The 279,167-nt window shown below is 36.9% G+C and overlaps 1 protein-coding gene and 1 pseudogene across 3 annotated transcripts; both read left to right on the forward strand.

The window, feature by feature from the left end:
• The first annotated feature begins 31,220 nt into the window (after window positions 1-31,220).
• LOC137763239 (small nucleolar RNA U3) lies at window positions 31,221-31,324 on the forward strand (annotated as a pseudogene).
• A 22,936-nt stretch (window positions 31,325-54,260) lies between these two features.
• On the forward strand, window positions 54,261-211,890 carry PLA2G4A (phospholipase A2 group IVA). Of its 3 annotated transcripts, none has more exons than XM_068541431.1 (18): window positions 54,261-54,358; window positions 79,198-79,300; window positions 100,315-100,396; window positions 124,539-124,687; window positions 125,394-125,507; window positions 142,599-142,636; window positions 145,735-145,876; window positions 158,326-158,462; window positions 166,704-166,926; window positions 167,851-167,965; window positions 173,805-173,942; window positions 174,031-174,123; window positions 176,972-177,043; window positions 181,467-181,709; window positions 189,225-189,409; window positions 199,487-199,682; window positions 201,193-201,350; window positions 211,323-211,890. In XM_068541431.1, exons 2-18 carry the CDS (start codon window positions 79,268-79,270, stop codon window positions 211,452-211,454), a joined length of 2,250 nt encoding a protein of 749 aa, XP_068397532.1. In that variant the 5' UTR covers window positions 54,261-54,358; window positions 79,198-79,267; the 3' UTR covers window positions 211,455-211,890. The 3 variants fall into 3 exon arrangements, with proteins under 3 accessions (XP_068397532.1, XP_068397533.1, XP_068397534.1); XM_068541432.1 differs by lacking the exon at window positions 54,261-54,358 and adding an exon at window positions 61,438-61,488; XM_068541433.1 differs by lacking the exon at window positions 54,261-54,358 and adding an exon at window positions 75,214-75,285.
• The last annotated feature ends 67,277 nt before the right edge of the window (window positions 211,891-279,167 follow it).

A 279,167-nucleotide genomic window follows, 5' to 3' on the forward strand; every position in this document is an offset into this window, starting at 1 on the left:
ATTTTCCCAGCAGCATTTGTTCACTTCACATCTCTGTCATATTTTGGTAATTCTCAAACTATTTGAAACTCTTAAATTATTATTATATTTGTTACGGTGATTATGATCAGTGATCTTCGATGTTAATATCATCAAAGAGGCATCACAAACTACGCCCATATAAGACAGTGAACTTAATCCATAAATATTGTGTGCGTTCTGACTGCTCCACCAACTGGCTGTTCCCCCATCTCTCTCCCTCTCCTCAGGCCTCCCTATTCCCTGAGACACAACAATATTGAAATTAAGCCAATTAATAGCCCTGCAGTGGCCTCTAAGTGTTTAAGTGAAGGGAGGAGTGGTATGTCTTTCACTTTAAATCAAAAGCTAGAAATAAAAGATTAAGTTAGTGAGGAAGGAATGTCAAAAGCCTATTTAGCTGAAAGCTAAGCCTCTTGTGCCAATCAGTTAGTCAAGTTGTGGATGCAAAGGAAAAATTCTTAAAGAAGATTGAAAGTGCTACTCTAGTGAAATCATGAATGATAAGAGAATGAAACGGCCTTATTGCTGATATGGAGAAAGTTTCAGTGGTTTGGATAGAAGATCAAACCAGCCACAACATTCCCTTAAGACAAAGCTTAATCCAGAGCAAGACCCTAAGTTTCTTCAATTCTAGAAAGCCTGAGAGAAGTGAGGAAGCTGAATAAGGGAAGTTTGAAGCTAGTAGAGATTGGTTTATGAGGTTGCAGGAAAGAAGCTGTCTCCATGACATAAAAGTGCAAGGTGAAGCAGCAAGTCCTGTTGTAGAGATTGCAGCAAGTTATCCAGAAGATCTAGCAAAGATCATTAATGAAGGTGGTTACACCAAACAACAGATTTTCAGTGTAGACAGAACAGCCTTCAGTTGGAAGAACATGCCATCTAGGACTTCATATCTAGAGAGGCGAAGTCAATGCCTGGCTGCAAAGCTTCAAAGGATAGGCTGACTCTTGCTAGAGGCGAATGCAGCTGGTGACTTGAAGTTGAAGCCAGTGCTCATTTACCATTCTGAAAATCCCAGAGCCCTTAAGAATTATGCTAAATCTACTCTGCCTGGGCTCTATAAATGGAACAACAGAGCCTGGATGACAATACATCTGTTCACAACATGGTTTACTGACAATTTTAAGCCCACTGTTGAGACCTACTTCTCAGAAAGAAAGATTCCTTTTCAAAATACTACTGCTCATTGACAATGCACCTGGTTACCCAAGAGCTCTGACAGAGACATACAATGAGATTAATGTTGTTTTCATGCCTGCTGACACAAAGTCCATTCTGCAAACCAAGGATCAAGGAGTTATCTCAATATTCAGGCCTTATTATTAAAGAAATACACTATTCCAGATGCCATGAAGAACATTTGTGATTCATGGAAAGAGGTCACATTATCAACATTAACAGAAGTTTATGAGAAGTTGATTCCAACCCTCATGGATGATTTAGAAGTGTTCAAGATTTCAGTGGAGGAAGGAATTGCAGATGTGGTAGAAGTAGCAGGAGAAACTAGAATTAGAAGTGGAGCCTGAAGATGGGACTGAATTGCTGCAATCTCATGATAAAACTTGAACGGGTGAGGAGTTGCTTCTTATGGATGAGCAAAGAAAGTGGTTTCCGGAGATGGAAACTACTCCTGGTGAAGATGTTGTGAAGACTGTTGAAATGGCAACAAAGGATTTAGAATATTACATACACTGAGATGACAGAGAAGCAGCAGCAACAGTTTGAGAGGACTGATTCCTACTTTGAAAGAAGTTCTACTGTGGGTAAAATGGTCTCAAACAGCACAGCATGCTACAGAGAAATTGCTCATGAAAGGAAGGGTCAACGGATGCGGCAAGATCCATCGCTGTCTTATTTGAAGAAATTGTCACAGCTACCCCAGCCTTCAGCATCCACCACCCTGATCAGTCAGCAGCCATCAACACTGAGGCAAGACCTTCTACCAGCCAAAACATTATGACTTGCTGAAGGCTCAGATGATGGTTAGCTTTTTTTTTAACAACAACGTATTTTTTAGTTAAGGTATGTACATTGTTCTTTAGACATAATGCTGTTGCATACTTAATAGACTACAGTACAGTGCAAACATAACTTTTATGCACACCGGGAAACCAAAGAGTTTGTGTGATTCGCTTTAATTGCAATAATTGCTTTGTTGCTGTGGTCTGGCACTGAACTCACAATATATTCAAGGTATGCCTGTAGTCTTGCCTGCTTCTCATTTGTAAACATAGGATACTAGGTTATTATTTCTTGATTTCCAAGGAACTTCCAGAATACAATCCTTACCTGTTTCAGCTCAGTTTCTGTTTCTTAAAAGATACAGAACTGGTAGGCAGTACCACCCGGGCCCGGAGGCCTTCCTCTGTCTAGCTCCATGAACTGCCCTTTCTGTTTTCATCTTTTTTCTTCCCCTTTGCCAATAAACGTTAACTTTTCTCTTAATCTAAGCAAAAATAAACTTAAACCTTCCCTTTTCTTTCACACATCATTCATACGTCATCTCGTTTGTGTCTTTCCCCTGTTTCTCCTACTCTGAAGTCCATTATACTCTAACCTCAGTCTCAAACCCTCTACTAAACTCTCCTTGTTAGGTATTGAAGACACTGCTATTGCCAAAGTCAATGAGTCTCAACCAAGTTACAACTTGGTTTCTCTTTGACCATTTGACACTGTTCCCTTTCTCTTGATTTTTTTAAAAAAGCTTTTCTTTTTTTTAAAAATAAAGTTATTTATTTATATATTTATTTTTGGCTGCAGTGGGTGTTCATTGCAGTGCGCGGGCTTCCCATTGCAGTGGCTTCTATTGTTGCGGAGCACGGGCTCTAGGCATGTGGGCTTCAGTAGTTGTGGCACACGGGCTCAGTAGTTGTGGCTCACGGGCTCTAGAGTGCAGGCTCAGTAGTTGTGGTACACAGGCTTTATTGCTCCATGGCATGTGGGATATTCCCGGACTAGGGCTCGAACCCATGTCCCCTGCATTGGCAGGCGGATTCTTAACCACTGCACAACCAGGGAAGTCCCCAAAAAGCTTTTCTTTAAAACAAAACCCCAAATCTCATTTTAGAAAATTAGAAAATACAGAGAAGCAAAAAGAAACAAAAATCACTGACATTCCATTACCTAGGACAAACTACCCAATGCAGCTCACTATGAGCACACACACACACACAACATACATTCACCCCTCCCTCCACGAGAATATGCTATTTATTGTATTTGGTATTGTTTTGTTCATTAATGTATTGTAAACTTTATTAGGTCAAAAGGCCTAATTTTAATTTTGTCAAAGTTTTAGAAGTTATTTTAAAATGAACCAAATAAATCTAATGAGTACTTCTTACAAATCTTTTTAGCTAATTATATATAACAATATGCAAACAACAAAATAAAGCACATATAGCTACACTAATATTACATCAGATAACATTTTAAGGCAAAATATTACTAGAGAGTAAAGACGTTCATTTTATACTGATTAGAACTAATTTCCTGATTTAATTCATCAGAAGAATGTAATAATATTTAATTTGCATGCCAAGTAAAATTGTAACCTAAAAATAGAAAAAACAGACAAGGTCAGAACTACAAAGAAATAGGAAAATCCACAACCATAGTGAGATATTTTAACACACTTCTCACAGTATTTGGCAGAGCAAACAGGCACACACAAAAAATCAGTATGGAAATACAAGATTTGAATAATAAAGTTAAAAATTACCTAATGATAAAATATGGAACACTGCACATGATTGCAGAATAACATGTTTGTAAGTATACATAAAGCATTTACAAAAAGTTCACTATATTCTAGGTCATAAAGAATCTTAAAATTTCAAATACTAAAATATATCCTCTGACCTTATATTAAGCTATTGATATAGTTAATAATAACTATTTTGTAATTGCCACATATTTGGAAATTAACTTCTAAATATAGCATGAGTCAAAGGTGACTGCAAAATAATCACCACAATAAGCCCAGCTACCATTCATCACCACACATGGTTACAATTTTTTTCTCTTGTGATGAGGGCTTTTAAGATCCACTCTCTTCACAACTTTCAAATATGCTGAACAGTATTATTAACTCTTGTCACCATGCTGTACATTACAAACCCATGACATTTATTTTATAATCACATGATAAAAACTTAATCCTTTTTAAGGATTTATCAATCTTCTGAAAAAAATTCTTGGGACTTCCCTGGCAGTCCAGTGGTTAAGACTCTGCGCTTCCAGAGGGGGTTGATCCCTGGTCGGGGAACGGGGGCACGGGGTTGATCCCTGGTCAGGGAACTAAGATCCCCCATGCCGAATGCGTCCCCCCCCCAAAAAAGCTTCTTGTCAATACCCTTTACCATATTTCTACTGCGTGCTTTTCTTTATTATTAAATGAGTTCTTTATGTATTAAAGATAGCAAACTTTCATACTATATGTTAGAAACATGTTCCAATTGTCACTGATATTTTTGATGTATAATTTTTTTTGATGTACAACTTTAATTATTCATTTCTTTATATGGATTCCTTCAGTGTGGTAACAAATAATGAAGTATTTTAAAAGCAGATTGATAATATTACATAGATATGACAAAGCTTAGATATGAGGTTGGGTATAAAAAGGTAGAACATATAATAGACAAAGTCTTCTACCAACTGAATGCTTTAAGCATTTCATTAATAATTTAAAATAGGGAGATACTGCACATGAAAGAACACTGGATTTAGAGTCAGAACTCCTGAGTCTGAATCTCAGGTCTGCAATTTGCTTGCTGTGTGAATTGGCTAGGTCAGTGCCTCTCCCGGTGTGTTGAAAATTGCCACTTAAATACAGTCAATGTCCCTAGTTCATGTGGTCTCTTTATCTCCTTACTTCTTTAAAAATAATTTCACTTGAGATTCAATTGTGTAGAAAACTTAGAAATGCCAACATTACAACGAGTGTCAATGCAATGTTAATTTCTCATCTGTGTAAACAATAATTGTCTGGAGCATTCCTTTTACTACAGAGCAAATTTTTTCTGTATGACTTTAGTATGCCCTCAGGACGTACATAACTAACATTCTTTTCAAGAAGAAGATACCTAAAGCGAATAAATGGTTATCTTTATTATACCAGCAGAGGTAAGGCATTTCAAAACCTAGGCTCTTAAATAATCTATTCCTCTGTGTGTGTGTGCGTGTGCGTGTGTGTGTGTTGTTGTTTTTGGATGTGTGGAAATATTTAGAATTTCACCTAAACATGAGACACACACACACACACACACGCACACACACACACACACACATACACACCCCTTAAATGATAGAGGTTTAAAGAATTTAAAAACTTAAAAAAATATACATGAATGCAAGACTGGTGTTTGTTCCCTCTTACATCTCAAAGACCCATTGCCATCACCCAGAGCTAGAGCTAGAGTTCTTAGTTGCAAAGGTAGATGGTTTTTTGTAAAGTACTAACTAAAAGCAGGAAAGGAGAAAACAAAAGAGAAAAAAATAATAAAAATATTACTAATATTACACAAACTCAGATAATACAGGATAATAGAGGTAATGTTTCTCAGCTAATTTTGTGAAGTCTGTGTAATTCTGTTACCAAAAAAGCTGAAGACATTACAAGAAAAGAAAAATTACAAATTAATATTCCTTATATACATACAAAATTTTTAACAGAATATAAACAAATCAAATATAGCAACATAGAAAAAGCATAATACTTTACTGGTTTAACATAAAAGTTCAACAATGTGATTTAAATATTAATGTAAGGAGAAAAGTTATACAACTCAATAGATATAGAAAAAGCATTTATCACATTTCAGCTCCAAATTATGATAAAAACTCTCTGCAAAATAAGAATAGAAGAAAAAGTTCTCAGTCAGAAAGGCATATATAAAAATTCCAGAGCTAATATCATTTTTACTGATGAAATGCTGGATGCTCTTCCTTAAACACAGGGAAAAGGCACGGGTGTCCACATTTTTTTTAATAGACATTTTTTAGAGCAATTTGGCTTACAGCAAAATTGAGAAGAAGGTATAGAGACTCATACACCCCTGGTGCTGACATATGCACAGCCTCCCCCATTATCAGCATCCCCCTCCAGAGTGGTATATTTGTTACAATCCGTGAACCTGCATTGACACATCATTATCACCCAAAGCCCAAGCTTTACATCAGAGTTCATTCTTGGTGTTGTACATTCTACGAATTTTGATGAAAGTAAAATCACATGTATCCACAATTGTAGCATTGTACAGAATAGTTTCTTTTTTTTAAATATAAATTTATTTATTCATTTTTGGCTGCATTGGGTCTTCGTTGCTACGCATGGGCTATCTCTAGGTGCGGCGAGTCGGGGCTACTCCTCGTTTCGGTGTGTGGGCTTCGCATTGCGGTGGCTTCTCTTGTTGCGGAGCAAGGGCTCTAGGCGCGCGGGCTTCAGTAGTTGTGGCACGCGGGCTCAGTAGTTGTGGCGCACGGGCTTAGCTGCTCCATGGCATGTGGGGTCTTCCCAGACCAGGGCTTGAACCCATGTCCCCTGAATTGGCAGGCAGATTCTTAACCACTGTGCCACCGGGGAAGTCCCAGAATAGTTTCATTGCCCTAAAAATCCTCTGTACTCAGCCTGTTCTTCCGTCTCCCCTCCCCCAAGCCCCTGGAGACCACTGATCCTTTTACTGTTTTAATAGTCTTACTCTTTCCAGAATGTCACATAGTCTGAATCATATTCTATGTACCCTTTTCAGATTGGCTTCTTTCACTCACTAATATGCATTTAAGATCCCTCTATGTCTTTTCATGGCTTGATAGCTTATTTCTTTTTTGCACTGAATAATATTCAATTGTCTGGATGTACCACAGTTTATTTATCCATTCATCTACTGAAGGACAAGGACATCTTGGTTTCTTCCAAGGTTTGGCAGTTATGAATAAAACTGCTATAAACATTCTTGTGCCGGTTTTCATGTGGACGTAAGTTTTCAACTCATTTTGGTGAATACCAAGGAGTGTGACTGCTGGATCATATTAGTTTTGTAAGAAACTGCCAAACTGTCTTCCAAAGTGGCTGTACAATTTTGTATTCCTACTAGTAGTGAATGAAAGTTCCTATTGCTCCACATCCTCATCAGCATTTGGAGTTGTCAGTACTTTGGATTTTGGCCATTCTAATAGGTATGTAGTGATATCTAATTGTTTTAATTTGCAATTCCCTAATGACATTTGATGTTAAGCATCTTTTCTTATGTTTATTTTCCATCTGTATATCTTCCTTGGTGAGCTGTCTGTTGATTTTTATTTATTTATTTAAAATTTATTTTTTTATTTATTTGGCCGCGTCAGTTGCAGCACGCGGGATCTTCGTTGCAGCATGGGGGATCTTTTGTTGTGGTGTGCAGGTTCTTCATTGTGGCACACTGGCTTCTCTCTAGTTGTGGCACACGGGCTCCAGAGCTTGCAGGCTTAGTAGTTGTGGCATGCAGCACTCTCTAGTTGTGGCTTGTGGGCTCTAGAGTGCACAGGCTTAGTTGCCCTGTGGCATGTGGGATCTTAGTTCCCCGACCAGGGATCAAACCCGTGTCCCCTGCATTGGAAGGCGGATTCTTAACTACTGGACCACCAGGGAAGTCCCTTGTCTGTTTATTTTTAAAATCAGGTTGTTCATTTTCTTATTGTTGAGTTTCAAGAGTTCTTTGTATATTTTGGATAATAGTCCTTTATCAGATATGTCTTTTGGAAAATTTTCTCCCAATCTGTAACTTGTCTTCTTATTCTCTTGCAGGATGTCCACTTTTATAACTTCTATTTAAAATTGTAATAGAGGTCCTATCTAGTGCAATGCAGCAAGAAAAAGAAATAAAAGGCATATAGATAAAAAAGGAAACAATAAAGCTGCCTCAATTTCTAGGTGACATAATTGTACTCGTAGACGTTCCTAAGTAATCTATACAAGATCTACTAGAACTTACAGGTAAATTTAGCAATGTTTTAGTATCAAAGCCAATGTGCAAAAATAAATTGTATTTTTATATTTCCAACATTTGAAAGTAAGATTCAAAATAACATTTATAATAACACTCAAAATCATAAATACTTAGGAATAAATTTAACAGTATTTGAGTAAAAACTCTACATTAAAATATTAAATATTACGAGAGAAGTGAAAGAAGACCTTAAATAAGTGGAGAGATATATCATGCTTATGAATTGCAAGACTCAACATGATTAAATGTCCAGTTGTCCCCAAATTGGCCTATTGATCTTTGCAATCACAATCTTAGCACACTTTTAAAGTAGAAGTTGACAAGATAACTGTAAAATTTGTGTAGAAATTCAAAAGAACCTAAAAGAAGCAAAACAAATTTTTTAAGTAAAATTTTTTTTTTCAATAAATGGTGTTGAAACCAGTGGTCATCCATATGGGAAATATTAAAAACAAACACAAAAAAAACTTGACCTCTACCTCAAGTCATATGCAAATGTTAATTTGAAATGAATGGTAGTCCTAAATGCAAAAACCAAAACTATGAAGCTCCTAGAAAAAAATAGGAGAATATATTTGCAAGTTTGTGTTGTGCAAATATTTTCTGAAATGACACAGTAATAAAGATAAATTTAAAAGAAAAAAATGATAAATTGAATGTTAAAATTCAAAACTTCTGCTCAGCAAGAGACATTACTAAGGAAATGAATATACAAACCATACACAAGGAGAAAAATACTTGCAACACATATATCTGAGAAAAGGACTGGTATTCAGAATATAGAAAAAATACCTACATTTCAAAAATAAAAAGATAATCAACCCACTATAAAAATGAATAGAAGACTTGCACAGATACTTCTCAAAGAAACATATATAAATGGCCAATAGGCACATGAAAATGTGTTCAACATCCTTAATCATTAGAAAAATGCAAATTAAAACTCCTATGTGAGGGACTTCCCTGGTGGTCCAGTGGGTAAGACTCTGCGCTCCCCATGCAGGGGGCTTGGGCTCGATCCCTGGTCAGGGAACTAGATCCCGTATGCATGCCGCAACTAAGGTCCCGCATGCTGCAATGAAGATCCTGAGTGCCCCAACTAAGACCAGGTGCAGCCAAAATAAATAAATAAAATTTAAAAAAAAAATAATAATCTTAAAAAAAAAAAAAACAACTACCATGTGAAATAATTACATAGCCACTAAGAAAAGCTAAAATGAAAAGACATAATCAGATGTTGATGAAGGTGTAAAGCAAATAGAATACTGTTGGTGGGAGTGTAAAATGGTATATCTATTTTGGAAAACTGGTAGTTTTTGAAAGACTTAAACATACTTCTACCCTATGATCCAGCAAGTCCAGTTTTATTCAAGAGAAATAAAAATAAATGCCTAAAAAAACTTGTACAACAATGTTCACAGCAGCTTTATTTCTAGTAAACCAAACCTGGAAACAGTCTAGATTTCCATTAACGGAAGAAGGAATATACAAATATACAATGGACTAACCCTCAGTTATAAAAAAGGAATAAATTACAGATGCATGCAGCAGCATTATACAGAGTGAAAGAATCCTGATGTAACGAAATACATATTTGTATGGAGTGGTAGTACAAAATATGTATATATATATATATATACATTTTAAAACCTGGCTCATTGTAGGCCATCAATACATAATTTTTTTAAATTAATTAATTAATTTATTTTTGGCTGCATTGGGTCTTCGTTGCTACGCGCAGGCTTTCTCTAGTTGCAGCGAGCAGGGGCTACTCTTTGTTGCGATGCACAGACTTCTCATTGTGGTGCCTTCTCTTGTAGCAGAGCATGGACTCTAGGTGCATGGGCTTCAGTAGTTGTGGCACGTGGGCACAGTAGTTGTGGCTCGTGGGCTCTAGAGTGCAGGCTCAGATGTTGTGGCACACAGGCTTAGTTGCTCCATAGCGTGTGGGATCTTCCCGGTCCAGGGCTCGAACCCGTGTCCCCTGCATTGGCAGACAGATTCTTAACCACTGCGCCACCAGGGAAGTCCAAAAGTCACCATTTTTTTGATGGTGATGGAAAATCTGAGCAAAGCTATTCCTTGGTGGGAAGAGATTGACTAGATTGAGGCATAAGGGAATTTTCTGGAGCCATGAAAATGTTCTATATTTTGATAGGGTGTAGATTATAAGAGTTTATCCATTTGTCAGAACTGTGTCTTTAAGGTCTATCTACTTCACTGCAGTAAAATTGACCTCAATAAAAAATTTTTTTTTAACGGCACGAAGCAAATACTAATGGGAAACTAATATTCACAATACAAGATACTTAATTTTTTCTGTAGATATTCTACCAGGCCGGCAGACTGTCATAAATGCCCTTCCTTGACCCTCCCCACCACAGACCCTTCAGGATCTTGTTTTCCTCTTTTCTCATCCAGTAGGAGATCTATGCAGAGCAGAGAATGACTGACATCCCTGCTGGAGGTCGAGATATAGTCTACTTTAGTGAGTCAGTGGAAATGTGGGGATTACCTCCTTTGTTCATATTGCTTTCTGATTCTACTAGTCTATCATTACAGGCTAACTTCAACTCTGACTCAGTACGCTTCTATGATATTACAAAATGTGATTTCCCAATATTATCCAGGGATTGGTCACTGAGTCTGCTACGACACATTTCTTCCTGGTCCATAGATTGCTGTTCTTTTGCGGTCACAGTGGTCTTTTGACATGACATTTCTTCTGCCAGAAATTTTTTTAAGGTCATAAGACTTATGTATAATTTGTGATGCAGGTTTTTGTTACGACAACTCGTTTGGGTCACTTTCTCTTTGATTCAGCGGTATACAAGGAGAAATGATTGGCAAGCTTGTAGTTTCCTACATTACAATAAAAATTCTAAAAATTCTACTTTAGTACCCTGTCAAATTTTTTATTCCGTTTTCCATGTTATTATTTACTCTTTGTGTGAGATTGATGGAATAGTGCTAATAAGTAACCAGTAGTACCATAAAAACTGTGCCCTAGGTTAATGGTATATATGAACTCGGGACGTATGTTCTAAAACTTTTTTTTTCAATTTACACACATGTAGTCTATAGAGAGAAGATAAGGAATCTGATTGCTGTAATTTCTAAGTATATGCATGATAAAAAGAGGCACACTTTTTCTTACTGGGGAAGTTTGACTGTGGTACCAAAGCGCTCAGTATTACAACAGTTTCCAGGAGGCACTTCCTGTCTTTAGTGGGCTGCTTAATATTGTTTAGGTTTTTAGTATGTGACCAAACATTTGGAGACCTGAATTGTTTTGGTTACACACTTAACAACCAGATAAATGAAGTGGGTTCTATTAACTACTCATTCAACATCCTGTAAGGATAAAATGCTTGAGGGGTTCTTGTCTCCTGACAATTCTTGTATTTATGAGTCTTTGAAGAGAAAAAACAAAATACCTCATTGGATAAATTCAGGTGTAGCTGACCTGCCATAATGACCTCTCTTAGAGAGCTAGCTGGGGAGATTGGATTTGCCTGAAGCTTAATCTCTTGGGATTGGTATGCTTGAGAGTTCTGGAACATGTTTTTCCATTCAGCATTAAATACAATTGTTATTCTTTAATATTTATGTATCTGGGCAGCCAAAGCCTGATGAAACTGACTCCCAAGGGGTTGACAGGTAAGGTTGGGTGAAAGACAAGTAATTCACAGATTTAACATCATCTCTCCCATGAAATCTTCTCTGTTCCACTCTTTTCCCCAGTCCATGCACCCCTACATTTTGTACATATTATTAGATTTGCATGAATTAACACATTATATTTATTATTAAAACAGTTTTTTAGATATAATTCACATACCATAAAATTCACTCCTTTAAAATGTACATGCTGGTGGTTTTTCATACATTCTGAGATATGTACAATTACTAAAATCTAATTTTCAAACATTTTGAGCATCCCCCCCCCAAAGAAAACCCATACCCATTAAGTAGTCGCTCTCCATTTTTCTCTTCCCCCCATCCTCTAGAACCACTAATCTAAATTTGATCTCTATGGATTTGTCTATCTGGACATTTCACCTAAATGGAATCATACAGTATTTGGTCTTTTGTGACCAGCTTCTTTCACTTAATGTATTTCCAAGATTCATTCATGTTGTAGCATGTAGTACTTCATTCCTTTTTACTGCTGAATAATATTTCATTGTATACCACATTTTGTTTAACCATTTATCAGCTGATGGGCGTTTGGGGTTCTTCCATGTTTTAGCTGTAGTGAATAAAACTACTATGAATATTCACGTACAAGTCTTTGGTGAACATTTGTTTTTTTTTCTCTTGATATACACCTGTGAGTGAAATTGCTGGGTGGTATGATAACCCTGTATTTAACATCTTGAGAAACTGCCAAATTGTTTTCCAAAGTGACTGCGTCATTTTACATTTCCACCAGCAGTGTATGAGGGTTCTGATTTCTCCATACCCTTGCCAAATGACTAAAGATTTTGAGCATTTTTTTCATAAACTTATTGGTCATTTTAATATCACCTCTGGAGAAATATCTATCCAAATCTGTGCCCATTTTTAAATTGGGTTTTTTGACTTTTTATTATTGAATTGTAAGAGTTCTTTATATATTTTGTATATAAGTCCCTATCAGATATATGATTTACAAATAAACACATAGTATTTAAAATATTATTTCCACTCACAATTATGACCTCCTGGAAGATAAGAATGATGTGTTGCTTCTCCACATTCTTCATATTTATGCAATAAACAACTGCTATGAAATATATGTAATTCCTAAAAAAGAGAGTTGCTCTAGACACAATTAAAAAGTTGAAGAAAATCATGCATATTTTTATTTTATCTTCCAATGCGCAACTTTCTGCTTTTCAAAATATTACTACTTCTGAAGCAATACCTCTAATGCCCTTCAGACAATAGTTATAGTTCCTTCCGTGTTTTCACTCTTTTACTCAGGTTCTCTCTAATCTCCCTTCAAAAACTCTCTCTCAAGACTATGAGTCATGTTTTTTTCATCTCCGTACTCCCAGCAACAGAAGTTTGCCGAATGCTTTCACATTCTTTCCCACAGTTCCAGAGCATCCTGGTGTATTGCCCCTTCCTGTCACCATCAGAGCTCTTGATTGCAAGAAATGGAAATAGATTCTGGTTAAATTAAGCAAGGAGAAATCTATTGTAAAGACAGACAACACTCCCAGCATCAATCGGAGATGGATAATCAGCCTCCCAGATATGTATTCCCACGAAACCACACACACTGAAGGAAAGAGAAATTTCCCAAATAAGAGGATGATCTTAGGAAAGGGGAATAAATTCTGAACAGCAAAAGGAATTGTAAATATTCTCTGTATTATTCACTTCCTATTCTTCTCTATGTCATTGCACCAAATGCTATTCCCTCAGGATCTGTCTTTTCTTTGTAGGAACTGATAAAACTCTACAACAAATTGGTTTACTGAGCCATAAAAAGAATGGAATAATGCCATTTGCGGCAACATGGATGAACCTAGAGATGATCATACTAAGTGAAGTAAGCCAGAGAAAGACAAATACCATATGATGTTGCTTATATGTAAAATCTAAAAAAAAAAAAAAGATACAAATGAATTATTTACAAAACAGAAATATACCCATAGACATAGAAAAGAAACTTATGGTTACCAAAGGGAAAAGGGGGGTGGGGAGGGATAAATTAGGAGGTTAGGATTAACATACACACACTACTATATATAAAATAGATAACCAACAAAAACCTACTGTACAGCACAGGGAACTATACTCAATATTTGGTAATAAACTATAAGGGAAAAGAATCTGAAAAAGAAAAAATATATGTATGTATATGTGTGTATATATATATATGTCTGAATCACTGTGCTGTACACCTGAAACTAACACAACATTGTACTTTAATTTTTTTAAAAAGTATATATTTCTTGTTGCAAATACTTCTGGGAATGGTAATTAATAAAACCTAATCTTTCAAATACACTTTTGTGTGACTCTGTGAATCAGATAATTTCCTCATGGGGTTGTCTGACCACCAGATGGTAAAAAGGGTCTACTGGGGTGATGAGGAAGCCAGATCAGAGGAGGAGACACCATAGCTGAGGATGAGTGAGGAGGGGCTCAGGTGACTGGAAACAGTCTTCATACTAATCCTGCCCTAAACCAGGGCTTTACTTTTCTTATACAGCACACTACTCACAAGTCTTTTAATCTTCTTTTTATTTACAGATTTCAATATTCCAGGACCTCCAATTAAGGTCAGTTTCACAGATAACTCAATTCATAAAACAAATACAGATACGCTCTGTGCAAACATCTCTCAAGTATGACCTCGTAGATAACGTTGGGTGAAACATGCTTCCCATTTAAGAAATACAGGACATTTTGAGCAGATTTTTTATTATGAGGGGAAATCACAGTCAGAGAACCAGAGTTCTTACCCTTTGTTTTTGTTCCCATAACTGATTTGGTAATGATGGAAATGTCTTTTAAGCAACTGAGATTTTATACATTTAGGCTATGATTTAACTCTGCATCATTGACATGAGAAACATGTTTAACTGTTAGAAGAAGGATGAAATAGAAAAGAAAGTGGAGTAAATAAAAAATATTCATCTGGAGTCATTGATGATATTACTGTTAAATAATTTTTAAATTGTTATTGGAATATAGTTGATTTATACGTTGTATTAGTTTCTGCTGTACAGCAAAGTGAATCAGTTATACATATACATATATCCACTCTTTCTTAGATTCTTTTCCCATATAGGCCATTACAGAGTATTGAGTAGAGTTCCCTGTGCTATACAGTAGGTCCTTGTTAGTTATCTAATTTTATATAGTAGTGTGTATATGTCAATCCCAATCTCTCAATTTATCTCTCCCCCCTTTCCCCCAGTAACCATAAGTTTACTGTTAAATAATTAAAATAATGCCAAATGATTCCACTAATTACTGAGCTGGAAGATTCAGGAGTTACCTAATCTCTTTTCACCTCTCAAAGTTGACCATAGCCATTGAGTAAATAATACATTTTTATTTACTCATAGTATAAGATTAATAATAGTATAATTTATAGTATTATAAATTCCTGCCCTGTTTTTAAAAAGATTCCTGTTGATTGTTTCTGAATTGTCCTATCCCTCTTTTCTTTACTCCTTTTCCCTTTCCTCTTCTTCCCTTTTTATTCCCTCCTGGTTTCTCCCTCCTTCTCTCCCTTCCTGAACTGATTTACAATCACAATATGAGTCAAGTTATTTGTCTACTCATGGACTCTTGTTTAGTTTTTTTGCCCACATTTCCCCTTCTTATACTTAGAAAATATCCTTTGTGAAATATAGTAAAATAAAGGAAACACTTTTTGTTTGTATTCCAGCTTTATAAAAAGTCATGAATATTCTTATCTCATGTATATTCATGTTATAATGCAAGCAAGGATGTTATCACCTAATGAATTTATAATACTTTAGCACAATCCATAGATATAAAGATATTCTATAAATAGTACTTGATTGATGAAGACAGTGGTGATTGCAATATTATGTAATACTGCATGGGATTCAAAGCATAGCAATGTATATCATCATGCTAGACTTTGGTCAACATACTTGCAAATCTTTGTTATGTATCAAAGCATGACAAAGACTGGTTCACTGTGGTTGCTGTTACTGTTACCAGGTTATTGTTTTGAGGACAATTAGACTGGAGGAAAAGCGTAGAGATTTATTATGCATATAAGATGTTATTGTTGTGTTCATCTAATTCTTATTCGTATTCTCCAGCTCTCTTCCACATTGATTTTAGGATTGCAGGCATCCACATTCCTGAATTCACACAAAAGGCTCCAAGCTGAGCAGTCTAAAGATGTTATCACATTTATTGTGTTCAATTAAAAAATATTTTTAAGACAATATCTCTCATGATTTTCTTGTCCCTGCCAGATAAGATTTTATCTACTAGATGACTTTTAATTCGTACTTTTTTGACTGATTAGTTTGATGGGAGATACCTAGATACACAGCTTTAATGTGATGAAATTCTGACAAGGTATTATATCATACCTTCCCCTACCTTTAAACCCCTTTCCTCCTTAACTCTGGCTTACAGCAGACACTATTTCAGGGTAGTATTAGAAACTGACAACAAAGAATGAACTCCTAAGAGTCCTATTACATTGACTTTTGTCTTTTAGAGATTTGGAAAGATATTTGATTCTTGAAGTAGTTACCTGAATACTCCAGACCTGGAAGATTATCAAATTAATTTTATTTAATTAGTATTTTAAAATGTATTTTTCCATAAGATGTAAGGTGATTTTATTAAGATATACAAAAATCACAAATATTTAAATATTATAGTATATAAAGAGATAAATATGTATATTATATATTACATATAAATGTAATAAATATATACATACTTCCAGTTTTATTGAGATATACAGCACTGTATAACTTTAAGATGTACAGCATGATGATTTGACTTACATACATCATGAAATGATGACCACAATAAGTTGAGCGAACATCCATCATCTCCTATAGATACAACGTTAAAGAAATAGAAAAAATATTTTTTTCCCTGTGATGAAAACTCTTATAATTTATTACATTTTAATATAAAAATTTATATACTATAAAACATTACAATTATTTATTGCAACTTGTTCTTTGGTTGCCTCCTGGAGTCTGAACGAGCCCACTGTTGAGCAATGGAATAAAATAAAAAAGAATATAAATAAATGAGAAAAAAATTATGGAACATGGTTGGTGCAACGAAAGAAAAAAATTTTAAAGTAAATTAAAAACGTATCAGTGACTAATGAGGTTAGATCCACACAGTCAATCAATTTGTTTTCTTCCTTTTATTGTGCTACTGATATAGTAAAAAAAAAATCTTGAATGGAGAGGAAGTTGTTACAGGCAAAACATGGAAACACACACACAAGAAATGCCTAAATAAAGTACCTACGTGACCTTGATTGCAAAATGCCAAAAGATACTGATGATGTATTTTCTTTTTTTCAATGAATTTTATTTATTTATTAATTTTTGGCTGCATTGGGTCTTTTGTTGCTGCGTGTGGGCTTTCTCTAATTGCAGCGAGCAGGGGCCACTCTTCATTGTGGTGTGCGGGCTTCTCATTGCGGTGGCTTCTCTTGTTGCAGAGCGTGAGCTCTAGGCGTGTGGGCTTCCGTAGTTGTGGCACACAGGCTCAGTAGTTGTGGCTCACGGGCTCTAGAGCACAGGCTCAGTAGTTGTGGTGCACGGGCTTAGTTGCTCCACGGCATGTGGGATCTTCCAGGACCAGGGCTCGAACCCGTGTCCCCTGCATTGGCAGGCAGATTCTTAACCACTGCGTCACTAGGGAAGTCCCGATGTGTTTTCTTTTGATTTTTTACTTGGCCTAGTAGACCAAAAGAATACTTAACTTGTGATATATTCTAAATCTCCTTTTTGATGGAATATCTGAGGAAGGTCAGGGGAGACTCTCTTCTCTTTATTGAACTCAAAGGGAATATATTCGCTTTATTTTTTTTTAAAGGTAACAAAATAGTAAGAACTCCAAGAAAAATGTATCAAACAAGAATATTTTTCACCATTGTCTCTTTTATATTTTACCATCAAATATCACCCTCCTGCTTCCTTAGCTCTCTGACTGTGAGGTTGCTTTCTTTACTGGAAGGGTTCTTTTTTTTCCCACCAGCTACAGCTTTTCTTTCTCATTTCTGGTTCTGAGAGGCAGGCTTCTCCTCTTCTCTGACAGAAATATTAGAGCAACCAGTGGCAACTTGCAATGCTCCTCTTCTTCCACATGAAAGGAACTTGTCTAGAGAATGGCCAAGACCATTGCTATAGACCCACTCGATAGAATTTTCTAAGGGTCTTCTGGAATATGTCCCAGTTCAGAGATGTGGAGACTAGACATTCCTGAGCAGTAATGTTGTGAAATGACGCTTTTGTTAGCTTTCAGCCACTGCTCACCTTGCCTTGAGCTGCTCTCCACGAGGGAGGTCTTTTTCTGGGGTTTGTTTTCTTAATTTGTATTGGAGTCTATTTGATTTACAATGTTGTGTTAGTTTCTGCTGTACAGCAAAGTGAATCAGCCATACATATACATATATCCACTGTCTTCTAGACTTCATTCCCATATAGGTCATTACAGAGTATTGAGTAGCGTTCCCTGTGCTATACAGTAGGTCCTTGTGAGTTATCTATTTTATATATAGTACTGTGTATTTGTCAATCCCAATCTAAGTTTTGAAAGTAACATTTCTACCCCTCTGTACTAACCCCTTGGGAGAAGCTGCTATTCTGAGTGTCAAACATGTACTGGCTGGACAGGGGCAACATTTTTCCAATGACCAGGATCATTCAGTTAAAGGCAGGTACCTAGTTTTGACTATCTCTTTATTCCTACTGCTACCACCTGGTCCAGCTCCTGACCACTTCTCACCTGGAATACTGCAATACTCTGTAAATTGGAAAATATGATTATTCAAGGATGAATAGATCAGGGATGGGAATGAAATGAGAGCAGATTTTGGGTTCCTAGAGTCTGAAGTCCTTAGGGCAGAAGAGATAGCAGGGGTGGATAGAGGAGAGGAAGGCATTGGCCCAGAGGAAACTTGTATGCAGTCATTGACTTCTTTCATTCTAGTTCCTTTGCATTCTGCTTTTTATGGCCTACAGTGATTTTTCAAAGAAGGGACCATCTGTGTATTAAATTGGTTACTCATAAAAGTGAAGAGATTGATGTGAATGAGTGTGTGTCCGTATTTACTTACTTTCAGGTCTACTCCTCTTTCTTTATTGAGTGATGAGATTAAACAGTTTGGTCCCAGTGGGCATCGAAGGAAGAGTAAATACTAGTGAAGGTGAGGGGATAATAATGAAGGAGAGTTTGGAGATCCTTTCAAACAAACATGTGAGAGCTTCAAATTTGGCAATTTTGCTCGTTGCTGTTGGTTGTTATTTTTTGGAGTTAAAATCAGTTTTTCTGGCTCTTCTGAGACAATATTGCTGAAACCATGGTATGAACTATGAGTATCAGAACTCACTGATGTCTCGGTGTTTCATAAAATGTACTGGAAACTAACAAGCCACATTTTTTTCAAAATAGTCTATAAATTAAAGTACTTACGAAAGTGCACCAGAGACCCCATTCAGAACAAGGGAGCCGCCTGCACAATTATTCTGAGTGAGTGAGGTTTTCCTATTCAGTATGTTGTCAGAGGCCTGGGTCCTCATAAAAGGATTTTGCAATTTGGTAATTCCCTTGGGGAAAGGGAAATAATCACGTCGTTACTCTTTAACTATGGACAAGCTTTGAAATGATTGAATAGGGTATTCAGAAACCTAATGAACTATGCTGTTTCAAGGCAGGACACGGTTATTACGCAGTCATTTTCTGAAGGGCATGCAAGGTTAGTCACACCACTGCCTCTTGATTACCTACTCTCCCTAACTCCCAGTCGTTGTTTTTTAACCACCATTCACACTGAACACCCATAAGAGTGGAGATCTTTAGTGCAATATAAATGCTTTGAGATAACTATGTTCCAGCAACATAAACATAAATTACCCATGATGTGAGCCTTCTTTGAAACATATAATGAATCAACTTGTCATTAAAATGTCACCCAAGTACCTAATATTTATATTTTCACAGTCTTTCAAGTCTTGTTATCTATGTTGAATGGATAGAAAACATATATTACTACTTGTGTTGACTTTGTGTATATAGGTAAATTATTGGATGCAAAGGTAGGTTAAAAATAAAACAACTTTGTCCCATGTTTATAGATTCCTTTCCTTTGGAAACATGCTCCTTTGTTCTGTGGGGAAACAAGATTTGCCACCCCAAAATGTCTCTCTGGTATGGAGATTATTTTGAGCTGAAAATAATCAAGGCCAAGAGACTCAGGAAGAAACTTTGATAGAGCTGTCACCAGATATATTTGCAAAGAATATGGGCTAAATATGGTGGGGGAAACTCCAGGCAGGGCCTGGAGATGAGTGTCCACTCGTGTCTCATTGTCTCTCCGTGGCCCAGGAAACATCTGTTCGCCAAATATTTGCTTTTCCATCTCTATGTAAATTACCTTCCTCCTACTTGAAGTTCCAAATCACTACTCCCAACATCCTCTTCTGTATTTAGCTGAAGATGGTATTTAGGGGTTTTCAGCCATTTTGGTGACTTGCTCAGTTTTGGGGGCTTTTCTCGTGTATACATCTTATTAAACTTTTGTTTGATTTTCCCCTGTTAATTTGTCTCATGTCATTTTAATTCTTAGACCAGCCAGAAGAACCTAGAAAAAGAGAGGAATATTTCTTCCTCCCTGACAATTTAAAAGTTCATGAATTATCCTAATCTGTCCCCTGGATCCAGGTTGCCTGGCCCACTTGAGGAGGAAAATAACCAAGCTGATGAAAACTACTTCCAAAGTCAAAGTACATCATGAATGGGTCAGAGCTGTGTTGTCTATTAATGCAAAAGACATTATGTAATTAGCTTACTTTCCACTTCTTAAACACATGAGTTGCTAAAGTTGATTGAGTTGCAATCATCTGGGGGAATCAGTAGTCAGTGAGGACAAGTACCCAGATCCTAGCCGTGACAACAGAGAAAGCACGAGCCCAGGTTCCTGGTTTCCACTGGTACACAAAACGAATAGGAAGAGTGCAAACTTTCCCCCCCACTATCCCCCTCAACTAGTTTTGTTCTCCCACTAATTTTTTAAGGCTTAAAAAACCAAATTGCAGGGTAGGGGAGGGAAGAATTGGGAGTTTGGGATTAGCAGGTAGAAACTATTATATCTAGGATGGATAAACAACAAGGTCCCACTATAGAGCACAGGGAACTATATTCAATATCCTGTGATAAACCATAATGGAAAAGAATATGAAAAAGAATATATATATACACATATATATGTATAACCGAATCACTTTGCTGTACAGCAGAAATTAACACAACATAGTAAATCAACTATACTTCAACAACATTTTAAATAACTAAATAAAAGAAAACAATTGCAAGTTTTTGTCTCATATTTGCCTCTAGCTAAGCATTTTAAATTTGTTCTTAATTTTTTTTAACAGTTAAATGGCAAAATCTCCTATAGTCGTATGTTCCTCACTCTCTCCTTACCTGACTTGGTACAATTGCCCTGACTGTGTGAGCCTTTACCTGCTTTCATATGTTGTGTCCAGGTGCAACTCTATAGTATGGATAGTGTCTCTTAATGCTTGACTTGAATTTCATTGAGGAAAACCTTGCCTATTCGTTAGTAACATAACCACTTTTCTAAAGTTCTTCTGTCATTACAGTCTGTAATGTTCCTTATCACGTGAGGAATTCTAGTTTTTCCTGAGCTGATTCTGATTTTTTTCTTTTTTTTTTTTTTTTTTTGAAAAGCATGAGAAACTTACTTCAATTATATTTTAAAATGAGTTGATTTTTGTGATGGTGACAAACAAATAAGGACACGCTGTAAAATATAGGCTGAGAATTTTAAACATTTTTGTTGCGATACTGTGATTTATAAGGAATATTTATATTTGGTCATTCAGTTGACCAAAACATATTTCACATCTATATTTGGTCATCCACAGTTTCTGGCTCACAGTCCCCAAACCCTTGAAATTTCCTGAACAATAAGAGAAATGGGAGTCTCTTTGTTATGATATGTGGTCTCTTGTGCTCAGTTCCTGAAAATGCTTCATTGACGCAAAGGTGAAATGTGTGTCTTGTTATTCACAACAAGCTCTTGCTATCCGGACTGGGTTTATGTTAATGGGGTGACTCTTGGAACGCACTTAAGGATGGGGATTGGTTGCCAGGGGAACCAACCATAAACAGAGGGTTGGAACTATTAGTCCCAACCCCTGATTTCCAGGGACGGAAGAGAGACTAGAGGTTGAGTCAGTCACCAATGGCCAATGAGTTAACCAACGAGGCACACCTAATGAAGCCTCCATAAAACCCCAAAAGAGGATTTTGTGGGGAACCACCATGTTGGGAAATTGAACAGTTCCACGTACCACTGTGTTGGGCCCCATGTTCCACAAGGACAAAAGTTCCTTTGTTCGGGACCCCCCTCCCCACCTCCCTAATGCCCTATGAATCTTTTCATCTGGCTGGTTCATACCGTTTAATATCCATTGCAATAAATCGGTAATCTAGTGAGTAAACGGATTTTCCTGAGTCTTGTGAGCCATTCTAGCAAATTAATTAAACCCAAGGAGGGGGTCGTGGGAACCTTTTATTTATAGCCAATGGGTCAGAAGCACAGGTAACAAGCTGGACCTGAGACTGGCGTCCAAAGTGGAGGGAGGTCTTGTGGGACTGAGCTCTTTACCAGTGGAATCTGATTCTATCTCCAGTTAGCTAGTGCCAGAATTGAGGTGAGTTCTCAGACACCTTGCTTGCATCTGAGAATTGCTTGTTGGTGTGGCAGAGCACCCCTCCTCCTCCAACACACACACACACAAGAGCGAACTAAGTCCAGGAACCTAATTTATTTATGCAGCAATATATTAACTTTCTACAGCAGTCTAGGAAGGTAGTTCTGAAAACCAAAACAAAACATTAAGTGAATAGAAGGAAATAAAGTGAGAAGAGTCACAACTGTCATGGATGAATTTCATTTGAATGCTTTGTTCATTTAAAGATCTCTTCTCCAACTATAGGAGCTTAAAGGACAACAAGAAGGCTGGTGAAGTGACACCCCCTGCTGACCTGTAAGAGAATGCTATGTCATTTCCCTACATTTACTCTGACAGGCCAAATCTCCAGGCCTTTTTCCTGGAGATTATGATGAGTGAGGACACATTATGTTCCTTCCTCCCAGATTACAATGAAAATTGGTAATTGCAGGAAAGTTTAGAGGTTGATTTGGGACCCTCGCACATGCTGATCCTTTACTCTTAGATTCTATGACACCAAAACTGTCCTATAATTTGACTAGTTCTAGCCAGGAACGCACTGTCTTGGAATTATACTGTACTGACAGTTCTGGATAATCCTAAATCATTTAGGTCAGTTTTATTAGACCAGTTTTACAGATAGAGAAACTGAGTTTAGTAAACAAGATAGATAAAATTTTGGTTTTTCATTATTAGTTAGACTATTTAGATTAGTGTGATTGGTACGCACTGGTGTTCCCATAGGATCTAAAAGTCTTCTATTTTCCAATGCCTAAAAGTGGGTACCAAAGGCCCACTTACTAGCCGTTTCCATAGGAGAATGTCTGACCCAACAGTCCTTCTGAATAACCCTTGGCTTAGAATTTGACCAGGCTCTGGGGAGTTCCCTGGTGGTCCAGTGGGTAAGACTCCATGCTCCCAATGCAGGGGGCCCGGGTTCAATCCCTGATCAGGGAACTAGATCCCTCATGCATGCCGCAACTAAGAGTCCACAAGCTACAGCTAAAAGATCCCACATGCTTCAACTAAGACCTGGCACAGCCTAAATAAATAAATAAATATTAAAAAGAAAAATCTTTGGAAAAAAAAAGAATTTCAGCAGGCTCTGGGTTTTCTCTTAATGGCCGCAGACCTAAGGCTTTTTTTGTGTACTTTAAAATCTTCCTTTAATTCTCTAGCACCCCCAAAGTTAGTGATTTGTATTATGCAGCACTTAAAATAGCAAAGCTTGAACTAGAATCTGATTCCAGGGTTAAATAAACTTCTTGAAGATAGGAGCTGGGTCTTCCTAAAATTGCTATAACACCAAGTAGGCATAATTTTCTTTAAAATCTTTGGTTAATCCTTTCGCCAATGGGAAGAATTGATGTTAAGAACTGGGGAAATTTCATTCTATTTACAGTCCTACAAAAATATTGACTTTATTATAGTTTACCAATGCATGTCATTTAAAAGTATATACTTTAGATCTCAAGTTACTGAGAGCAATACTACAAAGCTACAGTAATCAAAACAGCATGGTACTGGCACAAAAACAGACACACAGATTAATGGAACAGAACAGAGATGCAGAAATAAACCCACACAGACAAGGTCAATTAATCCACAACAAAGGAGCAAGAATACACAGTGGAGGAAAGACAGCCTCTTCAAGAAATGGTCTTGAGAAAATTGTACAGCAACATGCAAAAGAATCAAACAAGACTACTTTCTCATGCCATGCATAAAAATAAACTCAAAATGGACTAAAGACCTAAATGTAAGACCTGAAATCATAAAACTCCTGGAAGAAAATACAGGCAGCACGTTATTTGGCATTGGTCTTAGCAGTAGTTTTTTGCACGTTTCCTCAGGCAAGGGAAACAAAAGCAAACATTAAAAAATGGGATTATATCAAACTAAAAAGCTTTTGTACAGTGAAGGAAACTATTGACAAAACGAAAAGGCCGCCTACTGAATTGGAGAAGATTTTTGCAAATGATATATCCAATAAGGGTTTGATATCCAATATATACCAAAAACTCATACAACTCAACATCAAAATAACAAATAACCTGATTAACTAATGGGCAGAAGGCCTGAATAGACATTTTTCCAAAGAAGACATACAGATGGCCAACAGGCACATGAAAAGATGCTAAACATCACTAATCATCAAGGAAATGCAAATCAAAACCACAATGAGATATCACCTCACGCCCGTCATAATGACTATTATCAAAAAGATAACAAATTACAAGTACTGCAGAGGATGTGGAGAAAAGGGAACCCTTGTACACTGTTGGTGGGAATGTTGGTGCAGCCTCCATGGAAAACAGTATGGAGGTTCCTCAAAAAATTAGTTTATTGTAGTCCCATTTGTTTATTTTTGATTTTGTTTCCCTTGCCTGAGGAGATATATCCAAAAATGTATTGTTAAGACCAATGCCAAAGAATTGATCTGGCAATTCCACTCCTGGATATTTATCCAAAGCAAAAAAAAACACTAATTCTAAAAGATACGTGCACCCCTATGTTCATTGCAGCATTACTTACAATAGTCAAGATATGGAAACAATCTAAGTGACCATCAATAGATAAATGGATAAAGAAGATTTATATATATATATATATATATATATATATATATATACACACACACACACACTCACACACACACACACACACACACACTAGAATATTACTCAGTCATTGAAAAAAAAAAGTCTTGCCATTTGTGACTACATGGATAGACCTAGAGGGTATTTTGCTAAGTGAAATAAGTCTGACATAGAAAGACAAATACTGTGTAATTTCACTTACATGTGGAATCTAAAAAACAAAACAAACAAACAAGCATAACTAAACAAAAACAGAATCATAGGTACAGAGAACAAACAGGTGGTTGTCAGAGGGGAGCGGGGTAGGGAGAGGAGAGAAATAGGTAAGGGAGATTAAGAGGTACAAATTTCCAGTTACAAAACAAATGATGGTTACAAAATGTACAGTATGGGAAATATAGTCAATAATTATACAATATCTTTGTGTAGTGACAGATGGTAACTAGACTAACACGGTGATCATTTTGAAATGTACAGAAATATTGAATCGCTAAGTTGTGTACTAGGATCCAACATAGTCTTGTAGGTCAATTATACTTCAAAGACAAACAAACAAACTCGTAGAAAAATAAATCAGATATATGGATACCAGAGGTTGGGGGTAGGGGGAGGAGATATTGGATGAAGGTGGTCAAAAGGTACAAACTTCCAGTTATAGGATAAACAAGTACTAGTGATGTAATGTATCGATACAACATGATAAATATTATTAACACTGCTGTATGTTATATATGAAAGTTAAGAGTAAATCCTAAGAGTTCTCATCACAAGGAAAAAAAATCTATATTTTTTTCTATTTCTTTAATTTTGTATCCATATGAGATGATGGATGTTCACTAAATTTATTGTAATAATCATTTCAGGATGTATGTAAGTCAGATCATTATGCTGTACACCTTAAACTTATACAGTGCTGTACGTCCACTATCTCAATAAAACTGTAAGGAAAAAATGTTACTGACAGCATTTACTGGATATATTCTGTTAAAAAGTATTTTCCACAACATTTTATTCTTCCACTCTGGCACATTTACATTTCTTATTAAAGTAAAAAAGATGTTGCATTCAGATTTAAAGTAACTCAGTGCTTGGAATAGGGCCTGGCATATAGGAAAAGCCCATAAACATCAACTATTATCAGATGCTCTAGGGCAACAGTACTTAGAATATAATACATGGGCACCTGGGGGTCCTCAAAATCCTATCAGGAGATCCACAAGGAAAAACATTTTCATAACAATGCTAAGGTATTAATTGCCCATTATTTATTTAACCATAACTAGAAGTTATTGTACTCTTTACTGCTAGTACTGGTGCTCATATTATAGTCATTGAATCCTTTACCACCATGCAGTCTCAGTTAAAAAGAATGTCAGCATCACTTAAGAATGTCCTTTATGAAGTAGTAAAATATAATAATTTTATTAAATCTCGACTACTGAGTATATATATTTTTAATATTCTGTGTGATGCAAAGAGAATACATAAAACATTTCTATGCCCTGAAGTATGGTGGTGTCTTGAGAAAAAAGCATGTGTGCAGTTGTTTGAGTTGTGGGTTAAACTACTCACATTTTTTATGAAATACTATTTTTTATTGAAAGGCCAACTGACAGATTATGGTTATTTTGACTTTAATTTTTGGCATTCATTCTCTCAAAAATGAGTGGAGTGTACCTGTCACTTCAAGGAAAAAAACCAACAGTGTTTGTTGCCAATAACATTTGAAGTTTCACATGAAAATTAGAATTTTGGAAAACTTATATCCGGCACTGTGAGCTTTACATTTTCCAAATACTTAAACACTTTTCTGATGAGATTGGTAGTAATAGTAACAAATGTAACCTTTCATTTTCTGCAATGAAATGTGTCAACGTTTTAAAGAGTGTGTAACTCAGTGAACCAATATTTTTCAAATGACAAACATATTTGCTACAAAATCATGCATGTGTAAAAGATTGATTCAAGCATAAGACAGACCAATGAATTTGAATATAGAAAAGTACAAAAAGTTTATTGATATTTGGTTTCAGATTCCACATTTCAACTCACTTTTAAGAAACTACTATTTGTTAACTTGTGGTGTGGTATCAAAGATACTTGTTAAAAAGCTATTAAAATATTCCTCTTTTCCCAATGGCATATCTGTGTGAGGTTGGATTTTCTTCATATACTTTAACTGAAGCAATATTACAATAGATAGACTATAGAGACAATATGAGAATCTAGATATCCTCTCTTCAGCCAGACATTAAAGAAATTTGCAAAAATGCCCAATAATGCCACTCTTCCCACTAAATTATTTTTGGTTGAAGGATGTTATTTTTCATTAAAATATATACTTGTGTTGACATATAATGAACCTATTATTGTTATTTTAAAATGAATATGTAGGTAATTGTTTTAAACGTTTCTGTTTCCATGGCAAATGCAGTGGATATCAGTAGCTATAAGCCATATAATCAAAAGCTTTCTTGGGTCCTCAATAATTTTGAAGAGCATAAAGGGTTCCTGAGACCACGAAGGTTAAGAATCACTGGTGTCTATTGTGTGGCTCCTTCACACCATATAATCTCTTCAGTCTAGGAGCCTAGAAGGTAGGATGAGAACTAAAATTGTCTGCATAAAATGAATGGAAATAGGGCAATAATATGGTCATCAGACATGATTTTAGAAATTGCTTGCTTTGAAATAAGGAGAAAGGGACAATTTGTTGTGATTAAAGGTATACACTGATTAATGAATAAAATGTTTTGGGGAGGATATTTATGATTTGGTTTCAACTGGAAAGTTGTCAAGCTACTGTTTACTCTTTCTGTAAATACGAGGGTAGTTATAATCTTAAGAACTCCCCAGTGGTGATATTCATTCTCTTTCTTTCTTTTTTTTTTTTTTGGCTGCACCAAAGGGCATGCAAGATCTTAGTTCCCCGGCCAGGGATTGAACCTGTGTCCCCTGCAGTAGAAGCTCAGAGTCCTAACCACTGGACTGCCAGGGAATGCCCCTAGTGGTGATACTCTTATCTTTTAACATGGAGAGATGGATCTTCGTAAGTAAAAATTTATTTTTTAAATGTGTCTGAGACCATGCCCATTACCTCTGGCTTCATAATGGTAATTTCATAGATTTCCCCCATACTCTACAAACCAGAGTAAGTTCACTATGGTCTTTCTTTGTTCTAATCAGTGCCTTTACCCAGGCTTGAAATCTCATGCAGTCTTTGACTCTTTTTTTCTACTTTATTTCTAATCAGCTGCCAAACTGTATTGTCACTTCTTTCTAAAGTTGTTTCACATTTGTTCCTTTCTTCTCTATCCCCAGTGCCCTCCCCTAGTTGGGTGGTCATCACCCAATGCCTGGATTTCTATAGCCGCTTCCTAGCTGATCACTCTGCTTCTGGGTACATTAAAAATCTGAAACAGTGATTTGATCTTTCCACTTCTGAGCATAAAACCTTCTGGAGGCTCACCATTTCCCATAAAATAAAGTTCCTCAGCCCAACATGCAGGGACATGGAACACAATTATTTGTCCCCAGACTATATGTTCAAAACATCTTTCTCGACAGCTCATCATGAGCCCTTTACTTCAGGTGAGGAAGCTTTCCCACCGTCCTGCATAAGATATGCCTATTATTGAAACTAGACCTTTACATGTGTTACCCTGGACATAGGAATGTCCTCTTTCCTCCTCTAGTTACAGGTCCCATTCTCACTCCTTATCCAAAGTTCAAGTCCCAACTCTTTTTTGAAATACTCTTCCCTTTCTAATATCATTTATAAACAAAAATATCAGTAAATAAAATGATTAGAGTGCCTCAATGCTATGAACTATGGGTAATATGGGTGACCTGAGGCAGAGAATACTGTATATTTTTTTTAGTTGTTGAAGGATAGTGTGGTAAGCAATAGGATTTGGAGTTAGAGGACCAATTTCAAAGTCCAGTTTTGGGTAAGGGAATTTTGACAAGTCATATTAGCTTTATGTATTTGGGGTCCTCATGTGTAAAATGGGCATGGTAATATCATCCATCTCACAGGATCATTGTAGGATCGAATAAGAGAATGTTCCTTAAAAATGGTAAAGCTCCATAAGAATGTTATTGTTATTGCTATTATTATTGTCATTATTATTATTGTTTTTGTTTCATGCATGTATGTATTTTTATATCCCCAATTAGATTATAAGCTTTTGGAAGGGAAGTGTTGAGTCATTCTTTACTTCTGAATTCCCCCTTGGTTACTGGTATGTAATAAAGATTTGAATAAGGCTTGTTGAATGCATAAGTAAATTTTTACCAACAAGAGAATTAAGAGGGCTTTGGTAATCCACAAATACATTTTTGTTTTGTTAAGAGAAAAAATACAGGGTGCCAGGCTAGCAATGTGAAGATTACACTGCTTTCATTGAGGGATTGTCTCACAGTGACGAAAATAGTCTTACTACTGAAATCTTATGAGCCACAAGAATTTTAAAAAGATTCCAAGATAAGTAATTTATAGCTTCTCAAGGGAGAATGAGGTCAAAATTCTACAGGGAAAGAATGAACCAAAGAAGAGGAGACTTGAGTATGAATCAACATGAAAAATAAAACTATAATAGAATATAAGTTTAGCTAAATTCTGGGACAGTAGCTTACCTCTTACATAAAATAATGTAAAGAGATTATATATAGTTAAACTCTTAATATTCAATCAACTGAATGATTGGCAGCTTATATGAAGGATTATGGCACTATAAGGAAACCAGTGTTAGATGAATACATTTTCAGTGCTTTCAGAATTATAAGAAATGCTCTTAAATTTCTAATAACAAAATACTGTTGGGGGCTTCCCTGGTGGCGCAGTGGTTGAGAATCTGCCTGCCAATGCAGGGGACACGGGTTCGAGCCCTGGTCTGGGAGGATCCCACATGCCGCGGAGCAACTAGGCCCGTGAGCCACAACTGCTGAGCCTGAGCGTCTGGAGCCTCTGCTCCGCAACAAGGGAGGCCGTGATAGTGAGAGGCCCGCGCACCGCGACGAAGAGCGGCCCCCACTCGCCGCAACTGGAGAAAGCCCTCACACAGAAACGAAGACCCAACACAGCCAAAAATAAAAAAATAATAAATAAATAATAAATTAAAAAATTAAAAAAAAAAAAAAGAATAGGCTGGTAAGAAAAGGAATATAGCACCATACATGTGTATGTATGTGGGAAGAAAGAAATAGAGAAAATGAACCTCATAAACAGAGGGATCAAATGAGTACGATGAAACCAGAGGATGCACCCGAGAGGATAATGTCCTGCCTGTCTCTGTTTCACTGCCTTCCTTCAACATTTATAGTTGGACCTGCTATGGGCATTGCTCAGCTCTGCTTCAGACTCTGGAACCAAATCAAGTAAAACATAATAAGCCCTAAGTTAATAGTTTGTTGGCTCCGCCTCAAGTAAAAGACGTTACTAATCTCTCTCTGACTTTGAGGCTTACCTAGTTCTCATCTTCTGCCTCTTACTATGATTGAAGTGAGTCCCTCCTTTGTTTCCTCTGTAACTATGCCCTGGCTGATTTGGGGTCCTGTGCAGTAACATGTTACTTTTTACCACTTCTCTTTGTCACAAACACACCACTGATTCTTCTAAGTCTGGGGGACTTTTTGCCTTCTACACAATATAGGAAAATAAATTACAAAGCTATAAACAAGATATGCTGAAAAAGCACCTAAAATATAAATTTGATTGTCTTCCCATTGAGGAAAGAATGGACTTTCTGTAATAACAAGTAGAAGAAAGTTCAGAAGAATGGTGAACTCTTGATATTTTGCTGCTGAAGCATGGGACCCACAAGCACAGTTATATAGAACTGACCCACTGAGCAAGCACAGTCCAACTCTGACAATTCCATGAAAGCCAAAGCAGTTGAACCAGCACTTCAGGGTCACAGTCTAAGCTGTTGTTGAAGTGAAAGTTCTAAGCTGTGCTCCACAAGAACCTTTGGAAATATGATTAATTTATTTTGGTCTTCAGTGAAGTTTTCCTGAACACCTACTATATGCCAAGCTATGTGCTAGCTATTAGGACTTCATAGATGAGCGGGGCTGGGTTTCTGTCCTCAAGGAGCTCACTGTCCTGGTGGGTAAGGAGAAGAGAAAGAGTTGTGGTGATACATTAAAAAAATGATTGAAAGACTATACTTTCAGGGATCATTTCTATAGTTAATTACTAGAGAAGTTTCTCTTTGGTGGGAATGTAAATTGATACAGCCACTATGGAGAACAGTATGGAGGTTCCATAAAAAACTAAAAATAGAACTGCCATATGACCCAGCAATCCCACTACTGGGCATATACCCTGAGAAAAGCATAATTCAAAAAGAGTCATGTACCACAATGTTCACTGCAGCACTATTTAATAGCCAGGACACGGAAGCAACCTAAGTGTCCATCGACAGATGAATGGATAAAGAAGATGTGGCACATATATACAATGGAATATTACTCAGCCATAAAAAGAAACAAAATTGAGTTATTTGTAGTGAGGTGGATGGACCTAGAGTCTGTCATACAGAGTGAAGTAAGTCAGAAAGAGAAAAACAATACCGTATGCTAGTACATATATATGGAATCTAAAAGAAAAAATGGTTATGAAGAACCTAGGGGCAGGACAGGAATAAAAACACAGACGTAGAGAATGGACTTAAGGACACGGGGAAGGGGAAGGGTAAGCTGGGACGAAGTGAGAGAGTGGCATGGACATATATACAGTACCAAATGTAAAATCGATAGCTAGTGGGAAGCAGCCACATAGCACAGGGAGATCAGCTCGGTGCTTTGTGACCACCTAGAGGGGTGGGATAGGGAGGGTGGGAGGGAGACACAAGAGGGAGGAGACATGGGGATATATGTATATATATAGCTGATTCACTTTGTTATAAAGCAGAAACTAACACACCATTGTAAAGCAATTATACTCCAATAAAGATGTTAAAAAAAACAATGATTGAGTGAAGAGATTTGGGACTTCATGAAATTTGGCCACTCTGAATAGTCACAACAACAAACAAAATTGTATAGTATCAGTAATAATTGGGATCCTATTTTATTTGAAACTCTACTTTTTGTCTCCTAAGGAGAAATCGTAAAACTGTGATGGAAATGAATGTAAGGATCGAAAAAAAAGAGAGATAATAATAATTAGTATAAAACTCTTGCAGTGTAGCAAGGGAAAAATAAATGCATATGGTTAGAGATAAAAAAATTAAAATCAATACTAAAAATTACAATATGGTACAGCATGAAAAAACTAATAAAGGACATGATTACAGGGTACTCTCATTTGAAGATGATTAGAAACGACTTGGAGAGTAGTTTTTAACCAGAACCTGAAGGTGATGATGAAAATAAACTCTTATCCTATAGCTAAGTCTAGGTAAGGACAAACATTAGTAAGTTTGGTTGAAGGATGACAATTAATGTTGTTGGCTAAAGCAGAGGGGTCAAATTGATGATTAATAAAATATTAGTTAAGGTTTGGTATGGGGAAGATAATGGATGACCTTCAATTTTAGGCTCATGTGGATCTAGGGACTTGTGTGGCAACCAGTGGAGCAGATCATAAGACTTTAGAACCAGGACCATATAACCCAGCAATCCCATTACTGGGCATATACCCGGAGAAAACCATAATTCAAAAAGACACATGCACCCCAATGTTCTCTGCAGCACTATTTACAATAGCGAGGTCATGGAAGCAACCTAAATGCCCATCGAAAGATGAATGGATAAAGAAGATGTGGTACATATATAAGTGGAATATTACCCAGCCGTAAAAAGGAATGAAACTGGGTCATTTGTAGAGATGTGGATGGACCTAGAGACTGTCATACAGAGTGAAGTAAGTCTGAAAGAGAAAAACAAATATCGTATATTAATGCATATATATGGAATCTAGAAAAATGGTACAGATGAACTGGTTTGCAGGGCAGAAATAGAGACACAGATGTAGAGAACAAACATATGGGCAACAAGGGGGGAATGTGGGGGGGTGGGGGTGGTGGTGTGATGAATTGGGAGATTGGGATTGAAATGTATACACTGATGTGTATAAAATGGATAACTAACAAGAAACTGCTGTATAAAAAAAAATTAAATTAAATTAGAAAAAAAAGATACAGTCTCTTTATTGGAACAACGAAACACATGCCTTGATATTTGTGGTACATTTATTTATCCGGCAAATGTTTTTTCCTCTAGGCAGATAAGCAGAGAATATGCTAGAAATAAGCAAACAAAAAAAGAGTTTAATACTAGGAGTCAGCTGAAAGCAGAGGAATCTATTATCTGTGAGAGTCAGGGAAGCAGGAATTTATGGCCCACTGACAGAGTAGAGATATTCGTTCATTTAGTCATTAATCTAGTGTTTATTGATAATTTGCTATGTTCCAAGAAATGGTCTAAGCCCCGTGGATGCAATAGGGAGTAAAACAGACATGACCTCAAACCTCATGGAACTCACATCCTAGTGGAAAGAGGCAGAAACAGATAACAAACCATGAGAAAAAATACCAGATAACAATTGCAATGCCGAAATTACAGTGAATAATATGGAAGAGAGACTGAGTTGTTCTCTCAAATCTGGGAGTGGGGAAGGGAGGTGAGTAGCAGAGGGCCCTTTGAAGACGTGATATTTAAACAAAGACCTGATATCAAGAAGGAGCCACGCACATACACTGAGGGTTGTGTGGCTGGGATGAGGACAGTCTGGTGGAACAATTTCCAGCGGACGGACTAATTCCAACACCCCGGGAGGCCAATGTGGTCAAGAAGGAGTAGGAAAGAAACAAATGGAAGGATCTCAGGAACTTAAACCACAATTCTGAAGTATATAGAAGCAGAGAACTAGGTCAGAGAGAACGTGTCCAGAGCTGGGTATGGGCGAAGGTGTGGGATTCAGTCACTGATAAACTGGGCAAAGTTAGAATTCAGTACAGTTTGTTGTAAGTAAGGAACCAGAAGTTAACTTGGATCTGAGGCAGTGTTTTCTGGTGGAGGTATTTACAATAATAACAACCACAGTTATAGTGATCTACCCATATACCTCTGGCAGTCTTTTGTTCTCTCTTTGCCTTTATAGCTTTAACTCATTTTTGCCTATTGGTTGAAATCAGGCATCCCATCTTCTTGACCCAACTCCCAAATTTTGGTCAACTTTAGGATTTCTTCCTCAGGGATCCACTAGTACACAGTGTATTACTATTCCCACATAGTCACATCGCTTTATCTTTATATTTTTATATTTTGCTCCTATGTGAGGTTTCTTCAGGGTGAGGGATTACCTCTTTTCCTTTATATTCCAAGTAACTGACATAAGGTCTGGCACAAAGAAGTGCTCAATATATAATTTTGGTTGAATACATGAATGAAAAAATGAGTAGATGATGGCTTACTTAAATCCTTTGTGAAATTAGGCAGGGCAAATATATAAAATGATAGTAGTTAAACGTGTGAGTATGTTTAATACATGCCAGGTGCTATACTTGCATTATGTCTGTAAATTCTCATAGCAAATCATTGTGGTGAAGAGTGAAATCATCTACCTTTCAGAGGTGAATAAACTGCAGCTCAGAATCGATAAAGAGCAGCAGCAAGGTTATACCCCTGGTGATGGGCAAGGCTGGGAAACAATGCTGGATTCTTTCCACCACTGTGCTTATCTTATCCAGTTAGCCCAAGATCACAGCAAGAGGGTGTTAAAATCACAGACCCGTGCAAGAAGGAAAGTTTTCTGTGCAGGAGCAGACAGTTACTGATTGCTATGAATGTTTTTGATTTACTAGGCAGTGGAGAACTATTTGAGATTTTGAAGGATACTATAAATGTAATATGCTATGATGGAAATGATCTTTGAGATAAATATTTTCACTGCGCTGGCTACTTTGTACGGGCTGAGTTACAGAGAGACCAGTTGGTGTCTATCACAGTTCTTCCAGATGGGGAATTATGGAGAATTAGTATTATAACCCTAGAACTAGAAAAGAAAAAATAATAATATAAGAGATATTGAGCAGGGAAAAAAATGAAAGAACTTAAAATCTCATTAAATGTGAGATAACAAGGAGAGAGTTAATTCAAATGTAACTCTAGGATTATGAGCCCATGGATCTTAAGAGCACTGGGGAATTTGGGATATCATCTAATTAGAGGAATGTGCTAAATGCTGCTTAAAATTTATTACAGTTTTTAGATATCCTAATGGTCCACGTAAAAATCATGGAATGGATGAAAGCAAATTAGTGCACAAGTCATGTCTCAGTTCCTCATCTTTAAATCGGTAAGAATTTTCCTAGGTGATTTCGAGGGTCATTGTCCTCTCTGAATTTGTAAGTTTCTTGTGAATTGAAGCAGTTTCCTTCTTTTACATGCACCTCCTTTTCCTTCCCTCTTCTTATTTCAAAATAATGGCCCTAAAAGTGATCATTATCTAGCTGAACAAATATATTTAAAAACAAGTATATAATTAGAAATTTTTCCCAGGTTGTATACACATAAAGTGCATTTTTTATTTTTAAGTTTGCAAGCCTGAAATGTTTGTGGCTGCTTCTTTTTTTTTTTTTTTTTTTTTTGAGGTAGTTCACATTTTATTTTTTATTTTATTTTATTTTTTTTAACATCTTTATTGCAGTATAATTGCTTTACAATGTTGTGTTAGTTTCTGCTGGATAACAAAGTGAATCAGCTATATGTATACATATATCCCCATATCCCCTCCCTCTTTTTTTTTTTTTAAACATCTTTATTGAAGTATAATTGCTTTACAGTGGTGTGTTAGTTTCTGCTTTATAACAAAGTGAATCAGTTATACATATACATATGTTCCCATATCTCTTCCCTCTTGCATCTCCCTCCCTCCCACCCTCCCTATCCCACCCCTCTAGGTGGTCACAAAGCACCGAGCTGATCTCCCTGTGCTATGCGGCTGCTTCCCACTAGCTATCTATTTTACATTTGGTAGTGTATATACGTCCATGACACTCTCTCACCCTGTCACATCTCACCCCTCCCTCTTGCGTCTCCCTCCCACCCTCCCTATCCCACCCCTCCAGGTGGACATAAAGCATGGAGCTGATCTCCCCATGCAATGTAGCTGCTTCCCACTAGCTATCTATTTTACGTTTGGCCGTGTATATATGTCAATGCTACTCTCTCACTTCGTCCCAGCTTACCCTTCCCCCTGCCCGTGTCCTCAAGTCCATTCTCTACGTCTGCATCTTTATTCCTGTCCTCCCCTAGGTTCATCAGAACCATTTTTCTTTTAGATTCCATATATATGTGTTAGCATACGGTATTTGTTTTCCTCTTTCTGACTTACATCACTCTGTATGACAGATTCTAGATCCATCCACCTCACTACAAATAACTCAATTTCATTTCTTTTTATGGCTGAGTAATATTCCATTGCATACATGTGCCACATCTTCTTTATCCATTCATCTGTAGATGGACACTTAGGTTGCTTCCATGTCCTGGCTATTGTAAATAGTGCTGCAATGAACATCATGGTACATGACTCTTTTTGAATTATGGATTTCTCTGGGTATATGCCCAGTAGTGGTGTTGCTGTGTCATATGGTAATTCTATTTTTAGATTTCTAAGGACCCTCCATACTGTTCTCCATAGTGGCTGTATCAATTTACATTCCCACCAACAGTGCAAGAGGGTTCCCTTTTCTCCACACCCTCTCCAGCATTTATTGTTTGCAGATTTTTGATGATGGCCATTCTGACTAGTATGAGGTGATACCTCACTGTAGTTTTGATTTGCATTTCTCTAATGATTAGTAATGTTGAGCATCCTTTCATGTGCCTCTTGGCCATCTGTATATCTTCTTTGGAGAAATGTCTATTTAGATCTTCTGCCCATTTTTGGATTGGGTTGTTTGCTTTTTTGATATTGAGCTGCATGAGCTGCTTGTATATTTTGGAGATTAATCCTTTGTCAGTTGCTTCGTTTGCAAATATTTTCTCCTATTCTGAGGGTTGTCTTATTGTCTTTTTATAGTTTCCTTTGTTGTGCAAAAGCTTTTACGTTTCATTAGGTCCCATTTGTTTATTTTTGTTTTTATTTCCATTTCTCTAGGAGGTGGGTCAAAAAGGATCTTGCCGTGATTTATGTCAAAGAGTGTTCTTCCTATGTTTTCCTCTAAGAGTTTTTTTTAAAAAAGGTTTATTTATTTATCATTTATTTATTTATTTAATTTATTTTTTGGCTACGTTGGGTCTTAGTTGTAGCACACAGGATCTTCATTGTGGTGTGAGGGCTTCTCTCTAGTTGTGGTCTGCAGATTTTCTCTTCTCTAGTTGTGGTGTGCAGGCTCCAGGGCGCATGGACTCTGTAGTTGTGGCGTGGGTTCCAGAGCACGTGGGCTCTGTAGTTTGTGGCTCGTGGACTCTAGTTGAGGTGGGCAAGCTCAGTAGTTGTGGCACGCTGGCTTAGTTGCCCCGCGGCATGTGGGATCTTAGTTCCCCAACCAGGGATCAAACCCGTGTCCCCTGCATTGTAAGGTGGATTCTTTACCACTGGACCAACAGGGAAGTCCCTCCTCTAAGAGTTTTATAGTGTCTGGCCTTACATTTAGGTTTTTAATCCATTTTGAGTTTACTTTTGTGTATGGTGTTAGGGAGTGTTCTAATTTCATTCTTTTACATGTAGCTGTCCAGTTTTCCCAGCACCACTTATTGAAGAGGCTGTCTTTTCTCCATTGTATATTCTTGCCTCCTTTATCAAAGATACGGTGACCATATGTGCCTGGGTTTATCTCTGGGCTTTCTATCCTGTTCCATTGATCTACATTTCTGTTTTTGTGCCAGTACCATACTGTCTAGCTTTGAAGTATAGTCTGAAGTCAGGGAGCCTGATTCCTCCAGCTCCATTTTTCTTTCTCAAGATTGCTTTGGCTATTCGGGGTCTTTTGTGTTTCCATACAAATTGAAATTTTTGTTCTAGTTCTGTGAAAAATGTCATTGGTAGTTTGATAGGGATTACATTGAATCTGTAGATTGCTTTAGGTAGTACAGTCGTTTTCACAATGTTGATTCTTCCAATCCAAGAACATGGTATATCTCGCCATCTGTTTGTATCATCTTTGATTTCTTTCATCAGTGTCTTATAGTTTCCTGCATACAGGTCTTTTGTCTCTTTAGGTAGGTTTATTCCTAGGTATTTTATTCTTTTGGTTGCAATGGTAAGTGGGAGTGTTTCCTTAATTTCTCTTTCAGATTTTTCATCATTAGTGTATAGGAATGCAAGAGATTTCTGTGCATTAATTTTGTGTCTTGCTTCTTGACCAAATTCATTGATTAGCTCTAGTACTTTTCTGAAAGTATCTTTAGGATTCTCTATGTGTAGTATCGTGTCATTGCAAACAGTGACAGTTTTACTTCTTTTCCAATTTAGATTCATTTTATTTCTTCTTCTTCTCTGATCGCTGTGGCTAGGACTTCCAAAAGTATGTTGAAAAATAGTGGTGAGAGTGGGCATCCTTGTCTTGTTCCTGATTTTAGAGGAAATGGTTTCAGTTTTTCACCATTGAGAACGATGTTGGCTATGGGTTTGTAATATATGGCCTTTATTATGTTGAGGTAAGTTCCCTCTATGTCTACTTTCTGGAGAGTTTTTATCATAAATCGGTGTTGAATTTTGTCAAAAGGTTTTTCTGCACCTATTGAGATCATCATATGGTTTTTAATCCTTCAGTTTGTTAATATGGTGTATCACATTGATTGATTTACGTATATTGAAGAAACTTTCGTTCCTGGGGTAAACCCTACTTGATCATGGTGTATGATCCTTTTAATGTGCTGTTGGGTTCTGTTTGATAGTATTTTGTTGAGCATTTTTGCATCTGTGTTCATCAGTGATATTGGTCTGTAGTTTTCTTTTTTTGTGACATCTTTGTCTGGTTTTGGTATCAGGGTGATGGTGGCCTCTTAGAATGAGTTTGGGAGAGTTCCTCCCTCTGCTATATCTTGGAAGAGTTTGAGAAGGATAGGTGTTAGCTCTTCTCTAAATGTTTGATAGAATTCACCTGTGTAGCCATCTGGTCCTGGACTTTTGTTTGTTGGAAGATTTTTAATCACAGTTTCAATTTCAGTGCTTGTGATTGGTCTGTTTATATTTCCTATTTCTTCCTTGTTCAGTCTCAGAAGGTTGTGCTTTTCTAAGAATGTGTTCATTTCTTCCAGGTTGTCCATTTTACTGGCATATAGTTGCTGGTGGTAATCTCTCGTGATTCTTTGTATTTCTGCAGTGTCAGTTGTTACTTCTCCTTTTTCATTTCTAATTCTGTTGATTTGAGTCTTCTCTCTTTTTTTCTTGATGAGTCTAGCTAATGGTTTATCAAATTTGTTTATCTTCTCAAAGAACCAGCTTTTCATTTCATTGATCTTTGCTATTGTTTCCTTCATTTTTTTTTTCATTTATTTCTGATCTGATCTTTATGATTTCTTTCCTTCTGCTAGCTTTGGGATTTTTTGTTCTTCTTTCACTAATTGCTTTAGGTGTAAGGTTAGGTTGTTTATTTGAGATGTTTGTTGTTTCTTGAGGTAGGATTGTATTGCTATAAACTTCCATCTTAGAACTGCTTTTGCTGCATCCCATAGGTTTTGGGTCTTCGTGTTTTCATTGTCATTTGTTTCTAGGTATTTTTTGATTTCCTCTTTGATTTCTTCAGTGATCTCTTGGTTATTTAGTAGTCTATCATTTAGCCTCCATGTGTTTCTATTTTTTACAGATTTTTTTTTCCAGTAATTCATATCTACTCTCACAGCATTGTGGTCAAAAAGATACTTGAGATGATTTCAATTTTCTTAAATTTACCAAGGCTTGATTTGTGACCCAAGATATGATCTGTCCTGGAGAATGTTCCATGAGCCCTTGAGAAGAAATTGTATCCTGTTGTTTTTGGATGGAATGTCTTATAAATATCAATTAACTCCTTCTTGTTTAATGTGTCATTTAAAGCTTGTGTTTCCTTTTTTATTTTCATTTTGGATGATCTCTCCATTGGTGAAAGTGGGGCGTTAAAGTCCCCTAGTATAATTGTGTTACTGTCGATTTCCCCTTTTATGGCTGTTAGCATTTGCCTTATGTATTGAGGTGCTCCTATGTTGGGTGCATAAATATTTACAATTGTTATATCTTCTTCTTGGATTGATCCCTTGATCATTATGTAGTGTCCTTCTTTGTCTCTTGTAATAGTCTTTGTTTTAAAGTCTATTTTGTCTGATATGAGAATTGCTACTCCAGCTTTCTTTTGATTTCCATTTGCATAGAATATCTTTTTCCATCCCCTCACTTTCAGTCTGTATGTGTCCCTAGGTCTGAAATGGGTCTCTTGTAGACAGCATATATACATGTCTTGTTTTTGTATCCATTCCGCCAGTCCATGTCTTTTGGTGAGAGCATTTAATCCATTTACATTTGAGGTAATTATCGATATGTATGTTCCTATTACCATTTTCTTAATTGTTTTGGGTTTGTTATTGTAGGTCTTTTCCTTCTCTTGTGTTTCCTGCCTAGAGAAGTTCTTTTAGCATTTGTTGTAAAGCTGGTTTGGTGGTGCTGAATTCTCTTAGCTTTTGCGTGTGTATAAAGGTTTTAATTTCTCTGTCAAATCTGAATGAGATCCTTGCTGGGTAGAGTAATCTTGGCCGTAGGATTTTCCCTTTCATCACTTTAAATATGTCCTGCCACAGCCTTCTGGCTTTCAGAGTCTGCTGAAAGAGCAGCTGTTAATCTTATGGGGATTTTCTTGTACGTTATTTGTTGCTTTTCCCTTGCTGCTTTGAATATTTTTTCTTTGTATTTAATTTTTAAGATTTGATTAATATGTGTCTTGGTGTCTCCTTGGATTTATCTTGTATGGAACTCTCTGAGCTTCCTGGACTTGATTGAATATTTCCTTTCCCATATTCGGGAAGTTTTCAACTCTAATCTTTTCAAATATTTTCTCAGACTCTTTCTTTTTCTCTTCTTCTTCTGGGACCCTTAAAATTTGAATGTTGGTGCATTTAATATTGTCCCTGATGTCTCTGAGACTGTCCTCAATTCTTTTCATTCTTTTTTCTTTATTGTGCTCTGCTGTAGTTATTTCCACTATTTTATCTTCCAGGTCACTTTATCCATTCTTCTGTCTCAGTTATTCTGCTATTGATTCCTTCTAGAGAATTTTTAATTTCATTTATTGTGTTGTTCATCATTGTTTGTTTGCTCTTTATTTCTTTTAGGTCCTTGTTAAACGTTTCTTGCATTTTCTCTATTCTATTTCCAAGATTTGGATCATCTTTACTATCATTACTATGAATTCTTTTTCAGGTAGACTGCCTATTTCCTCTTCATTTGTTTGGTCTGATGTGTTTTCACTTTGCTCCTTCACCTGCTGTATATTTCTCTGTCTTCTCATTTTGCTTAACTTACTGTGTTTGGGGTCTCCTTTCTGAAGGCTGCAGGTTCGTAGTTCCCATTGGTTTTGGTGTCTGCCCTCAGTGAGTAAGGTTGGTTCAGTGGGTTGTGTAGGCTTCCTGGTGGGTGGGACTGGTGCCTGTGTTCTGGTGGGTGGGGCTGGATCTTGTCTTTCTGGTAAGCAGGGCTGTGTTGGATGGTGTGTTTTGGGGTGTCTGTGAACTTAGTATGATTTTAGGTAGCCTCTCTGTTAATGGGTGTGGTTGTGTTCTTGTCTTGCTAGTTGTTTGGCATGGGATTTCCAGCACTGGAGCTTGCTGGCCATTGGGTGGAGCTGGGTATTAGCATTGAGACAGAGATCACTGGGAGAGCTCTCGCCGATTGATATTACATGGGTCTCTGGTGGTCCAGTGTCCTGAACTTGACTCTCCCACCTCAGAGGCTCAGGCTTAACACCAGGCCAGAGCACCAAGACCCTGTCAGCCACATGGCCAGGCATGTGGGGAGTTTCTTGCCTTTTTGGTAGTCTGAGGCCTTCTGCCAGCGTTCAGTAGGTGTTCTGTAGGAGTTGTTCCACATGTAGCTGTATTTTTGGTGTATTTTTGGGGAGGAAGGTGATTTCCACGTCTTACTCCTCTGCCATCTTGAAGGTCCCCCTGTGACTGCGTCTTGTCTTTGTTAAGCATTGCTCCACAAAACCACCTGCTTTTCTTTCTTTTTTAAATTTAAATGAAATTTACATTTTTTTAAATTTAAATTTTTAAATTTAAACGAAAATTTAACCCACAGTTATGAGACTGTTTTCTATTATGGTTTCCTCCGCAATAATCATTTGATAAAACTCTTCTTCTGTTTACCTTACTTTCATTCATTTCACTGCAGCACACCCTCAGAAATGGCTAAGAAACGCTACTGTCATCAATCATCCAGTTGAGGTATGTTGCAGAGTCTTAAAATTTCATTCTAGGACCTTAATATGAGAAACAGAAGCATACTAGTTTGTGTTAATTATAGTCCTGAATTCATTGCGCCTCATCTTAAAAAAAGATTCAACCAGAATTTGGGGAGCATAATTCAGAATTTGGTAGCACAAAGAAGAAATGTTATAGGAAAACATGTTATTATCATATATAAAATGCAGAGCTGTGGAATCTTGGAAATTAAGATACTGATTTATCACACTGTTTCTTGAATTAATTAAGCTCAGTTATTGAAACTAATAGAATAAAAAATAACAAGACAAAAGAGCTTAGAAAGCTAAGCAGAGGGAATTCATTCATTTGAAAAGATCTATTGCATACCAGTTATTAACTTTGCGGCACCATGTTTTACATAGTTTATACAGCAGAACACAAAATAGACAGTCCTTGCCTTCCCCAAGAGTGTAGTCTAGAGCATGAAACTATAGGAAATGTAGACACTGCATAAATGACTTGAAGTGTTAAGATGGAGAATTGCAGGGGAAATAGAAGGAAAAGGAGAGGAGCCTGGTTTGCTTGGGCAGAGGAAGGCGGGTGTTGGCCTGGTAAAATCTTTTTGGAAAAAGGAATCTTTAAATTGAAAATTGACTTTAAGTAGATGTCAGCAAGGCAGAGATGTTGAGAAAGAAACGGGATTTGTGGGAAGGTAATTAGACAGTCAAGAGTATGAGATATTCTTGGAATTGAAAAAAGTCCAGTTAGCTCTGGAGAAAAGAGAAACAGACGATACTTATTGAGTCAAGATATTCTGAGACCATGTCAAAGAGAATGGGTAGCATTCCAAAAGAAGTGGGGAGACATTGAAGGGAACTGACAAAAGATTTGTGTACTGCAGTGATCATGATCATGTTAGCTGCTATTAGAGAAAGCTTTGGAGGGGAAATGAGTGAAAGTTGGGAACATACATGTGTATATCTATATGTGCCTCTCAGACAATATGTCTACCAGGCAATAAGGTAGATTGTATTAACTGAAGAAAGAGCAAGAGGAAGTTTGGGATAATGATTTATCACATTTATGCAGTCTGGTGAAGTTTTCCTTCTTGATGACAACACTCGTTATGAGATTGCAAACATTTGTACTGCTGGAAGTGTTCCCTAGCCTTTCTGGATAGGGTTCAAAATTATGGTTCCCAGACCTTTGTATATCAGGGATCAAAAATTACTTCCCTCTCACCCTGCAAAAAAACAAAACAAAACAATAACCCAAATAAAAATTTGGATTGCCATTCTAACACCAAACTTTAAAGAATACAATCTCACAGGAAATGGTAAGCCTTCTCATTCCTCTGAAAGGATGGTTAATAACATTTTTGTGCATAAGATTTTCCTCATTTTTCTAGTTCTATAGTTCACAAAGCTATAACATTTTGTCTTGGTCACAGTAGCCCAAAGACTGAATTTTGTAAACCTCAGCTCTACCTACCACAGAGACAGGATAAAAACTGGTATTGCCTTTACCTGTGAATCAAACATACCCAAAGTCACTTAAGAGTTTGAAAAATGCCTTAATTCCACACCTGTGTCTTTTAGGATAGACTAGAAGGGGCTTAACCTCTCTTACCGAGAAAGTGGTAGAGTTGTTTATTCATTGGAGGAGAGCAGATGTTTCTCAGAGTTTTCCTTTGTTTAATAACTACTAGATTTGTAAATATACCCCTGGAAGACACAACACAATTCTGATGAGTCATCGTGCTTTCATATAAGGGTGCTGAAAAGTAACCTCAGAATAGGAACAGAAACTTAAAACCTCTTATTTTAAGACTTCCCTGACTTGTGGTATTTTTCTAAGGAACATACACATACAATAAAATAGCTGCATATATATTAATATATATTGAAAATGTTTAGAAAATAAAGATCCAGTGAGTGAGCATCTCTGAAAATGTTTGTTTCATAGACACTGTATTTTTGCTTTCACTTTATTCTTAATTAAAGTAGTTCATCTGGTGGAAGAAAGCTTTGGGAACAGGAAAATGTAATTTTTGTCTCCATATAAAGCAGGCTTAAGAAGGTCTGAGAGTTTAGTCTTAACCTGGAGAGGAATGACATTAGCATACTTCCCACGAGCACATCAAGAGGAGTATTTCCAGAAACTTGAACTTCTTGCTTCCTTCATCATTCCTTAGATATTTTAGAGCAGAATAAATGCTATTATTACTAGGTAAAATCCTGCCTATGTACAATGTGATACTTGTCAAACTTGTTTTAAGTTACATATGTTAAAAAAAAAAAACAATAAAAATGCCATGAGTTTCGAAATCAGGAAGACTTGAGTCTGGATCTCTGCTCTAACACTTAGTAACTTACCTTGGGCAATTTAGTGAACGTGCGCCTTAGTTTCTCATTTATATGAGAATATTATTAATTATTAATTAATGTGGATAATACCCTGTTATAGTGCAGTTGAAAGTGAATGAAAGAGCATCAATATGTTTTCTGGACCCTCAATAAATGATTACTATTCTCTTCTCATGTTCATTCTTCTGATTCTAGTATCCAACCCTCCCTTTCCACCTAGGTCCCTTTGGATGTCCTGGATGTTGGATATCCATCTGCCTGATCTAGAGTGTTCTCCACAGGGAAACATACAAATGTTAACTTTCCCATTGCTTCTCAAATCAAAGTTTGCCTTTTCGATTAATTGTGGATTTGAACTGAGTTTTAGTTACAAAAATATTTAACAAAATTTTGTTTATAATAGTGGAAAATGTTGGAAACAGCATAATATCTTAAAATAAGTTATCCTTTAATAAATTCCAGTGTACTCATATATTGTAATGTTACACAACCATTAAAAATATCTTATTGGCATTGAAAAATATTTCCAACATGCTGTGGATAGGGAAAAATAGAAATAAAGCAATGTATACAGTATAATGATATGAAAAATCATATGTACATGCATAGAATAAAAAACCGGAATGATATACAACAAATGTTAACAATTGTTATCTCTGGATGGTGGGATGTGTGACTTTTTATTCTCTTTCTTCTAAATAACTAGGCCAGTGGCTATGACTTCTGTGAGACAGGATGTAAGAAATGTGACATTTCTTTTATTTTCCTAGTCAAAATTAAACTGCTCCTGGTCCCCATCTGGCTAGGACATTTAATTTCAAGCACTATTGAAACTTCTTTCCTCTTAAAATTGTCCAAGTTTGTGCAAGTGTCCTGTGGATCTTGTAAAGTTCCAAACATTTAAATAGAATCTTCATGTTTTGTTGTATCCCCATTACCCATGATAAGCCCATGCCCAAGCCACATCATGCCTTTAAATCTAAGAAATTTTCTCTTTCTTCTGGGCCCAGCTTGAGTCCTACAAACTCCTGCAGATATAGTCCAATGTTACCCTAGGCACTGTGCATTTTGTAATCCCAAATCTTTTCATTCCTCCTCAAATTGTTTTTCTTATTTTCACATGGCAGAACTGTTTCCCACTAAGAATAAACTGGCTTCCGTATTCAGGTATTAATTCATGACGTAAGTGGAAATTCGAAGATGAAATCTAAATATACACTATTAAATGCATACTTATTATGTAGCACTATGTATTACTTATATACTAGTATGTAATAATATGTATTATTATTGTATAAGACACTAGAATCCTTAATTTTAAATGGAGTCTCTGAACCATCAATCTTATACAAATTATCTTCTACCATGCGGCCAGGTAGCCATTCCCCAGAAGTCTTGCTACCTGCTCTTGATCTGAGGGATGGGGTTACCAGCACTCTGTAAATAAACAAATCACCTGGATCCTTTCTACCTTGTCTTCACATTTGCTCCCTTTCGTAATTCCCTATAAGAACTTGCACTTTGCAAACATATTGGGAAAAGACATGGAGGAAAGTGGGGAGTACAGGGGAGTAATCTTCTCCATGCTTTATAGTGGCTGCTTTAGTGGTTATACTTCTTAAAAGATTATTTGTTAAGGGAACGCAATATCATGATTTGGAGTAGAGAAGAAAAAATACCCACAGCCCTGAGGACTAAACACAAAATGATGGCACATGCATTTTCAAAATGTTCAACAGGGAAATTTTTACCTTTCTAATATGAATTTTCCAAAAAAAAAAAAAAAACAGCTATCAGGGAACAAAATAAAGCATGTGTTTATAAAAACTCAAAACTTTCCCATTTCTTATTTACTTGGGAGCTTTTTCTTTGACTTCTAAGGCTCAATTAGTTTATCTGTAAATAGGCAATGGGAAAGAGCTATAGAAAGAGATATGTAATTTGAGGTCAAAGGTTTGGTTTAAACTTTGACTCTGATGTTCACTTTTGGGTAAATCACCTACTCTGCAAGCCTGGGGCAATGCTACCAGGATGCCCAGTTAATCCCAGAGGTTACATGCAACTCCATCGGATGACTCCAGTACACTGGGAAGAGTTTCTTCTCTAAGGAATCATGTCTGCCTCTCCGCGGACTTAAAAGCAGAGGACACATTTTATAATCCCAAATCTGCTTCCCCAAATTGTTTTTCACAACTTTCAGTTGGCAAAACTGATCCCAACTAAGAATAAACTGACTGACTTGTTCAGACATAACTATATGAGGTAAGCAGCAAGTTGAAGATTAAATCTTAAATCTTAATAAAACATTAAATACATACCATGTATAAGACATTGTCTCTAACTCTAGATTGAGTCTCTGAATCATCATTCTGTTACAGATTATCTTCTTATGCCATGTGGTTTGGTTTACTCCTGTAGTTGAGTTTTGTCAAATTGTCTCAACCTTCCAATTCATCTCTCTCATCTTGATAAGTCTCCTCCCATACAGGGAGTTCACCATTCCTTCTTGACACAGTAATCACTCAGGTTTTCCCCCTCCTCACATTACTGTCTCCATTCTTCAGTCTATGCTGCTATCTTACTAAATACCAGGTTAATAATGTCATTCCCTTGCTAAGAGCCAAGAAACCAACACCCATCTCTGACAATCAACTACCACATTCAAAACAGAATAGCGCAACTAACCACTACCATCTTTGATAGCTGGGAAATTTCTTTCTTTTTTTTTTTCAAATTTGCCATTACATTTATTTATTCTCTTTTTTTAAAATTTTATTTTTTTAATTGAAGTGTAGTTGATATATAATGTTGTGTTAGTTTCTTTTTTTTAAAATTTTTGGCTGCGTTGGGTCTTCGTTGCTGCGCACGGGCTTTCTCTAGTTGCGGTGAGTGGGGGCTACTCTTCATTGCAGTGCTCAGGCTTCTCACTGCAGTGGCTTCTCTTGTTGCAGAGCACGGGCTCTAGGCACAGGGGCTTCAGTAGCTGTGGCATGCGGGCTCAGTAGTTGTGGCTCGTGGGCTGTAGAGCACAGGCTCAGTAGTTGTGGCTCACAGGCTTAGTTGCTCCACAGCATATGAGGTCTTCCTGGACCAGGGTTTGAACCCATGTCCCCTGCATTGGCAGGCAGATTCTTAACCACTGCGCCACCAGGGAAGTCCCATTGTCTTAGTTTCAAGTGTACAGCAAAGTAACTCAATTTTATATATATATATACACACACACACACACACAAATAGGACCTACCTATACAGTAGGTCCTTGTTGGTTACCTATTTTATATATAGTAGTAGTAGTAACCAACAAGGACCTACTGTATAGGTAGGTCCTATTTGTGTGTGTGTGTGTATATATATATATAAAATTGAATTACTTTACCATGCATTTATTACAAGTAGCAGAATGGCTGTTAAGGGAAATAGAAATATCTAGAGAGCCAAACGAAAGGGAGATTGTTTTTCTAGAACTATGATTTATAGCAAAATAATCATACCTTCTTCTTTCTCCCTATTTTAGTGATAAATCAAAATATTATATGTTATTGCAGTGCTTTCTTTAAATGTAGCAAGTTATAAGCAGTAATGGACTTACAACTGTTTAGGATATTAGTCTAATATTTTATTTTTATTTCAGTTCTTGGACCACTGCTATTTTCAGGAAAGTAAAAATACCTCAGTAGCATATTAATTAGGAAATATTTAATTTGTTGAGTCAACAATGTTTTCTTTAATAGTCCTATCTATATGTAGAAAACAGTTGGATCATTTTGCTAATTTGGAATGAATTAGATTAGCAGAAATTTTTATTTTTTATAGCAGCTTTTGGATTTTTGTTGTTGTGGTTATAAATTATCAAATTTTACTCTATCCTAAAACATAAATTTGGGACGAACTGGGATTTAAGGCTAGATTATAAATGTAATGAAATTAAATTTTGTTATGTGACTATTTTTGTTATTTGGGTGAAGATTGAGAGTTGCCTTTATTGTGTTTCCAATCAGAGAAAAGTTTTATATATATATGGATTTTATATATATATATATGGAATGAAGGAAAACAGATTTTTCCAAACAAGATTTTTCCAAAGAGAACATGTTGGTCCTGACAACGTATTTGAAAAGTCAAATAACAAAAGTGCTTTTGAGATACTTAGTCACTGGTTTTATAAACATAAGTATAGGAATGCTATTATCTTCATCCTCTAATGGAATTCCTCTACTGACATCTTTGGAGCTCAGTTAGTTGAGGAACTCTGGACATTTGCTTAGCAGTAATTCTTCCTAATCAGGATTGCCTTCAAAGCAAAAGACATGTGCTCAACCTCTTGCATGGTTGCCAGTACATTTAAATTCCAAGAGCACAGGAATTTTTAAAACCCTATAAAGTGTCTGCAAGTCAGTTTCTGAGCTGTGTGATTGGGCTTGTGCCCATTCTGACAGAACTGCTGAAATTAGACATGCGCTTGCTTTACCAAATTTAGAGGGATCTTGGAGAGCAGAAAACAGCTTGTACATTATTATTATTTTTTTTGAAAATAATTACATTTATTATAGCCCCTAAAGTCAAGGGTCTTATTTTTTTTTTAATAGATCTTTATTGGAGTATAACTGCTTCACAATACTGCACTAGCCTCTGTTGCACAACAAAGTGAATCAGCCACATTCACACATACATCCCCATATCCCCTCCCTCTTGAGCCTCCCTCCCACCTTCCCTATCCCACCCCTCTAGGTCGTCACAAAGCACCGAACTGATCTCCCTGTGCTATGCTGCTGCTTCCCACTAGCTAACTATACATTATTGCCACAAGTAAGTAAAATGAATTAGGACAACTTGGTTTTGTCAAAAGTTCCTGAACATGGTGTATTTGTAGTCAAATATTCTACTGTGTATTAAGTCATGTTAATCACTGACAATATGACTCCATTTGTATAATATAAATTTGCAAGTCAGGGATTTGGCTGATTTGGGATAGGCTGAAAAGATGCTCAAACAAAACAAAAAAAATACACTGAAAAAATTGTCGGACAGACTTGGATTGAAATTCTGGCTTCACTACTGATTTTGTGTGCTTAGGATTCTAAATAAAGAGAGTAATGCATAATTTCATGAATATAGTGGTCAATGATACTGCAAATGTAGTGATAATACAAAGTATGTGGCCCAATATAGGCTTTATATAAGGAGCAACAATGATATTACTATTGCTTTATTTGGTATAGTCCTCTTAATATGTTTTAAAAAAACACTGAGGAGGAAAAAGTTTAATAAAGTAGTAATAATCTGCCTAACATGTTCAATTAAAAGAAGAATAATTAACACGGGGTGGGGAAGAGGAGGGTGGGACAAATTGGGAGATTAAGATGGACATATATACACTACCATGTGCAAAATAGATAGCTAGTGGGAACAAGCTATAAAGCACAGGAAGGGCTTCCCTGGTGGTGCAGTGGTTGAGAATCCACCTGCCAATGCAGGGACACGGGTTCGAGCCCTGGCCCGGGAAGATCCTACATGCTGCGGAGCAACTAAGCCCGTGCACCACAACTACTGAAGCCTGCGCGCCTAGAGCCCGTGCTCCACAGCAAGAGAAGCCACCTCAATGAGAAGCCCGTGCACCACATCGGAGAGTAGCCCCCGCTCGCTGCAACTAGAGAAAGCCCGTGTGCAGCAACAAAGACCCAACGCAGCCAAAAATAAATAAATGAATTTATATTAAAAAAAAAGAAAAGCACAGGAAGCTCAGCTTGGTGCTCTGTGACGACCTAGATGGGTGGGATGGGGGTGGGTGGGAGGGAAGTCCAAGAGGGAGGGATTATAGGTATACATATAGCTGATTCACTGCATTGTACAGCAGAAACTAACACAACATTGTAAAGCAATTATACTCCAAATAAATAAATAAATAATGTAAAAAAAAATGAACTATTAAAAAAAGAATAATTAAGAGAAAATTACTGCTTCCATTTTTCAGGTCAAAAATATTGATGCAAACATATGGGTATAGAAAATGTATATTGAAGGTACAGATGATGAGTCCTAGTAGATATCTAGCTATTAAAATAGAGTTCTTATTGTTCATAAATATACTATCTCTAGATCTGTGCTTTCAACCCAACTAAGTTTTATTTATTTTTAAATTTTTTTATTTTATTTATTTATTTGGTCGTGCCGTGCAGCTTGCGGGATCTCAGTTCCCCGACCTGGGATTGAACCCTGGTCATATCAGTGAAAGCCCAGATTCCTAACCACTAGGCCACCAGGGAACTCCCATGACATCTAATTTTTAAATTAATTGTAAATATATTTTAATTAGGGTCCATTTCACCCTTATCTCTGATTAGCTTCATATTTCCAGGAATTTTATTAGTGTCTGTCAGGGCATAAAAAAATAAACTTCCTCTTCTTTAGTACAGATGGAAATGGCAGTAAGGTGGCAGTAGGGTGCTATTTGGGTGTCAGGTTTAAGATATCTTTGAACCTCATACCATGGGTAACAAATTCAGCAAACATCCTTTGAACTCCTAATATGTTATGGACTTTGTGTGCCAAGAGGGTTTACTAAAATTAAGAAGGCTTGTTTCCTACCATCATGTAGCATAAAATATTTTTCCTTTAATAAGTGTTCTTACTGAAACTGAAAGATTAATTATGCTGGAAAGGGGAGTGGGTAGAGAAATTTTCCAGACAAGGTATAACTGAGCTAAGCCTTGCAGAGTAAGTAGGGTTATTTTAGTAGAATTTAAGGGAAAGGTGTGCAAGGAGATTAGTCTCTGTGGTAGTCTGAATGAAAGATGAGAGTTAATTAGCTGGATGCCAAAAAATTCACAGGTGAGAATTACTTTCCTTTTCTTTGATTAGGGTGTCTTACTAACTTGATTTTGTTAATACATAAAGAGAGGAATGACTCATATTAATTGTATTCACAGACAGATAAATAGTAAGAATACCAATTTATTGTTTGACTATCACTATAGTTGCATGATGAACTAGAACATGCAAATGTAGCAGTGGAAAAGAGGGACATATTATTATAAGTAAATTGGTTAATTGGTGACCATTGAGAACCTTCCCTGTTTCTATCTGCAATCTGGATTAGATTTCCCCGTTCAGCATACCATGCCGGCTAATAATTTTCATTGGATGTATGGATTTAACTACCAAACAGTACCTCATTCCTCAAGTCCAAGTAAGGTTATGGGAGACAGATCACTTTCACATAGTTAGAATACAGGATAGGTGAAGTGGAAGCAGTGAAAAAGACAATAGAAAGCAACTGCATATAGAGGAAGAAAAATCAATCATGAAAACTTCAGGTTTTTCTTTTCTGCTTTTTAAGCCATGGGTTTTGACAAGTAAGTAGTCAAATCTGGCCAGTTGTAGTTAATCTCATATGTTTTAACCCTAGCCATGACATATCCTGAAATTCTCTTTGAAAGTATTTAATCAAAACTTTTTCTTATCTTTAACAGGTTACACACTACTGGATATCCCCTCCAAATACTGAGCTACAACTTTTTATTATCAAACTGACCCGAGCACTGTGAAGCTGCTTTTCAAAGGAGTCTTTCTTCACCAGGGTCTTAGGATGAATGTGCCCTGCAAAACATATTCTTTCTTTACCTGGGGAAAAAGGTAAAAAAAAAATAGTAGTGTGCTCTCTGTTCCTCTACTTAGCACACTTAACCTTTCAGAAATTCAGGATCTTCTTTGGAAAGAAAACAATCTTGACTTCCTGAGACACCACAGGCCTTTTTTTAGGAAGGTGAGATTGATAGTATAACAGGTTGAATTTATAGGAGAAAATCAAGACAAAAAGGAGTTGAATTCTGAGCTACAGAAAGCAGATAATCCAGAAGATTTAATGATGGGGTCTGCAGAAATTATATTCTTTGAAAATGTTATAAGAGAGATAGGAGAGGGGCTTCCCTGGTGACGCAGTGGTTGAGAATCTGCCTGCCAATGCAGGGGACATGGGTTTGAGCCCTGGTCTGGGAAGATCCCACGTGCCGTGGAGCGGCTGGGCCCGTGAGCCACAATTACTGAGCCTGAACATCTGGAGCCTGTGCTCCACAACAAGAGAGGCCGCGATAGTGAGAGGCCCGCGCACCGCGATGAAGAGTGGCCCCCGCTTGCCACAACTAGAGAAAGCCCTCGCACAGAAACGAAGACCCAACACAACCATAAATAAAATAAATAAACAAATACTTTAGAAAAAAAAAAAGAGAGAGAGATAGGAGAGTGTGCTCAATGTTAGATTAAAGACAAAATTAGAAGATCCTGTGTTTGAAAAACAAGATACACTAAATTAGTGTGTCAGTCTTTAAAGACACTAATTTTTTTGGTTTGTTTTTGTTTTAAAATTTTATTTTATTGCAGTAAGAACAACTAACATGAAATCAACCCCCTTAAATTTTTAAGTGTACCCCACATTACGGTTGACTATAGACATAATGTGGCACAGCAGATCTCTCCAACTTCCTCATCTTGCTTAACTGAAACTTTATGCTCACTGATTTGTAACTCCCCATGACCCCTTCCCCTCAGCCCTTGGTAACCACCACATTTTAAATTTTTTATCTTCAAATATATTTAGTTGCTCAGAGTTTGATATTCAGAAAAAGCTAAATGTAATGACTAATTATTATGGTGTTCATATTAGCTACAGATTAATAGTAAAAAGTTAGAATTAAACAGTCACATTCTTTTTTTTATACATGAAATTGATTTTAGTAATATAAGTAATATAAGTTTTTTTGGCTGTGCCCTGTGACATGTGGTATCTTAGTTCCCCAACCAGTGTTCGAACCCATGCCCCCTGCAGTGGAAGTTGGAAGTGCAGAGTCTTAACCACTAGACCACCAGGGAAGTCCCAGATCATTTATTCTAACTTTGCAAAAACAAAAAACAAAAAAACCCCTGAAGTTTCTGTTATAATTCATAGTTAATTGCATTATAACATCTCATGGATGATTGATAAAGAATAAAAAGAAAGAAGTCATCTTGTAAAGACACTAATTGATTCTTGCAGAATTTGGATAAATTTAAACAATATACCTTCTTGGTTACAGTGATATCAGGTATTTGAATTTACTTAGCATATTTCTAATTTAACCTGATTTGATTTTTCCCCCTAAATCTCAACATATGTATTACATTCTCTAGTATGCTCTGGGTTATCCATCTTTTCAATTGAGTTCTTACTTGTTTGGAAAAAAAGGAGGAAGCAGTAACTACTTCAGGACAAGAAGTATTTTCAGACACACGCATACATAGACTCCATGTAATTTCGGACTGTTTAACTTACATATTATTTAAGCGTGTTTTCTGACTTCAAACTCCTAGTTCTAATAAGTAAACATGTACATTTAAGATTTCAGCTGCTCTGAGAACAACGCTTTTCCTCCCTTCCTCCTTAATTCCACCTTAACACATCTGCAAAAACGAAAGGAAACCAGCTCACATTTTAGCCCCTCCTACCAAGGATAAGACTTGAACTTCTCTGTGGTCCCGGGCTGAGAAAGGATCCTGACAGAAAGCTAGAGGCGTAAAGGAGCCTGAGGAATCTCATTGTAACTCTGGGAACTGTAAGCAATATATTTACTCTTCCCTCGCTCGCTCCACTTCTCTCTCCCGCCCTCCCTTGGCTTTTAGTTTGTATCTTGCTTGGAAGGAAGAAAGGACGAAGGGAAGCCTAGGATTCACCGCTGTGAAAAGTCTGCATGTCCTCTGAGTTTTGAAATGAGATACAGATCAGGGACCTTAATTTCCTTCTAAGAAATGCCAGTTTGCTTTCCGGGGTCTAAATGCACTGTGGAATCCGACGATAAGGATTTCCTTCATGTACGGCACCGAAAGAAAGTGAACGTTCAGAAAGGCAGTAAGGGGGCTCTACTTAGCGCTCCACGTGATGCCACCCGGTGGTTGCCTATTCCCATTATTGAACAGCTTGATCTTTGACAGCCCTAAGGATCTTTAGCGAAGAAATTTATCAACTAATTTAAGGTTTAATTAAAAAATAGTCATTTCGGTTACTTATGCAAAGCATTCCTGGGTATTTAATGTGTGGCAGTGTTATGCGAAAAAACAAACAACACTGAAAAATTAATTGTATACTGACTGGTATTCTGATTCGTCCTTCTAAGTTATTTGACATGCCAGGAGAACAGAGCTCGAAACAAGATATTGGAAAAGATTTGCTCAAATATGAAAGCTAAGTTTTGAGTGTGAATACTATTTTAGTAATTTTGTATTGGAAGCATTTGTAAAAAAAAAAAAAAAAAGGCATTTGGATTTGAAAAAATAGTGGTTTAACTTAAGTTTCCTATAACTTGTACTCATTTTAATCGTAAAATTAGTCATTTTTACCTCAAAAACTAGGACAAGAAATGCTCTTTATGTTGGTTGATGATGTAAGCACTTATTCATCTAAGGCAGATGGAGAATACTAGAGGCGGACCATTTGGATGGGTGTCATTTCTAAGTTATGATATTTACATATATGACCCTTTGGGTTCAAGGAGAATTTCTGTTTTGTTTTGTGTCTGTTTGTTGCATAAATTTGGAATTGTAGCCTAAGAGATGTTTGCAGGGAATAGTAGTGAAAGAAACCTTGTTAAGAGTTTTAAAATTATGTTCTAGAGATCTCTAGACCTTTCCAGTCAAGTTTGATATTGAGATTAAACAACAGGTATTTGTTTCTTTCAGTGAGCAGAGGAAGAGTTCAATTTTAAATTAAGCAAGAACTGTGAAATGCATAGAGAAGTGTTTAACCTGCATTTGCTCAAAGCAGCTTTACAAACTTCCTGTAGGGGAAGCACATTTTATGGGATAAGAAACTATGAAACCTATTTAGTAATTTTCCTTGTCCCAATTAAACATAAATGAAAAATATCTCAAAAGTGACTTGCAATGTTAAAATGCTTTTTTTTTTTTTTTTTTTTTTTACATTTTACGTTTATCAGTTTCTTGCTAATAGTACCTGATAAAGGTCATCCCACAGAGATACTTTGGCCTGTGTAAATTTTTAACCCATCAGTATCATTCCTAGTGTCTCTGCTTAGAAAGCAAAGTCATGAAATGAAATCATTTGCATTTAAAAAAAAATATCTTCCAGGAATAAAAAAGAGGAAGACAGAATTAGCTGTTTCCTTTTCCTCTTTTATGCCTTTTTATTTACCATCAGTTGTTTTCTTCCTCTTGCTTGCAGATTTTATAGCGTTAGTTATTCTCAGCGTCTTCTTTTTTGTTTGTTTATCACAGACCCTTTTACAAATCTTTATGAAAGCTGTAGACTCCTTCCTAGAATAATGACACTTTTGCTCCTCAAACATGCACAAATTTTGAAACACCTTTAGGAATTTCACAAATCCCCCAAAACGATTCATGTCGTGTGAAAACATAGTATTTCTTAGAATTTCGGAGCTTTCTGACGATTTCAAATAATTAGCAAATTATTTTACTTATGAGTAAAGAACTGCCTCACAGTGAATATTGCATGTATTCAGTTAGTGTTCTGGAACTCTAAGTAATTGGTGTAATGGAAAAACTGCTGCCTGGAAACCAAATGACCTAGATTTTAGACTCCACCCCGATAGTAATTAGCTGTACAATATTAAGCTTGCCATTTTTCTATAACATCTTATATTTTTTATTGCTGAATGCGATAAGTAAAACATAATAGGGAAGTAAGATACAAGTTATTTTTTATTGGATTGTGGGATGTCTATATTTGCTGCTTTTGTTCCAAAATTCCGAATGATATTTCCCAGCATAATTATGTTTTATAACATTCTTGTTTATTACAAAGATAATTCATGCTTACTGTTTAAATCCTGTTACATATAGAAATTGCAAAGAAGAAAAGGAAAATTGAACATATAGTTCCCAAAAGGGGTAACTACTTTTTTTTTTAATTTATTTAATTTTAGTTCACTTTAATTTTATTTTTAATTTTATTTATTTATTTATTTATTTATTTATTTATTTATGGCTGTGTTGGGTCTTCGTTTCTGTGAGAGGGCTTTCTCCAGTTGCGGCAAGCGGGGGCCACTCTTCATCGTGGTGCGCGCGCCTCTCACTATCGCGGCCTCTCTTGTTGTGGAGCAGAGGCTCCAGACGCGCAGGCTCAGTAATTGTGGCTCACGGGCCTAGTCACTCTGCGGCATGTGGGATCCTCCCAGACCAGGGCTTGAACCCGTGTTCCCTGCATCGGCAGGCAGACTCTCAAGCACTGCGCCACCAGGGAAGCCCAGTAACTACTTTTAAAAAAAAAAAAAAAATTTATTTATTTATTTGGTTGTTCTGGGTCTTCGTTGTGGCAGGTGGGATCCTTAGTTGCAGCTCGTGGGCTCCTTAGTTAGGGGCAGATGACCTCCTTAGTTGTGGCACATGGGCTCCTTAGTCGAGGCAGGCGGGGTCCTTAGTTGTGGCATGCGAACCCTTAGTTGCAAGGGGTAACTACTTTTAAAATGTTATTCATTCAATCAAAATATTTATTGGGTAACTAGCATGCATCAGCACAGAGATAAGGAATTCATGTATATACATCTATTTATGCTTCTAGACATTTTTCTACACATACACCCACATGTAGATTTTACAAAGTTGTGATCACACTTGTTAAAAGATAAACTGAGGCATATTAAAAAATTTTGAGTTCATCTGAGCAAAAATTGATTGGCATGGGGCAGTGCCCAACCAGAAGTGGTCAGGAGCACTTCACTGACATGATATGTGGGAGAGGATTTTATAGAGGAAAAGCAGAAGCAAAGTAAGGAATTTATGGATTGGCTACAGAAGCTTAGTTGGCTGTTTGTGAATGACTGTCCTTAGGTTTCAATGTTGTACCGGCATTTACCGGCTTAGAGTTTGGTTTGCTGATGTAGGCTGCAGTGGCATTAGAGTCACCGTAGTCTAACGGCCTCCTTGTTTAATTAATTTAGCACACTGCTGTTGCTGTTTCATAACATGCTTCCGCTCAATCATGAGATTTTCTCTTAAAACATATTTTTATATTCATGCCTTATTTTATATTCATTCATATCTTAAATATTACTAAGTCCCTACTATGTGTCAGGCACTATGCAAGTGATGGCAATCTAGCCATGAGCAAGAGAGTATGGTTCTAAGATGTAATTTTTAGTCTATGGACATGTTGTATTGGCTGATTATAAATTGCTGGATATTTAGGTGGATTAAAGTTTTCTACTATTATAAATAGTGTTTCATTTAGGACCTCAATATAAATGTTTGCATACATCTTTGTTTATTTCCTTTGGATAGATTCTTAAAATGCATTTTTCAAGTTCTAACAAAAGTTCCACTAACTACAGGTTATGAGATCATAAGCCAAATGCTTTATCAAAATTTTCTTTTCTCAGCTGTAAAAGAATAATAATAATAATAATAATAATAATAATAATAATAATAATTGAGTATTTGGAGGATTTAAAAAGCATTTAGCAAAATATTGTAGAGTACTTGTTATTATTTTTGCCATTTTGCTCTTGAGAAAGATTGGATCCATTTATCAGTAGTATAAGAGAGTAGAATTTCCCTAAGCCAACATTGTGTTATCACTCAAACAGAACAAACAACAACAAATCCAAAAACTGAGACAATTGTTATATGAAAATGGTATCTTGTTTAAATTCGCATTTTTTTTCAGGAATAAGGTTGAACAATTTTCATGGTGGACACTTGTATGCCTATGTTTACGAACTGCATCTTTCAATGTGATTTTTAAATCTTTTTTCAGTTTGAATTGCTAATATGGTAAATATCAATGGATATAACTCACATAATCAAAGGCCCTTTGGGGTCCTCAATAATTCTGAAGAGTGTTAGGGGTCTTAACATGAAAGGCTAAATTTTGAAATGGACATAGAAATTCTGTAAACATTGCTTTTTTCAAGTTTAGAGGATTGTTCTTATTGTTTCCTGATACCTTTTCTTTAACAATGGGTGAGATGCATAGAAAAATGAAAGCAAGTCATTCTTATTCTCACGGTCTGTCAGCTTCTACAAAATTCAGGGAACTTAAAGAGGTTTCCGAGAAGAGGGCCAAAACCCTTGTAGAATCTCCCACAGCTTTAGGAACATCCAGACTTGCTTAATGCAAGAAGATGGAGCTAGAGATAGGTCTAAATGTTACAGGATGATTATTTTGAAAGGTTTTGTAAGAAAAATGGTGTCCATGTTTGTCAAGAACCAACTTAGAGAAAATGAATATAAGCTTTAGACGGTTCATCTTGTACTCCTTGGTGACTAGGGCAGTGACAGTTGGGAGAACCAAAAGGTTGGTTCAGGGGTTCTTTCCAAAGAAGACATTAAATAGAGCAGATATTGTTCCTGCCTTTTGATACCACTACTTGCCTGAGAAAAAGAGATGTGCCCAAATTTTGCTACTCTTGCCACTCCGTGATTCTCAGTTTTTTGGATTCTCTGTGATTCTTAGTCTACCCTCAGAACAGTTCTTTGAAAATACAGTTTATCTCTCCTCTATACAAATATAAAAAAGCTTAAATATTGATAATTCAGTGCTCGCCATAAGCAGATTTATGAAGCTGCACCACCAGTCTGATCACTTATTGAATGAATTCAAATAGCTTTAGAGAAACTCAGCAATCACCTGTAAGTGATCCTGGTCAGAGTTTAGTAACCACTGAGTCAAAGATGAAGGGCTGAGAGACCAAGTTGCACTCATTTTCCTTCCATTCCCTTCTTAGCGGGAAGGGAATGCACTTGTAAATCAGCTGCTCCCTTTTCCTTAATCTTCCTCTTCATTTGTTTGACTTCTGGAGTCTATAGGGAAATTTAGGTATTTTAGGTAACAGTATGTTTTGAATTAGAAAACAAATATCCATAATATGTGTAATTTCAGTATTCCATAGTACGAAAAACTCAGGTATTTATAACACTCAGGTTAGTTTTTCATTTTTTTATTTTTATTTGCTAAAGATTTATTGATTGATTGATTGCTATGTTGGGTCTTCGTTTCTGCGCTAGGGCTTTCTCTAGTTGCGGCAAGCGGGGGCCACTCTTCATCGCGGTGCGCGGGCCTCTCACCGTCGCGGCCTCTCTTGTTGCGGAGCACAGGCTCCAGACGCGCAGGCTCAGTAGTTGTGGCTCACGGGCCTAGTTGCTCCGCGGCATGTGGGATCTTCCCAGACCAGGGCACGAACCCGTGTCCCCTGCATTAGCAGGCAGATTCTCGACCACTGCGCCACCAGGGAAGCCCTAGTTTTTCATTTTATTATTTAATTTACAATCTGTTTTCTGATTACCTAGTTTGAAAAAAAAAATCAGAGGGACAATAATCCCTTTCGTTTGCATAGCATTTTGTGGTTTATAAAGAGATTGCTCAAGAACTATATTCCCATCATAACCATGTAGGTTAGCAGAGCAGATATTCACATTTTGTAGATGTGAAAAGAGAAGTGTTGGAAAGTTAAATAGCTTATTTAATATCCGAGTCTTATGATTTCCATTTTGATGCATTTTGTATGCTTCAATTAACTAATTGATTGGTTTATAGTTCCAGTTTGTTTTTTTTTTAAGTTCAAGGAAGGTTCTTTTTTTTTAAATTAATTAATTGATTAATTAATTAATTTATTTTATGGCTGTGTTGGGTCTTCGCTTCTGTGCGAGGGCTTTCTCCAGCTGCGACGAGTGGGGGCCACTCCTCATCGCGGTGTGCGGGCCTCTCACTGTCGCGGTCTCTCTTGTTGCGGAGCACAGGCTCCAGACACGCAGGCTCAGTAGTTGTGGCTCACGGGCCCAGTTGCTCCGCGGCATGTGGGATCCTCCCAGACCAGGGCTCGAACCCGTGTCCCCTGCATTGGCAGGCAGATTCTTAACCACTGCGCCACCAGGGAAGCCCTGTATTTCCAGTTTTGATGCGTGTTATTTAAGACTGTCAACCTCCTCCTATTTGTTAATATCAGAAAAATTATAGGGGAAGAACCAGAAAGTACACATCCTAATGCACGTTTCCATATTAACTCAATTGTTCTGTTCTTATAACTGGATTACTGATTGACATAATAGAAGAAGTTGCAAAAATTTAAGAATGATTGAAGAAGTAGCATATGATTTAGAATTTCTTATTTTGTAACTATTTAGAATTTCATAAAGATATATGCCACTTTAAGGCAATAAAGTATATGAACTTTAATCCAAAAATACAAAAGAGACGTATTATGAGTTGTATAAGAAACACTAATTCTACCAACAGTTTTACTTTCATTTGGTAATAGAGCATTTTTTTAGAATATTCTGAGTATAACCTACAGAGCCTATGGTTCTTTTTGGCTCTTATTAATCCTGGTGGTTGGCATAAAGCATTTGTATCAAAATGGTTACTCTGACCTTGGATTTATCATTTGTAGAAAAAAATCATTATTATTTTACCTTTCTGAACAACCCAGTAGCTTATGGTATACCAGATATTCCTTTTCAGGAGTAAAAATCAACTTTAGTTATAACGTTGGCTTATTACACATATGTATAACTTCATAATAAATAATACATAGAAAGTCATGTTTGACTGTGATGCAACTGCACCACTAGAAACGTTAGGTCAGCAAATGGCTTCTGAATTTCAGTCAGTAAATTGACACACTTCCTATTTGCCCCCTACTTTTACATCCACAGGTTTAACAAGATAAGCAAGTTGGGCGCAGTACCTCGGCAATAAACTGGGATGTTAGACTCCGTATGTATTTTTGTGGGATTCCTGGATCTGTAATTGTAGAAGAGACAATGTCTGCCTGGGTTAGTCTAGGGGCAGGAAAATGGTGTCTTTAAGTTCTCTTCAGGTTCTCTCTTATTTACTTATTTATTTATTTATTTTTTGGCCGTGCTGCACGGCATGCAGGATCTTAATTCCCTAACCAGGGATCGAACCAGTGCCCCTGCAGTGGAAGTGCGGAGTCTTAACCACTGGACCTCCAGGGAAGTCCCCAGGCTCTCATTTTTTACTACTTGAAACAAAAGGGTAATCCATTTTGTGGACTGTTTACATGTAGTTGATGCAATATTATGAAAGTAGTAAGAAAAGTAATTTAGAGCAATTAAGTAAGAATTTATAGAAAAGTACTCTGGGGAAAAGTATCTAAAGATGCATGTGGTTATGAGGATATGCTGTGTAGATTCTGGCATCTATAATTAAGATATCTTAATATCCATCAGTCCGTTGTTATTATCTACCACAAAGCTCAAACAGGTATCCACTTCCTTTCCATTTAACTGTCATGAAGAAGAGGCAGATGAGTTTAAAACTGGTTGCGGTCATGAACTTAGATCTCAAAGAGGTAACATTAGGGCATTTCATGGAATAGTCTTCAAAATCACTACTTTCAGTGTACAATGGGAATTCATGTTCAAATATAACTTCAAAGTATCATTATATCATTGATTAGTAGAAGATGCTATTAACATTTTAGGAAGACTTCTCACAGCAAATTTAAATTCTAATTTAAAGAGATTTCTTAGTTAATTAAAAATTTAGTGGCAAAATATTAAGATGGTTGCTTATAATCTGCTGCTTGGTACTTATTTTTTGAGGTAGTGACAATGAGGGATTTATATTTAAAATATACAGAAGTCCACAATGTTTATATGAGTTTTTTTTTCTTATCCTTATCACTGACGATCCCTCTGTTGTCAATGAAAAGCAATAAAAGAATCAGTTTTGTGAAACTCATTCAGTGTTTGCAGAAAATTTTACTATCTGCTTAAATTATGTGTTAAATTGACAAGTTGGCTTGGTTGATTAATACCTTATGAGCTATTGTCACAATGAAAAGAGCATTCTTGTATAAATTACAATTTTCTGTGAAGAAAAGAATTTCTAGATACTATTTCATGAATATATGTAGCATGCCTAGGAAAAGAGTAGGAAAAATGTACCTTTTTAAATACTTAGAAAAAGAAGAGGTATTAGAAGCAATTTAGATAGTCTGTACTCTCTTTTTCACTTAAGAATTTTACCTGTTGGGCCAAGAAAAAAAAAAGGCAGATGCTAATATAATCCAGGAATTTTTGATCACTGGGCTATGTGCATTTATTCCTTCACCAGTTCAGTATGTTTTAATTAATACTAACTACATGCTAGGCACTGTCCTACATTTAGGGCACACATGGGTGAATAAAGAGTCAATTCCCTCTTGGAGGAGAGAGATGATAATTAAGCAAATAATAAACAAATAATAAAAGAAGCAAATGGACTTTAATAGTACAGGCTAACCTGGGGAGGTGAAGGATGGAAAGGTTTCCCTGCGAGGTAAAATTTAAGCCGAGATGTGAGGGATGAGAAGCCAGGTGTGGGAGGTGCCTAGAGTGAGGGTAGTGTGGCTCAGGTGGGGGTTCCAGGCAGAGAACAGCGTTTGTAAATGAGCCTGCAAAGGAACAACCAAGAAATCAGATGGAAAACCAGTAGTTAGGATGATGCCATGGGAACAAAGGAGGGAAAGTGCTTCCAGAGAAACAGAGGATAGGAAAGTGACGACCATATTTGAGAACTTGGAGGTCATTAGTGGTCTTTTTTTTTTTTTTTTTTTTTTAATATTTATTTATTTGGCTGCGCCAGGTCTTAGTTGTGGCATGCGGGATCCAGTTCCCTGACCAGGGATCGAACCTGGGCCCCCTGCGTTGGGAGCACGGAGTCTTAACCACTGGACCACCAGGGAAGTCCCTCGTTAGTGGTCTTGATAAGAGCAGTTCCAGTGGAGAGGTGGGGACTCAGTGAGATGGCAAAAGGGATAGGAGTGGAGGACTCTGGGGACATGGATAGGTACAGTGGGAACAAATGGCCCTTTAGAGATATCTGTCAGTGAAACCCAGCATAAAAATGGAGACATGGAGGGAAAAGGAATATGGAGTTAAGGGAGACTGTAACAAAGCTAGCCAATCAGATTTTCCAGTAGAATGTAAAGGTTGATGATTCAGAAAAGAAAGGCATTGGGCTTCCCTGGTGGCGCAGTGGTTTGGAGTCTGCCTGCTAATGCAGGGGACACGGGTTCGAGCCCTGGTCTGGGGGGATCCCACGTGCCGCAAAGCAACTAGGCCCGTGAGCCACAACTACTGAGCCTGCGTGTCTGGAGCCTGTGCTCTGCAACAAGAGAGGCCGCGATAGTGAGAGGCCCCGCGCACCGCGATGAAGAGTGGCCCCCGCTTGCCACAACTAGAGAAAGCCCTCGCACAGAAACGAAGACCCAGCGCAGCCAAAAATAAATAAAATAAATTTAAAAAAAGGCATGGCCGTCAGAGGGAAGTACTTGAAGAAGATAGAGGGATTTTGCGTCTAGAGAGCCACGTGTGGGGCTAGGTCCGCAACACAAGGAGGAACTCTGCCTCTTCGTGCCAGGGAGAAGGAGAACCCAAGTGCCTGGGCAGAGGAGTTTGCAGATTTGCTGGTGGGAAGATGGGAACTTCCCCCTGGTGCCTTCTGTTTTCTCAGTGAAGGGAGATGAGGTCACAGCCAATAGTGAGGGTGGGGTGAGGCGAGAGACTTGAGGGGGAGAGGAAAGTCTTTCTAGCGTGGGACTTCAAGGGCACCAGAAAAACTTAGAAAGGCGTTGTGTAGTGGTGAGAGCCTCTTTGAGTTCTGAGAATGTAAACCTAAGATTAAAAACCAGTCTGCCAGTTTAGGTCGTTTTTCTCCAGCTATGTTTAAATGCTAGGAGCAAACCCAGAGAAGCCAGAATGGCTGAGTTTTGCTAGAGTGGGTTTGTTTTTTTTTTTTTTTGAGTGTGAGTTTTTAAAGAAAGAAAATCTGGAAACCCTTAAAATGAACAACCAATACACTAAGCAAACAAAACAAAACGCCTAAAACAAAAATGCGTAGAAATTCATGAACTTGTAGAATACAGATCTTTTTATCTAGGATAATTATTAACTAGTAAGGAACAGTCACAAATTGGCTTGATTTCCAGCATTTAGTCAGCAGGGATTCAGTCTTTGTTCCTTTCAAACTCTTGGTTTCCTTGCCTAGCCAACTGCTAGGCCCAGTTCTACACTTCAGCGAATCTCAATGCCTTTACCTGTTCCAGGAGCCATCATGCTAGGTTCCGTTTCCTGCCTAGTTGCTAGAATTGTTTTCAGTTCTGAATGTTTAACCGTGGCCTTGCCTGCCTTTCTTGGATATCTAGCTAAGTTCTTGTGTAGAGTTTATATCTTACCCCTCAACTTTGCCTACTTTACTCCTGCACTAAGGCCACCTTAGTGCTCCCTGAAAGACAGTGCTTTGTAGACTTGGAACCATTACAACTCTGCAATGTAAAGAGGGCTGAAACATTCAGTAGTAATAATCAACCATCGAAAAAGAGGGTCTTTCTTTTACAGCTCTGTTAGCAGGATATTCTTTCTTCAACCTGACAAAAATCCTTCATTTTGCAACTAAAAGTCATTTCCTTCTTTTTTTTCAATCTTTAGAGTTTTAGAGAACAGCTGGTTATCATAATCACCATAATCAAAGTGATATTTTTTTTTAAGAACTAAAACAATTTCATTGAAATACGGACTCTCGTATTTCCTTGAAGTTTAAAAATATCTTGTTTTAATAAATTTTTAATTCATTAGCCATTTCTCATAAACCCTTCTACTGAAGTGCTTTAGTTTTACACTGTGGATGGCCAGGTGCTTCCATGAATGGAAGCAGTGAGTCTGTGTGGCTCAGGCTGGGCAGGGAGGTGGGGAGGGGAAGCTCCTTGTGATCAGATGCCCTTGAGTTTGCTTCTGGCTCAGATGTTTCCCAGATGCGCTGCCTGGCACTCAGGAGATGCCTCTTTGTCCTCCTTCCCTCCCTACCTCAATAAGACATGTCTATCATGTGTTGGAAAGTCATCCTACACTTTATTCCTGGTTCTGCCCATATTTCCTTAGGCTGTGGTATAGATATAGTTATCGAACTTCTTCCTGTCCAAAATGAAGGGGAGAGTGTAACATTGCTTTTGTTAATTTCCTATTTTTACAAAACCCATTGAGGCATTATATCTCATCAGCAGAAGCTCAACTGAAACATTCTTACAGATTTTATTAATATCCTTGGCACTGTTCTCCATTGTTGATCAAAGGTCGAGGAAATGTATATTCCACAATTTGGAGCAAATGAGTATTTCTAGTTCATTTCAACCTGTGTTTATTATATGTAACACCTAAATATTCAGGTTGGGCTTACATGTTTATTATGGTGCTAGCAGAGGTAGATAGTACAAAAATAACTTAGTTTTCTATTGCTTTACCCTTTATAGTGCTGAAAGTTCTTCTGTCTTAAAAAACTTTACATTGAACTTTAGACTTGCATAGATGTACTACTCCACAGAAGTAGAGAGAGAAAACCCTTCAATGCATACATTGAGACCGTTTAAGAGGTCTACTACACTGCATAGATTCCATGCATTTCAATATAATTGGTTTCCTTTGTAATCCAGAGTTTTTATTTTAAGAACTTTATAGTGTCAGACTATATCATGGGGCGTGTAGGCTTCATCAGACTGCCAAAGGGATCCAAGGCATACAACATATTAAGAACTCCTGAGAATTTCCCCTCAAATGCATACTTTCTATGTACAGAGTTCTTAATCCTGCAAAAGACTGAATTTCCTGTTTATTTCAAAAGTGAATTGCCATTCACAGTGTCTAGAAGCACGTTTCTAAAACTTCTTACAACCTGAAAAAAGAATGATGAACTTGAATTCCTATTGTACATTACACAATCCAGGACTTGTAGAATGCTCCTGTCATGGTTAGTGGTTTAACTTCCCAGTAACCCATGAGATGGGTGGGTGTACAGTGCCTCTGATCTTCCACAGCTCCTGCTATTTTTTTTGTCATTTTTTTCCACTTCAAGATCATAGTCAACATTCATATTTTAATTACAAGATCAGCCTCATGGGCTGCTTGAAATAGTTATCATGTTAGTTGAGAAGTAAAACAACTTCAAAATGTTATAACTCACCCAGTAATAAAATGGCTCTCATGAAACATTTAAGCCAGCATGACGGTTTTCCTGGGGGTTTTCCCTGGACTGTTTTCTTTAGAAAAAGATATGGCTTTCCCTGCTGTGGCAATCTTGGGTACGTCATAAAAAGAGGCAGCAATTAAGGAGGGAGTGGAACCCTCAACAAAACACAGATACTCCCTAGGGGAGCATATTTGCAAACCATCTGGTCTGGAGAAAGAAAGTTGCAGAAGTAAATGCACTTTTCAAAGCCCATTCCTTTTCCTGGCATTTTGTGCCACATTGTTAGGTATATTTCAAAAGCGTTAACGCTGATACCTTTCCATTATCAGTTTCTTTTAAGTAGAAGGTAAAACATTTTCCACTTTCTGAAAATGAACATAATAAACACTTGTCAATGTGGTATTATTCCGTAGTGGTCTGTGTGGGAAGAGGAATTTTTAAAAACAATCCATGTTGCATTTGTAAGTCAACATCTTATAACTATGATTCACAGCTAGAAAAGTCTAAAAGATGAAAATGGCTCTTTTTAAGCTTTATTTGACCAATCACAGAGAGAAATTCAGTTGTTCATTTCCTTCAGATTCATATCTTGAGCCCACTTCACACCACCAGACAATAACTTGGCCATTTGGTCAAACTAAATTGTATACAAATGCTCTTTTAATTTTGGCTAAATTCCCTTTTTAGCCTAAGTATGCTGGTTGGGGATGGCGGCGGGGAGAGGAGAGGGTGTAAAGAAAGGGCACCTGGTTGAGAGTGGCGAGACGAGTTCAGCTGTTTCCCTAACTGGGTGAACTCTCTACGTTTGTTTATATCTTTAGACCTCAGCTTACAAATTTGCACAAGGTCTGTCTAGGTGGTGATTATGACTGTTTCTTCCAATTCCAAAATTTTCTGACCTTAAAATACAGCCAGAGTGGCTGCTTGTTTTTGGCCACTGAAGAGGTGAAACGATGGAAAATAACAGCAAACTGGAAGGTCAGAGAAAGAAAACCAGAAAACTGTCTCTGGAGTGAGGAGACATTCTTGCTTTGTCTGTCATGCAACGTATGAAACTGGGCCAGCCAGTTTTCTGGCCCTTAAAATAGGTTTATCTGGATTTGTACTTCCCAATTGTGAAGTGGTAAAATAAATTATATTATGCATTGTGTTTCATTTATGTACGCTGTGTGTGTGTGTGTGTGTGTGTGTTTCTGTGCACTTTCAAAATAACCAGATGGGGATGAGGGAGGCTGGTCCATCTAAATAATGCTGTGCTCTCTCTTCTTCTTTATCTCCTCACAATCCTAGTTTAGGTGCCTGTTGTATGATATCTGGACTCCTCTGGCTGGTTGCCCCTCCCTCCTCAAATGCCACCTTTCTCCATTAACAACTGTATGCATCTTTGTTTAACTGTTATATTTATATTATTGAACTGTGTTATAGACTGAATTGTGCCCCTCCCCATTCATATATTAAAGTCCTAACCCCCAGTCCCTGAGAATGTGACTGTATTTGGAGATTAGGCCTTTAAAGAGGTGACTGAGTTAAAATGAGGCCCTTAGGATGAGCCCTCATCCAGTTGACTGGTGTGATTATAACAAGAGGAAATTTGGGCACCCTGAGAGACACTAGGGGAGCATGGGTACAGAGGAAAGACCATGTGAGGATTCAGGGAGAAGATAGTATCTTCAAACCAAGAAGAAAGGCCCTCAGAAGAAACCAAACCTGCTGGACACTTTGATCTTAGCCTTCTGGCCTCTAGAACTGTCAGAAAATGTTTCTGTTGTTTAAGCCATGTAGGTTGTGGTGTTTAATTATAGTAGCCCTGGCAAACTAATACAAAGTGTCACTTCCACCCTGCCCCCTCTCTCTTCCTGTCCTTTAGAGGCTTTTGTAGAATGGCAGAATGATGTAGAAAGAAAACCTGGTATGAGTCAGAGGGTCAGGATTCTAGGGCCAACTCAACGTTTCTCACCCAGATGACCTGGGGAATGTTGCTTAGTCTTTCTGGGAGGCAATATTCTCTTGTAAAGTGTGAGTAAGGGGGACCATCTGCCTCAGTTTGAGTTTTCAGTGATTTTTAGACAAATCACTCACGCTTTATCTCTAAAATGGCATAATAATCCCTCTCTTATTACGAAGACAAAACAAGATGGCGTATATAAATCACTTAGCACAATAACACTGGCATCTGGGAAAAGCATAATGTGAACTTTTGAAATTAAGCGTTCAGATTAGTAATTGCTGAGATATCTTCCAGCTTGTCATTCCAGGTTCTATAATTACGCTGTACTTCCCCTTGATTATTTCTCAACCCAAAACCTCGTCTATGGTCTAATCAGTTTTCCCCAGTAATCCATATAAATTCCAAGTTTGTTCATTCATCCTTTAGTAAATAGTAATTGGGTGATCACTCAGGGCCCAACAAGAATACAGGGAGAAGGAGACAAAACTTCCCTCTTGTCGTTCACAGCTAGAGGAGACAGACCCTCTAAATAATGGTAATAGAGTACATAACACTGCGGTAGGAGATATCAAGGAGAAATACAAGGGTCCTAACCATGTAGATAAAGAGATGGTTTACTTCAGAGAGTGAGTTTATACAGAATCCTCAAGGACAGGAAGAGACTATCCTGCACAGAAGGTGTGTGGGGGAGAGAGTTCCCTGGTGGTCCAGTGGTTCGCCTTTCACTGCCAAGACCTGGGTTCGATTCCTGGTCCAGGAACTAAAATCCCAAAGGTCACACACAGCATGGCCAAAAAAGAAAAGGTATGTGGGAGAGGGGTAAGGAGGGTTTTGGGTGGCTGGGTGGCACCGGTGAGAGCCTGAGATGGGATGGGGCAGCTCCACTGTGGCTGCAGCTTGCTGCTCATGGCCTTTTCCTAGAGCACATGTTTCTACCCCCTTTTCTAGACATCTAGGCCCTTTTGTGGTTTCAAATATCAGCTCAGGTATTTGCCTTTTCTAGCAAGCCTTGTTTATTTTAAACCAGTTGAAGCTTTCTCTGCTCTGAAACTCCAATAGATATTCCATATGTATTTGTCAAGTTAAATAATGAACTTTCAATAATACAAATTTGAGAGATGAAGAAGCAGTGTCAGTGGCCTAGGAATAAAAACAGAGTGGAAAAATTCAATTCAAAAGGAATAGTGTGGATGGACATTAGTGAGGGACCACCATCTCACTGTGGGACCTGAGAGGCATGTACCATACTCTTGGGTTCCTGGCTTGAGAAATAGACCCAGTTCATTAATCTGTGCCTTTGTATCTGATGGCATGCTTCTCTATTTCCTTGGGAACAGGGCAGTTCTCTTAACAGGTTTTCTGTATTAAACTTAGGGTACAGCCTGAGAGACAGTTCTAATATAAAGCAGCTCATGTACTTAATTCTTAATGTTTCTTCATTCCTCTGTGCCTGTGGATGATATCAAACTCTTTGCTTAGCCTACGTTTTAAAAAAGCAACAGCAAAATAATTTAAGAATTTAAAACTTTATTAATGCCCTAGTAACTTTAGTAATGCCTTGGTGTATATGAATGATGATGAAGGAAACAATAATGCACTTCATGCCTTCACGCTTTTAGAACATCTTTCTATATCCAAAATAATGGAGAAAGCTTTGAATTTTGAAGCAGATAAATCAGAGCCATATATATATATATATATATATATATATATATATATACACACACACACATATGTTTGTATATACATATATATATATAATGTAATGATCAGGAACAGCAGGATCTTTAATCTCTATTAAAACTCATTGTTGAGTGTGATAAAGTACACAGTCTTTATAAAATGTGCTCAACAAATTTGCCTACTTGAATTTCTTAGAAATCTCCTTAGAACCAAATAAGTCTCAGGAACTTGGGGGAAAGCATCAGTTTTCTAAAAAACAATAACAAATGATAATTTTGTATATTTATGACCCACTAGGTACGATGCTTAATGATTGACATACTTTTTCTCATTTCATCCCCCCACTGCCTCTGTGAGGTGCGGGGACCATTTCCCCTATTTTATAGAGAAAGAAACAATCATAATTGTTTTGGGGCTCCATGAACTGCACCCATATAAGACAGCAAACTTAACTGATCAATGTTGTGTGTGTTCTGATGCTCCACGCATTATCTGTTCCCCATCTCTGTCCCTCTCTTCAGGCCTTCCTATTCCCTAAGACACAACAATATTGAAATTAGGCCAATTAATAACCCTACAATGGTCTTTAAGTGTTCAGGTGAAAGGAAAAGTCATGTGTCTCTCATTTTAAATCAAAAACTAGAAATAAGTTTACACTTAGTGAGGAAGGCATGTTGAAAGTTGAGATCAGTCAAAAGCTAGGCCTCTTGTACCAAACAGTTAGCTAAGCTGTAAATGCAAAGGAAAAGTTCTTGAGGAAATAAAAATGCTACGCTAGTGAACACATGAATGATAAGAAAGTGAAACAGCCTTATTGCTGATATGGAGAAAGTTTTAGTGGAATGGATAGAAGATCCAACTAGCCACATTTCCTTCAGCCAGAGCCTAATACTGAGCAAGGCTCTAACTCTCTTCAATTCTATGAAGACTGAGAGAAGTGAGGAAGCTGCAGAAGAAAAGTTTGAATCTAGCAGAGGTTGTTTCATGAGGTTTCAGGAAAGAAGCCATCTCTAAAACGTCAAAGTGCAAGATGAAGCAGCAAATGCTGATGTAGAAGCTGCAGCAAGTTATCCAGAGGATCTAGCTGAGATCATTAATGAAGGTGGTTACACCAAACAACTGATTTTCAATGGAGATGAAACAACATTCTAATGGAGGAAGATGCCATCTAGGATTTTCATAGCTAGAGAGGAGAAGTCAATGCCTGGCTTCAAAGTTTCAAAGGAAAGGCTGATTTTATTGTTAGGGGCTAATGCATCTGGTGACTTTAAGTTGAAGCCAGTGCTCATTTACCATTCTGAAAATCCCAGGGCCCTTAAGAATTATGCTGAATCTACTCTGCCTGTACTCTATAAATGGAAACACAAAGCCTGGGTGATAGCATATCTGTTTAGAACATGATTTACTGAATATTTTAAGCCTATTGTTGAGACCTACTTCTCAAAAAAAAGGATGCCTTTCAAAATATTACTACTGCTCACTGACAATGCACCTGGTCACCCAAGAGCTCTGACAGAGATGTACAATGAAATTAATGTTTTTATGCCTGATGACACAACATCAATTCATTTGACTTTCAAGTCTTATTCTTTAAGAGGTATACATTTTTGTAAGGCTATAGCTGCCATAGATAGTGATTCCTCTGATGGATCTGGGCAAAGGCAATGGAAAACTTTCTGGAAGGGATTCACCATTCTAGATTCCATGAAGAACATTTGTGATTCATGGGAAGAGGTCACAATATCAACATTAAAGGAAGTTTATAAGAAGTTGATTCTAACCTTCATGGATGACTTTGAGGAGTTCAAGATTTCAGTGGAGGAAGTAACTGCAGATGTGGTGGAAATAACAAGAGAACTAGAATTAGAAGTGGAGCCTGAAGATGTGACTGGATTTTGGCCATCCCATGATAAAACTTGAAAGGATGAGGAGTTGCTTCTTATGGATGAGCAAAGAAAGTGGTTTCTTGAGGTCGAATCTACTCCTGGTGAAGATGCTGTGAAGATTGTTGAAATGACAGTAAAAAGTTTAAAACATTACATAAACTTAGTTGATAAAGCAGTAGCAGGGTTTGAGAGGATTGACTCCAATTTTGTTTTGTTTTAATATTTATTTATTTAATTTTTTGGAGGGGGCTATGTCGGGTCTTAGTTGTGGCACACAGGCTCAGTAGTTGCAGCATGCAGGCTCTGTAGTTGTGGCACGTGGGCTTTCTAGTTGTGGCCTGAGTGCTTAGTAGTTGCAGTGCGTGGGCTTGGTGGCCCCGCAGCATGTGGGATCTTAGTTCCCCAACCAGGGATCGAACTAATGTCCCCTGCACTGGAAGGCTGATTCTCAACCACTGGACCACCAGGGAAGTCCCTTGACTGCAAATTTGAAAGAAGTTCTACTGTGGGTAAAATGTTCTCAAACAGCATTGCATGCTACAGAGAAATTCTCTTTGTAAGGAAGAGTCAATTGATGCAGTAAACTTCATCGTTGTCTCATTTTAAGAAATTACTACACACACAAAAAAGAAATTGCCATAGTCACCCCAACCTTCAGAAACCACCATCCTGATCAGTCAGCAGCCATCAACATCGAGGCCAGACCCTCCACCAGCAAAAGATTATGATTTGCTAAAGGCTGAGATGATGGTTAGCCATAAAGTATTTTGAATTAAGGTTTGTACATTGTTCTTTTGGATACAATGCTACTGCACACTTAATAGACTACATTACAATGTAAACATAACTTTTATATGCACTGGAAAACCAAAAAAATTTTGTGACTCTGTTTATTGAGATATTTGCTTTGTTGTGGTGGTCTGGAACCAAACCTGCAATATCTCTGTGGTACACTTGTGATAACCTCTTATTTTCCTGTTGTCCTGTAACTCTAGGCAGGGAAAGAGAATGACAAAACACTCTAGTCTGTGTTTTTGTTTGTTTGTTTGTTTTTCACCTTTCCCAGAGAAGTCCATCTTGCCCTGACAACGTGACTAACAGGGTTTTGGACAGACCACACAATATGAAGCATTCACTGAAAGTCAACAGTTGCATTGCACAGGCCAGTGTGTGTTGGAAAGTGTATCTGCATTTCCCTTTCATTAGTGTTCAGGAAGTTTCAAATTACAGGGCAGCCAAGGAAAAAAAAAGAAAGAAAGAAAAAAAAGAAACTATGAGCTTCATATCTCTTGCTTCAGACTTAAAAGACTGTACACTCACCAAGACTGGTTATTCAGCTTAGTTATAAAAAACAAAAAACCCCAAAACTGCTGTTCTATGAGTATTCATTCATGATATCATTCATGATACATCATTCATGATAGTGGTTATGCAAATTAGTTGCAATAATGTCTCCAGGCTAAGCTAGTTGTTTGGGGGAAGATATTTTCCCAGTATTTAATGTGGCTAGGTGGACAGAAATGCCTTAATTTCACAGAAACCTAAAATATCTACTGTTACTATTAACAGTTTAGGGGGAAAAAGGATGAATGGGTGCCCATTTGTAACTGGAACTGAAAATGTCATCACTGTCTGGCAATAATGACCAATGATTTTATTCTGAAGAAAGTGGACCTTACCCAATAATTTTCCCATATGACTCCTTTGTTACTTCTTTTGAACATAACTTTGGAATGAAAATTGTACATATAAATTACATCTATCCTCGTGTATTGGACTTTTAAACTAATTTTTTATTTTGAAATAATTTAAGGTAAGAAATTGCAAAAATATGGGACTTCCCTGGTGGTCCAGTGGTTAAGACTTTGCCTTCCAATGTGGAGGGTGTGGGTTTGACCTCTGGTCAGTGAGCTGAGATCCCACATGCCTCACAGCCGAAAAACCAAAACACAAAACAGAAGCAATATTGTAACAAGTTTAATAAAGACTTTTTAAACATGGTCCACATCAAAAAAAATTGCAAAAAAAACTTCCATATATTCTTTACCCAGATTTCCCCAATATAATATCTTAAATAGCCATAGTACATTATCAAAACCAGGAAACTGACATTGGTAGAATGATATTAACTAAACTACAAACCTTATTTGGATTTTATTAGTCTTTTGTATGTATTAGATTTTATCCAGCCTGACAACCTCTGCCTTTTGATTGGAGGGTAAAACTCATTCACATTTAATATTATAGTTATCCCCCCTTATCTGCAGTGGTTATGTTCCAAGACTCCTGGTGGATGCCTGAAATCTCAGGTATGCTGCATCCTACATATATTATGTTTTTTCTTATACATACCTATGATAAAGTTTAATTTATAAATTAGGCACAGTAAGAGTTTACCAACAATAACTAATAATAAAATAGAACAATTATAGCAATATATGTAATGAAAGTTATATGAATTTGGTCTCTCTCAAAGTATTTTATGGTACAAATTTAATACCTTTTCCATCTTAGCTAAGCACCTATCTGCACTGTGGCAGTAACTTTTGCAGTTTGAGGTATGACAGCAAAACTAGCATGGATTTCTTTTTTCTTCTTCACAGTTTCACAGATAAAAGATTCCTTCTTACTGTAGGTCTTAGCACCCTCAGCATACAATTTTTTTTTCTTTCCTTAAGTTGAGAACATTCACCTTTTAATTTATAGGAAGCACTTTACAGTTTCTCTTTGGCATATCCGAATTGCCAGCATCACTACTCTTGTGCTTTGGGACCATTATTAAGTGAAATAAGGGTTACTTGAATTCAAACACTGAGATACTGCAACAGTCAATTTTATAACCAGGATGGCTACTAAGTGGCTAATGGGTGGAATACTTTGGACAAAGGGATGATTCATATTACGGGTGGGATTGAGCAGGATATTATGAGATTTCATCATGTTGCTCAGAACAGTGCAAAATTTTAAACTTATGAATTGTTTATTCCTGGAATTTTCCACTTAATATTTTTGGACTTCAGTTGACCACAGGTAACTGAAACTTTGGAAAGGGAAACAGCAGATAAGAAGGGACTACTATATTATAGTTATGGTTGGATTTCCATCTGCCATTTTGCTTTCTGTTTTCTATATGTCTCATTTCTTTTTTTGTTCCTCTGTTCCTTGTGTTAAGTTGGTATATTCTAGCAGACCATTTTAGTTCCTTTGTTGATGTTTTAACTATATTTTTGAGTGATTTTCCTATGGTTACTCTAGCCATTATTTCTAGGTGCACCTTAATTTATTACAATCTACTTTATGCAAATAATAACTTAATTCCAGTAAAATATAGAAACTTTGCTCTAATATAGTTCCAATCCCTCCCCACTCCTTTGTGCTATTATTATCATATATATTAATTCTATATATGTTGTAAACCCAACAATACAGTATTGTAATTTATTGCTTTACATATTCCATTTCTTTTAAAGAAGATTAAGAAGAAAAGAGAAAAATTGTATTTATAAAATGTTTTATATTGATGTATTTATTTACAATTTCTTTCTTCCTATGGATTCAATTACCATCTTGTGTTCTTTCCTTATTCCATTATAGCCCCAATTTCTTCCCCTCTTTTGTACTATTATTTTCATATATATTACATCTTTAAGTCCAACAACACAATTTTATTATTATTATTTTATGTAATTGACTTCTAAATCAGTTAAGAGAAGAGAAAAAAAAATATGTATTTATACCATCATTTAAAATTTTCTATATGCTTACCTTTATCAGTGCTCTCTATTTCTTTGTGTGGATTTGAGTTACTATCTGGTGTCACTCCCTTTCAACCTGAACTTTTTCCACTATTTCTTGTAATGCATATCTCCTAGCAAAAAAAATTCTCAGTCTGTATTGATGTGGGAATGTCTTTTTTTTTTCTTCTTTATTTGAAGGATAATTTTATTGGATATAGTATCCTTGGTTGACAGTTTTATTCTTTCAGCACTTTGAATATGTCATCCAATTGCCTTCAAGCTCCACTGATGAGAAGTCATCTATTAATCTTATTTTGGTTGCCTTGTACATGATGAACCTTTTTTCTTCTGTAACTTCCAAGATTTTATTTTATTTTTGTCTTGGATACTCAACAGATAGAATATGTCTAGGTTTGGATTTCTTTGTATTTTTCCCACTTGGAATTGGTTGAGCTTTTCAACATGTTTTTAATCAAACTTGGGAAATTTTCAGCCATTATTTCTTCAAATATTTTTTCTTTCCTTTTTTTCTCTCCCCTCTGAGATTCAACTTGCATATACATTAGTGTAGTTGATGTTGTCCCCAGTCTTTGAGGCTTTTTCTTCATTATTTTAATTTTATTTTTCTGTTCTTCAGATTGAATAATCTCTATTGAGGCATCTTTCAATTCACTGATTCTTCTACAAGCTCACATCTGTTTATCCTCTCTAGTAAATTTTTCAGTTATTTTTAAAATTAATTAATTATTATTTTTTTTGGCTGTGTTGGGTCTTCGTTGCTGCATGCGAGCTTTCTCTAGTTGTGGCAAGCAGGGGCTACTCTTCATTGTGGTGCTCAGGCTTCTCTTGTTGCGGAGCACGGGCTCTAGGCACATGGACTTTGGTAGTTGTAGTACACGGGCTCAGTAGTTGTGGCTCACGGGCTGTAGAGCGCAGGCTCAGTAGTTGTGGTGCACGGGCTTAGTTGCTCCGCGGCATGTGGGATCTTCCCCAACCAGGGCTCGAACCTGTGTCTGCTGCATTGGCAGGTGGATTCTTAACCACTGTGCAACCAGGGAAGTCCTCAGTTATGTTTTAACTCCAGATTTTCCATTTGGTTATTTTTTCTAATGTCTATATTTCTTTATTGTTATTTTCTATTTGATATGTTATTGCATCATACTTTCCTTTAATTCGTGCTTTCCTTTTGTTCTGTGAACGTATAACAGATGCTGTGAAATATTTCTTATGTTCATAATCTGGGGTCCTTCAGAGATAGTTACTTTGACTGCTTTTTTTCCTGTGTGTGGCTCAAGAGGTCACAATTTCCTGTTTTTCTTTTTTGTTTTCAGTGGTGTTGTTGCTGAAAACTGGGTATTTTAGATTATATATTATAGCAACTCATGGATTCTGATCCTTTCTCTGGGAAGGTTACTGTTGCTGTTTATTTGTTCGTTTTAGTGACTTTCCTCAGCTTGTTCTATGGAGTCTTCCCCTACAACGTTCAGACTCTGTGTCAGCTCAGTTATTTTCCATTCTTGTTTTTATTTTTAAACTTAGTAAGGTAGGAAAAGAGATACCCCTGAATGGATTTAAAGAACAAAAGGATGTTGCTCTAGGATTAAGTGCCATGAGTGATGTTTTTAAATATCTATTTGCCTTGTAGTTTCTAACCTAATAGACCTGGGCAGTTAGCTGTTGTACACATGCTTCCTACTTTTGGCTTTAATATATAGAGAGCCTCTATCCAGGTCTTGATGCAGGATATGGTAGTGAAAGTAGTAGTGGTGAATAGTTGGGTGGTAAACACAGGGGTTATGAATGGAGTTGCTAGAAATGAGAAGAGGAAATAAAGTTGCTGACACCAAACTTTGGGCGCCAGTAACAAATTTCCTCTAAACACTTTGAGTACTAGTCTTACACCTTCTGGAATTTCACTTATTCTGTTTTTTTTTTGTTTTTTTTTTTAATTAGAGAGTGATATTTAACATCCTTTGACATTAAGGATAGTTAGGAATGAAAAAGAGAGACATCAAAAGAGTGTCAGTGCTAGTCTGTGAATTTCCTTCATATATAAACCTGACATAATGTAATATCCATCCATCCATCCACCCATCTATCCAACAAATATTTATCCTGAACCTACTATATTTTTAGGCATAGTGCTAGGCAGTAGGCATGGATAACTCTATGAACAAGATAAATGTGGTCACCGACTTTATGCATCTTTAATTCTCTCAGGAAAGGCAGACATTGTATAAGTGGAATGAAAGGCTTGAAAGAGAAGTACAAGGTGTAAATGGAACCAGTAACAGGCAGGCCAAACATACTCTGAAGGTCATGGAAGGCTTCTCTGTCAAGGTGACATTTAAGCTGTGTCCTGGAGAATGGGTGAGCTATATCTAGATGAACAGTTGCCTACAAGGCTGTACATGATCTGTCCATGCCTATTATTTCCAAACTCATCATAAGCTATTTTCACTCTTGCTCACCATTCACTAGCCACTTGTCTTCTCTCAGTTCCTCAAATTGCCCGCCTGGAACACTATATTCTAAATTCACTCCGCCTCACCGTCTATAGTTAGCTCCTTTCCAGAGATCAGTTCTCAGGTTATTCTCTAGTTCCACTTTTTTGCTTGTTTCCATCATTTTGTACAGCACTGTTTCTAATTGTTTAATATTTCATTTAGCTTCTTTCAAGTTAAACTGGTACTTCAGAATGAACAAACATTTCTTTTAAAACATCAGCATTAAAATTAAAATTTAACATGAATATGTTTTAAAATTCTTAACAAATAGCTAAAGCGAAAAATGTTCCTTTTTTATTGTGAATTTGTGTAATACTGATCCAGTTAAGAAAACAAACAGTGGCATGTGGTTTTTAAATTATAAATAGTACAAAAACAATTTTAATTTTCTGTAATTTCAATATATTTCTCATGAAATACTTGGCAAATGCAAAAAAAAAAAAATCCTGGAGTTTCCCAATAATTACTCACAGAATAAATTTGAACAAAGAAATATGGAAATTAAGAAGTACTATCAGAATATGTTTATCCTTTCTTAAATTATGTGAGTATACCCATGCATATAAACAATTAGGGAGCTCAATCTAACTGGTCCCCTTGGGTAGAGTTTTACTTCCTAAGGTTCACACCCATTATCATCTAAATCTTGGGAATACATCCAAGAGAAGGCTTAACAATAAGGATTGTTTATTTTGTAGGTTTTAAAGAAGCTAGAGTGCCAGAGAAGACTTTTGAAGTGTGAAGAGATTTCCTGTAATTGAAACCAACATGTCATTTATAGATCCTTATCAGCACATTATAGTAAGTCATTTACTGTTTATATATTCTTCTGGGAGGGGGCAGACATACTTTTGTGCATGAGTATTGGTGCTGTTGCTAGTAAAGTATAAAACTCTATGAAAAGCCTTGCATTTTTTATGAAAATCATATGAACTTAGTGTGGTTCAAATAAGGTAGAATCTGTAATAAAAGTAACTCATCTCCTCTTTTTATCACTGTAAGTTTACAGAAAAGAGGGACTTGGAGGGAAATAATACCAAAACATATGTAACAGTATTGAACATTCATGGAACAGTAAAAAGTGTAGTTATCACTCAGCAATTATCAGCCTGCACACTTCACATGAATTGAAAGAGAGAAGATAAAATAATTATTGAGTTAAGGGCTATATTTTGGTATGCATTTTCAGAGTAATTAATTTTGTAAACTCTCCCTTAGTTAGATGTATTTAAGGAAACTCTTTTATAGGTGGGCAATTTTTAATAAAAAGTTGAATAATTCAAATTTTGGTATGTAATTTTCCAAACTCCGTTGGAAGTGTACACTCTCTCTTCTGATCAAAAAAGCAGAGGAGAAAAATTTCTTTGCTGAATTTAACACTTGAGATCCAGTTAGATTTATATGGACTAGAAATAGTTTTTATGGATATTAAGGAATAATACAAAGCCTCATTTTTATTCAGAATGAAACACTCTTCTCTTACCCTACAGCCCTTTCGAGCTGCCATCCTCTTTCTTTCCCTGCTTGGATAGCAAGGATTAATGTACTATAATTTTTTGTAGTTCTTTCTTCCTTTCACAACTTGAATCATTGAAAACTGGACTCAGGTTTTCTTCTTTATGAAAAGGTCTCATCAAGGGCCTCTTTGGTGCTGAATCAAATAGATTCTTCAGGTCCCCTCCCCCACCCCCATCTCTGCTGGTCATTCTGCTCTTCTTAAAACTCCTTAAAAGTTTTTTTTTTTTTTTTTTTGCAAGCTTCTCTTAACGTTTGACTCCTTTTTTAAACCGAGGCATAGCATATATAAAGTGCATAAATTTTAATTGTTCAGCTTGATGGATTTTTACATATGTATTCCACCCATGAAACCATCATACAGATAAAAATACACATTATAAGTACCCTGGAAGCGTTGTTCAGGTCCCTTCCAGTCAATAAACTCCACAAAACTAACCAATATTTGTCTTCTATTACCAAAGATCAGGTTTCGTGTTCTTGACCCTCATGTAGATGTCTGCATTCAACATTTTGTCTGCGAGATTCATTCATGTTATTGTGAGTAGCAGAATTCCACACTTCTACGTTGCCATGTAGTATCTCATTATCTGAATACGGTATACCACAAACTATTTATCTAGTATACTGATAACCCTCATGTCCTCACCAAATGGCAATGGTGCCTTTGCTAAATATCAGGCAACCATATATGTGTGGCTTGGTTTCTTTTCTGTTCTATTGGTCTATTAGTCTTTGTTTGCCCCAGTACCAATCTATCTTAATGTCTATAGCTTTGAAATGTGTCTTTATGTATGGTAGTGTAAATCCTCCAACGTTTTCTTCTTCAAGATTGTCCTGGCTTTTCTTAGGCCTCTGCATTTCCATATAGGTTTTTAAATCAATTTGTCAACATACACACACACACACAAATGCTGGGATTTTTATTAATACTGAAATTATTCTGTAGATGGGTTAGGGGAGATGACATGATAGTAATATTGAATCTTCCAATCCATTTACAATCATGAAACTAATGTTAAACTAATGTTTCACTAGAAACTAAAAAACTAATGTTGTATTTATATGGAAATACAAGTGTTTTTTATAGATCCAGTGAACTTACAGAATTTCTTTATTAATTCTAATAGTTTGAAGTTTTTTTAGATTTTCAACTTACACATTCCTGTTATCAGTGAATAATTCCAGTTTTCCTTCCACCGTTATGGTGTTCTGTAGATGAATTTAAACAATGAAGGTAGGTGCAGATTAGTTTTTTCTTACCCTACCACCTCAAGAGAGATGGATAATTTCTATAACTCAGAGAATTCAATCAAAGTGTTCATTCTTAAACCTTAACATGAAATCTGGCACTTGAAACTGAGAAGGAAGATAAGGTTAAGGTGTATAGCCCTGAGCTTGAGACAAAGACCAATAATAACTCTAAATCTTAACATTTATACTTTCAATTCAGTTTATCTCCAAATCTATTTTAATATTTTTTTCTGAGCACTTATCACCATTTATTGAATGCCCATTGTGTACTACTCCCTGTCAGTAGGCACTGGGAAATCAAAATAATCCTTGAATTGAGCTTATGTCTAGCAGCAAAATAATTTATAATAACCGTAAGGGCTCTGATAGGAGACAATGAAGATTACTCCGGGAATATACAACATGAATAACTAATAACAGGGATCCTTCTGGAATTCCTAAAGGAAGTGACATGGAAGCACAGACCTGAAGGTTTAGTAGAAGTTAGGTGAAGAGAGAGAAAATGACTTTTCTGGATTGGGAAAAGCATATGTGAAGTAGTCTGGAGGTGAGAAAGTATATGATGTAAGGAAATGAAAGAATTTCGGTGTGGCTGAAGCATAATACATTTCAAAGAAATTATTATTTCAAATGACCTTCACTTTTCTGCCTAATATGACCAGGCCTTATTACTAACTGCTATGCAGGCCTCACACGTCTCATGTCAGATGACTGTGTTAACCGGCTATTTAGTTTCTTTTTTTAACACGGCAGAGCATATTTAAAACCAAATCGCATCTGGACGTTTTAAGACTCATTTCTGTCACCTTTTCTTGCAAATTTTGTTAACTATAGACAAATATTTAGGCCATAATAATTACCTATGTGGCATCTTAATATGGTGAAGCATGCTAAAACCATATATCTGTATCACATTTTTCCTGACCTTCTCCAGCATCAGAATTGGACAATCAATTAGCGTTCCGGTGTATAGCCCTTTTCAGTGAGAGGGTCCTACGAGCTTTATACTTTCATTCATGCTTGTTTTTGCTGTGTGTGTGGAAAAAAACTGTGCATGTGTGTGTGTAAATTGTTTTAGTGACAAAATTTCCTGCTCTAGTTTTCACAGAAGGATACTTTTCAAAATATATAACCGAGAATACTTTTATTAAAAAGGAAAGATGGGGAAAACTGAGCCAACTTACTAGTAATGAAGGGTGCCAGACAGGCCGACGCAGTTTTGTCTGCCTCAAGGTGGTGAAGACTGGACTCATCCTCACCACACCTGTAATGCAGGGACATGTTGGAGAATCCTGTGGGCTGATGCAGCAAGTTCTCTTGTTTCCAATGGTGCCAGCTTTTAAGAATGTAGGAGAAAATGGAGTAATACATATATGGCACAATGCAGTTCCCATAGGTCTAGAGTTGTTCTGAGGTACTTTCCATTCTGAAGGGTATTTGTGTCTCCAGAATCTACTGAAGTTCTTTTGGACCAGGAAGATATCAATATTGCAAAGGTAGATCAAATATAAAATACTTATAAAAAATTTCCATCTTTTTACTCTGAAGAGATGAGTCACTTCCCTGGAGTGAAAACAAATCTAGAGCTCTTCCCACCACCAATTAGCAATGGAGGGCCACTGCCCCACATCCACGGAAAACTGAGGTTGTGTCCACACTGAGGTCAACCACCTGGGTATGCGAGCATGACTGCCTGCTAAAATACAGGGACATTTGAAAAAGGTCATTGTAGGATGACTGGAAATGTTACCAAAAAAGTAGAAAGCTATTATTCTAGATTATTATGGAAACATGGGGGGGAAAAAAAAAAACACTGGAGTAGGTAATCAAAGAACTAGTGTTTTAGTGGTAGTTCCAGACTTTAGTTACGTGCTCTTGAGCACTTTAACTGACTTTTAGCTGCTTCATATGGAGTATGAGTAGTACCTGCTGTGTCTGTTCCACGGGGCTTTTATAAATAATAAATCATTATGTACACAAGCATTCTTTAGAAACTTAATAAGGTAGGATATTTCTAGGGGGCATCAGAAGGTGAGATAGTGCTGCTGGGAAATCAGAAATATAAAGGTGACAAAACTATTACAAAATCACAGCACTGTGCACAAAGGAATAACGAGTTTTATGGCAGATAGCATATTTTTTGTGAGCACTAACAAATTCTAGACAAGTGAGGAAGAGGGCAGTTAGGAATAAGCTTCTAACCTTTTCCTGATACCAGCCATTCCCTGCCACAAGCCTCTAACCTGAGGCAGAAGTACACACATTTAAAGTAAGGTCCATATTTCTGCTTCTTCACCACAGAGCACAGATTAGAGATCCCTAGAAGGTCACCAAGTTTACTTCTCAGTTCTTGAATTTCGATTTGGTTCTCTTTTAAAACTTCTGAGCCATTTTTTATAGTTTCCAGTTTCATGTAGTCATACTTAAGTTTGACTTCCATTTCCTTAGACATGGTAAGTGTAGTGTGGCTGTTTCATGGAAGGGGCTGTTTCTGTGCCTGTTAATTAATTGTGCTGGTTTGTAGTCTTGGTGTCATACCTCCTTGTGTTCCTAATTATCTTTGATTTTGCTTAACATTATTATAATGAAAAATTATCTATAGAAATAATTCTTCAGAATTTTATTGGTTTCTGTCAGGCTGCTCGGGAAGCTAGCAGTCTGGGACAAATATAATCCTAGTTTCAAGTCAATTGTTTTCTGGGCCCCCTGGATGACACTAAAAGAGGCTGCCAGTATGTGGAGGGGCTGTTCATACTTATTCCTATGGTGCAATCTGTAGAGTTTTAGGCTTGAAACAAGGGAGTGGCTTACTAGGGTCCTTATCCTTAGAAGGGTCCTAATCCCTCAGCCTCCTCCTCTCTGGATCAACAAATGCCCCTGTGGCAAAACCTGTGTTTCTTTGCTCCCCTTGATCTCTGTCCTGGGAGTTAAGGCCTTCCCATCTTGTTACTTCTTTGTTACTATATTAATCAGGGTTCTCTGATTGATTAGAAACAGAACCAGTAGGAGGTAGATAGATAGATAGTTAGATAGATAGATAGATAGATAGATAGATAGATAGATAGATAGATAATGTCTTAATTCATTTGGGCTGCCGTAACAATACCACAGACTGGGTAGCTTATGAACAGCAGAAATTTATTGGTCATACTTATGGAGTCTGGGAAGTCCAAGACTGAGACACTGGAATGGTTGCTTTTGATGAGGGCTTTAGCCACGGTGTCCACAAGGTGGAAGGGGCAAGGAATCTCTCTGGATTCTTTTATAAAGGCACTTATCCATTCATGGGGGTTCCTTGCCCCTCCCAAATATCCCATCTCCTAATACCATCATCTTTGGGGGCTTAGGATTTCCACATGTATTTTGGGAGGACACAAACATTCAGACCATAACAGATAGATTGATCTAGACACGAGATTTATTGTGAAGAATTGTCCTATGAGGTTATGGAGACCGGGAAGTCCCACAGTCTGCCATCTGCAAACTGGAGACCCAGGGCAGACAAGGGTGTAATTCAGTTCAAGTCAGGAGATAGAATGAGATGTCTCAGCTCAAGCAGTGAGACAGGAAAAAAGGGGGCAAATTCCTCCTTTTATTCTTTTCAGGCCCTCAACAGATTAGAGGCCAACCCACACTGGGGATGGTACTTTCCTTTCCTGAGTCCACTGATTCAAGTGCTGATCTCATCTGGAAGCACCCTCATAGACACACACAGAAATAATGTTTAAACTGAGCACCTTGTGGCCAGTCAAGCTGACAAATAAAATTAACCATCACAGTTACTTTTAGGAAAATGTTTACTTATTTTGTAAAACCTTATCCAGTTTTTATTTATTTTCTGTGGGAAGTGGTAACCCAGATTATTTAGTCTGCCATTATCACAAGTGGAATTCAACTAATTCTTTTGCTCTAAATCAATAATGCCTCTAGATAATTCCAAGAAAATAGATAATCATCTCATCTTAAAAGATTTCCACAGATGGTAAAATTATCCCCCAAACTTGATGTTCAATATTGCCTTATGTGAAATTCTAATATTGGAATCTGGATTTGTATCAGGAGACCCTTGAAAAATCCCATGTAGTTGGTAATATTATAATTGCCGTTTTACAGATGAAGAAACCAAGGCTGAAAGGGGTTCCCGGACCCAATTCCAACATGTGCGTGGAGCCTTCTTTACACCAACAAGCAATTCTTGGAGACTGGCAGAGTGACGAAGAATTCAACTCAATTCTATAATTATAAAATATATAATTATAAAATTATATTATAAAAAAATATATTGATATATATTTGATCATCTGAATAACCAAATATATATTTTTCCTATAAATCACAGTATTGCAAGGGTAGAAAACCGAGATAGAGAATATAAAGCACTGTATTGTAAATACCCTTCTGACTCATGTCTGTGTCTTTTAATCACTTTTCACTTAATGAAAAGAACAAGTAAGACAAAGAGGTTTTTAAGAAGTCCCTTAAAATAAGGATATATTCTCCAAAATAGTAAGTATATCCATATTTCCAAGTTTGTTAGATCTACTAATTTAAAACTCACATCTGAAAATCATCAATGCAAAGACGTCTTAGATTTTAATGAACATGACATATCACCTAGGTCAGTAATTCTAAACCAAGTAAGTATCTCTGCCACCCAAAGGACTTTAAGGATGTATGGGGAGAATTTTTCAAGTGCACATGCTACTTCATGTGTTCTAGTGAGCCCCTCCAGGAGGGCGAAGGTATACCTATACTTCACAGGCCTTAACTCAGCCATAATTACTCCTAGGAGGGTGTAGATTTTTTCAGGATTATTGTGACCTGAAAACTGGGTTCACCTCTTGGTGGGTGTCGAACCAAAAGACACAACCAAGCAAAAGATCAAAAGAAGAAAGGATTTATTACTTGCAGTAAGTAAGGAGAACACAGGGGATCTTTCCCAAAGAGCTGTCTCCCAAACAACAAAGTCAGGGAAGTTTTAAGCTAAGGGTGCATGCATCTTCATGAAGGGGCTTAAGCAGAGGAGAATTCAGTATAGAATTGCAGAAGAGGTCAACAGAGTCCAAGCTTTAGTTGATTGAAGTCACGAAGGTCAGAAAAGGTCAACATCATCTTCCCCTAGGTTCTAGTTGATCTGGTGGTTGAGTGCTTCAGGCTTATCTTTACCATTGAAACAGAACTGGGAGTACTTAATAACTGATATATTATCTTTGCTTTTGTTATTTCTCTTGCCTGATGACAATCCTTTGTCTCTTCATTCTTTTTTTCTCTTAAGATCATTAATTACTGAGACCTGTTCAAGGACAAGCATTGTGGCCAGGCTTAGATCTCAAAATGGCTTAGGCCAAAAATGGCTTCTCTTATGTCATGAAAGCCATACCTAGTTCTCTTTCTCCAGGGACCCCCTACCCTATCTGCTTACAGTGTTGAGGGAAGAAAAAAACTAATGTTAAAAAAAATTTTTTTTTGTGGTAGTGTAGCTGCTTAATTACCATTGGACTAGAATCTATAGCAATTAAAATTTAGGTGTTAAAAATTTGGGTGATTATTTATTTTGGGTATCTTGAAGATATTAGAGTCACATTCATGGTGAATATGTCATTAAATGAGTATTTTAGACCCAAGTTATCACCATCAATTTTTTTTTTTTTTTTTTTTGGTACTGGTTTCACTGCTAGAGCAGCCCCAGTAATCCTGATTAAAATAGGACCTAAAATCTTCTAATTTCCGTGAAAATGAACTCTCTGTTTACTTGAATATTTAAAGATACATATATTATAATACAATGTTATTACTATATTTGACAGATGTACTTATTGTGCAAATGGAAAATTTCTTGTTCACAAGGGAGAAGAAACTTAAGTCATATTTCTGATTATAATTTTCTTTAATGATATTTGCTAAAGTTAAATTCTGTTGCCAAATTAGGTGGGTGTTTTGGACATATAGCCAATTTTGGACATTTGTACATATAGCCAATCCATGACTGACAGTTCTTAAAGCAAGTTTAGATAGCACTGTTGATTTTCAGTAGAAAAACTGATTGCTCTTTAAAAAATGTGGGAGAATAGTAGCATGATGTTTGTGCCTCTTAAATGTATTAGAATGAAACCACACCAGGAAGTGACACTGAAAATAAGTATCTTATCTAAAAAAGTATCTTCACTCTTGGATGACATCAAAGCAGCCGTTCTTTTTAAAATTGCTGATATCTGTTTGAAGCTGCCTGTTGGTGATTATGGTGATCTCTGTATTCAGTAATGAGATTCTGTAGTCCTTATCGTACTAACAGTCTTTAGTTTTAATTTGAGTTAAATTAGGCAATGGCAGTTGAATAGAAAAATAATATTTGTATGCAGAATCTACCTTCTCTTCCATCAGATTTGTTTTATGATTGTTCTTTGGTTCTTCTTTGTAACAGTAGAACTTTCAACAGAATAGGACAATCATCAAATTGATTTTGCATAAATTGACTGGTTCTTTTTTCCAGTGACCAATCATTTTAGTTACAGACGTCAATATAATTCTCCAGAATGAATTTAATACAGTAGCAGTTTTCATGATGACTTGAAATTGTAACTGTGAAAAAAAAAAGGGTCATGATTTTCACCATGAAAAAGATTATGGATAAAGAAAGACACTCAGAGTAAGGTAATTCAAGACCTGAAGGCAAGGCTTAATCTTGTTGACTAAATCAGGGTATTAAGCTTATATTTGACATCTCAATTTAAATATGGCATCTCTTTTTGTCAACTACCAAGTAGCATTGTGCTGAGCCATTAGGTTCCCCCCTAGGGAACACTGGTTTTGTATTCAGTAACATTATTTCCTCTGGCACCATCCCTGAGACATAACCAAAAGTCACTTATCCAAGTCGGAAGCTAGCCCAGTCCATACTAGTTTGAAATTATATGTGATATTGGCTCCAGGAAACATGGCTCTTTACAGCACTTAGAAAGAGAGGGGCATGATTTTGATAATCCTGTTTTGAAGTAGTTTACACGTCACCTGAAGATTTTTAATGTTTCCAAAATTAACTTATAAAAACCAAGGGAAAAAAAAAAAAAAAACAAGGAAGTGGTCAATTTGCTCCTTATTTCCTGTGAACAGTATGCAAGTTCACATTCATTGTAGTTAGGCAGACAGAATTGAGGCTGATGGAAATAAAAGCAGATTAAAAATGGAGAGTTGAATGCTAGAAAAAATAACCCAATTACTAGAGAGACTTTATTTATTCATCCATTTATTAATTCATCATTTATTTACTTATTTGTTTAAAAATCTTTATTGGAGTATAATTGCTTTACAATGGTATGTTAGTTTCTGCTTTATAACAAAGTGAATCAGCCATACATATACATATATCCCCATATCTCCTCCCTCTTGCATCTCCCTCCCACCCTCCCTATCGCACGCCTCTAGGTGGTCAGAGAGCACCTAGCTGATCTCCCTGTGCTATGCAGCTGCTTCCCACTAGCTATTATTTCACACTTGGTAGTGTATATATGTCCGTGCCAATCTCTCACTTCATCCCAGCTTACTGTTCCCACTCACCGTGTCCTCAAGTCCATTCTCTACTTCTGCGTCTTTATTCCTGTCCTGCCCAAAGGTTCTTCAGAACCTTTTTTTTTTTTTAGATTCCATATATATGTGTTAGCATATGGTATTTGATTTTCTCTTTCTGACTTACTTCACTCTGTATGACAGACTCTATGTCCATCCACCTCACTACAAATAACTCAATTTCGTTTCTTTTTATGGCTGAGTAATATTCCATTGTATATATGTGTCACATCTTCTTTATCCATTCATCTGTTGATGGACACTTAGGTTGCTTCCATGTCCTGGCTATTGTAAATAGAGCTGCAGTGAACATTGTGGTACATGACTCTTTCTGAATTTTGGCTTTCTCAGGGTATATGCCCAGTAGTGGGATTGCTGGGTCATATGGTAGTTCTATTTTTAGTTTTTTAAGGAACCTCCATACTGTTCTCCAGAGTGGCTGTATCAATTTACATTCCCACCAACAGTACAAGAGGGTCCCCTTTTCTCCACACCCTCTCCAGCATTTATTGTTTGTAGACTTTTTGATGATGGCCATTTTGACTGGTGTGAGGTGATACCTCACTGTAGTTTTGATTTGCATTTCTCTAATGATTAGTGATGTTGACCATCCTTTCATGTGTTTGTTGGCAATCTGTATATCCTCTATGGAGAAATGTCTATTTAGATCTTCTGCCCATTTTTGGATTGAGTTGTTTGTTTTTTTGATATTGAGCTGCATGAGCTGCTTGTATATTTTGGAGATTAATCCTTTGTCAGTTTCTTCATTTGCAAATATTTTCTCCCATTCTGAGGGTTGTCGTTTCATCTTGTTTATGGTTTCCTTTGCTTTGCAAAAGCTTTGAAGTTTCATTAGGTCCCATGTGTTTATTTTTGTTTCTAATTCCATTTCTCTAGGAGTTGGGTCAAAAAGGATCTTGCTGTGATTTATGTCATAGAGTGTTCTGCCTATGTTTTCCTCGAAGAGTTTTATAGTGTCTGGCCTTACATTTAGGTCTGTAATCAGTTTTGAGTTTATTTTTGTGTATGGTGTTAGGAAGTGTTCTAATTTCATTCTTTTACATGTAGCTGTCCAGTTTTCCCAGCACCACTTATTGAAGAGGCTGTCTTTTCTCCATTGTATATTCTTTCTTCTTTTGCCAGAGATAAGGTGACCATATGTGCGTGGGTTTATCTCTGGGCCTTCTATCCTGTTCCATTGATCTATATTTCTGTTTTTGTGCCAGTACCATACTATCCCGATTACTGTAGCTCTGTAGTATAGTCTGAAATCTGGGAGCCTGATTCCTCCAGCTCAGTTTTTCTTTCTCAAGATTGCTTTGGCTATTTGGGGTCTTTTGTGTTTCCATACACATTGTGAAATTTTTTGTTCTAGTTCTGTGAAAAATGCCAGTGGTAGTTTGATAGGGATTGCATTGAATCTGTAGATTGCTTTGGGTAGTATAGTCATTTTCACAATGTCGATTCTTCCAATCCAAGAACATGGTATATCTCTCCATCTGTTTGTATCATCTTTAATTTCTTTCATCAGTGTCTTATAGTTTTCTGCATACAGGTCTTTTGTCTCTTTAGGTCGGTTTATTCCTAGGTATTTTGTTCTTTTTGTTGCAGTGGTAAATGGGAATGTCCCCTTAATTTGTCTTTCAGATTTTTCATGATTAGTGTCACTAGTGTATAGGAATGCAAGAGATTTCTGTGCATTAATTTTGTATCCTGCTACTTTACCAAATTCATGGATTCGCTCTAGTAGTTTCCTGGTAGCATCTTTATGGTTCTCTGTGTATAGTATCATGTCATCTGCAAACAGTGACAGCTTTATTTTGTCTTTTCCGATTTGGATTCCTTTTTATATTTTTCTCTTCTCTGATTGCTGTGGCTAAAACTTCCAAAATTATGTTGAACAATAGTGGTGAGATTGGACAACTTTGGTTTGTTCCTGATCTTAGAGGAAATGGTTTCAGTTTTTCACCATTGAGAACAATGTTGGCTGTGGGTTTGTCATCTACGGCCTTTATTATGTTGACGTAAGTTCCCTCTATGTCTACTTTCTAGAGAGTTTTTATCATAAATGGGTGTTGAATTCTGTCGAAAACTTTTTCTGCATCTATTGAGATGATCATGTGGTTTTTCTCCTTCAATTTGTTAATATGGTTTATCACATTGATTGATTTGTGTATATTGAAGAATCCTTGCATTCCTGGGATAAACCCCACTTGGTCATGGTGTATGATCCTTTTAATGTGCTGTTGGATTCTGTTTGCTAATATTTTGCTGAGGATTTTTGCATCTATGTTCATCAGTGATATTGGCCTGTAGTTTTCTTTCTTTGTGACATCTTTGTCTGGTTTTGATATCAGGGTGATGGTGGCCTAGTAGAATGAGTTTGGGAGTGTTCCTCCCTCTGCTATATTTTGGAAGAGTTTGAGAAGGATAGGTGTTAGCTCTTCTCTAAATGTTTGATAAAAGTTACCTGTGAAGCCATCTGGTCCTGGGCTTTTGTTTGTTGGAAGATTTTTAATCACAGTTTCAATTTCAGTGCTTGTGATTGGTCTGTTTATATTTTCTATTTCTTCCTGGTTCAGTCTCGGAAGGTTGTGCTTTTATAAGAATTTGTCCATTTCTTCTAGTTGCTTGTAGTTATCTCTTATGATCCTTTGTTTCTGCAGTGTCAGTTGTTACTTCTCCATTTTTATTTCTAATTCTATTGATTTGAGTCTTCTCCCTTTTTTTCTTGGTGAGTCTACTTAATGGTTTATCAATTTTGTTTATCTTCTCAAAGAACCACCTTTTGGTTTTATTGATCTTTGCTATTGTTTCCTTCATTTCTTTTTCATTTGTTTCTGATCTGATTTTTATGATTTCTTTCCTTCTGCTAATTTTGGGGGTTTTTTTGTTCTTCTTTCTCTAATTGCTTTAGGTGTAAGGTTAGGTTCTTTATTTGAGATGTTTGTTGTTTCTTGAGGTAGGAGTTTATTTCTATAAACTCCCATCTTAGAACTGCTTTTGCTGGATCCCATAGGTTTTGGGTCGTGTGTTTTCATTGTCATTTGTTTCCAGGTATTTTTTGATTTCTTCTTTGATTTCTTCAATGATCTCTTGGTTATTTAGTAGTGTATTGTTTAGCCTCCATGTGTTTGTATTTTTTACAGCTCTTTTCCTGTAATTGATATCTAGTCTCATAGCATTGTGGTCGGAAAAGATACTTGATACGTTTTCAATTTTCTTAAATTTACCAAGGCTTGATTTGTGACCCAAGATATGATCTATCCTGGAGAATGTTCCATGAGCACTTAAGAAGAAAGTGTAATCTGCTGTTTTTGGATGGAATGTCCTATAAATATCAATTAAGTCCATCTTGTTTAATGTATCATGTAAAGCTCGTGTTTCCTTATTTGTTTTCATTTTGGATGATCTGTCCGTTGGTGAAAGTGGGGTGTTAAAGTCCCCTACTATGATTGTGTTACTGTCGATTTCCCCTTTTAAGGCTGTTAGCATTTGCCTTACATATTGAGGTGCTCCTATTTTGGGTGCATAAATATTTACAACTGTTATATCTTCTTCTTGGATCGCTCCCTTGATCATTATGTAGTGTCCTTCTTTGTCTCTTGTAATAGTCTTTATTTTAAAGTCTATTTTGTCTGATATGAGAATTGCTACTCCAGCTTTCTTTTGATTTCCGTTTGCATGGAATATCTTTTTCCATCCCATCACTTTCAGTCTGTATGTTTCCCTAGGTCTGAAGTGGGTCTCTTGTAGACAGCATATATATGGGTCTTGTTTTTGTATCCATTCAGCCAGTCTATGTCTTTTGGTTGGAGCATTTAATCGATTTACATTTATGGTTATTATCAATATGTATGTTCCTATTACCATTTTCTTAATAGTTTTGTGTTTTTTATTGTAGGTCTTTTCCTTCTCTTGTGTTTCTTGCCTAGAGAAGTTCCTTTAGCATTTGTTGTAAAGCTGGTTTGGTGGTGCTGAATTCTCTTAGCTTTTGCTTGTCTGTAAATGTTTTAATTTCTCCGTCAAATCTGAATGAGATCCTTGCTGGGTAGAGTAATTTTGGTTGTAGGTTTTTCCCTTTCATCATTTTAAATATATTGTGCCACTCACTTCTGGCTTGCAGAGTTTCTGCTGAAAGATCAGCTGTTAACCCTTGGGGATTCCCTTGTATGTTATTTGTTGTTTTTCCTGCTTTTAAAATTTTTTCTTTGTAGTTAATTTTTGATAGTTTGATTAATATGTGTCTTGGCGTGTTTCTCCTTGGATTTATCCTGTATGGGACTCTTTGTGCTTCCTGGACTTGATTATCTCTTTTCCCATATTATGGAAGTTTTCAACTATAATCTCTTCAAATATCTTCTCAGTCCCTTTCTTTTTCTCTTCTTCTTCTGGGACCCCTATAATTCGAATATTGGTGCATTTAATGTTGTCCCAGAGGTCTCTGAGCTGCCCTCAATTCTTCTCATTCTTTTTTCTTTATTCTGCTCTGCAGGAGTTATTTCCACTATTTTATTCCAGGTCACTTATCCGTTCTTCTGCCTCAGTTATTCTGCTATTGATTCCTTCTAGAGAATTTAAAATTTCATTTATTGTGTTATTCATCATTGTTTGTTTGCTCTTTAGTTCTTCTAGGTCCTTGTTAAATGTTTCTTGTATTTTCTCCATTCTATTTCCAAGATTTTCGATCATCTTTACTATCATTATTCTGAATTCTTTTTCAGGTAGGCTGCCTATTTCCTCTTCGTTTGTCTGGTCTGATGGGTTTTTACCTTGCTCCTTCATCTGCTCTGTGTTTCTCTGTCTTCTCATTTTGCTTAACTTACTGTTTTTGGGGTCTGATTTTCACAGGCTGCAGGTTCGTAGTTCCCATGTTTTTGGTGTCTGCCCCCAGTGACTAAGGTTGGTTCAGTGGGTTGTGTAGGCTTCCTGGTAGGGGGGACTGGTGCCTGTGTTCTGGTGGGTGAGGCTGGATCTTGTCTTTCTGGTAGCAGGACCCCATCCGGTGGTGTGTTATGTGGTGTCTGTGACCTTATTATGATTTTAGCAGCCTCTCTGCTAATGGGTGTGGTTGTGTTCCTGTCTTGCTAGTTGTTTGGCCTAGGGTGTCCAGCACTGTAGCTTGCTGGTCATTGAGTGGAGCTGTGTCTTAGTGTTGAGATGGAGATCTCTGGGAGAGCTTTTGCCATTTGATATTACATGGAGCCGGGTGGTCTCTGGTGGACCAATGTCCTTAACTAAGCTCTCCCACCTCAGAGGCACAGGCCTCACATCCGGCTGGAGGTCCAATACCCTGTCCACCACACGGCTCAGAAGAAAAGGGAGAAAGAAAGAAAGAAAGAATAAAATAAAGTTATTAAAATAAAAAAATTATTAAAAAGTAGAATAATTAAAAGGTAATAAATAAGAAAAGAAAAAAAAAAAAAAACCGGACAGACAGAACCCTAGGACAAATGGTAAAAGCAAAGCCATACAGAGAAAATCACAGAAAGAAGCATACACATACAAACTCACAAAAAGAGGAAAAGGAAAAAATATCTATATATCTATATCTATCTATCTATCTATCTATCTATCTATCTATCTATCTATCTATCTAACTATCTATCTATAAAGGAAGAGAGCAACCAAATCAATAACCAAATCTACCAATGATAATAAACTCTAAATACTCAACTACGATAAACATAAAACCAGGAACAAATTAGATGCAGAAAGCAAACCTCAAGTCTACAGTTGCTCCCAAAGTCCACTGCCTCAAATTTGGGATGATTCATTGTCTATTCAGGTATTCCAGTGATGCAGGTATATCAAGTTGATTGTGAAGATTTAATCCACTGCTCCTGAGGCTGCTGAGAGGAATTTCCCTTTCTCTTCTTTGTTCGCACAGCTCCTTAGGTTCAGCTTTGGATTTGGCCCCGCCTCTGCGTGTAGGTCGCCTGAGGGCATCTGTTTTTCTGCTCAGACAGGATGGGGTTAAAGGAGAAGCTGATTCAGGGGCTCTGGCTCACTCAGGCCAGGGGGAAGGAGTGGTACAGAATGTGGGGCGAGCCTGCGGTGGCGGAGGCCAGCATGACGTTGCAACAGCCTGAGGTGTGCCATGTGTTCTTCTGGGGAAGTGGTCGCTGGATCACAGGACCCTGGCAGTGGTGGGCTGCAGAGGCTCCCAGGAGGGGTGGTGTAGATAGTGACCTGTGCTTGTACACAAAATTCTTGGTGGCTGTAGCAGCAGCCTTAGCATTTCATGCCTGTCTCTGGTGTCCACACTGATAGCCGCAGCTCACACCCATCTCTGGAGCTTGTTTAGTCAGTGCTCTGAATCCCTTCTCCTTGCGCACCCTGAAACAATGGTCTCTTGCCTTTTAGGCAGTTCCAGACTTTTTCCCGGACTCACTCCCTGCTAGCTGTCACACACTAGCCCCGTTCAGGCTGTGTTCATGCAGCCAACCCCAGTCCTCTCCCTGGGATCTGACCTCCGAAGCCCAAGCCTCAGCTCCCAGCCCCCACCCGCCCTGGCGGGTGAGCAGACAAGCCTCTCGGGCTGGTGAGTGCTGGTCGGCACCGATCCTCTGTGTGGGAATCTCTCCGCTTTGCCCTCTGCACCCCTATTGCTGCGCTGTCCTCCATGGCTCCGAAGCTTCCCCCCCGCTGCTCCCCATCTCCGCTAGTGAAGGGACTTCCTAGTATGTGGAAACTTTTCCTCCTTCACAACTCCCTCCCACTGGTGCAGGTCCCATCCCTATTCTTTTGTCTCTGTTTTTTCTTTTTTCTTTTGCCCTACCCAGGTATGTGGGGAGTTTCTTGCTTTTTGGGAAGTCTGCGGTCTTCTGCTAGTGTTCAGTAGGTGTTCTGTAGGAGTTGTTCCACATGTAGATGTATTTCTGATGTATTTGTGGGGAGGAAGGTGATCTCCACTTCTTACTCTTCCGCCATCTTGAAGGTCTCCTCTAGAGAGACTTGAGATCAACTACAGATATAATGCACTAGATTTTAAATATCTGTACAACTTTAATAAATGGAAATAACCTTTTTTGCTATTAGGTATTGATGTTGATATTATTATTCTCTATAAGTAAAGGAATATAGAAAGAGTAAAGACATTGGGGACAGGAAGACTGGATTCTAATTCAATTTTAACTTTTACTGTCTGTGAGATACTGGGAAATTACTTAACCTCTCACTTTACTCATCTATAAATACATATAATAACATCTATTTTATAGGGTTGTTGTGAAAATGAGAATTTGCATCTATTAGAATGTGTAACAGATGGTTCATACTCAATGAATCCTTCTAATAAAAATTTCATCTTTCTGTACATGTTATTAATAAACATTTGACATATGAATACATTTGTAACAGTTTCAAAAAATGTTAAATAATAGATGAGCATTGCTAATCATTTTTATCCTATGAGGGAGTTTTTAGGCATTTGAAAACCCATGTGGTATTAAAAGCTCTAGGATATGGAAAAAGAGCATAGATGATTTGGGGAGTATGTGCTATTATATATGATAATTATTGAAAAGTTCTCTTTAGTGGAGAAAGCTAATCCCTAAATTGGATTTTCAAGAACATTTTCTTATTCTCTTTCAGGCTCAGATATCATTTGTCTCTCTCTCTCTTTTTTTTTTTTTTAATGTGGCTGTCTAGTTGTTCCAGCACCATTTGATGAAAAGGCTATCTTTTTTCCATTGTATGGCCTTAGCTCCTGTGTAAAAGATCAGTTGACTATATGTGTGTTGGTGTATTTTGGGGCTCTCTATTCTGTTCCATTGATCTATTTGTTTATTCTTTCATTAATGCAATACTGTTTTGATTACTGTAGCATTATAGTAAGTCTGGATGTCAGGTAGCATCAGTCCTACAAGTTTATTCTTCTCCTTCAACATTATGTTGGCTATTCTGGGGTCTTTTGTCTTTCCATATAAACTTTAGAATCAGTTTGTTGATATCTACAAAATAACTTGCTGAGATTTTGATTGGGATGGCCTTGAATCTATAGATCAATTTGGAGAGAACTGATATCTTGACAATATTCAGTCTTCTATCCATGAACATGGAATATTTCTCTTTTTATTTAGTTCTCGATTGCTTTCATTCATCAGAGTTTTGTAGTTTTCCTTATATAGACCTTGTACATTTTTTTTAGATTTATACCTAAGTTTTTCAATTTTTTTGTGTGTGGGGGGGATGCTAATGTAAATGGTATTGTGTTTTAATTTCAAATTCCACCTATTCATTGTTGGTATATAGGAAAGAGATTGAATTTTGCATATTAAACTTATATCCTACAACCTTGCTATAATCACTTCTAATTCCAGGAGTTTTAAAAATCAGTTCACTTGGGTTTTCTACATAGACAATCATGTCATCCGTGAACAGAGACAGTTTTATTTCTTCCTTCACTATCCATACATCTTATATTTCCCTTTCTTGTCTTCTTGCATTAGCTAGGACATCCAGTACAATGTTGAAAGAAGTGGTAAGAGGGGACATCCTTGTCTTGATCTTTTCAGGAAAACTTCTAGTTTCACACCATTAACTATGATATTGTCTGTAGGATTTTTATAGGTGTTCTTTATCCAGTTGAAAAGTTTCCATCTATTTTTAGGTTGCTGAGAGTTTTCATCATGAATAGGTATTGAATTTTGTCAAATACTTTTTTTGTGTCTATTGATATGATCATGTGATTTTTCTTCTTCAGACTGTTAATATGATGGATTACAATAATTACTTTTCAAATGCTGAACCAGTCTTCCATACCTGGGATAAATCCTATGTGGTTGTGGTTACAATTCCTTTTATACATTGTTGGGTTTTATTTGCTGATAGTTTGTTGAGAATTTTTATATCTTTGTTTATTAGAGATATTGGTCTGCAGTTTTCTTTTCTTGCAGTGCCTCTGTATGGTTTTGTTATCAGGATAAAGCTGGCTTCATAGCATGAGTTAGGAACGATTCTCTCTACTATCTTCTGGAAGAGATTGGAGAACATTGGTGTAATTTCTTCCTTAAGTGTTTGGTAGAATTTACCAGTGAATCCATCTGGGCCTGGTGTTTTCTGTTTTGAGAGGTTAAATTTTGACTCAATTTCTTTATAAACATAGGCCTATTAAGATTGTCTATTTCTACTTGTGTGAATTTGGGCAGATTTTGTCTTTCAAGGAATTGGTCCATTTCATCTAGGTTTTGAAATTGTGGGCTTAGAATTGTTCATAGTGTTCCTTTATTATTCTTTTAATGTCCATATGATCTGTAATGAACTTCCTTTATTCAATTATGATATTTATAATTTGTGTTCTCTCTGGTTTTCTCTTATTTAGTCTTGCTAAAGGCTTATCGATTTTATTGATCTTTTCAAATTTTGGTTTCATTGATTTTCTCTATTGATTTTCCATTTTTAATTTTATTCACTCCTCCAGTTCTTACAATTTTTCTTCTGCTTACTGGAGATTTAATTTGCCCTTCTTTTTCTAGTTCCCTAAAGTAGACACTTAGATGATTGATTTTAGGTCTTTCATATATATGTATGTATGTATGTATATATATATATATATATATATACACACACACGCACACACACACACACATATGTTTCAGTGCTGTAAATTTCCCTCTAAGCACTACTTTCACTGCATCCCGCTAAAGTTTGATAAGTTGTAGTTGCATTTTCATTTAGTTCCAAATATTTAAAAATTTCTCTTGAGACTTCTTGTTTGACACTTATGTTATTTAGAAGTTGTTTAATCTCCAAGTACTTTGTGATTTTTTTAGCTATTATTCTGTTAGGATTTCTAGTTTAATTCCATTGTGAGAGTAGACATTGCAGTTTTGTTCCATGTTAGCTTAAGAATAATATGTATTCTGCTGCTGTTGGATGAAGTAGTCTATAAGTGTTAATTATATCTAGTTGACTGATGGTGCTGTTGAGTTCAACTCTGTCCTTACTGATTTTTTGCCTACTGCATCTGTTCATTTCTGATAGAGGGGTGTTGAAGTTTCTAATTATGATAGTGGATTCTCTCTCTCTTTTTTTTTTTTTTTGCCACAGCGTGGCATGCGGAATCTTAGTTCCCCAGCCAGGAATGAACCTGTACCCCCTGCAGTGGAAGCATGGAGTTCTAATCACTGGACCGCCAGGGAATTCTCTGGATTCTCTCTCTCTTTCTCTTTTTTTTTTTTTTTTTGGTGGGAGGAGTGCATGTGATTTTTGGTTGTAGTATAAGGCAATATGCCATTTTTTAAGCATTCTTTTTTTTTATGATTGATAATTTCATGTATGTAGAATAAAACTTTGGCTATTCAGAGCCCTTCTGAATACAGAAGGCGTTTCTCTTTGACAATAAACTTGAATAAGAATTATCTTGAAAGATTTTATATGCTTCTCTGCCTTTTTAAACAAGGTATGCTCAGTATTCATGACTTCACCTCTTCTTAATGCTGTGTTATAAATCTGGACATAAATTACTCTGTTCATAGAGTGATATCTTCAGAAACTGTTGAATGCTGTATAACTTTTGCTCCTATATCCCACTACTGCTGGTCCTTATGAGTCCATTTTTATAATTTTTTTCTGCTTCCTTACTTTTAGACTCACTTCTCAGTATTGTCAGTATCTTAGCTTCTTTTTAATTAGTTATGGACTTTTTAACCAGTTAAGCAAGTCTATTAAAATTATGAAAGGTAGGAGTAACTTATAAATGTGGGCCTCTCCTAAGATTAAACACAAATGCTTGAGCTTTAGATAAAGAGTTTGTAATCTTTTCAGTTGCTCAGAGAACTTTGTGAGTTTCTGCTTTCCCATTCTGTTTTGGTGAGTAGAATCATTTGAGAACTAATATCCAGTTACGTGAAGTGTTTAATAAAGTCTTCTACCTGTTAATACTTCTTATGTGCATGCAAGCTATTAGGCTAATAGAAACTTTTAATATTGTCACATATGGTTTTAACAAATAAATTAAAATTAATATAAGTAGCTTGCTGGTTATTGCTTTGGATCCAAAGGATTTTGAAAACTGCTCTGGAAATGTTATACCAAAAAAAGACTTTCATTGAACAGTAACAATAAAAACAAACACATTTAGATAATGCAAACATCTTGCTCTGACTTCACCTTTCTAAGGCAGGTCTTGCTTCTCACCTAGTACAAAGCCTGATTGTACGCCTAGAAAGCCTGCAGTCCTGATTTACATTTTTCTCAAGGGCTTGGTAAATCCTGTAAAGCAGGGACTGCAAAGAAGTCCTAACAGTCAAGCTGCAGTGACATTTTAAAGCATGATATAAACTTCTCAATCATTCTGTGCCGGAGAGAGGAAAGGATCAAAAAAGGAAAAGCCTCATGATCAAAGAATGTTTCTGGTATGCATGTTACTTCCTTTCAACTGGAATGTTTTCAATTAATCTCAAGGAAACAATGAAAACAATTTACCTGGATCCTATATTACAGGCTTATTTTAAATTCATTATGTTTTTTTTTTCCAGGTGGAGCACCATTATTCCCACAAGTTCACAGTAGTGGTGTTAGGTGCCACGAAAGTGACAAAGGGGGCCTTTGGTGACATGCGTAAGTGCCCTTATTTGCTTTTCTGTTGAAAATATGTCATTATGATTCACTCTTTAGTTGCCTGTGTTCCTTGACAAACCAGGGGCTGTCCGTTTTTCAGATGTGATAATCTTTGTCTGCATCTTTGAATGATAACATTTTGAATGGTTCTCTGATGCTCTTTTATCTGTCAGAATAGTGTTTTACCTTGACTTTACATTAATTGGGAGTACTTGGGGTCAGATAAAATGACTGTCCTAGGATAGAGTTTTGGATTTCAAAGACATTTCCATTTTATTTTGGAAAGACGGCTGAGTCAAGACTTTAAACTAGCTGCCTCTGTGAGGTATTGTGCCTTTGGATTTTTTAAAAATGCAGTTTAATTCTTATGGCTTTAAGTGTGTTTATTATGTGTGCAAATAGCTATAGAAACTGGTGTGGGACAGCTTCAAATGATATGAACCAAAGCCTGAGGATAATGTTGAATTAATTTGGTGGCAGTATCCTTCTACGTTTTAAAATGCAGTTTTCCTGGTTAATCTTACCATGCAGATGACTAAGTGTAATGGAGGTGGGAATACAAAGAAGGATGGATAAGTATTGTGACAACGAATTGGGTAAAGTTGTAGATTATTGCTAAAATATGGGAATGGCAATTTACCCCTCATAACGGGTTTGGGGGAAAGAACGGAGATTGCAATTTACCATTCTGGGGAACAGGGAAGTCTTTCTGGCTGAAATGGCATTTACACTGGTTCTTGAAGGAAGAAAATCTTAGTGCTGAGAGCGGGGAGAATCCCAGGCAGAGAAAACAGCATGTTCAAAGACGAGCGAAGGGCAGATTGCTTGTGAGGTCCCAAACTGTTAGAGACACACAGCAAAGGTGAAGGAGGACAAGCACTCATACAACGAGATTGAGATTTTATCAGAAATGCAGTGGGAAGAATTTGATGGCGTTTGAGTCACAAGTCACAGGATTGGCTCTTTATTTTAAAAAATATTTGTTCTGGCCATAGTATGTTAAATATATTGGAGGTGACTATAGAATATGCTTTTTATATTTAAGAATAAGAGGGGGGGCTTCCCTGGTGGCACAGTGGTTGAGAATCTGCCTGCGAATGCAGGGGACATGGGTTCGAGCCCTGGTCTGGGAAGATCCCACATGCCGTGGAGCAACTAGGCCCGTGAGCCACCACTACTGAGCCTGCGCGTCTGAAGCCTGTGCTCCGCAACAAGAGAGGCCACGATACTGAGAGGCCCACGCACCGCGATGAAGAGTGGCCCCCGCTTGCCGCAACTAGAGGAAACCCTTGCACAGAAACGAAGACCCAACACAGACAAAAATAAATAAATAAAAATAAAAAGGAATTCCTTTAAAAAAAAAATAAGAATAAGAGGGAAAGCAGAAATTAACACACCACTGTAAAGCAATTATACTCCAATAAAGATGTTAAAAAAAAAAAAAAGAATAGGAGGGGCTTGAGCTTGTTGAAATCGCAATGAAAATGGACCAATAGAGAGAGGTTAAATATTAAGGAATGAAGAATTTGGGCTCTGGGCTCAAGCCTTCAGTGAATGAAGGGTGTCCAGGAAATTGGTAAAAGTCGGAAGGAGGGGGCCAGGAGGTGGAATCTAATGGCAAGAGTTTTTGATGAACAGTGCTTCTCAGGAGAGGTGACGGGAACAAGGACAATTTCTTCACATCTAGTCTGGACCAGGGGTTTATTTTCTAAATTTTATCTCATACATCAATCTACCCCATTTAATCACTCCTTTGCCAAAGCTTTTCTTAAGTTATCCTTTTGCTTTTTATAATTCTTTGCATTTTCATCAATTACACGGGAGTTCACTGGAAGAAAGGCTCCTGTGAAAGAGAAGCCAGGGACTTCCCTGGTGGCACAGTGGTTAAGATCCGCCTGCCAATTCAGGGGACACGGGTTCGAGCCCTGGTCTGGGAAGATCCCATATGCCGCAGAGCAACTAAGCCCGTGCACCCCAAGTACTGAGCCTGCGCTCTAGAGCTTGTGAGCCACAACTACTGAGCCCATGTGCCACAATTACTGAAACCCATGCACCTAGAGCCTATGCTCCGCAACAAGAGAAGCCACCGCAATGAGAAGCCTGCGCACCGCAATGAAGAGTAGCCCCTGCTCGCCGCAACTAGAGAAAGCCTGCGCACAGCAACGAAGACCCAACGCAGCCAAAAATAAATAAATAAAATAAATAAATTTATTTAAAAAAAAAAGAAGAAAGAGAATCCAAATCGGAAGCCATACACTACCATATGTAAAATAGCTAGCTAGTGGGAAGCAGCCGCATAGCACAGGGAGATCAGCTCTGTGCTTTGTGACCACCTAGAGGGGTGGGGTGGGGTGGGGTGGGGTGGGGTGGGAGGGAGATGCAAGAGGGAGGGGATAAGGGGATATATGTATATGTATAGCTGATTCACTTTGTAATAAAGCAGAAACTAACACAATATTGTAAAGCAATTATACTCCAATAAAGATGTTAAAAAAAAGATTTAAAAAAAGTGGTACCCCCATGACCTTGAGAAAAGGACATGCCTTACAACTCTAGAGGTTGTACTGTTAGTTAGAAAAGCCATTCATAATTCAGCTAAAGGCTATGTCAGTGACTCGCCAGCCATGCAAGTTACTGACCTAATTTGACTTTAATTTGACTATCAGTGCAGAGCTCTGTCTCAGAGAGAGAATGTTTTTACCATGCTTGAGATGAGTCCTACAGCAGGTCAAATTCTATGCTGAATCACCTTCAACTGGTATGGATCTCATTTCTTAGCTACTTTCCCCATAGGCCCCAGGCACTTTGCCCGTGCTTATTTATTGTAATTAGGACAGGGAAGAGAGAGAGTAATGCTGCAAGTGTCATTTTAAATCTATTTGAGTTGATATTGATAATATTACTTAAAAATGAACATGAGATATTAATTCATCTAATGAAATAGGGAACAATTTGGATCCCCACAGTGTACACAACACAGGTTGGACCCTTGATTTCCAAAAAGCTTCCTTTATATTTTTTTAATTTTTATTCTTTTGGCCACACCTCACAGCTTGCGGGATCTTAATTCCCGGACCAGGGATTGAACCCCGGCCCCGGCAGTGAGAGCACGGGGTCCTAACCACCGGACTGCCAGGGAATTCCCGAAAGCTTCCTTTTTAAAGTGAAGGACACTTGGAAGGAATAGCCACTGGAGGTTAATCACTGCTGGAGAAAGGATAGTGTTGTGACATTCTGTTAACATTTCTATTCAGCATTTGTAATTTGATTTTATTTTTCTTGAATTAAATTTTTTGGGGGGAGGAGGAGATCATTGCCAGCCCTTGATATCATCTTGTTGAGTTTACAGGAAATCAGGAGGAGATAAAAAGAACAAAAGAGAGTCTTAGAGAAATAAATTCAATGATAAGGTTGGTAAGAAAAAGTAGAGGGACAATATACAGTGCCAAACAATTTATTTTTGAGAAGTTGTAGGCGATTATAGTGAGAAAAGGCATGGGTGTTAGCTGTCACTTTTCTAAGAGGAGTTTTGATGATATTACTTGGTGAGCTTGATCTATACAGATTACCAAGTAAGCAGAATTTGGGATGTTTGTATACAGAAGTTCTCTAAAGATAGACAAGGATAGAACGATAAACAATGTCCTAAGATCTGAAAAGGATGACAGAAAACTACACTCTCTTCTGTTGTTGATAGTGTCTACATTTATTTAAAGGCAAATTTCCATAAAGTTTTGCATGTTGGTAAAGAATGACAGATTACTATTTGGTTTTTCAGCTTTACCTGTGTATGTAGGGGCTTTCTCAAGGGTGCCACATGAATCAAAGTGTTGACACCTATATCTGCTTTACTTTTGAAAAATTTTTTTTGGCCGCACTGCGCAGCTTGTGGGATCTTAGTTCCCCGACCAGGAATCGAACTCGCACCCCCGGCAGTGGAAGCGTGGCGTCTCAACCACTGGACCACCAGGGAAGTCCTATATCTGCTTTTTTAAAAAATATAATACCAAGATTATTTTATTTTTATTATTCATCCTATTCTAACTAGCTTCTTTTAGAAATACCATACTGCATTGCTAGAACATCATAATACCGTCAGCAGCACCCCATAAACTATCTTTAGAGGAGTCAGAGCTGACATTTGAATCATAACATCTCACTCACTTCCTTGTTTTCACTTCAGAGCACTGGGCAAGCCAAGAACAAGACAGCCCCTTCTGAGACATCCTTGCTAATCTCAGTTTGTTCAAATATATCATGTACATTTTTTCCCAGTGCCCCGGTGCCAGCCCTTCCCTGTATTCTTATGTTCACGTCATATGAAGAGGTAGTTTGAAGTTCAAATTTGCATCTGACTCACCATAGTCTTATTTTAAAAAGAAGTAGTTTGCATATACCCATATGAATATAGTGTACTCTTTCCCTCATGTACATAAATATACTCTTCCTCTCATATACATAGATATATCCTCCATAAATATTTTAATATGGTTTAATGCTCCCTCAACTTACTAATCTGTGATTTTATTTAGGACATTTCTAAGAACCCAGGCAGGGTAACTCTACGTACCCTGCTTTTCCTTACTCTAATATTGTGAAATACTATCTCCCTCTCCCCTGCAAAGAGCTTTGGTTGAGTTGTGTACTATAAGTGTGTTGACTGCAAGAAGTTTGGATAAATGCTTATTGTTACTGGCTGTTCTTCACAAAGGAAGTTTAAGTTGTCATCTTTCACATATTGTCAAAGAATGTAAGTACAAAAACAGGGTGATTCAAACAGAATGGAAGACTTTTAAAATATTCTAGACCACCTGACTTCTGGTGGGGATTCAGGAAGAACCTTGGGTTTGTACCCCCTCGTGGTCTTGAGGAAAGAAGAAACACACTGTGGCTTCACTCCTACCTTCAGGGGTGATGTGGGGTTGAGGATGAATCAACATCAGTACTGATGGGGGACTTGTGATCTGGGGGATGCATGTGGACCATCTTACCAATCTCTAAGACTGTTCAAACTAAACATGAAAGTTCGTTTACAATTTTTTTTTTGACTACCTATTTTTACTACCTATTCATATATAAACCAGGCATCAGATACTAATTATTTGCAAGTGTCTGATTCTTTTTGAATCATTCTGTGTTGTTTTTTATGTCTTTCAGTCCTATGGAGTAATTACTGCAAGAGTTCACACATCACTGTGTAGTGAAATGAATATTCTCCACATTACTCAGGTCCATGAAATCTCACCTATATGATTTTTCTAAATCGCATTAATTTTGATTCTGAGCCCCCATTCACTAGAATAGGTGGGGGAGTGTGGGTGATCTCCCCCTCCCCAGGGTCCTACAGGTATTCTAGGCACTTAGAGTTGCCTGTAAATTAGGAGTGGGTCCTGCCATAAGCCTTGGTGGCTGCAATCATTGGCATCCAACCTTCGGCTAAATGTTGTTTGCATGGGTCCTGGCTTTCCACTTTCGGCAAGCACTGGGACACCTCTCAGAGTAGTCTTCCCAGAGATCACATGCCACGCCAGAGAGACTCTAGCCCTGAGCTCAAGGCTACGGTGCTTAGAGTCCAGACTCCATGACCATCCTGTAGACATCACGCCACCCACAGTGCACCAGAAGCGTGACTTTCCAACACTTGTAGAAACTTAAGAAAACCCAAACACATTTGAGTTTTAAGAAAGGTAGCCCTGTTTCCTCCAGTCTTGTCTCTCCAAAGCAGCAGTCTCAAATCCCCTCACCTCGAGACCATCCAGAGGATCAAGCCTCTTCAAAGGACATGACTCTCAACACAAAGTGTTAATAATTCCCTGGGAAAGGAAGTTAGAATTCATCCTTCCTATTTGCACATGTTGGGGCAAGAGACATAGTGTTGAGTCTGTATGTAGAGAAACATCATCTATGTAATCTTCTGAGAATCTGTGTTAGCAGCAAGGGCAATGTAGAAATTACTATGAAAATACATTATCCTCTCCTGTAGCCATTCCTGAATTCCACAGTCATCAGAATCTCCAGGGAGGAGGCAGAATATATTTATGAAAGAACATGGTCTTCAGAGGCAAAGCACTACTCACTGGTCTTGTGTCTTCAGGCAAGTTTCCTCTCTCCGTCTTCTTTTTTCTCATCTTAGAGACATTGAGAGAATTCAATGAGTTGACATATGTGAAGCATTACATTCCTCATGCATAGTAATTGCTCAATGAATATTATCTATTATTGTTAGCATGATTTCAGATATCAACATAAGAAGACATTTATTTTTTACATATAATCTTTATATGAGCCAAAGTATTTTCTATTTGGGTAGTTTGTGCACTTGAGATTATTTTCAGTTTTTTACCTTGGAAACAAGAAATTTCCATTCTGAATTTCTGTGTTGAGCAGATTATTGGATCCTTCATTTTTTCAGCTTGAGAGAAACAGTAGAATGGTACTTCCACTGTCTTTTTGATACTCTTGGGCACAGTTCACTCCTTTGCTCCCCTGACAGCTATCCAGACCTCTGCTTAACACCTGTCTCATGTGGGACTTCCCTGGTGGTCCAGTAGTTAGGGATCGCGCTTCCACTGAGGGGTGGTGGGGGCCCAGGTTCCATCCCTGGTCTGGGAACTAAGATTCCTCAAGCCATACGGTGCAGCCGAAAAAGCAACCAAACAAACAAAAAAAGCAAAACAAAAAATGCCCCATGAAACACTTGTCACATGTACTTTGGGGCCTATTCTTCACTTTTTAGAAAATAAGTGCTTAGTCTTGAGCCTGGTATAGTAGGAAAATCTCAGAGAATTTTGGATGAATGAATAAAATACATAAATATGTGTAACTATACCTTTCTTCTAGGATATTGCTTCCTTTTTTGCCTCAATGGAGAGAGAATTAAAAAAATAATTTTATACTCCATTTTTGTAGATTATAAATACCTCTGTGATTTCTATCCATAAGCTATCTAGAATTATCATGGGTTTCAAATTTTATAAGATCTTGGATTAATTTATAACATAATTAATCTTTTCTTGGATTAATTATGGAGTTGCAGATATTCTTTTTTATAAATGGCGCTGCTGCTGTCATCTTTTCTGAATCAAACATTTCCCTGAGGTCAGTTGTGACTGAACATGAATTTTGGTTTACTAAATATTTTTGTAATGTTTTTGAGTATCCACCCACGATTCTAAAAAATCTGAAATAACTTCCCAGGGGGCTTTTATGGAAAATAATTTCAAGATGAGTAAAGTATTCCAGAATGCATGTCTGTCTCTTATATCTTGTCTTGTATTTTCTATGTGGTAGGGAAATAGAATGTGTTAGGAAGGCACTCCTGTTCCTCACTCATTTAGAATGTCATGTAGTTTATTAAGCTGTCAAATGGTTTTGTGAGTACGGTTAGTCTTTTTCCTTTCTATTTAAATTTCAGTAGATTTTTTTGTTCGTTACATGTATGTATTTGTGTGTTTTCGGTCTGATAAATGTAGTGAATGATACTATTTTATGATATTTTGTTAACATCAGTTGATCCTTGTGTGGATTTTCACCACATTTATTCAATAAGATAAATGGAGCTATATTCCAGTGGTATATTTGGCAGTAATGCAGGTTCCTGTCAAAGTGAAGAGTACATTACCAGTACTAATAGGGACAAAATCCACATATTCTCTTTTTATTTTATTTTTATTTTTTAAAATTTATTATTATTATTATTTTAAATTAATTTATTTAATTACTTTTGGCTGTGTTGGGTCTTCGTTTCTGTGCGAGGGCTTTCTCCAGTTGTGGCAAGTGGGGGCCACTCTTCATCGCGGTGCTCGGGCCTCTCACTATCGCGGCCTCTCTTGTTGCGGAGCACAGGCTCCAGACGCGCAGGCTCAGTAGTTGTGGCCCACGGGCCCAGTTGCTCCGCGGCATGTGGGATCTTCCCAGACCAGGGCTCGAACCCGTGTCCCCTGCACTAGCAGGCAGATTCTCAACCACTGCGCCGCCAGGGAAGCCCCCTCTCTTTTTATTTTTTCAAGACCTATTAGTGATGGATCCTACTCATTTAGTCTGCCAGGGAATTCCCTCATTTAATTCTTTATCGCATGTATCTTACACTTGAGCTTCTTCATCTTAAAATAGTTTTTATATTTTTCATATATATACTTTAACATGTTAATGTTCTATAGTTTCTTTAGTTTTCTAAAATTAAAGAAAACAAACTTAATTTAAAAAACTTTTTTAAAGCTGAGTGATATGCCACCTTCTCATCATGTGTTAAGTAAACGCTCTTTGCCAGAAATCATGTACCACTTTTATATTGAACAGGTGCAATTAATACCTAATGGAATTAAATTAAAAAACAGGTTAAATGTTTCTTAAATTTCCAAAGAAAAGTATGCTATTAAAGTTTTTATTTCAAAGAGAAAAACTCTGCTGGTCTAAAATTTATGGGAAAACTCTTATCATGTAGGTTATTTTAGTATATTTTAATATTTTAACCGTTTTCTTAAAAGTAAAATTATATGACATAGAGATTGAAATGACTAGTTAAACTTAGCTGAGGTATAGCCTGAGGGGTTCTGTAAATTTTACTGATTCTTTGGAAGCACTTTTCCATTCTTACTCCTCATTTGATGTATCAGTAAGTTTTTAATAAAATATTTTAGATAAAATCCTAGACAAAATTATTTTAACTTGATGTACAAGGGTAATCTAAGCCTCCAGATGCAAAATGAAATAACAGTTTTGAAATTTTAACTTTGGAAAAGAAATGTTAAAGAAATAAAACCCAGTGCTTATCCCAGCAAGGCTCATTATGTAGTTGCAAATATTCTCATTTACTTAGTACTCATTCAGTGCCTTGAAGAAGTACAAAAAAAAAAAAAAAAATGAATGCAATACTTATGGTAGATAACTTTAGTGAGTGCCTGTTTCATACCTGCAAGGAAGCATGGCTTAATGGTTAGGACAAGGACTCTGGAACTGGCTTACTTGGATTCACATCTCCCTTCTCCTTTATTAACCATGTGAATTTGGGCAAGTTATTGAGCTTTCCTAGGTCTCAATTTCCTCAACATTAAATGTAGGGTAATAATTATACCTTCCTCCTAGATTTTTTTTTAATTGAAGTATAGTTGATTTACAATATTGTGTCAGTTTCAGATGTACAGCAAAGTGATTCAGTTATACATACATATATATGTTTTTTTTTTTCAGATTCTTTTCCCTTATAGGTTATTATAAAATACTGAGTATAGTTCCCTGTGCTATGCAGTAGGACCTTGTTGGTTATCTATTTTGTATACTGTAGCATGTATATGTTAATCCCAAACTCCTAATTTATCCCTCCTACCTCCTAGATTTTTTAATGAGGACTAAATTAGATTATGAAGTGCTTAGAAAAGTGCTTGATACATAATGTACACAGTGTGTTTGTTAAATGAATAAACAAAAATGCTAAGCAGAGGTCTTAGGACCTTATATTTCATTTACTCATTTCAGTAACACTACGAGATATGTGATCTTTTTATTTTAATTTTACCAATATAGGGATTTGTTTAAAGACATTAAATAAATAGTCCAAAATCACACAGCTCTTCTGTTTTGGGGCTAGAACTCAAGCCTGTCTCACTCCGGTGTCTACTCGTGCAGCACCTTTGCCTTTGAGCTACTTATGGTCTAGCTGGGAAGATGAAATGAGTGTAAATAGCTCTTTGGAAAGTCAATCCAAGAGAGTATATACTCAGTAATTGTGTGTTTAGATTATACAGTATTACTAATTTTGAAAAGTGTTGACAATAAGCTTCTGAGAAGACTTTATAGCTTGAATGGAGACTGAGATGGGTTTTATAACTTAAGTAGAGTACTAATGTATGGAATGGATGTGGGACATTTCAATTTGGAAAAAAAAATAAGAAAATATTTTTAAAATGGGATTGATATAACACTTCTAATTATATTATTTAGGGAATTTAGCTAATTTTTAATGGTTTGCCCTAGGAATAAATGTCAGGTAGCAGGGATAATGCCCTGCTCTAGTGCATACTGGGCAATATCTGGAGACCTTTTTTTTTTTTTAATTTATTTATTTATTTATTTTTGGCTGTGTTGGGTCTTCGTTTCTGTGCGAGGGCTTTCTCTAGTTGCGGCGAGCGGGGGCCACTCTTCATCGCGGTGCGCGGGCCTCTCACCATCGCGGCCCCTCCCGTTGCGGGGCACAGGCTCCAGACGCGCAGGCTCAGTAGTTGTGGCTCACGGGCCCAGTTGCTCCGCGGCATGCGGGATCTTCCCAGACCAGGGCTCGAACCCGTGTCCCCTTCATTGGCAGGCAGGTTCTCAACCACTGCGCCACCAGGGAAGCCCTGGAGACATTTTTATTTTTATATTTTATTTTATTTTATTTTTTTATTTTTTGGCCACACCGCAAGGCATGTGGGAATCTTAGTTCCCAGACCAGGGATGGAACCCGCGCCCCCTACATTGGAAGCATGGAGTCTTAACCAATGGACTGCCAGGGAAGTCCCTGGAGACATTTTTAGTTGTCACAGTTGGGGGATCCTACTGGCATCTAGTGGGTAGAGGTCACAGACAGTACCCCAGAGCAAAGGATTATCTAGCCCCAAATGTCAATAATGTCAAGGTTAAGAACTCCTGTTTTAATGAAAAAGAATTATTCTTGCATAGAGTGGAATCCAAATATATAGCTAAATCCATATAGCTAAAATTAATAATATAAATAATTTAATATGTTTTATAATACTACATAAGAACTTCTGGAGAATTACTTTCTCTCCAACCTAAAGGGATTCCAAAAAACATCCCTGGGTTATAAATCTTTAAACCATTCCAAGCAGAAACACTGATAACAGAAGTATTTTTGTTTCCTTCCAAAAAGGTATCATAGAGATTTAAGTAAAAGGGCAATGCAGGCAACGACAAAATTTTCTGTTCTGTTTTAGATCTTCATTTAACTTTCTTTGGGTCATTTTCCATGTATCTTTCTCTGTTCTCTCATGAATATCAGCATTCTTTATAATAAGTCACTTTTACTGTATGCTGGGTGGTAGCCTGCTTCATTACTGTAGTAAGTCAATTGTTAGTACAAAATGTACCAAGTCGATTGTGAGTAGATGCTATAGACTTTCTTCCTGGCATTCATTTGGCTGATGGTACATTCTGATAGCTTCATGTTCATTTACAAAAGGAAACATGTGACACTGAGAAAATACCATGCTAGATCAGAGGCTGTGAGCAAAAGGAAAATGAAAAATAGGAGGCGTTCAAACCGGACACTCTGCCTGATAAAGGGATCCCAAAACAGTGTTAACAAAACAGCTTCGTAATTTCAAATGAGGAAAAGGTATTCTATGATTGAGTTCCTAGACAATGCTGCCTTGGTATAAGGGTTTTGCACTTCTCTCTCCAATATATAGAGAATTACTGCCAAAGTTCTGTTTTACTAAACCACGTTGAATTTTTCACTAACGTTTCCAGCTTCTGCATTTCCAGCAATTTGCAGGGACTGCCCTTCAGCACCTATAGCCACAACAATTCCAATTTTGAGCCCATTCTGGAGGGAGCAGGGGCTGCTACTCATAAATAAGTCCTTTGGCACTTTACGCTATTCCTTAGAGTTATTAAGGAAGGCACACTGGGATTTGAAGATCTGTTTGTTTGTTCATTTATTTACTTTCACATTTAGTACTTGGAAATAAAGGTTAAATACAAATGCACTTGGAAAAACATAACCTACATTGATATATTAAATGATTGACAATGATATTTGTATATTAAAATACAAATAAATGGGGTGGGGCAAAGCACTAGGAAGGTTGAGACATACTAACAAAGAGTAAAAAGAAGTTAGGGGAGATCGTTGTGCCTATAACAAAGGTGACCTCTTCTACAGTATTGCTCAGAGCTAGTCCATCGCCCATTACTTCAATAATATTTATTATGTTCCTATAATGTTTCAGACTTTGTGCTAGACTCTTGGATCCAATAGTAATTTGGAAGGATGTGGTTTCTGCTATCATGAAGTTTACAGTTTAATAGAGGCAAAAATAGGTAAGTGTTGTTAGTGTTGGTATATTTGAAAGAACAAGGAATTTGGCTTCAGAAAGACTAGGTTAAACTCCCGTTTCTAAATGGCCTTGCTCAACTTACTAAATGCCTCAAGGGAATCTCAATTCCCTTACCTACGAGTTGAGAATAATAATACCTAAATCAGCAAGTTGAAGTGGAATTATTTTTATGCAGGTTTACGTAGATGGGGCTACTAGGAGACATGATTGGCAGTGGCCAATTTAACCCGATAGGAAAATAGAACAACTAGTTGACTTATGAACTAGATAAGGGAAGCATAGAGAGAACATCTCATTCCACCCATCCTTTAAGTGTACAGTCTTTGGACCCTTATCTTGGATAGTCTTAGGACAAGGACAACAACTTGAATAACATTTAGTTATGAATTACTAGTGTTTAGTTATCAGCTAAAGCGTCAAATGAAAACATAATGATACACATAAGTAAAAGAGAAGCAATGTTCTCTTGGACAGGACAGATACTTCTGCCACCAGTATGACGGTGCGGAATGTTTGAAATGTGTGGATTTCAGAGGTGCTCTGTGGCCTGAATGTTGACTTGCGAGAGCGATGTTCCCGTGCCTGGTGGAGGAGGGTCACTGCCCGGAAGGAAACCCAGGGTCCGGTGGGTGAGGGGGACTTGTAGGCCTTTTATCACAGAGATTAGGCCTGCCTTTGTAGGCAGCAAGAGTCAAAAGTGTTTCACAAAGACGACTATAGCAGCATTATGGAGAGTGGCTTGAATGTGGGAGAATAAGCAACTACGAAATTATGTGAATAGTCCAGTTGAACTGGGTAAGTGATATTTTGAGAGGAATTGAGGAGCCAGCATGTTAGAGGTGAAATAGGTAAAAGCTGGAGACAGATAGGATACAGGAACTATGAGGAAAAGAGAATGACTCTCACGTTTCTGGCTCAGACAGCAAGAAATATGGTACCATGAAATAAAATAAGAAAGTCAGGAAAAAGAACATGTTTTTATTTTAGTTTTTTGGTTTTGTTTTGCTTTGTTTTTCTTTTCTCTTGCATTTAGGGAAAAATTCAAAATGGATTACTTAGCAATAGATTATATATGGACATGTAATCAAGAATCTTGTATTTGTCATGTTTGTACTGCTTCCTCCTTGAAGCCTTGAGGAAATGAAGGAATGCATGATGGCTACCATTTAAACCTGAATATGATCAGCTTTAAAGGATCCGAGAATAATTATACTATAGGATTGATGTGTGCCACGTGACTTGAAGGGTGCACATCGAATATTCTTGAGACTATACAGGACTTCCCTGGTGGGCCAGTGGTTAGGACTGAGCGTCCACTGCAGGGGACATGGGTTTGATACCTGGTCAGGGAACTAAGATCCCACATGCTGCGTGGTGTGGCCAAAAAAAAAAAAAAAAAAAAAGACCGTATAAATAACTGTGATAATTCCTTTTCAAATTGGTTTTGACTACATGAGCACTAAATTTTTTAAATTGTTCATTTCCTTCTGAAACATTCTAGTGGAGATTTGTAACAGCTACGAAGAGAAAGTCTACAATTTAGTGGCAAGTTTGGGGGGAAAAAATTAAGATACAATGAGGAAACATTTAGAGAGGTAGTTAGGGAATCAGAAAAAAACATGATACCTTGGGCACAAAAGAAGGAGATAATTGCACAAAGGGCATTGCATATATGCCAAATCTGATGAAAATTGAGAAAAAGCTCATTGACTTTTATACTGAAGTTATGATAGGGGCATGGTGATTGCCAGGAGCTGGGGAGGGGAGGGGGTAGATATAGGGAGATGTCCATCAAAAGGTACACACTTCCAGTTATAAGAAGAGTAAGTTCTGGGGATGTAATGTACAGCATGGTGACTACAGTTAATAATACTGTATTATATTCCTGAAATTGCTAAGAGAGTAGGTCTTTTTTTTTTTTTTTTTTTTAATTTATTTTTTGGCTGCATTGGGTCATCGTTGCTGCACACAGGCCTTCTCCAGCTTCGGCGAGCAGGGGCCACTCCTCGTCGTGGTGCTCGGGCTTCTCGTTGCGGTGGCCTCTCTTTGTTGTGGAGCATGGGCTCTAGGCTCCTGGGCTTCAGTAGTTGTGGCACTCAGGCTCAGTAGTTGTGGCTCGTGGGCTCTAGAGCACAGGCTCAGCAGTTGTGGCGCATAGGCCCAGTTGCTCCGCTGCATGTGAGATCTTCCCAGACCAGGGCTCGAACCCGTGTCCCCTGCATTGGCAGGTGGACTCTTAACCACTGCACCACCAGGAAAGTCCCAAGAGAATAGGTCTTAAATGTTCTCACCACAAAAAAGAAACGGCAATTATGTGAGGTGATGGAGGTGTTAACTAACTCTGCTGTGGTCATCATTTGGCAGTAGGTAAGTGTATCAAATAATCATGTTGTATGCCTCACACTTATACAATGTGATATGTCAATTACATCTCAATAAAGCTACCAAAAAAAGTTACAATAGAGAGAATAGACTGATTATGGTACTAGAATAAGGCAGAGCATAGTAGGTTAGGAATTTATAGGTGATGGGATTTAGAAGCAGTAAATATAAACTGTATTTATTTTTCCAAAAGCTTTAATGGAGGAGAGGAAAGATCTTGAGGAATTGGCAGAATTAATTAAAGTTGTATTTATTTTTTAGGATAATCAATATTTGTTTATATTTATTGGTTGAGAGGAAGTAGCCAGGCCCAAGCAAATATTTACAGATTAAATTTCGGGTTGGGGGTATATAAATGAGAAATCTCTGAGAGGAGGTGTAATAGTTTGAAATTGAGAGAAGAGTGTATGGAAACTTCTTCTTCTAAGACATCAGAAAAGAACTTAAGTATGAATAAATACAATTTTCAATTATAAATATATTTTTTAAATTGTGAAGTATAAGGAAGAGAAACTGGAAGAGAACATTTAATCCTCTCCTTTTGTTTTCCTAGTGAAGTGTGAACCTGAGTTGTTTTCTTAGATGAGGAATAGTGAGTAGTGACTTGAGAAAAGCAGTAAAAGTTTGAACAGCCATGTGGAGGATGGAAATAAAAAAGAATAGGGATTAGTATATGTTTGGTCAAGTTAACAGTTAAATGGTCATTGGACTATGCTGAAGTAACTAATAGCAGAGCATTCCTTTCTCCTAAGATAAATTTAGAAAACACAGATTAAATTAAGTTTTAAAAATGTCTGAAGGATTGAAAAGCTGCTGAGTCAACTGGGATTTGAGGGACCAGGATCTCAGAGAGGAGAGAAGTCTTTGAAATAGGCCCCGTATTCTGCAAGCCACTTTCCTCTCAATCCACTCTGTAATCTAGGTGGGTTTGGGGGTGATGGGGATGTGAGACGTGGCCAAGCAGTGAAGAGTCAGGGAATCTACTAGAGCTTTGGCAATCTCAAAGAACTTGGGGACATAAAAACTGGATTTCAGAACCAAGTCAGTTAGAATTTGAGGGACAAGATCCCTGAGAGAAGGGAAGCCTAGAGAAGCTTGCAAGTCAGTGCCTTCACCATGTGCAGGAGCCAAATTCGTAACCTGTGTAGGGCAACAGACTAAGAAGCAAACGTAAAATATGAGAAAAGCAAAGAAGAGTTATTGGCAGTCTCACAGTGCTAAGAGGGGAAAAAATTGGATATCAGAACTGCCAAATAAAAGGGGCCTAGAAAACACCCCAGGCTCTCAGTTGAAAAGCTTTGGGTGGGAGTGAATAAGAAGTAGACTAAATTTTACAAAGTTTTAAGTCAATTCAATTTTTGATTAAACTGAGTAGATCCATCCCATTCACACTGCCTGCCGGAGGATAAGATGGGTCCTCTGAGGAGGTAGGTCTAGCTCCCGAACAATTTTTCATGAAAAGTTCTGGCATTCAGTCAAGAATTGCCAGGTAGACCAAAAAAGTAAGATCAAGAAAAATAAATAGATCCCCAAGTATTGGATATGGACTTTAAAATAACTAAGATTAATATGTTCAAGAATATAGTTGGCAAGGTGGAGAATTTTACCAGGGAACCAGTTATACAGAAAAGAAGCAAATGGAAAATTTGGAATTAAAAACACAATAAGTGAAATTTGAAACTCAATAGATGGGTTTGCCATAGTTTGGAGACAGTTGAAGAGAGGGAATTAGTAAACTGAATAGGTCAGTAGAAAGTATCCAGGCTCAAATACAGAGAACAAAAACTGAAATAAAATATAGAATTAAAGCATAAGGAATATCTGGGCAAAATTTAAATAAAACACTGGGGAAGAGAAGGAGATTGGGGCAGAACTAATATTTGAAGAGATAATGGCTGAGAATTTTCTGTAACTGATAAAAATGCCGTGTTATTAACTTAAGGATAAATACAAAAAATATTAATATTGTGCATATTGCAGTAAAACTGCTGAAAACTAAAGACAAAGAAAAAAAATCCTAAAAGCATCCAGAAGAAAAACAATATATTCAACAAAGCAAAAGACTGAAAGTAAATTCCTCAACAGAACAGATAGAAGCCATAAGATAACAGAATGACATTTTTGAAGTGCTGAAATAAAATAACTGTCAAAATTATTCTGAAGAAGTTGAAAAAAGTTAGAGGACTTGTACTACCTGATGTCAAGATTTATTATAAAACTATGATAATTAAGACAGTGTGGAATTTGTGCAAGCTTAAATGAATAAACCAGAAAGTCTGGAAGTCCAGAAACAGACGTATATGACTACTTGATTAATAAAATGTTTATATTGTAGTATTAGGGTTAAAGACAGCATTTCCAATAAATGATGCCAAGTTTATTGGTTTTATATATATATATATAAGTACATATATATATGTACTTATATATTTATATAAAGAATCTTCACACCTATCTCACACTTTACACAGAAATTAATTCTAATTGCATTTTAGATATAAAGGTAAACAGTAAAGCAAAGGAGATTTTTGGAGAAGTCAGTGCAGACAGTTTTATGACATCGGAATAGCTAAAGTTTTCTTAAACAAAAGGAAAAAAGCATGAATCACAAGGAAACAGGTGGATACACTGGACTATATTAAAATTAGGCATTTCTTTTTATCAAAAATATCATTAAAGTGGTGAAAAGATAAACCTCAGATTGGGAAAATATATTTGTAATATTTGTGTCTGTCAAAGGACTCATATCCAGAATATGTAAAGCACTCTATAAATCAATAAAGAAACAGGCAAACTAACAGGAAAAAAAAATGGACAGAAGACTTGAGTGTGCCTTTCACTCAAGAGACTATCCAATAAAAACACATAAAGAAATATACAACCTCATATAGTCAGCCAAGATGTGTGAATTAAATCCATACTGAGATACCGTTACATATCCACCAGATGTTTAAATTACAAAACTGACTATTAAATATTAAGAATGATTGCTGCCATGTAAATATTAACATCAGGGTGTACAATGGCATAATAATTCCATGTCCAAGTAATTCCATTCTTAGGAATTTCACAACAGAAACATAAAAATGTGTGCACCAAATGCCATGTACAAGAATGTTCATAGCAGCACCATTAGTAATAGCCCAAACTAGAAACAATCCATATGTCCACTAACAGTGGAATGGATAAATATTTTATGGAATGCTCATACAGTGAAACAGTTTATATTAGTAATTAATGAATGTGTTATTCTGCACATGCCAACATGGATGAATCTTACAAACTTAATGGTGAGCAGAATAAGCCAGACCTAGGAATATATACTATTCTTGATTCTATTTATATAAAGATAAAAAACAGGTAAAAATATTATTTGGTGGTAGAAGGTAGGGTAGTGGTCACCCTTCTGGAGGGAGGTGAGGAAGGCTTCTGGAGTGCTGGCAATGTTCTATGTCTTGATCTGGGTGGTGGTATCCTGGGTGAGTTCATTTTATGAAAATTCAACAAACTGTATGGTTAAAATCATCTAATTTTTCTACATGTATCTTATCCTTCAATAAAAACGTTACATTAAGAAAAGAACTAAACTGTTATTGAAATTCATACGTTTATAGTGGGGCTAACCATCACTTTCCTAGGGTTTATACCAGCAACTCTGCTGGCATAGGGCAGGGATAGTGAAAAAGTTGGCAATCATAAAACATTTAAGTTTTTCAGCCTTTATGTTTAAACGCTTTAAGTTCACCGTGTAATTATCATTATCACTAAATCATAAACATTTAAAGGAGTGACCACATTGGAAAATAGTATTCAGAGGCATTCTTTCAACAAATTATCATTTAAATTTTGGTCTTACTATGGCATTCCTAGTTTGGTGATAATGAAGCAGAACACTTGAATATCAGTCCATCACCTTAAATAGATTGCTAACTCATGCACCCACATATACTTTATTCTTGGATTTGTTTTCATGTGGTCACTTGAAAATGTATTTAATGGCTTCAGAGAAACAGACGTGAATTACTGGATTGTGCTTAATATAGTCTATGGGCAGACCATCCACGACGAAGGCTGTTGACTTCTCAGTGCCGAAATGTTTCTACTTTTCTGTGGGTGTTATTATACCATTGTTCTGTATTTGATTGTCATAATATACTTTAAATCCCATTTTTCAAACTTGTGTGCATAAATATCGTCTGGTCAAGTTGTTAAAAATGCAGATTTCCAAGCCCTCACTGAAGACTGAAAATGCAAGGTGTCTGCATTTTTAACACTCCAGATGATACTGTGAAGATACTCTAGTGGACTATGTTTTGGAAAACACTGCTCTATGCTCACCATCAGTGGACATAGCTATTCAGAATAAGACATTTTGACTGTGGATTTGGGAGGACTTTTCCTTTGGGTTTTTTTTTTTGCTGTATATCGCATGAATTGTAACAGGTCGTCTTTATTTGAAGCAAAGGGTTTAAGTTGCTACTGAGCAAAATGGATATGAGAAAGCAAACGGAGCATATTTAAAATCGAACTTGGAGCTTAGAAGCTGCCACCAGCTCCTGTGATGAATCATATAATATTACTCAGACGAAGCCAAAATGACAGATGGACCTGTTATGACTTTAGGCGGGCGCTCCTTCAACTACTGAAATTTATAAGAAGTTTTATAACCCGGGAACTCTGAAGCTATTTGTGGTGCCTGTAATTTCATGTCTACACGCATCAGATCTGTATCCCACACCCCCAACAACATTTTTGTTAGTCAAGATTGAGATAAAAGGATAAGATGTAAGTCTTTACCCACACATTATGTCTTTACCTTGCCACCTGTTTTCGCTGGAGCTAATCAAGGTGAAGCTAGATCAGTGACTCAACACCCAGTTACCCTATAGGCATTAATTCACAAAGGCATGAAATAAGTACAAAGGCGAGAAAAAAAAAATTTCTTTTCCTGTGTTTGACTTTTTTTTTTTTTTCCCTCAATGCATTTCTAGGAACTTCTCTAAAGCACTGGGCTAGGTTTTGCTGTCAAAATGGACTGCTTTCCCCTTTCAAAGTTTCCACGCGCTACCATGCCAATGAAGATTATAGATTATGTTAAAAAAAAAAAAAACTGAACAGAGATATGTGATTATCTTAATCCAATTTTAAAATAGCTTCTTAAAACTTCTTTTCATCCTGCGGTGTCTACCACTGCTACAGCTGTTTCTTAACTTGCAAAGATTAGCAATGATGCAGATTGAAGTATCACAGTTCACAGCTGTCAGTGGTTTTCCACTGTTTGGCACCCTTTGGTGTCTCTTATCAATGAAGCAAGAGGAGAAACTAGAAAAACCACCAGTCTTGAGAAAAATTTTAGAGTACTGACTTTTTTTAGAAGTAAAAATAAGAAACTAAAATGACAGCTTTGAACTGGATTCCAATTTTTAAAAGAAGTCTGTTGATGTTTTGACATATAAACATAGGGTTGGCATCTTGCTGTATGGTAATTTCTTTATTATTTTGTCAGTTAGAATTTGGAAAAGCGTATGACCCACTGAGAGTCCAAAATGGCTGAGAAGATGGTAATGTCACTGGTTGACTTATACCACTTCAATTTGCTGCATCCTGTCCGTATCTGGTTCCTCCCAAGGAACTTTACTTTCTACTTTCTCTTTCTTGTTTGACCCAAGAAAACCTGTCTTTCCTCTTGTTCAAAGATTCAAATGAAGATTAAGCCTCAAAAGGCCATTTCTCCACCTACGATTTGACTTTATGTGTGTGTAATAACCTGGGTGACTGAGTTTTTAGTCATTGGTGGAGTGCATCTGCTTGTCTTCCATTTACTCTTGCCTCTAAAATTAGGCTATTAGCATTTGACTCACTTCCATATTTCAAATCTGCACTTTTGTGTTTGGCTCCCTATCCAAGCCAAGCCAAGCCAAACTGCTTTTTTTTTTTTCCCTTCTTTTTTTGACACAATTAACAAAGGCTATTTATTCATAAACTTGCAGCAAGTGAACCTATTTGCTGTGTTTTGGCAAGACTTCCAAGGTGTTAGAAGAGCGAGTGTAAGTGCTATAGATTAAAAAGAGGAATTTCTGAGAAAATCAGTGATCTGCAAGCATTCTATTAAGGTGAGATTTTTGGAAATGATCTTTGGCCTTTAGATACATTTGGTAGTCTTTGGCTGCAGAGGTATAAACAAGCAAGTTAGAATATTTCAATAGAGGAAGGATTGTTCTGAGTTAGAGGCAAGGGCTTTTTGTGGCGGGCCATTTTTTGGAACAAGTAGGAGTCCATGGGATGCTTTTTTGTGCAAACTGTCATAATGGTCCCTAAAGGGTTGGTTCCCAGGGCAGGCAGTTCCTCAGAACAAATATAATTCCAGCTTCCACACTCACCAGCTGTGTGATCCAAGTCAAGTAACATAGATGTGCTGGCCAAACTGCTTCTTGATGGGCAGTTCCTGGCATATAGTAGGCACCCAAATATTTGTTGAATGAATGAATAATGTTTACCATCTGCATGCTTCTCCTTCCTGGCACACTTTTTGTTTTCTAGATTAGCTTTTGCTTGGTTTTGTGTTTTCTAATATTTGGGGGAAAACATATAAAAGGGCATTAATCCCGTAAGAAAGAACCAGCCTTATGAGATGAGGAAGGGCTACATTTTTATTTTTCTACATTTAATGTGAAGTGCCATTGAATAGTCTCTTTAAAAGCACCTATCTACCTCCATTCAAAAAAGGAAAAATATTTTTCTTTATAGTCTTCTACTACCTGCTATTCTAAACATGTAGTTTTATTTGTGGTTTGCAACCCTGAGTACTGGAGACGTGGCAGAAACATGGTTAAGGAAAAGGAACAGTCACCTCTTGGTTGAGGAGTGAGTTGAGTCCCCTTGTAGCATGTCCTTCTCTTCTTTGGCTCATTTCCTCTTGCCATCCTTCCTGCCAAGTCTTTTGTTTTCTAATTTGTCTTCCATGGTCCCATTGAGAGAGAAAAACATTGAGTTAGAAATTGCTATATGTAAACGTATCAAACCAACACATTGTATAGCTTACACTTACACGATGTTATATATCAATTATATCTCAATATGAAGAAATAAATAAATGAAATGGGAATAACTAGCTTTTTCCCCCTAAAATAAGATATCAAAAGTGTGAACAGAACACGACCTACATCAGATCAACTAGAATAATTGTTGAAAAGTGCAGATCCCTAGTCCCACTACAGATCTCCTGATTATGGGTCTTATGGGATGTGGGTCAAGGGTCTGTATTTTTAATCAGAACCCTAGGCATTTATGTTTTTTCTTCTCTTTTCTTTTCTTTTCTTTCTTTCCCTCTTCCTTCTTCCTTCCTTCCTTCCTTCCTTTCTTTTTTTCTTGTAGGTTTATTTAGAGAAATACACATTCCATAGACACAATGAGGCCCATCTCAAAAGGCGAGAAGGGCCTTGGGGGAAAACACACTCCACAGACAGAGTGTGGGCCATCTCAGAAGGCGAGAGGCCCTGAAATGTGTGGTGGTTAGTTTTCCCTAGGCATTTACCTTGCACTCTCACTTTTGAGACTCCCCTGCCCTTGACCAATGATGCATAAGCTGCAAGTGGAAAAATTAACTAAACGACAATCCCAAATGCTAATACCTCATTTGTAGATCTTCCCACTTAACAGTAAAAAAGCCCACTTAAAAAATCTGATGACCACATAGAAGAGCTGTGAAGGACATTGATGACATTATTTGACCATAACTATTGTGAAAGGACAAAGTATATGTTTTAAATTATTTTTTTAAAAACTATTCTTTGAAAGCCAATCATTTGAGAACTATTATTTTTGCTTTTCCTTTGTTTTCAATTTTTGTATCTTTTTTTATGAACCTCTGCACCTCTCTCTCTTCCTCTCTCTCTTTCCATCCTTATCCCTTCCCTCCTCTTTTCTTCCTGCTTATCTCCCTTCCTCTTCTTCTCCAAAGCTCTTTTCCATCTCCTCTTTCCATAACAAGCCATACCTTTTGATCACATCTTCAGCACTTAGGAGCATGATGTCATTGAGAGGATGAGTGTTGCAGTCCCATCTTGCTCTGATACTTACAAGCTGTGTGATATTGGACAGATTGCTTAACATCTCTCAGTTCTTGTTGCCTCAACACTAAAAGTACTTACCTTATAGTGCTGTTGTGAGATTAGAATGAGACTCATGTATGTGAAGTGCTCAACAGAGATCCTATCAGGCATCACTTGATGGTTGGTTTTTGTGGTTATGAGTTGTAATGGCCACATGGGAAAGGATGTGTTAAAGAGAAAAGTCGAGTCCTGAAGTGAGGAGACCTTAAATATTGTGATAGTTGTTAGGTTCTGAAGATATAAAGATGAGTAAGACTTGGTTCCTAACCTCAAGTTGTTGACGGTCTTGTAGGAACACACAGATAGATGTGTAGTTTCCTTTATAAAATATAGTATGTGCAGTGCTGTCAGATGAAGGATTCAAAGGAGCCATTAAAAGGGAGTGAAGTAAGTCAGAAAGAGAAAAATACCGTATGCTAAAGCATATATATGGAATCTAAAAACAAAAAAAATGGTACTGATGAACCTAGTTGCAGGGCAGGAATAAAGGGTAGACATAGAGAATGGACTTGATGACATGGTGGGGGAGGGGAGGGGGAAGCTGGGGCGAAGTGAGAGTAGCATCGACATATATACACTACCGAATGTCAAATTGTTGGCTGGTGGGAAGCAGCAGCATAGCACAGGGAGATCGGCTCAGTGCTTTGTGATGACCTACAGGGATAAGGAGGATGGGAGGGAGGCTCAAGAGGGAGGGGATATGGGGACATGTGTATGCATATGACTGATTTGCTTTGTTGTGCAACAGAAATTAACATGGTATTGTGAAGCAATTATACTCCAATAAAGATCTATTAAAAAAAAATGGGGAGTAATCAATATTTCCACATTCAGGGTCAGTTGCCTTGTTGTTAAGTATATGTATAGTGGGAGGAAATTTAAATAGTTCCATTATTTGCAGTTGTTCCTTTCTATTTAAAATGGCACCCATATCATGCCCTCAGGGGATCTTTATGTGTAACAGAAAAAGCTGTCACTTCCTTGAGATGTCCACTTCCATCTTATTGAATACCTCCATAATAAATAGAGAAATATATGTTGACTACTAATGTAAATGCCTCCCTTTAGAGTTCTTCAGTGCACAACCTGTACAACCATACAAGGCAGCCTTATAACTACAAGCAATACTTATGCCACACCGACTTTCATTATTTTGTTTGGCAAATAACATAGTAGGTTAATTTTTTTTCTAATATAAACAATCATGATGATCCTGAACTCATGATCTTGTTGCCATCGTAGTCCTGGGGTGAAGGTTACGCTGTGGTTAGCTGAGTGAGATTGTTATCATTGTCTAGCAGTTGGACTGAGTTGTTGATTGCAGTGACCATGCCCTCTAGGTGGACAGAGGAATTCTGAATAAAGTACCAAATAAATGATTCCCTCTCACAGGACTGTTGGGAAGTGCAGGGACATAATATGTAAAAAGTATATAACCTATGACGTTCTTCTATTATATATCATTTTGCCTCAGACATTTTGAATATGTTATTGCAGATTCATTGAAAATAATCTGATAACACGTATTAATAAAAACAAATTAGGAATTAATCACATTTTTGCCCCCTTGTCATTTGTGTTTACTGTCTATAGTTGACACTCCAGACCCCTATGTGGAACTTTTCATCTCCTCAACCCCTGACAGCAGGAAGAGAACAAAACACTTCAATAATGACATAAACCCTGTGTGGAATGAGACCTTTGAATTTATTCTGGATCCTAATCAGGACAATGTTTTGGAGGTAAGTGAGTCATTTGGGGACAGTGAGATGGCCATCATCATGTTGAGGTTGATGCTTGAGTTTGTCCCCTCACTGCCTTCATTCTTCTCAGTTTGATGTAGTTGGAGTCCCGCTGTGCAGTATACGGTAGATGAGCTTCTAGCTACTGCACATCAAGCTATGTGAGTGTCCAGTGGGAAATACAGGAGTTAGGTGGGGCTGGGAAGAATCTGTTATCCTCCTCAAGTGCTTTGGAGAAAATATTCGTTCTGTTAGAAAGAGGAGGATCCAAGTACAATAGAATAAAAATATTGTCAATTGATTAGGACTTTAAAATAAATTAACTTTATTGGCTTAAAGTTCAAATAATTAGCTTTAAAATAATTTCACATAGATCTTTTCCAAAATAGTTGCATGGATTTTCTACATTAATTTCTTTCTCATATTCCAAAAATAGCATTTCCCCTGAGAGGGGATAAAGTTTCATTTTTCAAAGTATGATAATGTCAATGAGGAAAGTGAAAAATTAATTATTATGTTAGAAGCAAATGTGGCATTCAGAAACAAAAGACAAAGTATTGTTACCAGTTGAATATTGAGGATTTCAAATGACTGTTAAATATCACTTGAGAACTTTCATTTTTTAAGTGTGATGGAGATTATAGATATAATTTCCAAAGATTCCAGAAAAAGTTGATACCTCTGCTCTACCTTTTACTCTCTATAGATCACGTTGATGGATGCCAATTACGTCATGGATGAAACGCTCGGGACAGCAATATTTCCCATATCTTCTATGAAAGTGGGAGAGAAGAAGGAGGTTCCTTTTACTTTCAACGAAGTAAGCAGCACAACAGAATTATTTTTCAACCTTATGTCAGATAAAATCTATTTAACCTGGAAAGTTGGAGTTTAATGTTTGGAAATCCTTCCTTTGCTTCCTTCCTTCCTAGTCTTTCTTCCTTTCTGCCTTCCTTTCCTTCTTTCTTTCTTTCTTTGGTTTGCTGCATTTCTGAAATTTCAATAATTTATTTAAGATTAATAAAACCCTAGAGAAATTATTTATACAGAGCAAACATTGGATTCTGAATTTTACAGGAAACTAGTGTAGTAGTTTACAGTGAGAAATGTAAGCAACTGGTAGACCAGGATTCAGAAAGCTGGTTAATGTATTAATTTCTTCTTTTTGGGAGCAGCTTGGTGTTTTTGTCCCTTGGAATGATTTTCAAATCTCTCCCCTCACCCACATCTGCTTATCCCTTAACTCTTACCTCCTTTCCTAACTGTTAGCATCCCAAATGACCTCTTCCTGAACCCCCATGATAATTATGTGTTGTTCATTGGGACTGAATCATTTAAACTGTTCAAACTCAAATCCTGGTCAGGAAACTGGAATACTGGTTATGCATGCCTAATTACAGACCTAATACACAGTTTATATTTATTCCATGAGCATATACCTATTTAGAAACTGACTTAAGCCCAAACTGACCAGTTCATGTAATCAGAGTGACCCAGTTGCCTTGAGGACACTCCAGTCACATACTCCCTGCTCATAACTTTAGCTGCTCCAGGAAGCATGTCTTCTATATGTTTTCTACCCAGTGCTAAGAGATACACTGCCCACATTTCTGTTTACCTCTTTTAAAGTTATTTCATTCATTCTTCTTTCAAACATTTATTGGAGTCTACCAACCACTGTGTTGTGTTCAAGGCACATAAAGAAGAATATGGTACAGGAAGCTCTTCCCTCAATTATCTTCATCTGGGGTGGAGGTGAGGTAGGGGTTGGAAAAGGAAATGAACGTAGGGAGATACATGTGATGAAAAGAAACCACTATACAGTAAGATAAGTATCAATGAGGTGTGTTCAGAGTGCAGCGGGAAGACAGAATAAAGAAAGATTATGTTGTGAGAGGAGGCCAGAGATGGCTCCATAGCAGTAGATGATTTTGAGCAGGTCGAACAGTAAACATAGTGGTTAATACTTTGTCGTTTGAAGCCAGGTTGTTTGGTGTTTAAATCCCAGCTCTGTTTCTTACCATTTGTTTCATCCTGGGGAAATCACTTAGTTCCTCTGAATCTCAATTTGCTCATCTGTAAAATGGAGATTATATCTCACAGGAGAATCATTATGATTACATGAGTTATTTATATTTGTATATAATATATCCATATAATTATAGATTATAATGTATGTTACATTTAAATATATTTAGATGTAATTATTTAATTATAATTTATATAATTTTATATAAAATATGGTTATATATTACTTAGTTTATATATTAAGTATATAACATTACATATAAAATATATAACAATAATTGATTATAGTAATAGATATAATACTCACATAGATGTATCTGTACATACATATAGTGCTTATTGCCTGGTACATATTAAGCAGTATATAAATGTTTGTGAAGAATAGAATTTCAGTAGGCAGAGAAGCAGTTATGAGCATTCTAGTTTCTAGTAGAAACTGCAAAGGCATGGAGTTTTGAAAGAATAAAACAAGCTAAGGCATGACAAGTTACATGGCTTGGCAAGTACATGTTGGTGAGCATTGGGATAGAGAGTTAGAAGTGGCTAAATGTTATAACATCTGCAGACCTTACCTATGGCATGTTGCTAGGATTGGTTCTCAATAAACCCTTGTTGAGGGCTTCATAAGCACAATTGGCCTTTCTGAAATATAATGTTTTTTTTCTGCCCTTCAGTCTATGACACAAAGACTGATTTTAAGAGAAGATACTGTAGGAAAACATGCATTTCCTCTCCTCCTGTCATTTCCTATGCTTAGGTGTGTAACCCTGGGGCTCTAAAAAAGGTTTTCTACATTCCTGAATTTAAAGTAGCTTACAGAACTATTTTCTTTAGTGTGCTTGAGAAAACAGTTGGCCAAACAGCTTTCTTTCATTACACTGTTCTCAAGAGTCCTTTGTAGTTTTCATCTGAATGACAATTCTTCGAGTTGGTGACCCGTGATGGTAGTGGGAGAAAAGTAAATGCATAATGGCTGGTTGGGGAGAACCCCCATTTGTCCCCCAGACCATGTGGCGTGCCCTAAGCAAGCCATCCAGCCTCTCCTCATCCCTGAATCCCCATCTTTCAGAGCAGGACTGTCTTTTGTCTACAGTGTTCACGGAGGTTATAAGAGAAAACAAGTTGCGAGGGAATCATGTGGGAGAGGAGATTTATAAACAGTTCTTGGAGATGGTTAAGGCAATCTGGTATAACTTGAGTTTGGCAAAGGAAGGACTTATGCTTCAAGCCAAGACATTAGCAAAAACTCCTTCAAAATTTTGTCATCCAGAAGTTCATACTGAGTCAACATAGAGGGATTTCTGTGGCCAGGAGCCAGCTGGAGAAAGAACAGGAACCTCCAAATGGAGATTTCCAGATTCCCAGGGTCCTGCTCTACCCACTCAGGGTAGAAACTGGGAACCAGGAAACCTGGGCTCTCATTTTGTCTGTTACTAACCTCCCTCTAGAGTGTTTGAGTTGTCATTCTTTCTCTCTGAGTCTTATTTGCTTCATCACTAAAATGAAGGTTTCCATTAACTTTTTTGGAGGGGGCATACTGGGAGGCATGTGGGATCTTAGATCCCAGACCAGGGATGGAACCCACGCCCCCTGCAGTGGAAGTGCACAGTCTTAACCACTGGACCACTAGGGTAGTCCCTCCATTAACTTATTTCTAAATGCTTTTTAATTTATAAAATTCTGTGCTTTAGAAAGAATATCTTATTTTTCACTTGACTATATTTACCCAGAAGTTTTTAATGCTTCCCATTTTACAGATATGGAAAAACATGATAATGTATTAAAAAATCTTTATTATGCAGTTTTATAGTACTGACCTATCCACAGATTATTTTTTAATATGAGAATTTGAGCCTTTATTGTGTACCTAAAACTTTGATTAATATTAAGAAAGCTATGAAAAGTTTCATTTTCAAGGAACTAATAGTCTGTTTGGAAAGGAGTAGGCGTTCACGTATAAGCTGATAAGTAATATAATGAGCAGTCTCATGAGGCATCTATTCATTGATTTACTTACTTCGGAGTTATTTATTAAACACTGAGTGTGTTCCAGGCAATATTCTAGGTGATGGGCAAACAGCAGAGGACATGGTGGATGATGGTTCCCAGGGAGCTTGCATGCTGATGGGGAAAGTAAATAGGCCACAGGAAGCAAAAGGATAATCAACACAATATTGGCTAGTGATAAATACTATGAAAAAAATAAAATAGAGGGATGTGGTAGAGAACAGTTGGTGGGCAAGCGAGTTTATATAGTCAAAAAAGGCCTTTCTAAGGTATTATATTTTGCTTCAAATTTTATTATCAAAATTTTCAAGCATATACAAAGTTGAAATATTTCTACATTGGTTACCCATATAACTGCTACCTAGTTTCTACAATTAACATTTTATTCTACTTGCTTTTCACGTATCTTTCTATCTGTCCATCCATCAAACCATTTTGATACATTATTTATTTATTTATTTGTTTGTTTGTTTTTGTGGCCGTGCCGTGTGGCTTGTGGGATCTTAGTGCCCCGACCAGGGATGGAACCCGGGCCCTCTGCAGTGAAACTGTGGAGTCCTAACCACTGGACCGCCAGGGAATTCCCCATCTTGATACATTGAAACACAAACTGCAGACAATAGTATGCTTTATCCCTAAAGACTTCAGCATATCATCAACTAGAGTTCATTATTTACAAATTTATAATTGTAAGTGCTAAATAAATCGTGTAAACAATGTATACAATGAGAGTTATAAGAAGGAATTATTCATCCATTCATTCATTTCACGAGTAACTATTGAGCGCTTACTGTGTGTCAGACAGTCTTTAGGCACTACCTATTCAGAAATAAATAAAACAAACAGGAATCCCTACCCTCCTGGAACTTATATTCTACTTAGTAAGATAAATAAGTAAAGGATGCCTGTGTTGGATAGTGAGAGAGGTAAGTGCTAAATAAACCAAGGAAGGAGGAGAGGAGAGTATGCATATGTGTGTGAAGAGGGTTGCAAATGCAGTTCCAAAACTGTGGCTGAGAAAAGCATCTCTGATGATACCTGAGGGGAGAAGCCACTCTGAGTAGGAAGGTCCTGAAGCAGAAGTTTGCCTGGCTTGTTGAGTAACAGCAAGGAGGAGAGCATGGCTGGAACACAGAGAGTAGTAGGGAGAGTAGTAGGAGATGAGGACGGGGCATGGGGTTACAGTGGACCATTGTGGGTTACAGTGGATATCAACGGTATGGGCTTGTTCCTAAAGGAAGGATGTGGTTGGATCACTAAAGGGGTGGAAGGCCATTCTGGTGGAGAGAACAGCCTGAGCCTTTGCTCTCAGTTCCGAGACTAGAAAAGACACGCATGTTCAGGAAATGGTGTCTAGACAAGTGCCAGGGGAGCAGAGCATTTGTACGTGAAGGAAGAACAGGTACATGGGGATCAAACTTTAGCAGAGCCCAAATTCAGGAAGCTGGATTTAGATATTATCTTATTGACAGCAGTGAGTCATGGAAGGTTTTTGACCAGGTAATGGGGAATTTAGAGCAAACAGGATTTGGTTTTTTCCTCAGAAGTATTACTAAACCAAAAGTTGGTAGGTAAAGATAAAGAATGTTTGATATTGAAAATAAGAAGGCTGATGCAGCTTTAGCAGACTACCTCTGTCGAAAGTGGCAGGTATGAGGAATACGGGGTGACTTGAACAACGTGTAGCATTAGCTTTAATGTGTCAGTAAGAGTGGAATGGAATGATTGCTTAGTGGCAGTGAAGATCAGCTAAATTTGGAAAGCAGGAATTTTTTCAGCTTTTCCTGAGACTATGATTTATCATTCAACTCAATTTCAGAATGCTCTCTCTCTCTTTTTTAAATTTTTATTTATTTTATTTTTTTAAGGAGAAAGCCAATTTGGGTCCACAGTTTTGCTTCCCAGCTAACATTTATAAAATCCGGGTTAGGTTGTGCTTGTTGGAATCCTAAGTTTAGAGAGTGTCAGAGTTGTCATTTGAGAGAACCTGGTGGGACGTGCAGCTTTTGATCCCAGGCTCAGAGTCAGACAGCCACCGTCTGGGTTGGAATCATGATTCGAGTACTTATTCACTGTGTGATGTCAGACGAGTTATTTTTTTTTCTCTTCACCTTGCATGCCCATTTGTGAAACAGAGCTGTATGTGTATCATACCTACCTCTAAAGGTTGTGGTTATGGTTAAATGCGTTAATACATGGAGAGTTTTAGAACAGTGCCTGGCCCAGTAAACAGTAAATAAATATTAGATATTCTCATTTAATTATACTGGCCAGATTGAACTATTTGTCAAGCGCTTCATGAAACTGACTTAACTGACTATTACACTTACTTATTTGTTTGAACTTACTGATCAAAATCAACTTATTTATATACGGGTAGAGCCTATAAATTTAGTAATCATTTGTTTCAACACAGTTCAAAATCAAGAATGCTCTAGTCACCCGTTACTGAATATATTAAGTGTGGCTTTGGGTTGCAATATCCCATTTTAAAGCAGAAAGAGTTTCTTCCAAATTTAGTGTGTTTTGTGTAAACAAAGTAGCCCACTTCAAGAAAATCATGAACATGCTAAGATTTTGAAGTAAGACAGGGAAAAATTACGCTTCTTTATTCTCTAGATGAATCTTTATCTTGGCCAATATTCTGAGGAAGGTAGCCTCTGATTTTCCACTGTGTAGTGTTTTAATTTGACATATTTATTTAGAAGTTAGTGTTATTGTTTAAAAATAGCCATGTCTCATGGTTTCTGTGGTATCTAATTTTGGCTGAATGCTTTCTTTGATTTTTGCTCATTCCTGATTGCAACTTGAAAATGAATGAGAGAGTTCTATAGAAGAGATAGTGACAAAACTTTTAAACAATGGGTGTTTTGATGGTGAGTCAGTATCAGGATGATTTCATTGGAAAACCATGTATTGATGTGTGAAGACAAAGACTACAATTTAGCAAAGTGAGTGAGACCAAGCAGACTTTGGAGGGAAAACAAGAAAAATATATAATTTTGTGAGAAACTTGGGAGATCTTTGGCTAAGATGTGAATGCCATTACATTGATGCAGGGCAGAGTTCAGACGTAGGTCAAACAATTCCTGGCTTTATGAGAGAATGCATTTTTATTTTGGAACACTAGCAATGGAAACTCAAGTGAGTCTGTTTTCATACTTCTACAGTTTATAACTTTTAAATTACAGGGCATTTTAGAGTGCTCTTGTATCCCTGGGGTCCTCTTCTGGACCTAAGCTCCGTCAGGGACTAGAACACTTTCACCCTATTTACTGTTGTTACCCAGCCTGACACACATCAGACACTTTCTTTTCTGAATGCACTTATGGGAAATATAGAAAATCTGGGAAGTGCTCAGACGGGCATAATGAAAGTAAACGAAGTTTAAAAAAGAGAAAAACTTAAGAATGTGAGAGATTTCCATTTGGAGAAAAAAAGATAGTATTTTGGCTTGGTACTAGTGCTCTAGGAAATCTGGTTTATTGTATGATAGCTGATGATTACACAGCTCTTTCTGAATTTCCAATGTCCACATAAAGAAAAGGGACCTTAAATTAAGAACAAAGAGATTGTTGTCAAATAAAAGGAAGAAAACTCTGTGTGATAGAGTGAAACATGGCTACAGGGAAAATAGTGTACTTTTTAATATTTCAAATCTTTTAAGACTGTCTGGGATATCTGGGGAGACACAATTATCCTGAACTCTTGGGTGATGGATTATATGATTCTTGGTAATAAAGCCTAAATTAATTAAGAAATTAGATATATTAACTAGACTTACTGTGGTGATCATTTTGCATTATATACAAATATTGAATCATTATGTTACATACCTGAAACTAATATGTTATATGGCAATTATATCTCAGTCAAAAAAATGTTAGTTTTTAGTGTTATCAAAAAGTCACATGTGTTTAAAAAGATGACTTTAGCAGTGTATCATTCAATTTTAAACATGCAAAATTTATTTAGTTGTGACCTTGTTTGTATTGGTGGGATTGTTAACTTCTACTCTGCACTTGAATTGCCTATTTGTTAGATCCACATATGATTACTTCTTCATAGGATGAAGTTACAGTTTATGGAAACATGATATTTTGCAAAAGTTGCCCTTTTTTGGATATAATTTTATTTGCTATCTTGCATAGGTCAGGTAAATACAGGCAAAGCAAAAAATATTATGTAATTCTCTTGAAAAATATAAATGATTATTGAATCAACGTGGTCATAAGTCGCTCTTTGTTTCTACCAAGGAGGGAAAAAAGAGTAAATTGACTCAGGAGGGATCAGAATTCAAAATAAAAGTTTTATTGAAAGTAAAGTTTGTAAATACTGGAGTATTTTGATAAGAGAAGGCATGGCATATTTGATGAGCTCTTTACTAATAGGATAGATTTTCAAGTTAAAAATTATTTGGCGGTGTGCATCTTTTGGAAATAATAATTTTAAATGACTTCCTTAATGCCAGGCACTATGCTTGTTGCATTAGCTTTATTATTTCAAAATGACCCTGGGAAGTTTGCAAGAGAATTAGTGGGTTAGATACTTTTAAAATTATTTTTAAGTCTGAAATGGCTTTTTTTTTTAAAAATAGTTTCTCTCCTATAGTTCCCCTCCCCTGCCCCAACTGAACATCTCCCATTGTAAGCATCTAAAATTGCATTCCACTGCGGAATTCAAAGAAGAGATTGTTGTTCCCCCCTAAGAACATACAATGAGTACAGCCTGCTTCTCACATTAATAATTCCTAGAAGAGGTGGAGCTCTCCTCATTGTCCTTGTTCCTGGCTAAGTATTATGGGGTGGGGGAGACCCAGGGAAATTTGATCACCTTTCCTTCTAATTGCCTTGATAATGCAAGCCACCTGGAAGAGTGCGATGCAGAGATGCTTCATGGAGTGTGTGGGAAGGAGTTTACAATAATTGTTTAATGCCTCACAGGAAGCACATATTTTTGTGGCACTTTTATCTGAATGACGTGTTCCAGGTGAAAGATGCAGAGAGATTGTGAATGTCCGTCTTCATAGCATGTCTGAACATAATGCATCAAGAGGGAAAATTTTAAATTTCCTCCATGTTGTGAGTGGTCTACTTGGGCAACACATGGAAGTAAAGATCAGAATCCATGTGACAAGAAACATGGCAGCACCTTCTATAACACTCCGAATGGCAGAAAAATCCTGTGTTTTCTCTTCTCTCCTCCTGCTTTCACTTAAAGAGTCTTAGCAGTCTGTCTAGGATCATGAATGTCTCAGCCAAGAAATGTTGCAGGTGGACGTAGAAGGGATATTCTTATGGAGAAGACAAATATGACCATAAACATAGCACAGTTAATTTTCCTTTTGTTAAATTGTTGGAACAAGTAGGCATTAGACATATTCAGGCATCAGATTTTTTTTCTTTTCTTTTTTTTTTTTTTGGCTGTGCTGCACAGCTTGTGGGATCTTAGTTCCCCAACCAGAGATTGAACCCATACCCTCAGAAGGGAAAGCACAGAGTCCTAACCACTGGACTGCCAGGGAATTCCGAGGCATCAGATATTTTAAAATGTAAAATGTTTAGGGATCTGCCAGTTGAGAAGTCAGCTTTTTCCCAACCATTTTCTGTCATGAGATGGCACACATGGGAATAGGAAGGCCATTCCATCTTTGAATCTTTCCATTTGTTAGATTGGAAACTAAATATTGGGCTCAAACTCAGCTCAAACTTCATATTGAGCTGTATTCTTGTTCTTTTAATTTCCATTCTTCCTTGGTGCTTTTGCCCTTTGGAGATAAAAACAGTAAATCTAGTCTCATTTTAATAGCAGCTTTCATGTATTTCTTTAAAACAAGCAGACTGTGTTTTACCCATGTCTCATTTTTCTAACTAAATATCTGAAGAAGTGACCTCATTCAACATAAAATGTTTTCCAAGCCCTCTTTGGGAAAGACTCCATTTGAAAGTGGAAATGGGGATGTGCTGGGATGTGGTCTGAGCAGTGCTTTCATTGATAGAATGCACAGCAATTACATTAATTGTTTAGAAGCCAATTATCTTTTTGACTTAAAACTGAACTACAGTTCATCTGGGCATGTATAATTCCATTTGTACTAGGATTCTTGATTATTTTATTAACTTCAAAGCAATATTTCTATTCATAGAATTCCATACACAGGAACTGCTGTCTGGGTGGGACCAGCCCATGATTTTATCGCTAGCAGCAATGAAATATTTTTTAATTTAATTTAATTTTTTATACAGCAGGTTCTTATTTGTTATCTATTTTATATGTATTAGTGTATATATGTCAATCCCAATCTCCCAATTCATCACACCATCACCCCGCTCTGCCACTTTTCCCCCTTGGTGTCCATAGGTTTCTTCTCTACATCTGTGTCTCTATTTCTGCCTTGCAAACACGTTCATCTGCACCATTTTTCTGGATTCCACATATATGTGTTAACATACAGTATTTGTTTTTCTTTTTCTGACTTACTTCACTCTGTATGACAAGTCCAACCACATCTCTACAAATGACCAATTTCATTCCTTTTTATGGCTGAGTAATATTCCATTGTATATATGTACCACATCTTCTTTATCCATTCATCTGTCGATGGGCATTTAGGTTGCTTCCATGACCTGGCTATTGTAAATAGTGCTGCAATGAACATTGGGGTGCATGTGTCTTTTTGAATTATGGTTTTCTCTGGGTATATGCCCAGTAGTGGGATTGCTGTGTCATAAGGTAATTCTATTTTTAGTTTTTTAAGGAACCTCCTTACTGTTCTCCATAGTGGCTGTATCAATTTACATTCCCACCAAAAGTGCAAGAGGGTTCCCTTTTTCCACACCCTCTCCAGCATTTGTTGTTTGTAGATTTTTTGATGATGCCCATTCTAACCAGTGTGAGGTGATACCTCATTGTAGTTTTGATTTGCATTTCTCTAATAATGGGTGATGTTGAGCAGCTTTTCATGTACCTCTTGGACATCTGTATGTCTTGTTTGCAGAAGTGTCCATTTAGGTCTTCTGCCCATTTATTGATTGGGTTGTTTGGTTTTTTTTAATATTGAGCTGCATGAGCTGTTTATATATTTTGGAGATTAATCCTTCATCCATTGATTCATTTGCAAATATTTTCTCCCATTCTGAGGGTTGTCTTTTCGTCTTGTTTATGGTTTCCTTTGCTGTGCAAAAGCTTTCAAGTTTCATTAGGTCCCATTTGCTTATTTTTGTTTTTATTTCCATTACCCTAGGAGGTGGGTCACAAAAGATCTTGCTGTGATTTATGTCAGACTGTTCTTCCTATGTTTTCCTCTAAGAGTTTTATAGTGTCTGGTCTTACATTTAGGTCTTTAATCCATTTTGAGTTTATTTTTGTGTAAGTGTTACAGAGTGTTCTAATTTCATTCTTTTATGTGTAGCTGCCCAGTTTTATCAGCACCACTTATTGAAGACACTGTCTTCTCCATTGTATACCCTTGCCTCCTTTGTCATAGATTAGTTGACCATAGGTGTGTGGGTTTATCTTTGGGTTTTGTATCCTGTTCCATTGATCTATATTTCTGTTTTTGTGCCAGTACCATATTGTCTTCATTACTGTAGCTTTGTAGTATAGTCTGAAGTCAGGGAGCTGGAGGAATAGGGAGCCTAATTCCTCCAGCTCCATTTTTCTTTCTCAAGATTCCTTTGGTATTCGGGGTCTTTTGTGTTTCCATACAAATTTTAAGATTTTTTGTTCTAGTTCTGTAAAAAATGCCATTGGTAATTTGATAGGGATTGCATTGAATCGGTTGATTGCTTTGGGTAGTATAGTCATTTTCACAGTACTGACTCTTCCAATCCAAGAACATGGTATAGCTCTCCATCTGTTTGTGTCATCTATGATTTCTTTCATCAGTGTCTCATAGTCTTCTGAGTACAGATCTTTTACCTCCTTAGGTAGGTTTATTTCTAGGTATTTTATTCGTTTTGTTGCAATGGTAAATGGGAGTGTTTCCTTAATTTCTCCTTCTGATCTTTCATTGTTAGTGTATAAGAATGCAAGAGATTTCTGTACATTAATTTTGTATCCTGCAACTTTACCAAATTCATTTATTAGCTCTGTAGTTTTCTGGTGGCATCTTTAGGATTCTCTATGTATAGTATCATGTCATCTGCAAACGGTGACAGTTTTACTTCTACTTTTCCAATTTGTATTCCTTTTATTATTTTTTCTTCTCTAATTACTGTAGCTAGGACTTCCAAAACTATGTTGAATAATGGTGACGAGTGTCAACATCCTTGTCTCGTTCCTGATCTTATAGGAAATGCATTCTGTTTTTCACCATTGAAAATGATGTTTGCTGTGGGTTTGTCATATATGGCCTTTATTATGTTGAGGTAGGTTCCCTCTGTGCCCACTTTCAGGAGAATTTTTATCATAAATGGGTGTTGAATTTTGTCAAAAGCTTTTGCTGCATCTATTGAGATGATCATATGGTTTTTATTCTTCAATATGTTAGTATAGTGTATCACATTGATTAATTTGTGTATATTGAAGAATCCTTGCACCCCTGGGATAAATCCCACTTGATCATGGTGTATGATCCTTTTAATGTGTTGTTGGATTCTGTCTGCTAGTATTTTGTTGAGGAGTTTTGCATCTATATTCATCAGTGATATTGGTCTGTAATTTTCTTTCTTTGTAGTATCTTTGTCTGGTTTTGGTATCAGGGTGATGCTGACCTTGTAGAATGAGTTTAGCAGTGTTCTTTCCTCTGCAATTTTTTGGAAGAGCTTGAGAAGGATGGGTGTTAGCTATTCTCTAAATGTTTGATAGAATTCACCTGTGAAGCCATCTGGTCCTGGACTTTTGTTTGTTGGAAGATATTTAATCCCAGTTTCAATTTCATTACTTTTGATTGGTCTGTTCATATTTTCTATTTCTTCCTGGTTCAGTCTTAGAAGGTTATACCTTTTGAAGAATTTGTCCATTTCTTCCAGGTTGTCCAATTTATTGGCATAGAGTCACTTGTGGTAGTCTCTTAGGATGCTTTGTATTTCTGTGGTGTCCATTGTAACTTCTCCTTTTTCCTTTCTAATTTTATTGATTTGAGTCCTCTCCCTCTTTATCTTGATGAGTCTGGCTAAAGGTTTATCAATTTTGTTTATCTCTTCAAAGAAACAGCTTTTAGTTTTATTGATCTATTGTTTTCTTTGTTTCTATTTCATTTATTTCTGCTCTGATATTTATGATTTCTTTCCTTCTACTAACTTTGGGTTTTGTTTGTTCTTCTTTGTCTAGCTCCTTAAGGTGTAAGGTTAGATTGTTTATTTGTGATTTTTCTTGTTTCTTCAGGTAGGATTGTGTTGCTATAAACTTCCCTCTTAGAACTGCTTTTGCTGCATCCCATAGGTTTTGGATTGTCGTGTTTTTGTTGTCATTTGTCTCTAGGTATGTTTTGACTTCCTCTTTTATTTCTTCAGTGATCTATTGGTTGTTTAGTAACGTCTTGTTTAGCCTCCATGTGTTTGTGTTTTTTACGTTTTTTCCCCTGTAATTGATTTCTAATTTCAGAGTGTTGTGGTCAGAGGAGATGCTTGATTTGATTTCAGTTTTCTTAAATTTACCACGGATTGATTTGTGACCCAAGATGTGATCTTTCCTGGAGAATGTTCCGTGTGCACTTGAGACGAAACTGTAATCTGCAGTTTTTGGATGGAATGTCCTATAAATATCAATTAAATATACCTGGTCTATTGTGTCATTTAAAGCTTGTGTTTCCTTATTAATTTTCTGTCTGGTGATCTGTCCATTGCTGTAAGTGAGGTGTTAAAGTCCCCCACTATTATTGTGTTACTGTCGATTTCCTCTTTTAGAGCTGTTAGCATTTGCCTTGTGTATTGAGGCACTCCTATGTTGGGTGCATATATATTTATAATTGTTATATCTTCTTCTTGGATTGATCCCTTGGTCATTATGTAGTGTCCTTCCACGTCTCTTGTAACATTTTTATTTTAAAGTCTATTTTATCTGATATGAGTATTGCTACTAGAGCTTTCTTTTGATTTCCAATTGCATGGAATATCTTTTCCATCCCTTCACTTTCAGTCTGTATGTGTCCCTAGGTCTGAAGTGGGTCGCTTGTAGACAGCATATGTATGGGTCTTGTTTTTGTATCCATTCAGTTAGCCTGTGTCTTTTGGTTGGAGCATTTAATCCATTCATATTTAAGGTGATTATTGATATGTATGTTCCTATTCCCATTTTCTTAATTGTTTTGGGTTTGTTTTTTGTAGGTCCTTTTCTTCTCTTATGTTTCCCACTTGGAGAAGTTCCTTTAGCATTTGTTCTAGAGCTGGTTTGGTGGTACTGAATTCTCTTAGCTTTTACTTGTCTGTAAAGCTTTTGATTTCTCCGTCAAATCTGAATGAGATCCGTGCTGGGTAGAGTAATCTTGGTTGTAGGTTCTTCCCTTTCATCACTTTAAATATATCATGCCACTCCCTTCTGACTTGTAGAGTTTCTGCTGAGAAATCAGCTGTTAACCTTATGGGAGTTCCCTTGTATGTTATTTGTCATTTTTCCCTTGTTGCTTTTAATAATTTTTCTTTGTTTTTAATTCTTGTCAACGTGATTACTATGTGTCTCGGCCTGTTTCTCCTTGGGTTTATCCTGCCTGGGACTCTCTGCACTTCCTGGACTTGGGTGGCTATTTCCTTTCCCATGTTAGGGAAGTTTTCGACTATAATCTCTTCAAATATTTTCCCAGGCTCTTTCTCTCTCTCTTCTCCTCTGGGACCCCTATAATGTGAATGTTGGTGCGTTTAATGTTGTCCCAGAGGTCTCTTAGTCTGTCTTCATTTCTTTTCATTCTTTTTTCTTTATTCTGTTCCATGGCAGTGAATTCCACCATTCTGTCTTCCAGGTCAGCTATCTGTTCTTCTGCCTCAGTCATTCTACTATTGATTCCATCTAGTGTATTTTTCATTTCAGTTATTGTATTGTTCATCTCTGTTTGTTTCTTCTTTAGTTCTTCTAAGTGTTTTTTATTTTATCCTTCTAGGTCTTTGTTAAACATTTCTTGCATCTTCTCAGTCTTTGCCTCCATTCTTTTTCTGAGGTCCTGGATCATCTTTACTATCATTATTCTGAATTCTTTTTCTGGGAGGTTGCCTAGCTCCACTTCATTTAGTTGTTTTTCTGGGGTTGTATCTTGTTCTCTCATAGTCCTCTACCTTTTCATTTTGTCTATCTTTCTGTGAATGTGGTTTTTGTTCCACACGCTGTAGTACCGTAGTTCTTCTTTCTGCTGTCTGCCCTCTGGAGGATGAGGCTATCTAAGAGGCTTGTGCAAGCTTCCTGATGGGAGGGACTGGTGGTGGGTAGAGCTGGGTGTTGCTCTGGTTGGCAGAGCTCAGTAAAACTTTAATCTGCTTTTCTGCTGATGAGTTGGGTGAGTGCCCTCTCTGTTGGTTGTTTGGCCTGAGGCGACTCAGTGCGGGAGGCTACAGGCTCTTTGGTGGGGCTAATGGCAGACTCCGGGAGGGCTTATGCCAAGGAGTACTTCCCAGAACTTCTGCTGCCAGTGTCCTTGTCCCTGCAGTGAGCCAGAGACACCCCCCACCTCTGCAGGAGATCCTCCAACACTAGTAGGTAGGTCTGGTTCAGTCTCCTATGGAGTTACTGCTCCTTCCCCCTGGTCCCTGATGCACACAATACCTTGTGTTTGCCCTCCAAGAGTGGAGTCTCTGTTTCCCCCAGTCCTGTCGACGTCCTGCAATCAAATCCCACTACCCTTCAAAGTCTAATTCTCTGGGAATTCCTCCTCCTGTTGCCAGACCCCCAGGTTGGGAAGACTGACGTGGGGCTCAGATCCTTTACTCCAGTGGGTGGACTTCTGTGGTATAATTGTTCTCCAGTTTGTGAGTCCCCCACCCAGTGGTTATGGGATTTGATTTTATTGTGATTGCACCCCTCTTACCGTCTCATTGCGGCTTCTCCATTGTCTTTGGATGTGGGGTATCTTTTTTGGTGAGTTCCAGTGTCTTCCTGTCAATGATTGTTCAGCAGTTGGTTGGGATTCTGGTCCTCTTGCAAGAGGGAGTGAGCACATGTCCTTCTATTCCACCGTCTTGAACCAATCTCCCAATGAGATATTTCTTGACAGGAAAAGATGCCTGATGTGCTCCCGCTCCACACACACATACACAGTAATTCAACGCATACTTATTGATTGTATGTTTTATGCCAAATACTGTGCAATGAACTTGTAATAGAGACCTATTTAAGACAGAGCTTACGACTTAGTGGGAAAGGCAAATTTTTGTACAGTTAATTTCCATACCTTTTTCTTACTAATAAAATTCAGTACTAAGAATTATCCATGAACTTATTTTAACATTTTGTAAAGCTCCTTCTAGTTTGTTTTTTTCCATCCCCTGAAACCAAAAAAGAAAAAGCCAATAATCTATAGCATTTTATGTTGGCTCAAAAAATATCCTCTTCCCATTTTAAGAGGCATATCCTAGTTCTGTTCCATTTGAAGGTATTCAACAGGTTCATTCTAGCTATAGTCTTATGGTAACTGATATAATAAAAATAATAGCACCATCTTACACTTGTGCAGCAAACTTCGAAACATTTTCTCATTTGGTTCTCACAACAATCTAAAGTTACATTATTCATAACTAATGGCAGGGATAGTATTGAGAAGGCCTTTCTATACAACAGATTTATAGCCTCTGGAAAGACATCTTTTAATACCCCTTTTCTCTGTAGGTATTACTTATTCTGTTTTTCATTAAACCCAAATTGGCCCACTGACAGGATGGATTCCTCCCATAAGTTTGGTTGGTTCATATAGTGTTGAAAAAATAAAACCTGAGCCCCACATCCCATTTGTAGATGTTTCTTAAGCTGACCACAGTTGGTTGGCCCCTGGGTCCTGCTGTCCACCTTGGATAGGCATTCTGTCTTCAGTTTACTATAGCCTGCACTTGTCACAAATGCACAGGTGTTAATTTTCACTCAGGTTTTCTTTAACTTTGACCTCTGATTTTGAGGCCCAGGGACAGCCCCAGAATAATGATACACATCTTCATAGTTTTTAGATCTCAGGAAGTTTTTACGATTTTTGAGTAATGATTTTGGTATGCACTGCTTCTTTTTAATGAAGAAGGAAAACAACCATGCCAAGGCAATTCTTATGCTTGTAAAAATGATGTATAGCAGGGTCCCCAACCCCTGGGCCACGGACCAGTACCAGTCTGTGGCCTGTTAGGAACCAGGCCGCACAGCAGGAGGCGAGCTGCAGGCGAGTGAGCAAAGCTTCATCTGTATTTACAGCTGCTCCCCATCGCTCGCATTACTGCCTGAGCTCCGTCTCCTGTCAGCATTATGGTGAATTGTGTAATTATTTCATTATATATTACAATGTAATAATAATGGAAATAAAATGCACAGTAAATGTAATGCACTTGAATCATCCCAAAGCAATCCCCCCCTGCCAATCTGTGGAAAAATTGTCTTCCATAAAACCGGTCCCTGGTGCCAAAAACGTTGGGGATCGCTGACGTATAGGATTTCCCTGGCAGTCCAGTGGTTAAGACTCTGTGCTTCCACTGCAGGGGGAACAGGTTCAATCCCTGGTTGGGAAATTAAGATCTCACATGCCGCATGGTGCAAATGATGTATAAAGTAGGCTTATCTCATGAAAAATAACAAAAAATTATTTATTGAAATACACCTGTAATTTCGGGTCTTCATGGAGCTATGTTACTTTTATTTTTAGTATATTTTTAGGTTAAAAATAATCTGTCACTCAAAAATTATTTTGACTTTGTTTGCATTATATATAATACACTTCCATTTTATGACCCTAATCTGACTAATATATCTATACTAGGTCACTGAAATGATTCTGGAAATGTCTCTTGAAGTTTGGTAAGTCCATTTATTTCGTTGGATGGAAAATATTATGAGTGATCCACTGACTGATTTTAATTGTTGAAGAGTGCACTTTTAATATATGAAATAACTCTGACACCTTTGAGTATCAAAAATGCATTAAATGTACTTTGGTTTTCCTTAGCTCTCTCCTAATAACTACAGCATTAAAAAAAAAAACAACTAATATTCTTTGTTTAGTTTTCCAGTAGTTTGGTAGTTAAATCATAAATGTCAGAAGAAGAGCCTTTAGAAGGGGCTCTTCCTCAAGTTAAATATATATTCCCATAGAAATAAATACAGCTATTGAAGCCTATTTTCATTGCTGATTCAGATAGGTATTAAAAAGTATGACAGTGAACATACACAGGAAACTATAAGAGGAAAAACTGAAAATTGAGACTGTCTTTGTTCATAATGATCATCAGGAAAATAAATGGTTAAGTTCCATGATGTGTGTTGCTCTTTCAAAGTGGTCTCCATAAATGAATGTTGGAAATTCATTTATTTATTTTCATATGGTGAGTCTTAGGGGAGTCAGGCCTGCCTTGAGAATTAGCTCATCTCTGACCTCATGCTGAGGTTGATAGATCCCACCTGCCTCAACCTCTCTGCATCTCTTTGAACTCCCTGTTGAAGTGGTTTTTTTTTTTTTTTTAATTAATTAATTTATTTATTTTTGGCTGTGTTGGGTCTTCGTTTCTGTGCGAGGGCTTTCTCTAGTTGCGGCAAGCGGGGGCCACTCTTCATCGCGGTGCGCGGGCCTTTCACTGTCGTGGCCTCTCTTGTTGCGGGGCACAGGCTCCAGATGCGCAGGCTCAGTAGCTGTGGCTCACGGGCCCAGCTCCTCCGCGGCACATGGGATCTTCCCAGACCAGGGCTCGAACCCGTGTTCCCTGCATTGGCAGGCAGATTCTCAACCACTGTGCCACCAGGGAAGCCCTGAAGTGGGTTTTACCAGAGTTACTAGTACACATTTTATTTAGACGAACATCACAAAATTAGTGTAGCATTCTCATTTCTTATGATTTGCTAAATGAATGATGACGGATACATTGACATTGGGTTTAGGTATTTCTTCTCTTATTTTGATCCCCAGGAAATGTTGGTTCAACTTAAAAAATTATTACATAAATTACTACTATCATTCAATATATGTCAGCATGTATCAAAGGACAGTCCAACTTTTTTAGTTGTGTTATTTTCAATTACATCGATTCTTGCTTACAAGTAGTATATTTTGGCATGAGATTAGAAATATTTTTGTTACTTGACTATGAAAGTAATGCCATTTGTCTTAATGGGAAATGATCTCCACTGGTGTAATTAGGACAATATTATGCTTTAATAAAGCAGAGTTATCAAAAAAAATGTAGGGAAGAAAACCTCAGCTAAATGTATACATAGGTCCAGAAGCAATTTACTATATATTTACAGTGAACTTTAATCAAACTCTATTTTTATATATTAATTTGTCTTGACTCTAAAATGAAATGTTGGACTTCCCTCGTGGTGATTAAGAATCTGCCTACCAGAGTGAAGTAATTCAGAAAGAGAAAAACAAATACCATATGCTAACACATATATATGGAATCTAAAAAAAAAAAAGGTACTGATGAACCTAGTGGCAGGGCAGGAGTAAAGACATAGACATAGAGAATGGACTTGAGGACATGGCGGGGGAGGGGAGAGGGAAGCTGGGGTGAAGTGAGAGTAGCATCAACATATATACACTACCGAATGTACAATAGTTAGCTACTGGGAAGCAGCAGCATAGCACAGGGAGATCAGCTTGGTGCTTTGCGATGACCTAGAGAGGTGGGATAGGGAGGGTGGGAGGGAGGCTCAAGAGAGAGGGGATATGGGGATATATGTATGCACAGGGCTGATTCATTTTGTTGTACAACAGAAACCAACACAGTATTGTGAAGCAATTATACTCCAATAGAGATCAATTTAAAAAAAAAAGAATCCACCTGCCAATGCAAGGGACATGGGTTCAATCCCTGGTCCGGGAAGATTCCCACATGCCATGGAGCAACTAAGCCCGTATGCCACAACTACTGAGCCCATGCGGCGCAGCTACTGAAGCCCGAGTGCCGAGAGCCTGTGCTCCACAACAGAAGAAGCCGCCGCAATGAAAAGCCTGCACACTGTGATGAAAAGTAGCCCCCGCTCACCGCAACTAGAGAAAGCCTGTGCACAGCAACGAAGACCCCAAGACAGCCAAAATAAATAAATAAATAAAATAAAATAAAGTAAAATAAAATAAATAAAATGAAATGTTCATTAAAGGAAAACTCAATTTTTCATGGAATGTCTTCCATTAAATATAAAATAAAATCAGGAAAGTAATTAGAGAGTTAAAGATAGTACATAAAAGATGACACACACAAGCCATATGTCTGTTACTATATTTATAAAATTGCTCAACATATTTTGAATTTTCTTTTAGATATTTTTGTACTGGTATCTTCTAAACATCTATGTTCATTGCTTTATTTGTAGATCTTTTAGAAATCATGCTTCTCGTGCTTAATGTAGGATAATGATCAACATAGTACATTACAAGGAACATGAGTTCCAGAATGAGAAGCCCTGGATTTAAATACCTACTTGCTAATTTTGTTAACAGTTGAAAGATTTCTAATTACTTTTTTACTCATTTGTAAAATAAGAAAAGTACTTTATATCTATTGTGATGATATAGTGAGGTGTTCTTTCTAAAGAGCATGTATTATAGGAAACTTTTCCACATGTATACACATGTTTGTGGTGGTACTGTTTGTAGTAGTTAAAAAAAATTGGACATAATGTCAATATTTATGGATACATAAATTGTGCTCTAATTATATAATGAAAATACTCCATAATAGTAAATATATTTGAATTAGTTCTACTTATAAACACAGATGAATCTCAAAAACAAAATGTTCAATGGAAAAAAATGTTTTGCAGAATACATACAGTTGATAGCATTTATACGAAAATTAAAAACCTGTGAAGTGACTCTATATGTTATTTGGACCTAAATGTGTAATGTAAAATACAAGGCTACTGGGGACATTGGTTCATGATCTCTATTTTATATACAGTTCATCCCCAGACCTCCGATTTAGTATGGCTCTGTGTGATCAGGAGAAAGCCTTCCGACAACAGAGAAAAGAAAACATAAAGGAAAACATGAAGAAACTCCTGGGTCCAAAGAATAGTGAAGGCTTGTATTCTACACGTGATGTGAGTTGGAAATTTTTCAAATTTTATTGCAACTTAATAATAATTTTGTTTGTACTTTCTCCCAAATAATTCCACCCAAATGTGACAATATTGTGATTAAGCATTATTTCTCTATCTTTTTAAGATAACGTAAGTCTTTCATAAACAGAAACTCTTTGAGGAAGATCATCACAAATGCTGCCCATATTTGGTAATATTTATCATATATAGATTTTAAAAGAGGAATAGGACTGATGCACATACAAGATGTTCATTTCATAAGTAACAAAAGTTTAACCTATAAAAGGATATAAAATGATCATTGAATTCATTTTAATACAGACTAAGATTAAACAATTGTGGGACTTATCATTACTGAACAAGAACAAAATGTTATAAATCTTAATAACAACAATTAACAAAAAATTTTCTTAAAAGATGTGAATAGGGAGATAAAAAGAAATGTTTCAAATTATTACTATTTAATAGCAGGGAGTGAAAAGATATCATCCAAAATTGACCAACTAGTTAAAACAATAACCTCCACATTTTAATATTTTTCATAATCCTAATTATAGAGAGATGTTAAAATTGAAATATTTTCGTCAACAAATATTGAAAGTACAATCCTTCAATTGTACTTTAATTTCTTTTTCTTCCCTTAAATTCCAGCAAAGTAAATGTCATTTATTATTCAGTAACTTGTATTATACAATCCAGTTTTTGTCTATTTGTCTATTCATTTATCCCTTCACTCATGTATCTATCTGTCTGTCTACCTATTTATCTACCTATCTACCTGTCCATTCATCCACCCATCCATCCATCCATAGGTCTATCCTTCTTTCTGAAATCTACAAAAATAAATTGCTGCCATAGTTAATAATACTGTATTATATATTTTAAAGTTGCTAAGAGAGTAGATGTTAAAAGTCCTCATCACAAGAAAAAAATTTTGTAACCGTATGTGGGGATAGATATTAACTAGACTTATTGTGGTGATCATTTCACAATACATACAAATATCAAATCATTATGTTGTACACCTGAAACTAATATAATGTATGTCAAATTATACCTCAATAAAACAAAATTAAAAAAATAAATTGCTGCAATGATGCTCCTCAGATGATAATAATGAAATTTCTTCTTAGCGGCATATCAGGTAATTTTTTTTTTTACTTATTTCTTTGAGCTTTTCTGTTAATTAAATATTTTAGATGAACATAATTTATTTTTAGAAAGAGATTTTCATTAAATGTGTAAGTCAATATATATTTTATATCTATTTATAAGCATATATATTTACCCCCATACATGTACACACAGACCAGGGATTAAAGATTACTGTAGATTAAGGACAAAAGGCCACTGGAAATGAGAAATAAATTCTGAGTAACAGGGCCAGATGGGTACCCCTGTCCCACATATGATGGCACATTTCTAAATGTGTTTCTAGCTGGGTGTAGCAGGGGTCGAAGGCCAGTCTGGGCTTCTAGAGTGGCTTTTGGTACTATGGGAGCAAACTCTAAGGTAAAATATTGCTGATGGGGATTTTTGCTAAAAGGAAGCTTGGAGGAGAAGCAAAACCTCCATTGAAGCTTCTATTTAAAAAGAAGAGACTGCTCTTCAATCATGCATCTTGTGGTTGCTTATTGTCTCCGGCTAATGAGTCCTTGAAGACACATCCTTCTGTATGTATTACTCAGAAGTTTCTAGCTTCCTGGGAAGTCTTTTTGGGTGTTCTGTTTGTTGGTTTGTTTTTCTGTAGTAAACCTTCCATCAGCAATTCTACACTATCTTTTTGTCCCCATCCTTGTTTGGCATTGTTATGCCCTTGGAGCAGAGAAATGATATTTCAAGTTTTTTTGATTTCTTCCATTTCTCATTTGTTGAGACACTGTGCTGGGAACTTGAGGTGAATAAAACTGAAATGGGTGATACCAAACAGTCACTTTCCTTGGTGAGTTTAAAGCCTAGCTGGGGAGAAAGCCATTTCAGCAGATGAAACAGTGATGGAAATGGATACCTCTGTTAATTCATGGTCATAACTTCATTTGGGAGACCCATCCTGGCCGTCTCAGCGTTTCCCAGCCTAGTTGCTTTCCATTTATTTAAGATGCTTTTTGTTTCACTCCCAGGTGCTGAGCCACCCTCTGCCTCCCTCACAGCTGATAGGCTTGCCTCCTAATTAGAGAAATTAAAAGTCGTCGGGTGACACATCTTTCATTTCTTGCCATAGGATTGATATGTTTCATAACCCGGGCTTACCCTTTGCCACTTCCCTCTGAGCTCAATGGAGGAAACAGCTCCTTTTCTTTCCAGAGTCACATCATCTCAGATATGGATTGCAAACCCCCGTTAGGAGCCCCAACATAGCAACTCTGTCCAGTCCTCCCAGGGCTGCTCCCCACCTCTGCTGTCTGCCTCCATGTTTGTACGAAATTTTCCTGCTCTAAACTCTGATATAGAGAGAGAAAAAAGGAACCCAAAAAATCCCCATGGAATGTACATTCCCTTCTCCTTTCCGCTCTTCTTCTCTCCTTATCTTCACAAACTTTTCCAGAGTTTCCTACACAATCTTATTCTACTTCCTTGCTTTCCTCAGGCTTCTGCCCTCATGACTCTACAGCAGCTGCTTTACTAGTCACAGGTACCAGCTAACAAATGCAAAGGATCTTCTGGCCCTGTGTTCCCTAATTCTGTAGCTGCAAATGACTCATGTTTTCCTACTATTTTAATCATTCGCTACCCTTCCCTTACCGTCTTCCCTTTATTTTCATCATGCCTCTCTGGTTCCCTTTACCAGATCTTCTTCCTCTGCGCATTATTTAAATGTGAGTTCTTCAAGACTCAGCCTTAGCCCCTCTTAAGAATTTTCTCTCCCTTCCATGTGTCACCCAGCACATTTGGGCTAAGAACTTTCACACGTATATCAACAACCTAGAACCTCTCTTCTGAGATTCACACCCGAATATCTATACCTCTTCTTTCTGATTCCTTCACTTGTATTCTTAACATCTCACATTCGGCATGTCTGAATCTGTACACAAAATCCTCTGGTCTCTATAGTTCTACCGACGCCTGTCCTCTTTCTTTCCACTTTCTGTTCACACTGAATTCAGAGTGACCTTTTCAAGACACAAATCTGATTCTATCCAAGCCAAGCTTAAAATCCTTCCACTGCTCTTAGGACTGGCCTCACAGCATCTCTCCAGCTTCATGTGTTGCTGGTTCATCTCAAATCTCCCACGCCCCCTCCTCTAAGTGCCTCTTGGTTCCAGGTCTCTGCAGAACCCTTCCCAGGTGGCGTTCTTGCATGCATTGTTGCTTCTCTCTGCCTAGGCCTCGCCCTCCCCTCCCTCCCTCCACCCCACCCCCTTTTCAGTTAACTAACAGCCTCCCATTCTTTTTTTTTTTTTTAACATCTTTATTGGAGTATAATTGCTTTACAATGGTGTGTTAGTTTCTGCTGTATAACAAAGTGAATCAGCTATACCTATACATATATCCCCATATCCCCTCCCTCTTGAAGCGTCTCCCTCCCACCATCCCTATCCCGCACCTCTAGGTGGACACAAAGCACCCAGCTGATCTCCCTGTGCTATGCCAGCCTCCCATTCTTGAACCAGTGCACATGTCACGTATTCGGACAGTCTTCCTCATCCATTCCTCCCTCCCTCCAGGCCCAAGTTAAGTCTCTCAGTCATGTTCTTTCATAGCACAAATATGCCCGTGATCTTCTCCGCATTTCCCACAATCATACTTAAAAATATTTGTATATAAAAAAATATATATTTGTATAGATACTCACTTAACGTCTTTTTTTCTCCATTAGAATATAATTTTCATGAGGACCAGGGCAGTGTCTGTGTTTTTCACCTTTATATTCCCAGCACCAGCTCAGCTCCTGACTCGTGGCAGAGCCTCGGGAAATCTTGTGTTGTGAGAGTCAGAGCACAAGTGTAGGCAGTGGCTTGGCATTTCAGCCAGGGGATGGCTTCGCTAGAGAGGCATCAGGGGCTCACAACTGAGGAACACTTGCATCAGGTTGTTAGGGAGGAGACAGGTTGAGGAGAAGGCTTGGGTGAAAAGATCCCAGTTTGAATGGTTGCATTAGAAAGTCTGTGGGGCATATTGGCGCAGATGTCCAGTAGCCTTTGGTCTTAGGTTTTCCTTTTCGAAAGGAAAGTTTCTGCCTTACCTCCCAGGCACTCCTCCTTTTGTGAAAAGGAATCTTTCTGGGAAAATGAAATTTGGCCTAATGTTCATACAGATTGGCTTTTCTGCAGCAGATGGAGAATGAGGTAATTATGCTTTTCTCTGGGCTAGTCTTCAAAAATATTAAACTCATGTTTTTGGAAGTCATTCCTCAAATTAAAACTTTTGATGTTGTTGTTTTGGATTTGGTCGAGCCATTTTTTTCTCTTGGCAGAAATCATCTGTTTAGATATATTCAGCACCGCCCATTCCCATAACACAAATATCGTTCTCCTATTTTGTGTTTCTCCTTGGCCAAGGGCCTCTTAAACTCCCATTTCCCTTGCTCCCTGCCAAGATCTTCACTTTCTTCACTTTCACTTTCAGAGCTGGCTGGTTGGCCTCCTGAAAGGTAAGGAGGAGCGACACCTTGTCTAAGACGGAACAGCCCTACTCAATTCTCGATGCAGAGACGGTGCCTGTCTTGTTCCCAATTTTCAACAAACGGTTTGCAGCATCCAGTTTAGGCCATCAGTGTCAAATTAAAATGTTGAATGAACTTGGGCAGTAGGCATTTGGGCACCTTGCTTCTTTCTTCTACTTCACTTGTAAAATGGAGACAATGTCTCATTCAGTTAAAAGGATGAGTACTAAGCAGCCTGAACAATGTGTAAGGCACATCTTAGTTACTCAATACGATAGTAGCTATTAAACCAATACATGGGTGTTGCTGTTACGTAACACCCCAGGGCAATGTCAAATTCAATAAAACCTTAGCTTTCCTACTTGGATAATGAATTAGTTAAATAGTTAAGGTTTCTAGTAATCCAAGAGTTTCTTCTCTTAAGTACTAAGACTTTAAAAAAATTACTCTCAATAAAAAAAAAAAAAGTTTAAAATGTATTGATTTTAATCATTTGGATGGAAGTCGTTCTAAAAAACTTAATGCTTTGCCCTGACTGAACTGATTTAAGTGCTCTCATGTCTGTGGCCTTTGCAATCAACTGCCATTTCTCCATGCTCTATATATTCCCTTGAAGTAATTTCTTCAAATCACCCCTTTCTCTTTCAACTTTATGGTTGTGGAATTAAAATCTGATAAGTAAGCTTGTTGTTAGAACAGTGTCTCTGATTAGTATAATTTCTCCATAAATAAAGGGCTGAGATCATTCCTATGAGTAAGATCTGTAACACTTTGTGCATGGGAATTTTTGAGGCCACTTCTTTTAAATTTTCTTGTTCCAAAATAGCTTTTGGTCAGATGTAGTTTCCAGATTACAGTCTCTTCTGTGAAGTGATATGCTGCTTTACAGTTTTCATGTCTCCACATAACTGACCATAAAGGGAGCAAAGCTGGTTGGGGGACTCAGATCTGGAATTAGAATAGCAGGGAAATGAGAGAAGGAAATTTTACTCCAAACTTCATCAAAGAATAAAGGAGGAAATGTTTCCTGTCAAGGCAGAATATAAGGGATATACAATTAGATAGCTTTGGATGAAAATAGAAGTATAAAGTGGTCCTTAAATAATATAATCTATTATATAGAGTGCTATTCTGTACTTAAGTTTGTCAGATAAATTAAGTGAAAAACTAGAGAAAAAAGAGACTTTCTAGTGACAGAGGGGGAGGCAAAGCAAAATAGTTTCTGCAGGAGGTAATAGAAATAGACCTTGAGTTGTCAATAAGAATTTTTATTCCTTTGTTTGTTCTGTTTTCTTCATCTACAATATTCTTCCTCTTGCTTCCACCTTCATTATGACAATAGCACTTCGCTGTATCAATTCTTATTCCTTTTAGATTGTAAACATTTTTGGGCAAACAGTTTGAACTCCCCTTAGCTAGTTTTGAATGGAACCCAGAGCAAGGGAAGGCTCTCCAACAGGACTCAGTTACTGCGTAAGCTGCTCTGCCCCTTGGGCCATATGACCATTCAGATCCATTGATGCTTGAAGTGTGTGTGGCAGATAGGGATGCTGTGGTAGGTGAATTGCAGCATAGGCACCTTTGGTGCTAGGCCTTGCCATCCTCTGTGGATAACCACCGTCCTTTGAAAAATAGCTTTTGGCCTGCTTACTGGGCCATAGTAGAGATTGAATGCTTAACCATGGGTGACCAAGTTATCAGGTGACCTGAGCTGACCATCATGTTATCTGACCCACCAAGCCATAAAATTGGGTGTGCACAGATGCACTCCATCATCAGGTGGAAGTGGAGTATATGAAATTGGGCTGAACAGGCCCTGAAGATACAAATAAGTTCCATGAAGAAGTGGCCCAAATGTCCATGTTCCCCATTCCTGTTACACTGCCTTCTCTTTTCCATCCTCCACCCAGAGCCTCATGGGGGAGATCCCTACGATCAGTTGACAAAAGGAGAGAAAACTTGGGCCTTGTTAGAGGTGATTGTACACGCTATTTAGGCACCACCTGAAAGAGGACAGCTGCAGGGCTCAGCAACGTGGTCTTCCATTCGCCAAGGCTGAGCTGGCTACAGCAGCTGCTGAGTACTCAATTGGCCAGCGCCAGAGTCCCCAACAACACTGAGTCCCCAATATAGCAGCATTCCTATGGGTCATCAGTCAGCTACCTGGTGGCAGATTGATTACGCTGGACTTCTGCCATCCTGGAAGGGGCATGCTTTGTTTCTACCTGAATAAACACTTATTCTGGATGCAGATTTGCCTTCCCTGCACTCAAGGATTCTGCCAAAACTACCATCTATAGATATACAAAATGCCTTAGTCACAATATTCCACACAGCATTCTGATCAAGGAACTCACCTCACAGCAAAGGAAGTATGGCAATGGAATTTACCAGCCTTACCATGTTGTCCACCATCATGAAGTAACTAGCTTGATAGAATGGTAGAATACCTTTTGAAGACTCAGTTATAGTGCGAGCTTTGTGGCAATATCCTGCAGGGCTGGAACACGGTTTTCCAGGAAGCTGTAAATGCTCTGACTCAGCATCCAATATTGGTGCTCTTTATCCCCAGGATTCATGGGTCCAGGAGTGGAAGTGGGAGTGACACCACTCACTATTACCCCTAGTGACCCACTAGCAAAATATTTGTTTCCTGTCTGTGTGACCTTATAGTCTTCTGACTTAGAGGTCTTAGTTCTGAAGGAAGGAATGCTTCCACCAGAAGTGGAGCAATGATTCTACTGAACTGTAATTTAATACTGCTGCCTGACCTTTTTTGGCTCCTCATGCCTCTGAACCAAGAGGCAAAGAAGGGAGCTACTCTCTTGGCTGGGGTGGTTGATTCTGACTATTAAAGGGAGATTGGACTGCTCCTCTAAGGTAGAGGTAATGAAGAGTATGTCTGGAATACAAGCGATCCGCTGTGGTGTCTCTTAGTATTATCATGCCATGAGTTGAGTCAATGGAAAACTATAAGAACCCAATCCAGGAAGGACTACTAATGACCCAGACCCTTCAGGAATGAAGGTTTGGTTACTCATCAGCTGAGGTGCTTGTTGAAGGCAAAGAAAATACAGAATGGATGGAGAAAGAAGGTAGTTATAAATACCAGCTATGACCAGATGACCAATTACAGAAATGAGACTGTATTTGCCATGAGTATTTCTTCCTTAGTTTGTTATGAATATGTTTGTGTGTGTGTGTGTGTGTGTGTGTGCATGTACACACAGAAATACAAAAACAGATTCATATTTAAGTTGTGAAGTATCAATGAGAAGAATAAGCATTGTTTAAGGACTTTGTATCCTTTTCTGGGGAAAGGATTAGTGCATTTCCAGTTGTACACAGGATGTCTGTATCATGTTAGCCAGGAGTATGACCTTGTTATTGTCTTTCTTTGGATATTAAGTATGGTTGAAGGAGATGTATATGGCTGCCGAGTTGAGAGGGGTGGACTTGTGATGGTCAATTTGCATCAACTTGGAGGATGTTTTTTGATGCAATTAATATTTAAGTCAGTGAAATTTACATAATCAGGTTGTCATCTATAATGTGGGTGGGCCCCAATCTAATCAGTCAAAGGCCTGAGTAGAACAAAAAGACCAACCTCACCAAGCAAGAGGGAATTCTCCAGCAGACTACCCTTGGACTTCATCTGAGGCATCAGCTCTCCTGGGTCTCTGCCTGCTGGTGTTTGGACTAAAACTGCATTATTGACTCTCCAGAGTTTGGAGGCTGCTGTCCCATACTGCAAATTTCGACTTGTCATTCTTCACACCTGTGTGATCCAGTTCCATAGATAGATAGATAGATAGCCTACCTTCCTATGTATCTACCTACCTATTGGTTCCATTTCTCTGGAGAACCCTGACTAATACAGGAACCAGGGAGGCAAAAGTCTTTATATAATTGTCAGAACTTAAAATCTGTGAAAACATAAAAAAAAATCCTTGAGCACTTTAGAATTTTCTTTTGTGAGGGAGGAAATTAATACTATCTGCAAGCCAATGCATGAAGATAATTTAATCAAAACACAGCGTCTTTGGTAAATAAAAATTCATTTCCTGTAATCGTATGAGAGAAGTATGAGTAATATTCATTGATATCATTTATACACAAATATTGGCGCACTTAAGTCTAAGTATAACCTAAAAACTCTTGGCAACCTTAATTTGTTTGATTTTTTTAGATTTAAAGCCCAGACTAACAGCTGCACCTTATAAGTCCTCAGTTACTCTTTGAAAGTTATTTCAGAATAACAATCACTATTAAAACATCCAAAGTTAGTCTATTTATTGCATAACATTGTGCTATCATCTTAAGTGATACATGAATCTGAAATGTAATTTAGCTAAATATCAAATGGTTTCTCTCAATAAAGATGACTCTTTTCTTTCTGAATAATGGGGAAAAGGAAAGAGTATGAATTATATGTCAGTGACACCTCAGCTCACATCCTGGTTATCAGCAATCCGGATGTGAACAAGGTATTATATGTGTGCACTCCATACCTCCTCTTCTGAGATGTGAAAATAATAATGATTTTTGAGGGATGAGAAGATTTTTTGTTTTTGAATTTTATTTATTTATTTTTTATACAGCAGGTTCTTATTGCTTATCTCTTTTATACATGTTAGTGTATATATGTCAATCCCAATCTCCCAATGAGGGATGAGAAGATTAAATGAAATAAATTTTCTTCATAAGTCTAATTTCCCTTTCTTTTTTATAGTTAATAAAAATTTATAATTTTATAGTTTAATAATTCATATTCTGTATGAGTTATAGAATTTAGAATGCTACCAGTAGCAAAAAGCTTCAAATTCATTAATTCTACCCAATATTTTTACATATAAGTAAAGAGTCCAAAGAGGATTTTCTTTACCTAGGTCCCCCTAGCTGTAGGGGAAGCTTTCAGAGACAGAATGGAGCAGAGTGAATTAAGAGCTTTGGAGTCTGACAGACCTGGCTCTAAATCCGCAAGATACCACTTTCTAGATTTGAGACAGTGGAAAAATTATCTTCTTTGTGTTTCAGTTCCTTTATCTTTAAAACGGTAATAGGGAGTTCCCTGACAGCCTAGTGGTAAGGATTCTGGGCTTTCACTCCTGGGGCCCAGGTTCAATCCCTGGTTGGGGAACTAAGATCTTGCAAGCAAAAAGAAAAAGGAAATAGACCAGAAATTATACATATAAAATGGTAATAATATATATCTCATAGAGTTGTGAAAATTAAATGATGCATAAAAACAGATTAATTCATGTGCAATAAATAAAGGATAAATTATAATGTGTGCAATCATTCAATTATTTCATTATTCAATTTTTATGTACAAATAGTATGACACTTTCATCTGATAGCAACCCAGATTTCTGACTTAAATATCTTACCTGAAAACTCTCTTTAAGAATTAGTGTAAAGCAATAATGAAAACAATGGGTTATATAACACATGAATCCCGGTTTAATAAGTAGCTGTTTCCAGAAAATTCCTAACATAAATTTCCTAACATAGAATAGTCATCCATAAATATGTGTTGGGCTACTGGCACATGAAGAAGGACATCTGGGGAGTTGTTTTCTCAGGATTAAAGAGGCTTTATGTTCAATTTTCCAACTTCTCTTATGAAATCTCTCTCTGAACAATAGCACAGGTTGTATGTTATATGTTGACATGAAACAGTGTAATCTGTTACTAAGAATTTTTTTACTCTGAACTACCTGACTTGTATTGGGTTTAATGTTAGTGTTGCAAGTAACCAAATCAACAGGCTTAAAATCCCCTCTGACTTCTTTTCCCCTTAAAGCCCTTCATAGTCTTATTTTCCCCAACTCCCTAGTATACTCCTGCTACAATAAGAAGGCTGGTCTTTTCATCTCAAAATCACATACCCTTTCTTATTTGTGCCTATCTTGGCCTGACCTTAGGCCCAGTGTTTGGCACATAGTAACAATTAATGGTTTACTATTATTATTATTATCACTATTATTGTATTGCCTATAAACTCAACCCTTCATTCAAGGCCTAATCAAAATCCCTCCTCCTTCTCCTAATTTCTAATCTGGCTTCCTTACATCTACTCTTAATATTAATACTATATTATACTCTATTCACCCACTTTATAACCCACTTTAGTTTCCTATCTTAGCTTTCCTCCCTCTCCATAGAAGTTTTTAAGAACTTATATATTTTACTTTATTTACAATTTTAAAACTATGTTTGAGAGCATTCTGTTCATCTGAACATCCACAGGTTCAAAGCCATTTAAATTGCTGCATTGCACTGAACTGGTAGACTGTGTTTTCATTAATGTGGTCTTCAATTTGCATCTGATTTGATGGCCACTGAGTATTAGAGAAGAGCCCTGAATTTGGAAATTAGTGCTAGGTGTCCTGCTATTCATTGTTCTACCTCCAATAATACCTAACCTCTAGAGACTTCCCTTTCTCTATGAAAGAATTCTATAGCCTTTTTCGTCTTTTTAGTGTTAAAATAATGATTCTGTGTATATATATATATATATATATATATATATATATTATCACATTGGTGAGTGACACCCAAGAGTCAGGATCCAAGTGCTGGGAACACAATGCAGGTGTATTCTCATATCTGCTTTTAAATTCAAATGTTGCTATATCACACATCATGTAGTCTCTGAAAAACGCTTTGTACGCTCATGAGAGAATGCAAACGAAAAAAAGGAAGATAAGATCTTCCTGCTATTATGAAAATAGTTTTGACCTTGTGGACTTCCTAAAAACTATGCACACTTTGAGAACTGCTGGGTATAGGGAAACAACCAGCTCTCTTAGGCAATAATGGTTCAGGACCACAAGGAAAATGACAATATCTCCCTCTTCAAAGGAACACCCTTGCATTTCAGTCACGTTACAGACAGCCTATTTTACTGCAAAAACTCTTCATTGGCTTATGCTGCTCCCATCTCCAGAACAGCCGCCTTCCCTGCCCTCATCTCTCCCTGTGGAATAACTGTGCATCAAGGTCTTGGTTTTAAGTGCATTGGTTTCCTCATCTGTAAAATGGAAACCTCACAGTGATTTTGTGAAGATTAAATAAGACAATTTCTGTAAAATACTAACAGTTCCTACCAGATAATAAGAGCTCAGTGAATATCATCTATTCCTGTGTTTCTTGTTGTCATAATTATTATTACATTTCTGCCTCACTTAAATTAACTATATTCCCCAGATCCATCCTGGGGATACTTGAAACATAGAGACCACTTAATCAGATTGATGAATGAATTAAAGAATGAAGAAATAAATTTTGTAGGTTTTTTTGTAGTTGATGAAGTTCTTTTTGATGGCTTAAATAATAGCATATTTTTGAAATGGGTCAGCATAAAGGAGTGCTAAGAATTCTGGACCAAGAAGGCAAGGTGCTTACTCAACTGCAGATTACCAGCTAATAGATCTTATACAAGAAATAACATCCTTTCAGAACTTCCCTCTGAAAAATGAGCAATACTTTTTTGCTCATTTTACAGCAATTTTGAGAGGATCAAATAAAAAAAAACTACACCCAGAAGCAAGCCCCAAACTGCAAGGAGTCAAGCAAATATAAAGGATTGTTATTGCTATTGTTGTTGTTATCAAACAGAGTTAGTCGGCTATTTTAATAATGTCTGCTTTCTAATAGACATTAATTCTTGATTTTCTTAAATGAAACATCATTTTCTTCTTTTTTAACAATTAGATATTATCAAGGTATGAGTGAACTTACAATTCTTTGTTACCAAATGTGGGACATAGAAAAACTGAAATGAAAATGACATATTTTATGATTTTACTTTACAAATGATCTCTGTGTTTCATCATTCCAGGTGCCTGTGGTGGCCATACTGGGCTCAGGCGGGGGGTTCCGAGCCATGGTAGGATTCTCCGGTGTGATGAAGGCACTGTATGAATCAGGCATTTTAGATTGCGCTACCTACATTGCTGGTCTTTCTGGATCTACGTGGTTAGTATACATTTTAAATCTTAGTTTTGTCATCCTAAATGCTTAGCGTTTATCTACCTGAAACTTAGAAAAGAAATGAGGATTTAGAAAATTGACGTTAACTTCAAATTACTGAAATATTCCAGCTTGATGCAGTAATTTGTTTCTTAAAAATATTTTTTAAGGCAAATTCATACCTAATGATGACTGTTGTCATAAGTTTTCTCCCTTTAAGCCCGTTTGTGACTTAAAATGTAGTTAAACATAAAACAAAAAAATAGGTCAATTGAAATAATTCTATAGTAATATCTCAGAAGTGGAATAACATACTCCGCCCATAATTAATTTAATCTTCCTATAATTTACTGATTTGTAATCTTGCAGCGATCATGTCTAAGTCTACATGATTCACTAGGTATTCATTTTCTTCTTTAAGGCAAATAGAATGAAATGCAAGATACCTTAGTATACAGAAGAAGGAAACAACTTTTGAATGAAGAAATGCAATAAATTTCACTGATTTATATCTAATTATGAAATTAATCCTTTAAATGTATCTAAGCTCAGCTAAATTTGGAGACAGAGTTAAAGCATCTGCATGTATAATATTTGTATACTGTAGATTTGCATTTTCAAGAATATATTTATAAAACATTTTCAAAGACAATACTATGTACTTTTTGGTTTGCTTACCTCACATAAGCACATTGAAAATCAAATATTTAGTCCTTGCTTAGATGTCTCAAATAAAAGTATCACCTTATCATAGAACTTCTGATATTGGCTTATAAGGCCTTTTAGTCACTCAGCCATGGTAAAACTTATCTTTTATAATATTTTATTATATATAAATATATAACATATGTATTATATAAGTATATATCATATAATTACAATATATATAATAATATATATTATATATGTCTATATTTTAAAATTTCTGTGTCTTCTCATCCTGTGAGATGGCTATGAGTTTCTTCATCTTTCAAGTAAAGAAAATATGATTCAGAAGGCAAGTGATTTGTCCAAGATCACTAGCAGAGCCAACATATAGACTTAGGATTTCGATCCCCTACTCTAGGTTCTTTCAACTAAACCAGAACCTTCTCTTGGACAGCTATATATTCTATATCAGTGGTCCCGAAGCTTTTTGGCACGAGGGACCGGTTTCATGGAAGACAATTTTTCCACTGCGGGGGAGATGGTTCAGGAGGTAATGCCAGCGATGGGGAGAGGCAGATGAAGCTTCACTCACTCGCCTAATGCTCACCTCCTGCTGCGTGGCCTGGTTCCTAACGGTCTGCGACCCAGGGGTTGGGGACCCCTGTTCTACATAGAGATTCACATTTAAAGAGTCTATAGTTTCTTAAATATTTTGAACCAGATTCTTTAGCTAAAAAACAAAAACTTAGAACCATGGTTGCCACCTTCTTTGTGTGTACTCTCAAAATGATTTGTCTTTTTTGAAAGAAAGGTGTAGCCCATCATTATTCTTCCCCTTGAAGGAAAGAGCATGCACCTGCCTGTTTAATGAATAATATGAATGTGATGGAAAAACTTGGACCCTTAGATTAATTCACCTATTCAAGCATTTTATTATTACTCTTCAGGTAGTTTTCTTTATCTGTATTCACTGATTTTTAGATCCCTGTGGTCCATCACTGACTAATACATTGCAAGAAGCTTGCTTCCTTAAATTCATCTAACAAAGAAAGACCAGGCCTTGAGTGCTATTTTAGTGGTGTAATAGTGTATATTTGTGTTTAATTAGAGCTGCAGTCATTGCTTTGGTTATAGATTTGGGAAAACATCTAAGATCCCCTGTCAGGGTTCTGAAAACAAGTCCTACAAAATGTAATTAAGAGAATTTTAGATGTTACAGGCCAATCATTTAAATACTATAGGCCACCTTAAATTCCTGCTCTATCCTTCAGTGTCTAATTTCCTCAAAGGTTAGCCTTTTCTTTTTTTTTTTTTTAAATGTATACATTTTAATGTTGCAGGAAGTTGACTTTAGAATTAGCCTATCTCTTTTTTTTTTTTTTTAACATCTTTATTGGAGTATAATTGCTTTACAATGGTGTGTTAGTTTCTGCTGTATAACAAAGTGAATCAGCTATACATATACATATATACCCATATCCCCTCCCTCTTGCATCTCCCTCCCCCCCTCCCTATCCCACCCCTTTAGGTGGTCACAAAACACTGAGCTGAAGCCTTTTCTTAGTTATTCTATTTCCTTAGATTCCATGTACTCCTAAAATCCTACAATCATTTTTCACCAAGAGGCCACATAATTTCCAAATATAATGGTGTCTTTTGAAGTTCTTATTCTCCTCAACTTTTGCGGGGAGTCAGGGAGGATGAAGTTGGGAGTTGAGATATTTCACACATTCAGTTGTCCCTCTTTCAAATCCCTCCTACCATGACTTTCCCCACCCATCCACTCTGATTGCTGTCTCCTCATAGCTGTCTTTTCTACTTCCACTACTTTTCTCCTTAAAATGAGCTTTCCTCCAGGACCCCCCTTTTGTTCTGTTATATCGACACATCCTCCCTTGGTAATTCCACCAATTTCTACCACTTCAGTTATTACCATCAATAATTTAATTTGTAATTCTTCAAAACATCCAAAAACTTACTGGAAGAAAGAAAGAAAGAGAAAGAGAGGAAGGAAGGAAGGAAGGAAGGGAAGAAGGAAGGGAGAAAGAAAGCCCTAATGGACAGTGCAAAGTAGCCATCAGAGAAGAGAATAAAGGGAAGATGAGTTTGCAGAGGTCAAGCATGGGAGTGCTTCACAAAGTAGTGAGTATTTTAATAGAGGAAAAATCTATGAGAAGCTTCGCTTTGAACTGGGTTTGGAGATTTCATGGTTTTAGCGAAAATTACTAGATAAAGTGAATGAAGGGCACTTTTGATCATGAAATTACACATAAGAAATGAATAGGAGATGAAAGAAAGAAAGGTGGGAATGTGAACCTTAGTAGGAGCCATCTATTATTTCAAGATGGGGAATATAGGACCCAGGAAATGTTTTTGTTTTATTTTGTTTTCAGAATATAAGAGACTAGAGCACTTTTGTAGAAGTCTGAGGTGAAGGAAATAGTGTAGAGGGATAGATGGAAGATAAAGAAATAGATGGATCTTTGATATAAAGAGATTCGGGCAGAGACAGGACAGGACAAGATAAAAAGCACAAGTGAAGCTATTAACCATGGAGAAAAGAGACACTTCCTGAGACAAAAGAAAAGGTGGTCAGGATGATTCATATTAACAATTTTCTCTCAAACAGTATAGGTGAGAAGGTAGAAAGTTCAAAGGAAGGAATTCAGAAACACTTGGAAAAGGAAAGTACACTCTTGTGTTGTATAAGTTTTTGTATTCTGCTGATACATGACCATTACCTGGCACAAATTAGGTAATACGGAAATATCTGGAGAAGGCTTGGACCTCCCGTAAAGTTTTCTGTGATCACAAAAGAGAATTTTATGTAAGACAAAGCTTTTCTTATAATTGTTACTATCTTTATGATAATTATTTCTGAAATTATTTTTGGATGATAGTTGTTATTCGTTAAATGTAAGAATTAGCCAAGCAGGAGAACTGGCCTGAGTGAACTAGTGACAGTAATCCTGTGTTATTTTGCTCAGTGAGCACAGCTGTCTTCCTCAGCACAGCTGTTCATTTGTGGCGTCACAGGGCTATTGGATTTCGACTGCTGTGTTTGTATGACATTACCGTCTAAAGAGAAATGAGAGCAGCTCTGTGTCTATAGGCAATGGGACCCAATTCATTAAGCTATAAAAAAGAATTCAAGAATGAAAACTTTCAGTTTAGCATCTGAAGAATTCGTGGGACATTGAAAAATGAACCAATTTTAGTAGGAGCTGACCTGTAAGAAATGATAGGCTAAAAGATCAAGATTATGTTAGAGAAAATATGTTGTTTGAGGTGGAGACTGCTAACGAACCTCTCCCACTTGTCACGTGTTTAATGACTCAATGAAGACTTGCATAAGTAACTACATTTTGGGGAAAAACTAATCCAGGAATTTCTTTAGGATTTCAGGATATTTGCTTCACAATGTCGAGGGTCTTGTTAAGACATTCCAAACCTTTATTGCATATGAGAATCACTTCTGGCACTTTTTTAAGCAGAGAAATTCTAAATGTTTACCCCTGAAGATTCTGATTAGGAAGGTCCTGGGGAGCCAGACACTGATATTTTAAAATTTTGACTCTGTGATTTGGAGGCAGGAAGTGAACTGAGAATTCCTTGTTCTCTGGCATAATTTAAAGTTTTATTTTTAACTTTGTACTTAGCCTAAAATGCGTTCATATGGAGAATGAGGTGTTCCATCATATAAATATATTGAAAAATTAGAGGTGAATATTTTCAGATTTATAGAGAAATAAATTGAAGACTCTTTCATTCAATAATTATTTATAGAGGCCCTGCTATGTCTAAGACACTTAGTTTTTGAAACTTGATTGGTATAATTGGGAGTCACTTATTGGTGAAGAGATGAAAATTAAGGCTTAACTACAGAGTTGATGCTTGTATGCTTTAGATGGTAATATGTCCACAGAAGCTCATGATAGCCTTGGTGCAATCAAAGAAACAAACAAACAAACGAAAAGCAAAAAAAGCAATTTAAGGAAAACTGACCATTGCCTGCTATTCCATCTTTAGCTGTCACCAAAGCCAAAATCCAAGTCTTAGATGTTACCATAATGATGTCATGAAATGTCTATCCAATTCACACTTGTTACTTCTAAGGAAAATGGGCTCATACATGCTGAACAAGCAGAGAACCTTAGCCCCAATGCAAATGGTTGAGGTATTCTAGGTCTTTCTGTCTTTCCATAGGGCTTGTATACTCGAGCCAACTGCTTCATGGGAGGGAAAGAAAGAGAGAAAGGGGGAGAGAGAGACTCCCCAAGTGAATGAGTTTACTTCAACCTTTAGAGAGCAGAAATGGACTGCTACCGTTCTACATGGAGCAAAAAAGAGAGAATTGGACTGACATGCATATGCACTTGACCTCTTAAAATGATCTGCCTCTGAAACTGTGGCACAGATTCCTAGGTTTTGAGCAATCTCTGAACCTCAGAGGAAGGATTTTCTTAGTCTAGATCCAATGGCGAACATTGGGAGGAAGGGAAGAGAAAAGAGGAGCCTCCAGATCTTGCTGGAGGAAATCCATGAGGCTGAGGTACTTGTTAGAATCATATGTTGATTCATTTTAAAGACCAACTAAATAGAGATGGAGAAGAGAAGTCTTAAATAACGTGGATGAGATGTGAGTAATGACATCATTCTGCTGAACAGCTAGAAATGACAACTTCCAATAGCAGAATGATCATATCATTTCCTCTTCACCTACCTTAAAAAAAAAAATTCTGTGGCTAAATTGATTTCTGCTGACATTGTTCGTTTGATTCTTTTCCTTGTTTTTAATCCTGCTTCATTAAGGAAAGGATTTGATGTATCTTAATAATAAAGTAAAACTGGATTGCATACAATAAAGATAGAAGTGGAAAAAAGTATATGTTTGTGTGTGTGTAATATATATATGTATAAAACTAGAAACTAGATTAAAAGTTCATGCTATAACCTGTAGCTTTGGGAGGCATGAGACACAGACTTTGGTTTCAGGTTTCTAGAATTCAAGGCAAAATCCAAACTATGCACAGTTATATAATGCACCTTTTTAATAAGTTAAGGGCAAGCCAATGATCCATGGATGTAGAAATTATTCTTGATACTAAGACCAGTAAAGAATTTCTTAATGTTCTCATAAAGAATGAAACATATCCTGAATAGTTCCAGAACTGATCACTTAGAGATTCAAAAAGAAGTTTTATTTTCCCATTTTTATTGTATCCTTAAATGTAAACCAATATCATTACACCAATGTGTGCATTTATTGAAAAGCATGATGAGGTCCAGAATCAGATCTTTGTTCATCTAGATGAATCATGTGGTAGACCTTGGGATAACTATAGGAATGGATGGACTCTGCATCTTTCTAGCAATCTCAGCTGTATTTTTAATAGATATTTGGTGATTATATCAGGCTTGAGTTCAGAGTAAGTCTATCTGATTTATCATTATCTCATGTTGTGAGAAATGTTAAGAACCCAGTTTATATAATAAAGATCTTTTAAGAATGTTTAATATTTTTTGCAGAACATGTGTTCCATTTTAGGTCTGTCATCACGCTTCATTTGTTAAGTTTTAATTATTCTCAGTTTGTCTCTAAAGAACTCTGAATCCAACAAGTAATTCTAATTTAATGTTAAGTGGGAGTAGTTTGGTCTCTAAGAACTGAAATCTTACTTTAAAGATTTTTAAAAAATAAAGGCTATCAGGGGAGAGAACAGATTTTAAATTCGAGTTCTATTATTAATTGGGGAACTGTGAACATGTTATTTATTTATTTATTATTATTTATTTTTTCTGTGATAGTTTTTTTTTTTTTAACATCTTTATTGGAGTATAATTGCTTTACAATGGTGTGTTAGTTTCTACTTTATAACAAAGTGAATCAGTTATACATATACATATGTTCCCATATCTCTTCCCTCTTGCATCTCCCTCCCTCACACCCTCCCTATCCCACCCCTCTAGGTGGTCACAAAGCACCGAGCAGATCTCCCTGTGCTATGCGGCTGCTTCCCACTAGCTATCTATTTTATGTTTGGTAGTGTATATATGTCCATGCCACTCTTTCACTTTGTCACAGCTTACCCTTCCCCCTCCCCATATCCTCAAGTCCATTCTCTAGTAAGTCTGTGTCTTTATTCCCGTCTTGCCCCTAGGTTCTTCATGACCTTTTTTTTTTTCTTAGATTCCATATATATGTGTTAGCATACGGTATTTGTTTTTCTCTTTCTGACTTACTTCACTCTGTATGACAGACTCTAGGTCCATCCACCTCACTACAAATAACTCAATTTCATTTCTTTTTATGACTGAGTAATATTCCATTGTATATATGTGCCACATCTTCTTTATCCATTCATCTGTTGATGGACACTTAGGTGGCTTCCATGAACATGTTATTTAAATTCATCAGTCCTCTGCTTATCTTTAAAATAGAAGAATTGAAAGCTATCACAAGTCTTCAAGACAACAGCTTATGAGCAATTAGCCAGCACAGGCCTAGAACATTCCAAGACTCAATAACAGTTAGTTTTCTCCCCTCCATGAAGGGAAGATAAATCACTATGGTGGCATTTTGATATGAATGTCAGGGAGACAGGAGATTTAAATATGTGCTACATTCTCTTTGGTTGGGTGAAGTGGTAGAGTATTTCTTTCATTAGTTTGTGCTCTCAGTTCAACAGTTCAATATACTGTGCTTGTCGTATACTAGGCATTTGCTAATCATTGAGACTAAAAAAGATAAATAAGCAAAGTTTTCCTTGCAGATGGTCACAACTAATTAGTGGAGACAGATAAGTAAACTAATAATTAATATTTAGTTTGAGAGCTACAATATTAGAGATATTGGTTCCTGGGAGGATCATAACTTAATGTTTACTGTCTAAATGTCAAATACCAAGGCATATGGTGATTTCCAGCATCACTAGAAGTGGCCAAATGGCTGTTGGCCAAGAATCTTAACAAGAAAGCATTTATCTTTCAGACCTACTCCTCTCCATGATTTCACCATTAGATTTGTATGCTCAGAAATTCTGAGACCTACAGTTGGCAAGGCTTGGGATTCTGTCTAGTTGGCCAATGGACAATTAAAAAAAACAACAACACACACACAATTGTCAGGAGAATTAGGCATTCACAATTGTTTGCACAGCACATTTTCTACCTATAGATAATCATAATGGAAAGTCAAATTATCAAATTATTTGGCTAGTATTATATCCAGCAAGTCAATTTATTTACATGGCTCTCAGTGTGTTGTGTCATCAGTCTCTGATGGTCTGATAGGGATACCCATTCCTGGAGACTAGACAGTGAAGGGTTGGCCCAATAGGGCATCCTCTCCTCTGGACTGTGCAGGAGAAGTCCAGTGTTTCCTCTGAGACCTCTCCTTTACTTCCATTGTAGACCAGCTATATTCTGATTGTTGCATCCTTTCCTTAAATGAGTTAATATCTTCAATCAGAAAATTAGTTAACCAACTATTTCTATTATTCTTTCATTTTCTGATGACAAAGATGACTGCTTTCTTTGGAGACTATTTACTGTGTGATGCCCTTTATCGTTACTGATTGTCTTTTGTTTTCTTTACAGGTACATGTCAACTTTATATTCTCACCCTGATTTTCCAGAGAAAGGGCCAGAGGAGATTAACGAAGAGCTAATGAAAAGTGTTAGCCACAACCCTCTTTTACTTCTCACACCACAGAAAATTAAAAGATACGTTGAGTCTTTATGGAAGAAGAAAAGCTCTGGACAACCTGTCACCTTTACTGATATCTTTGGGATGTTAATAGGAGAAACACTAATTCACAATGTAAGCCTTGGCTCAGTCTACAATCCTTTTAATACAAGAAGACCATGTATATCGTAATGTTTTAAATAAAACAAAATACGATACATTTTGTAAAAGTCAGTTGACTCACCTTATCCTATCAACATGTACCGAGTACATACTCCCTGCCAGACATAACTCTTCTATAATACGTTTCATTCTACATTACATTAGTTCTTACCAGCTTACTAATTTATTCTAACTATGTGTCAGTTTTGTTGTTTTTTTTTTTTTTTTTTTGGTTTTTTTTTTTGCCACACCACGCGGCTTGCGGGATCTTAGTTCTGCGACCAGGGATTGAACCCGAGCCCTCGGCAGTGAAAGCGCAGAGTCCTAAACGCTGGACTGCCAGGGAACTCCCTACGTGTCAGTTTTGATATATAGGGAAATACTTTTGTATTCCTTTTCTTTGGAAAAAATACACATTTTAACCCTTAACTGCCCATTCTGCCCAAATAGCACTCTTTTTAGATAAAGAGGTGAATACAAGTAGTATTTAAATAGCAGAAGAAGAATGGAGCTTGCCTGGAGAGAGTCAGGAAAAAAAAGGAGTGAATCACATGGAAGAAACCCATTCGACACATGACAACAGAGCGACATTTTATCTGAACATGAAACAGGGCGGGTAGAGTTTGTGCCAGGGAATCTGGGGGCTCAATTCCTTCTGGGCTCCCTAGCTGCCAAATGTCGACATAGTCCCGAGACGTATAGCTCTTTTTAGAATGAAGGTAATTACCTCCATAGAGCTTACTTTTTGTTGTTTTTCAGGATCAGAGGTTCCTAGAAGTCATAAGACTATTTTTATTACAAAAATTTTGTGTCTTGATTAGAAGTACTATTTTACATAGTTTTTAAAAATCTGTATCTGTTTGTATATGTAAAACCTTTTCTTTCTTCTGTGGACAGAGAATGAACACTACCTTGAGTAGTTTGAAGGAAAAAGTCAATACTGGACAGTGCCCTTTGCCTCTTTTCACCTGTCTCCATGTCAAACCCGATGTCTCAGAGCTGATGTTTGCAGGTATGGAATTTCCTCTTGCAAAACATTTCCTGGAAACTTGGAACTGTGGTTTCTAATGATTTTCTTTAGAGGAAGATCATAAACAATTTTAGTTGCTTATTTTAATATATTTCTGTAACATAAAAACTTTTGAAAATATAAGAATATTTTAAGCTAGATGATTTTCTGGTTGTAGGGACTATCCTACGAAACTAGTGACTAGTATATCTTCATTCAAGTTAGTGGGAAAGAAGATATAAAAGTAAATCATGAATATAATCAATATTCAATTTTAATTATTCATTTCTCAAGGATTTTTAACAAAATACTATGCCTAGGGCTTTTAGGCAAGGCATATATTTTTGTTTGCTGCTTATCTGTTCATTAAATTGGGTAACATGATACCTGTTTATCATTCAAAACACTATTCTAATTTTTATAATTCAGCACCTTAAAAGTACTAGTCTGTACTTGTGGCAGCTGGTGAACAAAATGCCTCATTTTGTTAAATCTCAGAGGTAAACATTTATTTCTTCTGTAGCTCTGTTTCTTGTTGGGTGCTCTAAAAGTATGTGACGTCCTACTTCTCCAGGCCACTGCCAGTCTGAGTCTGCAGTGTGGTAGAATTTCTGACTGTGGCTAATAGGGTTCACTGTATTTTTATGAAAAGTATCTCAGTGACATCAGTCACACCATGAGCTTAAAAAAATCATTGTGAATGGCATGTAATTACTAGATTTATATCTAGAATTCTTTTGCAGTTTTACCAAGTCTCACTTTTTCTTCAACCGACTACTGTCAAGCAAGAATTTTGAATAGTTTATAAAAGCAGTGCACCTGGAATTCATTCATTCAACAAGTGTTTATCAATTATCTTGGCTAAAATGTTTCTCATGCTTATGGTTCAGAAAGCACTTATCATATTTATTGTCTTATTCAATATTTACTACAACCCAGGGAGGGAAGGAGGTATTTTTATCTCTGCTTCACAGAAAAAAATAAAATAAAACCTCAGAAAGATTCAGTGATTTGCACATTGCCACACAGAAAGTAAGTAGCAGAGTTGAGAATTGGTCTTGAAATACTTTGTTCTTTTTATAAAAATATTGGCTTCTCTGATTACTGATGATGTAGAATATAGTATGCCAGGTGCTGAGCATGAACTCCCTTCCCCTCCACAGTATATTACCCTTTTTCTGTAAGACCTGATAGTATGTTTGAGAAATTTACAATAGTTATTAAAGAAGTTAAAGCACAAGAGAGAACAGAATGTTACTATGCACTGTTTCCTTGACCAAGTTGTGTGACACCTTTTAGCCTCAGTTTTCTCATCTGTTAAATGAGGATGAGACTCTCCTTATAGTATTTTGCTAAATAAATGAGGTAAAGTATGTAAAGTACTTAAAACAATTGCAGGCCCAAATCAAGTTTCAATAAATCTTAACAATGTGGAGCGTTCTATGAAAGCTGTATGAGAAGAGTCAAAGGTCTGAAGATGAATAGAATTTGTATATGAAAGGCAAATTTAATTCTTGGATGGGGGGTTCAGGCATGCAGTAAGAGTGTCGGATAACCATGGCATACTCAGCAGCAATGAGGAACCACACTTTGTGATGGAGTTCATAGGGAGAGTTAAGATTCTATCATATATGAAAAGTAAGGGCCATGATAAATTGTTTTTTTCTTGTTGGTGGTTTGGTTTGGTTTTGTTTTTGCTTTCCCGTAGCTATTGTCTTATGAGGTCTTGGAATGATTGGAAATTGGTTGGTAAATACCACTAGCATGCCAGTCAAATTTGTGCATAGCCAAACAAGGCTTCTTTTACCCCAGAAGCATTATGATTTAGTTAAACAAGCATTAAACTAATTTGGAAGCCTTGTCTTACTTCTAAGCTGAAATACCTTGGATGGGTCATTTAATCTCTCTGATTCTTATTTTCCTCATTATTAAAAAGAAGGATATTAATAAACATCAGTTTTATCGTACAGAGCTATTAAGCCAACTGCATGAGATAGGGATAATACTGAATATGATAAAGGGACATAAAAATATAATAGTTTTATTGTTACTGTTACGATTGTGAACGGCATTTTCACAGTTGTCTCTTTCTATTCTGAAGTTTTAGCCAGCAGCCATTCTCAAGAGAAAATCTGACTACAATAATTAAAGAATAAATAATATTTCCAGCGAGTGAATATTTTGGATTCATCTAGAGTGAGAAACGGCTGTTTTATGTGCAGTTAGTAGTCTTTCAACCTGGATGTGTCTGATTTGGGCCAACTGCCTAATTTCAATATTGTTACTGAGATGAGAGAAGCCCCATTAACCTTCATTGTTAAGTTTCTATGATGAAGAGGTTCAAGCTGTTTCTTCCAACAGAGTTGGACAAAACCATCAAACGTTAGTTATGTTGATCTTGTACCCAGATAAGACATTCAAAGGGGCATGTTATGAGTGTTTGGTAGCTTGAGTTATTGGGGAAAAAGAAAAAGGAGACATGTCTATACTTTATGCCTTTAAATTTGCTTAGATTAAAATGGATATTCAAGAAAACAAGTTAAAATATTATTTGAATTATATTATAAAAAGTCGAAGACCCAAATTACCTTACAGAAGTTTTATCAACTTTACTTCAACAATACCAGAGAATGTTTATCTTCCCTCTTAGAAAAGTTTTAAACACTTTCCCCTTTTGAAGACTTTAAACACATAAATATTAGTTGTTTAAATGGTTAGATATTTTGGGTTCCTCCACTTCACTACATTTCTAGTAGGATTTCAAACTTTCATTTTAAAGTTTCCATTGGTCAGTAAATTGCATTTACTGAGCATAATTTATAGACTTAACATCATGTTAAGTTCTTTAACAGACACTATAGAAGTAAAAATATAGTACTTCCTCAAGAAGTCTATAGTCCCATTAATGAGACAAAAAGAAAACATGAAAAATTAGTAGCCCATACACATAGAATACTACTATCTTTTAGAGTATGTAGAACTGACATAAATTGTAAGATATTAGAGATTTAGTATAGTCATAAGAAAGACTTCATGAGGGTGATGGAACTCAGATTTAAGTTGAACTTGGAAAGATCTATCAATTGGGGGTGAAAAGTCAACTTTGTGTGAACAGTATAAGAAAATGTTCAGAAGGGAAGCCAAAGGTATATTTTGGGGAGCAGTAAAGAGACACTAGCCTTGGTCTCATGCGTGAACTGGTGAAGAGTAGTGGTATATTTGGGAAAACCATTAGTGCCAAGTTATAGAAAGCTTTGAATTCCAGACAGAAATGTTTTTATTCAGTTATGATAATGGGAAATACTTAATGATTTTTGGTAGGGCAATAAAATTATTTAAATAGTGTTTTTGAAAAAAAGTATTTTGGTGATTCATATGGGTAGATTGGTAAGAAGGAAACCGGAAGCAGTGATATTACTGTGTTTCTTTAAATAAGGTCCTGAAACTAGGGAGAAACTGATAAGGAAAGAGAGGAGAAGATGGATGTGAAAAGCTTAAAGGTTGCCAGTGAAATGTGTGATGGATGGATTCGATGTAAGTGGGTTTAAGAGTGATTTCAGTTAAGAAAATTTTTTTTTTCTGGGCGGTGGTAGCGTGGTTTACAGAAACAGGTAAGCTAGACTGGGAAGCAAGGTGATGAGCTCCTTTCCAGGCAAGTGTAGCAGGGTATGATGACAGCATACTCAAGCGTACAACAAGAAGATGGAAATGAGTAGATGGAGGCTCAGGAGAGAGGTTCAAGTTTGAAATGTAGGAATCAGCAGCAGAGAAATAGTAGTCAAAGTACCGTAGTGAGTTCTTCAGTGAGGATTAGAGAGCAAATCTACCTCTTGAGAATGTCTCTCATTACTGTGTACACAAACCACAACATTAATCAAGAAGAGATTGCTAGAGAAGTAGGAACCAGGAGGTCTTTACGCTTTAGTACCCTGGAGAGGGGTGTTAAATTCAGAGATAAGAAATTACTCACAGTGATATAGAAATTTTCCTAATGGCCTCTGATTCATTGCTAGTCATGTCTCACTAACTCCATTTAAGTCATTATAAAACACACCACTTTGTCATGAAGGGTATATGCACCATTTGGCTTTGACGTGAAATGAATTATAATGTGTTCTCATCACAATTGTGATTTTATAACTTGTTTCACAAAAGTAGAATGTTCTAACCTATACTATTGAGTAAATAATAAATATATGCATATCCACAATTCCTTTTCCAAAACTTTGAGGACAGATGTTTTAAAATTCAGAATATTTTAGATTTTGAAGTTAAAAAATATACTATATATTACATAATACCCCACTGGGGTCTTATAATCAAATAGAGTGATTTCTCCAATGGAATGTATTGATATTCACATTCCATGGGATATCTAAAGATTAAGCCTCACATCTTTTCAAGACTGGTTTTTCTGCTAAATGAGTTCAGGTCAGGTTTTACTACCAAATGAATAGCAAACTTGTGGATTTTGGAGTTATTTGGATTTTGGGTTGTTGGATAAAGAGTTATAGACATGCAATAATTTTAGAAAGGGAAAAACTAGAAAAAAAATAAAGGCAGACAGAGAGCTTGGGGTTAGGCAGGGGTGTGTGGTAGTGGGACTCCATAGAAGATGGTCAACAAAGACTTTGAACTAAAGTTAGGAAGGAGCAAGCCTTATGGTTACAGAAGGGAATCGCAAGCATAAGGGCTGTGAGATAGGAATGAGCTTGGTCTCTTGGAGGAACATTAAGAAGGTGTGTGGCTGAAGTGGAATAAGTAAGACAAAATCTGATAGGAGATTGGTTAAGATATGTAGTCAGACAAGGAGCATGGGCCAGACCATCATGAGGACTTCTCGGCCATGTTTTTATTTTCAGTGTAATGGGTAGCCATTGGAAAGCTTTCAGCTGGCACTGGTGTGGTGTGATTTATATTTTTAAAAATCCATGTGGCTACAGGATATCAACAAGATAGTAGGGGAATAGAGAAAGTTTTAAGAGGCTATTGTGGAGATCCAGGAGAGAGTATGGCAGCTTGTACCAGTATGGTCATGGTGAACAAATGGATAAGTAGCCCGTTTCTAACCACATCTGATGATGGAGCCTACAGAACTTGATTTTTTGTATTTGAGATATAAGAGAAAGAGGACCATCAAGAATAATTCTAAAGTATAGATAGTGGTATGAATATATGAAAAGTAGTACCATTTACCAAACAGGGGAAGACAAAGATTGGCAAGGAAATGGGAGTCGAAAACCAGGAATTCTTTTTGGATAGATTAAGATTCAGATAATTATTAGGCATAGTTATAGCCACAGGAATACATGAAATATAATAGTGGCTACTATTTATTGAGTGATTAGAATGTGCTATGTCCTCTTCTAAGTTCTTTAAGTTTCTTAACTCGTTAGATCTTAACAACAATTCTACAAACTATCTACTGATTTTATTCACATTTTACAGATTAAGGAAATAAAACACAGAGAATACAAATAATCTACCCAAAATTGCACAGATTTTAAACATCTGAGCCAGCAGTTTTAAAACTGAGTCTAAAGTTTTCCCTTCTTTAGAATTAAGATGGACTTAATAAAAGATGTGTGAGTTTTTAAATGCGAAAAGGTATTCAATTTGTGCAAATTAAGGAATCCTTTGTGTTCTCATTTTATTCATCGGTAAGCTTTCCCCTCCCAACTTCTCCTATACAATGCCATATGCATAATAGGCATTTGGTTAATTTTTTTAAAATATTTTAAATAAATGAATGAGAATAATCATGACAATGTTGAAGTAATCTTTGTGCACATCTCCGTAGTATTTCCCTATTAATGGATTGCATTTTTTAAAATGATTTCAGATTGGGTTGAATTTAGTCCGTATGAGATTGGCATGGCTAAATATGGTACTTTTATGGCTCCTGACTTATTTGGAAGTAAATTTTTTATGGGAACAGTTGTAAAGAAATATGAAGAAAACCCCTTGCATTTCTTAATGGGTAAGTGATAAAAATCTACCATGAGTTTGTTTGACTGTTTTAAATCCTGGTGCATTCTAAGTTATTCTCTGTTTTTGCTTTATTTTAGGTGTCTGGGGGAGTGCCTTTTCTATATTGTTCAACAGAGTCTTGGGAGTTTCTGGCTCACAAAGTAAAGGTTCCACAATGGAAGAAGAACTAGGTATTGTAAAAACATGCTTACATTGATAATAATTACACTATATTGGTAAATTTCATTAACACATATGTTGAGAGAAAATTAAATCATCATAAAGATTGTAATTGTTCTAAAGTAGGCTAGGCTAAGCTGTGGTGTTCAGTAGATTAGATGTATTCAATGCATGTGCATCTTACAAAATTTTCAATTTACAGTGGGTTTATTGGGACATAACCCCATTGTAATTTGAGGAAGATCTGTACTCCTTTTATCAGTAAGGGTAGCTTTTTGAAGATTAGATTCAACAACAATTGAACGCAGTATAACACTTAAATTCATGCTTGTCAGTTCATTTACCTCTTACATACTACCTCACTTCTCACAGCTTATTCATACCAAAAAAGATGGAAAAAATGTTTCAAATCACATTTAATAAATTAACACCAATGATTTTCTTTAAATCTAACTCACTAGCCCACAATAAATTAAAAATAATATTTACAAAGCTTGAAAAAGTAGATGAACTCAATTGAGGGCCAGCAGTATTCATTTGTTATGATATTTATACCATAGAAACATATGTTTTCTTTAATGAATAAATTTGATTTAAAGTAAATGAAACAAAACATGCATTCAGTATCTCCTAAATGTCTTGCCATCTGTAGCTCAATCAACACTAAATTTTTCATGGCTATTTTGACTGGCGGTGGGATGGAGCAGGGAGATGCTAAATTTGAATTTGGGGCCAGCCTAGCTGAGGCTGGGGAGAAGGGTCCTGTAGATTATCAGCACACTACCTACCTACTACCTCTTCTCTGTGTGTGAAATATCACACATTTATTTGAGGACAGAGTTAACAGAACAGCATAAATGACTTTCTCAACAATCAATTTATCTGAAGAATACTAGCATGTGAAAAACTTACTGTAGGATTTTTCTGACAAGCCATCCTTAGTTATTGCAGACAGACAGTTTATTTAATTAAGCTTTATATGCAAAACAAAAATATAATTGTACTTTAATTAATGCACTACAAATTGGCTTATAAGTAGTATGATCACTCTTCCTGTGAGAATTGATTTTAGATATGTGATATTGATATTAAGTGCAGTAACTTGCTATAGTCCTTAATATTTGGGGGTAGTTCTTAGTAAATAATGGAGAAGTGATCTTATGATTGCAATAGAGCCAAAGATTTTAATATAAAAATAAAAACAACCAAAAAGGCACTTTGTCCTTGAACTTGCTCCTGTCCTCCGAGCATCACTCAGTGAATAAGCGGCCAAGGTTGGTGGAACTTTTGAGTGTTCTCTGACCTGAACTACAGAGCCACATGCTCTTAAGGGTAACTGAAAGGCAAAGTGCATAATGCTGAAAAGCTCTGACTTGATTTATTTGAATGAACATTATATCCCAGAAGAATAACCTGTTCTCAACTCTAACTTTGTGGGAATAACTAACTCTCCTCTAAGATGTGAAGAGTTCAGAAAAAAAGAAGAGAAAAAGAACAGAAGTACCACCTCTTATGAGGCTTGCTTCTCTGTGTTCTTCTATGTTAAATAATCCAGATACACCCAGGGTTTGCTGCTTTTTCCTTCTAAGGCAGGAAGAGAATAGGACTGAAATAACACATCTGAAGGTGGATGAGACAATGGCTGACGGCCAAGGAAAAGGAGAATGTTTATACTCAATAGTCTTGAATATTCTTTGTTGTGAGACACCCCCTTTGAGACCAGTGGTTTGGCAGCTTATTTACTTTCTCTGTGTGTCAGACTTAAGGGGAATATTGTGTCCTTGAGAACCACCGGCCAGCAGGATGCGTGTTACCTCAGATTAGGTAAGGGTTTCCAGAAATGAGACCAGAGTGGTGACTGAGGGGAATCTGAGGACTCCTGGTGACCCTTTCATCCACTGGCCGACTAAAGTCTGCCTCTTAAAGTGGTGTTCAAAGGTGGTTTTTGTTTTGTTTTCCTCTCTTTCAAAGAAACACTTTAAGGTAAATTGGAGCATAATATGGGGAAACCAAATGTTATACCTATATTTCTCTCAGCTTAAAAGCCCAAAGGGCTCTCTATTACTGAAAGTTATCAATTTGGAGTCAGTTTCTTAGGATTAAAAAAAAAAATTCTATTGACTAACAGAAGGAAAAAAAATCACTCTACAGATAAAGATTTCATGTACATGTCCAAAAAATGTTTGATTTTTCTACAAATGTTGATTATAAAATGGTTTGTGTGCTCCATAATTTGAGTGCTTCTTACTTGAAAAAAGACAACAAGTTATGCTAGATTTTATTCTTGTTTTTGTTTTACGGATTTATGGTTTCTATTTTAGTTTTTATAACTGCTCTCTTAATATGTTCCGAGGAAGCATAAACTGATACCAAAACAGACATTTCAAAGGACAATATTCAGTATTATTAAAATCAAAAGATATATTAGTAGCTTCATTCATTTTGATGAAACAATTTTGTGGCCCCCTTGTAAATTTTGGCTTTACCCTGTATTGACCTTCATAAACATCATTTCAACATATTTAATTGAAGAAAAAATTTTTTGATATAATAAGAATTATATAATCAAGTTATTCTTTCTGTCAGAATTAAGATAAACAAATAAAAATTCTCCCCTTTAAAATCATGTATGAATAATTCTAAACTAATTTTTCATACCCTGGGAAATTTTGCTTTCAAATGAGAAATTTGAAAATACTAGTAAAGCTAAGACATTTAGATTTACTAAATTGACCTAGATTTATACCAGTAAATCTAATAGACCTCACTGTGGTTTTGCTACGATTACTTCCTTACAGTAAATTTCATTGTGAGTCTTGACACCTGAGATTCTTCAATTGTTTCGTTTTCTTTCTGCAGAAAATATTACAGCAAAGCATATTGTGAGTAACGATAGCTCGGATAGTGATGATGAATCACAAGAACCCAAAGGTAAGAGAGCTGGAACCTCCTCTGGCAGAAGTGGATTAAGAAAGGACATGAATGTTTTGTCTGATTTTCTCACTCAAGATGCTAATGGTAGTCTCTGCTTAAGGCATTGAGTTATAGAATGGTAGCTTTCAATTCAGAGCAAGAATTAATGCCATATATGTAATAAAATATGCAACACAAGTATCCCTTATTTCATTTCTTTTAAATACCTCAAAAATATTATCAGTTGAACAGAGAACAAACTGAGATGGTAGAAATACCAAATTCTGTGTGAAATCTGATTAGAGCACCAGGCTTCTCAACATGGAAATTGTGATTTGGGAACATTTTACATGGCTTTAATAACTAAAATTTAATCTTTTAAAATCTTATTATTAAGTAACCTGTAGAAAATGATGTTCTCACTCCATTCCTGAGCCTTATCCCATTGCCAACATTCTATCTCTCAGGAAGGGATCAGTGATGAAGTGGGGTAGAATTATTCAGAAATTTTTGTTTTGTATATTACTTTGTAGTACAAGTGAGTACTTTTACACCTTAACAAGGCGGTTTTTAGCTTTGTGTGGATCACGATAGTCAATGGGGAGTCGGGAAGAGATAAGGCAAGGATCACGGATATTTGTTGCAATTGTTATGTGGTAAAATGGAATGATTTTACATTTTGACACAGCCATTGGTACAAATGTTCCTAATAGCTCAAAAGCCAAAACAAATAAACAAAAAACAAAGAGAAGATTTTATAACCGCTGGGTGAACATGTCCTGTTATAGTTTGAATACAATCATCTAGATTTTAAAAGATATTAAATGCTTTCTTGTCCAAAACCTAAAGAACTCCACCAGCCACGGTATAGATATTGGAAGAGCCTGTTTAATCTTTGCTGAATCAACACTAAAATTAAAGTTCTCTTTTCATAGCTGGGCTGTTATTTTTTAGTTGTTCTGGTCTTTTTTTTTTTTATTTTGAATTTCTTTTTAATGAAGGGAGATAGTACAAAGGTGATAAATAGCATATGCCTAGCATTTCTAGAATTAATTATGTATTGATTTGGGGACTATCAACTAGATGTAATAATGGTTTATCAATTATTAAGTAAATTGCCAAAATGATCAGTACATTTGATCACCTCTGCAGTACTAGCTTGTTATCTTAAGGCTGAGAAGTTCAAGGACCCTCTGAATATGGCTGTTTTTGTTTTAGTGCCAGCCTACATTGGAGAATGATATTTAGGATGTTTCTGAGGATTTCTTATTAGCTCTTAATATTCATTTTTTTAAAATAGCCTTTATTTATTAGAGTAGTTTTAGACTCACAGCAAAATTGAGCAAAAAGTACAGAGTTCCCATATATTTCCTGCACCCACACACATAGCCTTCACCACTTTCAGCATCTTATACCAGAGTGGTACATTTATTACAATCAATGAGTACTGACACATCATTATCACCCAAAGTCCAAGCTTTAGGATTCACTCTTGGTGTTGTATATTCTACAGGTCTTCACAAATGTATAATGACATGTATCTACGTTTATAGTATCATACAGAGTACTTTCCCTGCCCTAAAATCTTCTGTGCTCTATTTATCCCTCTGCTTTCCACCCCCAGCCCCTGGCAACCACTGATTTTCTTACTGTCTCCATCATTTTGCCTTTCTAGAATGTTATATAGTTGGAATCATACAGTGTGTATAGCCTTTTCAGATTGGCTTCTTTCACTTAGTAATATGCACTTAAGTTTCCTCCATGTCTTTTCATGGCTTGATAGCTCATTTCTTTTTAGCACTGAATAACATTTCATTGTCTGGATATACCATAGTTTATCTGGTTACCTACTGAAGAATATCTTGGTGGCTTTCAAATTTTGGCAGTTATGAATAATGCTGCTATAAACATCCATGTTCAGATTTTTGTCTGGATATGTTTTCAACTCCTTTGGGTAAAAAATCAAGAAGCATGATTTCTGTATCATGTGATAACAAAGTTTTGTAAGAAACTTCCAAACTGTCTTGCAAAGTAATTGTTCCATTTTGTGTTTCCACCAGCAAATGTATGAGAGTTCCTGTTGCTCCACATCCTCACCAGCATTCGGTGCTGTCAGTGTTTTGGATTTTGACATTTCTAATAGGTGTGTAGTGTCATCTTGGTGTTTTAATCTGCATTTCCTTGATGACATGTGACATGGAACATCTTTTCATATACTTACTTGCCATCTATATGTCTTCTTTGGTGAGGTGACTACTAAGGTCTTTTGCCCATTTTTAAATTGAGATGTTTGTTTTCTTATTGATGAGTTTTAAAAGTTTTTGGATATTTTGGGTAACAGTCCATTATCAGATGTGTCTTTTTTTTTTTTTAATTTTGGGGAGGATGAGCAGTTAACAGTTTTGTTAAACAATGTTTTACTTTGAGTAGAATTCTTTTTTTTTTTTTTTGTCTTTTTTTTTAAATTGAAGGGTTAATCAATTCTCTTTTTTTTTTTTGGCCACCCCACACGGCTTGTGGGATCTCAGTTCCCTGACCAGGGATTGAACACGGGCCATGGCAGTGAAAGCCCGGAATCCTAACTACTAGGCCACCAGGGATCTCCCCAGATGTGTCTTTTGCAAATATTTTCTCCCAGTCTGTGGCTTGTCTTCTCCTTCTCTTGATGCCCCTTCATTTTTAGTCACGTGAATTTGAACAAGGTCTTTAGGCATTTTCAACTTTAGTTTTCTCAAATCTGTGCTGGCATCATTTTACCTGCTCTCACAGAATTGCTGTAATCATCAAATTAGCAATTGCATACAAAGGGTTTTAAGTTGTAAAGGGCTAATAAATAGAAATTAACTATTAGAATTATAGCTAATAAGCAATACATATGATTTATCTGTTGACTTTTGGGTTCGTCCCACAAATGATGCCATTTCCAAATACATCATAAAGAAAGTAGATCCACTGCTGGTATAGAAGTGGGATAAATTTAATAATAATAATAATAACAACAACAGTGATGATGAAGAAGAAGAAGAAAAAGAGGAGGGAGCTCCAAACCTTTGGAAAATGATTGAGTGTCTTATTCATATCCTGTGTAACTAAGATATAAATCATTCATTTTAGAGCCTGATTCATTCTATTGAAAGATTTTCTTTGTTATACTTGGCATTAGAAAAATGTGGGAGTAGAAAAGACTGTATATTTGTTTTTTCATGACTAGGCAGTCATCTGCATTGTTTATTGAGAGAAAGATCCCTCCATTTACTGAGCTCAGTTAAGTTAATCTTTTGAAGATAAAAATCAATATTTATTATGGTCTTATGTATGTTTAGTTACCATTTATTGAAAATTATGAAGTTTGAACATAGATTCTTTTTTTCTTCTCTCAACACACACACACACATACACATATAGATTTATATATGCATATATATTTATATCCAGGGTTCCCAGAAATCTGAACAGAAGGGATTTAGGTAGGGGAGATTGTACTCTACCATACAGTGTTCTTAGATTTGAGTTATGAATGAATAATATTGATGATGAGGATTATGACACTGCTGCTATTACAACTATTTCTACTACCAACTAGTGTTTATTGAGAATTTAACGTGGGCTTAAATTTTTCTAAGAAATTTACATGAATGCATTAACTTAGTTTATCCTCACAACAACCCTATGAGGTTTTCTGATGAGGAAATGAAGACTGAGAAGGGTCAACTAACTAGTAAACAGTGGAGAGAGGATTGGAATCAGGGTAGTCTGGTTCTGGAGCCACTGCTCTAAATAACTACACAATATGGCTTCCCAGTAGTAGTGATGAGTGCATAGATTTTAAGGAAAAATCATTGAAAATGGCTTCTTTTGGAAGATTCCTGAATTTTAACACATTTTAAAACATATGCTTAATTTACAGACTTTTAAACCCCAAACTTTATAAGCAAGAATGACATGACACTTCAGAGGGCAAATATATGTTGAATCCTTCAGTTGTCTGCTCTCAGTCTGCATGATTTCTGGATGTTTATTAAACAGGACAGGGAAGGAAACTTGGGAAAGGAAGGGGATTAGCTACTGTGGATATTCCCTCTGTGTGTATGTGTGTGTGTGTGTGTGTGTGTGTGTGTGTGTGTGTATGTGTGTGTAGCCAGGGAAAAGAAAGAAAAGAATTGGGGAAAGGGAAAAACAGAAGTTTCTCTGGAAATTAAAGAATAGGCCAAGCAACACTGCCGAGAATACAGCCTTTAGACTGACTACCGGTAAACAGTACAGTAAAAATAAGTTAAGAACAAAAATGATTAACGGAAATATTTACTATAATTTACACAAATGTTTATTGAATCAAAAGCTGTAGAGCTTCATCATTAATGTTAACATTCCATCGCCCAAAGATCTTTTTCGTTATTATGGATTTTCAGAATCTGTATAATGATCTTTTCTTTTTCCTTAGGCACTGAAAATGAAGAAGCAGAAAGAGAATATCAAAATGATAATCAAGCAAGTTGGGTCCAACGTATGATAATGGCCTTGGTGAGTGACTCAGCTTTGTTTAATACCAGAGAAGGACGAGCTGGGAAGGTGCACAACTTCATGCTGGGCCTGAATCTCAATACATCCTATCCGATGTCTCCTTTGAGAAACTTTACCACCCAGGAGTCCTTGGAGGAAGATGAATTGGATGCAGCTGTAGCAGGTAAGTACACAAAATGTAATCCATGGACGCTAATTCAGGAGATCTTTCTTCCTTCTCTGGGGAGGAGCATTTTAATTATTAATAGTAATTAATTTACAATCAAATTTTAAAACATGCATTTAATGTATGAAGGGCTCTGAGTTGTTTTTTTGGAAGAAAACATACATTGGGCAGGAAGTGGCATCGTCATGTCAGCATAAACAGTTTTCATTGAAATATTGAGGGGGACTTTGCTCCTCTCTATATTGGTCAAGGTTCACTCACAACAAACAGGAAACCCTCTCCCTTGTTTAAGCAAAAGAGGTTTAAAGTAGGTGCTTACAAAATTGTTCCAGGGCTTGGAGGAGCAAGCTCCAGGCTGAGCATCTCGGAATGACTCCAAAAACACTTCAGGATCACCCCCACAAACGCTCCCCACAACGGTGCTTGGCAGTAGAAATAGCAGAAACATAGCCTCTGTCTCATTTCCTCCTTCAAATCTCACGTGGGTGTTTCTCCTTGGCAGAGGATAGGTCTCAGCAGATCCAGAGCTGGGAGGGAATCTGGTACACGTGGTCCTCAGCGTATGTCTCCAGTGCAGAGCAGTAATGTGTGCCCCCTAGGGGTGTGAGTGGAGTTGAGTTTGCCCATCTGCAGTGTCCCTCAGGCTACTGAATCTGTCCTTCCAGTTCTCTGAAAGGTTAGGTAACTTTCTTAAGGCCACTTAAGAACCTCATAAGAACCCACTCACTTTCAGGTTTGTCACTTAACCAAACTCCAAAGAATACTTGCCTTGATTCTTCGGTTCCATGCATGTTCCAAATTAAAAGGTAAATTTGTCTTGGTGACTAATCACTACATAATTATCTTTCTTATAATGCTCCTGGCATCTTACATTTTTTCTACTTCTTCATACCATCTTTTTCCCCTTAACTGCCCAAATGTCATTTCTCAATCATTTCTGCCTAAGAACACTGACAGGAAGCTATGAGAATGTAAATGGAAATTTTTCCAAAAAACTTTCTACTACTGTTTAAGGATTCTACCTATAAAAATTAGACATGGCTTTAGATCTTATTATTGTTTAGGTAATGCTGTTTCTGTTTGTTGCTTGAGCTTAAGGGAAATTGCAGAAGCAAAAGTTACCCCTGTTTTTTAAACAAGAGGAGTAGAAACTCACTATATTTTGCATTATGTTTGTGGCATCAAAGTCTAGGACATGATTATATACCTTCAATGCAAACCCTTTCACATGAACTATAATAAAAGTCTATTTGTGATAAAGTCAGTGTCTCTTTTTAAATTCATCCAAAATAAAAACACTTGACCATACAATCAGTGATGTTATTTTTTTGTGTGTTACTTATGATTTAACTTATTGCTATTACAATACCAATTAAATGTATCTTCTTTAGAAACAGGCTTTATGGATGAATTATGATGGGCTTAAACAAACAAACAAACCAACAAAAAAACTCAGCCTCATAGAGCATTTAGGACTAGAAAGAATCATTAGTTATTTTACTCCATAGAAAACGAAGATCAAAGAAGATAGCATCATGTTTACCTAGAATTGCTCAGCTGAGCTAGAATTGGGACACTTGAACAGACTTCTTGACATTGCTCAGAAGCCTTTCCCTCACGCTCACTCTCTTCCTCATAGCCCTTGGTTTTATTAGTCATCGTCTTGCTGATGTAAAAATGGAAGTTTCCTTGTGTGTACTTATTACGTCTGTTTTATGTTATTACTTTAATCACAATACCAAGCATAGCTCCTTCTGTGGTTTGCACAGCACAAGTCCTGCACTCGACATTTTAACAGCTTCCTGGTGGTTTTGCAATAGTTTATGTAGATTTGGAAGTGTTAGCGTTGCTCGGAAAAATCCAGTGCTCAGTTAAATTTGAATTTCAATTTATATATATATATATATATATATATATATAGAGAGAGAGAGAGAGAGAGAGAGAGAGAGAGAGAATATAAGTATGCCCCTTATAACATTTGGGACATCCTTGTATAAAAATTGTTTGCTGTTTATCTGAAATTTAAACTTAACTGGGCATCCTACGTTTTTATTAGATATATTTGGTACCCTTAGGAAGCCTGCCTCTTTCATTATTCTCACCATATATCAGATTGTTCTTCATTTTCATCTTTCTTCTTTCCTTTGTTCGTTCTTGCATTGCCACAGTATTTACAGAGCTCCTTCAGTGTGCGTGGCACTAGGGATCCAGCTGTCAACAAGACATGCAGTCCTTGCCCTCATGAAGATTAAAATCATTTCATGACCCTTCCTTGAAAATTTGATTCTTGGAGGGACTTATATACTTTATTTAACAATGATAGAAAAGTACAGTAAAACTAAAAGCCAGCAACCCTGATCCTGATGCGATTGTAGGTCCGCGAGGATGCATGATCTTCATTTGCCGTCCCTCTAGTGCTTGGAGGATAATAGTTGTGCATCACCTTATCTGACTTCTTTATTCGGTGCCTTTTGAAAAAAGAGTCAGGGACAGTTTTCATAAAATGACATGAAGAGATAGAAAATATTAATCATCCTAAAATATGATATTACACAGGTTGAATATTTCTTTTGTTGAGATATATTGAAATGTTCTAACCTAAAATTGTTTTAGATTAATGAGCTTCAGAAGGAACTTTAAATATTATTTCTCAGTGTGTATCTCATTAAATTACACTTCAGTCACTTTATTTATGATTGAAAAAATGTATACAGCATGTTGACTTTAGTCAAAAATCCAGTTCAGTGAGTGACAAGTTCATTCAAGTTTGTTGCTTATGAACCAACATTGCTAAAAATGACTGCATTTTAGACTGAATATACTGAATTGATTAGTGCTTTTTCAGACAAAGCCCTTACCAAAATAGACCCTTTTTATCTCCCTCTGGTTATTTCCAAATTTTAGAATAAAACTATATGTTTGAAATGAAAAGTTAAAAGGTTTATCATAAAATATTATCAACGTTGTTCATAAAATCGTCATTAAAACTTTTATTTATTATACAGTTAAACTACCACAATTAAAACATTAATTTAGGTTATTTCTCTTTTATTTTTAGAGATTTTTAAAAATCTTATCTAGTATTATGTTGGGAAAAATCTTACATTTAGTTCACTATTTTGTTTATATGGATTTTGTTTATACAGATTAAAATTCGAGCATTTAGAATAATCTCTCAACTTAAAATGAGAAAAAGTTAGTGTATTACTTTTGTGCCTATTGCTTCACCTTGCAGACCATCTTTTGAAAACAAGAGAAATAAGATGAAAAAATTCCCCTCATTTGTTTACTTCAAAATAGTTGTATACCTGTGGAAACTAATTTTAGAGAAGCTGCTCACTAGTTACATGACTTCTTTCCTGTTTACTTTTGTGTTTATATTATTTATTGTGACATACACCATCTGGAATAAGAAATCAAGACATGAGTTCATTTAGGACAGAGTTCAAAACACAAACATCCAAATATTTGTACATTATAAATTGAATCTGTGTGATGTATTTGTAAAACAACCACTGTAAAATTCCACAGCTGAACTGTTAAGGAAATGGTTCATAATTATAAAACAGAGATTGTTTCCGTACCTATCAAAGAACCTGATTAACTCATTCACAGGTTGAGAAACCATGTAAACTTTAATTTACAGGAGGATGTTCTTTCATAGGGGCATTCATCAAACTTTCTATGACGTTTTAGTAGATATTAATAAATAGGGTTCAAGTTCAAATAAATTTGGAAAAACTAACAACTCCATCCCCCTCTTCACAATGCCATGGGATACCCTAATGAGTTTGAGAAATCCTACTTAAAGATGCCTCAAGTATAGTACTTTAAAAGCAGCTTCACTTGCATTTGAATCCCAACTGTGTCATTTATTAGCTGGACAGTCCTGAGCCATTACTTAGCGTAACCTCTGCTAACAACGATAGAAAAGTAGAATGAAACTAAAAACCAACAACCTGATCCTGATGGAACCATAGGTTAGTGAGGAAGCAACAATCTTCATTGTTTACTCCAATGGTTAACTTATAAAACAGAAACAATTGTTACCTATCTTATAGAGTTATTGTCAGTATTAAGTGGCATCTCCACTAAAAAGTAGTATTAGTCCAAGGCATAGTAAGGAAAATAGGGAGCATGCATTATAATTTGTTATTATTTTAAGTTGTTGAATCTCGTGTTTCTCAAACCTATTTGATCATGGAACTCTTAATTTGTATATAGAATATCTGTTAATATCTTGCAAAACTATTTTTTTTTTTACAACACAATTAAGAAACATTACTTTCTGTCAGTTTATATGGAAGGTTGGAACCATGGTGTTTAGCTACATGCCAGGGCTGGGAATTGGTCCACATGATGATTTTTCTCTCAAATGTAATCTTGGATTTAAAACAGGAAAAAGGAGACTATCAGCTTCATGATGAGAAGGGGGAACTCAAACAGAATAGGAGAGAAATAGTCTGTTTCTGGTTAATCTTTTAGCTAAAATTTAAAGCATCAGTTTATAAAGCCAGAGAAAAATATTTGTGAATTATTATTGTACTTTATTATTTTAGGGAAAATCATGTCATTGTAAAAAAGATTCCCATTAATGTGTTTTTAATTTTTTATTCTTAATTGTGATAAAAAACACATATCAATGTGGTTTTCATGATTGATAGATGCATGTGTAGATTGCCTCTATACATTGTACTTATTGCTTTTTTTTTAAGATTTTTTTTTTTGATGGACCATTTTTTTAAAGTCTGTATTGAATTTGTTACAACACTGCTTCTGTTCTATGTTTTGGTTTTTTGGCTGTGAGGCATATGGGATCTTAGCTCCCCTACCAGGGATCGAACCTGCACCCCCTGCATTGGAAGGCAAAGTCTTAACCACTGGACCACCAGGGAAATCCCCAGTTATTGTTTTTTAAATTACCCATTTCAAAACCTTTTAGTCTTATGGCTGTGCCACTTTCTGAAGTAACAGTGTGACACTGTGTGTAGGGTTTAGACTTCCTGGACCTGGCTTGGAACCTTGACTCTCACAGTGTGAAACTGAACCTCTTAGGGCCTCATTTCCTTATCTTTAAAATGATACCAATAATACCTCTTTTGTCTTCTAAGGAGTTTTCTAAGGATGATAAATCTTACCTATGAAATTTCTAATAGGTTATAGATACTCAAAATAAAGCTGCTTTTAGGAGAAATAAAAGTACCCAAATATAAATTTCTAGCTTATTAGTAAAATGTTTTAAAACTAATATAAGATAAAGACTCATAATTCTTCACCTTTTTAAAAAGTTCACATATGTAATTTGTAAACAATAAAAATTTCAGAGGAATAGATGTTACAGTTGGGTTTGATAATATATATATATATAATATATATATTTCAATTTTACAATTCTTAAGTTTCAGGTTCTGTGATAGATATTTAGAATTCTGGCTGGTGGCAAAGTACATTGTCACTACATAGATACTTGATAAGAAAATAACATTAACCTGAAGATAATTATTTGAAGAATGGTATCTCTGCTCTCTCTTTTTTGGCCTAGGCATTCACCCTGGACATAGCAAGACTTTTTTTTTCTTTTTTAACTTGACCTGCCTTTTCATTCAGTTACATGACCTTATTCTTGTCTAACACCCCCGTCCCCCATTGTTTCTTGGTTTTCTTTTTTAGCATATGTGTTTTTCGTCTAAGACCGTTTTTCACACCTTCCTACTTTCCTTCAGTACACATCACCTCAGATGTAAACTCTTTTCCACTTTATTTACAAACATCACTAGTAAATGTTTCTAACATTCATTTGTTATTCAGTATTTGAGAGATGAGAAATTTTTTATAGATATGAGAGAAGAAAACAATGACTGTTAACTGTAGAAACTTGTAAGGCTATTAATGTTTTCTTAAGCAACTAAACCAAAGTCTAATTGAGAACTGTTTCAATTCACATTGAATAAGTGTTCTGGCTAATTGTCTCATTGGTGTTTTAGTTTCAGCTTCTAGTGATGATGAGGACTATAGATTTTAATCAGACATTAAGAATTTAAAGATTTACTTTCCTCTTTGATCTCTTGCTCTTACAATGTAGTGATAAAATCGACTGTGAGAGAATTATAATCAGCATCATTCTTATTTCGAAATATATAGAGGGAATTAACATGTGATGGGTTTCTACCATGTACTGAACATTTTCCTGGGTAATAGGTATTAACTGCATTTTATAAGTGATTGTATAAACACAGATTGCTCTGATCCTCTGGTTTTTGTTGTTTCCTCTATGAAAATGCTCACCAGTGGAATTTAAAATCTTGCTCAGAGGTCATAATGCATGTCTAGCATGAGCACCTTCACTCTATCCTACTGTAGTAAACCTCCCTCTTGAGCTTTGCTGCCCTTCTTTCTAACAGAACAAGTGGGAACAAGTGTGAGGGCAAGGGGACAGAACAAAATAATTGCATGTCATTTCATTCAGCTCAAATCAATTTAATTCTGATCACATTTCTTTCTCCTAGGGAGAGGATTAGGAGCACCACACATAAATGTGAACAGCAACATGTTATCAATATTATTTGTTCATAAAACTAATGATCTCTAGGCCCTGCTTTCCTTCAGATCCCTTGCCATCTCATCCTACTCTCCTCTTAAGTTGTAGCCACACTGTACTTCCTCAAACATACCACTCCTTACTCTGCCTTGGGGCCTTTGCTCTAGTTCTTCACTCTCCCTGGAAAAAAATACCACACCCTCCAAATCCTTAGATGGCCAATTCTCTCTTGTGAATCTGGTCTCAAAGTCTTCTCAGAGAGGTCTCTCCTGACTACCTACCTGAAGTTCCTCCTTATCCTATTACCCTCTATTATTTCCTTCATTGCATTTATCACTGCCTGAACCATCTTTTAATATATTTGTTTACTGATCTACCAGCAGTGTGCTCTATTGGAGAAGAGTTTGCATCTCTCCTGTTCAGCACCTGGAGTAGTGCCTGAAGAGTAGCAGACAATACATGTTTGCTGAATGTGTCAGCTGGATTATTCTCTTAGACTCCCATCACCTAGAGAGGTGCTGTGTGGGATCCCTTCAGACTCTGCCACTCCCAAGTTGTGTCATTTTAGAGATGAATTTAATGTATTTCATCCTCCATTTATAGATATCCTCTATCTCACGTCTGTTCTAAGACTTAAGCAAGATAATGCATGAGGAAATGTTTTTAAACACTAAAGATCTATGTAACGTGAAGTAATGCTACAACAGGGATCATGGTGCACAGAGTAGAGTTACTACTAGGGCCTGAGCCTTGCTTACACTTTCCGTGTATCATCCCACTTAATCCTCACAGCAACCTTGTTGATAGAATCTTTTATTCTGATATTACAGATGAAGAAACCAAAAGTCTCCAAGCCCTGAGGGCCTAACCATAGGGAATTCTTCTCACACATTTACATAACAAATAGTTTTAATATTCTAAATAATGTTAAATGATTGTTTAATTCATTCTTTTCTTTTCTATCCTTTTTAAAGATCCTGATGAATTTGAGCAGATATATGAGCCTCTGGATGTCAAAAGGAAAAAGATTCATGTGGTGGACAGTGGCCTCACATTTAACCTGCCATACCCCTTGATCCTGAGACCTCAGAGAGGAGTTGATCTCATCATCTCCTTTGACTTTTCTGCAAGGCCAAGTGACTCCAGTCCTCCGTTCAAGGTAAGGACTTTCTTATCCCTTTAGCCTATTTTCTACATTATTTTCAGTAATATTTCCAAAACACAGATGTGGTTCAGTCACTTCCCTACTTAAAAAAACTTTTAAATGACTTCCCATGACCCTTGTTCAAGTTCATAGTCCTGAGCAGGACAAGAATGATGCAATATATCTAAAGTTCATGAAGCAAATTAGGCTGAAATTTGGGAGTTAGCAGGTAAAAGATAAGTAAAACGATGCACGGGGAGTGTATACTATGAGAAGAGAAGAGGACGTAAAATAGTATCTTGATGATTCAACAATAATATCAGGGGAAAAGGACACAAACCAAGGAAATGTGCAGTGTTATAAAACCAAGTCAAGATATTTAACAACAGGAAGTCTTTGGTGAAAAGCAGTTTCAATAGGGTTGAGAGGGCAGAAGTCATACTGCAGTGATTGGAGGGTTAAGTGGAAGTTAAGAAAATGGAGACAATTCTATAAACTGTTCAAGGAAGAAGGAGATGGGCTATATCTGCACGAGGATGTGGAGAATAAGAAAATTGTGTGTGTGGAGGGGTGTGTCGGAGGTACTCGAGTGTGTTTAAATGTTTCGATGGTTAGGACTCATGAATGAAGAAATGTTATTGGAGAATGGAGAGATGACATACATGATAGAGTTACACCCCTGGGAAGGCTACAGGGGTACGGAGTGGAAGGAAGATACAAAAATACAGGTGGAGAGGAGTCTGGAAATGTCTGTATTGGGCAAGAGAGAAGGGGGGAAATTATGGCTATGGATGGAGTTTAGCTGTTAGGCACTGAGAAGGGAAGATGGGAAAGTACTCACTTGATAACTTCTAACTTTTAGAGGAATTAGGAGTCAGCATTATCTTTTGAGGGTGAGAGAATGGAGGAAGTGGAGCCAGGGTATGATGATAGTAAAAGTCTGCCTATATGAAGAAACGAGGAAAAGTTCTGACTAGGGCAATGTAGAACAATTGCTGGGCAGCACTCAAGTGAGACCACGAATGTTATTTGTTCCTTTTGCCTCAAACTTTCTTTAGATGCAGCTCAAATGTTACCTTTCTTGACCTCCACAGGTATAGTTTTAGTACAAAGGACTTAGTAAATTCATCTAACAGCGATTTTCATGTTCTACTCTCCATATTTGTTTACATCATATTGCTTCCACTGTCTGTGAACTCCTTGGGAACTAGAACACTCATTTTGTGTGTGTGTGTGTGTGTGTGTGTGTGTGTGTGTGTGTGTATGTTAATCATTTGGTTCTAATTGCTTTATAAGTGCTAGCCCAAATTATGAGTATGTAGGACACTTTTTGTGGGTGAATGAATGAAATGCTATAATAGATATGAAGTTATTATTCCAATTTCATAGATTAAGAAATGGAAACTCACAGAAATTAAGTGAAATAGTTCATGATCTCCCAACCAGGAAGAGTCAGTGATAATCCAGGTCTCAGACATCTGTTTTCCTTTATATTGTACATGATTAAACTGTTTGCAAGACTAATAATGGTTATAATAACGCTTTAATATATATATAAACCTCATATTTTATTTTATTTCTATGTTTGTTTGTTTTTTTTTAATTTTTGGCCATGCCGCAGGGCATGTGGGATCTTAGTTCCCCGACCAGTGATCGAACCCACGCTCCCTGCAGTGGAAGCGCAGAGTCTTAACCACTGAATCGCTAGGGGAAGTCCCCTAAACCTCATATTTTAAAAGTGCTTTCATATTTTACCTTTTTTGAGGCAGTCAGTGGTATTCAGACAAAGAAACAAGGATTGATGAGATAAGAAATCTCATCACATCAACAAATTAAATAAGATAATGGGTGAAAAGAGCATAGCTCAGGATCTGGCTAGGAAAGTGCTAGTTAAGAAGTAGTCAAGTTGGACCAAATTCTAAGGCTCCAGAATGAAAATGTAATGTTCTTCTCCTTTCACTAGCTGCCTCCTTTGTACACACTGTGTGTGTACTTTTCCCTGCACTGTGTGCTATGTGCTGTGCACAGCAGTTAATGATAAACATAGTTCTTTTTTTTTTCATAACTATGTAATATCTTTGTTTACTTTTTAAATTTATTTTTATTTATTTATTTTATTTTTGGCTACGTTGGGTCTTCTTTGTTGCGCGCAGGCTTTCTCTAGTTGCGGCGAGCGGGGGCTACTCTTCATTGCGGTGCGTGGCCTTCTCATTTCAGTGGCTTCTCTTGTTGCAGAGCACAGGCTCTAGGTGCGCGGTCATCAGTAGTTGTGGCACGAGGGCTCAGTAGTTGTGGCTTGCAGGCTCTAGAGCGCAGGCTCAGTAGTTGTGGTGCATGGGCTTAGTTGCTCCGCAGCATGTGGGATCTTCCCGGACCAGGTCTCGAACCTGTTTCCCCTGCATTGGCAGGCGGATTCTTAACCACCGAGCCACCAAGGAAGCCCAAAATATGGTTCTTGATCTTGATAAAATTTTAGCTTTTGGTGGGGGCGAAGACTTTTATACACAAAGTCATTTGGAAGGAAGTTAAGTAACTTATTGTTAAATAGTTACTTGGGTTTATATAACTAGGTGTATTATAGGAGATCCATACGAAAATAGATTGGTGTGTCCTGGAGTAGATGAACAGGGAAATAAATGAAATAGGATGAAAGTGGCACAGAAATGGCAATGAGCACATCTGAGGAGTGATCTGATTAGAGTGATAGATATTACACTCCCGTTAGGAGTTTACGGTTGGATGATAGCAAACAGAGAATCAGTGAAGCGTTTCCAGCAGACAAATGACTTTATGAAATTGGAATTTTAGCATGATTAATCTGGCAATGGAGAGTAGGATGAATTGGAGGATGGAGAACAAAAGATTAAAATTAAGAGAGATTTACTGTAATGCAAGCATAGGACAGTGAAGTACTGAACCAGGACAGGTGACTGTGAAAACCAAGAGCAGGATTTGATGACCCATGAGCAGCAATGGCAGGTTAGTTTCAATGGATGATGCTACCATGATAGTTTAGAAGCTCATTCTGGTGGTAAGAGAAGCTGATTATTCATTTCACCAATGGGAGTGTAAAATGTCAAAGCCATCATTTTAGATATGAATCAAAGCTCCACTACATTAATGAACTGATACTGGAAGAAGGTTTTAGAATATTACTTTCTACCTCTAAAAAGAACCATTGTACTTTGTCTAGTTTTTAAACATACTTTGATTCACTATTTCCAATTAAGAAGAATACTTGTAAAAAATTTGGAAATTTGGAATATACATCAAGTGCTTCTGCTATTCATAGACAATGGCTACTGATATTTTGGTTTTTCCTTTTTTTCTCTCTTCACTGTGTGCGTGCGTGCATGTGTGTGTGTTTATTAACACTAGGGTCATATATTTTTGCTTCTTTCTACCTAAAGTTACATTGTGAGCATTTTACTATGCCATTAAATATTTTAAAAAACATAATTTTAAGCACAGCATGGTATCTTTATATGTGGGTATGCATGAATTTATTTAACAATGCTCTCTTTTCACCTTTTAGGTTATTGCTATCTTGTCACCTTTTTCCTCTAATGATCATCCTTGTGCATGAATCTTTAATCACACTTTTTATTATTTCTTTAGTTGGCTTCTTAGATATGCATTAGTTAAGATTTTTAATAAGTATTTCCAGATCACTTTCTAAAAAAGCTGCACCGTTTTACATTACTATATTAGATTGTACATGCAAGCCCTTGTTTTACACAGCTTTGCTGGCATGAAAAAAATATTACAGCTGTGCATGCTAATAGATGTGCTTTAGAATTATTTTGTCATCCTACCCCTTACATCCTACCCCTCTTCCTCATATGTGAATATATACTTTAACTATCCTTTAACTATTGGTTAAATTGGTTATTGGTTAATATATCCTTTAACCAATAACAATTGGTTATTGGTTAATATATCCCTTAACTAACCTTCAACTATCCTTTAGCTATTGGTTTAGTATAGCACAAAGCCTATAATTCTGGAATGAATCAGAGACTTAATATAAAGGAAATTGCAATATATTATATGTAATACATTTTTTCCTCCAAAAATGAACTTCAGGAAATTCAAAGTGAACAAAATGAACTTTTCAGGCTCATTTGGAATACTGAAAATGATTTTTTAAACTTATGAGTGTTGTTATATAGAGTGTCATTATAATAATATGCATTTCAATATGGATCTAAAAGATTACTCAAATATAGTTTTTAAATTAATAAAAATATACTATTAATGCTAAAGTAGAATAGTTATTTTAGGTATAATATTGTAAGGTTTAAAAATTGAATCTACATCAAAGTTTTTGATAGAAAGGGAGAAGCTCCTATGCAATACCTGGATATAAGCAATATGATTTTATTAAGGTGATTAAATAGTGAATAATTTTCTATTTTTGAGACTAAAATATCAATACCATTTGAAATCAAAGAGTAGAGCAAAAAATCAGAACCGTTAACTTTATTTCATAAGTATAGTTAAATCTCAGATTTTGTCAGGGAGATAGAGAATGATGGATATCATGGCTTTTGATAAAGGCAACAAAGTTCATATTATATTTTATAACTGGCCTTGAAAGGTCATGACGTCAATGTCAGTGATACTGGAGTTCTTTTGTTTTTTTTTAGATTAGTGGGCACACACCCTAATAATAGTCCAACTATAAAGAGCCTCATGACTCTAAATAGTGTTATTAAATGATTTAAGAAAAACAGCTCTGTGTTTCATTTTGTCAAGTTTCTTTTTGTTAACCATTTAGTAACTTAGATATATGCTATCCAAATTCATTTTACCAGTAGGATCCATCCAGGGAAAATTTTAATAGGATTTATCTTTAATTTTGGTCATAAAAATAAGCCAGGGTCTTCATATTCAAGTCTGCAAAATAAACAGACTAAATTTAAGGGGGAAATAATTTTGGATGTCTTGAGAAGAAAACAAGGAATATAGGGAAATTTAGTTTACTACTGGAGAGTTTTTTCCTTTACCTTACAAAATTTTATGGAGAATAATAGATTTGGGTTGTTATGCCATAAATTATATTATTTTATATTATGTTGCTGTATATTGGACATAAATCTCACTGTTTTTCAGGCCATTTTAAATGCTCAATGACCAGAAGCCAGAACAATGGCTTCATTCTCTTAAAAATAAAAGAGAAAGAAAGGGGAATTCCCTGGGGGTGCAGTGGTTAGGATGCCGAGTTCTCACTGCCAAGGGCCCAGGTTCAATCCCTGGTCGGGGAACTAAGATCCCACAAGCCGTGTGGCACAGCCAAAAAAATAAAATAAAATAAAAAATAAATAAAAATAAAAGGAAAGAAGGAAGGAGAGGAGGAGGCAAAGAAGGAAGGAGAAAAAGAAGAAAGAAGCAAGGAAAATTTGAAATGAGCCAGTCTTTACAAATTATAGAAGTAATATATCTAAATTAACTTTATCTCCCTATATTTTCATTCAAGGTCAAAATTTCAGTTACCCACAAATAACACAAAAAAAGAATCTGTATTTTTCCACACTAACTTGATTTATTTATTGACCTTATGGCATGATCCTTGGTTTAGAACCTCTGTATATGATGTACTTATGGTTTTTAGGTTGGATGAAACCAGCATGGCCAAACCAATCCAAGTGTTAGCTCTGTGGGCGTCAGTCCACCACGGCTGATGAAAGGAACTGCATGTTATTAAATGAAGCATTTACAGATTTACCTCTTATGTTAGTTTCCTGGGGCTGCAGTAACAAATTACCACAAACATGGTGGCTTAAAACAACAGAAGTATATTCTCTCACAGTTCTGGAGGCCAGAAATCGAGATCAAGGTGTCCTCGGGGCCACACTCCCTCCAAAAGCTCTACAGGAGAATTCTTCCTTGCCTTTTCCAGTTTCTAGCAACTCCAGGCTTTCCTTGGCTTGTGGCTGTATAACTCCAGTCTCAGCCCCTGTCTTCCTATGGCCTTCTCCTCTGCGTGTGTGTTCTTGTAAGAACATTTGTCTTTGGATTTATGGCTCACCCAGCTAATCCACAATGATCTCATCTCCAGACCCTTAATTACATTTGCAAAAACCCCTTCTCCAAATGAGGTTGCATTCACAGGTCTTGGGGGTTGAGGGCATGGACTTGTCTTTTGAAGGGCCACCATTCAACCCATTACACCTGTATTGGTCATGGAGGATCAGATGCCTTGTGATGAGGAAATATACCCAACATGAATTTCTCCTTACATATTTTGGTGAATGTATAGTAACCTCTTAGTGAAAAAGAACTAAGAAGTACAAAGTGCTCTGTAAATTCTATACACTGTTAGATATAGAAAATTATTTCATCTCTACTGCATTATAAAGCTCTTGGAACCTAATATAATACACTTTTTGGAAGTGAGAATGACCATAACCACAAAATAATAAATTCTAAATTGTTGTTTATATCCATTGTATCTTATACAATTGTTGCTTCAATAATTTTTTAAAATTCTGTAAACTTATTTGCACAATTATACTCCATACCTCTCCCCAATCTAAAAATAGATTTTGAATAATGAGAAATATCTTAGAAAACACATAGCCTAGGTTTATACAGGAAAAAAAACCCTCATTTCCTCTAGAGAAAAGCTAATTTATTATACATATATAGATTAAATTTAATTTAAGTATATATTTATTTACATATATAAATAAAATGGCATATATATGCCATTAACACTATAGTTTGAATATATTTCTATGTTATTTAGATTGTTTTTCCTATCCTTCAAGATGTTTTAGTACTTAAAAATGAGCACAAATATCTTACAAAGTATCACTTGGAAGGACACTATCAAGTTTTTATCTCCACAGAAAATCATTTTAGTTAGTACTATGTAAATTTACCATGAATTAGTCTGTGGAAATCTAAAGTGTCTGCGGTGTCAAACAATAACCAAAATGGTTGGTTAGAACACAGTTCTGGCATATTGCTGTAATTTGTGGAGCAGCAATTTTTTTGCTCACTGCGTTCTTCTAAAATACTCTTTTCAAACTCGTCTGCTCTACTTATAGTTGTGTCATTGTTTCTTAGCCATTACAAACAGAGAAACAAGACATCAGAGAGGAGACGGCTTTTCCATCCCGTAATCACTGCCTTTACAGTCATCAGTTTTTAATCTTTTCCATGTCAGAATCATATAAGGAAAGGGAAAGTTTCCATCACTTCCTGATTCCAGGGTAAAATATTTATCTAAAAATAGCTCGGTCTTTTACCTCACGCAATTCCCCTTTTCCTCTTTCTCCACACATCCACACATCACTGGTCATACCCTTGAGTCATGTTTGTAAACACTAGAAAGCTCCTTCTTTTCCTTGTTCTCACGCAATTCCACAGCGTGAACTTTTAGTTTTATTTTGATGTTGAATAATCCTTAATGAATAACTATGAACAGTGCTAGACAAGAAATAACAGGCTGAATAATTCAACTGAACAGGAAGAAAAATGATTTAGAGATAAAATTTTTCTCAAGTTTCAAACAAGCAATTATTCATATATATGTATGGGATTTTCAGTGAAATATAATCACATTTAGCTTAACAGTTTATGAAACAAATGCTTTAATATAAATCAAATCCTTTGTTCTCCCAGATTTTTATTTCTCAGTAAATGGCATTGAGAGAGTCGATCAACTTAAAATTCACGACATTCTAGAAGCATCAGGAACAGTGAAAGTTCAATGAAAAACATATTTTTCTCTGAATTTAAGGTGCTATTTTATTTTTTTATTTTATTTATTTATTTATTTATTTTTAACATCTTTATTGGCGTATAATTGCTTTACAATGGTGTATTAGTTTCTGCTGTATAACAAAGTGAATCAGCTATACATATACATATATCCCCATATCTCCTCCCTCTTGCGTCTCCCTCCCACCCTCCCTATCCCACCCCTCTAGGTGGTCACAAAGCATAAGGTGCTATTTTAAAGTACTTGTTTTCTTAAATATAAATTACTGAGTTTTTAAAAATACATGATCTCATTTAATCCTCACAGCAATGTTCAGGAAGATAATAGTGCTAACTTTATTTTACAACTCATTTATGTATATATGAGTTGCTGAGAAATAAGAAACAGCTGAAATGCAGATAAAATGGGATTGGGAGCTTGCTATTTCAAGGATAGTACACAACCTGGTCCATGTGCGTTTGTTGTTATTTATGATCCCTATGGTGCCATTAGGAGAGCATCACTGCATAATTCCTCCCACAAAATAATTTCTTCCCTGTTTAGCTGCAGTGATAAGCGGTTTGTCTCAGATCACCGAGCTTGCAAGTCAAGATGTGCTGGACCTTTCAGGCTGCACAGCCCAGGCATGAAACCATCCATTATGTTCCCTGCCTCTTCCATACTGCACTATCATATCTATTTTTTATCTTTCCCATTGATTTATAATCCCTAAGTATCCAAGGACAGCCTCTCTCTTATGCCTAGAACATAGGTGCTCAATTATAACGTTGAATGAATTAATAAGCACTCTGAGGAAATAGTCCAGGTATACTGCAAAATCTCATGGCAAATAAATACTTTTTTCATAGCATTTGCCACAGTTTTAAACCTGAAGTGTTATTTGATTACTATCTCTCACCTACCAGGTTATGTACATCCCATAAGAACAAGAGTTTCACTCAGTGTTATGTCCCCACCTCCTAGCATGGAACTTAGGTTGGCAACTAATGATTATCACTGAATGAATCAATGTGATGACAAGAGTAGTTCAAAAACTTAAGATGATAGTGATCATTTCTCTAAAACTTCCCCTCTTTAGGGATTTCCCCAATACCATTGCTATCCCTCTTTCTTTTTCCTCTTTTCTTTCTTCACTTTTCCCCTTCCATCTCTTTTCTTCTCTTTACTGGCATTTATTTGTCAAATATTTGTATAGCATGAAATATGTGACAGGCATGGTTCTAAATACTGCACTCATATTAATTTATTTAATTCTAACAGCAGTCTTATGAAATATGTACTATCATTGCCATCTTTACTTTATATTTGAGGATATTGAGTGTGGAGACATTAAGGAACATGCCCAAAGTCCCAGAGCTTGCACTTCAACTCAGGCAATCTGGCCCCAGAGTTGGTGCTTTTCCCACTACCACAGTCTGCTTCTTATTTGTCCCTTTTGGCCTTCAGCTGCATTTCAGTAGAAATAAGCTCTATTCGCTGCACCTCTCTGTATTGATTTATGTTCTTTAGTTTAAATTTAATTATTTTTTGTGCTTACCCATTGTGTTAGTCAGCCTTGATGCAGAAACAAACCTGAAACCTCAGTAGTTGACAGCAAACTTGTATTTCTTGGTCACGTTACATGTCAGTAGATGCAAATCAGCTGCTGTGGCTGTGTGCCAGGTGTCTTCTCATTCCAGTGGGGATGTATAAGCCTTTTTACCCAGAAGGAAGTTCATATGTGGAAGCAATGACAATCTGCCACACCCATTAACTAACTCTTGGTTCCTCTGTATGGCCAATTCTTGGCCACTGCACATAGAATAACAAATGATGCCAGAAGCTCAGTTTCTTTTCATAAACAAAAGCAAAAAAAAAAAAAAAAAAAAAAGAAAGAAAGAAAAAAAAGCTAGTTCAGGGCAACTCAATGTTTTTGCATTCAAAAAATTTATTAATTTTTAATAAGTTTTGTGGAGAAGATGCAGGTAAAAAATCAGTAACAAGAATGCTCCTCATTCTGTTTCAACGGATTTTTTTTGACTCTGAAGGGTTAAAAAGCATTCACTTGGCTTATAAATGCCCAGAACTCATAATATATACTTATTTCTCTAGCAATTGCATCGACGTAATTTCATTCAGTTCAGTTCATTAATAATTTTTCAATGCCTCCTATGGAACTAGCCCTATACAAAAAGTTGACAAAATAATAGTGAGTTTGTTTATGGAGTAATTTTATATCTTTTGAGATTGATAAGCTTCTTAAGAACAGGGTCATTTTTCATCCTAGCAAGAAGCATACAGCTAGCACATAGTAGACACCTAACTAGTATTGAATAATGTGCAGACCAACTGAACAAATGATCTTTCCCTCTCTTCCATAGGAACTTCTACTTGCAGAAAAGTGGGCTAAAATGAATAAGCTCCCCTTTCCGAAGATCGATCCTTATGTGTTTGATCGAGAAGGACTGAAGGAATGCTATGTCTTTAAACCCAAGAATCCTGATGTCGAGAAAGATTGCCCAACTATCATCCACTTTGTTCTGGCCAACATCAACTTCAGAAAGTACAAGGCTCCAGGTACATTGGGAGTTATATTCTGTAAAGTAGAAATCTGATAAAGACTAACATTAAGCTGGTTCATGCTGACACTGCCATACCAGCTATTACAACACTGAACACTTCCCTTACCTTGATAAATGGCTACTATCCTGAGACCCCGAGTACTCCCCCTCTTTCTTAGCCCAAGATCCCCTGGCTCCTCATAATTCAGAAACTGAAGGGTGAACAACTAGCTCAGTAAAAATCTCTGGGGCTTTACTCCACAACCTCAGATTGTATTTGTTCTGATTGATTGGTACCCTTGTCATAGGCATTGTTAAATATTTTAAATACTACCCTTGAAAGGGAGGCTTTGTTTCAGAACAAATCATGCAAAAAATTCTGGGAATGTTAACTGACCATAAAAATTAATGTTATCTAGCAGTACGACATGGCTAGTAATTTCAGCTTGCCATGTTATATTCCATAAAAAAAAAGAGAATCAAATTTAAGGCACAGGCATTTTGTTTTGCCACATCCAGAGGAGTCTATAGACTCTTCTGTATCCTGGAAGATATTGATTAACAAAAGGAGATCTAGAGGTTGACAGGCAAGATGCTAAATGCCTCAAAATCATATTATTTTAGGACCAGAAAATGTAGCTGTGAGAGGAAAGACAAAAAATAGTCATGGAGACTATGGAAAAGACAGTGATCTTCTTCTAGATAGTGGAGGAAGTCAGAGAAAAAATCAATAGAGATGGAGATTATTATGAGTCATACTTCAACACAAAAGAAGGAAGAATTTGTTGGCATTTTTAGTTATTGAACAGTGGAATACTTAAAACCTAGAAAATTTTGAATTTTCTATCACTATTAATTTTCAAAAATAGGATGTGGAGGGGATTCCTGTGACATGAAGACAATCAATGTTTGGATTTGGGTTCTACCAGAAGCAGATTCCAAGCAAAGGGTTCAAGTGCAAATGGTTTATTTGGGTGAACTAGGAAACTTTAGTAAGAGAGCAGGGAACTGATAAAGGGAAGAAAGGCAGACAACAAAAGATGTGTTAGTAAGCTGCTACCACTAGGAGAACCTGATCCTGCTGGGAAACTCTAGGAAATGAAATAGAACCTATGGTCTGGAATCATCCTTCCCACTTACGCAGCAAGCGGCAAGAGAACTGGGGAACTTATATACCAACACCATAGAGTCTTTGGTTGACTGCTTCCTGGGACAGAGTATTATTTACTGGAATTTCCGGCCTAATGCTAGTGAGCAAAGCAGCTTTGAACGGTTACAGGGAGGAGTAGAAAGCTCTTAGGCACAGAGATGCTGATATTGGCAATTGGAAGTTGCCCAGTCAGAACATGCGAAAATGGTCAAGTCCAGGAAATATAGGCAGAGGCCTAATAGTGTATACTAAGGATTATATGACCCCTGAAGGGGCTACCACTGTTGTGTTTATGGCTGTTTGTATGTTTTATGCCCTGGATTTTAGAGATAATTTGTGGTTTTCAAAATAACACCATTTGAGACTCTTATATTAGGTGTTCCAAGAGAAACTCAGGAAGAGAAAGAAATAGCTGATTTCGATATTTTTGATGACCCTGAATCACCGTTTTCAACCTTCAACTTTCAATACCCAAATCAAGCATTCAAAAGGCTGCATGATCTGACGTACTTCAATACCCTGAACAACATCAATGTAAGTATCTTCTACAATCATTGACAATGTCAAATACTTCCATATAACATGAACATAGCAATATCTCATTTTAATTAATTAAAAATAAAAATTAGGTTTATGAACGACACCACCCAAACTGTACCATTTTATTTTTCATGAATTATCCTATTAATCTCCAGAAGAACCCCATAACATTCACAAATAAGAAAACAAATGCCTCCAAATTGACAGAGCCCACATTTTATAATATTATTTGATTGAAGGATAGTTATCCTCAGCTTCTTTCCCAAAGTATCTAGTGTATTTATCATATGAAAAAATAAATTTTAATTAGGAAGAAAAGTGATAAAATGGAAATATAAGAGTGAGAAAGTGAGTGTAACCACAAGTGTAGTTAATCTGCAAAAATAGCATGAATTTTAATGGATACACTCATGCTTTTAAATGTCTTTATTTTTGTGGATCTTGGAAATGTCTCTCAAAGTAGCAGTCTCTCCATTTTTAGCCCTGGAGATATCAACTATGCTTTGCTTCAGAAATATTAGAAACAAGTCATTCTCTTCAGTATTATTCCTATCACTAGTTTATCTGCTGCTAAAATTCTGTCTCTGTGTAAAATTCTTTAGCTGCTAACTCACCACTTAGGACCACTATTGTGTAATTGGAATCATGTTGGCTTGCGGTTCCACATCATAGTGTCTGACAAATGGTTATCAGTCGTAAAAGCCCAAGTTCATTGGCCAAATCGGATTTTGCACATTAGAAAAAAAGAATAAAAGAAAAAGAAAGAAAGAAATCAAATGGAGAGGGAAAGGTATCATGCCTGATTTGTCAGTCTTTTTGGAGACTGTATGAATGGAGTAAAAGAATGTACCATGCGGATGAGTCTTCCGTGCATATGAGATTTAATTACATTTTGTGATCTAATAGAATACTGGCACATCTAGTTTGCTTGTTTGTTTAGTTTGGTCTGAAACTAGTAATGATCAATTGTGTGCAGTTATAACAGTTACACCATAATACGTTTATTAATCAATGTCTTTAATTTTTGTAAGCATATAAAATTTTTCCCAATAACCTTCAGTTTCTGCAACTCTAAAATGTTTCTTGTCAGCCTTCATTTGTGAATATGTGATAATTTAAGTAAAACACGCTTAGCAACATTTATAGCATATATCATTGTCTAAATAGATTTATTCCTTTTTTTTTCTCTTTTATATTATTCAGTGAAAATCTGAAATCCATATGCTACATTGTTTCTGTGGTGATGGTGAAAATTTAAAGAATATTAAGAGAAAATCAGCATTTTAATCTATGATTCATAGGGAACAAACAGACATTCTCAAAATGGAGTTGTGTTTTATGAAACCTCATGCTGTTAAAACAGAAATGAACTAAGGGTTAATACAGGAGTAATCCTATATTTCCAGTATAAAGCCAATAAACTCAAAATTATATTTTGTACTCCTTGGGATGAAATGTATTAAACTTGATCAGTTGTCCTCAAATGGAAAAAAAAATAGCTTATAGGAATATATAAATACCCTATTGGACTTGGGAAAATAAAAGGACACATACACAAAAGTATATCTGTATATAGACATACATGTATATATACATGTGTCTATATATATATGTAACTTACACAATTACATTTCTCTCATTGTTTTCAGTTTTGGTTTATGTAAAACCTTGTAAGCTATTGTCTGTAAAGAATGATATAGTTCTATTTATATATTTTACAAACATTCTTCAAAGTAATTTGTTTGACACATAGATGAAACAGTTAAAGCCTGAACAAAACCAGACTGAATTCGAAAATAACTGTCCTGAGCTCATCAGATATAGATTTTTCACAAGCCGTTTAATTAAGCAGGTTTTAATTGCTCCTAAGAAGTTTTCTGACACAGTAAGTAGAAGCAAGGTCATAGACTTTATATCATGTTTAGCTCTTAGATGGGCTATTTGTGTGACTTTGAATAAGCTACTTAAACTTTTTGAGCCTCAGTTTCCTCACCTCTGAAACAGGTGTCACAGCACCTATCATAGTGGCAGTAGTGAATCTTGAATCAGGTGATGTATGAACAGTGCCCTGCAAACAGAAGCTGCTTAATACATGGGAACCATAACTATGTGTGTCTATATCCCGTACCGCGATGGATACACCTCAAGACCTTTGCAAATGCCCAGAATTAAGAATATAGACAAGTCAATATAGGTAATGGCAGCCTAGGCAGTAAATACATATATTTTTTGAATGAACGAATGTAGGCTTCCTCTTAAATTGTATGACCATTGAGACTTCTGTTCAAGTGATCCTTGGTTGTGTATATGTGTGCGTGTGTGTGCCTCATACCCAGGTAATACTTCAGTTATCTCTCCCTTGATGACTCCCACTCCCTGCTTTTAACCAGGAAAACACATTTTATCAGAATCAAAGCTTCTTGGTAAGTGCTGATAAATAAAGAACAGCCAAACACTGAGGTAGGATGCTGGGTCACTAGGCTCAATCATGAGCCAAATCACTCATTCTCACATGATTTGACGAGAGTAGGTGACTTATTCACGCTGCAGCAACACAACACATGTTTACTTGCCACAGACTGTCAGAGTTGTTCACCAATTGTGGACACTGTGTATATAAACTCTTCTAATGCAAAGACATCTGACCGCCAATCCCATGGAGGCAGTTTTCAACTTTGTGGCCACCACCACCGTGACTTAAGGCAAATTTTCATCTTCAATTCACATTCTGACTTAAATCTTTACTCTGAAAATGTCAACCTGTCTCTGACAGCTCTGTTGCTGTGCTTCTGTTGCTTCATTTTCCCCAGAGATTCTAGCAACCCTGCTTTGCTGAAGCTAAATTCCAGTTCATCTTTGGAGAACTTCTGTCCTGTTTCTGCTCACTTCATGACAGCAGGCTGAGTTTCTCATTAGTGTCGGGTTTCTGCACTTACTCAGTCCTCCCAAATTCCTTTTCACTGAACGTTGCCCAAGTGCTTTTTACAATGGCAGCATTTCATGTTTTTTTTTTTTTTATTTTAAGAAACCTAATATATAGTGACTTACACTGGTAGACATGTGGTATGTGCAAAATGCAGAGGCTTTCGAGTTAAACCAAATTGGGTACTCAGATTTTTGCTTGTGCCTCTTCACTGGGTGACGTTGGGCATGTTGATTAACCTTTCCAAATTTTGCTTTCCTCATTTGTAAAAGGAAACAATGATACAGATTTTTATAGGATTGGGATGAGGATTAAGTAAAAGAATATAATTTAAGAGCTTGGCGTGTATGAGACACTCTATTGAAACAGGTAATATGTTAATGATAATAATTATTATCCGTGTCCATATTTTTCTTCTGCTTTTAATTATAAATTTAAACCCTTTAAAAACAATGACTTGCCTTATTTACCTTGTATCCTCCAGAGGTACTGATCACAATGCCCGGCACCTAAAATAAATATGCAACAAAATTTTCATAAATCGTTTAAAAAATGTCATCGACTTACTGGCTGAAACTGTTGAAGAGTTTAATGTAATAGGAGGAACGAGTGGTGAGTGTCAGGATACAGGGCCTGCTGGTGGGAGGCAGATGCCTGACTGTGGAGAATCTCCAGGCAATGTATGCCTGGCCAGGTAGTGTGACTACATGCTGTACCCATAAACTACCACCTCGATCTAGAGGAAATACACTTTCTGAGGTCTCTTTTCCAGGACCAGTTATCACAGGAAAATGTACTGTTATGCAGTCTCACTCATTCAATTTATTCATCCTGTTGGCATATTCTAAAGACAGTGACAGCATATGCCAACGCTGCATGATCATGAGCTTTTAAAATTCTTTCTCCGGTGATCCTGTAAAGTGTTAAATATTAAGTGTTAATTAAAGTGAGGAAAAGTGTATATCCAGAAGTACTGGTATTTACTTCTTCATTTACTGATATTTCATCATCTGTTAAGAGTGTCTAGGTACAAGTTAAAGTTTTTATCTTTTACAAAATAATTTAGAAGCTTATTGTGTATCATAGCCTTATTTTTTTATGTGATATCTCTAGGCGTTTCTTTTTCGTTTTAATTGAAGTATAGCTGACTTACAATACTGTGTCAGTTTCACGTGTATAGCACAGTGATTCAGTTATAACTATATGGATATCTATATCTATATCTATATCTATATCTATATCTATATCTCTATCTCTATATATGTTCCCTTTTAGGTTTTTTTTTCCCTTTTAGGTTATTACAAAATATTGAGTAGAGTTCCCTGTGCTATACAGTATGTCCTTGTTGGTTATCATGGCCTTCTATATCAGACCCAAATTCATTTACCTTTAATGCTACCTATAATCTTTTTGTATCTTATTTATTTATTAATTCAATACATATTTATTGAGTATCTACTGTGTTGTATCCTTAGGAACTAAGGATACAGCAATGCACAAAACCTAAAGAACAAGGAAAACTTTTGAGTGCTTAATATAAGCCAGATATTTCCTTTTCAAATATTCAGCATTCACAACTGGCCTATGAGGTAGGTATTTTTTATTTCTACGTGAGGAAACCGAATCATGGATTAGGTAGGCTGATTGCTGGAAGTCACACTGTTATGTTGAGGAGCTGAGATGGGGCCAAAGGTTTTTTCTCGCTCTTTCCTCCCTTTTGAACCATCTATCTTTCAAGAAGCCTTATTTCCTAGTATACCCCAAACACAGCTTCCTTTCCAGCCAAACCACTTCCCAGATGTTTCCTGTACATGTCATGACCTTCCATCTTCAGCCTCTTTATGAGATTATCCTTTTACTGAGAATGCCCGGTCTTTCCACTCCACTTATCAAATCCTGCTTGTGCTTCAACTCAACTCAAATCTCATTGTCTCCATGAGTTGAGCCTTATCCTGTTTAACTGACCTCCACTGAGCACCTTCTGGGCAGTCATTAATTTCACAAATTTTTATTCTTCCCCTTCCGTGTTCTAAGTGCTGGGATAAAAAATGACAAGACTACTTAAGGCCCCTACTTTCATGACACTTTAGTTTTTATTAGGAAGCAGGCATTAGCCAGTAAATCCACAGTAATTTACTCCAGAATATCTTCTTGCATTCTGCTATATTTATAATTTTTATTTCTCTCTCAAAATATACTGTAACTTTCTTTTAAGGCTCATTTTAAATTTTCTGTTGTGCGAATCCAATACTTATTTGTGGAGTGCTTCCAATCTCACATCTCTAAATTTGTTCCTTTTGGGGAAAGATTACATTTTTCATGTTTTCTTTTTTTTCTTTATGCCTTTACTGCCAAATATTTAAAGGATCTGGCAAATTGGGAGACTATTAAATGGCACAAGTGAAAGATGACACCAGTCTTATTTGGGGATAGGTGGTGGGGATGAAGAGGGTTGAGATATAAGGACCCCTGCGAGGATAAAACTGACGGGAAGGATTTGGTATCTCAATGACTTTTGGGGGGAATGAAAGAGGAAATTAGATGTAAATACTATTGACGATTACTCCTAGTATAATTTTAAAAAATAGGAAGACTCAAATATAACATATCGCCTTTTCAAACACATCCTATTGTACCCTGTGTCATGCCAAAAGGTTTGAATTTAGCAACTGATGTAATGCTGAGCTCAGCCACTTCTGTTTACATCACAGGATTATACATCAGGGGTCCCCAACCCCCGGGCCAGGACCAGTGCCTGTTAGGAACCCGGGCCACACAGCGGGAGGTGAGCGGCGGGTGAGCGAGCGAAGCTTCATCTGTATTTACAGCCGCTCCCCATTGCTTGCATCGCCGCCTGAGCTCCGCCTCCTGTCAGATCAGCGGCGGCATTAGATTCTCATAGGAGCGTGAACCCTACTGTGAACTGCGCATGCTAGGGATCTAGGTTGTGCGCTCCTTATGAGAATCTAATGCCTGAAGATCTGAGGCGGAGCTGAGGCGGTGATGCTAACGCGGGGGAGTGGCTGCAAGTACAGATTCTCATTAGCAGAGAGGTCTGACTGCACAGAGACCATAATAAATCAATTGCTTGCACACTCATATCAAAACCCTATCAGTGAGTAGCAAATGACAATTAAGCTGCATCGTACGGAGTAGACTGGACATAAGCAACACACTTTGGGTGTCACTGCCTCCCATCACTCCCAGATGGGACCATCTAGTTGTGGAAAACAAGCTCAGGGCTCCCACTGATTTTGCATTATGGTGAGTTGTGTAATTATTTCATTATATAGTACAGTGTAATAGTAATAGAAATAAAGCACACAATAAATGTAATGCACTTGAATCATACCGAAACCATCCCCCCTCACCCCCCTGCCAGGTCTGAGGAAAAATCGTCTTCCATGAAACCGGTCCCTGGTGCCAAGAAGGTTGGGGACCGCTGTTACACATCACAACAAACGGATAATCTGAAAAACCTGGTTAATGGTTTCATAGTGTTAATGTGCCACCTAGTGGTTCAACATGCACATTCTAATTGCATATTATTTGGGTTTTTCAGTTATAAATGTGAATATCCATTTTCCTTTAAAAGAATAGCCTGTTTACTAAAAACACCTTCCAAGGGCCAACTATGATAAACCCACTAGTTCATAATATTGATATTGTTGATCTTTTTGTGCTCATGAATTCATTGTAAAGGAGTTGACAGCAGTCATGATTAGTACAATGTCCCCTGTAGGTTTTTTTTGTTTTTTTTTTTTTATATATATATATTTTTTAAAACTTTTTGGGTGTTTGGAAAGTAAAGAAATGATTTTTAGTTTTACTTGGGTACTACTCTGCAATGAGGGTTGGTGTGTCAAATGTTGCTTTGGTGCTCCTTTCAGAAGGAGAAACCAACTGAAAACTTGCCGACAAGCAGAATTGATTTGCTGACTTTTACCATATAATAAGCCCGCTATTGGCTATACATGGTGCATTTGTTTCTAGTAAGCTTTACAGCCTCACATCTAATTTAAAGCTCCTAAATTTCCTCACATGTGGTCAGTTTAAAAATACCAACAATAAATAGATGCTAGTTGTGGAATGTTTCCTATGTGCCAGGCATTGTGCAAAGTGCTTTATATAAATGATCTCCAGTTCCCACAAAAGCCAAGATTAGTATTATTATTTCTATTTTAAAGAAGAGGAAACAGGCTTAAGGATATAAGTTAATTCCCCTTGATCTCACACAGCCAAGAAGTGACTGTGCCTGGAGGCCCTCTATCAAGGTGTGCTACATAGGCTTGAAGCCCCCTCTTCTGTCTCCATAGAATTATGTTTCCCTTACTCATGGGAAGATGGGGTCAGCGAATATCTGCTTTGCTTAAAAGACTCAGTAACATTTGAGCCCATTTTTCCCAGAAGACCATTATATATATATAATTATATATATAATTTTATATTTACATAATGTTATATATAATATAATTATACATTTATAATATAGATATATAAGTATTTATATATTTATTTAAAATAAATATGTGTATTTTATATTTTCCCCAGAAGACAATTATATATATATAGTTATAATATATATATAATTGTCTTCTGGGGAAAATATATATAAAATTAAAAATCATAAAGCAAACAAAGGTGTCACATTCCTGTGATAAGTCCCTCTTTCTAGAATATGACAGTTTGTTTAAAGTTAGCATTAGAGAATAGAGGGCCCTGCCCATTGGGCCTTACATAAAGTCACAGAATATTAACTGCATGTTAGTGTCACCCAAGTCAAACATTTCTCACCTCCAGGTACTGAACCCAGCTTGCTGAGTTAGATTGGATGTGAAACGGGAAAACCCTACTGTGTACACATCTCCAAGGTCAAGAGGGCCACACCAGCTCTGGGTGGGAGGGGCCATGGTGTTCTAAACTTCTCAGACTTGCCAAGTATTCCTGCTCATTCCTGCTCATGGCAGAGGGCTGAAAAGCATGGCCTCACAATCCCTGGGGAAGGGAATAAAGTGAATCGTGGCATATCGATGTGACTTGCCTCTGGCCCTGAAACTTCTATCTCATTAGTGGATATACGTACACGTGTAACTGATTCACCTTGCTGTACAGCAGAAACTAACACAACATTGTAAAGCAACTATACTCCAATAAAAATTAATTAAAAAAAAAAACGATGAAATTGTATAGTCCTATCCTGGGAATGGAGTCTTCCTGATTTTGTCAGGGTTCAAAAACAGCATCAGAGCCAAGGTTACTATCCAGGCCTCTCTTCCAAAAGCCCATTCCCATTGCTCTGCAATAACTGCTTCAACCAAATTCCAGATTTTCTCTTCATTCCAAAAGTTCCTAACTAGGTTAACGTCATACCAAAAAAGTATATGATAATTACAATAGCAATTCTTAGAGGTTGTATTCACCATTAATTTGGGTATATGCAAAGATTATTCTAATAAAGAATAGCCATCATCAATAAAATCACAAAGCGTGGTGTTTCCTAGATAGAGGATATCCATGTTTTATAACTGTATTTGTTTCACTGAGGAAGCAAAGCAATTCTCCAGCAATTTCTTTTCTCATTAGGATTAGGGAAAGTCTTGTACTTCCTTGTGGTCTCTCATTTCTGCTTATCTACTAACTATAAATGACATAAATTCTAGATTTAGTAATTACTTATTTCTTCCCTCTTACTACCTTCCCCATGAAGGACAGAATGAAGATAAATTTACCATGTTACACACATTTTATTCCCTATTTTAACAGCAAAAAATCTGAAACAGGGGCTTCCCTGGTGGCACAGTGGTTAAGAATCCGCCTGCCAACACAGGGGACACGGGTTCGAGCCCTGGTCTGGGAAGATTCCGCATGCCGTGGAGCAACTAAGCCTGTGCACCACAACTACTGAGCCTGTGCTCTAGAGCCCGCGAGCCACAACTACTGAGCCCACATGCCACAACTACTGAAGCCTGTGCGCCTAGAGCCTGTGCTTCACAACAAGAGATGCCACCACAATGAGAAACCCATGCACCACAAGGAAGAGTAGCCTCCGCTCACCACAACTAGAGAAAGCCGCACACAGCAATGAAGACCCAACGCAGCCAAAAATAAATAAATAAAAATAAATTAAAAAAAAATCTGGAACACTCCCACAATAGTTCTTTCTCTGCTGGGGGAAGGAATAGTATCTGGTTATGAACTGAACAAGAGTGTAATGTGCACAGAGAAAGACAAACATCATATGGTATCACTTATATGTGGAATCTAAAAACGTAGTACAAATGAACTTATTTACAAGGCAGAAATAGACTCACAGACATAGAAGACAAACTTATGGTTACCAAAGGGGAAGGGGGGGGATAAATTAGGAGTTTGGGATTAGCAGATACACACTACTGTAAATAAAATGGATATACAACAAGGACATACTGTATAGCACAGGGAACTATATTCAATATCTTCTAATAACCTATAATGGAAAAGAAACTGAAAAAGAATAGATAGATGATAGATAGGTAGATAACTGAAAAAAAGGAATATATATATATAACTGAATCACTTTGCTGTACACCTGAAACTAACACAACATTGTAAGTCAACTATACATCAATTTAAAAAAAACTTTTTAAGTGTAATAGAGATGTTGAATTTAAATATATACATGCGGGACTTCCCTAGTGGTGCAGTGGCTAAGACTCCTTGCTCCCAATGCAGGGGTCCTGGGTTTGATCACTGGTCTGGGAACTAGATCCCACATGCATGTCGCAATTAAGAGTTCACGTGCCACAACTAAGGAGCCAGTGAGCTGCAACTAAGGAGCCCACGAGCTGCAACTAAGACCTGATGCAACCAAATAGATAAATAAATAAATAATAAAATAAAATAAAATAAATAAATATATACATGAATGACTCAGAGATTTCTCTTTCTATTTCAAAGAGAGTACTATAATAAAAAGATTAATTATATATATATTTTTTGACCAAACAAATGTTTCAATGAGTTCAGAACAGCACTAATTATACATCTTTTGCTTCTATTTGCAGGTAATAAAGAATGCCATAGTTGAAAGCATTGAATATAGAAGACAGAATCCATCTCGTTGCTCTGTTTCCCTCAGTAGTGTTGAGGCAAGAAGATTCTTCAACAAGGAGTTTCTAAGCAAACCCACAGCATAGTTTGTGTACTGGAAAGCGTAGCAATTTCTGATGTGGAGGCAGTCTGAAATTCCATGACAACTGGATTTAAAAGCACAGGACAGACATTAGCACTGGTCTCAAGAGACTGGTTAATACTCAAAGTTGCAGTTATTTAGCTGCATGAGAATAATACCCTTAAATGTTTGTTAGATTGACAGATGATGTCAATTGCGTAAAAATATACTTAGCTACATTTTCTATCAGTATGAATTTCCTGATGCAAATGTAGGGACATATGCTGTATTTTTAGACATTCCTCACCAACTATCCTATGTGTTCCCTTTTTAAAAATGTGGTTTCTTTTTTAGACTATTTAACGGTTCAGTCTCAATATGTAATTCTTTGTATTGTGTGTGAATGTAAGTCACTGACTGGATTTATTTGTGCCATGAGACAACACTATTTTTTATTTATATATGCATAGATACATATATGAAATAAATACATCTATATACAAATGAGCAAGAGGTAACTGAGTTTTTGTTATCTTTAATGAAATATTGCACCATTGCTATGACAGATGCTCAGATTCATGGCTTTCAAACGCAAAAGTTGTTAAACCTAAACTCAAATGTGAAACGTCATTTTCAATCATGGTGATTTTTCTTAGAAAGTACGTATAATTTGTTGAGCAAATGGCATACATATATTCAAAGTGTAGAAAAAAACTTTAACCACTTCTAGTTTACTTTGCTGATATTACCCTGTTTGTCCAACAGAGAGCAGTTGACCTCAGAGAAGAATCCAGAAGAGTGACAAGGGCTGTATCTGCAAGACTTGTCTTAGGGACAATCTGTATTGCATGACTGTGATTTGTTACCATTGAACTGCTAAGTTTCAGAGTTAGTGTTCCATATATAAGGGCTTCCTCATTCTTCTTTCTTTGAGTCTACCTTTCTTTAATCTCTTTGTTCATGTCTCTTTTTTCCTCATGCATTTCATTTACATTTCTACTTGTGAAGAAAGACCAAAAATATAACAGGAAGGGAACACTTGAAAATTCATTCTTTCATTGGTTGATTAATGCACACAGCAAATGAATGCCCACTACAGGCCACCAGGCATGTTGTAGGGTCTGGGGATACAGCATTGGACAAAACTGACAAAATTGCCTGCCTTCAAGGACCTTACATTCTAGTGGAGGTGACCAACAATAAACAATACAAATAAGTTTCTAGAATGTTAATGATAAGTCCTAAGGAGAAAATTAAAGAAGGGAAAGAAAGAGATGGAAAATATTGGGGGTGTATAATTTTAAATGGGGCCCAGGGGAAGATCACAATGAGAAAGTTACATCAGATTAAAGATGTGAAAGAGCTGAGGGGGCAGGACCTGTGGATATTTAAGGGAAGAGCATTCCCGGCAGAGGGAATAGCAAATGCAAATGCTCTTAGGTGGAGCGCCAAGCATGTTCCAGGAACAGGAAAGAGACCAATGTGCCCAGAGCGGAGTGGGAGGGGTAACAAATTAATTTTCACTTCTTTATTCAAGACATGGCAATACTGTTTATATTTAATTTGTCCTTCAAAATACCCCTGTGGAATAACAGGACCAAGAGAGGTTAAGAGACTTGTCCAAGGTTAGTAAAGTCTGAGCTGGAGTCCTGTGCTCGTGACCTCATGGCCTTTATATCACAATTGACAGTGCTTCCCAGAAACTAACTAGATGAACACTTTAAAGACTATTGATTATAAAACTGGAATGATCTAGGGTCCTTGCTTTTTCTTTGTTCACATGCTTTCAGTTTCTTAACGCCAATACCAGAGGCTCCTTAACTAGTTCAGTGTTACCAATTTGTTCATTTATAAATTTGCTAGAGTTCTGATTTTATAAAAATACATTTTGATGACAAGTTAAATCTATACATTTATTTTTTCATTCTATCTCTGTCTCAATGAATGACTGGTAAGTGAAATGTCCTCTTAGTCTTCCTGCAAACCATCCACATGCCTCAGTGATTTTGGCTTAGTTCTTAGCCTTTTTGACATAAACATTTGCCTGTTGTTCATGCCTATGACCGGGATCCTACTTTACTTAATCTGGTGCAATCTGATCATTTTCAGGTAACTTTTTTGGTAAGTAATAAAAACACCAAGATAAAAGTTTAGTGTGTGTGTATGTATGTGTGTGTGTGTGTGTATACATATACACATATTTCATTCCTTCTGAAAAAGAAAATTTTAGACACAAATACTTTTGTTCTAATATTTAAAAACTTCATAAAAAATTTTTGGTAATCGGTCCTCTTCCTTTTCTTTCCCCCCCTCCTCTCTTTTTACTTCCTAAACTATTTGATCCTAAAACCATTAGGTGGGGCAGAGACAAGTAGGCGGGGGTGGTGGTGGTGACGGAACCACAATGAATCAAAGTAGGACATGAGAACATGAAGTGTCAAGGGGGCATGCAAGCAGAGGAAGAGCAATGACAATGTAGATTGGTTACACACATGGAGATTAATCGAATAATTAAATGTATTAAATGTAGTGGAAGCCAGGTTTCTCAACAAATGATGAAGTTCTCAACAAATATGAAAATGAAAACCAGAATGTTTTCTGTAGTATTAGGTTGAAATTGAAAGCATATATATATATATATATATATATATATATATATAGAGAGAGAGAGAGAGAGAGAGAGAGAGAGAGAGATTCCCTAGGTAGGTCGGTGAGAAGACATAGGAGCAGTGACACCCCAAGAACAAGGAGAACACTGGTGCCCAGATTTTGGCCTTTAAATCCCATTATTTGCTAAAAGAAACCCAGGCTCCTTGGAGAAGTTGATTCCAGGGCTGGGAAAAGAAAAGTATAAAATGATCCTAGACCATTTGATTCGTCAGAAAGCAAAGAAGTGCTCAAAGAATGATAGGGACATGTCAGAAACTCACAGAATTCAGATTGAAGGAACACCCACTGGCTCCATTTGGGGAAATTGAGCATTAAAATAAATATTGATAGGAAGAGATTATGACTCATTGAATAATATTGGAAGCCATGACTCCATCTTGATAAATAGGTAAATAAGTTTATGGTTTAATATGGAATCAGATATTTACAACATCTCAAAGTATGTCCTTTTACAAAGTACTTATTACAGAGGGAAATAAGAGTAACTTTACAATGGAGAAACCAGGCAGGCTAAGTAATAAAATGAATATGATGAGTAACAGGACAAATTGAAATCTTGCACACCTGATAGAAGGCAATGAGAAGAATGCAGAATCACTTCTGCAGTAGTCCTGTCAAAGATGTGTCACCTGCTTTCTACATCTGCGACTCTATTTCTCTTTCGTAAATAAGTTCATTTGTACCATTTTTTAGATTCCACATATAAGCGATATCATATGGTTACCAGGGGGGAAAGCGGGGTACAGGGGATAAATTGGGAGATTGGGATTGACATATACACACTACTATATACAAAATAGATAACTAATAAGGACCTACTGAATAGCACAGGGAACTCTACTCAGTACTCTGTAATGACCTATATGGGAAAAGAATCTAAAAAGGAGTGGATATAGGTATATGTATAACTGATTCACTTTGCTGTAGGGCAGAAACTAACACAACATTGTAAATTAAATATACCCCAATAAAAATTTTTTTAAAAAAGATGCATCACCTGAACTTGTTCTTGAATAAATATCACGAAAGCCCAAGTGAGAGAAATTTCAAGCATAATTGTCTGTAATATTCAAAATTGTTAAGGTCGGGGAAATCAGGGAAAGACTAAAGAACTGTTCTAGATTGAAGATGAAAGAGACATGACTACTGAAGACGTTTCATTCTGACCTGAATTCTTATTGGGATGAAGGACATCATCAGGATAGCTGTTGAAACTTGAATGAGTTCTGAGGATTGGATCATAGTAAGCTATCATTATTAATATCCTGATTTTGATTGTTGTATTGTGGCTATGTAGCAGATTATCCTTGTTTGTATTAAATACACATTAATATTTTTACGTGATAGAACATCATGCTGGCAACCTACTTTCAAATGACTCACAAAAGAAAAAACAATGTCTTCGAATTCTACTTGTGACCTTTCTGTAAGCTTGGCACTGTTTCAAAATCTTAAAATTAATGCCCATCAACAGACGAATGGATAAAGAAGTTGTGGTACATATATACAATGGAATATTACTCAGCCATAAAAAGGAACGAAATTGAGTCATTTGTTGAGACGTGGATGGATCTAGAGACTGTCATACAGAGTGAAGTAAGTCAGAAAGAGAAAAACAAATATCGTATATTAATGCATGTATGCGGAACCTAGAAAAATGGTACAGATGAGCCAGTTTGCAGGGCAGAAGTTGAGACACAGATGTAGAGAATGGACATATGGACACCAAGGGGGGAAAACTGCGGTGAGGTGGGGATGGTGGTGTGCTGAATTGGGCGATTGGGATTGACATGTATACACTGATGTGTATAAAACTGATGCCTAATAAGAACCTGCAGTATAAAAAAACAAACAAAACAACTAATACTAAACTTTCATTGGGTTATTTGTATGGAAATATGTTAATATAAATGTTTCAGACATTACATGAAATTTCTAAAAATCTTATATTTGTATGTGTATGGAAATATGTATGGAAATATGTTAATATAAATATTTCAGACATTACATGAAATTTCTAAAAATCTTATATTTGTATTTGTATGGAAATATGTATGGAAATATGTTAATATAAATGTTTCAGACATTACATGAAATTTCTAAAAATCTTATATGTTCTGGTATAATGTTATAAGTAATAATCCTAGTTATTACTTTAAAATGTATATCTCAGAAATAACTAATTTTCTTGTCAACTGCATTATTATGAACTTTCATCAAATCTTTAACCGTGGTCATTTTTAAGTCTTTTGTCATTTACAGACAGTTCTGGGTGTACTCTGATGATTTTGCAAATATGTTCCTATAAAAGGGTTTCATCTTCAAGAAATTCATGGAAAAGACTCTGACAAGTACAGGTTTCTGGTAACTGACTGTACTGCTGAACTGAATGAATAAGCATTTTCAGAACTCTAATGAAAAACTGATGAACTCATAAAAGTGCTAACAAAAGATCAAGATGAAAAAAAAATTAATTACATGGGACTGAGTGAACTGATGAGGATGAGTATAATTTTTGTGACTTTCTGTCTGAATTTAAAAAAAAAAAAAAAATCCCACAAGGACTCAGAGGCAAAGAATATACAAATCAATTTTCACTGCAAAGTAAAGGAGCTGTTACAGTGGAGGATTACTGGAAAAAAAAAAAAAAATTTTGGCAGCAGAATCTCAGTTGGAGGATTCTCAAAGAATTAAAGAGGTTTACGAGTCGCTTTCATTTTATATCCATGGTTTTTTCTTTTAACTCTTCTTACAGATGATCACTGTAAATCCTATTTTTTCTATACTGAATAAAAGCCAAAGAAATAAATCATAGGCTAAAAAAAATTGCTGAGGGTGGAGGTTTGTCTAGGACCTCTGAGCAATAAACATTGTTATTCCTCTACACCCTGTTTTTCTTATCCTTCATGTGCTACTGACATCCATTTTCCCTGGAAGCAAATTCTTTATTGTAATTGATTTATGCAGTGCATTCTTTAGTATTCCAGTTAATGAAGATAGCCAATACCTTTTGCTTTCACTTGGGAAAACAACAATTCACCTGGAGAGTAATGCCTCAACTTACTGAAAGTCCTTATTTCTCACAAATCCTGAAGGCTGATCTGGATGATATAAAGTTCCCTCGGTTCTACCTTGTGGCAATATATGGATGATTTGCTTATTTGCTCTCCTTCTCAAGGAAGCCATGAGAAGTTAGGAGAACCTTCTAAGTTGGAGAAACTGCATGAACAGAGGTGCAGAGATGAAACTGAGCTTGGCCCATTTGTCAGATGTGAGGTGACTCACCACTGGCTCAGGGAGTGTGTGTTGATCTGCAGATGGATGGAGCGGGGACCACACAGCTGGATGTAACTTATTGCCAAAGTCTGAGCTTTCATATTCGCTATTAAGTCCACAGGTGCTTATTACGTTATTAAATACACACATGCAGGCATATATACATACATAGAAGAGGGTCGTGCATGTACCATCCATAAGAATGCCATGAGCCAAGGATGAAGATGAAAACAATTCTGTGATCCTGAGGTCCTCTACAGAAACACAACAAAGCAAAACAGAAATAAAAACACAGTAATGCTTTGCAAACCCAAATGATCCCAAAGCCTTACTTTATATACACATTAATAAATGAAAAAACAGACTATATACCTCCTGTGGCAGACAGTAATTCTCCCCCAAATTTTAATTTGCTCCTGTTCATTTTCCATTCCCCTGCAGCCTAGCCTGATGAAATGCAAGCAGATATGATATGAGCTACTGCTGAGTCAAGATGAGAAATACACTTTTATTGTGTGAAATCCCTGGGATTTAGGGGTTGATACCCTGGCATCAACTAGCCTATGCTGACTAATACATTACATTATGAAAACCTCATAACTTCCAAATTCCAAACTCACAAAATAGATATTATTCACGTCATATAAAGGATCCATAACTTTACCAAGAGAGTTAATGATGAAACAAGTCTCTAATGCATCAAGAAAAAGGAACATAAGAACTGAATTGTCCTGACATGAGTCAATTTTTTGTATGGAAACCTTAGGTGAATTTCTTACTCTATTATGTTTTTTTTAAATTAATTAATTAATTAATTTATTTTTTAACATCTTTATTGGAGTATAATTGCTTTACAATGGTGTGTTAGTTTCTGCTTTATAAAAAAGTGAATCAGCTATACATATACATATATCCCAATATCTCCTCCCTCTTGCATCTCCCTCCCTCCCACCCTCCCTACCCCACCCCTCTAGGTGGTCACAAAGCACCAAGATCATCTCCCTGTGCTATGCGGCTGCTTCCCACTAGCTATTGGTTTTACATTTGGTAGTGTAGATACATACATGCCACTCTCTCACTTTGTCCCAGCTTACCCTTCCCCCTCCCTGGGTCTTCAAGTCCGTTCTCTAGTAGGTCTGTGTCTTTATTCCCATCCTGCCCCTAGGTTCTTCATGACCACTTTTTTTTTTTTTTAGATTCCATATACGTGTGTTAGCATACAGTATTTTTTTTCTCTTTCTGACTTATTTCACTCTGTATGACAGACTCTATGTACATCCATCTCACTACAAATAACTCAATTTCATTTCTTTTTATGGCTGAGTAATATTCCATTGCATATATGTGCCACATCATCTTTATCCATTCATCTGTCGATGGACACTTAGGTTGCTTCCATGTCCTGGCTATTGTAAGTAGAGCTGCAATGAACATTGTGGTACATGACTCTTTTTGAATTATGGTTTTCTCAGGGTATATGCCCAGTAGTGGGATTGCTGGGTCATATGGTAGTTCTATTTTTAGTTTTTTAAGGAACCTCCAGACTGTTCTGCATAGTGACTGTATCAATTTACATTCCCACCAACAGTGCAAGAGGGTTCCCTTTTCTCCACACCCTCTCCAGCATTTATTGTTTGTAGATTTTTTGATGATGACATTCTGACTCGTGTGAGGTGATATCTCATTGTAGTTTTGATTTGCATTTCTCTAATGATTAGTGACGTTGAGCATCCTTTCTTGTGTTTATTGGCAATCTGTATATCTTCTTTGGAGAAATGTCTATTTAGATCTTCTGCCCGTTTTTTGGATTGGGTTGTTTGTTTTTTTGATATTGAGCTGCATGAGCTGCTTGTAAATTTTGGAGATTAATCCTTTTTCAGTTGCTTCATTTGCAAATATTTTCTCCATTCAGAGGGTTCTCTTTTCGTCTTGTGTATGGTTTCCTTTGCTGTACAAAAGCTTTTAAGTTTCATTAGGTCCCATTTGTTTATTCTTGTTTTTGTTTCCATTTCTCTAGGAGGTGGGTCAAAAAGGATCCTGCTGTGATTTATGTCATAGAATGTTCTGCCTATGTTTTCCTCTAAGAGTTTTATAGTGTCTGGCCTTACATTTAGGTCTTTAATCCATTTTGAGTTTATTTTTGTGTATGGTGTTAGGGAGTGTTCTAATTTCATTCTTTTACATGTAGCTGTCCAGTTTTCCAAGCACCACTTAATGAAGAGGCTGTCTTTTCTCCATTGTATATTCTTGTCTCCTTTATCAAAAATAAGGTGATCATATGTGTGTGGGTTTATCTCTGGGCTTTCTATCCTGTTCCATTGGTCTATCTTTCTGTTTTTGTGCCAGTACCATACTGTCTTGATTACCATAGCTTTGTAATATAGTCTGAAGTCAGGGAGCCTGATTCCTCCAGCTCTGTTTTGCTTTCTCAAGATTGCTTTGGCTATTCGGGGTCTTTTGTGTTTCCATACAAATTGTGAAATTTTTTGTTCTAGTTCTGTGAAAAATGCCAGTGGTAGTTTGATAGGGATTGCATTGAATCTGTTGATTGCTTTGGATAGTATAGTCATTTTCACAATGTTGATACTTCCAATCCAAGAACACGGTATATCTCTCCACGTATATGTATCAACTTTAATTTCTTTCATCAGTGTCCTATAGTTTTCTGCATACAGGTCTTTTGTCTCCTTAGGTAGGTTTATTCCTACATATTTTATTCCTTTTGTTAAATGGTAAATGGGAGTGTTTCATTAATTTCACTTTCAGATTTTTCATCATTAGTGTATAGAAACGCTAGAGCTTTCTGTGCATTAATTTTGTATCCTGCTACCTTACCAAATTCATTTATTAGCTCTAGTACTTTTCTGGTAGCATCTTTAGGATTCTCTATGTACAGTATCATGTTATCTGCAAAGAGTGACAGCTTTACTTCTTCTTTTCTGACGTGGATTCCTTCTATTTTTTTTTTTTCTCTGATTGCTGTGGCTAAAACTTCCAAAATTATGTTGAATAATAGTGGTGAGAGTGGGCAACCTTGTCTTATTCCTGATCTTAGTGGAAATGGTTTCAGTTTTTCACCATTGAGAACGATGTTGGCTGTGGGTTTGTCATATATGGCCTTTATTATGTTGAGGTAAGTTCCCTCTATGCCTACTTTCTGGAGGGTTTTTGTCATAAATGGTGTTGAATTCTGTCAAAAGCTTTTTCTGCATCTATTGAGATGATCATATGGTTTTTCTCCTTCAATTTGTTAGTATGGTGTATCACATTGATTGATTTGCACATATTGAAGAATCCTTGCATTCCTGGGGTAAACACCACTTGATCGTGCTATACGATCCTTTCAATGTGCTGTTGGATTCTGTTTGCTAGTATTTTGTTGAGGATTTTTGCATCTATATTCATCAGTGATATTGGCCTATATTTTTCTTTCTTTGTGACATCTTTGTCTGGTTTTGGTATTAGGGTGATGGTGGCCTCGTACAATGCATTTGGGAGTGTTCCTCCCTCTGCTATATTTTGGAAGAGTTTGAGAAAGATAGGTGTTAGCTCTTCTCTAAATGTTTGATAGAATTCGCCTGTGAAGCCATCTGGTCCTGGGCTTTTTTTGTTGGAAGATTTTTAATCACAGTTTCAATTTCAGTGCTTGTGATTGGTCTGTTCATATTTTCTTTTTCTTCCTGGTTCAGTCTTGGAAAGGTGTGCTTTTCTAAGAATTTGTCCATTTGTTCCAGGTTGTCCATTTTATTGGCATATAGTTGCTTGTAGTAATGTCTCATGATCCTTTGTATTTCTGCAGTGTCAGTTGTTACTTCTCCTTTTTTGTTTCTAATTCTATAGATTTGAGTCTTCTCCCTTTTTTTCTTGATACGTCTGGCTAATGTTTTATCAATTTTGTTTATCTTCTCAAAGAACCAGCTTTTAGTTTTATTGATCTTTGCTATTGTTTCCTTCATTTCTTTTTCATTTATTTGTGATCTGATCTTTATGATTTCTTTCCTTCTGCTAACTTTGGGGGTTTTTTTATTCTTCTTTCTCTAATTGCTTTAGGTGTAAGGTTAGGTTGTTTATTTGAGATGTTTCTTGTTTCTTAAGGTAGGACTGTATTGCTATAAACTTCCCTCTCAGAAATGCTTTTGCTGCATCCTTTGGGTTTTGGGTCGTCGTGTTTTCATTGTCATTTGTTTCTAGGTATTTTTTGATTTCCTCTTTGATTTCTTCCATGATCTCTTGGTTATTAAGTAGTGTATTGTTTACCCTCCATGTGTTTGTATTTTTTACAGGTTTTTTCCTGTAATTGATATCTAGTCTCATAGCGTTGTGGTCGGAAAAGATACTTGATACGATTTCAATTTTCTTAAATTTACCAAGGCTTGATTTGTGACCCAAGATATGATCTATCTTGGAGAATGTTCCATGAGCACTTGAGAAGAAAGTATAATCTGCTGTTTTTGGATGAAATGTCCTATAAATATCAATTAAGTCCATCTTGTTTAATGTATCATTTAAAGCTTGTGTTTCCTTATTTATTTTCATTTTGGATGATCTGTCCGTTGGTGAAAGTGGGGTGTTAAAATCCCCTACTATGATTGTGTTACTGTCTATTTCCCCTTTCATGGCTGTTAGCATTAGCCTTATTCATTGAGGTGCTCCTATGTTGGGTGCATAAATATTTACAATTGTTATATCTTCTTCTTGGATTGATCCCTTGATCATTTTGTAGTGTCCTTCTTTGGCTCTTGTTATAGTCTTTATTTTAAAGTCTATTTTGTCTGATATGAGAATTGCTACTCCAGCTTTCTTTTGATTTCCATTTGCATGGAATATCTTTTTCCATCCCCTCACTTTCAGTCTGTATGTGTCCCTAGGTCTGAAATGGGTCTCTTGTAGACAGCATATATATGGGTCTTGTTTTTGTATCCATTCAGCCAGTCTATGTCTTTTGGTTGGAGCATTTAATCTGTTAAAAATTAAGATAATAAGGTTATTATCGATATGTATGTTCTTACTATCATTTTCTTAATTGTTTTTGGTTTGTTATTGTAGGTCTTTTCTTTTTCTTGTGTTTCCTGCCTCAAGAAGTTCCTTTAGCATTTGTTGTAAAGCTGGTTTGGTGGTGCTGAATTCTCTTAACTTTTGCTTCTCTGTAAAGGTTTTAATTTCTCCGCCAAATCTGAGTGAGGTCCTTGCTGGGTAGAGTAATATTGGTTGTAGTTTTTTCCCTTTCATCACTTTAAATATGTCCTGCCACTCCTTTCTGGCTTACAGAGTTTCTGCTGAAAGATCAGCTGTTAACCTTATGGGGATTCCCTTGTATGTTATTTGTTGTTTTTCCCTTGCTGCTTTCAATAATTTTTCTTTGTCTTTAATTTTTGCCAGTTTAATTACTATGTGTCTCGGGGTGTTCCTCCTTGGATTTATCCTGTATGGGACTCTCTGCACTTCCTGGACTTGATTCACTATTTCCTTTCCCATATTAGGGAAGTTTTCAACTCTAATCTCTTCAAATATTTTCTCAGTCCCTTTCTTTTTCTCTTCTTCTTCTGGAATCCCTATAATTTGAATGCTGGTGTGTTTAATGTTGTCCCAGATGTCTTTGAGACTGGGCTTAATTCTTTTCATTCTTTTTTTCTTTATTCTGCTCTGCCATAGTTATTTCCACTATTTTATCTTCCAGGTCACTTATCCGTTCTTCTGCCTCAGTTATTCTGCTATTGATTCCTTTTAGAGAATATTTAATTTCATTTATTTTGTTGTTCATCATTGTTTGTTTGCTCTTTAGTTCTTCTAGGTACTTGTTAAACATTTCTTGTGTTTTCTCCATTCTATTTCCAAGATTTTGCATCATCTTTACTGTCATTACTCTGAATTCTTTTTCAGGTAGACTGCCTATTTCTTCTTCATTTGTCTGGTCTGATGAGTTTTTACCTTGCTCCTTCATCTGCTGTGTGTTTCTCTGTCTTCTCATTTTGCTTAACTTACTGTTTTGGGGGTCTCATTTTCACAGGCTGCAGGTTCGTAGTTCCCATGTTTTTGTTGTCTGCTCCCAGTGACTAAGGTTGGTTCAGTGGGTTGTGTAGGCTTCCTGGTGGGGGGGATTGGTGCCTGTGTTCTGGTGGATGAGGCTGGATCTTGTCCTTCTGGTGGGCCGGTCCATGTCTGGTCGTGTGTTTTGGGGTGCCTGTGACCTTTTTATGATTTTAGGCAGCCTCTCTGCTAATAGGTGGGGTTGTCTTCCTGTCTTGCTAGTTGTTTGGCATAGGGTGTCGAGCACTGTAGCTTGCTGGTCGTTGAGTGGAGCTGGGTCTTGGCGTTGAGATGGAGATCTCTGGGAGATTTTCGCCATTTGATATTATGTGGAGCTGGGAGGTCTCTGGTGGACCAATGTCCTGAACTTGGCTCTCCCAACTCAGAGGCACAGGCCTGACACCCGGCTGGAGCACCAAGACCCTGTCAGCCGCACGGCTCAGAATAAATGGGAGAAAAAAAGAAAGAAAGGAAGGGAGAAAGAGAGAAAGAAAGAAAGAAAGAAAGAAAGAAAGAAAGAAAGAAAGAAAGAAAGAAAGAAAGAAAGAAAGAAAGAAAGAAAGAAAGAAAGAAAGAAAGAAGGAAGGAAGAAAGAATAAAAGAAAATTAAGTTATTAAAATAAATGTAAAAAATTATTATTAAAAAAAATTTTTTAGGTAATAAAAAAATAGAAAGAGTGAAAGAAGAGCACAACCAAACCAAAAAACAAATCAGCCCATGATAACAAGCACTAAAAACTATACTAAAATAACCCCTAAAAAACAAAAAACCGACAGACAGAACCCTAGGACAAATGGTAAAAGCAAAGCTATACAGACAAAATCACACACAGAAGCATACACATACACACTCACAAAAAGAGAAAAAGGAAAAAAATATATATATTGTTGCTCCCAAAGTCCACCTCCTCAATTTTGGGATGATTCGTTGTCTATTCAGGTAGTCCACAGCTGCAGGTACATCAAGTTGTTTGTGGAGCTTTAATCCGCTGCTCCTGAGGCTGCTGGGAGAGATTTCCCTTTCTCTTCTTTTTTCGCACAGCTCCTGGGATTCAGCTTTGGATTTGGACCCACCTCTGAGTGTAGGACGCCTGAGGGCATCTGTTCCCGCTCAGACAGGACGGGGTTAAAGGAGCAGCTGATTCGGGGTTTCTGGCTCACTCAGGCCGGGGGGAGGGAAGGGTACGGATGTGGGGCGAGCCTGCGGCGGCAGAGACCAGCATGACATTGCACCAGCCTGAGGCGCGCCGTGCGTTCTCCCGGGGAAGTTGTCCCTGGATCACGGGACCCTGGCAGTGGTGGGCTGCACAGGCTCCCGGGAGGGGAGGTGTGGATAGTGACCTGTGCTCGCACACAGGCTTTTTGGTGGCGGCAGCAGCAGCCTTAGCGTCTCATGCCCGTCTCTGGGGTCCACGCTGATTCCCGCGGCTCGCGCCCGTCTCTGGAGCTCCTTTAAGCGGCGCGTTTAATCCCCTCTCCTCGCGCACCAGGAAACAAAGAGGCAAGAAAAAGTCTCTTGCCTCTTCGGCAGCTCCAGACCTTTTCCTGGACTCCCTCCCGGCTAGCCATGGCGCACTAGCCCCTTCAGGCTGTGTTCACGCCGCCAACCCCAGTCCTCTCCCTGCAATCCGACCAAAGCCCGAGCCTCAGCTCCCAGCCCCGCCCACCCCGGCGGGGGAGCAGACAAGCCTCTCGGGCTGGTGAGTGCTGGTCGGCACCGATCCTCTGTGCGGGAATCTCTCTGCTTTGCCCTCTGCACCCCTGTTGCTGCGGTCTCCTCCGTGGCTCCAAAGCTCCCCCCCTCCACCACCCGCAGTCTCCGCCCACGAAGGGGCTTCCTAGTGTGTGGAAACCTTTCCTCCTTCACAGCTCCCTCCCAGAGGTGCAGGTCCCGTCCCTATTCTTTTGTCTCTGTTTTTTCTTTTTTCTTTTGCCCTACCCAGGTACGTGGGGAGTTTCTTGCCTTTTGGGAGGTCTGAGGTCTTCTGCCAGAGTTCAGTAGGTTTTCTGTAGGAGTTCTTCCACATGTAGATGTGTTTCTGATGTATATGTGTATCTCCGCGTCTTACTCTTCCACCATCTTGAAGCTCCACTCTGTTATGTTTTTGTTTGTTCACCTATAAAAGAGGGGAATAATATTAAATGTTTTTATTTTCTCATAAGATAGCTATGAATGTCAAATGATATTGTGTGTATGAAAACGTTAACAAATATAAGGCCTTTTGGGCAATTTATTTTTCTTACAGAAGTTATTTCTTCAAGAATCAAGAAGCCAAATGTAAGACTTAACCGTTAGAGACCCCAATAACTGAAAGTAAATAAGAAATTATTAACTCTTAATGAACAGGAAAACATGTATTCAGTGTATAAAACCCCTTGACTCACATTTGAAAGAAATTTGCTGAGAAATATATTCACAAGTGAGTAAATTTCTCAATTTGACCATTAGATGGCAGCATTCCTCCAAAATTGTTCTACGTTAGCACTTCTGTAGGTCTGTTAAAGCACAGTTCAGGACACGTCTTGCACTTAGGAACGCACATACAATATTATGTCATTGGATTACAAAAATGTAACACATATTTTTAAAAGTGATTCAACCATTCTCTTGTTCATTTTGTTTGCTGCTGTAAAATAATTTAAAGATACATAGGAATAAAATGGAGTAATGAGAAAGACATAATGAAAACCTGTGGGTGAATGATCTACTCAGCACACTAGAGAATCACCTCCCAATTTCTAACACTTTCTCAACCTTGCCTTTATACATGTTGTCCCTGGCCCTGGAATTTCTTCAAAATGCTAGCATTTCCAGGTGTTACTTGCTCTCACATTTTCATCCTCCCCTTCATCCTAAGGGCAAAAAAACCCCATTTCTCCTCTGTGGTTCTTTCCTGCACCTGCACTCCCCATGCATATCTCCATTATAGCACCATCCTATTGTCCAATGATTTATTTATTTATGTCTCCCCACCTTGCCATGAACTTCTAAGCACAGGGACTGGGGTGTTAGTCTGGCAATGGTACTTATTACATGTAGGGAACCAATGACTGTTTACTGAATGAACCCTAAACTTACCTAATTCTGTATAAATTCTGCTACACATTGTACCAAGATATTATTTGGCCCCAATTCATCAAATCAAATCTTCTGTACCCTCTTCACACATTTCCAATGTTGGCCATACCCATGCAGATTCAAGTGCTGAAACAAAACTTAATGACAGGGTTTTAAACTGCCAGAGTTTCTTATATCTTTTGTGAATGTGGAAAAGCTCTTTAAAGTCATTATGTTAATTTTATGGCAATTATGTAATATAAAAGGATGTAGGTAGATAATCTTATTTCAGAACGTTCTTGAACCCATTTCATGATTAATAACTAATGATATGAATAAAACCAAATACTGTGAGTTATGGAATTTGAAGAGGATCTGAACCATGTATAGAAAATATACTCCCGGCACTACTTCTAAAAACATTTGATGAAATTAATGTTGTTATCTGCTTCTCAAGGAGATAGTCCTCTTCTAGCCAGTTTTAAAGACAACTAATCTACATTTATTATAATGTTAGGTCCTGTGAGATGTGAGCTATCGTGGTCTCACTTGTGTACAGCATTTGGATTTTCTGAAGGTTTACCCAATATCAGACTACTATAAAATTATATTTAAAACTCACCACCTATAACTCCAGATTCTGTTTTACTGCAGGTAATACATATAATGTATATAGTGGAGAATATTTACTGAGCCAAGAATACTGCATCCCTAAGTGAGAAGGTACCAATAAGAATTTGATGATTATGCATTTTTCAGACTGGTACAAAAATCATAATTTTGAATAAGTGATTTAAGCAGACATTTTAGCTTAGGTTACAATTACAGCGCTTATAGGATTTTGAAAAAGCAATGATTAAGCTTTACTACCTTATTGAAGCATTTTTACATTGTGGTGGTAGCAAGAAAAATAATAAAAACAGCTAACATTTGTAGTACCTCACAGTCTGTAAAAAGGTCTTTCATGTGCTATTTCATTTGATTGATAGAACCGTCTCTAAAGACAAGCAAGGGGAATATAATTACTTTATTTACAAAAAAAAGAACTAGAAACTCTTGGAGTTCAGTGATCTGCTTAACATTATACAACTAACCACGTGACAGAGCTTAGCCTGAAGTCCTGGTCCCCTGATTTCTGACCCCACCTGTTCTCATAATCATCCAGATGTACTGACCTCAAGCCAGAAGCTCCAGTCTTATTTCTGTCACTTAAGTGCCATGTAAACATTAGCACATAAATATTTTGAGTTTTATTCTCCATGTTTGCAAAAATGAATGTCTCTTTTGTTTGACAAGATTACTGTGAAGTACATCAAAACTGATAAGTCGTGTTTGAGGTGTTAATGTGATCTCTCAAAAATATGTGTGCAATGTCATTGATCCTGTAGGCCTGTGAAGCCAAGATCGTTAATTATTGCAGGGGTGGGGAGGGGTGAGGGATGTCTTTTAGGTTATAGAGGCCTCCGCTTAGATTATAGATTATTGAGAGCATAGCACCTGAAATCAGATAAAAATAAATTTTAATACTGCTCAGCCATTTACCAGTAGTGTAACTTTTGGGTTTTTATTAATAATAACATTAATCATCATATGCGTCTTTAAGTTGAACAACTGATAGATTTAAAATGCTTATTTTAAGTTGCGGTATATAGAAGCAACTTTAACAGTAACAAACTAATCCTATTTTAGCTTCAAAAAATTTTTTGGACAGAAGTTTATATGAAATTTGATACTATAACCACACTGTGGCACTCTTTACTTAAGACTTTTCATTTCACATTTTCTCAGTAAATTGTGCTTATTAAATGCAATGCCATATTATTCCTGGGGAACTCATTGTGTTTTCTTACATATTCCTAAGTATCTTGGTCATTTACTACAAGTTTTCATAAAGATTAACTTAGTAATCCCAGACAGTTGAAAAGTAAAAATTTATCATCTTGACGTTGTAACATCAAATTTGGAAAACACTGTAGCTTCTTGCTTTTGGTTGTGTAAGAGAGTGTGTGTGCGTGTGGGTATGTGTGTGCACACACACAAAGCAACTTAGTAATGAAAGAGCAAACTCACAAAGACTCCCACAAACTACTTGACACTTCCCACAAAACCTAACATATCAACCAGATGACTTTGTTCCCAGAGGTGTGTTGCCCTAATATGCTATAACTTGAGATGTTGAATGTATTACTTATCAGGAAGAGAAACAAAACAGTAGCCTTCCCTGAGAGGAGATAAAGTCAAGCAACAAATTGAGGACCTTATTATATTATATTCAAACTACCAGAATTCATTAAATCCAGATGTGACCCACAAGTCCCTATCAATGAACTGTTCAAGTTTTATTCCCACCAGAAACTTTCAACGAATTACGTGGAAGAAGAATAGACAGTGATACTGGAGAAATCTAGAACATTCTGGACAGAGAGACATACAGGCTTGCTAGAGGGTGAAGCAGCTAGAAGACTGACTTTCTCAGGAAATTGAACCAAGAGACACTCCAGTGGGATAGAGAAGGTGAAACCACGCACCGACCGTGTCCCAATTCTCTTTGTAGATTAAGGAAAGGAAAGACCTACATTAGTCTGGCTCTGGAGCAACCTACAGAAATCGGTAAAACCCCGTTGCTCATGCTTTCAACATACATTTATTGAGTATCTACCTTTTCAGATACAGAGTGGCAGGTACTGGGCATAAAAATTATATGCTTGTAGTTCTAATCTCAAGGCATACACACACTAGTGTAAGAATACACACAGGCTCACATAACCATAACGTAAACCCAACTGTGGAAAGTTCCTTGACAGAGCAGAGATGCTCAAGCATATATTATAAATTTAAAAATCATATTATTTATTTAGCATTTGCTACGTGCTAGGTGTCATGATAATTTTTTAATACAAATAATCCCAATTCTTACAAAACTCCTAAAGGGTAGATATTTTATCCCTATTTTGAAGGCAAAAAGTAAGATGAATTGATCTGCCACAAACTGAGGTCTGATTCCAAAACTCATGCTTTGAAGCTACAATTCCAGGCATTTTGACTCCAACTCCAGTGACATTTTCACCACCCGAAGGACAAAAGGATCATTGAGTAAAATCGATGACTGTAGGAGAAAGGGACACAGGTCAGTAAGCATATGCCGACTGAAGAAGCGATATGAGCAATGGCATGATGAACAGTACGGTTCCTCAGACTTTCTTCCAACCATTAACATTTATTAGAATCGACTACGACTGATCCAAGCCTCATACGTTGGGCCATGCTCAATAATTCATTCACCCCCAAGTATTTTAGTTGTATAATATGTTGTTAATGGCTGTATGCTTAGCTAGAGCAATGGAGTCCACACAAAATTATCTTCAGGGTCAAGCAACAAAACCAGCAGAGCTTTAGTTAAGGCCAGAAGTCAATATACGATGGGTGAGACCAACTTCAGCAGAAATGATTCACCCAAAAGATGCTTCTCCAATGATTTCTATTGCATTTGGAATAATACCTGATGGCTTAAAGTCATCACATGGCTGGGTTACTTCTTTAACCTCATTTCCTACAATTTTTTTTCCCCTAAATGTTTTGTTCTAGCCACACAAGCTGGAACTCTATCAAGTCCTCTCCTGCATCAGGATATTTGCTCATGCCTTTTTCTTTGCCTGGAATGTTTCTCACTCAGATACCTGCTCGGCTAGTCTCCCCAACTAGCCACCAGGTGACACTCATCAGTGCCACCAGGTGACACTTTCTGCCACCACCCTGTGTAAAGTAGCAAGCGCACGCTACTGCCTGCCCCTCTTAGATCATTTTTCTCTATAGAACTCATCACCATTTAACATAATGCACTGTATAGTGTATATATACACTGTGTGTTTGATTGTCAGTACATTCTGAGATGGCAGAATTTGCTTGCTTTGTGCACTTTTGTAACCTCAGTGACCAGAATAATAAATATTTATTGATGGAATGATTGTGATTATTTTGCCAAGTTAATTTTCTTCACATTTCCATTAAAGGACCATGGTGTATTCAATTAAATAAGTTTTGTGCACTGACTATATATGCTAGACACAGTAGTAGGTGCTAACACAACAGCAGTGATCAAGACTGTCCCTTCAAGGACTTCAGGCAAGTAAACAGGTAATTATAGTACAGAGTAATAAGAGGATTCATTTCCAAGGTGCTCTAGGTGAACATAACATGGGCACCCAGCCCAGGTCTAAAAAATCCGAATACATAGCCAAGAAGAGATGGCATCAAAGCTGAGATATGAAGGACAAGTAGAAGTTAGCCTAACAAAGAAAAGAGGGAAGAATATTACAAATGTGCATAAAGGTAAGTCATGCCAAACCGAAATCACATGAAAAAATATAATATTTTTTAAAAATTGTTTTCCTTTTTGCTACTAGCCAAGGATCTCGAGTTGAAAATACCTTAACAGACACTCACTATGCATTTGAGTAGTGTGTCTTCTCGATTTATGGTTGCTTAAGAAAAGTCATTTCCTGACCTTGGAGGAGAGTAAAGTTTTATGGACAACGGACCTGGATTTAAAATCTTGTTTATTTAACAGCTGAGTGTTTGAGCCAAGGGTCCTAATCCTGAATTTCCAGTTGTAAAACAAATATGCCATTACCCACTTCATTAGGTGGCTGTGAACATTCATTTATTGAAACCAAAGATCCCACTGGATGCCAGGAACAATTTTAGAACTGAAGTTGCAGCTGCAAAGATGGGTAAGAACCATGCCCACCTGGCATTCTATTCAATTTAAGTGCATATATGGGCTAGGGGGAGAAGCAGACATTTTACAAATAAATTTAAACAGAAGCAAGTGACGTAGGAGCACGAACATAAGGACAAGGTGATATAGAGAAGTGGGGTGAGGGTTGTTTTGGATCATGTGACCATGGATATTTTCTCAGAAGAAATATAATTTCACTGAAAACCTAAAGAGTAGGAAGAGTCAATTGCAGGAATTTGTCGGGGATGAAAAACCAGTATTAGGGCTTGGGGCTGAAATGACCAGTGTGTTTGAAGCCAAGAATACAAGGTGTATATTGGATGGAGGAGATGGACACAGCATGCAGCTCATACCCTAGGATCAGACATCAGATCAGGAAGGCAGTTGCAGGTTAAATTAGGATTTTCCCACCACCTTTATTGAGGTATAATTGACAAATAAAATTGTAGTATAGTTAAAGCATACAACGCGATGATTTGATATACATTGTGAAATGATTACCGCAATCAAGTTAATTAACACATCTTTCACTTCACATAGTAACCTTTTAATTTTTTTGTTTGTTCACTTGCTTGTTTTGGTGAGAACACATAAGATCTACTCTGTTAGCAAATTTCAAGTATTCAATATGGTATTATTAACTCTGGTGACCATGCTGTACATTAGGTCCTCAGCATATTCTTCAGAATGAATAGTCTTAACTATAGTGTCAATTCCACTAAATATGTAATTAATATTTGCGGTAATTCATTTTTAGTAGGTGTTAGAAGCAAATTTTCTCTTTGATTACCTGACGCTGACCATTGAAAAGGCTGTTGAATTTGATGGGCACGCTTATTCCAGGTACTAAGGAGGACAGTGGGTCTAACTATTGTAATTCATCAACAATAAGATGCCATCATCTGTAAGATGTGCCAATAGTTTTGCTGCATTAGGAAAGAAAAACACTGCAAATAAATGCTTTTGAAATAGAATTTGATTTCATACTGATGAAGGAGGTCTTTTGAACTTATTTAAACATAGATTTTTATTGCATATCACTCTTGTACATATGTAAGGAGAAAAATGTTAGTAAAATAAATGGTTAAGACATTCCTAAAACTTCTTCATATTTAGCGTCCATTTGTTTTTCTCAAAATCATTGTATCTGTATTTCTCATAAATATACTTCCATGAAGACTTTGGTGATATATACACTTCCTAAAAGAGTATTCCACTGTTGTCACCAGGATTTTATTCCAAGCTACTTCTGCAAATACTGATACTGAAGCTTTCTTGATCTTATTAGAAGGTGTCAAAGGAAGATTTTTAGATGCTGATAAGAGTTTATATTCCTTCCTCAAAAGATCCTTAATTGGTTTATTGGCTGAAACATCATGGGGTTGTAGTTATTCAGTCATATTACCAGGAATATCAATCACGTTTGTGGATTCACAGTCAATGATAACTACATCACCATTTCAACAACGCTGACAGTGACACCAAGACACCAGTGATTATAAGATGCCAATTTTAGAGACGTTAAAATTTGAAAAAAGTGCCTAATGAATGATGAAATATGGAAAGTAAAAAGATAGATTATCAGGCTATTGCAGACTGAACATTTCTTTTATGTATATAATTTACTTTGCTTAACAAGGAATCTAGTTCTTTTCTTGCAAACTTTGATACCAGGAAAGTAGTCCTGCATTGCAGACTTTCATATTCCAGTCTCTAAAAAGATGAGTCCTATAAGCGATGTAAGCTAAAATGTACCTAGCACTTAGTATTTGCTTGATACTTTTTAAAGTACTTTGCAAATATTAACTCATATCATCCTCTCAACCACCCAAAGAGGTAGATATATTATTATTTTCATTTTATAGATGTAGAAACAGATGAATAGATAATACATTGCTCAATATTACAAAGCTATCAAGTGGCAGAGATTCGATTCAAACTGAGGGAGTCTTGTTCTTGAGTTTTATATTTGTCTTTAAGCCATTTTTGAGTTTATTTCTGTATATGGTGTAAGGGAGGGTTCTAATTTCATTGATTTCCATGAGGCTGTCCAGCTTTCCCAACACAACTTGTTGAAGAGACTCTCTTTTCTCCATTGTATATTCTTGCCTGCTTTGTCAAAGATTAATTGACCGTAGGCGAGTGGTTTATTTCTGGGCAATCTATTCTGTCCCTTTGATCTGTATGTCTGTTTTTGTCACACCAACTTTCTTTGGTTAGCATTTGTATATATTTTTATTCTAAAAGTTTACTGCAAACTTTTCTATATCCTTAAGTTTCAGATGTGTTTCTTATAAATAGAACATGTCTCGATTTTTTAAAAGTCTAGTTTCACAATTGTCCTTTTCTTGGAGAAGTTAGTCTATTCAAATTGGTAATTGTTACTGAGATATTTGGATTTATTTCTTCCATCTTATTTAGTGTTTTCTATTTGTCCCTTTCCATGTTTTTAAAATTCACTTTTCTCCAATTTTGTTCTTTCTACTAATTTAGAAATTACACTTTTCTAATTTTATTATTTCAGTATGTAGTTAACAAGTTCTATAATTAATATTTTTGACCATCCTTTCAATCAATAAAAAGAACTTAAAATTCTGTACTCCAAATTATGCTTCTCTCAATTCATGATATTATCTAAAATTTTGTCCTACATATTAAACAATTTTATTATGGTTTTATATAGCCTACTTCTTTAATTTACTCAGGTTTAGCAGTTCTTTTTTTTTTTTTTTTTTTTGGCTCATAATATGAATGGAATGTTTGACCTTATTTCTTGGATCATTCTCCTTCACTCATTCATCCTTTTGAAGATTCTTAGTGAAGCATATTTGTGGCAATCTTTCTCAGTTTTTATTCACCAATTTTTGGGAAACCTCTCTATTTCAGACTTGATATTGGAAGATAGTTTTTCTGGATACAAATTTTTATGTTGAAAGTTATTTTGTCTTAGCATTTTGAATATTCTATCTATCTATCATCTATTATCTGTCTATCATCTATCTATCTATCATCTATCAACTACCTATTGTTTTTATTGTTGCCAATGAGAAGTCAGCTGTCAGGTTATTCATCACTTTCTGCAGACACTGGGATGAAGCAAAAGCCTGATCAGACTAAGCATTGTTCCGTTCCCAAGGGTGCAATTTATAGATAAACCACAAGTGAATAACACTACTTAGTACAGTGCACATGTTACATAAATGTACCTGACAACCCTCAAAATTTCTTTTCTACTATACTGTTCTTTGCTACTTTTTATATTTCTTTTTGTCTTTGAGGTTCTCACTTTCACTGCAGAAAACCTATATATAGATTTCTTTTTATTTATTCTACTTGAATTCATTTGGGTTCCTGAATCTAAATAATGATGCTTTTTTTAATTCTGAAAAAATCTCAGCCATACCTTCTTCCCATATTGCCTTTGCCCCATTTACTCCTTTCTTCTGTTAAGAATACTTTCTTTTTCCTCTTTTATTTCTCTCAATCTCTCTTTGTTTTATTTTCATGTCTCTATACTTGATTTTGTGTAATATCTTCAGATTTATTCTCCAGTTCACTAATTTTCTCCTGGTTTTGTCTAATCTTCAATTTAACATGCTTAGAGAGTTTTTCAATTTTTCAATTATTATGTTATTTACTTATAAAAGTACTTTTTTGATATTTGCTTTGTTAATTTTTATATCCTCATATTTTTATCATATTTGAAATATTTTTTCTCTCTTTAAATATATTAAATATATTCTGTATCTGAGAATTTTAACACCTTTTTTTTTGTTTGTCTGATTTTACAGTTTGAATTTCTACTATATCTTGCTCATGGTGCCTTGTTTCTCGGGCGTTTAGTGAATTTACAAATTGTGAGTTTCTTCTATATTTATTTATTGGAATTTTAAAGATCTACTAGCAACCTGGGAGGATTTTCAACCTGAATCCACTCCAGACTAAACTTTTGATTTGCATTTCTTGGCCACATTCATAAAATTTGTGTCACATGAATGTCACCTAATGGGTTATGACTTTTAAGGAAGACTTTGTCTTTTTAACTCCAAGTCTACCCAGAGCCAGATCTGAGATCAGCAAGTCACTTTCTTTGGGGGTGCGTTTTACCTGGATCTTCCACTGAGTATGGAATATCTTTGGGTATACCAGCTTTATGTAGTGGTCTCATTTTAATTTCTATCTAGTCAGGTCTCTAAGTTTTTGTGGTTATTAAGTTCCAGGCTCTAGACTACCAGGGATTATCAGATACTCTTTAGTTAAATAAGTGTAATCTACTGTTTTCGGATGGAATGTCCTATAAATATCAGTTAAATGTATCTGGTCTATTGTGTCATTTAAAGCTTGTGTTTCCTTATTAATTTTATGTCTGGATGATCTGTCCACTGGTGTAAGTGAGGTGTTAAAGTCCCCCACTTCTATTGTGTTACTGTCGATTTCCTCTTTTAGAGCTGCTAGCATTTGCCTGTATTGAGGTGTTCCTATGTTGGGTGCATATATATTTATAATTGTTATATCTTCTTCTTGGATTGATCCCTTGATCATTATGTAGTGTCCTTCCATGTCTCTTGTGACATTCATTTTAAAGTCTATTTTACCTGATATGAGTATTGTTACTCCAGCTTTCTTCTGATTTCCATTTGCATGGAATATCTTTTTCCATCCCTTCACTTTCAGTCTGTATCTGTCCCTAGGTCTGAAGTAGACAACATATATATGGGTAGACAACATATATATGTAGACAACATATATATGGGTCTTGTAGACAACATATATATGGGTCTTGTTTTTGTATCCATTCAGCGAGCCTTTGTCTTCTGGTTGGAGCATTTAATCCATTCACATTTAAGGTAATTATTGATATGTATGTTCTTATTACCATTTTCTTAGTTGTTATGGATTTGTTTTTGTAAGCCCTTTTCTTCTCTTGTGTTTCCCACTTAGAGAAGTTCCTTTAGCATTTGCTGTAGAGCTGAATTCTCTTAGTTTTTGCTTGTCTGTAAAGCTTTTGATTTCTCCGTCGAATCTGAATGAGATCCTTGCTGGGTAGAGTAATCTTGGTAGTAGTTTCTTCCCTCTCATCACTTTAAATATATTGTGCCACTCCCTTCTGGCTTATAGAGTTTCTGCTGAGAAATCAGCTGTTAACCTTATGGGAGTTTCATTTTATATTATTTGTCATTTTACCCTTGTTCGTTTTAATAATTTTCTTTGTCTTTAATTTTTGTCAATTTGATTACTATGTGTCTCAGCATGTTTGTCCTTGGGTTTATCCTGCCTGGGACTCTCTGTGCTTCCTGGACTTGGGTGGCTATTTCCTTTCCCATGTTAGGGAAGTTTTCAACTATAATCTCTTCAAATATTTTCTCGGATCCTTTCTCTCTCTCTTCTCCTTCTGGGACCCCTATAGTGCAAACGTTAGCACATTAATATTGTCCCAGAAGTCTCTTACGCTGTCTTCATTTCTTTTCATTCTTTTTTCTTTATTCTGTTCCACGGCAGTGAATTCCACCATTCTGTCTTCCAGGTCACTTATCTGTTCTTCTGCCTGAGTTATTCTGCTATGGATTCCATCTAGTGTATTTTTCATTTCGGTTATTGTATTGTTCATCTCTGCTTGTTTGTTCTTTAATTCTTCTAGGTGTTTGTCCTTTAATTCTTTGAGGCCTTTGTTAAACACTTCTTGCATCTTCTTGATCTTTGTCTCCATTTTTTTTTTTTCTGAGGTCCTGGATCATCTTCACTATCAGTATTCTGAATTCTTTTTCTGGAAGGTTGCCTATCTCCACTTCATTTAGTTGTTTTTCTGGGGTTGGATCTTGTTCCTTCATGTGGTACATAGACCTCTGCCTTTTCATTTTGTCTATCTTTCTGTGAATGTGGTTCTTGTTCCACAGGCTGCAGGATTATAATTCTTATTGCTTCTGCTGTCTGCCCTCTGGTGGGTGAGGCTATCTAAGAGGTTTGTGCAAGCTTCCTGATGGGAGGGACTGGTGGTGGGTAGAGCTGGGTGTTGCTCTGGTGGGCAGAGCTCAGTAAAACTTTAATCCACTTGTCTGCTGATGGGTGGGGCTGAGTTCCCTCCCTGTTGGTTGTTTGGCCTGAGGTGACCCAGAACTGGAGACTACAGGCTCTTTGGTGAAGCTAATGGCGGACTCCAGGAGGGCTCACGCCCAGGAGTTCTTCCCAGAACGTCTGCTGCTAGTGTCCTTGTCCTCACAGTGAGACACAGCCACCCCCTACCTCTGCAGGCGACCCTCCAACACTAGCAAGTATGTCTGGTTCAGTCTCCTATGGGGTCACTGCTCCTCCCCCCTGGGAAATGATGTGCACACTACTTTGTGTGTGCCCTCCAAGAGTGGAGTCTCTGTTTCCCTCAGTCCTGTCGAAGTCCTGCAATCAAATCCCACTAGCCTTCACAGTCTGATTCTCTGGGAATTCCTCCTCCCGTTGCCAGACCCCTAGGTTGGGAAGCCTGACATGGGGCTCAGAACCTTCAATCCAGTGGGTGGACCTCTGTGGTGTAATTGTTCTCCAGTTTGTGAGTCACCCACCCAGCAGTTATGGGATTTGATTTTATTGTGATTGTGCCCCACTACCATCACACTGCAGCTTCTCCTTTGTCTTTGGATGTGGGGTATCTTTTTTGGTGAGTTCCAGTGTCTTCCTATTGATGATTGTTCACCAGTTAGTTGTGATTCCGGTGCTCTTGCAAGAGGGAGTGAGTGCACGTCCTTCTTCTCTGCCATCTTGAACCAATCTCAAGTGGTATATTTCTTATCCCTATGAAATATCACTTCTTGTTTACTTTCACCAGTTGTTTCCTTTTTACCACAAACCACTACTTACTGGACACACACTTCCCCTGTAAAGTATTTGAAACTTCTCCATAAGCTTGTCTTTGTAACCAAATATTCCTAACTTGTAGTCCTTATTATATTATTTTCATAGTATGTCTAATAATTTATGACACTTTGTTTCCCTGCTTTCTCTCAAATGATGACAAAGTCCTTAAGTACAGGGATTGGTTATTTTATTCATCTCTGTATCTCCAGGACCTCAGACAGTGTCTGGCTTATAATATTTTGGTGATTGAGTGAATGAAATAATGAATGAATCCCATTCTTTTCTGGTTCTATGCCTTTGCTCATACTGTCCCTATGTTTGAGAGGTTCATTTTCTTTGAATAGCTTCCATGTTCATTATCTGCCTTAGATGCTACCTCTTGCTCACAGCCTTATTTGAAAGCAATGTGTTCTACATTGCTGTGGCAATAAGTTACTTTCATATTGTCCTTGTTCTTTTATGTCTTGTTCTATAGTGACTGTTCCATTCATTTCTATGTTCCTCACAGAGCCTGACACAGTGCTGCACTTCAGGTAGGTGCTTAATAAATACTGTTTGATTGAATAGAAAAATAGAGTCTTCTTAGGGGCTCATTTCAGGGTCAAATTTTAAACTACATTATCCTAACCATTTGTTTCACCTCTTGTCCCAAATGTCTTTCTCCCATCCCCAAATGTTTTTCCATTTTTTTAGGAGCTCAAACTCTGGCAATAATATTACAAATAGTAATAGTTTGTAAATATTTACTGAGTGCTTATCTTTTTCGGGTACTGTTCTAAGTGTTCCACATGTATTAACTAATTTAATCTTCCCCCAAAATGCAATGGGAGATTTATCACCTTTAAGAATATAAACCTTCTAGAACAGGGGTCCCCAACCCTGGGCCGCACAGCAGGAGCTGAGCTGTGCATGAGCGGGTGAAGCTTCATCTGAATTTACAGCTGCTCCCCATCGCTTGCATTACTGCCTGAGCTCCGCCTCCTGTCAGCATTATGCTGAGTTGTATAATTATTTCATTATATATTACAATGTAATAATAATAGCAATAAAGTGCACAATAAATGTAATGTGCTTGAATCATCCCAAAACCATCCCCCCCTCCATCTGTGGAAAAATTGTCTTCCATGAAACCGGTCCCTGCTGCCAAAAATGTTGGAGACTGCTGCTCTAGAAAGCTTAGGGACTGTGAGTTTTCAAAAAACCAGAGTAGAAAATCAGCTTTATATTTGGATTTGATAAATGACTTTAAGTAATGAACTCTCTGTATTTTGGTACCCAAATCTGTAAAATTAGAATACTCTATTCTAACTTTATGATACTTTTGTTCCCCCCAAAGAATATTTTTATCAACTGTTTTTCTGTGAAATGAGAATAACACTCACAATATTTTTGTGAGAATTAAGGTAATGCATTTGAGAGGCTCCAAAACGGTGCTTGACACACAATAGGTACCAAAATAATTCTTGTCAGGTTTGACACAATAATTTCTTCATTTCTGGAATCCAAATACATCTTCCAACTTTTGTTGTCACTGAAGACAGATATTTCAGAAAATGTGAATGTTGTTGAGAAGGCTGTTCATTATCACCTTTCTCAGTGACATGGCACTTCTCAACTTCTGTTTTAAGGAAGAATTTTAAGCCATTAATCTTATGTGAGTGGATTGCTTTATTTACTCTTGGTAGAGGTCTTGTATTAAGGATACCAAATAAGCCAACAATTTAAAGATAAATAGAAGTTTTCTGAGAAAATATAACAGCATGGTATAAATCTATACAACTACAGATCCCTTTCCCACAGTATAGTATTTGAAAAACTATAAACAAGTTTTCTTGATTCCCCACTTAAATTCAACCACCGATAGATGGAGAGCTTAGAGCAAAGTCAGTTTACCAAACACCCAGCAGAATAATTTTCATCTTTTGGATACTGGGCATTGTACTAAGTTTACTGGAGGCATACAAAGAATTTAGTACCCATGTTTCTATTCCCTTGACTATGTCCCTTGGGACCTCACCCTCCTGCCAAGCTGCTTATCAACATAGTTTTTAAAAATATATTTAGTATTTTTCTTAAAAGAATTTCCAGAACTAATTGCTAAGAAAAGAAAACTGTTTCCATTTCTTACATATGTTTCTATCTTTGGAGCAGGTACTATCTTTTCCCATGGATCATTTTGATCCTAGTTTATGCCAGGTGGTGTTTGGAGTTTACTGCTTTTTCAGCCCATTGATTAAGGAAATACAAGCAGAATCAGCACTGGCTCTAGGCTTGCATTTATCTCATTACTGATAAATTTTATGTCTTAGTTATTTTCTCTCCCAAACAGATTCTAGATAAAATTACATCTGGTATAGAAGAAGAACTTAATAAGTATTTTTTAAATGAGTCAATAAAGGGTAATTTGTCAGTTGGTGGTGACATTCTCCCCCCATCCCCTTCCTCATTCCCATTCAGGTTCCTGACATTAGGTCTATTGTTCTGTCCTGTTCTTGACCTCAACTCCCACGTCTCTCTCTTCTCATTGAGATGATGAAATTCCCTCTCTTGCTTCTCATCATTGACTCTACTAAAAATTCCAAATCCTGTATGATGTTACTCTGGTACCTGTAGTATCAATTGATTAATCAAATAAACTCCCGTTTATAATCTGCTAATTGTGTTTTAGCTATCTGGTCATTCCATATGCACCTTTTCTGTATAGTCCATTGATAAATAACTCTATAAGACCACAGCTAGCTGGAGGGAGGTGATGTTTTTGGTGTATAGGTGTTTTTATAGATGTTTGTATACTTCCTCCCAAATCTCCCTATTTCACTTTCAAATAAGGCCCACCAAGCTCACTGGTTTGATATTATGATGCTAGAGGTCTGATACTAAGAATGTTTTGTTTGTTCTAACATGTATGAGTCATGGAGTTGTTTATTACACATCAAAGTCTCCTCTGAAGCCCTTTTTTTAGCACCTGGAGGAGAGAATCAATATGGTAATTACAATTGACTGTTTTTGCCTCTGAATACAACTTGGAATTGTGAATGATGATTGTTTTTGGTTTTTTTAAAACATGTATATAGTGCTCTATATATGCCAGTACCTGTTCTAAATATTAACCCATTTGAAATTCAGAATAATTCTATGATCTAGACACTATTATTGTGCTCATTTTACAGATGTGGAAACAAACTTTCTGATCCGCAGAAAAAAGTAACTTGTGCAAGGTCACTAAGGTAGTGAGTGACAGAGTTGGACTACGGACCCAGGGTCCATTACTCCAGGGTCCATGCTCTAACACTGCTTTGCTGCTCTTGGAAGTGAAGATTCAATAGTCCTCAAGAGAATGCCTCGAAATTTATTGTTTGAATGTTTAGATGCTTTTTTCTCTCTCCCAAATCATTCTCTTCTGATATGAAAATGGGGTTTTATATATGAAAAAAAGTGATTCTGGGCTGTTTCAACAGAAAAAAATTTGTTGAAAAGATGTTAAGTATATCAAAAATCATCAAGAATTCTAAAGGATTGAACTTGGTAATGGTGCAGGAAGAAGAGAGGCCAAGGAGCAAAATCACACCCCAGAATCAGGCCAGTGGAGACACCGTTGTTGTTGCTGCTGCTACTGGACACAGGATGCCAAAGCTTTCATTGCTGGGCACCACTGCAACACAATCATTGTTGTTGCCATGGAAACTTGATATTGCTGCTGTGGCTATTACCACTGACTAAATGGAGTCTCCACTGTTCCTGCTTCTTCTGATTCAAGGTCTGGTCAATCTAGTGCCTCTAATTGATTAATCTTTAGGTCACAAGGCCATCCTAGGTCACATCCTACCTACACAGGAGGCTGGAAAGCAAGATCTTGCCTTCTAGGGTTGCAGAATTTGGGGGACATCCTTACTGGGGATTTATTTACACTAAAAATTTATTTTCTGTTTATGTAAACTTTAAATTTAGCTGGGCATCCTATATTTTTATTTGATAAATCTGGCAACCCTATTGCCTTCTTAATTTCTATATCCAGGAGAAAACAAAGATTCACATGATGGATAATTTTCAAAACATAAGATAAGTTCTCTATTGAGAAGAAATAAAAAGACTAATATTCACTATACTCCCTTCCATACAGTCACAGCACAATAATGTCACAGTGGGGGAAAAAGTACTCTCTGGCATCAAAACAACACTCAAACTGTAACAAGATTTCTTGTTTACCAGTCCCCCCTGCCAATGTTGTATCACATCCAATTTAATTCTCTGTAATTTGAGGTGATATTTTGGACAACATGCTTTTATTTCTAACGTAAATCTCCTTTTTCAATAATAAATGGAGCCCTCATTCCCAATCCTGAGGAAGTTTCACTGCTGCAGCCTATTCAAGCTATACAAATATATAAACACCTTATATTGCAAAATGCATTATAAGTCAAGAAATCTATGTCATAAAAATTTCACTATGTATCATTTACTGCTCTGTATTTTAGGGTCTCACCTTCACTTTCTGAAGTGAAATATTTACGAAGATAATATTCACTGAATATTCACTGAGCTTTAGGAAGCTCTTCTGATACTTCTACAGATAAAGGTAATTAAAAATTTTTATTTTACATTGGCACTAAAGGTGATTTTGCATGTACAAAATATTAGCAGCTTAGAATAAAATAATTTACCCCATAATTCTTTTTAAATAAAATGTTTTTGACAAGTTCACCCGAGAGTCAAAGAGAATAAAGTAATTGGCAAAATATTTTATTTTGTTTAAAAATTTTTAGACATTTTCAGTCTATATGTCATATATATGCAATTTTAAGCCCTTAAGAAGGAGAGTTGGAAAAAAGGCAATAGTCTAATAATTAAACAGATCGCCACATAAAGCTGCAATCAGAAAGAGAAATTTTTAATTAAAATACCACCATAATCATTTAGACTTTCTATACTGATTTGATATGAAAATATAGATTTTACCAATATTGATGCATTCCATAATCATTGCTGGAAGAATTACCAAATTTGAAAAGTAATGAAAAGGCAAATCATTTGGACTTCAGCAGATGAATACAGTCTCTTAGAAGTTATTTGCTTTTTTTATGCTAGAGAGGGTGTGGAGAAAAGGGAACCCTCTTGCACTGTTGGTGGGAATGTAAATTGATACAGCCACTATGGAGAACAGTATGGAGGTTCCTTAAAAAACTAAAAATAGAACTACCATACAACCCAGCAATCTCACTACTGGGCATATACTCTGAGAAAACCATAATTCAAAAAGAGTCATGGGGCTTCCCTGGTGGCGCAGTGGTTGAGAATCTGCCTGCCAATGCAGGGGACACGGGTTCGAGCCCTGGTCTGGGAAGATCCCACATGCCGCGGAGCAACTAGGCCCGTGAGCCACAATTACTGAGCCTGCACGTCTGGAACCTGTGCTCCACAACAAGAGAGGCCGCAATAATGAGAAGCCCGTGCACCGCGATGAAGAGTGGCCCCCACTTGCCGCAACTAGAGAAAGCCCTTGCACAGAAACGAAGACCCAACACAGCCATAAATAAAATTTTAAAAATAAATAAATAAATAAATAAATAAATAAACTCAAAGTTTACAAAAAAAAAAAAAAAGAAACAGCTTCAAAGAATTATTAAAAAAAAAAAAAAGAGTCATGTACCACAATGTTCATTGCAGCACTATTTACAATAGCCAAGACATGGAAGCAACCCAAGTGTCCATCGACAGATGAATGGATAAAGAAGATGTGGCACATATATACAATGGAATATTACTCAGCCATAAAAAGAAATGAAATTGAGTTATTTGTAGTGAGGTGGATGGACCTAGAGTCTGTCATACAGAGTGAAGTAAGGCAGAAAGAGAAAAACAAATACCGTATGCTAACACATATGTATGGAATCTTAAAAAAAAAAAAAAAAGTTTCTGAAGAACCTAGGGGCAGGACAGGAATAAAGACGCAGACGTAGAGAATGAACTTGAGGACACGGGGAGGGGGAAGGGTAAGCTGCGACGAAGTGAGAGAGTGGCACTGACATATATACACTATCAAATGTAAAATAGATAGCCTAGTGGGAAGCACCTGTATCGCACAGGGCTTCATTCCTCCTCCAAATCTCTCCTTGACACCTGCCTGCTAGGGCTCTTGGTTTTTTCCTCCTGCTTTGCTTTCTATATGCCACTGTTTGATTTTTTTAAGAATAAATTTTCACTCTTTCTGCTGCAAATTCTCATCTCCACCTCTCCTATCCACTTCCATTCTTACCTTTCTCACATTATCCTGATCAAACAAATAAGACTGAGATCATTCTAAGAGTTTCACTCCTTTAATCCTCATAACAAATTTATGAGGTGGAAACTATTATTATTCTCACTTTACCTATGAAGGTACAGAGAAGTTAAGTAACTTGCCCAAAGTTACACATCCAGTGAGTAACAAATCTGGAATTTAGATACAGGCAGTATGCTTGTAAGAATATAATTTATTAACCTCTTTTCTGATTTTTTTGTATATACTAGAAACACATACATTTCATTTAGGTCTGGCTCCATTTACCTTCCTTAATATACTTGGTTTATCAGTTCTTCTCAGTTGCAGGTAATAGAAAAAAGCAATCCAAACCTCAGAAGAATAAAAATGGAAATTTAATGGCTCATGAACCTGAAAAGTGGTCCAGGAGTAGAGCTGGTTTCACATGCCCCTTAGAGTCTCAGACAGTTCCGTCAGAGCTCTGACATTCTGTCTTTGCTACTTTATGCTGTCTTTGGTACGTTGGTTTCATTCTCAAACTTTACATGATGGTCAAATGTCTACACTGGCTCACGTTCAAATTCAGTTCTAAAGAGAGTGTCCCTTTTTTGGTAGCTCTTGCCAAAGTTCTCTTATTCACTGTATTTGGACCAACTTTGGACACAGGGTGGTGGAAGGGTGAATTCCTAAAGGAAAATCAAGGATGTTGTCACAAGGAGGAGAAAAGTGATAGTTCCTATTCTAATTCTCACCAATATTTCAACTGTAACTCTTAGGTTTGTTCATCCCATACTTGCACCTCCTAATTGCCCCATTTTTATTCACTAATATAATAATGTAGGATTTTGACAATGGACCCACTGTTTTTCCTTCCTCTAACCAAATTTCTACCTGTCTTCTAGGAGATTTCAATTTTCACATAGATGACCATCCAATAGTACGGTTTTATATTTCCTGGACTTAAATCGACCTTTATTTACCTCCACTGAATACAAGCTGTTTAAATAACATTTATTGTACTTAACTGTTTGCATACCATTTTCCTCCAGACCATATGTTCTTTGAGGTTGGGGTTGTATACCTTCATCCTAACCTCTTAGCTGCTATATCTGTTAAATATGCACGAAATTAGTTAATACACCTTTCAGCAACACCCTGGGACTGGAGTGGAAAAAAAGGACAGTTGAGTGGAGACTGGCAAACTGGTTGTGGCAAACCAAGGGAGGGAAACCACTGAAAATATAGTTGGATTATTTTTTTCAATGAAATTCAGAATGAGAAAGAGGGGAATTAAAGGAAAATTGAGAAAACAGGGAGTTGTCAAGAAATTAAAAGTTGTGGTGAGCTTGAAAAGGGAGGTTTAGTCAGAAAGAGTGAGAGATGGAAGGAAAGGAGTTGGTAGTTATAACTGGAGATTTCACCGTTCAATATTTCAAAAGTGAATCAAATTGAACAATGATGAAGTTTATGCTAAAAGGACTTCGACATGAGGAAACAAACTCAAATTGAGGTGAGGATCATTAGGAGGCAGCAGAGCTCCGTTACCCAAACCTCAGCTTTTGAGATCAGAGTTGGACATGTATTTAGTTCTCTTACTTAGTCCCTGTGTAAACTGAAAAAAAAAAAAACAAAAACACCTTTATCTGTTTTCTCATCTATAGATGGGAATAATAATATCTACTTCTAAGATTCTTGTAGAAATTTGTATTGGGCTATAATGGGGTAAAAATTGATTAATTGTTACTATCATTATAGTAGAGGATCCATGAGACTAAAGATCTTGAGCCATAGTCAGATCTCCTTGGATGACAGAAGAAGCCAACCTGGAGAGGGAAACAGTGACTCTGGCACTAAAATCCTCATCAAACAGAGAGAAATGGCCTAGAAAAGTGGACAACGAAGCTAAGCTTATATCAGTTGGAGGCATGAGGTTCAAAGAAGGAGCTCTTGTGGATTGAAGAGAGCCACCAGTGGCCTGGAAACTACAAGGAGGAACCAGGAGAAAGTGGGCCTTTCCTCATGGCCCCCAGGTCAGGTAGAACATAACCAGCAGAGATACAGCTAGTCTTCGGTGTAATCAAATGTCATGAACGTTAAAGGAGGGAGGAGGGTGTCAAATGAAGGTGAAAATAAAACGAAATGAGAACAGTAATGAGGGCAGCTCCCAGAGTGTTTATTATGCATTTGGACCGTGCAGTACGTGGGACATAAGTGAGTAAAGAGTTTCACATTAAGAGAATTGCAGAAAAAGCAATACCTTCAAAGGATCCAAGTTCAGTTAAGGAAAGCAAATGGAGGCATCAAGAGGTAAAAATCAGAGCTTCACTCCATTGCAAATTCATAATTTCCAACCTTTAAAAATGTTGTATGGTGATCATTTTCTCTGTCTTCGTTTCCCTTTTCTCCCATTCATCGTGGGTCCTCCTTTACCTTTATACTGCTCCAAATGGATTTTTTTTTTTGGAAGAAGAAGAACTAGGAACATTTTGGTATCATATGTGTCTTACTTCAGACCTTGAACCTGCCTTAGTCCAAACAAATTACAATATGACCATTCTTTGCCACAGGCTAAATATGTTCCAGAAATGTAGCCCTAATGTACTTAGAAAAATTGATACACTAAATTATTGATGGACAGTTTCTCAGATTATTCTGAGCCAATTTAGGACTCCCAGCTATTATGTTGAATGAAAAGGTCTTATCAGTCATTGTACCACAGCAGAAAGAGATTTGCTTCAATAGCCTCAGAATAACCAGAAGCTACTCACAGGCAAGTGGAATCCCTAGGCACCTTGTTCATGCTCCTCTGCCCCTCTTGAATATTATCTGAGCAACGAGCTATTGAAACATGTCATTTTTTTCCTTTATGGAAGGCCTAGGAATCATAGTGTCACATATTAAATAGACTTCTGCAAAAGAAGCCCCTTCTTTTCACATTTAGATCTGCTTCCTTCCTCCCCTAAAAAGGAAGATTTTCTTTAGAACAAAGGACTAGTCATTTTCTGACAGCAGTTTGAGTTATTGGAGTTCAGGAGTTAAATGATATCCAAAAATATCTGAACGTGGGTATAGTCACTGATAGGGCAATGGTTAACAAGAGCTTTGGGTTTACGGATTTATAGGCTAACAACGACAACAATTTCAGTGACTTCTGCTTGTCACTGCAAGAACAAACCTCTCCAGATTTTATGGGTAGAATATGGTTGCTTTTGATTCTTATATGATCCGTGGTAGGATCCCACATGAATGTCTAATATTAATATTTACAATTTTGAGTACTACACACTATACTATCCTGATTTTATAGGTGAGAAAATTGAAACTTGGAAAAGTTAAGTAATTTTTCCAAGGTGACACATCCAGTAAGTTGTAGATTCAGAATTCTAACCCTCACTTTTTTCTCAGTACTATACCGCTTATAACTAAAATATTAATGGTTTATTCCAGAAATAAAATTGCAAACATTATTATATTGAAAACAGTAACGGAAGACTAAACAAATTTTACAGATATTTATTTAAATTAATGCTGACAGAGCAGAAAGAAATTGACCAGGTGTTTACATTTAGATGATGATCTTTCCATTATTTTGAAATAATTAGGGAAAAAGACACTATGACTTAATTTCCAAATAGTTTCTTTCCAAGCTGATGGTGAAAGGGAATGACGCATTGGAAAATTTATAACATCAGTGAGCAATTTGAATCAAATTAGACAGAATTTAAGAAGCAGAACAATTGGCTTTGAGACAAAATGTTTCAAACTATTTTCATATATCCTCTAGGACTGGGACAGAATTACTGTAGGTTTACAGACCAGACATTTTCGAATATGTTTTCTCACTCAGCCTTGTGAGTCTTATGGGTCCATGATTTCCAGCCTACTCTCTCTGCTCTGGGGCCTCCTCTGACCTGAGGCATCAAAGTAGCTGCTTTAATGTGATGTCCCAAGCCATTTCCCCAGTTTTGTCACCATTATCACCATCCCCATCAAGTGTGCCTTCCTCCCAGCCACCTGTCACTCTTAGTTTGAACTTAGCTTTTAATGTAGTATGTAGAATGGACGTTTTGCATAAATGCTTTTGGAGGATCACAATTTTAAGTTATTCTTTAAAAATTAAACTCTGATGATTTCAAGTACAGTTCCAATAACACTAATTACTGAGAAATAGATCAATTTTAATACACTTAAGGATGCTCTTTTGCACCCCAAAGTTAATAGCTAAACAAGTTCTTGTAAGACCTATAATTAGTTGTCAGAATCAAAGTTTGCCCTAGAGCTGATCAAAATGAGCTCCAATTCTAATATATTACTGTGTTATTTCTGTGATCATTCCTGAGCAAGGTGAACTATACCACCTTCAGGAATCTCTCTCTTCCAAGAATATCTTCTTTATTATTTTTTTAAATATCTTTATTGGAGTACAATTGCTTTATAATGTTGTGTTAGTTTCTGCTGTACAACAAACAAAGCGAATCAGCTACATGTATACATATATCCCCATATCCCCTCCCTCTTGAGCCTCCCTCCACCCTCCCTATCCCACCCCTCTAGGTCTTCACAAAGCATCGAGCTGATCTCCCTATGCTATGCAGCAGTTTCCCACTAGCTATCCATTTTACATTTGGTAGTATATATATGTCATTGCTACTCTCTAACTTAGTCCCAGCTTCCCCTTCCCCGCCGTGTCCTCAAGTTCGTTCTCTACATCTGCATCTACATTCCTGCCCTGCCACTAGGTTCATCAGTACCGTGTTTTTAGATGCCATACATGTGCGTAAGAACATCTTCCTTAAACACAGTGATGTTACAATGCATGTAATATTTCTAGGTATCATTCTCAGATCTTGTTTTTGAATGCATATTTAAATTGGATGGTTTGGATGCATGGGAAAACTTGGGTGGATCTTATGTTGGTAATCCCTCAAGTGTGAAGATAAAAGTTGATACAGGTTATGGAAAAAACATGTTGAAGATTGCCAACAAACACATGAAAGGACGCTCAACATCACTAATCATTAGAGAAACACAAATCAAAACTACAATGAGGTATCACCTCACACCAGTCAGAATGGCCATCATCAAAAAATCTACAAACAATAAATGCTGGAGAGGGTGTGGAGAAAAGGAAACCCTCTTGCACTGTTGGTGGGAATGTAAATTGATACAGCCACTATGGAGAACAGTATGGAGGTTCCTTAAAAAACTAAAAATAGAACTACCATACAACCCAGCAATCTCACTACTGGGCATATACTCTGAGAAAACCATAATTCAAAAAGAGTCGTGTACCACAATGTTCATTGCAGCTCTATTTACAGGAGCCAGGACATGGAAGCAACCTAAGTGTCCATCGACAGGTGAATGGATAAAGAAGATGCGGCACATATATACAATGGAATATTACTCAGCCATAAAAAGAAACGAAATTGAGTTATTTGTAGTGAGGTGGATGGACCAGAGTCAGTCATACAGAGTGAAGCAAGTGAGAAAGAGAGAAACAAATACCGTATGCTAACACATATATATGGAATCTAAAAAAAAAAATGGTTCTGAAGAACCTAGGGGCAGGACAGGAATAAAGATGCAGACGTAGAGAATGGACTTGAGGACACAGGGAGGGGGAAGGGTAAGCTGGGACGAAGTGAGAGAGTGGCATGGACACATATTCACTACCAATTATAAAATAGATAGCTAGTGGGAAACAGCTGCATAGCACAGGGAGATCAGCTCGGTGCTTTGTGACCACCTAGAGGGGTGGGATAGGGAGGGTGGGAGAGAGATGCAAGGGGGAGGGGATATGGGGATATATGTATACATATAGCTGATTCACTTTGTTATACAGCAGAAACTAACACAACACTGTAAAGCAATTATACTCCAATAAAGATGTTAAAAAAAAAAAAAAGCATGTTGAGTCAGGTTTAACTTCTATTTGGGTTTACTGTCTCTTAAAAGGAATTAAAGCATTCTCCTCTATTCATTATTTTGGGTTTTGGTTATACAGTAAACTAAACACTTTAACTTTCATTATCAGGGCATTTATTCAAAACAATTTCTGACTTGAATTTTTTTGCGTTTTGAGATATATAGGCAAACTCAGTCAGTGCCAAAAATGGACTGCAGAGAGAGAAGGCTGAAGTAAGGCTAATGCTTAGGAAATGATGCCAGGAGTTCATAGGAGAGAAAATGAGAGCTGGAATTCATTCAGGGATGCTGAGTGTGGAGCTAACCAGTATCATATTTTTTGGATAACAGTTTGGACTAATGTAATGTTGTGTACCTTTTTTGAGAACTACATTGCTTAAATTTTTTTTTTTTTTGGTATATAAATATGTATATATATATTTTAAACATCTTTATTGGAATATAATTGCTTTAAAATGGTAGTGTTAGTTTCTGCTTTATAACAAAGTGAATCAGTTATACATACACGTATGTCCCCATATCTCTTCCCTCTTGCGTCTCCCTCCCTCCCACCCTCCCTATCTCATCCCTCTAGGTGGTCACAAAGCACCGAGCTGATCTCCCAGTGCTATGGGGCTGCTTCCCACTAGCTATCTATTTTACGTTTAGTAGTGTATATATGCCCTATATTGCTTAAATTTTAAAGAGTTAATTAGGTCCCAGATCATATAACTCATTTAGAAAGAAAGAAAAAGTTACAAGATATGAATTTGATACAAAAAAATATGCAATTCGTTATTCAGGCTACTTCAGAAATGTTTGCTTTTCAAGTTCTTCTTTTTCTTCTTGCATCACTTGGCTATCTGGGCATAATGTATTTTCCAGTGAAGGCCGTGAAAATCTCTCCCAATACTCAATGGCTCTGTTTTTGTTTTTGTTTTTTAACATCTTTATTGGAGTATAATTGCTTTACAATGGTAGTGTTACTTTCTGCTTTATAACAAAGTGAATCAGTTATACATACACGTATGTCCCCATATTTCTTCCCTCTTGCGTCTCCCTCCCTCCCACCCTCCCTATCCCATCCCTCTAAGTGGTCACAAAGCACCGAGCTGATCTCCCTGTGCTATGCGGCTGCTTCCCACTAGCTATCGGTTTTACATTTAGGTAGTGTATATATGTCCATGCCACTTTCTCACTTTGTCCCAGCTTACCCTTCCCCCTCCCCATGTCCTCACATCCATTCATTCTCTAGTAAGTGTGTGCCTTTATTCCCGTCTTGCCCTTAGGTTCTTCATGACCTTTTCTTTTTTCTTTTAGATTCCATATATATGTGTTAGCATACTGTTTTTCTCTTTCTGACTTACTTCACTCTGTATGACACACTCTAGGTCCATCCACCTCACTACAAATAACTCAATTTCGTTTCTTTGTATGGCTGAGTAATATTCCATTGTATATATGTGCCACATCTTCTTTATCCATTCATCTGTAGATGGACACTTAGGTTGCTTCCATGTCCTGGCTATTGTAAATAGAGCTGCAGTGAACATTGTGGTACATGACTCTTTTTGATTTATGATTATCTCAGAGTATATGCCCAGTAGTGGGGTTGCTGGGTTGTATGGTAGTTCTATTTTTAATTTTTTAAGGAACCTCCATACTGTTCTCCATAGTGGCTGTATCAATTTACATTCCCACCAACAGTGCAAGAGGGTTCTCTTTTCTCCACACCCTCTCCAGCATTTGTTGTTTGTAGATTTTTTGATGATGTCCATTCTGACCGGTGTGAGATGATATCACATTGTAGTTTTGATTTTCATTTCTCTAATAATTAGTGATGTTGGGCATCTTTTCATGTGCCTTTTGGCCATCTGTGTGTCTTCTTTGGAGAAGTGTCTATTTAGATCTTCTGCCCATGTTTGTAATTGGGTTTTTGTTTTCTGGTTATTGAGCTGTATGAGCTGTTTTTATATTTTGGAGATTAATCCCTTGTTTGTTGTATTGTTTGCAAATATTTTCTCCCATTCTGTAGGTCTTTCATTTTGTTTATGGTTTCCTTTGCTGTGCAAAAGCTTTTAAGTTTCATTAGGTCCTATATGTTTATTTTTGTTTTTATTTCCATTTCTCTAGGATGTGGGTCAAAAAGGATCTTGCTGTGATTTATGTCATAGACTGTTCTGCCTATGTTTTCCTCTAAGAGTTTGATAGTGTCTAGCTTTACATTTAGGTCTTTAATCCATTTTGAGTTTCTTTTTCTGTATAGTGTTGGGGAGTGTTCTAATTTCATTCTTTTACATGTAGCTGTCCAGTTTTCCAAGCACCACTTATTGAAGAGGCTATTTTTTCTCCATTGTATATTCTAGCCTCCTTTATCAAAGATAAGGTGACCATATGTGTGTGGGTTTATCTCTGGGCTTTCTGTCCTGTTCCATTGGTCTATCTTTCTGTTTTTGTGCTAGTACCATACTGTCTTGATTACCATAACTTTGTAATATAGTCTGAAGTCAGAGAGCCTGATTCCTCCAGCTCCGTTTTACTTTCTCAAGATTGTTTTGGCTATTTGGGGTCTTTTGTGTTTCCATACAAATTGTGAAATTTTTTGTTCTAGTTCTGTGAAAAATGCCATTGGTAATTTGATAGGGATTGCATTGAATCTGTAGATTGCTTTGGGTAGTATAGTCATTTTCACAGTGTTGATTCTTCCAATCCAAGAACACGGTATATCTCTCCACGTATATGTATCAACTTTAATTTCTTTCATCAGTGTCTTATAATTTTCTGCATACAGGTCTTTTGTCTCCTTCGGTAGGTTTATTCCTAGGTATTTTATTCTTTTTGATGCAATGGTAAATGGGAGTGTTTTCTTAACTTCACGTTCAGATTTTTCATCATTAGGGTATAGGAATGCAAGAGATTTCTGTGCATTAATTTTGTTTCCTGCTACTTTACCAAATTCATTGATTAGCTCTAGTAGTTTTCTGGTAACATCTTTAGGATTCTTTATGTATAATATCATGTCATCTGCAAGCAATGACAGCTTTACTTCTTTTCTGATTTGGATTCCTTTTAAATCTTGTTGCTGTGGCTAAGACTTCCAAAACTATGTTGAATAATAGTGGTGAGAGTGGGTAACCTTGTCTTCTTCCTGATATAGTGGAAATGGTTTCAGTTTTTCACCATTGAGGACGACGTTGGCTGTGGGTTTGTCATATATGGCCTTTATTATGTTGAGGTAAGTTCCATCTATGCCTGCTTCTGGAGGGTTTTTATCATAAATGGGTGTTGAATTTTGTCAAAAGCTTTCTCTGCATCTTTCGAGATGATCATATGGTTTTTCTCCTTCAGTTTGTTAACATGGTGTATCACATTGATTGATTTGCGTATATTGTAGAATCCTTGCATTCCTGGGAAAAAACCCACTTGATCATGGTGTATGATCCTTTTAATGTGCTGTTAGATTCTGTTTGCTAGTATTTTGTTGAGGAATTTTGCATCTATGTTCATCAGTGATATTGGCCTGTAGTTTTCTTTCTTTGTGACATTTTTGTCTGGTTTTGGTATCAGGATGATGGTGGCCTCATAGAACAAGTTTGGGAGTGATTCTCCCTCTGCTATATTTTAGAAGATTTTGAGAAGGATAGGTGTTAGCTCTTCTGTAAATGTTTGATAGAATTCACCTGTTAAACCATCTGGTCCTGGGCTTTTGTTTGTTGGAGGATTTTTAATCACAGTTTCAATTTCAGCGCTTGTGATTGGTCTGTTTATATTTTCTATTTCTTCCTGGTTCAGTCTCGGAAGGTTGTGCTTTTCTAAGCATGTGTCCATTTCTTCCAGGTTGTCCATTTTACTGGCATATAGTTGCTTGTAGTAATCTCTCAGGATCCTTTGTATTTCTGCAGTGTCAGTGGTTACTTCTCCTTTTTCATTTCTAATTCTATTGATTTGAGTTTTCTCCCTTTTTTTCTTGATAAGTCTGGCTAATGGTTTATCAATTTTGTTTATCTTCTCAAAGAAGCAGCTTTTAGTTTTATTGATTCTTTGCTATCGTTTCCTTCATTTCTTTTTCATTTATTTCTGATCTGATCTTTATGATTTCTTTCCTTCTGCTAACTTTTGGGGGTTTTTTGTTCTTCTTTCTGTAATTGCTTTAAGTGTAAGGTTAGGTTGTTTATTTGAGTTGTTTCTTGTTTCTTAAGGTAGGATTGTATTGCTATAAACTTCCCTCTTAGAACTGTTTTTGCTGCATACCATAGGTTTTGGGTTGTTGTGTTTTCATTTTTATGTGTTTCTAGGTATTTTTTAATTTCCTCTTTGATTTCTTCAGTGATCTCTTGGTTATTAACTAGTGTATGGCTTAGCTTCCATGTGTTTGTATTTTTTACAGATTTTTTTTCCTGTAATTGATATTTAGTCTCAGAGCGTTGCGGTCAGGAAAGATACTTGATATGATTTCAATTTTCTTAAATTTACCAAGGCTAGATTTGTGACCCAAGATATGATCTATCCTGGACAATGTTCCATGAGCACCTGAGACGAAAGTGTATTCTGTTGTTTTTGGATGGAATGTCCTATAAATATCAATTAAGTCCATCTTGTTTAATGTATCATGTAAAGCTTGCGTTTCATTATTTATTTTCATTTTGGATGATCTGTCCATTGATGAAAGTGGGGTGTTAAAGTCCCCTGCTATGATTGTGTTACTGTCGATTTCCCCTTTTATGGCTGCTAGTATTTGCCTTATGTATTGAGGTGGTCCTATGTTGGGTGCATAAATATTTACAATTGTTATATCTTCTTCTTGGATCAATCCCTTGATCATTATGTAGTGTCCTTCTTTGGCTCTTGTTATAGTCTTTATTTTAAAGTCTATTTTGTCTGATATGAGAATTGCTACTCCAGCTTTCTTTTGATTTCCATTTGCATGGAATATCTTTTTCCATCCCCTCACTCTCAGTCTGTATGTGTCCCTAGGTCTGAAGTGAGTCTCTTGTAGACAGCATATATATGGGTCTTGTCTGTATCCATTCAGCCAGTCTATGTCTTTTGGTTGGAGCATTTAAACCATTTACACTTAAGGTAATTATTGATATGTATGTTCCTATTACCATTTTATTAATTGTTTTGGGTTTATTATTGTAGGTCTTTTCCTTCTCTTGTGTTTCCTGCCTAGAGAAGTTCCTTTTGCATTTGTTGTAAAGCAGGTTTGGTGGTGCTGAATTCTCTTAGCTTTTGCTTGTCTGTAAAGGTTTTAATTTCTCCTTCAAATCTGAATGAGATCCTTGCTGGGTAGAGTAATCTTGGTTGTAGGTTTTTCCCTTTCAACACTTTAAATATGTCCTGCCACTCCCTCTGGCTTGGAGAGTTTCTGCTGAAAGATCAGCTGTTTACCTTATGGGGATTCCCTTGTATGTTATTCTTCCCTTGCTGCTTTTAATATTTTTTCTTTGTATTAAATTTTTGATAGTTTGATTAATATGTGTCTTGGTGTGTTTTTCCTTGGATTTATCCTGTATGGGACTCTCTGTACTTCCTGGAGTTGATTGCCTGCTTCCTTTACCATATTAGGGAAGTTTTCATCTATAATCTCTTCAAATATTTTCTCAGTCCCTTTCTTTTCCTCTTCTTCTTCTGGGACCCCTATATTTCGAATGTTGGTGCATTTAATATTGTCCCAGAGTCCCTGAGACTGTCCTCAATTCTTTTCATTCTTTTTTTCTTTATTCTGCTCTGCAGGAGTTATTTCCACTATTTTATCTTCCAGGTCACTTATCCGTTCTTCTGCCTCAGTTATTCTGCTATTGACCCCTTCTAGAGAATTTTTAATTTCATTTATTTTGTTGTTCATCATTGTTTGCTTGCTCTTTAGTTTTTCTAGTTCCTTGTTAAACATTTCTTGTATTTTCTCCCTTCTATTTCCAAGATTTTGGATCATCTTTACTGTCATTACTCTGAATTCTTTTTCAGGTAGACTGCCTATTTCCTCTTCATTTGTTAGGTCTGGTGGGTTTTTACCTTGCTCCTTCATCTGCTCTGTGTTTCTCTGTCTTCTCATTTTGCTTAACTTACTGTGTTTGTGGTCTCCTTTTCTCAGGCTGCAGGTTTGTAGTTCCCGTTCTTTTTGGTGTCTGCCCCCAGTGGCTAAGGTTGGTTCAGTGGGTTGTGTAGGCTCCCTGGTGGAGGGGACTAGTGCCTGTGTTCTGGTGGATGAGGCTGGATCTTGTCTTTTTTCTGGGCATGCCCATGTCTGGTGGTGTGTTTTGGGGTGTCTGTGACCTTATTATGATTTTAGGAAGCCTCTCTGCTAATGGGTGGGGCTGTGTTCCTGTCTTGCTAGTTGTTTGGCATAGGGTGTCCAGCACTGTAGCTTGCTGGTCATTGAGTGGAGCTGGGTCTTGGCATTGGTGGAGATCTATGGGAGATTTTCGCCATCTGATATTACATGGAGCTGGGAGGTCTCTGGTGGACCAATGTCCTGAACTTGGCTCTCCCATCTCAGAGGCACAGCCCTGGCACCTGGTTGGAGCACCAAGAGCCTGTCATCCACACGGCTTAGAATAAAAGGGAGAAAAAATACAAAGAAAGAAAGAAAGAAGTTAAAATAAAATGACATGAAATGAAATAAAATAATATAAAATAAAGTTATTAAAATAAAAAATAAAAAATAATTATTAAAAAAAATTTTAAAGTAATAAAAAAGAAAGAAAGAAAGAAAGAACAACGAAACCAAAAAACAAATCCACCAATGATAACAAACGCTGAAAACTATACTAAAATAACCCCTATAAAACAAAAAAACAGACAGACAGAACGCTAGGACAAATGGTAAAAGCAAAGCTATACAGACAAAATCACACACAGAAGCATACACATACACACTGACAAAAAGAGGGAAAGGAAAAATATATATATATCTTGCTCCCAAAGTCCACCTCCTCAATTTGGGATGATTCATTGTCTATTCAGGTATTCCAGAGATGCAAGTACATCAAGTTCTTTGTGGAGCTTTAATCTGCTTCTCCTGAGGCTGCTGGGAGAAATTTCCCTTTCTCTTCTGTTTGCACAGCTCCTGGGGTTCAGCTTTGGATTTGGACCCGCCTCTGCATGTAGGTCGCCTGAGGGCATCTGTTCTTTGCTCCGACAGGACGGGGTTAAAGGAGCAGCTGCTTCAGGGGCTCTGGCTCACTCAGGCCGGGGGGAGGGAGGGGTACGGATGCGGGGCGAGCCTGCGGTGGCAGAGGCCAGCGTGACGTTGCACCAGCCTGAGGCCCACCGTGTGTTCTCCTGGGGAAATTGTCCCTGGATCACGGGACCCTGGCAGTGGCGGGCTGCACCGGCTTCCGGGAGGGGCGGTGTGGATAGTGACCTGTGCTCGCACACAGGCTTCTTGGTGGCAGCAGCAGCAGACTTATCGTCTCATGCCCGTCTCTGGGGTCCGCGCTGATAGCCGCAGCTCGCGCCCGTCTCTGGAGCTCCTTTAGGCGGCGCTCTTAATCCCCTCTCCTTGCGCGCCGCGAAACAAAGAGGCAAGAAAAAGTCTCTTGCCTGTTCAGCAGCTCCAGATCTTTTCCCGGACTCACTCCCGGCTAGCTGTGGTGCGCTAACCCCTTCAGGCTGTGTTCACGCCGCCAACCCCAGTCCTCTCCCTGCGATCCGACCGAAGCCCGAGCCTCAGCTCCCAGCCCCGCCCGCCCCGGCGGCTGAGCAGACAAGCCTCTCGGGCTGGTGAGTGCTGGTCGGCACCGATCCTCTGTGCGGGAATCTCTCCGCTTTGCCCTCCGCACCACTGTGGCTGCGCTCTCCTCCGTGGCGCCGAAGCTTCCCCCCCGCCCACGCCCCATCTCTGCCTGCGAAGGGGCTTCCTAGTGTGTGGAGACCTTTCCTCCTTCACAGCTGTCTCCCAGTGGTGCAGGTCCCATCCCTATTCTTTTGTCTCTGTTTTTTCAGTTTTCTTGTGCCCTACCCAGGTACGTGGGGAGTTTCTTGCCTTTTGGGAGGTCTGCGGTCTTCTGCCAGCGTTCAGTAGGTGTTCTGTAGGAGTTGTTCCACATGTAGATGTATTTCTGATGCATTTGTGGGGAGGAAGGTGATCTCCACATCTTACTCTTCTGCCATCTTGAAGCTCCTCTCTACTCATATGCTCTTATTACACATATGACCTTGTTCCCCATCAGGAGGTGGTGTCTATTTATCTTCCCCTTGAGACTGGGTGAATCCTTGTGCTTATCATCTGGTGTCAATATGGTGCTATGTGACCTGCAAGACTGGGCCATAAAAGGAGAGACAGCTTTCTCCTAGCTCTTTATCTTGGGTTACTTAATTTTGGAACCCAGAGTTCACACTAAGAGGATGCCCAGGCCACATGCAGAGGCCTTGTGTGAGGGGTTCTGGCTGACAAGCCCAGCTGAAGTTCTGACTGACAGTCAGCAATGACTACCTGTCATGTAAGGGGGGGAAGCCTTTGAGACGACACTAGGACCGGACACCATCTGACTGCAACTTCAAGAAAGTCCATGGAGTAAGAACTACTTAGCTCGGCCCAGTCAACTACTGGAACTGGAAGAGACAAGAAGTGATTGTTTCTGTTTTATGCTGCTATGTTTGAGGTGGCTTATTATGCAAGATGTTTTGATCCCTAAATCAAAGCCCTTAAAATAAAAGCAAATGCCTTAAATGTAGAAAAGATAGATATCATTGAAATTAAATTTTAGGAATATGTGTTATATCTTGTAAAAATAGTGCAGGGGGTATAGAGCATAACAGAAGTGATGGATGCTTGTTCTGTGTCTTCCCACTTTGAAGCTTTCCTTGTCAGTAAATAACTACGAGTGATAAACTTCTCTAATATTGTGCCTGCACGAGCACGGTAGTCTTTCTTGTCTGTTATTGCAGCATGGCTCAGGTCAAAGCAGGGCAACCACATTTTCCTGTCTTCCTGGGATAGTCCCCATCTACATATGTGTGGTCCCAGGGTTATACTAATGATTCCCCCATCCTTTGCTTTACTTTCAAAAGGGTCCTAAATTGGACAATAAATTATACTGTCATTGTGGTCTAAGGGAACTGACCAAACACATAGCCACCCAGGTCATTATTCTCCAAATTTTTCTCACCCAAATTGAAATGATGGTCAGTGTGTGAAATTGCTTTATGTTAATTAAGCTAGTGAGACCACATCCACAGATCATGTCTCTGTAGAGGGCATAATGGCTAGGCTTCACCTCATCATGGTTAGGGAACCCATGAACATTTGGGTTACACGGTTGTCCATCAGTCATACTGAATTTATGAGGGTTATCGATGTGATGCTCCAATGAAGTCCAATTCAAAATGTGGGCAACAATCAAGGGAGTACCAAGGACAGCATGCAAGATTCATTTGTTCCAGGAATATACCATAGAAAGCTCACAGCTTTCTTCTATGAGGCATTGCTGTATATTTTACAATAAACGGTAAAGAGATAGGAGAAAATCTTGAAGTACTAAAGCCCAAAGCCATCATTTACTTCTTAGATTGGATTCCTCCTTTTTAAAGAAAATGGAAATAAAAGTCCAAGAGAGCTTGCAGAATGTCAATATTAATCCTGTCGCCTTAGAAAATTTTATAAAATGGCAAGATGAAAAGGAACCTCAAAAGTTGTGTAGAATAATACCCTCTGTTTAGGAAGGGGTCCAGACAACTCTTTATTCTGCATTAATAGTATCCAGGGAAGAAAATTCCACTCTTTTTATCTTAGTAACCTGTTCTAAGGTCTAAAAATTTTTATAATTAGAAAAGTTCTGTTTAGTCACAGGCATATACTTTTTTAAAGAGCTTTCGTATAAATCGTCTCTGGCATTGGGTAGACAAAACACACACACAACTGACTGAATTTTTTTTTTTTTTTTTTCTGAAACTGTATAGCTAAAACCTATGGTATCCCTAGCTAGCTTTAAATTTCTTTCATGACATTCAAGTCTCTCACATTCCTCCTTCTTTTCAACATTTAGAACATTTTAGATGAATTTTCAAATCAGATTCTTTCGTCAGCTCTCTGCTTCCTTCTGGCAAAATACACAGAGGCCATGGTCTGTGCTTTTATCAAATGTTTTAATTAATTATTTTAATTTAATATAATTGCCCATTATTATAAGTATATAAGTGCAGTCTAGAGTACATTATTCTCCATATGAATATGTTTATTAGCAGGATATTCTGATCATAGGAAAGGGCATAAATTCATGAGTATTTATACAAAATAATGTGAAATTTAAGTGCTCTCAGCTTTTTGCTCTTTTCAAAGACCACTTCCTTCAGTTCAAATATTAAGTAACATTTTGATAGTTTTCAATATAGTTCTAAACGGTCTTAAGCATTCACATTTCTGTAAGTGTTCTACAATAACAAATACCCTAAAACGTGTGTGTAAAGTTCATATATGTAACTAGATATAAATATGCAGTTAAGAATGATACACACATGTATATTCAGTATAATACATATAAACATATGAAATAGGAAGAACTTGGATATTATAACAATAGAAGTGAAATTTAACCTGTTCTGTATATTTGTGCTTTCTGAAAAATGACAAAATCTATTGCCATAGAAAAGTCTCTATTGATAAACATTGGTCCATATCTGCCAGGATTTGTAAACACAAAATACAGACTCAAAAGCATCTGCTTTAAACCTTATTATTTTAGAAAAGCATTTTCTTTAGTGTTTTGCTCTATTTTTCAATAATATTGAGTAAGCTACACTTTTCCTAATAGCGTTCACAGGCCAACGTTACATGAATCCACTTTTAGTTCGTTATTTATATTAAGAGATGATAATAAATAATAGAGCTAAGAAAGTGAGGAGCGGGAACCGTCAATAGCACAGTGTTGGTATGGAGAGTGATTTATTTCTCATTGTTAAACATCACTGTTGAAATCTGTCAACTAGCTTGAAGGTCAACTATAAAAGTGTCAGTAAATATGAGACACAGACTTCATGCTGGAGAACAGCAGAGGATAGTCAGAAAACATTCATTTCCTTGGCTGAGATAATGAGGCACTCACAGAGACATAATAGTTTCACGTGATTTCCTTTTATGCAGCTCCAAGTTCAAGGATAATACTCCTCTCACACTGGGAATAATACAAGCTTTGTAATAACTTTAGCTTAGGACTGCATAATAGGATTAAAAAGGTATAAAATTTGTTTAGTTGAACAGCATGTGCCAAGCTTGCACTGGGAATAGAGATCCTTACACTACTTTGGAAGAATCTCCTTAAGAACAAAGAGGGGAAGATGCAGAAGGAGGGAGAGGAATCAACCAGGAGACAGTGGCGATCAGGGCAAGTCATGAGGGAGGAACTGAACTTAGAGCCAGAGGATTCAAAGAAATCCTTGCTCATCTAGGGAAACCATCTCCCATGTCCCAGACCTCCTTCCTGTCCTGTCATTGTTCTGGCTTTCTTCAATCCAAACTTCAGAGAAATTTCAATTTCTTGACTTCCTGCTGCTTCCTCTTTTCTTAGCCTTTACAGAAGATTGGAATCAGAATCAGGCACACCATGATAATTTTAGGCTATATGTATATAAAATCTGTAATTTCTCCTCTTTACCTGTGAACCAGAAGACACACACGCAAATACTAAAGGTATAATTTAAGATGGTTTCACCTTTAGAGTTTATATGGCTTTAGAATAATACATTTGCAAATCAAAATTATTGACTTTGTGTCCCAGATTTCCAGTTTAGAATTTATGATCACCACAAATCCATTCTTCTTTTAAGTAAAGAGGATTTGTTATTTTTATGACAATAGGAGACTTTTTATATAAACACAAGTCAGAAAAATATTTATTGACTCTAGGCATGAATTAGTTGCTTAGAAATTATACATAGTAGTGTAATTAGTTATATGAAACAATAGTCTAGAAAATGCAGTTGCCATAAATTAAATCTACTCACACTCCTGGAAATTCACAACATGTGGATTGTGGCTGAAGCGGTTCTGGTGGCCTGATCTTGATAGGAATAAAGACAGAAGGGCAGGACTTCCTATAATAGCACAGCTGGAGGTCCCCTACATCATAGGTTTCTAGAATTCCATCAGGCCCCCCTCTGGTTCAATACAATTTATAACTCCTTTATAAGAAGAGAAACTTCAATCTCATGGGTAGAAGTTGGGCTTTAAAGACTGATGCAGTTGAGGTGTAGGCATATTAACATTTTAAAAGATATTTGTATTTTGAGGTCAAATGTTAGAGTTGAAAAGTCCTTAGAGGTCATCTAGTCTCACTTGCTGCTCAACACATAAATCCCTTTCTTCCAGCAGTGGATCATAATTCATTTCACAGACCCTTTTGAGAATCTCATGAAAGGCATGGACCCTTGCCCCAAACACGTGCACATACAACATAAAACTTTACATTCAAACAATATATTTGAATCCATAAGCCCTTTTATTAAACAAATATTTATTGTGTACCTACTGTGTATGCATTGGGTACTGTCCTAGGCATTTGGAAAATATCAGTGAATCCCTACCTTCATTGAACTTAGGTTCTGTTGTTCCCATTGCTGGATTTTCCCTGGTCTAAATTTAATGTTTTGAACATTAGTGTTTAAATTATACATTTCCAGAGGAAGCCAAGAAAATAATTAACTGCTGAAACATGCCATCCTCACCAGTTGTGAACTGTAAAAGTAAGAGCTATGCCATGAGCTAGTAGGGGCTCCTTGCTGGATACAACAGGCCATCTGCTTGGTCTAACGTGCCTTGTCACACTCGTTAGTAATCATGCTGTTGAAGTCAAGTATAGTTTCACTGAATAACCCATCTGACAGGAGTGGTATGGTGATGTCTTACAGGGTTATTATGAGGATTAATTGAGATGCTCTAGATTCAGCACTACTAATTTGGTATGACCCTAATCTTCTAGGGTTGTGAAGTCACTTTTAATATGGGCTAGCATTAATTAAATTAAAAAGATGATTTAAGACAATGGATGGAATAAAGAAACATAAAGAATGGTGTGATGTATGTATATGTTTGTATTTTTTAAATTCACTTTTCCTTCTTTGCCAGAAAACAAAATGCTGGTTTAGAAGTGTGTTTTCTCAAGTTCTACATTTGCTTATGATTCCATCCTGTAGGACTTAACCACACTAGACTTTATTTAAAGATTTTCACAGTACCAAGATCCTCAACGAATTAAAAAAAAAAAAAATCCATGTTTAAATAGATTGACCAGACGAGTCTTAATGGTCAATTAATTCCCCAGGCGTGGTGATATCTTGACTTTAGCAATCTGAGGTGTCCTGTAATTGATCACTCAAACATGCCCCATCTTGTTTGTTTCAGAAGCTCAGATTCTCTAAGTTTTAAGGGAAATCTTAGTGTTTTAAAAGCGCTAATTTATTTGGTTCTCTCAAGTCCTGCAAGTTGTCAATAAATGATGAAATGTCCTGTGCCCCCATCTTTCTCCATTTTCCCATCCATTTCAGGGCTTTGCAATGCTAGAACAATTTATAGAAACTCTGCAATTTCAAACACAAGTAAATTGCATTTGATTGCAGATTGCCTTAGTGATAACTTTTCTCCATCATTTAATGTAATATGGCTGTGAAATTTGATAGCGAGATACAATCTGAAATTGGTAATTGCCTCACATTTTCACGCTATGTTAGCTCGGTCCTTATTCTGTTGATCTTTTCCTTCATCTTCAATTCGGTATCCTTATTATATTCTAAGCTATAATACAACCTGGTTTTTTAAAAATACAATTATCTAAACTTACATTTAGAATATTACTGACAAGCTAGAATCTATTAAATTGTTTAAATCAACACAATCAACCTATGATTAGGTTTTTTTTTTCCCCCCTCACTTTGTTCTTTAACTAGCACAGGGCCTGGCTCATCCTGGGTGCTGCTCTTTAAATTTAACATGTGATTTTCATGTATAAATGGCCTCATAGCTTCTGCCTTATGCAATATGACACCACCTTCAACAACTGATAATCCACAGCAAACATGAAACATCTGACATGTGTTTCATGACTCCTCTAGTCTGAATGAATTCAGACAACATTCCCAAGAAGCCCAGGAGTCTGTGGTACTGAATAGGAAGAAACTAAGGAGAAGCGGCAAGACATTTGATTAGTCCTGGAAAGCAGATACAGAATCAGACAAGCAAAACTTCTCTAGTATGAACATATGCAAGGTTTGCAGTCATATTATTAAATTTTGCATTAGCAGATTGCTTGAAGTGTAGTTACTTGATCAGCATGTGTCAGATAGATTGGCAGTCACCTGCATTACTTTGAAAATACAACCCATAAAGATATGAGATCAAAGCCCGAGGCAAAACTGCCACAGAGGTCTTCTCAAGCCAAATGATGGCAGAGAATATTAAGACAGGGTTTTTATGACTCAAAATGGACTAGAGGACATGTGGAGGGGGAAGGGGAAGCTGGGATGAAGTGAGAGAGTGGCATGGACATATATACACTACCAAGTGTAAAACAGATAGCTAGTGGGAAGCAGCCGCATAGCACAGGGAGATCAGCTCAGTGCTTTGTGACCACCTGAGGGGTGTGATAGGGAGGGTGGGAGGGAGACACAAGAGGGAGGAGATATGGGGATGTATGTATATGTATAGCTGATTCACTTTGTTATAAAGCAGAAAATAACACACCATTGTAAAGCAATAATACTCCAATAAAGATGTTAAAAAAACAAAAACAAAAACACAAGACTCCCCATCATAAAACTGCCTGGTGATTAAGGCTAAATTGTTTCTTCTACCTTAAATACAATGTTTCATATCACACAGCATCTTATAGCATTGAGAATTGAATGCCTATCAGGTGTGTGACCAAGACATATGAAATAGCATAAACTTGTGTGTTTGCTTGGGGATTGAGAAAGGGCATTTTTCTATTATTGTCTTTTTAGAACAAACTGCTGTTTGTTTGTGCAGCTGTGCCTTTTCTCATTGAATGCGTGTTAGGTTCACTTGTTGAAGAACAATTGCAGCTCCTGTCTAAAGCTGCTGAGACTACTTAAGATTTTTCGTCTTTTGGTTGGCCTGAAAATTTTTCTCCAATGGAACAATGTCACCCCTTAAGGTTGACACAAAGTGCCCTGTCACCATTGTACTTTACCGTCTATCCACATACTATGGTGAAGCATTTTCCTGTTTTCCAGTTTGGAATCGCCTCCCTTCAGTCCACAATAAAACAGCTCATTGGGCATTACTCTGCAGTTGATTCTTTGCACTCTCCCATGCGCACTGTTTTTACCATGACGTACTGGAAAATTATACACATTCTATACAGGCTTATACACATTCTATACAGGCTTCGTTCTGTCACTGAATTGTAAAATTGGAAATATTTTTCTTAAAGTCATGAATTATACAAATTCAGAATGTTGTTTTACTTTTTCTAGAAGATTTTTAGTTGAGGTCAAGTCACTGCCATTTAGCCACTAAATACAATGTTTGTGGTTAGTACAAGAATCCTAGCCAGGAACATTCTACCCCTAGATACGTGCATGGCACACTCCTTTGCACCTCTGCTCAATTATCATCTTTTCAGAAAGGCTGTCTCTGACCCCCCAACTCCCACTACCAAGCTGGCACCCCTTATCAACCCTATCTTGCATTACTTTTGACAATAGTACATATTAGAATATGACCTATACATTTATCTGTTTATGGCCTGTCTCCAATGTGTTCAAGGGAAGGGGCTTTGTTTCATTCTCTGCTCTATTTCCAGCAGCTAGAATTATGCCTGACTAGTAGGTGTTCAAAATATACTTATTGATTAAATGAATAAATGAGACTAATTATTCACAGACCCACACTTTAACCTGGAGCCTTTTACCACACTGCCTCTTTTGGTTTATTCTCTTTTTTGAGGATAAATGTCTCAGTGAACAGAGGGTAGCTCAAGTAACAGAATTTAATGTTAGCTTCTCAATCTGTAGTCTTGATAGAGATTCAGTTGGAGTATTCCATTACTGGAGAAATGTGATATATAAAAGATATCTTCCTCAGGTTTATTATCTAATCCAACATAGCTGTTTGTTTCAGTCATTTCCATCAATAAGTGGATTTGACTGGCCTTACGGATTAAATTACTTCTTGCCCAATTAGCATAATTAAGTAGGTGTAATGTTGTGTGTTCAGTATAGGACTGCAGAGATTTAAGCAAGAAGAAATTGGCTTAAAAGGAGTGGATGGATTTTATGAGTCACAGCAATAAATTTTCGTGATCATCATAGTGACTTAAAAAATACAAATCGAATAATAACATTTGTTATGTATTGAGTCCTTAGTATGTGTCGACATAGTGCAAAGAGGCTTCTGTCTCACATGATACACATGATACAGCCAAGCGAAGGAGTTATTCCCATTGCCATTTAACAGATGAGGAAACAAAATCTTAAAGCATGGTATGAAACCTATCCTAGGGCAGCAGCTAGGACCTGGCAGAGATGTAATTCAAAATCCGATTCTCTTGATTTCAAATTCCATCTTCCTGATCTGCTTACGTTGAGGCTATTGAAAGAGAACAAAACCACATCTACTTGAGGGAGCTCAATAAATGATTAAATTGAATTGTCTTGAAAATATAAAATAATATATGACCTGTTCAAATTAAAAAAGAAGTCTTCCTCAGTGTTTGGTTTATAGAGACTGCCACTCTGTGTTCTATCATTCTCATAACCTGCTCCCTTTCTCTCTATGCTTGGTGCAATTTCTGCCTGAGAGACTGTCAGCAGAACAGTTTTCTCAAGAACCATGACAATGTAAATTGAAAAATGACATTAATAGCAGAAGTGGAAAGGAGGGCAATTTGTCTTATGTTTCAATTTCAAGATAATAGACTAATCCCATCAATGGAAAAGTTTATCTTAAACCTCTTCTCTCCTCTCCCCCAGATAGCATCTCCCACTCTAGATTTTCCAAAGTATTCTATAAAAAGTAGTCTTTTTGAAACCCTTGGACTTAGAGATAGTGCTTTAAAGAAGAAAAAAAAAAAAAGTCAGACTATAAACCGGAACTTGTTCTGGAGTGGGTCATTGATATTTTAAGTGCTTTTTGACAATGAAAAATAAATCAGGAGACAACAATATGGAAAAATACTGTCAGTGGAAAAATGCAACTGGTGAATTTGTTTGATCAGTCTGATTTTAGCAGAAGGAAAATCAAACAGGATTTTAAAAATACTCTTTGTTAATCTTTTTTAAATAAATTATACTTGGCAAAACTATGGAGACAGTAAATAGATCAGTGGTTGCCAGGGACTCGAGGGGAAGGAGGAATGAGTAAGCAAAGCCTAGAGGATTTTTAAGGGAGTGAAAATACTATATGTACAATACTATAATGATGGGTACATGACATTCTACATTTGTCAAAACCCTTAGAATATACAATACCAAGAGTGAATGAACCCTAATGTAACCTGTGGACTTTGGGAGATAATGACGTGTCAATGTAGGTTTATCAATTGTAACAAATGTACTCCTCTGGTGAGGGATTTTTCTTTTCATTTTTTAAAATTGAAAGGTAGTTGATGTACAATATTATTGATACATAAGTTACAGGTGTACAGCATAGTGATTCACAATTTTAAAAGGTTACATTCCATTTATAGTTACTACAAAATACTGGCTATATACCCTGTGTTGTACAATACATCCTTGTAGCTTATTTATTTTATACATAATAGTTTGTACCTCTTAATCCCCTATCCCTGTCTTGTGACTCCCCCTTCCCTCTCCCCACTGGTAACCACTAATTTGTTTTCTATATCTGTGAGTCTGTTTCTTCTTTGTCATATTCACTAGTTTGTGATGGGAGATGCTGATAATGAGGGAGGCTGTGCCTGTGGGGAGACAGGGGATATACGGGAAATCTCTGTACCTTCCCCTCAATTTTGGTGTGAACCTTAAACTACTCTAAAAAATAGGTTTTTTTAAAATATATACTTATATTTTCTGTTGTTATTTAAGAAGATAAAGCAGCTGACAGTGACCTGCAAAGTTTGCTGAGAAAATTTCCCCCTGCCATATAGATGCATTCTGTAGCCCTGTATGTTCCTAACCTGTCTAGAAGTCTGGTTTCTGCCTGTGGAAGAGCTCCAAAATCTTTGCTTTGTATCTCAGGTAAGACCAGTATCTGATAAAAAGATGAACAAGCTGGTAAGTAAGATATGTATTTGTTGGAACTGAGGAGAACTTATTCATAGACAGTACTAAAAAATATCTTTGCAACTTGACCAGAAGCAAGATAACATCACTAAAAATTTCCTTGACAGGAATAAAAAAGTGATATACAGCATTTTTAATGAAAATAGTTGCTGGTGTTAATAATTTATATTCACTCTTTTATCTGTATTTTGATATACTATCTCTGTATTTGGGAACTTTTATTAAACATATCCTGAAATTAACACCTTTTTTGTATGAGGTAGAGTAGAAGCTATTTAATAATTAAGGCAGCCTCCCTTATTTTTTTGATGTCTGGTTATTTATTTACTGACTCATAAATTATTATCATAACTAGTTGTGTTGGTTTCCTATTGCTGTTGTAACAAATTGCCACAAACTCAGAGGTTTATACAAGGACAAATTTATTATATTACAATTCTGGAAGTTAGAAGTTCAAAATGGATCAGCGGGGCTGCATTCCTCCTGGAGATCCTAGGGGAGAACCTGGTTCCTTTCCTTTTCCAGCTTCCAGAGGCCACCTGCATTCCTTGGCTCCTGGCCGCTTCCTCCATCTTCAAAGCCAGCAGCCAGTGTAGCATCCCATCTCTCTCTCTACTTCCATTGTCACATAGGCTTTTTTTTTTTTTCAAGTATATAAATTTGAGAGTTTTTATTTATTTATTTATTTTTATAACATCTTTATTGGAGTATAATTGCTTTACAATGGTGTGTTAGTTTCTGCTTTATAACAAAGTGAATCAGCTATACCTATACATATATCCCCATTTCTCCTCTGTCTTGAGCCTCCCTCCCACCCTCCCTATCCCACCCCTCTAGGTGGTCACAAATCACCGAGCTGATCTCCCTGTGCTATGTCACATAGGCTTTTGATTGGCCCTCCCGTCTCCCTCTTATAAGGACCCTTGTGACTGCATTGTACCCACCCAGATATTCCAGGGTAATCTCACAACTCAAGATCCTTAAATTAACACATCTGTAAAGTCCCCATTTCAATGTAAGGTAACATATTCACATGTTCCGAGGATTAGGACGTGCACATTTTGGGGTACCATTATTCTGTCTGCCACACTATCTAAGCTGCTGGATAGAGATACCTCCTGAAACCCATTCCAGCTGAGTCTAAACAGGCCAAAATATTTTTAAGTTTTATTTTATTACACAACAAATAATGAATATATAAATGCATTCTCATTGTAAAATATGCAAATATTATGACAAAACTGAGTCTTACTTCACCATCACATTTAATGTCCAGGCCCTTCCCTCCAGGTAACCATTATTATCAGTGAGTACCCTGTATGCTATGAGGCCTTCCTACATATCTGCATAAAATAAGTGTCTCTATACAAAAATGGTACATAGTATTATTTTTTAAAAGATATAAATGATAATATACTGTACATTTCTATGTTCAAGTAACATTTTTCCATAATATAATAAAAGTTGATAGAATGGCTATAATATGTTGGTATAATTATCATTCTTCTGTTGATTTATATGCTTATTTCCCTGTTTTTTAATTAAGCAGTTTTAACTGATGCTGCAATACCTCACACTTGCCTCTTTGCACACTTATTGGAGTGGTTCTCTAGGGCTGGAAGTGACAAGACACAGGAGATGTGCTTCAAAAATCTAACAAATGCCACAAAATTGCTTTCCAAAGTGGCTGTACCAGTTTACTACTAGCCACTTCGGAGAGTTCCTTTTCGCCTTTAGGCTCAGCAGCTTTTGATATTATAACATTTTCCCCGCATTAGATTGCTTTTAAAAAATGGTATCCCATGCTTGCTTTAATTCCCATTTCCTCCCTGACCAGTGAGGCTGCACGTCTTCTCTTGCTTACTGGCTACTTAGGTTTCCCCTTTGGAATTGCCAATTTACATTCTTTCCTCATTTTCGTGGACCATTAAAATATTAATTTGTAAGAGTTATTTTTATATGTTAGATACTAACTTTTTGCTTGTTATAGAAATTTCAAATATATTTCCCTTTTCTGTTGTTTGGTTTAAAAAAATTTTTATGGAAACTTTTAGCATAGATTAGGCTTTAATTTTGATGTGGTCAAATTTATTACTCCTTTAATATTTTGTTTTTAAGTGACAACATCACTTATTCCAGGCTTATAGATATATTTTTCATAATTATCTTAAAATTTGCCTTAGATTTATATCTTGAATTAATTTAGAACTCTGTGAGGTAGGCTCTTAACTTTATCATTTTTTAAAATTAATACTCAACTGTTCCAACCCCGTTTATTGAATAATGTGTCATTTCCTTAGCAGTTTAAAACACCAACTTTATTTTTTACAAAATCTACATATATAAATGGGTCTGTTTCTTGATTCTTTGCTTTGATTGTTTGATATGCTATTCTTATTTTGATCCTAGTCAGCTTAATTTCTGTATGCTGTTTAGATATGCTTTGATAATACACTTTTTTCTTCTTTTTCAAAAATGTCTCTGATATTCTTATAGTTAAGGCCTCCTACATGAAATTTTGAATCAGCCTGTCAAATTCCTTTACAAATCCTGTTGGAATTTGGATTTGGAATACGCTAAGTTTAAGACTATTTTTTTTGAGAATTATAATAAATTTCTTCATTTATTCAGATGATTATTTCTGCCATTCTGGATAATTTTATAGTTTCCTTAAACAAAGTCTTGCATATTTTAGCTAATTTCTATTTTACAGAGTTTGAAAGATACTTTTCATTTATTGTCTTATTGCTCTGGCAAAATGCTCTATTATAGTGTTTTAATTAAGAAGTGATAGCAAAGAAAAAGATTTCTGATTTTCATCAAATTTTAAGTGTGATTACTTTTGGTAATTTGTAAATACTTTTATTGGTTAATGAAGTTCATTTTTAGTTTTCCTAAGATACACATCATTGACTTGGTTTGTAATCATTTACTTAGGCTGGTTTTTTATAGTTTTGGCATTGGCTTTTGCCTGCTGTGACCCCAGAGAGAAACTTGAAGCACTGGACTGTGTGATCTTTTGAATATGGTGGATGTTGCCAGACACTGAGGAGACTATCTTGCTTCTCTGAGTCGCCTACTCCTATCCCTGCTTCCTGCTTGTGGAAGACACCTCTGCGGCACTCTGAAGACTCCTCTGCCCCTGAGTGGGCATGGTGACGAAGAGTCGAACTGCTTGGTTCAACTGGGTACTTTCTGTTGAAGCACCCAAATTAATCACCAGAGAGCTCTGGAACCTGGCTCTACCTCAGCAGTCATAAACTCCTTTGAGAGTTTGAAATTCTGGTCTTCTTTAACTCTATCCCATGTGTCAAACAAGGAGTGCTTTCAGTGAGTTAAAAATGGGTAAAAATCTCTCCTGTAGGTTATGAATTAGTACATTAAAAGCCTTCTCTCTTTTCTTTCCATGGTGAAAAGAGGAACTAGCAGCATGTACTCAGTTTGTTCTTGAATGAGAAGATAGAGTTTGGGAGAACCATGAGGGTCCTTCCATTTTTATTTTTTGAGTATGTGCACAGCACATGCCCTACAATAGACCACCTGGTAAATGCCTAATTGCCCTCTAAGACAGCTCTTAAGCATCTTTGTTTTTGTCAAAATCACATCAACATCATTTTTGTTGTCATTATATTAGCTAGAACCCAGTCATATGTGATATGACTAACTGAGAGAAGCTGGGACATGCAACCTCACTGGGTGTCCAGGAAAAAGAAATAGTATTTTGGTGAATAGCCAGCAGTTTTGGTCATAGTCTATAGGTAGAAGACCCAGAATTTGAACTCAAGTTTTCTGCCTACAAAGTCTCTGCTCTTTTCATTATATCATTATGTCCTTGTCTATCTACCAGATAGAATCAGAGATGAGTTTTGCTACAGAATAAATGCTGTCTATTGAATCTTACCAGTTAACTAACTGCCTGGAGCTCACCGTTGGCACCGTTTATTACTCTCCACTTTGCAGATAACTGTCAATCTCCCTTCTAACTGCCCAAATCCCTAGAAATGCAACATTTCTATTTTATTTTCAGTGCTCCTGCATCCAAGACGTAAGTTGGAGCCTTGCCCTAAGCCAAGTTCACAGGATAAGTTTCTCTTTTGGCCTCCATTTTAGGTTCCCCATTGCTTGTCCTCTTCCGGAAGGGAAATGCTACGGCTTTTGGGTGGACACCGAAGGGGTCATTCTTTGCCCAAATTGTAACTGGAGGTTGCCAAGACCATAGGGAGATATGCCTCACCCATCATGATGTGGGCTTGGCTCCTATTTAAATCTTTGCCTAGTGGAAAAGTTTGCAATCCTTCCTCATGCTTTCTGTGTTGTGTTTTGAATAAACTGCTAGACCTTGCTGGGAAATCATAATATACCATATAATTCTAACCCTGAAAACCTGACCTTAGATAAAGTTTGGGAAAACTGTTTTATTTTAACTTTGTCAGAGTGTAAATCATGCCACCTTTTACACAAATCAACAAGTATATTCTTTATTGCCCTCCAAGATAACCCCACCACGATCCTTTTTAGCTTTTTTTATTGTTTAGTAAAAGATACACCACCATCAGCTACATTTATGACGTAGCTTAAAGAAAAAAAGATCTCAATCAGTAGAGTCTAAAAATATTGATATTTATTAACCAATGTTACTAAATTTTTTTTAAATCTTCACTTCCTTTTCAGTCAATCCAATGGTTATTTCTAGTTATTTTTGTCACTTTAACTTTTTGTCATTATAACATGCATCCTGAATCTCCTGTAGAATTTTTTTACTGAGTGCCCATAAAAAATGAGATACGTGAAACACCCCTAAAATGGGTTTTCATTTCTTCATTGTCATCATAAATAAACTCTTAGTGGGTAAATTGAAACAGCTAACAAAAATTGACCTAAATTATTATCTCACACAGTATGAGACTGGAAACATAAAATAGCACTAAGATTATAAACATATGAGTGTCTTTGCAACTTTCTTTCAACTCTTAGCAGTTCACAAGAGCAGTTTATGATAGCAAAAATCTGGATTTCTAGGAGCCACTGCAAATCAACATGCAAAGCTGTGAACAATATGCTGCAAGACTGAGAGTTAAAACGATCTTCAGTAAACTACTATTTATAATGAAACCCCTTGTTGAACATGATTTAAGGTCAATATTTTACATTTTTAGACACCTGCTTAGGGACTCATGTGATACAGCATTGCGCATATTTTCAATCTAAGGCAGGCCTGTGCTACTATTAATATCAGTGGCTACTGACCTAGTTCTTGCCTGATGAATTGGTAAACTCATTTGTCCTCTGGGTGCTTACTATGAGCCACGTGGCATTTTTTTCTGCTGTCATATGCCCCATCAATCTGTAAGCATTGGTTCTATATTTAAGAGATACTTAGTTCAGCTCATTTATGAAGTTGGCTTTGGTGTCATGTACTTAAGACATAGTTGGCTTTGGTGTTCCTTAAAAAAAACCTGACAACTGGTCAGACATTACAATTTAAATGTGCTAATGAAGACAAATATATTTACTGAATTAAAACATTATCTCAAAATCACAGCTTTTTGTATTTTTCTGAAGACACAATGATTTTATTCAAAAACTCTTTTCCTTGGTGTTATAGGAAGAAATTTAAAATACAGCCAATATATGCTTAATTAAAGCATTCCACATGTGATATCAAAGCACTTCATCTTTTCTCAGTGCAACAGAAATAGGACTACCCAGTAGTAATAAAAAGAAGACTAAAGAAATGTCATGTAGGTACTATGGCTCCACAACATTTAGATGTCAAAGTCATTTGATAGTGTGAAATTATAAGCCAGTGTTAAATTGGTCTTATGTTGAATCTCTATGACTTAAGAGACGAATCCCGTAAAAGTAGCAATTTTAACTATAGGAAGATAAAACTGTAAATCAAAGTGATTATATCATTTCTCTAGGAGGTGGATCAAAAAGGATCTTGCTGTGATTTATGTCATAGAGTGTTCTTCCTATGTTTTCCTCTAAGAGTTTTATAGTGTCTGGCCTTACATTTAGGTCTTTAATCCATTTTGAGTTTATTTTTGTGTATGGTGTTAGGGAGTGTTCTAATTTCATTCTTTTACATGTAGCTGTCCAGTTTTCAATAAGTGGTGTTGGGAAAACTGCACACTTCTTTTAAATAGTATATGTTGCCTAACTGGCAAAGATAATGAGTATATTAATGGCTATGACTGATGTGGGGAGAGAAGGTGAGTCCTAAGAACACATTCTAAGGATAAGAGCTACTGATCATTAGGTGACCAGTTAGAGAGATAAATTTTATATGTAAATTTGATTGTGGAGAACTATATAGAAACAGCGAAGAGATTTACAGATTAGGAGAAAAGTCATCAGTAAACATTTAAAGTTATTTTAAAAATCTGTGTTTATCTTTGTAAAAAAGGTTATAAAGCAGCCCCTGAGAAAATAATAGACAACACATACCATTAAACAAAACTTTATTGAGGTATAATTTACATACAAGAAACTGCATTCATTTTATACTGTTAGATAAGTTTTGACAACTGTGTAACGACACATATAACCACCCTTCCAATCACCCCAAAAAGTTGCCTTATGCCTCTTAGCAGTCATTCTCTTGCACCCTGATCCCAGGCAACTGTATGGGCCCAGTGAAAACAACCATTCAGAAAACAACTATAATGGCAAAGGTTTTTCTTTTGTACCTTCCATTTTCATTTTCTGCCCTCTTCCTCTCAATTTATCCAGGCGCCAAGCTCTAAGTATTAATCATTTAATGAATTATCGACTCAGGGTACCTGCATTGGAATAGAACACAACCAGAAATATGGTATGTTAATAACAAATAACAATAGACTTCCCCAGCAGCAGAAACAGGTTTATAGGGGATATTTCATCTGTGTGTGTGTGTGTGTGTGTGTGTGTGCATGCTCCAGAGATGCTTGACTTCCTAAGAGGCAAATTATGAGAATTACATGAATCATTAGGTATATTCACAAAATAGAATACTAAACAGTTGTTGAAAAGAATGAGGTACATTTATACCTGTATATTTGTGAGTAAATAAATAATAGAAAAAAAAGATGGAGGGATATAATATGTTACATTCTTTTAACAGTGGTCATCTCTGAAGGTGGGTTTTTGGTGAGGAGGACTTTCCTTTTTAAAGTTAATTACTTCTGTAGTGTTTGAATTTTGTATAATTTTGGTAATCAGAAAAATAAATAATAAAACTCAAGGGGACTCCAAAGGTTGCCTAAGTGGAGGCTTATCTGGTGGATACATAAATCTAAAAACATAAAACACATCAGCTTACGTGTTTATTCACCATATGTTCAATTAAGAGAGAGGGTGCCTTTTACTTTAAGAATGTGAAACTGAAGAATACAAGTTACATTTTTTGTTCCACAGACCTTGATCATCTCACTTCCAGCAAGTTAAGGAAAGTAGAAAGAAAGGGAAATGAAAAAAACTTATAGAGTGGTGGCTGTGAGAGAGGAAGGAAAAGACTTTGACAAACAACAAAGGTGTGTTCCAAGAAGTGAGTATACAGTTGGACTAAAGTATTTAAAGGACATCTTTGAGAAGGGGATCAATAACGATGATGACAACACCAAGAGCAGCAATAACTGTTGCCAGTGTGTGAAGCCCTTCACATGGTTCCCCTCAGTTCATCCCCACATCAACACAGTGAGGACACCCAGAGCCTCAGTGTTCACCTTTGTAAAATGGGTATAATAACTGTCTAAGTCACAGGCTTGTTGTGAGAATTAAATTATATAATGGCTATAAAACACTTAGCATAGTTCTTGGGATGCAGTAGGACTTACTGCTTGTTCACTATGGTTGTTTTCCTAGTCTCCATTTTACAAATGTGGGAATTGAATCTGAAACTTGCCCAAGGTCTAAGAACTAATAAGTGGCAGAGCTAATATCTGAATCTGAGCTTGTCTGTTTCCAAACCTGGTTCAGTATTTATGTGAAACAGCTACAGTTTGGAACCCTATTTAAACAGCCTGAGAATTCCACTGGTTTTGATGATCATTTTTAAGATCGTGATGTACAAATGTAACTAATTCAGACCTATTGTTGTAGGAATAGACATGTTGGTGGATACATGCATTATTAGAGGCATCAACAATAACAAATAACACCTTTTCTAAAGAGGAGACCATGTTCTATAAGTAGGATTTTTAGGTTGTAATGCATTTTTCTTAAAATAATACTCAAGCATAGAGTGTAACCACCTTGCTATCAGTGTCAGTAGAAGAAAACAGCACATTGCTCCTGCAGTGACTCTGGCACCAAAGTGACAGATGGCTCAGTCCAGGACTTCGACTTCCTGGCATAGTCTACTACCTTCCTGGCATAGTAACTTTGCCAATATAACAGGAACTGCTCCAAGGAAAAGCTTATGATGAGGTGGGGAAGGACAAGGCATTACCTTTGCTACTGCCGCTTTGTACGGATAAATCAAAACAAGTCACCCTCACTAGAGAGGTTTTCTGGGACTGAAGAGGAAACCAAGAAGACAGAAGCAAAGAGGAAAGGGGTGCAGGTCTTTGGTCAGAGGTCAGTGATGCTGAAAGTTTGGCTGCCTGGCCAGGAAGCATTTTTTAAAACAGGTAAATCCATTGTCGTGTGTGCTTTGATGGAAAATGCAGAGCCACAGTGTGGCAATGAAAAGTGGTGCAGACTCTAGTTCAGCTTGTCCTAAACCAGATTGATTTCTTGGCTTTGCATGCTAGACAGAAATTCCTGATTCAGTTATTCAAACTGAAAAAAAAATGTCCCCTGAAGGAGCAGGGAGTGAGAAATGAGAGTGTATTTAAAGGGTAGCAAGAGTGGGGCTCGCAAAGCTGATATTTTAGAATCAGGCCCATACACCTGGCATTGAATAAGAATTATGATGGGAAGACAAACTTCACTTAAATATAACTCAAAGGCCAGAGGAGGTTAGTTCAACCTATTCATCTCTCCTGTCTGGCACCACCATCTGTTCTGAGCCAAATTGGCTGTGGGACACAGTGGTTGGTTTATCACTTGGTATGTACCAGTCTGTCCACAGTTAACAGGGGGGAATTTTAGGCAGAAAGCAAATTCTTGAATTTCATTCATCCATATAAGGTGAGCTTCTATTCTACCAAATCTCTGGGCAGAGGGAAATCTTGAATTTATAAAAGTGACAGGGGAATGTCCATTCACTTAACCATATAGGAAGAGCCTGGTCCTCTCAACCCCAGGTTGGATCCATGGTGAAGGGCAGACTTCTGAGCCAGTGGGGCTACAGTAAGAATGACAGTGAGAATGACTCTCCCTACATAGTCATCAGGACAATATTTCCTCAGCATCCCTCCCCTTTGTTCCTGAGGGGTTGAGGAAAGAAAAGGGGAAAGGAAAATCAGAGGAGTATATAAGTAGGAAGGTGTGTTTGCAGATAGGGCCTGGAATTTTCTAGAGTATGCAGCTGTAGATACTCTGTAACCACTTAAAGATTTGATTACTCTTTTCTAGGGACTGAATGTATACCTCCAAAATTCATAACTGAAGCCTAATGCCCAATGTGATGGTATTAAGAGGTGAGGCCTTTGGGAGGTGATTAGGTTATGAGGGTGGAGCCTTCCTGAATGGGATTAGTGCCCTTACAAAGAAACTCCAGAGAGCTCCCTTGCTCCTTCTGTCATGTAAATATACAATGAGGAGTGGCCTTCTGCAACCTAGAAGAGGACCCTCACTAGAACCCAACTATGCTGGCATCCAAATCTTAGACTTCCAACCTCCAGAACTGTAACAAATCAATTTCTGTTGTTTATTACCTACCCAGTCTATGGTATGTATTCTGTTACAGCAACCCAAACTGACTAGGACACCCTTATTATGCCAACACACAATGGTAGCCATCTATGCTGGTAGGATAATCAAATGATTTCAGGGGGTGCTAGGTATTTTTGCTTTTCTAGGTGTTTTAGTCATTCTACAATAAATGTGTATTAGTTATATAAGCAAATAAATGGAGACCTCAAAATAACTTGTATTGAGTGATAGCTCTAAAGAACAAAAACAACCAGTAAGTAGTCGTCTATATCTTCTGGGCCTGAGTAGGATATCTGAGAAGACCTCATTTTCCTCATCCCCACCCACCCCTCACCACATACTAACACCCCTTTTCCAGTCAGTTCGCAAAGAGCGCATTTGTACAACAGGAGAGTGGAAAGGACCATTCATTGATCTCATTTTGATTTTATATGAGGTTTCTGTTTGCAAAAGGCATTGGCAGACATTGTGATGAGAATGATCCAATACACAAGAGGATCTGTTAATACATGGCATATTCCAAGCAGTTTGGAATGTTTCAGAATATCTTTCTACCTCCCCTTTGTTCTGGTGAACACAATCTTTGCTAGAGTGCAGGTGTGTTCCCTAGGTGGTCATCCTTGAAGGGGACAAAGCACTGTGCCAGAAGCAGTGGAAGAATTTTGCTTAGACATCTTAACACAATTTTACAATTATTTACTGAGTCTCATGCTTGAGTAACATAAAAATATGAATGTCTTCTAGCACTAAGTAAGGAACTAGACAGACTTGTTGGTAGCCTGGGCCAAACCACAGAGCAAGAACCTGAAGGAGACAGTAGTACAGCTTGTGATGGGTTCGTGCTGTGGGCAATCAATATGCTTATATGTACTGGATATCTGTTACTTTTCATCAGTTTTAAAAGAGTAAATTCAGAGATAAAGCCCTATAAGATAAATTTGTGTTTTATAAACTTCTTTTTCATCTTATGGTGACTTGAGCA

Source organism: Eschrichtius robustus, chromosome 3, assembly GCF_028021215.1.
Source record: "Eschrichtius robustus isolate mEscRob2 chromosome 3, mEscRob2.pri, whole genome shotgun sequence".
Lineage (NCBI taxonomy): Eukaryota > Metazoa > Chordata > Mammalia > Artiodactyla > Eschrichtiidae > Eschrichtius > Eschrichtius robustus.

Bases quoted from the DNA above. Each gene is read 5' to 3' on its own strand.
- PLA2G4A (XM_068541431.1), top strand. From the start codon at position 79,268: ATGTCATTTATAGATCCTTATCAGCACATTATA. The intron at 100,397-124,538 runs GTAAGTGCCCTT...TACTGTCTATAG, and splicing joins GGGGGCCTTTGGTGACATGC to TTGACACTCCAGACCCCTAT. The intron at 125,508-142,598 runs GTAAGCAGCACA...TATCTATACTAG, and splicing joins TTCCTTTTACTTTCAACGAA to GTCACTGAAATGATTCTGGA.